We start from the raw sequence: 254188 nt of genomic DNA, 5'->3' as shown, positions 1-254188 counted from the left end.
GCATCAGAAGAGCTGTTGGCTGGTAATGTTGATATTGCAGATAAAATAGGCGTTGATGCTAAACATATAAGGAAGAAAGAATGACCAAGAAAGCTGGAGTTCGAAGAAGTAGCTGATACTTCTGATACTGATTTGAGTAGTTCTTAAATTGAGATAGAAGAGCTAGGGATCGGTACTGTTGGTGTTCCAGACAATTCAAAAATAGTTGCTGGTTCTAAACGTAAAAAATCACAAGTAGCACAAAGAAAACGAAGATTCGTTTGTTCGTTGAAACAAGTTGAAAAGCTGAAACATTTTGTGGTAACATCACGACATGACGCCAAAAGAGCATGGCGTAAGTTCTGCTGTAAAAATTTGACGGGGACATAATAAAATATGATTGTTCACAGCCAGAGGGAATCCCACAAATAGAAGGTAAAGATGGAAGGAATTCAGACACCAATTAACCCCCTTTTAGTCTGCATTGCAGAACAGGCATGCCATCTCTATGTGCCAAATGCACCTTGTGCCATGGTTTGCTGCTGAGGATATACTTTTTAAGTAAGCTGACTCCTTAAAACTAGCTTTAAAGGCGCCTGTACCGGACTTAAATATTATTTGTCAGGTGAAGCTTAAAAGAACAAAAATAAAGGGAGTGATTAATGACCTTATGGCTCAGCATGAGTGTCAGACTTTATCGGACCTTCTTACTACAGCACATTAGTCGCTCATAGTCGACGAGAAAACAGACAAGAGTTCAGCACAAACGCTTGTCATGATTACATAGTACAAACATTCTGAAACTCTTTTAGCGAAGGAGAGGTTATTAGGTCTGGTAAAAGTGACTGATGCGTCAAGTTAGGGACAGAAAAATCTCATAAAAACACCTCAAAGACATTGAATTTCCAGTCTAAAATCTGATGGGGATTGCCTATGACAATGCATCTGTAAATACCGGGGTTCATGCTGAACTAGGTGCACTGCTTCAGGAATCATTACCACATCTTTTTACCCTTGGATACACAAGCCAATCACTTGCGCTGTGTGCTAGCTATGCATCCAAGTTTCTTCCGGACGGATTGGAGCTCTTCATGAAAGATCTTGTAAACTATGTTGCAGGAGGCCTCCTGACCAGATACACGAATTCCTCCAGTCTACGCATTACAAATTGTTACAGATCACCAATACCCGATGGCTTTCTCTAGAGGCAGCTACCAGACGACTTTTGGAATTATGGTCATCCCTGATTATATTTTTTCACAAACAGTCAAAGGAACCCTCTTCAGAAAAAGGTTTGTTATGATTTTTCTTGTCCATGGTGTTTTTAAGAGATATTCCGCTCACCCAACCTTAGCTCGGGACTATCATGTCTCTCCAACTTGCCCCGGGTATGTTGTCTCAGGCACATACAGGGTTACCGATCCAGGGCCTCCACCTTCCCGATCAACATGACCCACAGTGTCCGCGGAAGTTTCGAATAGCCTGTCTAGCGCAGGGTAAACTAGGATGCTTATGATTTGGCTTACAACACAGTTACGCACGCTCCTCCTCCATCCCAACCTATTCAAAGCCTCCCTTTTTACACCTTCCCACGAAGTTCCTATTTCCTTTAAATCCTTCTATATGACGTCCTCCTACCCCAGACGAAGACGACCTGCTTTCCGTTTAGCCCTAGACGGTTGGTCGAAAAGAATAATCTTCGGCAATCTGTCATTCTTCATCTGCATTACGTGCCCTAGTCATCTCAACCTTTCTTTCATTATATCCCAAGAGAGTGGTATTGAGCTACGTTTTTCGTACAGCTTATTGTTTGAAATACGGTCAGTCATCCGGGTACCCAGAAAAATCCTTAAGCAATTTCTCTGAAATAAATCTAGCAAATCTTGATCCGCTTTTCGAACCGCCCATGCTTTAGAGCCATATTTGACTACTGTCATCACTGTAGCTTCTAATATTCTAATCTTGGTTTACAGACTATCTTCCTATTCTTCCGAACTTTTTTTAATTGTGAAAAAAACACCCTGAGCCTTGACTATTCTACTTTTAACATCTTCACTGCTCCCACCATCTTTACTAGTAATACTACCAAGATAAGTGAAGCTGCCCACTTGATCAATCTTTTCATCACCCAACGTCACCTTTTCTTATTCCGTTATTCCTAGCCTTAGTGACTTAGCCATCTTAACATTAATTTTCAAACCTGTTCTATAATACTGAACTCGTAAAACCTCCAAAATTAATTTATTTTTCTCAAACTATCCTCTAGGATACTTAATCATCTTCATTATCAAAGTCCAGGAGATTTTGTCCTTCCCATTTGATTCCGTGGTCTCTCATTTTCTTTCATGTGACCTCTTAATACAAGATCCATCAAGATGATCCGTATAAAGGGAAATAGAAGGCATCCCTGCTTAACTGCTGATTTAATACAAAACTAGCGGCTAACCTCATTTCCTACCTTGACTGCAACCTCCTTATTCTCATGCATAGCTTTAATCACTTGAATGTATTTTTTTAGTATACCATGCAAGAACAAAACCTTTGCTGAAGCTCTTCTATCAACAGAATCAAACGGTTGCTCATAATCTATAAAACTAAGAACCAAAGGTCTTTGACAACTCAGGTACTTTTCAATTATTAACCTAAGAGTGAAAATTTGGTCGACGCATTCTCTAACTTTTCTAAAATCGCACTGTTCTTCTCCTAAAACTTTGTCTACGATATCTTCCAGTCTAAAAAGTCAAATATTACTGAGTAATTTGTTACTTACAGGGATCAGACTAATGCCTCGATAATTACCGCATTCACTTTATCACTTTTCTTATAAAATGGTTTAATTAGGGGTTTTTTTGGATCAATTGTTGCTCCACTCTTTTCAAAAACTATATTCATAGTCTTTAGTAATTTATTTCCAACCTCAGAGCTACCATATTTTAGACACCCATTTAATATCCTATCAGAACCTGAAGCCCCATTATTTTTAACCCTTTTAGTACTGTCGTTAATTCTTCCTCGCAAAACAAATCTTCCCTCACATCCTATCTTCCGATCACAAACTTTTTCATTTTACTCTATTTCTTTAACTGAAACTCTATCTCGGTTTAGGCAGCCCGAAAGTTCCTCCTGCCACTGCTTTCGCAAACTTTTTATAGTTTCTTTTCTAACCACAATTCTGGGTTCTTACGTCATTTCCGCGTCAATTTAACTGCACCACTTGGTTAACCAAATATCCTGAAAACCCCCAAATTTCACTTAAATTAAAAGTTGTTTTGTTTTTCAATTCAGGCATTAATTAAAATTTGCTTATTTTGAGTTTATACAATTAATTAAATAGTATCCTCCTTATTACAGGTTAAAAAGATAAGGCATCTAAGATTCTAGCCTATATGAAAGAACCAACAACGAAGGCACATTTGTACGTTCTAGCTGTCATGCTCGCTAAGGTTAATAGCTTGAACGTACAGTTCCAGTCTAAGGACACAATGATCCACGCTTTGATAACAAGCTTTAGATCGGCACTGAAAAGGATCATGAGATGCTTCGTGAAACAAGAACTTTTGAACCGAAGTGATGCTTTTGAGGTGCCCCTTGAGCCCCGAAACTACAAAGATGTGAAAGATATCTTGTTTGGTCCCAGCACAGAAGCTTACCTGAATGAAGAAAGAGTGTCCGAGAAAGCAGTCGAACAGTTTAAGCTGACGTGCTTGGTATTCTACGTTGAACTGATGAAGCAATTGAGAAAGCGGGTCAATCATAAAGATAAGACGTTACAAGCGCTCAAGTGCTTAGACCCGAAAGTTGCCGTGAGTGGAACTGTTGAAACGATTAGTCCTTTGACCAGCAGATTTAGTAAACTTCTGGGGAAAAGTCAGAGCGAGATAAAGTCCGCTAGAGACACTCTTGAAGACCAGTGGTTGGTCTTGCCAGATTACAAAGAAAAAATGATCCTGAAGTCCGTTGGTGAAAAGCTGATGTTCTCTCCATCTTATTTTTGGAAGCTCTTGTTAAATGTGAAAAATCCTGGTGGCGGTCCCAAATTTGTTGAACTATCAAACTTTATGTTGAACTTTAGCGCGTTACCTCACTCAAGTGCTGGTGCCGAGAAAAAATTATCGCACTTAACAAACATTAAAACTAAGTTGCGAAATCGACTGAAAGTGAAAACTGTGGATTCCCTCATGCATGTAAAGCAGCTGGTTACTCGTAGCGCTGCGTCGGTGGATCGGTGGCAGATTCCGCCTATATTATTGAACAACTTTTCGAAGTGGTACTGCAAGGATGACGACATGGGCAAGCAAATAGAGGATGAATCTGAACCCGATCCATTTGATTGACTAAATCCTAAGCGTCTTATCATTATGCTAAATCATTAGAGGGAAGCTGAATCTTATGTCTAACTAAATCTTTCATTTCTTGCGTAATCTAAGGTCGATCCGTATTACAACGTTTGAATGTCTTCTCAGGAAAGCATTATTGATATTTACTATGGAGCTTATCTTTTATGACTAAATGTATTAAGGGTTACATCAGCCCAAGATTCAGAAGAAATCCAATTGTCAAAATTAAAAATTCCTTTATCTAAAAGGGGACGATAATTTACAGTTTCAATAATATAGTTAATCTTAAATGAAGGAGAGGTGTCAAATGCACCATATAATGTTAGCTACCACCAGGGGAGGTGGTTCTTGGGGTTCATTATAAACATTACTTAAATTTCTGCAAATCAGATCCAGTAGAGTATCACCTTTTGTCGTTGGGAACTAAACAATTTGCTTTAACTCTGCCATTTTATCTATGTTTAAGCTTTCAGCATTTAGTGTTGAAAATGAAGGGAAATGAAAATCAGAATTCGGAACTTCTTTTTCTATTGTTTTAGTTATTTTAATCTGTGACTGTGACTGTGACGGGACATTGGCCAGGGCAATTATTGGAAATCCGTTCTGCTTTATTTTGGTTGGCGTTGTACGAGCTGGTGATCTCAGAATGGTAGTTAAAGGATATTTTTTCAGGTCGTGGATCTTTTTCTAATAAACACATTAATATCATTCTTTTGAATACATTAACATTTGGATGAAATAACTTCTTACACAGGGGAACACTAATTTATACTTTATACTGGAAAAGGAAGAACATAAATCCGGCCCTAGAGTTGCGAGCCTTTTTTGTCAACAGGCCTTTCCAAATAAATCAAGTCCATTTCTGCAGCCATTAATTGTGTCAGCTTAGACTAGTGGGTCAGAGAGAGAATTGTAATTGTCTTCAGCTTGAATAATCGAAATGTTTGCTCTGATGTTACTCTTCTATTTTCTTATTTCTTAGTGTTACTTTTTGTTTCTGATACTCGTTCTATTAAATCCGATCTTACTCTTTTATTTTCTTTCTCTTGTTTTTCTTTGATTCCCCTCCTCCTTTTTTTTGTATCCTATTAGTTCATTTTTTCCGCAAAGAAAGCATATCTTCATTTCCAACTACGTTTTCCGCATCTCAATCCTAAAATGAGATTTTGAATTCAAGAATTTTTCTTCGTGGAACATCTTCTCGTAGGCTCGTTTCGAGGAAATCAAGAAAGAAGTTTCCGCCTACATCAAGAAAATCGGTTACAACCCAGCATCTGTTGCCTTCGTCCCAATTTCTGATTGGCACGCAGACTACATGTTGGAGCCATCTGACAGACTTCGATGGTACAATGGGTGGGCCATTGAGCGCAAAGAAGGCAAGGCTGACGGCAAGACCCTTTTTGAAGCTCTTGATGCCATCCAGACACCCAACTGAAAACCCCTTCAGGTGAGTTTAAATAGATAATGGCCGTCGCTTGTCTCTTGGAACCGATCTGAGACTTTTCAACCACTTTTAGAGAATTCATTGTTTCCATTTTCAGAGTACTTCCATTTATCCACCGAATAGGAATAGGACCTAAAGTCTTAACCAATGTGGTATGCTAGAACTATTGAATTCAACTTTTTCTTCTATCTTATGGTTGACGTTTTTCATCAAGTCGGTCAACTTCAAGGACCTACCTACTGCTGGTGGCAAAGTCACCAAGGCCGCTGAGGAGGCTGGAAAGAAGAAGTGAATGGCCATTCCCTGCTGGCGTGTTTCGCGTAAATCCCCGTGGTGTCTAGCCGTATGCATATGGCTATTATTATACTGCTGTCATAGAAAGAAAGGAGTTTCGCAGAAAAGCTGTGTTGCGGCTTAATTTTATTTATAGCCGCTAGCGAACGTTTCTGTTTTACATTTTATACTTTCAGCTGTGATTTTTTGTCAAACGCTGGTCGCGAGTTTTTATCGAGTATAACTTAAGCAAATGTATTTCAATCGACCTTGTCTTCTCCCTGTTTTAGTTCTCGAAAATGTAATTTTTGCTCAGGGCTACTTCTAAATGTTCAGAAAACGGCAAGATAGAGCAGTTGTTAAACGATTTTAACCACTTGAACAACCAGTTGACTCAGTGGTTAAAGAGGTCGACGTCTTTTGTTTAACTTTAAAACCATGTAGGTAAAAATAGCCATTTCGTTGCTACAGCCTTTCAGACCTTGTCACACCCAAAGATCCTTAATAGCTAACGAAGATAAACGACTCAGATCTTTTTCGCATAACTTATGAAAATGCCGAAGTGAAAATGAATCTCTATGATTGGTTCTTTACTTTTCGACTAAGATAGGTAGCGGTATCGATAATGGATATAAAATATCGCTCCGTTGATATTCTCATGATAATTTTTTATGCCATCTTTTCAATTTGAACTAGTACTAAACTAATCTATTAGTAATGTTAATGTCAAAGCTTAAAATACCCTCAGAACTCATGCAGGTAACAGATCACGAGGTAGCAGAACAAAAAAGGATGAATTTCACAGGTTGTTGGCACGTTTTCACAGGCTTTGAAAATTCATAGTGGCAACCCTGTATACTGGATAATTTTCTAGAGGGACACTAAAAGTGTTCATTTTTGTCTGATTTGGACACTTTTGTCCCTAAAAATTTTGGCAACCCTGCTTACTATAGCTAAGATGAAATTTCAAATATAAAAACGTGAGGTAGGCCATATGAGCAAAAATTAGGAATTAAATACTTCGATACATTGAAAATGGTTGTTTCTGAAGGTTTGCTGGCCTAGGTCTATTAAAAACCTAAATATTGGCCTAAACTGAACATAAAATGCATTCCACAGTCAACAAACTATATTTTCTTAATTTTCATAAAGGCAGGTGTGCCAATCAGGGGGGGGGGGAGATTTGCCCCCCCCCCTGATTTTGAAATATACCTTCTTATTTCCACTTTGTTGCTATTTTAGCTATGTGCTGTATTAAAGCAGCAAGTCTGGCTAACTGGTTGTCTTTATTTGACACCCCTCTGCTTTGTTTTTCACAGCTATTACTCTTAAAAAATTGAGACATCCACCATATGGCTAATATGGGAGTAAATTTCATTTGTGATGCAAATGGATGTTATATTTAGATTGAGAATGCAATTCTAGGTATATATTTGCACATTAGGGGGGGGGGGTATTTATTCTGTGAATATATAGGTCCTAAGAAATTCATGAATTTCTTAGAAAAACTGGAAAAACAAGGAAAGAAGTGAAGATAAAGGCTTTTCCCCTGAAAAATGTGTTAGCTAGGATTATTCTGCATATTATGGAGTAAGAGTTGTTTTCTTAATATGTTTCCTTATGTTCAGCTGGACTCCTACACTTAAAATACTGGTTGGCCAGTTGGCTAATTTCATGATTTGTATATATATATATATATATATATATATATATATATATATATATATATATATATATATATCATATATATATACTGTCAAATTAGCCATCTGGTATTATCCCAAAAAATTGTACTTTTAAAACTCCTAGAAATGGTGTCAGATTGAAACACAAAGTATACTATTAGTACCACATTGTCTGAAAACCCTATAAAGTGATTTGACTTGAAAAGCCCATTGCCATGAAAAAACACAAGCCTTGAAAAACAAGAAAAGTGACTGCAAACCCCAATATTCTGCATTGAAAGCATCTTTTTTTCCATTTCTCCTTCTCTGCAGCTAGTTAGGCACTGAAACATCATAAATAGCTTTTTAATGGCTCATTATAGAGGAAATTACTACATACAGCCTAGTGGTTTTTGTAATTAACAACAAAATAATTTTTTAAAATAGCCTAGTTTTATGTCTAGGCCTGATTTTTGTTGTATCAGTGGCTGGAACCTAGTAAATTGTGGTTGCTGCAGTAGCTGCTAATTAAGAGAATTAAGATCTATTGTTACATGTTGCTCTGTTTTTTATTTATCTTCATTAAAATTAAAATATCCTTGCCCCCCCCCCCCGCCCACCCCCCTACATTTTTGTGAATCAGTGCACTGATTTCATTACAAAGGCAGAGGAGGCTTAGATATTGAAAGGTGTGTAGTAGCTTAATAATATATCTAATGCTTCAAAATTATATTCTAAAATTACAAATGTAATGGTCTATTTTCTGCATGCTAAACTTTGTAACTATTATAATAGCCAATCAAAAAGTGACTAGAGAAATGTTTGAAATTTTCAAATAAGATTTATTAATTCACAAGTATATGTTTATAGAACTAGGTTGTTATAAGTCATTTGGACTATATTACTTTTGAATAATTGGTTTATAAACAAACAGTAAGCTATATTTTCAACCAATTCTAAACCTATTTCTTGTGGTGGTCACTTTTTTGTGTGGTGATGTAAATGAGTTGGCTTTTAGGGTAAGGTACTTTTAAAGGGTCAAAATAAAACTGGCAATCAAAGATATTAGTAAATTTGAAAAGAACCTAATATTGCATCAAGTGATGTGCACCTTATTCCTAGCTAAGTAATGGAAACATTTCAGTATATACCAAAGATTTTAATAATTTTTTGATGAACTCACTAATGATATAACTCAGAAATTGACATACTTTTAGAATCAGAATGTCATTTTCTTTCCATGTACAATGTTCATTTCTATTGGGAATTAACTTTACCCCCACCCCTAATATCAGCATATACTTGAGTTGTATATATTCACTGAATTCTCTGTAAGCCATGCTTTTCCTCAAATTTATTTAACAGTTTGTTTAAAATGCTGGAAAATCCATTGTGTATATACAATTCAGGGCTGTTAAAGAATTTCATTTATAGAAACAATCTTATTACATAATTACAAAAAAATAGATATAGTATTAGATTCTCCTTTCAGAGCTATTTCTAAAATTGATGGTTCAGGTACACCATCTAGGAGGAAAGGTAGGTCCCATCTAAAATGGCCGAATCTGGTAGTATTACACAATTTTTTTGGATTCTATTGCATGTGTCATAGTGCCTGAGTGATGACCTAGGACGCTTAGGATTTCGTTTTATAAAGAAGTTGCCTGCAGGGGTGCCAATTAGGGGGGGGGGCATGCCCCGCCCCCTAGACTTTGAAAATTACCTTCTTATTTATATTTCATAGCTATTTTCTATTTTAGCTATGTGCTATATTAAACCAGCAACTGGTCCAATAAATACAACCAACAAACTGGTGCCCTAATTCTATCATTAGGAGACAATCTTGTTTTGAAATGTCAAATGTCTAAGAGCGCATCTCCATTCATGCATCTACACTATTTTATACCTGAGTAGGGTTCATTCAAAACTATGCTTCATGTGGTCAGTATTTCTTTATTGTTCTTGTGAAGAATTCATTGTAAACTATGAGTGTTGTATATTGCCTTTTTTAGTAGCTGGAAAAGGAAATGTGTTCTAGGGTTTCAAGGGGGTTGGTCAGCAGATTCTTGACAATGTTGAATAGTTTATGGGATGACTAGTCCCAGTGGAGTGTATGGGACTGTTGTGAACAGGAAATGTAAGTGATTGGTTTATGGGGTTTCTAAGCAGGGTAGTTTCACCATGGAGTATGGGAGTGATTTTCTAAGTGAGTTTCTATGTGTTTCTTCAGTTCTTCTCTTGCCATGTCTGAGCTAAGTCCTTGTCTACTATTCATTTAACTGCATCTATCTTAAACTACTGTGCATAAACTTAGCACAATAAAACACATAGTTTATAGTGAAAGAAACTCTTCTGCTTCCTCCATGAGAACCCATAACTCTGAATGATTTGGCTATGCTTACCAAAATGCTTTTCAAAGTAAACCCTATATCAGCAGAAAGCAAGGTTTACATTGTAATCAAATTATGAGTAAAAAGCAACAACAAACTTTGGATTATTTTTTGGTGAAAATGTGGAAGATAAATGAAGAAACTTTAGTGCAAGAAACTGGCAATAGTGTCAGCACCCAAAGTGTCGGGCTAGTTGAGATAAATTCCCCCACCTGTGACAGAATTTTGGAAACAAGCAGAACAATACATGGATCAGGTCAACATGGAAGTTTGGTCTGCATTGCTGAACCCTTTGCAGGTTCCAGTAGCAGTCAAGAAACTCTCTCAGATATCTCTAGGACACGGCATGACAAACCAGCTCTACCTATTCTTGAAAGATATCTGGCTTCTGCTTCTAACAGAAGGAAATTCAGTGCACATTACTATAAGACTTATGAATGGATTGAATGCTCAAAAACTTCAATTCCATGTTTTGTTTTGCTTGCTGCCATTTTTCTATGGGGACTCTAAGGGCTGGAGAAACTGCTGGGAAAAGGGCTTTCATTGCGTCAGGATTTTGCAAGTGGAAAGACAGTTCTGCTCTATTAAAGCAACATGATGGTTCTGAAAGACCTATGCATTGTATGTCAGCATGGACGGAATTTAAGATAATGAGTACTGATACTTTGAAATCTATAGAAAATGCCTTAATTCAATCCAGATCTCAAGAGGTTCAGGAAAATAGAGATCATGTGAAGTACATTTTTCATGCTATTTGCTTTCTTGGCCACCAGGGTCTTGCTTTGAGGGGTCATGACAAATCAGAAACATCTGCAAACTGGGGTAATTTGGTTGAATTGATGGAGGAAATGTCTAAAGGCAAAAAAAAGCTGAAGGCCAAGTTACAGCACTGATATGGTCACTATTGCAGTCATCAGTACCAAAATGATGCAGTTACACTGATAGGAAATGCTTTGCACCAAGATAATATTTCAGAAGTAAAATCAGCTAATTACTTTGCTATTCTTGTCAATGAGACAAAAGACATCTCTAGAAAAGAACAAAAAGTGATCCTACTCAGGTACATATCAAATGGAAAAGTAGTGGAGTGACCAATCAGCTGCTATCACATGCACAAATTAGATGCCAAGAGCTTATCCCCCTTGATTTGTGAAACTATAGAAAAGCTTGGTGTAGATTCGATGCTGCATATTGCCCAATGTTATGATGGCACATCCATTATGAGTGGGGAATTTAACAGAGTTCAAGCAGAGTTTAGGGAGAAGGTGCCTCATGCAGTTTATGTACACTGTCATGCCCACAGATTGAACTTGGTTTTGACTGACTGCCTAAAAAATATCAGCAAACTTTCTGAATTTTTCTCTGTGGTGCAAAGACTTTACAAATTTATATCATGCAGTAATACTTGTCATGAGCTATTTGTGGAATCCCAGCATATTAGTGGGCAAAAAGTCTTGGAGCTTGAGAGGACTGTCCAGACTTGCTGGTTTTATGCAGTCTGCTCTATTTCAAAGGTGAAGGTCAGATTTGATTGTATTGTTGCTGTGCTTGCTGCAGTCTCTGATAGTTCCAATGGCGAGGCAGCATGTGAAGCTAAAGGACTACTGGACAAAATCAACTCTGCCTCTTCTGTTTCAACTTTGCACATAATGGAAAAAGTATTAGTCATTGTAAATTGTTTATCAGAGCAACTTCAATCCAGAAGTTTGTTGATTTATAAGGCACTTGCACTGATTTCTGGGACATATGAGACACTCCAAAAGTTGAGAAATGATAATGAATGGAACAACTTAAGGAAAAACATATCTGAATTCTTGGCTTTAAATGATAACCAAGAATCAAAATCACCACCATCTAAAACCAGTGCTCAAAGCAAGAGAAGTCAAGCTATTTCCATTTGTCTCAAAGACTCTTTCAAACTCAACAACCGGTAAATGCAACACCAGTTAGCCTGTTAGAGATAAGATAAGATATTTATTTCAAAAAAGATCACTATCACAGGCCCACAAAGGGCCAAATTCGGACTTTGGAGTCGACAATAAATGGTTGCACTAAAACTGGCAAAAATGCAAAGAACAACAACAAAATAGAAAAATCATAATGAGCAATCATTTAAAAGTCAATAATTAAAACTGTAAAAAGTCAATAAAAAAATTAAAAAGATAAAAACTGGTCAAACTAAACTTAAACAAATACAAATCAGAAAAAGAATTAGATTGGGCATAAAAAAAGGGGGGGGGGGATAAGCAAAAATACACAAAAAAAAAGAGCGAGACATAAATACATTTAAATTAAAAGGGATACTAAGAAAGTGACAATAATTCAACTACAGTAAGTCAATAAAAGAGTTAAAAACAATAAAAACTGGTCAAGAAAGGGGAGGGAGGACAAAAAAAAATAAAATAAACCCCCATAAAAAGAAAAAAAATAAAATATAAAAAATTACAGGGGGAACTAAAAAAAGAAAGAGGGGGGGGGGGGGCAAGCAAATGAGTGCAAGAACCTGGGCAGTACCATTAGCTAATAAACAAAAAAGAGGGGAAAAAAGAAACTATTGAGACATTTTATTCATTTTTTCTGTAATGAAGGGGACAAAAGTTCTTTTGTATCTGGAAGTAATGCAGCAAATGGGGGACAAAGCAGGGATGGTCTCAGAAACAGCTCGAGGTGGCCGTAATCTGGACAGGGAGTGACGTTTGGGGAAAATACTTGCCTTCCAAGGGTTTGTTATGACATTTATTGTAAAACGGAGGCACAACAAAACCCTCCTTTGCTCCAGGGTTTTCAGACTAGCTTTGTTTAGGAGCAGAGAGTATGGTACCTTGCTTTCTTTGAAAATTATTTGCAAGGCTCTGTTTTGAATTGATTTAATTTTTTCCGATTCTTTGCGAGAGATACCAGGGTGCCAAACTGGACAAGCATATTCTAGATGTGGGCAGACAAAAGACGTGTAAATTCTTAATGAGTGGGAAGGGGGGACGCTGAATTTACGAGATTAAGGAGGGCGATAGACACATTAGCTCTATGGATGATGTCTTTAACATGGATATCCCACTTTAAATTTAAAGAAATTGTGACGCCAAGTAATTTAAAGGAGGACACGGAAATTTCAGGCGGGATAGGATTAAGAAAATAGGGCATGGATTTGAGGAAACAAATGGGTATTATCATGGACTTAGAGGGGTTTACTGTCATGTCTAAGTCCATGGCCTCATTTCCAATTTCATTGAGGATACTCATAGGATTGCTTATTACATTTCTGAAGTTTTAACAACCATTAGGTCATCAACAAATTTCCATTGGTCAGGCAATTCCTTTGTGAGGCTGTTGATTATTACTGAAAAAAGGAGGGGACCTTGGAGAGTATCTTGGGGTATGCCATTGTGGACAGGGAGAGGATTTGAATAATGATTTTGGTATTTGACAACTTGTGATCTATTTGTTAAGAAAGAGGCAACTAATTTCACCAGTAGGGGATCAATATTGAACTCGTTGACAAGTTTCTCAATTAAAATATTGTGGTTAACAAGGTCGAATGCTTTCTGAAGGTTGATGGAAATTAAATTTAGCCAGGAATTAGGCTTTTCAAGGATTTTCCTGATGTGATCAACAAGAGAAACGAGGTAATGGGAAGTAGAGGTGGATTTTAGGTTCCCTAATTGCTTCAAGTCAGCAAGAGGTAGGATTTTTTCCTTTAGTCAATCTGCAAGTAATCCTTCATAAAGTTTCGAGAAAATAGGAGTAAGAGTAATAGGATGGACACCTTCAAAACCAAGCTTTCCGTTTTCCTTTTTCAAAGGGGTTATGAAATCCTTTTTCCAAATTGTAGGAATTTGCCCAGACTTGGTAATCTCGTTAAACAGGAAAGACAAGGGCTTAGAAATGAAATCACCGAAGACACTAATAAGAAGAAAGGGGAAATCCAAAGGACAAACACTTGTCTTTCTTAGTTTTTCAATTTTTCTTTCTATCTCAGATGGGGAAACAGTGGGAAAATAAGGGGAAAGGGCTCCTGATGGTAATTGGTTGGACAGTGATTGAAGGCTCTGGACAATGGAAGCAAGGAATTATTGAGATTATTGGCAGTAATACCAGGGGAATCGGGTAGATTGAAGTTAAGCTGTTCAAGTCTCCTGCCACACAGCTTTTTAACCTCAGAATACCAGTTTTTTTGTTTATTAGTGAACAATACTTCGACCTTATTTTTGTAGTACAATTGTGCCAATTTGCGAATTTCTCTTTTAATTGATTTTCTTAGTTTCTTGGCTTCATCTGGTTTATTATTTTTGAAAAGCTTCAATTTGGTTCTAATTAGCGTTTTTATAGTTTGGTTAATAAAGGGTTTATCACTGGAGCACTTTTTTAATTTTTTTTCAGGGAAACAAATTTGATATTTGTCAATTAGCTTTTTGTGGAACATAGCTATGGTCTCATCAAGATTTTAAAAACTATAAACATCAGACCAATCTTCAGTATTCAGCCACATATCAAGAGATTCTTGGTGTCAATGACCATGCCATAGAATCCCAGCCTTCTCTTGCAAAGCTGCATCTGTCAAAAAGTGATATTTCAAAAATGGATCTTCTTTGAGCTATCAAAATCTTATCCGACCTCCCAGTTGCCTATTCTGCAGTGCTAAAACTGATGAAGCTAGTTGCTACTTTGCCTGTGATCACTGCCAGTAATGAACGATTCTTCTCGGCATTAGGGCGTGTGAAAGACTCTGTGATCGACGATGGGAAACGACAGAGTCAGTGATCTCATGATAATGGCTGTTGGAAAAGAGGAGGTAAAGAAACTGGATTTGGATAGATTAGTCGAAGATTTTGCCAAGCAGTGACCTTGCAGCTACCCCTGTTTTAGGTATGTTTGCTCAATGTTGTTCTTTTTTTGCATCTTAATTAAAAAAAAAATCAAAAAAAATCCTTGCCCTCCCCCCCCTACATTTTCGTGAATTGGCGCCATTTGTTGCCTGGGAGCAAAAGTCTCTTGCTGAAGCTGCAATTGATAAAGTAAGAATGAAAACTGTTAGGAAGTGAATATTAGAACTGACTCAAGAAAAACTTCTTTCAGGGTACTTGTGTCATGCATCTAAGATCCACAACAGCCTTACCAAGAATCAATGTGTAGAATTACCAATGATTTTCCAGTTGCAAGCAGAAAGGAAATGCATTCATTGTGGGTTGATGAAGGCGAACACAAAAAAGGTGGTAAGGACTGGTATTATGGATTAATGAAGAGATACCCTGAACTCAACTTGAGAAAGCTAGAAGCTTGTAGTTTGACAAAAGTCATTGGCTACAACAGGGAAAATGTAAACATCTTCTATTATAATCTTGAAAGAGTCCTAACAAAGTGTAAGCTTGAACCAGAAGTTATATATAATGTTGACTAGACAGGTGTAAGAACAGCATAATTGCAGAGATGGGCATAAAACAAATGAGTAAAGTTACATCACGAGAGCATGGAATATTTGTTACTCTGGCATGCTGTGTGAGCACTTGGAATGGCTTTGCCACCATTCTTCATTTTCTCAATAACTAACTTCAAGGAGCATATGTTGACAAATGTGCTTCCATCATCTGCTGGAGCTACTGACCCAAGCAGCTGGACAACTGCTGGAATATTCAGGTTTCATACCACAATCTGTTAAGTATGCTAAATACAGCAAGGAGAAAAAACTTTCTGTATATTTTAGACAATCATGAGAGTCCCATCTTCCTTGAGACTCTCAACCTGGCAAGTGATTAAGGAATTGTATTATTGACTTTTCTACCACATTGCAGCCTTAACTTTGATCACAGGATATTTCTATCTATAATTTGCTGAAGGGCTATTTTTTTTATCTGTCAAAAAGTGATATTCCAAAAATGGATCTTCTTCGAGTAATCAAAATCTTATCCGACCTCCCAGTTGCCTATTCTGCAGTGCTAAAACTGATGAAGCTAGTTGCTACTTTGCCTGTGATCACTGCCAGTAATGAACGATTCTTCTCGGCATTAGGGCGTGTGAAAGACTATCTGTGATCGACGATGGGAAACGACAGAGTCAGTGATCTCATGATAATGGCTGTTGGAAAAGAGGAGGTAAAGAAACTGGATTTGGATAGATTAGTCGAAGATTTTGCCAAGCAGCGACCTTGCAGCTACCCCTGTTTTAGGTATGTTTGCTCAATGTTGTTCTATTTTGCATCTTAATTTTAAAAAAAATAAAAAAAAATCCTTACCCTCCCCCCCCTACATTTTCGTGAATTGGCGCCATTTGTTGCCTGGGAGCAAAAGTCTCTTGCTGAAGCTGCAATTGATAAAGTAAGAATGAAAACTGTTAGGAAGTGAATATTAGAACTGACTCAAGAAAAACTTCTTTCAGGGTACTTGTGTCATGCATCTAAGATCCACCACAGCCTTACCAAGAATCAATGTGTAGAATTACCAATGATTTTCCAGTTGCAAGCAGAAAGGAAATGCATTCATCGTGGGTTGATGAAGGCAAACACAAAAAAGGTGGTAAGGACTGGTATTATGGATTAATGAAGAGATACCCTGAACTCAACTTGAGAAAGCTAGAAGCTTGTAGTTTGACAAAAGTCATTGGCTACAACAGGGAAAATGAAAACATCTTCTATTATAATCTTGAAAGAGTCCTAACAAAGTGTAAGCTTGAACCAGAAGTTATATATAATGTTGACTAGACAGGTGTAAGAACAGCATAATTGCAGAGATGGGCATAAAACAAATGAGTAAAGTTACATCAGGAGAGCATGGAATATTTGTTACTCTGGCATGCTGTGTGAGCACATGGAATGGCTTTGCCACCATTCTTCATTTTCTCAATAGGTAACTTCAAGGAGCATATGTTGACAAATGTGCTTCCATCATCTGCTGGAGCTACTGACCCAAGCAGCTGGACAACTGCTAGAATATTCAGGTTTCATACCACAATCTGTTAAGTATGCTAAATACAGTAAGGAGAAAAAACTTTCTGCATATTTTAGATAATCATGAGAGTCCCATCTCCCTTGAGACTCTCAACCTGGCAAGTGATTAAGGAATTGTATTATTGACTTTTCTACCATATTGTAGCCTTAACTTTGATCACAGGATATTTCTATATATAATTTGCTTAAGGGCTATTTTTTTGATGTTATGAACCCATAGATGATGCATCACCCTGGAAAACCTGCAACAATATATGATATTGCAGGACTTGTTGGTAAAGCATTTTCAAAAGCTTTTACCTCAAGTAATATTGTGAGGGATTTTGGAAGAATAGGCATATTCCCATTAAGTGCAATACCTGAAGATCTGTTTTTTTCATCATATTCTACTGATGGAATCTGGATTCAGTGAACAGCAGCACAACTAAGGAGGAGTTTGAAAACTTTTCAGGGATCAATTCTACATATTTAGACGTCATTTTGCCAGAGCAGCTTTACCTATTTCAAAAGACTTGTGCTCAACTGTCAAGTAAGAATACCAGAGGTCACTAAAAGAAGAAAATTAGGGTATTGACTGAAGCACCATTGAAAACTCAATTTGAAGCAGAGCTGGAGATAAGGAGGAATCACAGGTAAACAAAGGAAGGCTCAAAATCTATTAGGCACAAGAATCCAACCCCACCAAAAGATTCCCAAATACAGCTACTATATCAAAAGCCCTCTGATGAGGGTTCTTCCTCATCTGATGGAGAAATGAGCTACAACTAGATGATGACATTGAACTTTAAGGAGATATTATCAAAGAATCTTCAATGAGAATCAAAGAGAATTGTTATCATCAATTCTCACCTCAAAGACGAAATCCAGAGGTTTTTCAGGCAGGAGAAAGGTAGAGAGCAGAGAAAACTCAATTTGGTTGCATATGGCATACCACTGCAGCCAGGAGTAAATAATGACAAGACATTCATCGAAAGTTATCTTGCAGAGCAGTATGGGATTACGGGTGCAAACATAAGCAGCGTCAGATTATTAGGACAACCATTGCCAACCAAAAGATCCAGAACCAGCAGCCAAAAACCAACCCAATACCGACATCCTCCAATTCTCTTCTCTGTCCCAAACCTAAACTTGAAAAGACGCATTCTACAAAAATCTTACAAGCTTCGCCAGGATATCCAGTTCAGGGCAGATGCATCCCAGGAAGATCGGGAGAAAAGGAAAGCCTTATCTGCTGAACTCAGACATCGGATTAAGCTAGGTGAGCAAAATTTGGCTATCCACTGTGGAAAAATTGTTCCAAAAAACTCAATTGGTCCAGGTGGGAGCCACCCTTACCAGCCCATGAACTATTAGATACCCCAGCTACCAGCCCTGTACATAGTGTAAATAATGACCCAGAAGTATTTGTGTCACCAGTTAGTGCCTATGAACTTTTTAAGTCATCATCCTACATGTCCTTTGCAATTGCAAGTCTCAACCAATCAGATGATAGCAGATCCTCCAGCTCTTCCATATCTATTCTGGACAAGCCGGTCCTCAACGTGAATCACTGCCGTAAGCATGTACTCAACCAAAAAAAGCAGCAAGTAAGTCAAGATTTCTCCGCTCTAATAACAAACGTTGACCAACTTCCAAGCAAAATCAATGAGCTGAAATCTTTGATTTATGCAAACGATTATGATATTTTACTCCTTACCGAGGTGTGTCCCAAGAATTCAACAAACCAGCTCCTAAATTCACATGTTAGCCTGCAAGGCTACCATACTAGTATCAAACCTGTCATATAATTATTGCCGCTGTGCAACACTTGCACTGGTTAAATTCTCTTACACCATCACCCCAAATGACTACTTCACTGGATGCCCCTATGCGGAAACCATTTCCTTTGATATTTCAGTTCCAGGGACTAAAGACAACCATTCTGTCAGAGTTAGCTGTATATATGGAAGTCCGTCGGCATCGTCACCAGAGGAAACAGGTGGGAAATTAGCAGAGCTCATTTGCAAGATTGCAGACACCCACCAAGCCGATCTTCTAATTGTAGGTGACTTCAACCTGCCTAACATCACCTGGAAAGACCAGTTTCCCTATGTCTCATCTGGTCCTATGAGCCCAATCATTGACATTATTCATGACATTATCATGTCATTGTCGACCAAATTGTCGACCAGCCGACGCGTTTTAGGGAGGGACAGCAACCAAACCTTCTCGACCTGGTATTTCTCAGCAGACCAGAAGCTCTCCTCTCTACCTTTTACATGCCCCCAATCGGAAAGAGTGATCATGTCACCATAGACATTAGAACAACATTTCTCTAAGTAACGAATCGCTACATCAAGAAGACCTTTATTAACTATGAGAAGATTAGAATGGATCTCAACAACATCAGATGGGATGACTTCTTATCTGGTTCTCTAGAACAGCAATGGCAGTGCTTCAAAGAATTACTGATAAGCAAAGCAAATCAGTACACCTCAAGCAAGCTCATCCCCAAACCAAGAACACTTCCGATAATGACAAAAGAGATTAAGAGGGAAATCAACTGTCAAAGCAGACAATGGAAGATATATAAAAAAACACCACTCCCCTGAAAATAGACAGAGATATTCCAAAAGCCAGAACAAGCTTAAAAACTTTATGCGGGCCTTCTACAAGAGCTTTGAATCCAAACTTTGTGATGAAGCCAAGACAAACCCAAAGAAGTTTTGGCGGTATGTCTCTAGACAAGACCACAATAGACAGTGTATCTAAAAACTGATAACAGAGCGAGGTGAAGAAACTACAGACACTAACAAGCTTGCTGACTTACTGAACCTGCAATATGTCTCAGTTTTCACCACTGAACCAAATGGCCCTTTACCTTCCCCACCAAAATACGATGTAAAAGCCCCAATGGAGAGCACCACGATATCGTCTACACATGTACTTAAACGTTTACTGAAATTAGATGCTAACAAGTCGCCAGGGCCCGATAATATACATCCCAGACTATTAAAAGAAACTGCAGAAGTGATAGAAGAGCCCCTCACGAGAATCTTCCAGACGTTACTTATCTCTAGAGAGCTACCAGCAGACTGGAAAGTAGCCAACATAACGCCGGTATTCAAAAAAGGTGATTGCACTAAATCTGAGAATTATCGACCTATTAGCCTAACTTCAGCTGTTGTTAAGATACTTGAACGCATAGTCAATGATTCAATTCTCGAAAATTTAACCACAAACAAGATCTTGTCGCCAAAGCAGCAAGGATTCCAGTCAGGAAAATCAATCGAAATGAACCTATTGGAATCATATGAATAAATTACACATCTGATTGACCAAGGACATCCAGTCGACCTACTGCTGCTGGACTTCGCCAAGGCTTTCGACAAGGTACCGCACATTCGATTGCGCTCCAAATTATCTGCCTCCGGCATCAATTCAGCTGTGATAGACTGGCTAATGAATTTCCTCACCAACCGCAAGCAGAAAGTCCGCTTATTCCAGTTGGGTGGCCAGCCAATCTACTCCAGTGAGGCCCTGGTAATGAGCGGGGTACCACAGGGAACTGCACTAGGCCCAACCCTTTTCTTGATGTACATCAACAACATTTTCTTTCATGTAGATAATAATATGCATTTGTTCGCTGATGATGCCAAGCTGTTTGGCACTGCAAATCCACTGACCATTCAACGGGACGTAGACAGTCTACAGGATTGGACTCAAGACTGGCTCCTTCAATTCAATACAATCAAATGCTTTATTTTGCACCTTGGACCTAACAAACCAATGTCTACCTACTCAATTTACAATCACTTCACAAAAACAAGGGAGCATCTAGAGAATAGAGAAGAGAAAGGGACCTTGGTGGCATCATCGACGACAAGTTGAAGTTCCACAGCCACGTTCAGCATGTTGTTTCCCGTGCAAATTCCAGCCTTGGCCTATTAAAACGGACCATTAGTAGCCGAGAGGCAACAATACTCATAAAACTGTATAAAGCTCTCGTCAGACCCCATTTTGATTTTGGCATGTGCTTTGCAGGTCCATCTCATCGGCAAGATGTAAAGCTCATCGAAAATGTTAAGAGGCGAGCAACAAAGTGCATGAAAAGCCTAAAATCAACTTCATCTGAGAACCACCTCAAGCACCTTAAGCTATCGACCCTCGTCTACAGGTACAGGCGTAGCGATATGATGCTTACTTACAAACTTCGAAAAGAAAACTCTACCATCGTTAGCAGCAGTCATAGCACAAGCCATCATTACACAAGAGGACACTCCAAGAAGCTGCCAAAGTTAAGCTCCCGATCGAGAACCCGTCAAATGTACTTCTCAAGAAGAGTCATAAACCTTTGGAATCAATTGAAAGACTCAACTGTCAGCGCTCCCTCCATCCAGTCATTCAAATGCCACCTTGACTAGGAGTGGGAGAAGAGGCAGTGGAGGTTCAATTAGGAGTCGTCGACTCAAGAGCACTAAATGTCCGGAGGACCTTAAAGCTCTCAAATGGATTAAGGTGATTAAGGTAAGGTGATTATATATTGGCAAAGTGGTCCTCGCTAGAGGGAAAGTCAGCCGAGTATTTTATTGCCAGAGTAGTTCCTGTTCTAAACAAGTGAATGCAAAGTCAGTGATGGCGAGGAAGATGTAGAAATTGAGCTCTTAAAAGAATATTCTAGCAGATTTGTAAACAGTGGCAAGTTGGCATTGTTCATAAAAAAAAGATGTTGAACTTGTTCTACCTTGCCCAACCATTTGTGGTGGAACCAGTCACCAAGCTGGGTAGCTTTCATTTGCTTTTGATCTAAGTACCTACAACTGAGGATAGTCCAAGTTTTTTTACTTTGGTGTAATCTAAGTTTTTGAATGAGAATAATAAGAAAATTGCAAAGATAGATAAGTTGTATAGAACTCAGTTTGGTTCATACTAGCCTCTACTGTTGGGTAGTATCACTCTCAAACTGTGTCCAAAATTAAGGCTACTACTCTTTTGAAAAACAGTAAACCCCAAAACTCTGGAAACAACTCAGTAAGATTCTACAGGGAGCTCAGTTTATGCCACCAGAAGTTTGGTAACACAAATAAATTTTATGAAAATAAAAATCAAACAAGTAAAATTGTGTCATACTGTCCAACTCTCCTATAGATCTTTCTGTTTAATTTAATAGATCTTCAGAGTTACTCCTAGTTTTACTACGTCCCCTACCTATAATACCTGATTTAGCCCTAGGGTATAGGGGGGAAGTGTGTGTGCTGAGACACATGTACTTCTGACAGGAAGTATGGGATAAAACAAAATTGTCTAGATGCATTGTGTTGGCAATCTGTTGCTGAAACTGTGGACAAAAAAATGGTGTCTCTTAGATGAAATTTTCTTTGGAGTTTTGAGGTGTGAAGCTTTTCTGTATATTTTGAAAACAAAATCAAGGCAAGATTTTGAAGTTCTTTAAGGTAACCTCAGTTGGAATTGATTAACTTCACATCTTTACGTTGGTATATTCTTCAATTTTATTGTTCACCATCTGCTTGTAGAGAGGCAATCTTTTCTAGAACAGTGCATAGAGGGTACTCTGGGACATTTGGTTCAAGGTACTCTGGAATGCATCATCTGTATTGTGTCCCAGAGTCCTCAAATACTTATGAGCTGGGCCCAGCTTGTATGAGCATTGACCTGACTTGCTTGCTACATAAGTAGGCCTACCACATTATTTAAACCACAGTAAAACCAAACTGCATCCACAATGTGTCATTCTTCTCTGAGCTAAATCAAAAATATTAATTACACACTGCTTGTGAAAATGGCATAGTGCATCCATGTGGTCAAAGGACTTGTCTGTAATATCTTGTAAATGGTTTAGGTTGTTAATTTGAAAATTTCAGTGAATATTAAGGGAGATGTTGTACTAAATCAAAAAACACTAGGTGTATCCAAGTTATCAACAAGCACATCTGGGCATATTTATATTGGTCTCAGGAACAGACTTAGGTATTAAGTTGAAACTTCCATGGAATGCTAAGGGGGATGCCGAAGAAAACCAAAAGAAATTATATGCATCTGAGTTGTCAAAACCACATATCTTTAGTATTTCAAGAACAGTTAGGAAATGGTATCAAATTGAAACAGTCAGAGAATATTGAGGGGGATGTTGAACTTAAAGACATTATGTGTACTCCAGTTGTCTATGGGCATAGCTACAAAATCTCAGGAACAGCTAAAATTATTATATAACTTTAAAATTATAACTTTCAGGATATGTTGATTGGGATGTTGAACTAACTTAAAAGACACTGTATGCATCCTGGTTGTCAAAATGGCTTGTCTGTAACATCTCAGAAATAGTTGTGGGTGTTAAGTTGAAACTTTCAGAGAATGTTAAGGAGGATGTTGAGCACAATCATAATACTTTTCTCCTTGCTGAAAGGTATTATAATTATGTATGAAAGATGAAAGAATATCTGCATCCTGATTGTCAAAAAGGTATATCTGCAATATCTCAGGATTAACTAATGGTATTTATTTGAAACTTTTAAGGGGTGTTGAACTAAATCAAAAGTTACTATGTACATCCAACATGTTAGAATGGTGCGCACAATATTTGAGGAGTAGTTAAGGGTGTTAAGTTGAAACTTTCAGAGAATGTTTAAGGGAATGTCGAACTCAATTAAAAGACCCTCTGTGCAGACTGGCGGTCAAGAAGGTATATCTACAATATCTCAAAAAGAGCTAATGGGATTTAGTTGAAACTTTCACGGAATGTTGAGGGTGATGTCAAAATAAATAAGAAGACACTAATTACAGCTAATAAATAAGAGTGGAATATTGTAATTCTTAAGCCGAAGTCATGAAAAACTGCAGAAATGTTCATTATATAAACCAATAACAAACCTTGACTATCAAAAACGAACAAAATTAATTAACAGTAACAGGAACAATGGGTTTATTTAAAAAAAAAAAAATATATAAATCATCGATTCCCTGAAGCAATGCTTGTGCGGGAGAAAACCCTCCTAATAAATAAAAAAAAACAAAGAAACCAAAAAAAAGAGAGAAAAAAAAAACAAGAAATAGAAAAAAAACAAAAAAAAACAACATAATTAGAGCTCAACTTACCGGACCCGAAAACCAACGAACCTCCAAACAACACCCAACAAAATTATAATAATTATAATCATATTCAGCTGCAACTAAACCCTCCTCAAAAACAAAACTTAAGGGGCGTGGAATAATCCATTCAAAATATACACATCAAAACAATGGTTCTTTAACGACTTACGAAAAATCCTGCAAACTCCCAACATTCCTCAAATCCTTTGGCAAACTCTCCCAAACTAACGGAACAACATGGCGAATTGAAAAGCTAGACCTAGACGTGACCATAGCTGGTCTTCGCAACAACTGAGAAGATCGTGAATAGTAGACGCAAGACTAAACATTCCTGAAAAACATGATGGTAACTCCGATGCTAAATATTTAAACATAAACAGAGCATTATAGAATACACATATTCCTGCCAACGGTAGAATTTTATACTTGCGGGAAAGATGCCTCACCGATACAGATAGGTCAATTTGATTACCATAAAGAACTCTAATTGCCATATTCTGTGTTACGCAGAGCGGATGGAGGTGAGTTACGAATGTTTTCGACCAAACCATACAACAGTAAATGAGATATGGGTGAACCATAGAAAAATACAACATTCTCAGAATATCACACGGAAAAAGATACCTAAGTTTACGCATAATACCAATATTACTAGACAATTTGCTGTTAACAGATGCAATATGGTCTTTAAAACTAAGGCTTTCATCAATTATAACACCGAGGTATCTAGTACTAGTAGATCTTACAATAGTATGGTGACCTACTTCTATACTATTAATCCATTGATAATTTCCAGTAATTCTACCATAAATCAAAAATTCTACTTACTGTGATTCAGTTTCAATTTATTTACTCGCATCCACTTTTCAATTGAAGAAATACTTTGTTCCAATATAGTCATCAACTCATTTTCAGTTCTAGCAGCTAAAGTGAAATGGGCATCATCAGCAAAACATGGTAGAATTCCTTTAGTACCGTAAGTATCAAGGTCTGAAGAACAAGACACATTACTTGAAGCTCTACAAAGGTCATTAATATAAACCAAAAACAACAAAGGGCCCAAAACGGAACCCTGGGGTACTCCAATCGAAATATATTCAATTTTAGATGTAACTCCACCCATCGCGACATACTGAGTCCTTCCACTAAGAAAACTAACTATCATATTTAAAAAATCACCACGTATACCACTGCTATATAGCTTTTGAACTAGTATATCATGATCAACAGAGTCAAATGCTTTAGTAATATCCAAAAATATCGAAGCTATCTTCAGACCCTTGTCTAAAGCATCATTAATAAAAGTTGTTAAAAACAAAACTCCATGCTCTGTAGAATGATGACTCCTAAACCCAAACTGACTAGAACTAAAAAATTGTCTTTTTTTGAAAAAACTTACCATCCTACTATGAATCAACTTTTCAAACACTCTAGAAATAAATGGCAGTAAAGAAATCGGTCTATAATCACTAAAACATTTCTTATCCCCTCCTTTAAATATCGGGATAACATTCGCACACTTTAGACAATCGGGAAATATTCCAGCTTTTAAACAATTATTTATCAGTCCTAAAAAATGACTAGATATAACAGGTAATATCGCCTTCAAAACCTTCAACGAAATAAAATCGCCTCCTGATGCACCAATTTTTTATATTATTTTTAACATCAAATAATTCATTAATAGTTACAGATTTAAGGTACGCAGAAACATCACAATCTTCAGGTAGGAACTGACGAAAATCTCCATCTTGATCAAATACTGGCACCGATGATGACACACGCTGCCCAATAGTAGCGAAGTGATTACACATCTCATCTGCAACATTATTATTCATTCCTATATTATCTGGACGGATCAAGACGCTACCAGGGCAAGTCACCGACTTAATCAATGTCCAAGTCTTACTCGGGTTACCCTCAACTTTTTTTAATTTAACCTTATAATATTCTACCATAGCCAGTCGGAGTGCAGCATTTAACCTACTATTATAAACTCTATATATTACTTTATCATGAGGATCATTGCTCCTTGTTGACAACTTATATAAAAAACGTCTTCTATTAATTGACTGTAACAAACTCTTTGTAATCCAAGGTTTATTTGGAGACACCCTTCTCTTCTGTATTCCTGACACTTAACAACATTCCAAAAACGTATCCTTAATCTTACCATACCAAAGGTCAAACTTCAAATTTAAATCTAATTCTTCTTGTAAAAATTTAAAGTCTAACTGTTCTATCCTAAGCTTAAATCTTGAAATAGTATTTGAATCAACAAATAATTTCTTAGGCTTAGTGCGAGCATCACAATCAATATTAATATTCTTAAATATACCCGGAACTAATATAGCCAAACTAAAGTGATCCGAAACATCTTTTAACACAACACTCGACGAATCATGGGGAACATTCAAAAATACATTATCAATTAGAGATGAAGATGACTCCGTCACTCTAGTACAAATATTTACAGCAGGATGCATCCCATAACCTAACATTATATTCAAAAAATTCCGGGCTTTTAAATTAGATGCTAACAATTTCAAATCAATGTTAAAATCTCCACACACAAAACACGGCATGTTCTTACGAGTTAGAAGGTCCATTTGTTGCTCTAATAATTCTAAAAAACAATCTACACTAGCTGAAGGGGGGCGGTAACAAACAGCAATAAAAAATGGGCCACCATTCTTATCAACCTCCGTAACAAAACACTCAAAAATCATCTCTTTATTAACAGACAAATCATCCCTAACCTTCACATTCAAATCAGTTCTAATATACAGGACAATTTTCTATTAAAATAGAAACTTTCCGTAAAAGAAGTTTTCTAAATAAAAGTAAAGTTATCAATCAATTGGCTATCTCAGCATTTTTAATCAATAGTAAATTGGTCATTCATGGGGCAAAAACTTAGTTTGGTGCCACAAACGGGCAGAAAACGTCACTCTCCCGTGGCATAGTATTTTAGTCACAAAAATTTTTAATCTCCATTTGAATGAGCATTCTTCTGATCTTTTAGGGCCATCGGTTCGGTACGATCATCCATGGGAAGAAAAATAAATAAACACGCGTCTGTCATCTTTCCTCTTTGAAAAAAGAAATGCAAAATTCCACATTTCTCTAGATATGAGCTAAAAATCTCGTCTGTATGGTTCTCTAATATGCTGAATGGTGTGATTTTCATTGAGATTACTTGCTTTTTAGGGATATTTTCCCTATTTTCTGAAAATCAGGTAAATTTTCTCAGGTTCTTAACGTTTGATGTGTAACATTAAACTTGATTAACTTTATACAGGGGCGTCCCAAGGGGGGTGTGCCCCCTCCCCAAATTTTCTGGCATTTGGTAATATTTTCGCCAAAGGTGAAAATTTTGGTAGAAATTTTTCAAATTCCTGACCTCTGCAGAAAATTTGGCAGAAATTAGGTAGCGATTCGGTAAAATCTACGAATTTCCCCTCAAAAGAGGACCGGAATACCCCGGTCCTCTAGATAATTTCAGAGACCACACTGCCTTTCCATGACGATAAATAAAAGTTCAAATAGGGAAAAAATCCTTTTAATAGACAGTGATGATGATAACAGTGATAAAAATTCACAAAAATACCAGATATTTAGGTCAAATATAAAGTGGCCGTCATCCGTAGTAAAACTAAGCTAAAACAATTTAAAACAAAAGTTTATGTACTAAATCAAATAACACTACATATTGTTTAAATCTCTAATTCTTTTCAAAGCAAAGGCGGAAGCTATTCTCTTTGACCTTCTTGGATTCGGTTCAATAGCGTTCAATGATATAACATTTGGACAGAGATCAACTACATTGGGTGAATTGAACTTTGCTCTGTCAGTTTTAATTAATTATCATTGATAGAGATCAGCCCAAATTAACCTGTATCCTGATTCAAAGCAATACTCGCGTACAATATTTTCTTTATTTCAAGAGTTTCACAAAAATTTGGCTTTAAATCCCGATCCCTAGAAATCAATGAGACATTCTTGAACAAAGTAAAATGGTCTGAAAAATTGAAGATATGTTCTGAAAGGGCTGAAGTAAAATCTTCAGACTTAGAATCTTGCTTTAAAGACAAAGAAAAAGAATCTTTGTGTTGTAATAATCTCATTTCCAAACTCTGGTTAGTACGTCCCACTTATGAGCTTCCGCAAGTACATGGGATCTGATAAACCTCACTTTGTTGTCCCAATGAAGTTAGATCCTTCCCAGAATTTAGAAAACTATATCTACTAGGACACTTGGCAAGACTAATCTAGCTGTTCTAAAGATCCCTTTGTCCTTGCCAACGCCTCCTAGCGGATAACAATAAAGAACACTTTCATTTAGAAACAGGCCGTCAAAAATATTTAACAGCCAAGACGCAAAATCATTATCTATTATTTTCCCTGGCACGGAACTCTTTTCCACCCTGTCGTCTAATATTTTCCCTGGCACGGAACTCTTTTCCGCCCTGTCGTCTATTATTTTCCCTTGCACGGAACTCTTTTCCGCCCTGTCGTCTATTATTTTCCCTGGCACAGAACTCTTTTCCACCCGGTCGTCTATTATTTTCCCTGGCCCGGAACTCTTTTCCGGCCTTTCATCTCTTAATGTCCATGGCATAAAACCTGCAGGGTTTTCGAGGTTTGGTACTCCACCACCTACCTCTCTCTTCGCCCTTCGGAGCTCAGACATTCCTTTCCCAGGATCCTCTGAACCTGTTAACAGCTCAAACCTTCCTTTCCCAGGATCCTCTGAACCCGTTAACAACACCAGGTCCCTCGGTTGACCGCAGTCCGCCCATTCATCAGCCTCATCTCTCGACACAACGCCTCACTACATCAATGCCTAATAAATTATCATTCATCTGGTCCTTTGGTCAACCATAGTTCGCCTCTTCACCAGCCTCATCTTTCTCGACACAACGCCTCACTACGTCATTGCCTTATAATAAATTTCTCATCATTCTTGATAATACACCCCTCTAGCTCAGTGCCTTATTACAATGTCTCAATTTCTCGTCATATTTTTTTATCCTAAAATGTCTGCCTAAATTCCTAATCTGACCCCTACATCCTGTACTAAAAAAATCTACCTCTCCCCCTGGTCACGTTTTACGTCAGACTAGTTCTGACGGAGTCCTTCGTTCTGTTCTGTCCAACGAATTTCAGCATCTACGGTTGCTGAAAAAAATCCTGCTTTTTTTCACCAATTGCGTTTTCAATAGCTTCAAAACGCTGTGCTTTCTTATGCGCTTCATAAACAGAATCATAACCATTATGGTATTCTAATAAATATATTTTAATATTTTGTCTCGAGCCTTCAATAAAACAATCCAGGCCTATACTATCAAAAAAACCTACTAAACCGCCACAGGCCGATCGACACGATTTTGTGGCAATCGTAAAACAAATTAATTAAGTCAAAGCTGTAAAAACAAGGCAAAATCGTTATTCAACACTCCTAACAGATTTCCTACTCGCGTGCGAACTTAAAATGCATGACTTACTTTCGTAAATTGTCCTTCGACGTTCTTCACTTTGTTTTCAAAAACTGGAATCTGGAGCGCGAACCTGGAACTGAAGCTGGAACCTGGAACTGGAATCCTTGAAGATGCAAACAACAACAATTCTCACCTTTCGACGTCAAACGATGAAATTTTTTTTAGCACATATCAATAACACAATTGTGCACGAGCCGAAACCGCTTTCAGCGGATAGTCTACGCCACAATTACAGTTGACAAAGATGAATTTTACCAAAATTGAAAGGTTATGCAACTTACGACGACAATGTAGGTGATGGGCCTCAAAAGAAAATGTTAACTTGATATGTAGCAAACATAGGTTGAAATGGTAAGAACTGTAATCCTCTCCGGCAAAAACCGCTGACCCATTTTGTGAGGTTTGACGAGGACAGGAGAAGAATTCGAACTGGTTCAAGTAATCTAAGCTGGTAACTTATATTCAGCACAACATGCAGATACACATCAGGACATTTGACAGAACTGCCCTATTTTAGTCTGTCAACTTATATGAATTATAGCAAATGCTCAGAACTAATATAGTCGTCAAGGAAATGGGCTTCATTTAGGAAATGGACTTTTTGACAGATCCTTAGAATTTAGCTTATAGGTTTAACCCGGAAAGACCTACTTCAACTAAAGTTTACAATTGGTGTCCATAATGTTTACTTTTGAAAATCTCGCGCAAAGGGCATAGTTTTGCACTAGTATCGGTTGCCCACTGAGCTGCTGAAATCAGTGCCGAAAAATGCTTTGTGTGTCTGGCCCTTAAGAGTATACTTGTATTGGCCCTCTTTGTAACTTGGGCCCCTGGATTTTTTTTCTTTGTTAGTCATTTAAACTCAATGTCTTTATTTTAGATTACAGTATGTTGTTTCCCTTTTAGTTTGTTCTCATTCAAATGGACTCAAGCAGTGATGAAGAGGAGGTTATGGCAATTGAGCTCCCACCATCTGAATTTAAAGGAACTCTATGCAAATGGACAAACTATATCCATGGTTGGCAAAACAGATATATTGTCCTTGATAGGGGAATATTATCATATTTTAAATCAGAATTAGACACCGAGTTTGGCTGCAGAGGATCAGTGAGCATACAAAAAGCACAAATACAGGTATGACTAGGACTGGATCCACCAACAAATTTCGGTGGGAGGGGTGATTTAATTTTTCTGACCGTTGCTTAAGCGGTTTTTTAAATACAAATATAGAAGTGATGGAAAAATTTTGAAAGAAGGATGTAAGTGAATAAACCTTAATGATAGGTTTGTTACAATTGTTTATTTTGGCAATTCACCAAGGGCCAGATCAAAAACCGGTCATAGAGGGATGTTTAAGGTCTTATTTGAAAGCTAATTGTTATGTCTACCGTACTTTTGTAAGCAACGAAAGATAATATATTCAAAATAACTAAATTTTTTACAAAAACTCCATCTTCTTAAACAAGATGATAAATCAAACGACAACAGATGATAAAAACGTATCTTTTGAAAAGTTGCTTTTCTGGGGTATGATGTTATATTTGAGTGACTTCGCTGCTTGATTCCCTTTGGTTTGTTTCTCTTCTAAGTTCCATCTAATAAAAGCTGAAGACTTTTCCCTGTGTGTGATATACACATTAGATATTGTGGTTGCGGCGTCAGAGGCAACCTAGTAAAGTACTTACAAAGGGCACTCAATTCGGAAATTTCGTTTCAAATAGGCCTCACCCGAAATTCTATGACTACTGGTTGGGTATAATTACTCCTGTTAAAGAAGAACTGGGATATGTGACTGCTTTCCATGCGAAAAAGTTGCTTTTCTCGAGTGTGATGTCATATTTGAGTGAATTTGCTGCTTTCCATATGAAAAAGTAATTTTCTTTACTTCTCATGATAGGAGACTAATTTTCCTGTATGGGGTTTTTGGTTATAGTGACTCCAATAGTTGAGTTTTCTTTCTGACTCGACGCCATTTTTGAGTGGTTCCAGGCTATTTTTTGAAACACCCATAAACTTGTCTTCGCAATAAACATATAGTCTTAAAGACTTGTAGAAGACTATCATCTTAAAGATTAAACATTATTAATCGTACTTGTATGTTTGGAAGCAAAATTGGACTATAGCCCCCCCCCCCCCAAAAAAAAGAGAACAAATCCTACTTCTTTAACTTCTCTGCAGACCAGGACTCTGAGGTATAGAATCATCAGAATAAAGGATTTAATAAGTTTAAAAATAACAAAAAATAGGTATTTATGTTGAATAATTTTAAATTTACACGCTACTTTCTTTTAAAACTCATTAATATCATTAATACAGAAAACGAAGGCAGTGATAGAGTGCAACCCTGTTTAATACGTTACTTAAAACTGGCCTAGAATACTACCTTCACTACTACTGAAATACCTCACACGTTTCCATTATAGCTTCAGTCAAGAATTCAATGACATTATTATCATTAACATTTATTATTTTCCAACGGCAATGATTGCAAGTCTTCGTTTATTTGAAATACAATTGTCTCCACGAAAACCATCAATTCAGACTCTCTTCTTTGACGAGCTGCAATAACTTCTTCATGATTAGGTGAATATTGAGAATCAGTGTCCATTGCGCATTTATTTGGATAAAGGCTGAAAATGAAAACAGACATATTGCAATGGTGAGCTGTAACCAATTCCAGTACTGCGACATTTCTATAGCTTTAATGCCAAATCTCGACAGCATTCAGACAGGGTCGCGTATATTGGCCCACCGATCATGCAATAAACACCTTGGTGAATGTTGTCTTATAAGCCAATTTCTCTGGCAATCTTCAGAGCTTATTCACGGTATTTCTTATTGTACACACCTTACATTGAGGGACACCGAGTTCTGAATATATCTTCATGTGGGCCGACCACTGGAGGTCTTCCAGCTAACCCTGGCATGCTTACATAGTCTTTTATTATTTGTAGCAATTTCCTTTAATATGAGCCATTAACAGCTCTCTATGATATTCCAGTGTCCGCTATATGTGGAGAAAGAAGATGAAATTGATGGTGAACCCCATTCGAAAAAGTGATTCGCCTTGTTGTTCAAGCCAAGGGATTTTTCTTGATGTTCGAGCCAAGTTCCCGATACAGGGTATTCGGCCAAGGCGATTCAGTGGTGCACTTCTTTTTTCGACCATATGCTGTTTTTAGGAGTTTTAGGCTATGTTTTTTCTTACTAGGTGGTTCGTCCATTACTATAAGCAATGTGACACAGATCTTATACTCGGGTCGTGTAGCAGTACCAATAATGTTGTCGTCAGTGAAAGCAACTACAATTTCCTCGTCCAATAGACGGTCTACAGTAGATGGTCTGCAGTAGACGGTCTACATTTTTTTTGGCATGGATTGGTTTGGGGTGATATATGTCACAATAAACTGATGGCTTTTGGTCTTTCACTGCAAAAGTAAGATCATTAGCATACGTAAATCAAAAACAGAACCGGCCCCGGAACTGAACCTTGCGGGACACCGAGCTCAACTTCAAATGGTAAGTGGAAAAGAGGATATACGAAAATCACTCTTCCAGACAAATTGGAGAAACGGATGGGAGCATTCCTTCTTATACCAAAGCATGGTAATTCAGAAATAAGAATGTGGGGAGTCATAGATTCAAAGCCTATTGACATACAAAAATATAGTACTAAGAATCAGACCTGAATCAAGAGACAAATGTAGAAAATACAACAGAGTTGTAAAGAATGGAACGCTTGGCTCGGAACCCAGGCGGAAAATCATGAAAGAAGTCTTTCTTGAAAAAAAGACTAGTAGAGGGGAAACCATAGCCTTTTGAAAAATTTTATGACGAGTCGAGCTTCCTTAAGTGACCATGGGACAAGTCCATTTTTAAAAGACAGATTTATAAGCCTCGTATGACGCAAAAGAATCGAAGGAAAACGAATTCAACTACCTTAGTGAGTATAAAATAAGAAGTTCTTCGAGTTCTTCTCGAAGAAGCGAAACAGAGACTGCAGCTGCTACTCGACGCCATAGATGGAAAGGCCGAGAAATTAGGACTCACAGTGAATAGCAATATAACAAATAGCATGGTACTGGAATGCAAAGATAAAGTAATTGAACAGGTAAATGAATTTAAGTACCTCAGGAGTTGGATTGAGTATAATGGTGAAATAGCGAACAAAATCAAGAAGAGGATTCGATCATCAATATAGGCTTTTGATAATTTAAAATCCATTTGGCGCAGTAGGAAATACTCTTGCGTTTTAACCTACGCCTCATGAATAGCTATGTGATGTCAGTTCTCCTCTATTCAAGCGAATGCTGGAAGCTAAACTTTCAACTGGAGAAACGTGCCTTAGCCTTTGAAAACATGTGCCTCAGAAGACTCCTGAACATATCATACCAGGAAAAAGCCACCAACGTAGAAGTTCAACGGCGAACCGGTCAGTCATTAGCTTATGGCCTTTTGAAACGTATAAGATGGACGTACCTTGGACACGTCCTTCGCATTGCAGAGGATCGGCTTATATGTGCAGTTTAAGAGTGGCGCCCTGAAGTGAGGTGCAAAGGAGGTTAACCAGGACACAATTCACGACGCCAGTATGACCGGGATCTGAGTAGAGGGGAGGTGTCTCTTGAACCGCAGCGAGAGGACGTCAGGGCTGCAGCTCAGCTTCGTGATGTCTGGCAAGGCTTCTTAGACCCTCTATGTGCCATTTCTGACTCTGGAGGATCTAAGGTCTAAATTAAGATATTGAACCGTTTAATGCATCAACTATTCCAGCTTACCTCAGAAACTGGTTCCATGGCCATTGGCTTCAGACAAAATGGATAAAGGAGCGATATGAAACGGGGTTTAGAGGGAGAGGAACTGACTGAAGAAGCAGTTGATCTCTCAGCAATAGCAAAATAAGAAGTAATTGCTTCTTGAACTTTCAGTTTACTCTGGCCAATGGAGTCATCAACCGCCAAATTTGGAGAGACAAAAGAAGGTGGAGACGACGGCGTGATAGGGGAATTGATCACCTACCAAGTTTTTCAATTGTAACCAACTTTCTCTGTTACATTGCCAAGTAGTTCAGACTCCTCTACTTTTTTCAGGAACTTGGATTTTGTTATTTCATCAGCTTTTATGATTTGGGTGACCTTTTTTAATCCACCACAACATATCATACACTTAAGTCAAACTATATTTTTACCAATCACCACGAAATGTAATGTTTAGGGTCCTGAACCTTATATTCTATAACTGAATTAATCAGAATTCTTTGTTTTAGATTGTAAGCTTCACCTATCAAATACTATCAGCTATCCTGTCAAGATGAGCTTTTTGACCAGGCAATATTCCACTTTGGATTTCTTCATTTTAGAGTGCATTTGAAGGTAAAAAATGCACTTTCTACGCCATAGGTTCTAACACGCATCATAGCATCTAGGGTTTACTGATGCATATGTCTTGGGCTAATTACACGTGTTGATGGCAAAACAGTAGGTTTCACATAATCCTTTGGTTTAAGGTTTGATCTTATAACATATCTTGCATTTGAATATATGGTTTAGTTCTTGACTACTTCTGGTTCATCCCTAGCATTAGCATTTCCCTTTGAAGTTTTGCGAATATATCCATTATAAATTGGTTTGTCTGATCAATATAAATAAACGCATGGTCTGTTGAGGCCTCACAAACCACAAGGTAAAGCGAATGAAATACTAGGGTTTAAACCTTCCCATTTACCCTTTTTAGTGCTTGAATCCATCCATGGTGCATTTTGTTGTTAAAGATCTACTTTTGGAATATCCCAATCCAAATGATGATTATTTTGACTATTCCAAAAAAATGAGCAGGTACTGAGATATTTTTTTGGTAAAATTCTCAGACTTCAAATGTATTTTCAGCTAGTTTGATAATAATGTACTTTTGGGTTCTAAATATATCTAATTATACTGTCGTACCGTGTTCATTGGTTGTGGGGACATTACAATAATATTTGTGCTGAGGGGGCGAATCCAGGGGATGGGTTTTGGTTCGTGCCCCTCTCCCCAGGAAGTCCAAGGTTGCACTAATTACAGGAATGGAAGGCGAAAAATAACGATGGGGAAGTCCATTATTCATGGGTGCCCTCCCCCCAAAAATTAAAAAAGGCACTTTATTGTTGGAGAAGCTTATGTTTTCTACTGGCGACTCAAGTTCAAATTGGAACCTCGTATTGACAAACTGTTAAGTGGAGCATGTTTTTTATTCCGAACCACGTCTTTATCTTCGAAGGTAATACAGTTTTGACGTCACCTATGGCATTCTTGTTCTTCAGAACTTTCTCCAAAGTAAATCAGTAGAAATTCAGTAAACAGTAGGCTATAATCGAAATACGTATTTGTGTACAAATGTAGTATTATACAAGTTCAAATTAAGATATTATTATTCTTGTATACATTATTGATAATAATAATTGACAAAAATTTGGCTTCTCCTTAGAGACTTCTGCTACCTTTAATTTAGATTTATTTTTGAGATCTAGTTATGAGTCTTTTAGATGAGTCGTTCTGTGTTGTAACCACTATGGGGAACATCCCTACCCAAAATGTGTTTATTTGATTAAGTATTGTAAAATGAATTAAACAATAAATAATAACGCTTATGTATAAAGTTGTAATAAAATGTGCATTTTTAAGAAGAAATTTATTCCCATGTTAACAAATTGTGGTCAAGCTAAACTTAAAAAAACACGTGGGGAAGGAGGAGTTTAAACCTCAACTTCCCCCCCCCCCCCAAATATATCATAATTCAAAGCTTGATTGATTCGGGGCTTAAGAGTGTTGTTCAAATTAGCTCCGTAACTACTCATGTGATAGTGATGCGCTCGTTGGTTTTTGTTTTGCTTTGCTTTTATGAGAATAGCACGATATGAGAATTATAGAAAAAATATTTTTATAGAAAAAATCTTTATAGAACTCTTCTGATGATATTTCTCAAAATTACAGCCCCACAAGTTTGACGAGTGTCGTTTCGATGTCATAATCAATCCTGATTGTGTTTGGTATCTAAGAGCTGGAAATGCTGAACAAAAACAACAATGGCTTGAGGTGCTTGATATGCAGAAGGCAAGATAATTTATCTGTTTTTTCTAGACATTCTTGTTAAGTCCTAGTAGTGTACTAATTAAGGTTAAATAACGATTGCCAAAATTAATCGTTTCTATAAAAATAATTAATCGTTTTTATAAAAACAATCACGGAGACAATGGTTAACTCAATAGTGTTGACATGCATTAGTAAAGAAGAATAGGTCTCTCATATGTTTTTTTTTCCAATGTCATTTGATAGAATAGATGGTTGTAGAAACTCGGGAGCTGGTTCATTTGATTGCAATTTAAAAGCTATAGTGCTCCTTTTAAAGACCAGAAGCAGTCAGAGGGCAGTGTGACAACCCACTCAATGCACTTAGTGTCTCCGAGCACACCAGAACCCTAAATGGATCAAATTAAAACTTTAAGATAGGAGGTTTTATCAAAGCGAATTAGAGGTCGAAAAATGTGCCTCCAGAGGCGACATATGAAGTGCAGCCCTAGGAATAAGGGCCCAAAATCTTGGAAATAACCCATGTAAAACAGAGGCTTCATACATTCACTTTAATAGAAAGGTGGATCGCTAAAAATTAGTTGAATTCAGAATCATACTAGGATTTCAAATATGTATGAATGAAGGGCTAAAACTGTCCCCTACAGATCCATTACCCGAAATTTTTCACGGGGAATCGAATCGAGGGGTTTCAGAGTTTGCTGGTTACAAATCTGGGGCTAGTTGTGCAACATAGACATTCAAATTCAAAACAGGTTAAGCACATATGTCACAAATTGTTGACATGTTATATCCTGTTCAAGTCAGAATAAGGTAAGGGTTTTCAGTCTGAATGTAAATCCGTAGGTAAAGTCGTTGAGCCAGTAATCCCTTCAACCCCCCACCCTGCCAACTTTGAATGTACGTTTTATCTCTTTTGAGCCACTGATTACAAATTGAAATATCCTTAAAGCTTTATTTCTAAATTAAAAACCGACATTTTTTCTGGGGTTTTGACAGTCTAAAATTTAAAGCTGATTGCATGTAGGTTTCTTGTGCCGGTTTAGAAGAGAGGAAAACAAACAACAGTATTATTTCGCTAATTTTTACATGGATTTTATAGAATATTCTCTTTGAATAGTTTTCGCTTGAAACACTCTCTGATTTCGTTTCGTTGATGATATTCTGTCTGTTTGAGAACATAGACAGGACTCTAAAATATTTTTTGGCTCTGTCTCACAACTTTTATTTTTAAACAATAAAAATCTTTAGCGTAAAGAGCGAGGTGCTGAGGAGGGGGCAAACCCCCTTTCATATACGTAATAATTTCTGTTGGTTTAAGCTGCATAACTTCTGAATATTTATATAAGCAATACAAAGCATTAAACAACACATTTTAAGTTAGCATTAGTTCAAGTTTTCCTCTAGGCCTAAAAATATATACCAAGTAAATAGATCAATTGAGAGACAATGTTAAAAAGAAGAAACTTTTCATTTTGTTTAGAGTTGGAATGAAGAGAACCTGAAATCTTGAAATTAAATAATGCAAAAGGAAAAAATAATTCCATTGCAATTCAATTGATTCAAGTTAAAGATAATGTTACTTCTCAAGGTTCATGTATTTGTTTGAAGATATTGTTTTTATCTGCGTAAGATTTATTAGTATTGACTTTTTGTTTTATCAGAGTTGTGATAAGAAGCAAGCATTATTTACAACGTTTAAGTTTTTCAATGAAGCGCAAATGGCACTATAGCCTTTAGATGGGTTTGTGAGGGGATAAACGAAAAAAGTAGTGGCTTGTCCTTTGAAAATCGTAACCCTAAAGTGGTTGTCAGAAATATTATTATTTGAAGGAATAAACTTTTTCCATCCTAAAAACTTCAAGTTTTTATTCTTTTGATGGTTTGATAAAACATTGTGTACATTTTCAGTAAATTGCAAGTGGCACAAAGTGGCACTCCTGTCTTTAATAGGGTTTAAGGGGTGAGGTGAGAGTTCAACTCGTATTTTTGTAGTTTCTGTTGTTTCAAATTTAGGTTTTATGATCATTTTTAACTTTGGTTTATTTTAGATTTCATTTTTTCATGCAAAGCAATTTCTCTTTCTTTTAAATGTGGCCTATTGTACGTTTACTTGTGCTCCTTTCTATATCACCCTTGACTTTTCTTAATTTTTTTTTTATTTCTAATTTAATCACTGAACTATTAAAGCAGTCAAGTTCGTTCTTCTCTGAACTAGAAAATATGGGAAACACATACTCAGTGATGGATCCAGGGGGGCGAGGGGGGTGCGCCCCCCCCCCCTAGTGTAGTCTATAGTAGTGTAATTACTTAATTAACTCAAGTTTGCGTTAATTAAACTTGCTCCTAACGCAAGTTCATCGGATCAACTTATTTTGCGCCCCGTCCTAAATCTTTTTTATCGGATAAAGCTATTTTGCCCCCCCCCCCTAAAAAAGTCCTGGATCCGCCCCTGCACATACTATCCAAAATATTAAAATGACATATTAGGGGTAAGTTCAAGCACATAGGATTTTCACAAAATCCTTCAGGGATATTGTTGCTATGACAAAATACTTGAAGGTTTTCCTTAAACGGGGAAAGGATATTACGCTTGAAGTTTTTTTTAAGTTGTAAGCAAAATTTTAACAAGAAAAAAGCAAAAACCATAAAAAAATTTCTAAGTCAAACACTTCATCAAGAAAAAAAAAAGGTTCGGCATTTTATATGCATTCATATTAACAGCTTGAAATAAAATTGAGGACTCTGGCCAACACTAAGCAGTCAGCCTAAGTCCATCAAGGGTGTCAATTCGGGGATGGATCCAGTAGTTTTTCACCCTCCCATTCAAAATTTTTGAAAATACTTTTTTGTTATTTTCATTGAAAAATACTTCTTTTTATTTCCGTAAAAAAAAATAAAAACCAATGAATTTGCTCCCTCTAGATTTTAAAAAATATATTGCTCCCTCCCTCTCCCCCCTACCATCTACAGTTTCGTGAATTAACACCCTGATGTTGGTTTGATACGAAGTCATCCTTCTCCGAATGACATTGAAGATCAACTGCACAGAAATGTTCAAGTACAAGGTTGACAGATGGTCTCAAATAGCCTTCATATCCTTAATGCAATCTTCGCAGTTTATTGAGCTTTTCTTAGCATCAAAATTGACTAGAACAAGGATATATCTGGAATTGGTTTCTGGCCTTCGTCTTGGCTTCCGCAGCTCTCACATTCTTCATTTCACCAATTTTTGCCCGTTTTTTTAAAGAAAGGAAGAGGATTTGGTCTGACACTTATGGAGTTGCTGATCTATCTGCACCCTCTAGGATGTGAGAAACTTTAGTTGATTGAGATTCATGTCTTCTTCCTTAGCCAGCTCTTGGCAGTTTGCTATATCTAGTTCTTCTTTGAATTGATCCCACTTCACTTTTCACGATTTAAACTAAGAGTTCGGTTGACTCTTAATATATTTTTGGTTGCCTATTTGTGCGAAAAAATTTGCTATGGTCTGTTGAAACACGGAGACTTCAACATATGAATTGGATCCAAGTTTTTCCAATTCGTAAGTCAATTATGAAAAAATTATCACATTGGTTACTATGAGTTGGGAGTCTATACGGGGTAAAAAACAGTGAGCCTGAGTCTATATTTGGATTTTTTTTTTTCCCAATTGTTTATCTCTAGGCACACTTTCAGCATTGGCCCTATGCATAATTCGTATATTTATGATTTATAAAAGCTTATTTGTACCTGAACCGCTTTTGTAGAGACCTTTAAGGATTTTGCTATGAGATTCTGTAAAAATCCTATTCATCTGAACTTGGCTTACGTCAAACTTATAAAAAATACAAAATATAAGCTTTTAGTGGAAGAAATAAAAATGGATATTATTTTAGCTGTTCTGTACTAAGTTAACTGTTCGTAGCACCATTGCCTTTCAGTTTGAATCAAAATGAAAAGAGCTGAAAAATAGGTAAAAGTTCTTTTTTCAATTTAGACACTGTTTTTCCTTACTTCTTTTTGTTTCATATTGCAAGTCCTAACCTCGTGGTGACGTTCATATCCATTATCTTTTTTCAAACTTCACAGTTGATTTTTTTTTTTTTACAGAAAATGAGACACTTCTTGCTAAGCTTTTTTCCAGAAAATGAGACACTTCTTGTTAAGCTAATTTTGGGAAATTACACTAATTTTCAAGATTATTGCACAAGAAACGCCAAAGCTAAATGGCGTCGGTGATTCTTTATCGGGCACTCGTGGCAGTTTTTACTCTTATAAGTTATTAATGCTCTTTGACTTATCGCCTAAAAATAAACAGAGGATAGTGTGTCTTTTTTGTAAGGAGTAAGCCCTCATTTTTTTATGGTATTTAGTTTAGATGGCTGTATTGACTGTAAAACTAACAGCGAACCTAGATAAGGATACCGGTCTGGTCATGACACTACTTTCTTCTTCTCATTTAGCAGCTAAGATTGGAAACAGTAAAGTTGCAAACAATATGCCTTATGGAAAGCTAATCATTTTTGAAGGGGAGGGGGGTGTAGGAATGGTAACTCCCCTCCCCTTCATAAAGCATGTGCTGTGATCACATATTGGATCTAAATATTTTTATAATGAAGACTGACGTTAGTTTTATCGATTTTTTTTTTTTTAATAACGGGTTCTATTACAAGATATTTGCTTGAATCCAATTTGATATGCCGAATTTTTTGAAACCGAGAGAGAAGCTTATGCATATAAATAAAGAGACATCACATGGTAGTGTTTTGAATGTGCTATGCAAGTTTAACCTCCTTTACTGGTTGATGACAAGAGTATACTGCAATTTGTGTAATTTTTATTACAAAAAATCTAACAAACAGCTAGAACAATTAATTAATCTGTTGATTTAGTGATAAACCATACAATAAAATAGTAAATAATGGGTAAGAATTGGAGAAACACAAAACTGAAACTTGCATAGATAATCAATGAAAAACTGAATAAGACATGGGCAATGGGATAAACTTTCATATGCCATATCTGCAAGTTTTCTCTTTCATGTCTCTAACTTTGAAACTATATCAGAAACGCCAAATTACTCATAAGAAACCGATTTTCATCTCTGGTAGAAGATAAAGGACAGATTCACAAACAAATAAACGATCAAATAGCTAAGTCCATTTATTAGACATTTCAACGTTTATTTGTTAGTCGTAGAAAGGTACTGTGGTCTTGGAGAAAAAAAAAACCTGATTGAAGATATTACGTTGAAAATTCACAAAATTTGAAATAATCTATCCAGATTTTATCTAAGTTACCATTCTTAAGGGTTTGAAAAAAGACCTTAAGCATTAAGGACTTACTGGCCCCAGAAGATCAAAGTTTGGCCTGTGGAAGTTGGTTATACTCTCCTCGGTTGCAACAATCTTTGCATAACCAATCTGGTTTTTGTTTCTCGTCAAATCAGATCATTCCACTGTCGGTAACAGGGAAGACAATTAGTAAAAGAGACACCAAGGCAATGGATACAGTCGTCAAGAGGTATAACGAAGTTATTACGTTGAAAGGGAATAATAGTATTGTAAGTATAGGGGAGAAACTCGCACTGATCAACATTAAGCAAAGTGCAGTATCACGAAAAGCGATTAAACAGCAGAAACCATTTGATAGAGATAATTTTTGAAAGGCTCTGGTTCGTAAGAACAAATTAGGCACCAACAAGTTAGAAAGACACTTTTGAAATGGTCATTGAAGGTGCAATACTAATTATTTTGACTGGAACATTGGCCATTGTGATGCCATCAAAATCAGCAGAGTTGAGTTTTAAAACCTTGCAGTGTTTTAAGAATATTTGATCATTCGATTGGTATCACACGTAACTGACTTACACGAGGAAATAGCATGTTTTCTATCAAACAAGAATGAGCTTTAGACAAAACCTTTAAATGGTGGTCTATCCAAGATAAATGCAGTATTATATCACTAGAACTTGTATCCAATAATATTGAATTCATACTATATATATTTCGATTTAATCTGTGTATATCTATGTTAATATATATATATATATATATATATATATATATATATATATATATATATATATATATATATATATATATATATATATATATATATATATATATATATATATATATATATATATATATATATATATATATATATATATATGTACATATATATTTCGCCTGTATCGAAACAAAGCGTCTTCAGCACAACAGAAACACAAGAAGAACAAGATAAAAAAAAAAAAAAAAAACTAAAACTAAAAAAAAATAAAACCACCACCAAAAAAATACAATTGGCGCAACTATATGTATGTGTGTATAATATTTAATACAAATTAAATATTGGTTTCTATGGCTTTTCTCCACCCACTTTTACTTTTTGAAAATTTTTTCACTTGAAAAACGAACCGCCTGTAGTTCATGCTTACGCACAGTTTTCGTCTCAGTACCACGAGACGGCCAAACACAGGCAGCCCATATTGTTAGTTCAGAAATAGGTCTTTTTCTTAATCTCCTTGAGCAACGGATAATCACAATCCCATACGGTTTTTACGTACTACGCTGGACACAGTTGATAAGAATAGCACCGTCCTCAGATTTTTTTTTTTTGTGTGTATGACATAGTATTACGGTATTAATGAATAAGTTTTCAATGTTGTTGTCAGAGATTCACTAATGATAAAAATAACTGATAATTCCCATAACCTGCACACGAATTATGAATATTAGAGTAAATGTTCTTACCCAAAGATAGAAGGGAACACGTATATTTAATAGTAGCGAACGAAGTGTGGCCTAATATGAAGCAAAAGTAAATGAAGAAAGGACAGAATAAGTACAACTAGTAATTGGTTTTTTATAGTTAATTTTAGCATATTATCGGGTAATTTTAGATGTTGCTGGCTTTTTTTTTTTAATTAGTGACAAGCATGTTTACCCTCTGCTGGTTTGTCTTTTTCTTTAAGGTGAGTAGCAATAGGCATGCGGTTAACTGAGGATATTTTGCATCTGTTCTCCTTTAGTTTTTTATGAAACAATGCAGTCTCCTGGCCAGGGTTGATCAGTCTCCTGGCCAGGGTTGCCACCCCTAGGTATTTATCACTATTTTTAGTGATTTCTTATATTGACTAAACTAAAAAATCACTAAATCAGCACATATATTTCTAGATTATTGAAGAAAATCACTAAATCAATCAAAAAATCATAAAAATGTAGTTATTTCTTTTTTTCACCGGGTGGCAACCCTGCTCCTGGCAAGGCTGAGAATGCTACTTCATCAGTAGCATTATGCATAATGAGTCAAAGTCTTGCTTGTTTGTTTATCTTTTTCCTATTTAAGGTTACTTACGGGGAAGCTAGTAATGGCTCTGGACTGAAACGCCATGGTAGTTCTGTATCAATTGTTTCAACATCTGTGAATTCTGTGTCGCATTCACAATCTACCAAAAGTGAGTAGTTGTATCTTCATTCTTCTCACACCTTATCTTTTCTCTGCTTTATTACTTTTTGTTTTTTGTTGTTTTTTTTTTTCACCAAGAGTTTTTTAACAAGAAAATACTGTTTTAAAAATTACGACTGAATCTAAAACAATGAAGTTAATGACTATTATTTACAGTCAAATGCTTCAACTACAACTTTATTTTAAACTGTTCTGTTTTCATCTTTGCAAACTCTCAGGAAAATCTAATTTCCTAGAGTACGATGAAAAATTTATTTCCCTGGAAAAAAAAGTGTGTCAACAAACTTTGCTAACAAATATTAGAAAGTTCATTTGCACGAGCCTGAACATTCCTTAATCCTCGACTACTTGGTTGTGAAGCACATGGCTATTATATGCTACTGGAAATGCATTTATATACAACTTTATTTTAAGCCGATTGAATTTCTTCCTTTCCAGTTGTTTTAATTCATTATGGTTGCAGCGGTAGCTGCAATCTAGTAAAGAATGAACCACAGCCCGTAGTAACCAAAAGTTAAAAAACGCGTTTTGAAAAAAACTGCCTAGTGAAAAAAAAAATTGCCATCTGACGCAGACTCAGAAATGGTAATTATTATTATGGTTCTTCTTAAAAGTAAAAGTTTATTCGAAAAGAAATTTATGGTGATTTCGAAAAAAACCTGCAACCCCTCGAAAATGGCGTCAGATAAAAATGAAAAGTGTACCATTGGAATCAGCAAGGTCGAAAACTTTTTACAGGGAATTTACAGTCCCCCTCCTTGAAAAACAAGGAAAATCAATTTTTTGTATCGGCAGCACTAATCTGCCTCCTGTTTTTTTTTTTTTTTTTTTTTTTTTTTTCTTTTTTTTCTTTTAACAGGCCTTGGGGCTACCAGAACACCATAGAAAGATGCTTAATGGCTCATTCAAAAGCTATTTCTCATATTTACGTGCTTTTTATAAGTTCCGCCGTCTACAAGTGCCATATGACAATAAAATGGCACTTTTTGTGCCCTGTCTTCATTATGGCTTTTTCAGGCGAAGTCGGCCGAGTAAAAACAGATTTTTGCTCATCAAAAAACAAACATTCCTGAAAAAACTGTATTATTTTGTGAAGTATGGATAAGGAACTTTTATGTTATAGACTGAAAGTTTTTGTAGCTGTCAAGGTTGTTTGGAGTATTTTCTAGAGGTGTCTTATCTCCCCTAGATCGGTGATAATTAGAAATTATAAGTTTTCAACTGAACGTAAAGAGTGACATTAAAACTTAAAACGAACATACATTATTCTGTATAAATAAAAAGATCATGGCAGCATTTTTTCTACATTAAATTTCAATCAAAAACGAGGAAAGATTAATTTTAAAAAACAAAGTTTTCCGAGGGAAGTAAAGAGCGAAGTTGAAACTTAAAACGGACAAAAATTAACACTTCACAGCCTATCTAATATATTCCCTGTGCTTCCCTCTGCTTTTAGGATTATAAAAAACTAGCGCTTTACTGAAAACACAAAATAATATAGGAGTTTTGGTACAGTTAAAGCAAACCAATTAAGGACACTTTTAACAGAATAAAAATATTATCAATCCGTTTTAGAATTGTTGCTTTATTTTTTTTACGTGTAATTTGGTATCATTTCTGCATAGTGGCACAGTTCAACGGCAGGCTCTCGCTTTAGTTTCGAAAAGGATATATCAGGATTAGTTTGTACACAAGTTCGATTTAAAGTCATCTTGATATCATTTGGACTATATACTAGCTTTAGAATTTGTATCATAGCTTGAAATTCACTGTTGTATAGAAAGAAATAATTGGATTTCTAGAGTTCATAATATGTCTTATTTGATCTTCTTTTCAAGTAATGCTAAAGCATATTTCTTACAATTTAAGACTTTATATTACTCGCTATTGGTATTATAGCTGGCGAGACCAAAATGCTACCTGATAAATCAATCCAATATTTCTGTATGCTGTTCAATTACTTCGCGACTATTAAAAAAATATTTAATTTTACGCTTATGTTTTTAAGGTAATTTTATTTGTATACTGAAAGTTACTGATGTCACAACTGGTATAAGACTAGGAAAAGATTTATAGATTCGTTTTTTTGTTGTCAGGCTACATACTCACTTTTGACTCTCAGATCAACATCCTTGTTTTTTATACGTGGCTTAGGTGTTTTCAGTAAAGGACTAGTTTTTATAATCCGTGCCACATATGTGAAAGTGGTCGGTTGGTTTGTTTGTGCTAAATCTATTGATATATATTAGACGGGTTTGAAGTAGTAAATTTTACCTGTTTCAAGTTTCAACTTCGCCCTTTACTTCCCTCGGGAAAAACTTGTTTTTGAAATTAATAAAATAAATGGAGCCATATTTATTAGGCCTGTTAACTAAGCCTACTCAGCCTTCTTGAAGAAGTAGGTTTTTGAAAATACGAAATGGTAAGAAAAATGTGTATTTTCAAACTCTGGTGACAACTATAAGAAAGTTCCCTCACATGAAAATGACCGTTTCTTATCCTTGATGACTTGGATGTTAAGTACAGGATACCACTGCATCATTGTAATTGAAAAAAAAAAGATAAGACAAGGATCCTTGAGAGCTATAGGGTATTGACAGGTATTTCTGGATTTTCAATCACTGGGTATTCTTTACATAGACAGGTAGCAAACCTATCACCCAACATTACGACAGCGCGAATCAAACTCTGGGCCCGCATTGGAAAGCAGAGCACCAGCCTACGCTGCATTATTGGGAATGCGTTTAAAAAGAAACTTTATTTTAAGCTGATTTGTTTTCTCCCTTTCAAATTCTTTCTATTTTGAAATAAATGGAGACGCTTTCTCTAGGCCGGGGAGAGAAAAGACTTGAAATTGTAAAACAAACAAAAATATACTCCAAATAATGTAATTGCGAAAGTAACAGCTATATGATGATTTTATTATGTGACTGCACCAAACAGGTATTTCACGCTGCAATAGTATATAACTACATTTATGCACAAACGCTAAAATACTTACTCGAACTGAAAAAAAAATTATAAGGAATAAAATAAAAACAACTAATTCACTAACCATCCTCAGAAAACTTTCACAATAACCTCAAACTTCAAATCTATTTGTGCTATACAGGAATAAAAAAACAAGTTTTTATTGTTTTAAAAAATAAAGTTGTCAGATAGAGTCAAACTTTAGCGTCAAGAGCGAGGCGTTGAGGAGGGGACATTCCCTTCCATATAGGGAATAATTTCTGTTCGTTTTAAGTTTTAATGTCGCTCCTTACTTTCAGTTAAAAAAACTTGTTTTTTTTATTTAATTTCTTATCTTTTTTTATTTAATGAATATTTTATTTGTATAAAAATTTTACTTTTCTTTTGCTAAATGGATGTCTTTAAAAATTAACTTACGTAACTAACTTCTATATTCGTATATTTTTCTTCTGGCAAAAAATACAAAGTTGCAGATTTTTGCAGATATGAGCTTGAAACCTATGTAATAGGGTTTTCTGATACGCTGAATCTGACGGTGTGATTTTCATTAAAATTCTTTCACTTGTAGGGGATGTTTCCCCCTCTTTAAAAAATCGAGTAAATTTTCTCAGGCTCGTAGCCTTTGATGAGTAATACTAAACTTAATAAAATTTATATATTTAGGATCAGCATTATAAACACATTCTTTTGATACATTTATTGACATCAAAATTTCATTTTTAAAAGTTTCGATTACTATTGAGCCGTATCGCTTGTTTTTTTATTGTTTTTTTTATTACGTATATGTTATTACTTATATCAAGGGGTTCTCCCCTTAGTCAATACCACGCTCTTTACGTTAAAATTTAAAAAAAAATTTGATTCAAAAACCCCTGAATCACAAAGGCCTTTTAATTAGAATAGATAGATCTTTTTAAAGAACAAAAAAAAAAACTTTATCGTAAAGAGCGAGTTACGGACTTGGGGGAGAACCCCATCACATACGTTATAGTTTCTGTTCGTTTTAAGTTCTAATATTCCTTCTTACATTTCAGTTGAAAAAACTTGTTTTTTTTTATTTAATTTCTGATCGTTTCTTAAATAATGCTTGGAAATCCGGTGCCCCTTCATAGAAATGTCCCTTACCCCAAAGAAACATCCTCCACGGAAATATTCTCCAGAGTAACCCCCTCCTCTAGCCCACCCCACCAGAAAAAATCCTTACTGAAAATGGTTGTATAATTCCCAATAACCAATAAATAATTCTCGCAAGTCCGGCGCCCCCTTCATGGCAATTTCCCTTCCCCCATGAAAACTTCCTTCATTAACAGATCCTCCAACATCACCACCGACCCACCCTTCCCTCCCACTCCCAGAAAAAAAACCTCCTGAAAACTTCTGTATACTTCCCAATAACCAATACTATATGTTAACATTGGGTAAAGTTCATAACTTTTAGCCCTCCCTCGGGGAACTTCGGGAGATTAAGTCATCCTAAAAGACATAGTTCTCATATTTTCGACCATGCTAAAAAAAATGGCTATCTCAAAATTTTGATCGAGTGACTGTGGGAAAAAAATTAGCGTGGGAGTAGCCCTAGTTGCCCTCTATTTTTTTGGTCACTTAAAAATGGCACTAGAACTTTTAATTTCCGTTCCAATGAGCCCTCCCACGATATTCTAGGACCACTGGGTCGATGCGATCATCCCTGAAAAAAAAAATAAACAAACAAACAAACAAATAAACACGCATCCGTGATCTTTCTTCTGGCAAAAAATGTAAAATTACACATTTTCGTAGATAGGCGCTTGAAACCTCTACAGTAGGGTTCTCTGATACGCTGAATATGATGGTGTGATTTTCATTAAGGTTCTATAACTTTTAGGGGGTCTTTCCCCCTTTTTTTGAAAATCAGCCAAATTTTCTCAGGCGCCTAACTTTTGATAGGTAGCACTAAACTTGATGAAAGTTATATATTTGAAATCAGCATTGAAATCTGATTCTTTTGATATATCTATTGGTATCAATAACACCGTTTTCTAGAGTTTCGGTTACCATTGAGCCGGGTCGCTCCTTACTTACAGTTCGTTACCACGAACTGTTTGATTCCTAACATTTTTATCACCAATTATCAAACTTAAATCAAATGGGAAGCTAACATATATGTTCTCTCAATTCAAAATTCATATTATTATTGTTTATTTTTTAACCCACACTATACAGAGGTACAATACGTGGAGTATCACGGGGAAAAACACAAAAAATGCGACACAATAAAATATATAAATCAAAAATTACCAAATTACAGTGTAACACATAATAATTTAAAATAAACTAGAGCAAAAAAAAAAAAAAAAAAAAATAACGTGAAAGGAGGACGCAAACAGGAAAAAAAAAACAAAAAAAAAACTGACAACTTTCAAAAAAAAATAAGCAGGCATTAAAATTATAATTATTGGATTTTTACTCACTCTTTACAAATCTAAATTGTATAATGACCAAACAGAGAAAAACAACTAAACAAATAAAAGAAAAATAACTTAGGACTGAAAAAACCTGATAAGGTGATGGTGCGGAGAAAAACGGATACAAGCAGTATTTGAAAGTTTTCTGTGTAGTGCTTCCAGTTTTTCAGTAATATTAGGAACAAGAAATTTATTAATAATTACCCGGTTTTTGGTCCAAGGTGGAAGAAACAACAAAAATTTACAAAATCTAAAATAATTAATCCGGATTATTTTTAACTCAGTTTTCTTCAGAAGGATGAAAATTCCAGAAGCAAAAAGAATTGAATGGTCACAAAAAGTTGAGTAGAGCGTGGCCAACGCGAGTTTATTATATTTACCTCTATTGGCAACAATCTTAGCATATCCTAATTTAATTTTCGTATTAGTATCTGAGACTGTGCGCTGGCACAAGCTTGGAAGACTATTAGTAATAGAAATACCGTGCCATCAAAGAGAATCTACGAGAGGGATAGTAAAGCCACTACAGTGAAGGGAAGTACTAGAAATATTATTAAAAGAAAGAAATTTACATTTATCTACATTAAGAGACAGGCCTATGTCTGAAAAAGAAGAAACAACACGAGCAACCATGTTAGATAAACCAGTTTTAGTACGGCTTATAAGAAGCAGATCATCAGCGTAAGCCAGGTAGGAAACATCAGAAAAACCGGAGAGATAGGTAGCCGAAATCTTTGCCAGAACACCTGAAATACACAAATTAAAAAGGGTCGGAGATAAAACTCCACCTTGCCTTAAACCTCTTTTCAATTTAATATTAGATGCAGGCAGAGATTTCAGCCGAAGAAAAGAATTAGAGTACCAGTACCAAAGAAGCAAAATAACCGATAGATTGACACCGTAACCACGAAGAGCAGAAAAAAGCTGACTATGACATACAGTATCCAAAGCTTTTGATAGATCTAAAGTACAAAAAAATATACTCCTTCCCTTAGAAGAATTTTCAAGGAGCAAAGATGATAATACACGATGTGCGTGTTGACAACCTACTCCGGGCTTAAATCCAAACTGGTTATCTCTCTCAAGCATATTATTAGTTACAAAAGGTATTAAAACATGCTCAAGAACTTTACTAAAAGTGCAAGAGACAGTAATAGGTCGGTAAGAAGAGCAAATAAAAGGAGAATTCCCCTTATTTAAAATGGAAGAGACAGTACCACACAAAAAACTCTCCGGTACACTAGAAGTACAAATACACATCTGGAGAAGTAGGTGTATATGGTTAATAAGGGGGGAGCAATCTAATAAAAGGTGAAATCTAGATATACCATCATTATCTGATTTAAGTTTCTTAATTGCTTCAATTACGGATGAAAGAGAAATAGGAACACAGAGACGCTGAGATAGAGGGGTACTAAAAATAGCAGAAAGAGAATGAGAATACAAAGAATCCACACGGTAATTAACATTAGAAAAAATAGACGAGTAATGGTCATGCCAAGCAGATGCAGGAAGACAATCACTATTTGGTACATCACTTCTAATCGACTCAGAATTAATAACTTTTCGCCATTCTCTCTTTGACACTGGAAATTCCACACCACGATAACGCATAGACTTAAGATATTTTTTATATTCCCTGCGGGTCTTACGCTTAAGGTCAGAAACAATACCACAAAGCGGTCTATCACATTCATTCCAAACTTTTAACCAAAACTTAGCTGTAATTTTCAAAGTTTTTAAATTAGGATCTAAAGACCAGATAGGTTTTTGTGTACCACGTCTAACACGTTGCAGCGGCACTGCAACTGCCTCGGCATCTTTTAAACATTTAATTATTTGATTATAATAGCAATCCAGGTTCTTTTTGCAATTCATTTGTATAGAGCTCTGAAGCAGATGATAGAGAACTCGTATAGCAGACAGCAGCCTTGTTAGTGTAAACGCATAAAGAGGAACATCAGCTTTCTTCCAATTACTTTTTTCAAACCATTTTGAAGACTGGGTACTTTGCAGAAACTTGCAGGGTTTAAATTCAGCGTAAGAGTAAGTGAAATAGGGAGATGATCTAAGTCTTTTTCTTCAGCATGTACAAACACTATTGATGTAGCAATACTAGGTGAGCAAATAATGTGATCAATATTGCTCTTACTGCCTGAATGGTGAATGTAAGAAAACGGATGAGTTTTGGGTATAATATGATAAGATGGAAGGCAATCCTACAACAAATCACATCTCACTGATGAGTTATTTATATCCGTATTGAGGTCACCAATGATCATATAATCTAGAGAAATAGAAAGAATTTTTTCCACTAGAAACTTCAACGTGTTACAGGCTTTAGCAAAACTAGCCGTCGATCTAGAGGAACGGTCATCATAAGGCATATAAGAATTAATGAAAACTATAGTGCCCATACGATCAGCCAAAAAAAACTAATCCGAGTAAAAAATCACCGGCGAAACCAAATTAGGATTGTGCTTAAAAACACAAGCTAGTCCTCCGGATGGCCGGCCGCTTGTGGCTCTGGCAGTAGTAAAAAACACATCATGATGAAGGCTACGACGCAAAACGTTAATACTAGAGTCTGTAAGAAGATGCTCCTGTAAACAAACCAAATCAAAATCATAGTAGAACTCATCAATAACGAAATCCTTATCCTTTGTACCATTAATATTAAACGATATTATTGAAAACTCCAAAGTCATTGCAAAAAGTGGGAGCGCGACATTATTTCCTTAGATATAGGGCAGGACAAGCTATAAGAAATATGATTTTTACCACAGTTAGCACACTTCGGAGCAACACTACAAGGACTATCCTTAGTAGAAATATGTGGCCCAGCACATCTGGCACATTTCGGGACATTGCTGGTGCAAGCACTTTGAAAGTGTTTGTATGATTGGAATTTGAAGCAGCATTTAGGTATTTCATTAAATACGTGAATGCGAAAAAATTCATATCCCACTTTAATTCCTTCTTTTAAATAAGTAGACTGAGTGAAGGAGTCTTCAAATTCCAGCTCGACTGACATAGTCTGGCTCAGTCGATTTGCACTTATTATACCTTGCAGTCTTTTAATAACTGAAAGGTCAACATCAACTGGGAAACCTCTGAGAATCCCAAAAAAGCGCTTGGATCGTACTTTAACTGTTGCTCCGGTTATAAAGTTCTGAACCGATGTACAAAAATCTTCAGTTGCAGATTTATCGATATTGACATACTATCTGTCTTTAACAGGTTTCACACTACAAACTAATTCATGCCCAGCTATTTGATCGAGAACAGATTTGCATTCAATCGGATCAGACAGATCTGAAGGCACTTTAGAGACAATAACTGTCGTATGAGTGTCAATTGCTGTGATAGGTTTAGGTAGTTTAGGAAAATTCAACTGATAATTGTCAAGTTTCCCTGAAATCTCAACAACCACTTGTTGTAGCTCATTAAACTTAGAGAGTAAAGAAGTATAAGCATTTGCAGGGAGACATGGCACCTCTGTAGGTCGCTTTATCACAAACGTAGGTGCAAAAGTGTCACTACTGTCAAGAGATCTTAACAGAGAAATAATGTCACTAAAATGATTAGAAAGTGCATTGTTCCCCTTACGTACTGGGCAATCCAATTCAGGTGCACTTATTTGCCAGAGTAAACTTTTAGCTTCTTTGATTATATTCACGTCAAAAAACTCCATACCATGTCTTTTAATAATATCCTCCTCTATTCCGCTTAGCAAATTGCTTTGAATAAAATTCAGAACAGGAGAATATACAAGTTCAGGCATTTCGTCGGAGCTTTTCATGGCTATCATATTAAACCTCTGACGAACATAAAAAGGACAATCATAGAGAACATGCTCGCAGTTTTCTATACATCCACATTTACACGTTTGGCAATCAGTTATGCCTATTCTATGTAAAAAATAATTCAGTTTCGAATGGCCTGTTATAAACCGAGTTGAAATGTAACTTGGTTCAAGTTTTTGCGCACAAATTAAATCTTCTTTACATCTGAAAAAAACTAACAGGCTAACTACTCACATAATTTTCAAATATTACATATTATTTATTATATAGAGCATTTTTTTTTTTAAACACTACGGTTCAGTTGGAAAGGTGACAAATAATTTTCCATCAGAAACCCAACTCCTAGCATCTCAACAACTATTTCATCGGTAAAAACGCTATGATCAACAGAATATCTATCTAAAGGAAAACTAGGCTACACAATATCTGGCCAAAAAGAGGGACGTCCGTTTTTAACAAACCTTATCACTGCTAATTCTATTGCTCTTAGACCGATTGGAAGAACGCCAGAAAGTGCCGTAATAACATGATTTTGAGCAGTTCTAAACGACTTTGAAATACTAAGGGTTGAACATCTTTGTGCTGACTGTAACATATTCTGTATTTTTTTTTTCTTAAGGCCCAAATCCATACTGGAGCCGCATACAAAATAGTACTTTCAATTACTGACTTATACAATTTTTTAAGAGCGAAAGGCGTTAAACCCCAGGTCATCCTTGCCGCGCTTAAGAGACGACTCGAATATTTCTTAGCTTCATTAATTCTGCATGTTACATGTTCTTTCCAAAAGAAGTTTCCTATCTAAAATTACTCCCAAATATCGAACTTTATCCTTAACTTCAATAGCGTCGCCTCCAAATACTAAATTAATATGAGGGGGTTTATGTCTATTTGAAAATAAAACAGCCTCTGTTTTTGATGTGTCAAATGTTAATTTATTATTTACTGCCCATTTATCAAAACTCTCGAAAATCTTATTTGCTATTTTTTCCATTGTACTTACATTCTTTGCTGTAATGATTGCACATATGTCATCAGCATATGCTTGAATAAAACAATTTTCATTTGTATTAATTTCAAGAATATCATTATATTAACAAGCCATAGAAAAGGAGATAGAATTCCACCTTGTGGACATGACTTTTGTAGTTTATGCAAGTTTCCATTTTCATATGCAACTGTTCGATCTGATAGATAACTATGTATTTTATTAAGCCAGAAGGGCATTCTTTTTCCTTTAACTTTTTAATAATTCCTGGATGCCAAGCATTATCGAACATCCCTTTTATATAAAAAAAATATGCACAATGTAAATAACTTCTTCTTTTAATTTTTTTCAACCCTAGTCACCAAATTATCAGCCGCATCTACCGTACTTTTATTTTTCGGAAAACCAAACTGATAATCAGAAATCCAACTTTTATTTTTAATTAAATTATTCAGTCTACTCATTATTGATTTCTCAAAATTTTTTCCTAAATTAGAAAGTAGACTTATAGGGCGATACGATCGAGCATTGCCGTCATTTTTCTTACCTTTTTTATTTATTACTATCACATTAGCCTTTTTCCATTCTTTAGGGAAATACGAAACTTTCAAACACGCGTTTAATATTTTCAAAACAGTTGGTGCAATTAAATTCATATTCTTTTTCAAAATTAAATTTAAGATTCTATCCGTGCCTGGGGCTTTCATTGGTTTTAATTTTTTTTTTTTTTTATAATTTCTAAAAGGTCGCGAAACTGAAAATCCTCGCTATTTTCTACATCTTCTTCTAATATTTGCTTTACTTCTTGTCGAATTGTATGATGATAGCTATTATCATCTAATATTTCATCTTTCGTGAACCACTTATTCAAAAGTACATACACCCCAGCTTCAGTTATTGAATTCGTAAAAGTACCATCACTCTTTTTAGTATGGTAACAGCTATATGTAATAATAAAAATAATGAAAAATTAGACATTTGTATCAAATCACTGATAAGTAAGTAACAATGGGTTTATTTAAAAAAAAAAATATATACATCATCGATTCCCTGAAGCAATGCTTGTGCGGGAGAAAACCCAACTAATAAATCAAAAAACCAAGAAACCAAAAAAAAAAAAAATGGTAACTCCGATGCTAAATATTTAAACATAAACAGAGCATTATAGAATACAAATATTCCTGCCAACGGTAGAATTTTATACTCGCGGTAAAGATGCCTCACCGATACAGATAGGTCAATTTGATTACCATAAAGAACTCTAATTGCCATATTCTGTGTTTCGCAGAGCGGATGGAGGTGAGTTACGAATGTTTTCGACCAAACCATACAACAGTAAATGAGATATGGGTGAACCATAGAAAAATACAACATTCTCAGAATTTCACACGGAAAAAGATACCTAAGTTTACGCATAATACCAATTTTACGAGACAATTTGCTGTTAACAGATGCAATATGGTCTTTAAAACTAAGGCTTTCATCAATTATAACACCAAGGTATCTAGTACTAGTAGATCTTACAATAGTATGGTGCCCTACTTCTATATTATTAATCCATGGATAATGTCCAGTAATTCTACCATAAATCAAAAAATTCGACTTATTATGATTCAGTTTCAATTTATTTACTCGCATCCACTTTTCAATCGAAGAAACACCTTGTTTCAATATAGTCATCAGTAGAGGTGACCCTAGTACTCGTGACAGTACACCAAATATGGGCATAGAATACTGACGATACACCATATATGGGCATGGAATCCCTAGGGAGAATGATTGCGTAATCGGTCAATGACCTCTTTTTCCAAGGTCGATTTATTTGATGTCTCTATGTGTATTAACTCCGGAACGAAGGTTGCACATGCGCATTGAATTCTAACGGGAACAATGTTATTGATCTAGGACTCGAGGGGGAAGTGAATTCCCGAGAACTTGATTGCGTAATCGATCGTGAATGTTATGATCCAGAAATAGTATTTGTTGTTGTTGCTCGAGCCATATGTTATGAGTTTCCCGGAAACAGTTAGATCACGTGTTTCCTTCTCAGCCAATCAGCGAGTCGGTTACATCCCCCTTTTCAACCAATCAGGGGCCTGCTTACATATAATTTTCCCCATTACATAACAATTCGCCCTTGAGATTTCGTATATAACGGACATGCAATGTGATTAAATTATCAGAAAGTATTTTGACACAATGGAAACAACAATGGATAATAGTGATGAATTAGAAGCATTGGGAAATAAAATTTACCATTTAATTTCCTTTTTTGTAAATTTTAAAATAAAATTTTTTTACTTGTAAATCCGCTATTTTTTTAATATAAAAAGTAAATTTTTTCATTTTCGCCAAACCCCCCCCCCCCCCAAACCATACAAACATCATTATAATCAATGGAAAACATAAAATATATTCTTTTTACCCTAACCCCCTCCCACCATTGTTTTACAATCCCAAATTATCGCAAAAAGAAATACCATTTCGTTAAATTCCTTCCTTCTATATCTTCGCTAAAAGCGACCATTGACTTCTATGAATTTTTAATGAAAATGCCGCTCTGGTTTTGACATAATGCTCTACGCGAGGTTAAAATTAGCTGACACCCCTTTTCCTATGTGTTTACGAACGCGGCAGCCAAAGTCAAAAGGAACTGTTTCGCCGTAAAAATTAAATACATAAGATATTTTATTTAACCATAAAAACCTAACCCCCCCCCCCTCCCTGTTTTAAAACAAAATTCACGCAAAACGAAATACCATTTCTTTAAATTCCTACATTCTATATCCTATCTAAAAGCGACCATTGACTTCTATCAATTTTTAATTAAAATGCAGCTCTGGTTTTGACATAATGCTCTACGCGAGGTTAAAATTAGCTGACACCCCTTTTCCTATGTGTTTACGAGCGCGGCAGCCAAAGTCAAAAGGAACTGTTTCTCCGTCAAAATTAAATACATAAAATATTTTCTTTTACCCTCAAAACCTAACCCCCCCCCTCCCTGTTTAACAACAAAACCCTCGAAAAAAGAAATACCAGTTCTGTAAATTCCTTCCTTCTATATCCACGCGACCATTGACTTCTGTCAATTTTTAATGAAAATCCCGCTCTGGTTTTGACATAATGCTCTACGCGAGGTTATAATTAGCTGTCACCCTTTTTCCGGTGTGTTCACGCTATCGGTCTAGCCAAAGGGTTTTGTTTTGATTGTCAAATTAAAACAGTTTTAAGCAAAAACAGATTGCTGTATATTATATGGATGAGGGTACTAACTTTCTTTCTGTAAAAAAAAAAAAGGGGGCAACTGATTTTGATACTAATTTTTCATCTTCTTTTTAAGGCCAATTATGAATAATGCATGCCCCCACCTTCCAAAAAAGCTAGAGATGTTGAGGCAGCTCCGCTGCAGCCTGACAAAACACTGATGAGAGAGTGGGCGGATAACTACAATGCTAACGCTCAGCACGATCATGAAATAGCTGGTACAGCCGCGCAAGAAAAAATCGCTGCCGCCCCGCCCGCCCTCCCACACGCATAAACTGGTCCTTCAGGCACCCCAACCCCCACGGATTAAGCAAAATTAAGCAATTTTTCCTACCTTTCTATTTCTTCCAATTTTTAGTCCTTTTCAATCCCAATATAAACATATCTCTGTGAGATATTAACCCATATTACATATCTAAATGTAATTTTTTTGCAAAGAAACCGCTCTTTTTCTAATCTTTCCAATTTTCCATTGTAGACATCTTCGCTTTCTCATAATAATATTTTTGGCTAATTTTCTAGTTTACTGTCAGATAACCTTTTTATCACAAAATGCTATTTTTCCTAGAATATTATAGTTTTAAGTGGCCTAGAAGTAAACCTTTTATTTCATCACAGTAAAATTATGTCAGAGATATTAAAGGACATTGTTCCCCCTTTTAAATCAGGTCACTGTTATCGCATACATTCAGCAGTCTGCTGAATCGGCTCGTAGTGAAGCCGAAAAGGGGTACTATATCCCGGACATAATTTCCTCATAGAAAACTGCCTTTGCGTTATAAACTGTCGTGTTATTTAAAAACAATTTTATATGAGGAGGCTATCAAGTAAAGACCACGGTTTTTTAAAAATCTTATTAGTTTCTACGCATTTCTTCAATCTTTTCGCTTTTCGCTTTTTTTCAACACTGTAAAATTAAAATTTCATAGATTTTAAAAGATATTTTCTCCCCACTTAATTTGTGCTGGACATAGATTATAGCATTACAATCTCTTACACATAGGCGTAATTCTAATTTGCGTAACGATTGTCTAGATCAACTTGCCAAGATTTTGCATGGAGAGACATTCCTGAATAAGAATTAACGGTTCGCGAATTTAATTGTACTGTTTCCCAGAGAATATGCTTGGAAACAGAACAGATATGAGATTAAAAATAATCTAGACTCATTTGGAGTCCTAGACAACCTGTACGGGAAGTAGGCGAAACGACTTATGCCGCCTAACAATACGGTTTTTGGGACATTATGTAAATGACCGGGGGCCACGGAGCCCGGAATGCGCCGATGGGTCCGGGATGGGCTGTGGGGCAAGGTTGGGGACGCTCCGGGGGATGCGCCACGGGTCAGGGAAGTGCCAAAGGGATGCGCCACGAGTCGGAGAAGCGTTGGGGGACGCGCCGCGCGGCCTGGCGCGGGGGGGGGGGGGTTTAATAGTGGAAATTGGGAAGGGGTGGAGTTGTTTGAACGCAATGAAATTGTCAATTCTATGTAAAGCAGTGTTTTATATTGTAAAAATATTATATTAATTTTGAAATTGGAACTTTCAGAATATAGATATTTGTGGGGGACAGTGAATTAACCAAATGCTACTATGTGCATACTGCTACTACTACTACTACTACTACTAAGTACGTTTTAAAAAATACGTAAATAATAATCCAAATTTTAACAGTAGGGAATGATTTGAACACTTTGAAAATAAGCTATTTTTTCATTTACAGGTTGTCCTGGTTCCATACTCGCCATCTCCCCCCTGCTCGTCAGTAGGAGGAGAGGAAACCCACGTGGAATCCCCAAAAACTTTAAACTGTGATGATAGCAGTGCAGTATCTTTTAATATTGACGAGTTTTTGGATTATTTTCTTTTTAATGTATAGAATCCAACTGTTGAGCAGTGGTACTTACATGTGATGCTTCAGAACAAACGACAGCTTTTCTTGTATTCTCCCCGGTAATAAACAGGGAACCCTCCAACCTCCGATCCCAACGCGACTCCACTTCGAACAACTGAAGTGGAGCATTCGCCAGATATTGTTGAACAACTTGGGGGTGGGGTAAATCACCAAGAGGGGGAGGGGGGTACAACTCTCCCCGATTTTCCATTGACGAATACAATTTTAAATGCACTAGTTGTTTTCACTGCGCCGTGTGGGGATCCCTTTAATACACTAATGGGGGAGAAATTCGTTTTTGACCCTGTAGAAATTGTGCATGTATATGTAGATAAAATTCGTGCACTACTGGAGAACCAAATTCAATTGTGGGGAGGTAGGGATTCAATTAAGGTCTCCATTGTTTTAAAGGATTTTTATTTAAATGAGGGAAAAAGTGAAGTTTATTATCATTTTATACATTCCGAGATGCGTTTGGTTTATTCGAATTTGGAAAATTTTGGGGGTGCTTTCATCGATTGGGTAGATCAAATTATAACGCATCTTGAGAACTTTAATGAAAACGGGAGTGGCTCTCTAGTTCTTTTTGTTGAAAATTTAAGTGTTAATATTTGTAAATTTAAGAAAGATTTTATTTTAAGAGGTGGGAGTGGACCAAGGGCAGTAGAATTAAAATATAATCCAGATCTAGAAGGTTGTCAAGGTGTTCAGCGGATCTGTTTTGAAACAGATCAAAAGTGTTTCCGATATGCTTTCCTCATCTCAGCATACAAGCATCTAGCTCGGGACGTTCGTAAGACCGATGTAGACATTTGGTTTGTGCGTGCGAAGGAAGGTTCCGATTTACCCATTGTATATTTTTCGTGCTTAGAAGGAAAATATACAGTGACGCTTCGAGCCATTGACATTTTTGAAAGGGCAAATGCTCACTTAAATATCGGCGCTACTGTGGTACAACGAAACAGAATTTGAAGATGGGGTTCATTTAAAAAAGAAGGGGGTGGTTTTCCCCGTAAGGAGCCCGTCAGTTGATTTCGTTAAACACTGGGTTTGGTTGCTATACACGCCACCTAGTCAACCGAACACAATCGGTCATTTTAACCCTATCACTGACATTAATAGAGTTCTGAGAGAGGGTAAGCATAGGGTGGAATGTTTGTACTGTCCAATATGCCTCTCTAGATTTAGGACTCAATTAAAGCTAAAAAATCACGTGAGGCTTTATAGCCGCCACGGCTATCAGACAGTGGAAACGGTTTCAGGGGATAGGGCCATTCTACGATTCAAAAATTTCCAGAACACCCTTCTCCAGTGCGACAAAATATCTTTAGACTGTGAAGCTAAGCTGGTGGAGGTGAACGATCCCCAATTTCCAAACCGAGTCAAAGAACATCAGGCTATTGCAGTGTCCTACGCCCACGCGCAAAGAGATAGTTCTAACACCATGCGGTTGTTAGAAATAGTAGAAACATTGGATGAGAGGCCCGAGTGCATGGTCAAGACACTGACTAAACTGATTGGCACGGCTAATGGTGCTATTTCTCGTTTGAGAAATACGCATTATCCAAGGGTGTTGTCTGCAGAGGATCGTCTCGCGATTAAAAATCAAAAAATATGTTGGGTTTGTAAGGGGGAGTTTGTAGAGGAGGAGGATAAGGGGGCTAAAGGGAAACGTGGGGGGAGGGGGAAAGTCAGAGATCATAATCACTTGTGGCAGGAAATATCCTCGGGGGGTAGTAATTTTAGAGGGGTTGCGCATCAATCGTGTAATTTAAATGTTAGCCAGCAGTTTTTTATTACTGTTTTTATTCACAACTCTAATTATGACTTAAAATTTATTTTACCGGCACTGGCACGTATTCATAGGGAGGGAGGGGGAGTAGATTGTCCATGGGTAAATAGTTCATTTACCTATAACATAATTCCCAAATCGGCTGAGAAGTTGTTGCTTCTCGAACTGAAATGGCAGGCAGTGGATAATGGGCATACGTGTTGGAATAAAATCAGGTTTTTAGAGTCCTTTAGTTTTTTCCCCAAGGCATTGAGTCAATTGATTCAAGTGCAAAAAAGTGACAATTTTGATAGCTTTCCCTTGCTTAAACAACACTTTCCAGACGGTGAAATATATGACCTGTTGACCTGCAAAGGTATAAACGCATACGATTTTTAGTGTTCTGGCGAACGCTTAAGCGAGGTGAAACTACCTCCAATTGAAGCTTTTTACAATTCACTGACCAACAGTGAATGCACACCTGAGGACTATGAGTTTGCCAAGAAGGTGTGGTCTAAGAGGGATTGTAAAAATGGGTGGGATTATTGTAGACTCTACTTGGCCAGTGACGTTCTAACTCTGTTGGATATAGTCTGTAAGAATACAGACCAGATCTATTCGCAGTTCGGGTTAGATATAGGTTATTATTTTTCCACACCCCATTTAGTAATGGATTTAATTTTAAAAATTAGCAGGGAGGAAATAGGCCTAATCACGGATGTAGACCAACACTTTTTTGTAGAGCGTTCATTGAGGGGTGGGTATGTTTTTCATTGGGACCGTATCTTGTCAACTAATCCTAGAAGACAAAGCACCGTTGCAAAGTCAAATGCAGTGTTCTTGGACATGAACTCATTGTACCCCTCGGCAATGTAAAGCTATTCTATGCCATGTGGAAACTACCAATCGCTTGAAAATCCATTTGTTTTCCCTGACAGTAACATCGTTAAAAAAAACTGTGTCTAAGGATGGTTCTGTGAAGGGGACGGTCACATTCCACGGGTGATTCGGGACTCAGTCAAAGAGCGTGTTTTTCCCTGCATCAATCGACCAGTGAGCAGGGACTCGGTGAGCACCTACAATCGATCATTGTTGGAGGATCTGGGGATGCATTGGACTCCCTCCCAACAGAAACTGATTGCTGCTTTGGACCCTAAGGAGAATATCGTTGTTCACCATGTGCTTTTGCACTGGATGGTGAGCAATGGTTTCAAGATCACCAAAATACACAGGGTCCTGCAGTTCAATCAGCGACCCTACTTGAAAACGTTTATCGACACCTTTGTCGATAAACGCTCTAAGGCAAATTCAAAGGTGTAGAAGGACATGTATAAGCTCATTCTAAATTCAGCGTTTGACAAAATGTGTGAAAGCGTTCGAAATAGATCTCGCTGCGACTTCGTGACTGACCCTCAAGAGTGTGCACGAATTATTGCCGACCCCAATTTTACATCAGTCACGTGCATAGAGGCCGGCATGGTTCTTCTACACAGTTGAAAGCGAAATGTAGTACTGAACAAGAATATAGCAGGCAGCAGTTCAGTACTAGAAATTTCAAAAAAGCTCATGTTGTCTTTTTTTTACAATGTGTGCAAGGTGCACTTGTCACGGGAGGGGGAGGTTCAAGTTTACTCTGGTGATACAGATTCTCTTCTGTTAAAGGTAAATGGGGCTGAATTGGATTTATTGGGTGATTTAGAAAAGGGGGTGCATATCAGCTCGCGGGTGGATTTCACCAACTGGAATCCATGCCTCTACTCTGAGCTGGTGAAACGTCAAGCCCCAAACCAACTATCAAAATTAAAATCAGAGACGGGGAGTGATTTGATATCCAGGGGTGTGTCCCCGGGTCCCAAAGTCTATTGTGTTGAAACTCATAGTGGGGATGAAAAGAAGGCGTGTAAAGGGGTGCCTACACATTTTGTAAAGAGCAATTTCAACATGAGCGTGTACAGAGACTGTGTAGAAAGTAGCCAGGTGCCAAGAGCACAAGTGCTTGCAATTCGCTCTCTACAGTATAGAAATTATACTGTGAGAGTGGAAAAGAATGCAATATCGTGTATATCCGACAAAGTCTATGTGCTCAAGAATGGTGTGAGTGTCCTACCCCACGGCCACTACCGTATTTAACATCGGGTTGAATGCGTAGACTATCGCAATCAACTTGGTCTGGATAAATTAACCTAACCTGAACTAACCACCACCACCACCCAACATGTTCATAAATTAACCTAGCCAGCTAATCTAACCCAAGCACTAACCACCCCACTAACCCATCCACTAACCTGCAGTGACCACAACTATTGTAGTGTTTCACCGCCGCTCCCGGGGGAGTGGGGTCCCTCCCGCGGCCGCCCGGGGGGGGTCCCTTCCCGAGGCCGCCCAGGGGGGAGGGGTCCCGCCAGCGGCCGACCGGCCTTCGGCCCCGCGGCCCCCGGGGGGGGGGGGTCCCACCTTTAAATTCACCGTAATGTGTTCAACTGTGCTAGCGTTTCCGTGAGTGTATTTTGTTGTTGTATAGAAAAGTGTTGTATAGAAAAGTGTTTTTTTTTTTTTTTTTTTTTTTGTACAGAAAAGTGTTTAAGTTGACAATAAGTGCTTTAAAAGATGGACAGAAAAGTGCTTAAAGACAATAAGTGTTTAAAGACAGAAAGTGCTGCTGATGGACAAAAAGTGTTTTATATTGTACAAAAGTGTTATCATAGCAGATCATGTTGAAAAAATAGAGTTTTCATGTTGACCGGAGAAATTTTGTCAACTGTTCTTGGTGAAAAAGATTTATTATTTTTATCGTTGTAAATGTTGACTGCAAATATTTGTTTTCATGCAGTGCCGAAATAAATGCTGCCATGAAATATTGTTTTTTTGTTGTTCTTGAATAGATAGATCTATGGGGGAAATTACTACTTATTCATTGAGCACATTTGATTTACAGTTAGTTGTAGTCCGACTGTTGTCCCCAACAGCAGCATGTATCAATTTAAAACACCCTTCAGATCGTTTCTGTGTGGTCCCTCAATGTCGGGGAAAACAACACTTTTAGCTAGAATAATTCAAAATTGCGATAAAATGTTTTTGGAAAAACCGAAAAAAATCTACTATTGCTATAGTATTTGGCAAGAGTCCTAAGATAAAATAAAAGATATTGACACAACCAAACCAATAAAATTCATACGGGGACTTGATGTTTTCAATAGTATTGAATCGAACTCGTGGTTGATTATTGATGATTTGGCTGAATTCATTGAACAGTTCCCACAGGAAATGCTGCAACAGTTCACTGTTCGCTCCCATCATGAACATATTTCCGTTACTCGGATTCTACACAATCTGTTTCATCAGAGCAAATGTATGCGAACCCTTGCTTTGAATTGCACCGTCTATATTATCTATCGAGTCGTTCGTGATTCTAGCTCGCTAATAACTCTCAAAAAACAGATATACCCCGGCGCTCCAAAATTTCTGTTTTCAGCGTACACTCAGGCGACTAGCAAGCCCTACGGTTACATTTTGCCGGATCTTAATAAGAGCACACCCGAGGATCTACGTGTAGTCACCGACATTTTCAACAATGAAATTACAGTATATCTTCCGGTGAACAGTAGAAAAGACTATCAGTCACCATTATGACACTGAAGAAACTACACGAACAACGGCATCTGTTTTTCGTTTTAAGCACTTCAAAACCGTTGCTTAGGAAGGCTATACTCAAACATGGGGTTGACAATGATTTCATTAATCTAATATCAAAACTTTTGTTTAAATTTAACTGCGAGTAATGTTCAACTGCCATAAGGTGTTATACAACAGACAAATAAACATCGTTCAACTTTACGTACCTTGGATTTTAAAAAAATGGGGGAAAAAATTAAAAGAAAACGGCTCCTTCAAGCAGGCGGTAGCTTTTTCACACTTTTACTACCGATAATTGCAGGACTTGTAAACAGTTTTCTCTAGTGAGAATGGCAAAACCCTATAAATTGACACCATTTGAACTTGTCCTCTCGCCCGTCGAACATTTTGAAGACAATCTAAGCAAATTCATGAACGATGAGAATATTGCCGATGACAAAAAACTGCTTTTACTTCAAGATGCATTGCGACGTTTGGACAAATATAAACCATATCGTAAGAGACCTGCCACCGATACCTCTAAACATGAAACATCTCAAGACTCTGCAGCAGCATTAAAGGAGAAGGACTTGATATCGATTGTATTGAAAATTGGAAACCTATTACCACTCACCTATCGAGAAAAGAGTAAAAGAGTATTTTCTTATATCTTGCTGGAAACTGACAATCAAGCTCAAGTCAATAGCCCAGGGAAACGAATTATAATTCAAGGAAAAAGTTATAATCTAGTTGATTTAATTTGTGATATGGTGACGAATCGTAAAGGACTCTTATCCTTTGACGATAATCTATATACCTTACTGTCTATATCAAACTTCCCCAAAAGTCTTATTGGCAATAAGAAAATTCTAAAGAAACTAAGAGAATATGGTCCTCCTCCTCCTCCAATACCATTTAAAAAAAAAGAAGATTCAATATTTGAAGATACTATCAGCACCAGTGATTTTACAACACCAGTGTCTGCTAGTCAAAAGCAAAAACGAATTGATTCACCCACCAGTGGACAAAAGGGGAGTTGACATTTCACTGCGTGTTTACGTTCAAAATCGATGAAGTTTCGAAAGGTTTCTGACAATATTGGTGAAGTAGGGCGTTTAAGTTACCCCGAAACGCTTTCCAAATCTGTCTCCGGCACTACCACATTGAAAAATGCAAAAGAGTATCTAGAAAATGAACCGAGTTACACACTGCATCGGAATCACAGGCTTCGCAGTAAACAATATCGACAAACTAAAGCCTTTTTCCCTCTGCATGTAATCCAAATGGATCTTTTAACTCTAGACACACTTAAACAACGTCACAATGCACCATAAAAATATATTCTGATGGCAACCAGTATCTTTAGTCGCTATGCCTATGCCATTCCACTGCGGTCAAAGAGAGGTGTTGAAGTTGCTAGGGCCATTGAAAGTATTCTAGAACAGGATTCATATAGAAAAATTCAATCGGATCGTGGCAGTGAATTTGTTAATCCCCAAGTGCAAAAGGTTCTTTTGAAATATAACAAAACACTTGATCATAGTCACAGCCAGATAAAGACTGCATTGGCTGGACGATTAATAAGAACGATTCGTCTATTAATTTCAAGATATTGCACATTGAAAAATACATCGGATTTTATTCATGATTTAGATAAAATCATGCAGATTTATATCCATTGACCCCTTCGATCACCGTCAAGTTCCAGTAGTTGTGGGGATCACTACGGTTAAAATAAATTCGACACATTTCTAAAGCAATAATCCACGGGCTAAAAAGAGAAACAAAATGTGAAAAAAGTCAATGTTGGGAATAGAATTCGAATTAATAGAACCACCAATATTTTCGAAAAAGGGAATTATTTATGGAGCACTGAATTTTTTAAAGTATCCAAAATCCTAGACACCGAGCCCACGACATATCGACTGCGAGACACCAAAGATGATGAGATTCTCGGCGGTTTTTATGAATATGAACTGCAGAAAGTTAGAAACACTAGTGAAATGTATCAAATTGAAAAGATATTAAAGAGTCGTACACGCCATGGCAAAAGATAGTTGCTCGTTCGCTGGCTAGGATACAACTCAGATTTTGATTCTTGGGTCAGTGCTGAAGATAATGACAATGCCCAATGATTTCTATGTGACTTTCAAGTCCAATGTTTCTGATCCTCTCTAAAACGATTTGAATAGAACAAGTGATTTTTGGACGAAACTCACCCCCAAAATCAAATTCGACAACGGAAAGTATGAATTGGCTCTTGTCAACTGTTTTCTAAAAAATATTTACGACTCCCTGAGAAAGGATCGTAAATATGAAGTAAAAATTAGACCATATGATGGGCCGCCGCCACCAACAGGTGATCAAGAACAAATTCAAAAAATCAATTGGATGGATTATCCATATATTGAATTACCCTACGAGGAACTCACCTGTATGAATGATTTATGTCGTTCTATTAATAATAGAATTTCCGCTCGTAAAAAGGGGGCTTTTCATTTCAACTATTCAAAGGAGGAGGGTAAGATCTACATTAGTTAACCTATTGCCAGAGAAAAGGTTATTCTCAATGATAATATAAAGGATGTTCTTGGCTTTAAGCTCAATATAATCAACGGTAAAAGTGCCGGAAACACTAATTTCATTTTTGCTGACTATCCGCCTGCCTTCTCCACGGACACCTGTATATTTCTCTACGCTTCATTTGTGGAAACATCACGGGTTGGAAATTCAAATAATCCCCTCCTACGAGTTCTTGAACGAAAAAGCAATCAAGAACATATTCACCACTACAATATAAAGCATCTTCAGTATATTCCCATAAACACTTCCTATTTGGAACTCTGTCAGTTAACACTAAGAACCGAAGTGGGTGATCCCATAGCAATTTCGGAAGGTTTTGCTGTGATTACATGCCATTTTCGACCCATCGTTCAAAAGCACGATGTCTAATAAAAAAGTGGTATTCACTTGTCCTGATATTGACTGCTATGTTAATACTCTTGGCCCGAGACAACAGGGCAATGGAATGGACTACTACAAAGGTCGCTCGTCAATGTTTGGCTACGGTCTTGGCAGTTGGTTTGCTAAGCTGTTTCGCTCTGCACTACCACTGGCTAAAAAATATATTGTACCGACTGCGACAGATTTTGTATCCTCTACGTTATACGATTGGTGTTCTGGCAAGAATTTTAAAAAAAAGTGCTACGGAAAATCTTAGGTCCAGTGTGCCAACCCTTGGCGAAAAATTAAAACAGAATGGCAAAGGTTTAAAAAGGTCAAGAAACAATGCATCCCTCATTAGTCTCCACTCAGGTCGGAAACGAAAGACATCATCCCTCTTGTCAAAGAAAAGAAGGAAAAAGCTGACACGTGCTTTAAACAGAAGTCCCAGAAAGAAAATTGTTAGATCGAAACTAGATTTCTTCTCCTAAAATGTCCTACCTACCGCATAAGGATTCTCAACCTTCAATCCCCGCCTCATTGAATCTATTCAATGCTGAAAATGTTGATGTGAGTGTCAAGCATGGATACTACGAAGAATTTTATCCACAACAACCCATCTCCGATAATATCCACTTTCAAATTTATTCTAATGAAGACTACTTTATGGACATGTCTTCAACAGTTATAGATTTGCAAATGAAAGTCCGGAAATCCGATAATACAATGCCAATTCGGGGCGATGGAATGTCCTATGAAAATTGTATACTACATAATTTATTTCGTCAAATTGGTGTCTACATCAATGGCACACTGGTGAGCACAAGCAACAATCTCTCAAATTATACGAGCTATATGCAATTCATGCTGATGATACCCAAGTCATACAAGGAATTGAGAGGCGCCTCCAATAGATATGACTATATTGCTAATACTGATAATACAAATGCACTTAAAAACGCTACAACAAGCGAATTACATCTAGTTGGAAAAATATATCATGAAATATTTAATATACCCCAATGGCTGCCGCCCAATGTTAAAGTGGATATAAAATTAACGCTTGCGCCCTCCAATTTCATATTGAGAAAAAAACTTGCTGCCAATCCTGATGTAAGTCTCTCCCTCACCTCGGCAATACTTCATGTACGCAAACAACAGGTCATGAGTTCTGTTGCTTTGGCCGTGGAAAAACTGAGAGCTAATGGCAACAATATTAAACAACTTGTTCCTCATACAATCACCAATCAACGTCATATTGCAATGGGCTCACGCACCTTCACCGATTCATCCTTTATCAATGGTGAAATCCCGTCAATACTTGCGTTGGCATTTGTAAAAAACGCCAGTGCAATAGGATCGTGGACTGAATGTCCATATAAATTCGAGATGTTTCAACTTTCATCTCTTGTGTGCAAAGTAAACGGCATCCCACTCTACAATCTATATTTTGTTAAATCCTATAGAACACTGTGCGAGCTGACCATGCAAACCATATACCATGACTCTCAACTATTTTAAAATGGTATAACAGAAGATATGTTTGCTAAAACACATGGTATCATTGTACTGGATTTGTCAGGAACACAGGATATGAGTATAGTACGTACGGGAGCGTGCGTTTAGAGTGTACATTTGCCGACCCATTGGCTGAGAGTATTGCACTAATCTCACTAAATCAATATGAAACCTATTGGGAAATCACTCCCGAAGGCAGTGTTCTACTAGACTTGGCGCCATGAACACCAGTCAAATAATCAATGTATTTAATATGGACCCCTACATGTCTCAGTACAAATGCTATTGTCTACCCTCGGACTTTCTTGGAAAAATTCAAAGTGTCAACAATACCTTGATTATTGTTAATAGCAGTCTGTCGACTGTGCTGACGGGTCATTGGCTGTGCATCTTTCAAACAATGAAGACGATTGAATTTTTTGATCTTCTAGGTCTACCTTATACATTCTACACGCCTCACATTAGCAACTATATTGAGAGCAGTGGGAAAAATATTATTCAAAATCGAAAGAGGGTTTAGGATCTAACGACTAAAAGCTACGGCTTCCACGCACTACTATATTTTGTTTTCCATTGTCGCGGATATACTTACAAGCAGTTTCTCCACATTTATGGTGACAATCCACGTCTGAATGACTTTCTAGTGGAAAATATCCTCTCAGACCTATATAGTATTGATTTCAGTGCCCTAAGAGTAAAGTGCTTTAAAAATTTTTGTGAATCTGTTTATTAATAAAATTCATATATATACAACAATGTCTGTAAATCTTCACTTTGGATTTCTTCATCTTCGATGTATAGGCAACTATAGTGAACCCCTAATGCTGGTAAATCATTTGGATTCATTGTATATTGAGCTTGATTTAATGCAAATTCAGGGTCACATTTTCTACAGTACAATGTAACTTCACTCTTGTCGTATCTCTTTGTATAGTCAATGATACTATTTGCATTCATATTGTGAGATTCACGAGTTTCAATCTGTCTATTTGAAGCAATATCACATACAATGTTTTCAAATGGTGAATCACATTCGGTAACTGCCAAATAAAAATCACTTAGTTTATAGTCATAGTAGGTGGTGTCATCACAACGATGACGTAGAAACCAGATTGTCTTGTTACCCAAACAGTTGAATCGTAGACCAGACTCCTCTTCCCAGAATAATTTAAATCCACAACGATACCAATCTCGTAGCAATAAACTAAAATCACGTTTGGGATTCTTTCCAATCATAGCGGGATAAGTATTCTCCCACTGATCACATTTATCATAGTGACAATTGGAGCACAGGTGCCCTCTAAGATGAGAGTCACACACCTCCTCAAGACATGAATTACATCCTTTAATTTGTACTGCATAGCCTCTATGTAATTTACAAGGATTACATAATTTACACTTTTCACTATAGTCATCAATGATTGTACAATTCTCACATTGATTCCAACTGCCAATAGTGTACATGCACAAAGGACATATATAGAACATTTTTTGGTTTCCGATGTGAACTCACTCACAGCTAAAACGAAACTGATCATCCTCGCTCCATAAATTCAATGAGAGGGAAATGGGAGAGAGAGGAGTAACTCTGTGACGTTACCTCTTTCGAATGATGGGGGGGAGCCATCTACGTTGAATCCAGTGTCAATATTTTCAAAAGCATATCCACAATATGATTTTGCTTTGTTCCAATTAATGTATCAATAAATTGACTATTAGCATTTGAGTCACAATTCAAGAGTTTCACACAATAGATCAAAGGGGGGGGCTCAATCCTCATTATATTGTCAAGTGGCTTCTGACAAGAGCATATTCTGCGTTTAAGAGATAACTCGAGAAAATTATCATCTAAAATCAAATGTTTTTCCATAAACACTAGATTTGATCTAATTCTCTCTTTCTCAAATTTATTCATTTTTCATTCCTTTCACTATGACTGCTGACTCTAGACTGACACTGATTCGTTAGCCATAACCAGAAAAGAAAGAGAACATTTCCGATTTCGAAAGAATTTTATTGAATAATTACAACAACATCAATAATACAGAGCATATACAATTAACGATACTGTTTATTGTCTTCGATATGTTTCACCATTGCACTTAAAGCACGTTGAAGTCTATTCACATGTGCTATAACAACTTTTGCGGCAAAACCTAATTAATCCTCCATTTTAAATTTGCTAAAGGATATCACATATCTTGCATATACTGCATCCCATTCCAGACAAAGACGTGATCCTTTCGTGATTTCCACCGCAATGTTTGGTGCTCTTGTACTATTATCATCAACTCCACTATCAACTTCTAATAGGGTAAACATTCCACTCATTATTACAAATATATATCCAAATGAGTAAAGTCAAATTGTTCTTCTTCTCACTCCTTTAATTCTATTCACAGACTAATAAAAATATAACAAAATCCTTTCTTTATATTCACCCCGCCGCTAATATGTAACCGACTCGCTGATTGGCTGAGAAGGAAACACGTGATCTAACTGTTTCCGGGAAACTCATAACATTTGGCTCGAGCAACAACAACAAATACTATTTCTGGATCATAACATTCACGATCGATTACACAATCAAGTTCTCGGAAATTCACTTCCCCCTCGAGTCCTAGATCAATAACATTGTTCCCGTTAGAATTCAATGCGCATGTGCAACCTTCGTTCCGGAGCTATTACAAATTGAGACAACAAATAAATCGACCTTGGAAAAAAGAGGTCATTGACCGATTACGCAATCATTCTCCCTAGGGATTCCATGCCCATATATGGTGTACTGTCAGTATTCTATGCCCATATTTGGTGTACTGTCACGAGTACTAGGGTCACCTCTACTGTCATCAACTCATTTTCAGTTCTAGCAGCTACGGTGAAATGGGCATCATGAGCAAAACATGGTAGAATTCCTTTAGTACCGTAAGTATCAAGGTCTAAAGAACAAGACACATTACTTGAAGCTCTACAAAGGTCATTAATATAAACCAAAAACAACAAAGGGCCCAAAACGGAACCCTGGGGTACTCCAATCGAAATATATTAAATTTTAGATGTAACTCCATCCATCACGACACACTGAGTCCTTCCACTAAGAAAACTAACTATCACATTTAAAAAATCACCACGTATACCACTACTATATAGCTTTTGAACTAGTATATCATGATCAACAGAGTCAAATGCTTTAGTAATATCCAAAAATATCGAAGCTATCTTCAGACCCTTGTCTAAAGTATCATTAATAAAAGTTGTTAAAAACAAAACTCCATGCTCTGTAGAATGATGACTCCTAAACCCAAACTGACTAGAACTAAAAAATTGTCTGTTTTCGAAAAAACTTACCATCCTACTATGAATCAACTTTTCAAACACTCTAGAAATAAATGGCAGTAAAGAAATCGGTCTATAATCACTAAAATAATTCTTATCCCCTCCTTTAAATATCGGGATAACATTCGCGCGCTTTAGACAATCAGGAAATATTCCAGCTTTTAAACAATTATTTATCAGTCCTAAAAAATTACTAGATATAACAGGTAAAATCGACTTCAAAACCTTCAACGAAATAAAATCGCCTCCTGATGCACCATTTTTCATATTATTTATAATATCAAATAATGCATCAATAGTTACAGATTTAAGATACGCAGACACATCACAATCTTCAGGTAGGAACTGACGAAAATCTCCATCTTGATCAAATACTGGCACCGATGATGACACACGCTGTCCAATAGTAGCGAAGTGATTACACATCTCATCTGCAACATTATTATTCATTCCCATATTATCTGGACGGATCAAGACGCTACCAGGGCAAGTCACCGACTTAATCAATTTCCAAGTCTTACTCGGGTTACCCTCAACTTTTTTAAATTTAACCTTATAATATTCTACCTTAGCCAGTCGGAGTGCAGCATTTAACCTACTATTATAAACTCTATATATTACATTATCATGAGGATCATTGCTCCTTGTTGACAACTTATATAAAAAACGTCTTTTATTAACTGACTGTAACAAACTCTTTGTAATCCAAGGTTTATTCGGAGACACCCTTCTCTTCTGTATTCCCGACACTTCACAACATTCCAAAAACGTATCCTTAATCTTACCATACCAAAGCTCAAACTTCAAATTTAAATCTAATTCTTCTTGCAAAAATTTAAAGTCTAACTGTTCTATCCTAAGCTTAAATCTTGAAATAGTATTTGAATCAACTATTAATTTCTTAGGCTTAGGGCGAGCATCACAATTAATATTAATATTCTTAAATATACCCGGAACTAATATAGCCAAACCAAAGTGATCCGAAACATCATTTAACACAACACTCGACGAATCATGGGGAACATTCAAAAATACATTATCAATTAGAGATGAAGATAAATCCGTCACTCTAGTACAAATATTTACAGCAGGATGCATCCCATAACCTAACATTAAATTCAAAAAATTCTGGGCTTTTAAATTAGATGCTAAAAATTTAAAATCAATGTTAAAATCTCCACACACAAAACACGGCATGTTCTTACGAGTTAGAAGGTCCATTTGTTGCTCTAATAATTCTAAAAAACAATCTACACTAGCTGAAGGGGGCGGTAACAAACAGCAATAAAAAATGGGTCACCATTCTTATCAACCTCCGTAACAAAACACTCAAAAACCATCTCTTTATTAACAGACAAATCATCCCTAACCTTCACATTCAAATCAGTTCTAATATACAGGGCAAGTCCTCCATGCTGATGGTGAGTACGGTTCTTAACATACATATTATAATTTAAAATATCCAATAGTCCAGAATTATTATTCATTAATCATGTTTCAGTAAGTGCAAGAATATGAAAATCAGATAGCATACACAGCTCCGACAAATAATCCAATGTACTATTTAACCCCTGACAATTCAGATGAAAAATGCCAAGTTTATCCGGTGCCAGTCTAGTATGTAAATCAACTGGGCACTTATAATTAACCTTCGGAAAAACATCATCTACCCCCATATCAAAATCCCTGTGAAGTACCCCTAATCCTAAATCCGAAACACTCAATGGATTATTCTCAAGTCAATCCAAACGATCATTACGAACAATTACCATTTTTTATAAATATATATATATATATAAAAAAAAGAAAAAGAAGGTAGTTGCAACCAAACCTAACAAACCGAATAACTTACTATAACTCGGAGGGTCGGCGGTCCCGTTTCCAACGTAATCGAAGCTCCAGAAAAAACACAATATAACCTAAAAATAATAAGAAACATATTAACAAAATAGTATAAATAAACAAACGAATACAAAAAAAAAAAAAAAAAAAAAAAAGTGAAAAAATTGACACTAACACTAGCCAAAACTACCACAAATCACTATCAATAAATAAATGAAACTCGCAAATTGTGTTCTGGTCTCGAGACGGCATGGGGGTTATCAGCCTTACTCATGTTAATTTTTGCTCGTTTTGAGTTTGATTCGGCTATTTATTGTAATTTCTGTTTTGAGTTTTATTTATTTATTGATAGTGATTTGTGGTAGGGTTAAGCTTGGAAGATTGTTTGACTTTATTTTTGCTCAGGCTTGATTTAATGGAGCTCTTTACTTTTCTTTAAAAAAATCGTCTTGTGGAAGCAGTTTTTAAATTAATTTCTGTTCGTTTTTTATTGACATAGTCTTGCCAGTATAGTATTGACATTAATACCAAATATATACGACCCATTAAGTTTATTTTTGCCCATCAGAAGATACGAGCCTGAGGATATTTGCCTTATTTTCGGAAAAGAGGGGAAACACTCCTAAAAATCAAGGAATCTTAACGAAAATCTCACCTCAAGATTTAGTGTCTCAGAGAACTTTGCTGTAGTCAAGCTTCTATCTAAAAAGATGTGGAATTTTGTATTTTGTGGATCATAGATGCGTGTTCATTTTTTTCCCTGGGGTGATAGTATCGAGCGAATGGTCCTAGAAGATCGGCAGAGGGATCATTCAAGCGGAAATCAAAGGTTCTACTGCCATTTTTAAGTGACCAACTGCATAATTGTGGGGGTTGACATGCCTAATATACATAAAGACATAGTTTCTGGACGGCTCTACTATTCTGAACAAAATGGCTGTCTCAAAGTTTTGACTGGATGCGTTTGGAAATTGAATGGACTTGAGAGAAGAGTGCTTACCCTCTAATCTCTTGTTCCTCTTAAAATGGGCACCAGAAATTTTATCTTTGAATTGAATTAGCTCCTTTTAAAGTTTAAATGTTGTTTCTAGCTACTATAGAGAGGTGCTGTCTATGATATTGCTTATATGCCCTTTTGAAAACCTGCATGCCTACAGTTTTTTTACTTTAATCGAAACTCCTAAACGTTCCTAAGTGTTTCATCTTAATACCTTTAGCGTCATTAGTTACATTAACTATAGTGGTGGTATTGAAAATATACATATAGTGCCTTCTGGCTAGTTCAAAATCCCCCACAACCTACCCTTAAATGTCTAAATTAATAATATAAGTTGACAATGTGGGGAGGTTGACATCCCCAAATACATATTTACCGGACCTTTCAATAATGCTGAACAAAATAGTTCTCTTAAAATTTTGATTGGATGTTTTTTGGGGAATCAAAGGATTCTGAGGAGAGGCTGGTTAGCCTTCTTTCACTTTTGAATTTTAAAAAGGGCGCTAGATATTCCGACTTTCAATGAAATGAGCCCCATATGATCCGAAGTTTATACGACCATCCGTTCCATAAAGACCTTATATGTCCCGGTCATAACTTACAACCGTTGCTCCTGGGTTCTGAAGGATGTGTGTTCACCCTGGAGCCATTTTTGTATGGTCTTTGGACTAATGTAAACAAAATGGCTATCTCACAATTTTCATTGGATGTGTTTGGAAAAAACAAGTTGTTTGGAAAGGGGGAGGAGCTAGTTGCCCTACATCAATTTTGAATTTTAAAAGAGGACTAGAACTATATATTTCCAATCAAATGACCTTCCTCTAAAGTTCAAACAACCACACCTTCGATAAAAAGCCTTATAAGCCCCCGGGGCATAACTTACAACCCTGGCCCCCAGACTCTGGAGGGTTGTGTCAACCCTAAAGTCCTTGCTATATGATCTTTGGACTGCTTTTGAACAAATGGCTATATGAAAATTTCAGTAATATAGCACATCAAAAAATATAAATTTCTTAATATAATAGTTTAATAGCTATAATACATAATTATCAGTTATTAATCTTATTTTAGAACTAATTTAGCTTGGCTTGTGTTTTTTAAAAACAAAAATACCTGTTTTCCGTTCACTTTCCCGTTGAAGACTCAAAAGCTATTATAATCCTTTCATCCGACCTTAAACGACAAAATACGTTTAAAATGTTTTACCTTTAATAAATAAAAAAAAATATTAAAACTTTAAGGGATACATATAAGTGTATGTTACTAAACTGACAATCCACAGCCATTTTTTTCAGTAAAGTACAAACAAAATAAATTTTCAAATGGGGATAAATCCATTTATTTAGACAGTGAAAAATAAACAGGTACAAAAGTCCAGATATGTCGATCACATCAAATTTTACTGTCTAAATAAATGGATTTATCTCCATTTGAGAATTTATTTGTTCGTCATAGAACGGTAGTGGAGTCTAAGAAAAGAATATTTAATTTTAGATGTTACGTCGAAAATACAGTAAAATGCAAATTACGTTCGGATCTTGATAAGGTATGGGGGGTTGTCAAAAACATAATTTCCAGACCTTTCAACTACGCTGAGCAAAATGGCTATCTCATAATTTTCATCAGATGGGTTTTGGGAATTGATGATCGTGGGGAGGGGGCTTGTTGCCCTCCAATAACTTTTGACTAATAGAAAGAGCACTAGCCCTTTCAATTTCCAATCGAATGAGCCTTTTTCGAAGTTTCCACGACAAGAAATGGACATCTCAAAATTTCTATCAGATACATTTCGGGAAAGACGAGGCGTGGGGGAATATTCACCCTTTGATCACTCTCAATCTTAAAAAGGACACTAGAACTTTTGATTACCAATCCAATGAGCCCCGTCCGAAGTTTATACGATCTCCCTTACTATAGGCTATAAACCTTGTATGCCCCCAGGGCATAACTTACAACCCTTGCCCTGCGGGCTGTTTGGGGGTTGTCGTCCTCAAAGACATAATTTCTGGACCTTTTAATTATGTTAAAATGGCTATCTCGAAATTTTTATTGGATGTCTTTGGGGAAATGGTGGGCGTAGGAGGGGGCTTGTTGCCCTCCAATTACTTTTGACTATTAAAAAAGGCACCAGCTGTTTCAATTACAATCGAATGAGCTCTTTTCGAAGTTTTTACGACAACAAATGGCCATCTCAAAATTTCTATCACATACATTTCGGGAAAATACGAGGGGGGGGGGGGTATCCACCCTCTGATCATTTTGAATCTTAAAAAGGGCACTAGAACTTCTGATTACCAATCCAATGACCCCCCTCTGTAGTTCATACGATCACCCTTTTTATATATACCTTATATGCCCCCAGGGCATAATTTACAACCCTTGCCCTAAGGGCTGTGGGGAAGGGGGGTGGTTGTCACCTCAACGACACAATTTCCGGACCTTTCAATAACGTTGAACAAAATGGCTATCTCAAAACTTTGATAGGATGTGTTTGGGGAAATGGTGAGCGTGGGAGGGATTAGTTGCCCTCCAATCACCTTTGACTATTAAAAAGGGCACCAGCCCTTTCAATTTCCTGGACGTGTTCTTTTCGAAGTTTCTTCGACAACAAATGGCCATCTCAATTTATATCAGATGCATTTTCGGGAAATACGAGGCATGGGGGGGGGTATCCACCCTTCCATCACTTTGAGTCTTAAATAGAGCACTAGAACTTCTGATTACCAATCCAATGAGTGCTTTCCTAAGTTTATACGATCACTCTTTCTATATATAGCTTATATGGCCCCAGGGCATAACTTTCAACCCTCGAACTGAGGGCTCTGGAGGGGGGGGGGCTGTCATCCTGAAAGACATAATTTCCGGACCTTTCATTTATGTTGAACAAAATGGCTATCTCAAAATTTTGGCTGTATGTGTTCGGGAGAATGATGGGCGTGGGAGGTTAACTATGGAAATGTGAAATGGGCGTGGGAAATGTGTTAACTATGTATATTCTGCATATTATGAAGTAAGAGTTGTCTTGAAAATACCATGCAATCCTCAAATATGTAATTTCTTGACCTTTCAACTACGTTGAACAAATTGGCTATCTCAAAAATTTGATTGGATGTGTTTTGGAAAACGGTGGGCATGGGAGGGCGGCCAGTTGTCCTCCAATCCCTTTCGACTATTAAAAAGGGCACTAGCCCTTTCAATATGAATCGAACGAGCCTATTTTGAAGTTTCTACGGTAACAAATGGCCATCTCAAAATTTCTATCAGTTGCATTTTGAGAAAATACGAAGTGAGGGGAGGAGGGGGGTATCCACCCTCCATCACCCTGAATATTAAAAAGGGCCCTAAAAATTCTGATTAGCAATCCAATAAGCCCCCTCCGAAGTTTATACGATCACTTCTTCTATATAAGCCTTATATGCCCCAGGGCATAAATTACAACCCTTGCCCTTGAGGGTTGTAGGGGGGGGGGGTTTCATCCTCAAATATATAATTTCTGGACCTTTCAACTACGTTGAACAAAATGGCTATCTCAAAAATTTGATTGGATGTGTTTGGGAAATGGTGGGTGTGGAATGGGGGTTAGCTACCCTCCAATCACTTTCGACTATTAAAAAGGGCACTAGCCCTTTCTATTTCCTATCGAATGATCCCTTTTTGAAGTTTTTACGACCACTCCTTCGATACGAAGTGCCCTGGTCTAAAATTAGAAAAAAAAGTAATAGGCTACATTGTGCCTACATCGCTCTTAACATAAGCAGCGCTATTGAGCTGCCTAGTGCCCTTTTGAAATGCTAGTGCCTTTTGAAATGCTTGAAATGCTAGTGCCCTTTTTAATATTTGAAAGTGATTGGAGGGCAACTGCCCCCCCCCCCCCCTCTGACGTCCACCATTTCTCCAAAAAATGCAATCAAAATTTTGAGATATCCATTTTGTTCAACGCAGTTGAAAGCTTTGGAAATTAGGTCTTTGAGGATGATAACCCCCTCAGAGCCCTCTGGGCAAGGGTTGTAAGTTATGCCCTGGGGACATATATGGTTTTTATAGAAACTTTTGTCGTAGAAACTTCAAAAAGAGCTCATTTGATTGGAAATTGAAAGGGCTAGTGCCCTTTTTAATGGTCGAAATTGATTGAGGGCAACTAACCCTCCTCTTACACCCATCATTTCCCAAAACACATCCAATCAAAATTTTGAGATAGCCATTCTTCTTAACATAGTTGAGAGTTAAAGAAATTAGGTCTCTAATCTAAAGTAACCTAACTTTAACTTTTACCATCATAGCTTGCATAAGACTGCAAAAGCTGACTCACAAAGCTAAATGAATCCATGCAAAGAAAAAAGGAATTTCGGACATTCACCGGTGAATGCTGACATTAACCAGATTTCGGACATTTGCGGTAACGTATCTATTAATGTAAAAATTCCGTTTTTTAGAGATTCGGTTACTATTGAGCCGCATCGCTCCTTACTGAAGTTCGTTACCACGAACTCTTTGATGAGACTTTGTCGATGCGAAATGTTGGTTTATGCACAATAAATAAAGTGTTATTGCACGGGACTGACTGGCAGGCGGTAGTGAGGTCAGGGTTGTGGCGCGCGGACGCTAGGGCTTGTCACGATGCGCTTTCTTAAAATTCTACATTTTGCACATTTTACGCGTTGCAATTTAAATTCTAGGACATTTTGTAGATCAACCGGGACGACCAGGACAGAAGTTTCAAACCGGTTACATGTCCCGTTATACCGGGACAGATTACAACACTAACCTAATGCCCTCTATCCGCGCTGAACCTCTGCATTTCGCTGGTTTGTAGATTAGATTACAAAAGACTTTCTCAATTACAACATTTATTTGAGATATTGCAAAAAATGAACAGAATATATAGAATCTTTAACCTCTTATTTGAAGTGCTAAAAGTCTCAGTCAGAATAATTAGGGCCCTCTATTGAAGACTTCTAAATGGCTGATTTTTCTTCTTTTTTTTCTTTACTTCGCTTCATTTTTGGCTGTTGCACGTGGGTAAAAACGATCTTATCTTATCTTAGCCATCTAATTTATAAAAGGCTCTTTTATGAGTTTTACGAGAAATAGTAATTTATTCACAATAATAATTAACAGAGGAGAACCCAGTTTACGGAAAAAACTGATCTGGCTTAAATACCCCCCCCCTCCAAAAAAAATATAAATATATTTCTCATTATCTCTCTTATATGTATTTTCATTCTTACTCCCCTACCCGATTCCCCAAACATATGTACGTGATTGTTTCCAGATGTGTATGGTTGCCTATCACAGAAGATGCATGCTAATAAGTTATGCGTATAAACTTGATTTCATATTAGCAATCACAGCCGAAAGGCTTTATGGATTGACTTTGATGTACAAAGGTCTAATTCGAGCCAAAGTTGCAATAGTACACTGGACTATAATGGGAAAAAAGGATTGTTAGCTTTGGACGAGAAATTTCAGGGTGGTTCTCAAGCGCATCAGAGTCTATTGTGTTTTATTTGATTCAAATGGTTCCGTGTGATATGTTAGGTAAATACAAAATAGCTTAAGACTCAGAACTACTTTATTTTGAGGTATTTGCCTAGAGAACTAACTGGAGAGAAGGAAGCATGTTATGAAAACAATTATTACTTCATAACCTGCAGAATAATCATAATTAACACATTTTGAATGCAGCATCTCTATACTTTGCCCCCAACCCCCCTCTAATTTGCAAATATATAGTCCAGATTATATATTTCCTATCTTTTCAAAACAATTCTTAGTTCATAATATGCAGAATAATCATAGTTAACAAATTTTGCATGCAGCCCCACTATACTTTGCTCACCCCCCCCCCCCCCCCTGATGTGCAAATATAGGCCTATAGCCCAAATTATATATTTCCTGTCTATTCTTCGAATGCGTCTCAGTTGTTTTAACCCGTGTACCTATAAATTGAATCAATTGTGACGAAACAAAAACTGGAAAAACAAGTGACGTCTGGCAGAATGTATCGAAAATACATAATTTCGGCTATATATTTGCATTTTAGGGGGGGGGGTAAAGCATAGCATATATTAAATACTTAACCTAACCTAGGCACCTTTTCCCCCTAAACCCCAATGTTTTAATATTGTACAAACCACTGTTTGCAATCTCGGCATAGGATTTCTCCGTTGAAAGAACCAGTTTGACTAATTTCTTTAGCATCTTCCCTATACAGTATATCGCGTGGGATGCAGCCAATAGAACAGTACCATATTCTGCATATTATGAAGTAAGAATTGTTTTCTTAATATGTTTCCTTCTCTCCAGTTAGTTCTCTAGCAAATAACCTCTCTAGCCTAGCTATTTGTAAGGTACTTTATAAACTACACAATTTTACTGGGTCTAGGGCTAGTTTCGACGGGTCTCGTAATCATTTTGTTTGTAAAATTACAAAGGACGATATTTCCGTTATCTTGCAAATTAGTTGAGTTAGGTAAAGAAAGCTTTCAGGAAAGAATCCAAAGCCTAAATCGTGCTTCAGGAAGGTCTTTTCGAGTGTCTTCACCCAACCCTTTCCCGCTATCAAGCAGTGGTGCCAATAGGAGGAGGGGGGTTGTCTTCTACGTTTGTTGGCCCCCTCCCTAGATTTTGAAAACTTTTGGTTATTTTTATTGAAAAATACTTTTTGGCATTTTCATTGAAAAAATCGAAAAAAATTACCCCCCCTAGATTTTGAAAACGTATCGTGCCCAACCCCCAGCATTTTCGTGAGTTGGCGCCACTTCTGTAAAGGACACTGACCTTGGACAACCTTTTCTACAAAAGAAAGACTTTTAGGAATAGGTCTAAAACACGTAGGAGGCCCAAGGAATGTGTTTTGAACCTCATAGCCTTGGTAGATTTTTTTTTTTTAACAAAGTTTTTCTTATGTAAGTAAAGAGGGGAGTTTAAGATTAAAACGAACAAAAATTCTTGTTTTGCAGCTTACGCAAGATATATTTATAAAATTAGCTCAATGAATGTAATCATGGTATTTTCCAGTAGCCTACTTGTAGAATTTTGGAAACTAGCGCTTTGCTGAAAGCTGAGCTAGCTTGAGTTTTTTCACGTATTATAATTGCGAACTAAAATTTATCGATATCACAGCTAACGAAAGACTATTTAAAGATTTATAAATGAGTCCTTTTTTTTACTATACTCACGGAATTTTATGATCTTCAGAGAACATGCTGTGTTTTTAGGTTAGTTTTTTGTTCGTAGTAAAACGGTAGTTTTTAGAATTCTACAGATATTGGAAAATATAACGAGTCAGTTTATTTAGCTAGTCTTGTAGATATATCTTGCGTAATATGCGAAGCAGTAATTTTTCTTCGTTTAAGTTTCAACTTTGCTCTTTACTTGTATTAGAAAAACTTTATTTTTTTAGTTAATTTTTGCTCGTATTTTTTTTTTTTTGAAAATACACAATGAACCTTACAGAAAAATGATCGTTTAATTTAGACAATGAAGCTAAACAAGTCAACATGATTTTTTAACAAAAAAAAATCACATGAAATATGGCTTTTACTTCCCATCTCCCTTAAGCCTTTCCATAAAATATGTACACTTCTCTGCTAAACGATCTTTTGTCATGGTTTACCCCCTTGAGGTAACCTAGTAAAGAACGAATCTAGCTCATAGTAACTGAAAATTTAAAACCGTGTTTTGAAAAAGCTGTCAAGTGAGAGAGAATTGTCATTTGGACCAAGCGGTAGCTATTATTTCGACTAATGAATTAAAAAGGTCATCATCTGCTTGCAATTCTTTTAAACCCTTCACGATCACTGCAGTATTCATTTCACTATCAGCTAACAATTTATTATTAAACATGAAACTCACTGGGACATTTAACGTCATACATTAGAGTTGTTTTACAAGATAGGGAGCTCAAAACCTCCGTTTTTCGGTTTTAGACCATGAAATGTATATTCAAGTATATAGACCTTCTTGGTGCAAAACTGAGGTTTTGTAGTACAAAATGGCAGAAATGCCACTTTGCTTTGGTTTATCAAGTGGCAATCAGAACCTCCTGTTTCGGGCTTTGGACCATGAAAAATCAGTGGTCTGTCTTAAAATTTGTATTCCCTGTCATTTTGGCCAAAAATTGGACGAGATTTTCTGTTTGGACGAAAATTGACGTTTTATAGCACAAAGTGAGTATAGTCCTTCTTTTGAATTCTGAGGGGCCCCCGTACCAAACAGGTTTTTCTGATAGGTATTCCGGTTATTACACCTTTGCCAAGAGGAACGAGTATAACTTGATTGGTGATTAGGATTTGAATAAAAGGAATAGTTTTTTTTTCTTGTTTAGCATTTGCAAAAGAGGGATGATTAGTGAGTGGAAAATTTTTTAATACATTTAAAATCGGAGATGTTTGATAAACCTTTGCAAAAAAAGGGTAAGGGGATTTGTGAATTGGAGGAGATGCCATGATTATGTACTGTATAATACACAAGTGATGTTTTGGAGCGTATTGTCAATTTAACGAGAAAATGGCTGAAAAGTGTTTTGAGGGAGATGGGTTGCATGGAGGGTTGAGTTGCATGAGAGTTCAGTTACAGGGGGTACAGTTACCCGGGGGTTTCGGTTATACAGGGGTCCAGTTACAAGGGGGTCCAGTTGCACGGGGGTTGAGTTAAATGGGGATTGAGTTCCACGAGAGTACGAGAAAAAGACTGAAAAGTGTTTTGAGGGAGATGGGTTGCATGGAGGGTTGAGTTGCATGAGAGTTCAGTTAAAGAGGGATACAGTTACACGGAGGTTTAGTTAAATGGGGTCGAGTTGCATGGGGGTTCAGTAGCACGAGGGTTCAGTTGCATGGGGGGGGTTCAGAAGATTTGCGATTTGGAGGAGATGAGAGGATAGTGTACTGTATAATACACAAGTGATGTTTTGGAGCGTATTGTCAATTTAACAAGAAATGACTGAAAAGTGTTTTGAGGGAGATGGGTTGCATGGAGGGTTGAGTTAAAGGGGGGTACAGTTACACGGAGGTTTAGTTAAATGGGGTCGAGTTGCATAGGGGTTCAGTAGCACGAGGGTTCAGTTGCATGGGGGGGGGGGGTTCAGAAGCTTGGGATTCACTTACATGGGAGGGGGATTGTTACCTGATTCTTTTATTCTAACTTAACTTGTAGGAATAGGACTTCATTCCATTGGCTAAATCAGTTTATTCATCTATAATGGTGAACGTATTGTCAATTTAACGAGAAATGACTGAAAAGTGTTTTGAGGGAGATGGGTTGCATGGAAGGTTGAGTTGCATGAGAGTTCAGTTAAAGGGGGATACAGTTACACGGAGGTTTAGTTAAATGGGGTCGAGTTGCATGGGGGTTCAGTAGCACGAGGGTTCAGTTGCATGGGGGGGGGTTCAGAAGATTTGCGATGTGGAGGAGATGAGATGATAGTGTACTGTATAATACACAAGTGATGTTTTGGAGCGTATTGTCAATTTAACGAGAAATGACTGAAAAGTGTTTTGAGGGAGATGGGTTGCATGGAGGGTTGAGTTAAAGGGGGGTACAGTTACACGGAGGTTTAGTTAAATGGGGCCGAGTTGCATGGGGGTTCAGTAGCACGAGGGTTCAGTTGCATGGGGGGGGGGGGGGGGTTTAGAAGCTTGGGATTCACTTACATGGGAGGGGGATTGTTACCTGATTATTTTATTATAACTTAACTTGTAGGAATAGGACTTCATTCCATTGGCTAAATCAGTTTATTCATCTATAATGGTGAACGTATTGTCAATTTAACGAGAAATGACTGAAAAGTGTTTTGAGGGAGATGGGTTGCATGGAGGGTTGAGTTGCATGAGAGTTCAGTTAGAGGGGGGGTACAGTTACACGGAGGTTTAGTTAAATGGGGTCGAGTTGCATGGGGGTTCAGTAGCACGAGGGTTCAGTTGCATGGGGGGGGGGGGTTCAGAAGCTTGGGATTCAGTTACATGGGAGGGGGCTTGTTACCTGATTCTTTTATTCTAACTTAACTTGTAGGAATAGGACTTCATTCCATTGGCTAAATCAGTTTATTCATCTATAATGGTGCACAAAAAGACTATTAATTCTCCGTATTCTTCTTCTTCTTCTGATCATGCGCCCATGCCCCCCATGCCTCCTTCTCACTCGGGATCAATCGAAGTCTTAATATCCGATAGAAGTTGCATATTCCACTCATTCTCCACACCTCGTAATATCCGTAGGTTTTTTTTTTTTTTTTTTTTTTTGTAGTTGTTTTCATTTTTGGTTTATTGTTCGAGTTGATAGGAATTCTGAAAACGGGATGGTCGTTGAAATTTCTTAATGAATAAAGATTTTTTTTTAACAAGAAATGACTGAAAAGTGTTTTGGGGGGAGATGGGTGGATTTTTATGTTAAATAAGTAGTTTTCGTATCTTTTAAAAGAGCTTTAAGGGGTTTGAGAGACTCAGTTGCCTGATTCCGTGTCCACAACTCCAAAGGGTTCCGATTAGCAATTTTGTTCAGCATGGTCGAAAAATACAATAAATGTTTCTTTGAGGATGACTTAATCCCCCACAGTCCCCGGGTGAAGGTCCGCAACTTATGAACTTGGCCCAATGTTGACATAAAGTATTGGTTATTGGAGTATACAGAAGTTTTAAGGGGGAATTTTGTCTGGTAGTTGGGGATGGGAGGGTCGGGGGTTACGTGGGAAGATCTTTCCATGGAGGAATTTTTCATTGGAGAAGGGACATCACTGTGAAGGTAGCGTCGGATTTCCGAGCAATATTTAAAAAAAGCGATCAGAAATTAAATAATAAAAAAAAAAAATTTTCAACTGAAAGTAAGGAGCAACATCAGAATTTTGTTGTTAGAGCCGTAAACATATTTTGTCATTTTAAGATACGTACAAAAAAAGAAAGTTGAATAATTTCGAAGTTTAAAAAAAAGTTCTTATGGAAAAAGCCTGGAAGTATTTTTTTTTACGGTTACATGTGCGGGGGGTGGAGAGTATAAAACGTTACTTTGAGATTTCATATTGAATTCTATGACCTTTCTAATATTCTCAATACTCAAAGGTTCAAATGCAAGAACTTATTGATTTTCTTTAATTTATACAAAAATATCTAATCTATCGTGATGAAAGCCACAAAGCAAAGTACATTTATTACACGTTCTACACTTATATGTTGATTCGTATCTTCGTGTATCTCGCCATATCAAAAACCAGTCCCGCTGTTTACACCAATAGCATCTATCGTCCCTGACTATATCGTCAGGGTTATGGGGATAGTACAATCCTCCTTCGGGCTTCATTACAGAGCTCTGAAAGTAAAAATATATTAAATTATTAAGAAGCCTATTTCCTTCATATTAATAATTTTAATTTTAAACTTAAAATACGTTAAATTCTTGATTTTCATTCTAACTTATTTTCTTTAAAAATTTGGAAAAAAAAAGCCAACTTCACAATAAAGAGTAACGAGTTAAGGATGAGACAGACTTTTGATCGTTTACATAATTAAATAAATAAAAACACTGAATCGGACGGTATGATTTTGATTAAAGTTCTATGACTTTTAGGGTGAGTTTCCTCCTTTATTCAAAAATAATGCAAATCTTCTCAGGCGCATAACTTTTGATTGGTAAAACTAAAATTTAATGAGTTGAAATCACTTATATATTTGAAATCAGCATAAAAATATGATTCTATTGATGTATCCATGGATATCAAAATTCCAGTTTTTAGAGTTTCGGTTACAACTGAACCGTGTCGCTCCTTACTTACAAGTCCTTACCACGAACTGTTTGAAAAAATATTAGTGTTGTTCCTTTATTTCAGTTAAACAAAAAAAAAAAAAACAAAGAGTTATGGTTACTTTCGGACGACTTGCACTTTACAGGCTTGGAACATTTGGTGGGTAGATATTACACCTGTGAAAGGCTAAGAAATCCAGCTCAGAAAAGTAAAAAAAATAGCAACCCACACACCCCAAATCATAGATTTCAGACAACACACACCAACGAAAGACTAAGAAATCTAGCTCTGAAAAGCACACTGAATCGGACAGTATGATTTTGATTAAAGTTCACTGACTTTTAGGGTGAGTTTCCTCCTTTATTCAAAAATAATGCTAATCTTCTCATGCGTATAACTTTTGATTGGTAAAACTAAATTTAATGAGTTGAAGGCTAAGAAATCCAGCTCATAAAAGTAAAAAAAATAGCAACCCACACACCCCAAATCATAGATTTCAGACAACACACACCAACGAAAGACTAAGAAATCTAGCTCTGAAAAGTACACTGAATCGAACGGTATGATTTTGATTAAAGTTCACTGACTTTTAGGGTGAGTTTCCTCCTTTATTCAAAAATAATGCAAATCTTCTCAGGCACATAGCTTTTGATTGATAAAACTAAATTTAATGACTTGAAATCACTTATATATTTGAAATCAGCATAAAAATATGATTCTATTGATGTATCCATGGATATCAAAATTCCAGTTTTTAGAGTTTCGGTTACTATTGTATTTTATTTTTAAATCTTTGGTACCTTACCTTTATTGGTCAAATAAAAAACTTACCTTCTTATTTGTGGATCCTGAATATGGATATAAGCATCATCAAAGTCACTCAGGACAGCCTGTAGTGGACATGCCGCCAATTTTGCATGTAACCATTTATAGTTGAATAGGACGTGGTTGAACAAATCGTCAAACCTTTTTGATCTAATGAAGTGGAACGGAAGCTCACCAAACTGAAAAGATTAATTTAATAATTAACGATTATTAAGTAGATCATGGCTTAATCTAAATAAAATTGCTTTTGACTACTGATTGCCAGAAATTTTTGTGTTAAATAAGTAGTTTTTTTGTATCTTTTAAAAGAGCTTTACGGGGATTGAGATGTTTTGAGGGAGCGGGGTTGCTTGGAGGGTTGTGGTGCATGTGCGCGCCGTGCCCGGGGGTACCGTGCCACGGGCGGGGCGGGTCGCCAGGGGGTCCGGTACCCGGGGGTTCAGGGACCCGGGGGTTGAGTTAAATGGGGATTGAGTTCCACGAGAGTACGAGAAAATGACTGAAAAGTGTTTTGAGGGAGATGTGTTGCATGGAGGGTTGAGTTGCATGAGAGTTCAGTTAAAGGGGGATACAGTTACACGGAGGTTTAGTTAAATGGGGTCGAGTTGCATGGGGGTTCAGTAGCACGAGGGTTCAGTTGCATGGGGGGGGGGGGTTCAGAAGATTTGCGATTTGGAGGAGATGAGAGGATAGTGTACTGTATAATACACAAGTGATGTTTTGGAGCGTATTGTCAATTTAACGAGAAATGACTGAAAAGTGTTTTGAGGGAGATGGGTTGCATGGAGGGTTGAGTTAAAGGGGGGTACAGTTACACGGAGGTTTAGTTAAATGGGGCCGAGTTGCATGGGGGTTCAGTAGCACGAGGGTTCAGTTGCATGGGGGGGGGGGGTTCAGAAGCTTGGGATTCAGTTACATGGGAGGGGGACTGTTACCTGATTCTTTTATTCTAACTTAACTTGTAGGAATAGGACTTCATTCCATTGGCTAAATCAGTTTATTCATCTATAATGGTGAACATATTGTCAATTTAACGAGAAATGACTGAAAAGGGTTTTGAGGGAGATGGGTTGCATGGAGGGTTGAGTTGCATGAGAGTTCAGTTAAAGGGGGGGTACAGTTACACGGAGGTTTAGTTAAATGGGGTCGAGTTGCATGGGGGTTCAGTAGCACGAGGGTTCAGTTGCATGGGGGGGGGGGTTCAGAAGCTTGGGATTCACTTACATGGGAGGGGGATTGTTACCTGATTCTTTTATTCTAACTTAACTTGTAGGAATAGGACTTCATTCCATTGGCTAAATCAGTTTATTCATCTATAATGGTGAACAAAAAGACTATTAATTCTCCGTATTCTTCTTCTTCTTCTGATCATGCGCCCATGCCCCCCATGCCTCCTTCTCACTCAGGATCAATCGACGTCTTAATATCCGATAGAAGTTGCATATTCCACTCATTCTCCACACCTCGTAATATCCGTAGGGTTTTTTTTTTTTTTGTAGTTGTTTTCATTTTTGCTTTATTGTTCGAGTTGATAGGAATTCTGAAACGGGATGGTCGTTGAAATTTATTAATGAATAAAGATTTTTTTTTAAAAAGAAATGAATTAAAAGTGTTTTGGGGGGAGATGGGTTGATTTTTATGTTAAATAAGTAGTTTTTGTATCTTTTAAAAGAGCTTTAAGGGGTTTGAGAGACTCAGTTGCCTGATTCCGTGTCCACAACTCCAAAGGGTTCCGATTAGCAATTTTGTTCAGCATGGTCGAAAAATACAATAAATGTTTCTTTGAGGATGACTTAATCCCCCACAGTCCCCGGGTGAAGGTCTGCAAGTTATGAACTTGGCCCAATGTTTACATAAAGTATTGGTTATTGGAGTATACAGAATTTTTAAGGGGGAATTTTGTCTGGTAGTTGGGGGTGGGAGGGTCGGGGGTTACGTGGGAGTATCTTTCCATGGAGGAATTTTTCATTGGATAAGGGACATCACTGTGAAGGTAGCGTCGGATTTCCGAGCAATATTTAAAAAAAGCGATCAGAAATTAAATATTAAAAAAAAACAAATTTCAACTGAAAGTAAGGAGCAACATCAGAATTAAAAAAAACTAAAATACTGTCGTGAAATCATTTTCAACACTCAGAGAAGTTCTTTTTTTTGTGTGTAAGTTTTTGTGTGTGTTTGTGTTAGTTGTGTGTGTGTGGGTGTGTAAGTTTTTTTTGTGTGTGCAATTTTTTTTTGTGTGTGTAAATTTTTTTTTGAGTGTGTGTAAGTTTTTTTTATGTGTGTGTAAGTTTTTTTTGTGTGTGTGTAAGTTTTTTTTGTGTGTGTGTAAGTTTTTGTGTGTGTGTAAGTTTTTATGTGTGTGTAAGTTTTTGTGTGTGTGTAAATTTTTCTGTGTGTGTGTGTAAGTTTTTGTGGTTGTGTAATTTTTTGTGTTTGTGTAAGTTTTTTTTGTGTGTGTGTGTGTAAGTTTTTGTGTGTGTGTGTAAGTTTTTATGTGTGTGTGTAAGTTTCTGTGTGTGTGTGTGTGTAAGTTTTTTGCGTGTGTGTGTAAGTTTTTGTGTGTGTGTGTAAGATTTTTTGTGTGTGAAAAAACTAAAATAATGTCGTGAAATCATTTTCAACACTCAGAACAGGGGGGGTGTTGGGATTTAATCATAGAGAAACAACGAATTTACTTTTTTTTAAAGTGTGACTCCGAGACGTTTCGTTCTTTTCACTGACTTAAAATTGCATACAAACGGGCCAATAAGGTGTTACAATCCTTTTGTTTTCTCAAAATTTTGTAAGTTTCTGTGTGTGGGTAAGTTTTTTGTGTATGTATAAGTGTGTGTGTGTAAGTTTGTGTGTGTGTGTAAGTTTTTCTGTGTGTGTGTAAGTTTTTTGTATATGTGTAAGTTTTTGTGTGTGTGTAAGTTTTTGTGTGTGTAAGTTCATGATAAAAAAAAGATAGTATCATTTTTAAGGTTAATTTAGATGAGGTTTTGTGCGCCCACATAACATCATATAAAATAACATTAAAAATGATAATACCTTTTTTTTATCAGTTAATTACACACACACAAAAACTTAAACACACACAAAAACTTAAGAATCTAAAAAAAACTTACACACACACACAGAAAAAAGTGCACACACACACACAAACTAAAACACTCACAAAAACTAATACAAAAACAAAAAACTTACGCACACACAGAAACTTACACAATTTTGAGCAAACAAAAGGATTGTAACACCTGATTGGCCCGTTTGTATGCAATTTTAAGTCAGTTAAAATAACTAACCGTCTTTGAGTCACACTTTTTTAAAAATTAAATTTATTTTTTCTATATTATTTAATCCCAACACCCCCCCCCCCTGTTCTGAGTGTTGAAAATGATTTCAAGACATTATTTTAGTTTTTTCACACACACAAAATCTTACACACACACACAAAAACTTACACACACACGCAAGAACTTATACACACACAGACAGAAACTTACACACACACATAAAAACTTACACACACACACAAAAACTTACACACACACACACACACAAACTTAAAAACAAAAGAAAACATACAAAAACTAAAAAACTTACACACACACACAGAAAAATTTACAAACACACAAAAAATTAAATACACAAAAAAAATTACACACACACAAAAACTTACACACACACAAAAAAAACTTACAAACACACAAAAAAAAACTTACACACACATAAAAAAAACTTACACACACAAAAAAAAAAATAACAAACACACAAAAAACTAACAAACAAAAAAAAACTCACACACACACATACACACACAAATTACACATACACACGAAAAAACTTACACACAAAAAAAAGAACTTCTCTGAGTGTTGAAAATGATTTCACGACATTATTTTAGTTGTTTTTAATTCTGATGTTGCTCCTTACTTTCAGCTGAATTTTTTTTTTTTATTATTTAATTTCTGATCGCTTTTTTTAAATATTGCTCGGAAATCCGACGCTACCTTCACAGTGATGTCCCTTCTCCAATGAAAAATTCCTCCATGGAAAGATCCTCCCACGTAACCCCCGACCCTCCCACCCCCAACTACCAGACAAAATTCCCCCTTAAAACTTCTGTATACTCCAATAACCAATACTTTATGTAAACATTGGGCCAAGTTCATAACTTGCAGACCTTCACCCGGGGACTGTGGGGGATTAAGTCATCCTCAAAGAAACATTTATTGTATTTTTCGACCATGCTGAACAAAATTGCTAATCGGAACCCTTTGGAGTTGTGGACACGGAATCAGGCAACTGAGTCTCTCAAACCCCTTAAAGCTCTTTTAAAAGATACAAAAACTACTTATTTAACATAAAAATCAACCCATCTCCCCCAAAACACTTTTCAGTCATTTCTTGTTAAAAAAAAATCTTTAGTAATTAAGAAATTTCAACGACCATCCCGTTTTCAGAATTCCTATCAACTCGAACAATAAAGCAAAAATGAAAACAACTACAAAAAAAAAAAAAAACCTACGGATATTACGAGGTGTGGAGAATGAGTGGAATATGCAACTTCTATCGGATATTAAGACGTCGATTGATCCCGAGTGAGAAGGAGGCATGGGGGGCATGGGTGCATGATCAGAAGAAGAAGAAGAAGAATACGGAGAATTAATAGTCTTTTTGTTCACCATTATAGATGAATAAACTGATTTAGCCAATGGAATGAAGTCCTATTCCTACAAGTTAAGTTAGAATAAAAGAATCAGGTAACAATCCCCCTCCCATGTAACTGAATCCCAAGCTTCTGAACCCCCCCCATGCAACTGAACCCTCGTGCTACTGAACCCCCATGCAACTCGGCCCCATTTAACTAAACCTCCGTGTAACTGTACCCCCCCTTTAACTGAACTCTCATGCAACTCAACCCTCCATGCAACCCATCTCCCTCAAAACACTTTTCAGTCATTTCTCGTTAAATTGATAATACGTTCACCATTATAGATGAATAAACTGATTTAGCCAATGGAATGAAGTCCTATTCCTACAAGTTAAGTTAGAATAAAAGAATCAGGTAACAATCCCCCTCCCATGTAACTGAATCCCAAGCTTCTGAACCCCCCCCCCATGCAACTGAACCCTCGTGCTACTGAACCCCCATGCAACTCGGCCCCATTTAACTAAACCTCCGTGTAACTGTACCCCCCTTTAACTCAACCCTCCATGCAACCCATCTCCCTCAAAACACTTTTCAGTCATTTCTCGTTAAATTGACAATACGCTCCAAAACATCACTTGTGTATTATACAGTACACTATCCTCTCATATCCTCCAAATCGCAAATCTTCTGAACCCCCCCCCCCCATGCAACTGAACCCTCGTGCTACTGAACCCCCATGCAACTTGACCCCATTTAACTAAACCTCCGTTTAACTGTACCCCCCTTTAACTGAACTCTCATGCAACTCACCCCTCCATGCAACACATCTCCCTCAAAACACTTTTCAGTCATTTTCTCGTAAAATAGAGGAAATCCAACACCATATAACTCAACCCCCGTGCAACTGAACCCCTGTAGAACCGAAACCCCCGTGTACCTGTCCCCCCGTTAACTGAACGCTCATGCAACTCAACCCTCCATGCAACCCAACTCCCTCAAAACAACTCAATCCCCGTAAAGCTCTTTTAAAAGATACAAAAAAACTACTTATTTAACACAAAAATTTCTGGCAATCAGTAGTCAAAAGCAATTTTATTTAGATTAAGCCATGATCTACTTAATAATTGTTAATTATTACATTAATCTTTTCAGTTTGGTGAGCTTCCGTTCCACTTCATTAGATCAAAAAGGTTTGACGATTTGTTCCACCACATCCTATTCAACTATAAATGGTTACATGCAAAATTGGCGGCATGCCCACTACAGGCTGTCCTGAGTGACTTTGATGATGCTTATATCCATATTCAGGATCCACAAATAAGAAGGTAAGTTTTATATTTGACCAATAAAGGTAAGGTACCAAATATTTAAAAATAAAATACAATAGTAACCGAAACTCTAAAAACTGGAATTTTGATATCCATGGATACATCAATAGAATCATATTTTTATGCTGATTTCAAATATATAAGTGATTTCAAGTCATTAAATTTAGTTTTACCAATCAAAAGTTATGCGCCTGAGAAGATTTGCATTATTTTTGAATAAAGGAGGAAACTCACCCTAAAAGTCAGTGAACTTTAATCAAAATCATACCGTTCGATTCAGTGTACTTTTCAGAGCTAGATTTCTTAGTCTTTCGTTGGTGTGTGTTGTATGAAATCTATGAGTTGGGGGGTGTGGGTTGCTATTTTTTTAACTTTTCTGAGCTGGATTTCTTAGACTTCAACTCATTAAATTTAGTTTTACCAATCAAAAGTTATGCGCCTGAGAAGATTAGCATTATTTTTGAATAAAGGGGGAAACTCACCCTAAAAGTCAGGGAACTTTAATCAAAATCATACCGTCCGATTCAGTGTACTTTTCAGAGCTAGATTTCTTAGTCTTTCGTTGGTGTGTGTTGTCTGAAATCTATGATTTGGGGTGTGTGGGTTGCTATTTTTTTTCACTTTTCTGAGCTGGATTTCTTAGCCTTTCACAGGTGTAATATCTACCCACCAAATGTTCCAAGCCTGTAAAGTGCAAGTCGTCCGAAAGTAACCATAACTTTTTTTTTTTTTTTTTTTAACTGAAAGAAAGGAACAACACTAATATTTTTTAAAAAATTTAGTGGTAAGGAACTGTAAGTAAGGAGCGACACGGTTCAGTTGTAACCGAAACTCTAAAAACTGGAATTTTGATATCCATGGATACATCAATAGAATCATATTTATATGCCGATTTCAAATATATAAGTGATTTCAACTCATTAAATTTAGTTTTACCAATCAAAAGTTATGCGCCTCAGAAGATTTGCATTATTTTTGAATAAAGGAGGAAACTCACCCTAAAAGTCATAGAACTTTAATCAAAATCATACCGTCCGATTCAGTGTTTTTATTTATTTAATTATGTAAACGATCAAAAGTCTGTCTCATCCTTAACTCGTTACTCTTTATTGTGAAGTTGTCTTTTTTTCCAAATTTTTAAAGAAAATAAGTTAGAATGAAAATCAAGAATTTAACGTATTTTAAGTTTAAAATAAAAAGTATTAATATGAAGGAAATAGGCTTCTTAATAATTTAATATACTTTTACTTTCAGAGCTCTGTAATGAAGCCCGAAGGAGGATTGTACTATCACCATAACCCTGACGATATAGTCAGGGACGATAGATGCTATTGGTGTAAACAGCGGGACTGGTTTTCGATATGGCGAGATACACGAAGATACGAATCAACATATAAGCGTAGAACGTGTAATAAATGTACTTTGCTTTGTGGATTTCATCATGATAGATTAGATATTTTTGTATAAATTAAAGAAAATCAATAAGTTCTTGCATTTGAACCTTTGAGTATTGAGAATATTAGAAAGGTCATAGAATTCAATATGAAATCTCAAAGTAACGTTTTATACTCTCCACCCCCCGCACATGTAACCGTAAAAAAAAATACTTCCAGGCTTTTTCCATAAAAACTTTTTTTTTAAACTTCGAAATTATTCAACTTTATTTTTTTGTACGTATCTTAAAATGACAAAATATGCTTACGGCTCTAACATCAAAATTCTGATGTTGCTCCTTACTTTCAGTTGAAATTTGTTTTTTTTTTATTATTTAATTTCTGATCGCTTTTTTTAAATATTGCTCGGAAATCCGACGCTACCTTCACAGTGATGTCCCTTCTCCAATGAAAAATTCCTCCATGGAAAGATCTTCCCACGTAACCCCCGCCCCACCCACCCCCAACTACCAGACAAAATTCCCCCTTAAAACTTCTGTATACTCCAATAACCAATACTTTATGTAAACATTGGGCCAAGTTCATAACTTGCAGACCTTCACCCAGGGACTGTGGGGGATTAAGTCATCCTCAAAGAAACATTTATTGTATTTTTCGACCATGCTGAACAAAATTGCTAATCGGAACCCTTTGGAGTTGTGGACACGGAATCAGGCAACTGAGTCTCTCAAACCCCTTAAAGCTCTTTTAAAAGATACAAAAACTACTTATTTAAAATAAAAATCCACCCATCTCCCCCAAAAACAATTTTCAGTCATTTCTTTTTAAAAAAAAATCTTTATTAATTAATAAATTTAAACGACCATCCCTTTTTCAGAATTCCTATCAACTCTAACAATAAAGCAAAAATTAAAACAACTACAAAAAAAAAAAAAAACCCTACGGATATTACGAGGTGTGGAGAATGAGTGGAATATGCAACTTCTATCGGATATTAAGACTTCGATTGATCCCGAGTGAGAAGGAGGCATGGGGGGCATGGGCGCATGATCAGAAGAAGAAGAAGAATACGGAGAATTAATAGTCTTTTTGTTCACCATTATAGATGAATAAACTGATTTAGCCAATGGAATGAAGTCCTATTCCTACAAGTTAAGTTAGAATAAAAGAATCAGGTAACAATCTCCCTCCCATGTAACTGAATCCCAAGCTTCTGAACCCCCCCCCCATGCAACTGAACCCTCGTGCTACTGAACCCCCATGCAACTCGACCCCATTTAACTAAACCTCCGTGTAACTGTACCCCCCCTTTAACTGAACTCTCATGCAACTCAACTCTCCATGCAACCCATCTCCTTCAAAACACTTTTCAGTCATTTCTCGTTAAATTGACAATACGTTCACCATTATAGATGAATAAACTGATTTAGCCAATGGAATGAAGTCCTATTCCTACAAGTTAAGTTAGAATAAAAGAATCAGGTAACCATCCCCCTCCCCTGTACCTGAATCCCAAGCTTCTGAACCCCCCCCCCATGCAACTGAACCCTCGTGCTACTGAACCCCCATGCAACTCGGCCCCATTTAATTAAACCTCCGTGTAACTGTACCCCCCTTTAACTCAACCCTCCATGCAACCCATCTCCCTCAAAACACTTTTCAGTCATTTCTCGTTAAATTGACAATACGCTCCAAAACATCACTTGTGTATTATACAGTACACTATCATCTCATCTCCTCCAAATCGCAAATCTTCTGAACCCCCCCCCCCCCCATGCAACTGAACCCTCGTGCTACTGAACCCCCATGCAACTCAACCCCATTTAACTACACCTCCGTTTAACTGTATCCCCCTTTAACTGAACTCTCATGCAACTCAACTCTCCATGCAACCCATCTCCCTCAAAACACTTTTCAGTCATTTCTCGTTAAATTGACAATACGTTCACCATTATAGATGAATAAACTGATTTAGCCAATGGAATGAAGTCCTATTCCTACAAGTTAAGTTAGAATAAAAGAATCAGGTAACAATCCCCTCCCATGTAACTGAATCCCAAGCTTCTGAACCCCCCCCCCCATGCAACTGAACCCTCGTGCTACTGAACCCCCATGCAACTCGGCCCCATTTAACTAAACCTCCGTGTAACTGTACCCCCCTTTAACTCAACCCTCCATGCAACCCATCTCCCTCAAAACACTGTTCAGTCATTTCTCGTTAAATTGACAATACGCTCCAAAACATCACTTGTGTATTATACAGTACACTATCCTCTCATCTCCTCCAAATCGCAAATCTTCTGAACCCCCCCCCCATGCAACTGAACCCTCGTGCTACTGAACCCCCATGCAACTCGACCCCATTTAACTAAACCTCCGTGTAACTGTATCCCCCTTTAACTGAACTCTCATGCAACTCAACCCTCCATGCAACCCATCTCCCTCAAAACACTTTTCAGTCTTTTTCTCGTACTCTCTTGTAACTCAATCCCCATTTAACTCAACCCCCGTGCAACTGAACCCCCGTGTAACTGAACCCCTGTATAACCGAAACCCCCGTGTAACTGTACCCCCTTTAACTGAACTCTCATGCAACTCAACCATCCATGCAACCCATCTCCCTCAAAACACTTTTCAGTCATTTTCTCGTTAAATTGACAATACGCTCCAAAACGTCACTTGTGTATTATACAGTACATAATCATGGCATCTCCTCCAATTCACAAATCCCCTTACCCTTTTTTTGCAAAGGTTAATCAAACATCTCCGATTGTAAATGCATTAAAAAAATTTCCACTCACTAATTACCCCTTTTTTGCAAATGCTAAACAAGAAAAAAAAAACTGTTTCCTTTTATTCAAATCCTAATCACCAATCAAGTTATACTCGTTCCTCTCGGCAAAGGTGTAATGACCTGAATACCTATCAGAAAAATCTGTTTGGTACGGGGGCCCCTCAGAATTCAAAAGAAGGACTATACTAAAGTGACAGAAAGCGCCGTTTTGCTATTGTACGATCTCTTTTTTTTACATAAAGGCCACCATATGCTGAGGATTTATAAAAACATTAGTAAATAGCACAGCTGTATTCATGGCATTATCATCTGACGATTTATCATGGTCACGGTGATAGCTGCAATTTTCTGAAATGCGAATTACAGTCCATAGGTACTAAAAGTTTAAAAAGCGCTTTGGCAAAAAAAAAAATGTATAGTGGAAAAATTAATGTCATTTTCAGTTGATCCCAGGAATGGTAACTATTATTTCGATTAGCCTTAGTGAAAAAATGTTATTCCGAAAACAAATTTATTCGAATTTCGAAAAAAGCCTGAAACTCTTCCAAAATGGCGTCGAATCGAAATGAAAATGGAACGAAGGGACGAAAATCTTCAACAGAAAAAATTAACTCCTTCACCTTGAACAACAAGGAAAGTTACCCTTTGGCATCGACAGCAGTGATGTTCTTTTATGGAAAGCACTGCCTCTTTTTTGTTTCCTTTTTTTCTGGGTGATCTTATTAAACCAGTCGTCGTAGAATGTTAGGACAGGTTTTATTCCATAGGAAATTGACATACTATTGCTTTTTAAGTAACTAAGGAGATCATGCCATTCATGCCCCAGCAAAGTGGTGTTTTCTGCCATTCTGTGTCGCCAAACCTCAATTCCCAGAGAATGGAGATTCCTAGATACCGAACCGATTTTTCAAATAAAAACACAATCCTTGAAATAAAAATTGCTTTCAGTAAAGCGCAAGTTACGTTCTGTCTTTTGGAAGGCCTAGAGGCCTACCAGCTCTTGCTTTAGAAGGCCTACTTGATCCTCTTTATGGTGATATCTGTCTGTTTTAGGTTTGGTTTGATTATTCATTATAATTTTTGTTCGTTTTCGGTCTCATTTATTCATTGATGGTAATTTCTGTTAGTTGTAAGTTTGAATTATTATATGACTTTATTTCTGCACATCTTTGACTTAATTTAGCTCTTCATTTTTCCTTGAAAAACTTCTCTGACAGATCAAGTTTTTATTTAGTTTCTGCTCGTTTCTAATTACATCTTTTTTAATAAAAGGAGTATTGTAAAGCCTTTTCGGCTTTAATGCTTAACAATGAAGTTTTTGCTTGATGATAATATTTTTATTCAAATTAATTTCTCAATATTTATATTCGTAGTTAAAGTATATTTAGTAGGGATGGAGGGTATATTGATCTGTCAGTAGAAGTGACCCTATAACTCCGAACAGGGCTCCTTATATGGGCATAGAATACTGACAGGGCTCCATATATGGACATGGAATCCCTATGGAGAATGATTGCGTAATCGGTCAATGACCTCTTTTTCCAAGGTCGATTAAATTTGATGTTTCTATGTGTAATAACTCCGGAACGAAGGTTGCACATGCGCATTGAATTCTAACGGGAACAATGTTATTGATCTAGGACTCGAGGGGGAAGTGAAGTCCCGAGAACTTGATTGCCTAATCGATCGTGAATGTTATGATTCAGAAATAGTATTTGGTATTGTTGCTCGAGGCGAATGTTATGAGCCAGAAATAGTATTTGTTGTTGTGGATAAAATTGTTCAATGTTATGAGTTTCCCGGAAATAGTTAGATCACGTGTTTCCTTCTCAGCCAATCAGCGAGTCGGTTACATCCCCCTTCTCAACCAATCAGAGGGCTTGTTACATATTAGCGGTGGAGGGAATATGAGGAAAGGATTTTTGCTATAGTTTTATTAGTCTGTGAATAGAATTCACTAAGTTTTTAGTTAGCAGTGTAATAACATGAGTGAACAAGTTGAGTTAGAAATATCCTTTTATTGCAACAGTTCTATTTGTAAAGGACACTTTCATGATTTTGAGTATTCACATGAACCTACTGATTGTTTAGATAGCTTAGAGGGAGAGACAGATGAGAAGAATCTGGAGGAAACGAGAAGAAAAATTATATGTGACAGGGAGAGAAATTTATATCGATTGCAAGTAAGCTCAGATAAAAGAAGGATTGATATGATAGAAAAGGAGGATCAATAGAAGAAACTGGTAAAAGAGGGCTTTCTCTATAGTGTAAAAGACAGCAGTGAAAACCCAAAGAAAAATGTGTATAGTTCAAGATATAACTCGGATTATTATGATGATTATGCTCCAAGAGAAGAGAAAAAGTGGCCCTTTAAGAGACAACATAAGAGGTCATTCTACGAAAAGGATTTTAAACAATGGAAACCATGGTGGAAGTGTTCTCATATACCATTTTACGATAAATCCCATTTTTGATATGCTTGAAAAGTTTTATACCATAATCATACAATAAATTTGTTTCTGCTATTTTTATTTTCTCATACTAGATATGTATAGAATAAGGATACCAGCAGAGACTTCTGTACATGAATAGTTCAGTTTCATTAAATCACTCCAAAGAGTAGGCTTACTATCAGTCCACAGCCAAGTTTTTTATCAGTGTTATAAGAAAATCATTCTTCTATATATTTTTATTCAACTGTCAAATCAATATATAATACTTTTTAAATATATGACTTCATCATCCTCCACTAACTCGTCCTCAATGGTAATATCTTCAATTTGAGGTGACGGTATTGTATGTAGTTGAATGCTATCATCATCATCATTGTATGTTTCGATATTACTCAAAGTGGGCATATTAACATATAGACAATCATCATCTTCGACACACAGTCTCCCTGAGGGCCCCCTCCTCACCAAATCATCTGATGTTTACGATAGTCCACATGATGTATAATGAACTTCTACCACGTCGTCGTCATTATCTGAACTAACAATCTCAGATTTACACAAAAGAAGCTCCTCATTTTCTGTGAACTGCCACTCGGTCCATACATCCTAAAAAAGGTCGAGAACACTATGGTCAAAAGCTCTGTGGAAAGGCATAGTCTTCATGAATATACTGAGGGGTGTTCTATAAATGTAATAAACAGGGTTACTTATTTTTTTTCATTTTATCTATAATTTTGTATGTCTAAAATTCATCAATTAGCCAGATGTGGGTTTTTTTTTTTTTTTTTTTTAAATAAGGAGCGAGATTTAATTTAATTTATATAAGCCTGTATTAGATTTAATTTATGTGATAAAAACAGGAAAAAAACCTTTCCAAGAACTATGTTTTTCAATGAAAAGTAAAGAGCTACGACCTTAAATCAAAGAGAGCAGAAATAAAGTTGAATAATTGCTTAAACGTAAATTTTCTGTAAACATACTTCTAATTAATCACTTCTAATAAGGTAAGTATAGAACCGCTCATCCTCTATGGTGGGAGAGCATGCACAGCTGTGTCCTTCTCGGTCGACTAGGTGCTGTAGTGAGTTGTTTTTATTATGAGTACATTATTTTTGAAGATTTAAATGAATTAGATTAGTTAAACAAAACTTATAAATAAAAATTCTATTAACAGTTAATTTTGTACCGACTACATAAATATTTAAGACCAAGTGTACCAGGATGCACCATTTTGGTCTGAGAAATTCAAAGACTCAGAAACTCAATACATAGTTTTCGATAATTTCAAGTCGATTACTATCTAAGAATTTTATTTCTACAACACTTAGACCTTCCTTAGGTTGAAGTGCTGTTTTACACTACAAAATGGTAGAAAATCCCGCATTACTTGAGTACATTATACGTTTTGCCTCTTACAATTTGCCCCATTAGCTTGATATGTTATCTCGTAAGAAAAAAAACTATCAAATAAACACGTAGACTAAACTTGATGAAACTTATATATTTGAAATCAGCATTTAAAGCTGATTCTTTGATGTATCTATTGGTATCAAAATTCCGTTTTCTAGAGTTTCGGATACCATTGAGCCGGCTCGCTCATTACTTACACTTCGTTACCACGAAATGTTTTATTAATTAAAAAACTTTCCACAGAATAAGTTTTTCAAAGAAAAGTAAAGAGCTACTACATTAAATCAAAGATGAGCAGAAATAAAGTTAAATGATTGTTCAAACGTAAACTTATGTCCAATGCCATACTAGTTAAAGTGACAAAAACTCTTTCCCACAAGAGGACACTTTTCAACTAAAAGTAAAGAGCTACTAAATCAAAGATATGATGAAATAATAACGAATAATTGTTCAAACGTAAACTTATGTTTAGCGATAAACTTATTAGAGTGATAAAAAACGTTTTCCCACAAGAGGACACTTTTCGAGTAAAAGTAAAGAGCTACTTTCGTACCAAGTCCTGACCCCCCTAATTAAAGGATATGAATTAGAACCATGGGAACGTAATTTCATCGTATTTTGCATTTCCCACAAGAGGAACACTTTTCAAGTAAAAGTAAAGAGCTACCAGACTTAACCAAAGATATGATGAAATAATAACGAATAATTTTCCAAACTTAAATGTTTTTCATATATCTGAGACAAACTTTTACAGTGTTAAAAAATTTTGAAAAAGAAAAGACTAAAAAACATTGGAAGAACTAGATAGGTAGGAAAAAATGCATACATTTGAATAGTTCGTCGGGGATTGAGTGCCTGAAGGACCAAATAGTGCATGTTGGAGGGTGAAGTGACTGGTGGCCTTACATTCTTGTACAAATTGGGCTGCGACTTGTACAGGCAGCGTCGGTCTTGAATAGTCGATATGAAGGTTGGATTGGCCAGTGTATTTGGGAGGCTTCGGCCAGTGACCATACTGCACAACTGTTGCCTTCGCAGGGGGCGCATTATTGACCATCGCTTTCTTAGTGGGTGGTGGCGACAGACATTCTTCATAATTGGCCTTAAAAAGAAGAGAAAAAAGTTAGTATTGAAATAATTTGCCCCTTTTCAAAGAAGGAAAAATGAAGAATTCATACACATTTTCAACTATCTAGTTGTAATTTTATTAAATATTAGCCAGACTTTTGAGAAAAAACACAAAAGTTAAAAAAAATACAAAATGTTCCTCTCTTACATCTGAAAAACGGCTAGAATTGAATACTTAATACAAATTATCAACTTGCTAAGGGTAAGTGTTTTAAATATGAGCCATTCTGTTGCGAAAACACACAAAAGTTAGAAAAAATACAAAATATACAAAAATTACCTCTACAATACGGGTAAAAATGAAGAATTCATACACATTTTCAACTAGCTAAGGGTAAGTGTTTTAAATATGAGCCATTCTGTTGCGAAAACACACAAAAGTTAGAAAAAATACAAAATATTCCTTGATTACCTCTGCAATACTGGTAAAAATTAATAATTCATACACATTTTCAACTAGCTAAGTGTAGGTGTTTTAAATATGAGCCATTCTGTTCCGAAAACACACAAAAGTTAGAAAAAATACAAAATCTTCCTTGATTACCTCTGCAAAACGGCTAAAAATTAAGTATTCATCCACATTTTCAACTAGCTAAGGGTAAGTGTTTTAAATATGAGCCATTCTGCTGCGAAAATACACAAAAGTTAGAAAAAATACAAAATATTCCTTTATTACCTCTGCAAAACGGCTAAAAATGAAGAATTCATACACATTTTCATCTAGCTAAGGGTAAGTGTTTTAAATATGAGCCATTCTGTTGCGAAAACACACAAAAGTTAGAAAAAATACAAAATATTCCTTTATTACCTCTGCAAAACGGCTAAAAATGAAGAATTCATACACATATTCAACTAGCTAAGGGTAAGTGTTTTAATTATGAGCCATTCTGTTGCGAAAACACACAAAAGTTGGAAAAAATACAAAATATACCTTCATAACCTCTGCAAAACGGCTAAAAATAAAGAATTCATACACATTTTCAACTAGCTAAGGGTAAGTGTTTTATATATGAGCCATTCTGTTGCGAAAACACACAAAAGTTAGAAAAAATACAAAATATTCCCTTATTACCTCTGCAATACGGCTAAAAATGAAGAATTCATACACATTTTCAACTAGCTAAGGGTAAGTGTTTTTAATATCAGCCATCCTATTGCGAAAACACACAAAAGTTATAAAAAATGCAAAATATTCCCAAATTAAATCTAAAAAAATGATAAAAATGTCGAAATAATCAAAATAAACAAAAATAGAGGTTAAAGTGTTTTATATATTTGCCAAACTGTTGCGAAAACACACAAAAGTTAGAAAAAATACAAAATGTTCCTTTATTACCTCTGCAAGACGGCTAAAAATGAAGAATTCATACACATTTTCAACTAGCTAAGGGTAAATGTTTTAAATATGAGCCATTCTATTGCGTAAACACACAAAAGTTAAAAAAAATACAAAATATTCCTTTATTACCTCTGCAATATGGCAACAACAGAATAATTCATACAACATTTAAAATAGCTAAAGGTTAAATTTATTAAATAATAGCTATTATATTTCATAAAAACACAACAGTTAGAAAAAATGCAAAATGTTCCATTTTTACCTCTGCATTACGGCAAAAAATGAAGAATTCATACACATTTTCAACTAGCTATGGGTAAGTGTTTTAAATATGAGCCATTCTGTTGCGAAAACACACAAAAGTTAGAAAAAATACAAAATAGTCCTATATTACCTCTTAAAAACGGCTAAAAATGAAGAATTCATGCACATTTTCTACTAGCTAAGGGTAAGTCTTTTAAATATTAGCAATTCTGTTGCGAAAGCACACACAAGTTAAAAAAAAATACAAAATATTCCTTTATTACCTCAGAAATACTGATAAAAATGAAGAATTCATACACATATTCAACTAGCTAAGGGTAAGTGTTTTAAATATTAGCCATTATATTGCGAAAACACACAAAAGTTATAAAAAATACAAAATCTTCCTGTATTACCTCTTCAATACGGGTAAAAATGTAGAATTCATCTACATTTTCAACTAGCTAAGGGTAAGTGTTTTAAATATGAGCCATTCTGTTGCGAAAGCCCACAAACGTTTGAAAAAATACAAAATATTCCTTTATTACCTCTGCAAAACGGCTAAAAATGAAGAATTCATACAAATTTTCAACTAGCTAAGGGTAAGTGTTTTAAATATGAGCCATTCTGTTGCGAAAACACACAAAAGTTAGAAAAAATACAAAATATACATATATTATCTCTGCAATACGGAAAAAAATGAAGAATTCATACACATTTTGAACTAGCTAAGGGTAAGTGTTTTAAATATGAGCCATTCTGTTGCAAAAACACACACAAGTTAAAAAAAAATACAAAATATTCCTTTATTACATTTGCAAAACGGTTAAAAATGAAGAATTCATATACATTTTCAACTAGGTAAGGGTATGTGTTTTAAATATGAGCCATTCTGTTGCGAAAACACACAAAAGTTAGAAAAAATACAAAATATTCCTTTATTACCTCTGCAAAACGGCTAAAAATGAAGAATTCATACACATTTTCAACTAGCTACGGGTAAGTGTTTTAAATATGAGCCATTCTATTGCGAAAACACATAAAAGTTAGAAAAAATACAACCTGACCCCCCTAATTGAAGGATATGAATTAGAACCATGGGAAAGTAATTTCATCGTATTTGCATTTCCCACAAGAGGACAGTTTTCGAGTAAAAGTAAAGAGCTACCAGACTAAACCAAAGATATGATGAAATAATAACGAATAATTGTTCAAACTTAAATTTTCTGTATTACGGGAATAGTTTATTTTCGAACCATTATATCTACCAAAGCTTCAATACCTGAGTTAAACTAAGAGGTTTCAATTTCAGGAAAAAATTCATCATATTTTGCTTATTTTCGTTGGAAAACACACTGAAAAGACATATTATTGAACTCACATCAAACATTGCCGGGCTTGCATTTGAAGAACCTTCCATTATTTTCTATCTTGTCTTCTATTTCAGCATATACTGACTTTTAAAGATTTTCAAAGCTCTTAAATATACTAACCTAGCGGTTATTTATTTACGAAATTGTGCAAACTGTTGATTTAGAACAATAATTACCTTTCTATATATCAATTAACACTCACTAGATTTGCCACTTTTCACTCGCGGAGAATGGTTTCAAAACAATACTTCTTACATCGCATAGACTAATTGTGTCAAACGAGGCATCTTCAATGCAGATTAATTAATTGTTACGTTCGATTTTGTTTTGGACATAGGATAGGAGAGCATCAATGGGAAGTGAGAATTTCTGTAAAACTATCAAAGATTGATTAGGTGTATGGTTAAGCTAGGTTAGATTATGTTAGGTTAGGTTAATTTAGGTTAGACTAGCTTAGCCTACGTACGAGAAAGAAAAATTCTTAGGTGTGGAGCTCCCCCACCGCCTCAACCATCGCTCTTGAAATCCCTTGAATTAGGTTAGAGACAGACAAAAAGTTAGGTGTATGGTTAGGTTAGGTTAGATTATGTTAGGTTAATTTAGGTTAGACTAGCGTAGCCTACGTAGCCCCCCCTCCCCCACCGCCTCAACCATCGCTCTTGAAATACCTTGAATTAGGTTAGAGACAGACAAAAAGTTAGGTGTATGGTTAGGTTAGGTTAGATTATGTTAGGTTAGGTTAATTAACGGCAGCCTCTTTTGTTAAGGTTTTTTATTTTGGGGGGGGGCTCCCGCCCCCCTCAACAAAAAGTTAGGTGTATGGTTAGGTTAGGTTAGGTTAGGTTAGATTATGTTAGGTTAATTTAGGTTAGACTAGCTTAGCCTACGTACGGCCCCCCCCCCCACCCCTGGGGGCCACGGGGACTGAAAGCCTACCACGGGTGGGACCCCCACCACCAAGGTTAGGTTACATAACATTTCTAGGTTAACTTACATCAGGTTAAGTGGCGCGCCACTTAACCTGATGTAAGTTAACCTAGAAATGTTAGGTAACTTAACCTAATCTAACCTAACCTGACCTTGGTGGTGTGGGTCCGACCCGGGGCAGGCTTTCGGTCCCGGGGCCCGGGGGTTGGGGGGGGGGGGGGGGTCACCTTGAAATGTTTGGGAAACAAACATTTGTGGGGGGGGTCCCACCGGGGGTCGGCACTCAGTCCCCTGGGCCCCCGGGGGGGGGGGGGGGAGGCCGGCCGTTTGCAAAGATAGGGTAACCTCAAATAAACTAACCTACAAAAAACGAAACTACCCTACCCATACACCAAACTTTTTGTTGAGGGGGGCGGGAGCCCCCCTTCCCCCAAAATAAAAAACCTTAACAAAAGAGGCTGCCGTTAATTAACCTAACCTAACATAATCTAACCTAACCTAACCATACACCTAACTTTTTGTCTGTCTCTAACCTAATTCAAGGGATTTCAAGAGCGATGGTTGAGGCGGTGGGGGAGGGGGGGCTACGTAGGCTAAGCTAGTCTAACCTAAATTAACCTAACATAATCTAACCTAACCTAACCATACACCTAACTTTTTGTCTGTCTCTAACCTAATTCAAAGAATTTCAAGAGCGATGGTTGAGGCGGTGGGGGGGCTCCACACCTAAGAACTTTTCTTTCTCGTACGTAGGCTAAGCTAGTCTAACCTAAATTAACCTAACCTAACATAATCTAACCTAGCCTAACCATACACCTAATCAATCTTTGATAGTTTTACAGAAATTCTCACTTCCCATTGATGCTCTCCTATGTTCAAAACAAAATCGAACGTAACAATTAATTAATCTGCATTGAAGATGTCCCGTTTGACACAATTAGTCTATGCGATGTAAGAAGTATTGTTTTGAAACCATTCTCCGCGAGTGAAAAGTGGCAATTCTAGTGAGTGTTAATTGATATATAGAAAGGTAATTATTGTTCTAAATCAACAGCTTGCACAATTTCGTAAATAAATAACCGTTAGGTTAGTATATTTAAGAGCGTTGAAAAGCTTTAAAAGTCAGTATATGCTGAAATAGAGGACAAGATAGAAAATAATGGAAGGTTCTTCAAATGCAAGCCCGGCAATGTTTGATGTGAGTTCAATAATATGTCTTTTCAGTGTGTTTTCCAACAAAAATAAGCAAAATATGATGAATTTTTTCCTGAAATTGAAACCTCTTAGTTTAACTCTGGTATTGAACCTTTGGTAGATATAATGGTTCGAAAATAAACTATTCCCGTAATACAGAAAATTTAAGTTTGAACAATTATTCGTTATTATTTCATCATATCTTTGGTTTAGTCTGGTAGCTCTTTACTTTTACTCGAAAACTGTCCTCTTGTGGGAAATGCAAAATACGATGAAATTACTTTCCCATGGTTCTAATTCATATCCTTCAATTATGGGGGTCAGGTTGTATTTTTTATAACTTTTGTGTGTTTTCGCAACAGAATGGCTCATATTTAAAACACTTACCCTTAGCTAGTTGAAAATGTTTATGAATTCTTCATTTTTATCAGTTTTGCAGAGGTAATAAAGGAATATTTTGAATTTTTTCTAACTTTTGTGTGTTTTCGCAAAAGAATGGCTCATATTTAAAACACTTACCCTGAGCTAGTTGAAAACGTGTATGAATTCTTCATTTTTGGCCGTTTTGCAGAGGTAATAAAGGAATATTTTGTATTTGTTTTAACTTTTGTGTGTTTTCGCAACAGAATGGCTCATATTTAAAACACTTACCCTTAGCTAGTTGAAAATGTGTAGGAATTCTTCATTTTTAGCCGTTTTGCAGTTGTTATTTAGGTAGTTTTTGTATTTTTTCTAACTTTTGTGTGTTTTCGCAACAGAATGGCTCATATTTAAAACACTTACCCTTAGCTAGTTGAAAATGTGTATGAATTCTTCATTTTTAGCCGTATTGCCAATGTAATAAAGGAATATTTTGCATTTTTTCTAACTTTTGTGTGTTTTCGAAAAAGTATTATTAATATTAAAGAAACTTAACCTTAGCTAGTGTAAATGGTTTATTAATTATTACTATTTACCAGTTTTTAAGATGTAATTAAGGAATATTTGTATTTTTTCTAACTTTTGTGTGTTTTCGTAACAGAATGGCTCATATTTAAAACACTTACCCTTAGCTAGTTGAATATGTGTATGAATTCTTCATTTTTATCCATATTGCAGAGGTAATATAGGAATATTTTGTATTTTTTCTAACTTTTGTGGGTTGTAGCACCAGAATGGCTCATATTGAACTCATTTTCCCTTAGCTAGTTGAAAAGTTGTATGAATTCTTCATTTTTACCCGTATTGCAGAGGTAATAAAGGAATATTTTGTATTTTTTCTAACTTTTGTGTGTTTTCGCAACAGAATGGCTAATATTTAAAACAGTTACCAATAGCTAGTTGAAAATTTGTATGAATTCTTCAATTTTAGCCGTATTGCTGATTGAATCTAGGTTCCTATTTTAATTGGTGTAACTTTTGTGTGTGGTCGCAACTGAAGGTCTCAGATTTAAATAATTTACCCGTAGCTAGTTGAAAATGTGTATAAATTCTTCATTTTAGCCAATTTTCAGAGGTAATATAGGAACATTTTGTATTTTTTCTAACTTTTGTGTGTTTTCGCAACAGAATGGCTCATATTTAAAACACTTACCCTTAGCTAGTTGAAAATGTGTATGAATTCTTCATTTTTAGCCGTTTTGCAGAGGTAATAAAGGAATATTTTGTATTTTTTCTAACTTTTGTGTGTTTTCGCAACAGAATGGCTCATATTTAAAACACTTACCCTTAGCTAGTTGAAAATGTGTATGAATTCTTCATTTTTAGCCGTTTTGCAGAGGTAATAAAGGAATATTTTGTATTTTTTCTAACTTTTGTGTGTTTTCGCAACAGAATGGCTCATATTTAAAACACTTACCCTTATCTAGTTGAAAATGTGTATGAATTCTTCATTTTTACCCGTATTGCAGAGGTAATAAAGAAACATTTTGCATTTTTTCTAACTTTATTTTTTTTTCTCAACTTATTGGCTCATATTTAAAACACTTAACATTAGCCATTTGAAAATGTGTATGAATTCTTCATTTTTACCCGTATTGCAGAGGTAATAAAGGAATATTTTGCATTTGGTAGCGCTTTGTGTGTTTTCTCAAGATAATTTCTCAGAATTAAAAACACTTTGCCTTGGATAGATGAAAATGTGTATTACACATTAATTTTTATACCTTTTGCAGATGTCCTAAAGGACTATTTTGCATTTTTTCTAAACTTTGTGTGTTTTCCGATATAGAATGGCCCATATTTAAAACCCTTAGCTAGTTGAAAATGTGTATGAATTCTTCATTTTTCCTTCTGTGAAAAGGGGCAAATTATTTCAATACTAACTTTTTTCTCTTCTTTTTAAGGCCAATTATGAAGAATGTCTGTCGCCGCCACCCACTAAGAAAGCGATGGTCAATAATGCACCCCCTGCGAAGGCAACAGTTGTGCAGTATGGTCACTGGCCGAAGCCCCCCAAATACACTGGCCAATCCAACCTTCATATCGACTATTCAAGACCGACGCTGCCTGTACAAGCCGCAGTCCAATTTGTACAAGAATGTAACGCCACCGGTCCCTCCACCCTCCAACATGCACTACCTGGTCCTTCAGGCACCCAACCCCAGACGAATTATGCAAATGTAAGCATTTTTTCCTGCCAATCTATTTCTTCCATTGTTTTTTAGTCTTTTCTTTTTCACTATTTTTCAACACTGTAAAAGTTTGTCTCAGAGATATTAAAAAAATTTAAGTTTGGACAATTATTCGTTATTACTTCATCATATCTTTGGTTTCGTCTGGTAGCTCTTTACTTTTACTCGAAAAGTGTCCTCTTGTGGGAAATACAAAATACGATGAAATTACGTTCCCATGGTTCTAATTCATATCCTTTAATTAGGGGGGTCAGGACTTGGTACGAAAATTGCTCTTTACTTTTACTCGAAAAGTGTCCTCTTGTGGGAAAACGTTTTTTATCACTCTAATAAGTTTAGCGCTAAAAATAATTTTACGTTTGAACAATTATTCGTTATTATTTCATCATATCTTCGATTTAGTAGATCTTTACTTTTAGTTGAAAAGTGTCCTCTTATGGGAAAGAGTTTTTGTCACTTTAACTAGTATGGCATTGGACATAAGTTTACGTTTGAACAATTATTTAACTTTATGCCTGCTCATCTTTGATTTAATGTAGTAGCTCTTTACTTTTCTTTGAAAAACTTATTTTGTGGAAAGTTTTTTAATTAATAAAACATTTCGTGGTAACGAAATGTAAGTAAGGAGCGAGCCAGCTCAATGATATCCGAAACTCTAGAAAACGGAATTTTGATACGAATAGATACATCAAAGAATCAGCTTTAAATGCTGATTTCAAATATATAAGTTTCATCAAGTTTAGTCTGCGTGTTTATTTGATAGTTTTTTTCTCACGAGATAACATATCAAGCTAATGGGTCAAATTGTAAGAGGCAAAACGTATAATGTACTCAATTAAAGCGGTATTTTCTACCTTTTTGTGTTTTAAAACATCACTTCAACCTAAGGAAGTTATAATTGTTGTATAAATAAAATTCTTAGATAGTAATCGACTTGAAATTATCGAAAACTATGTATTGAGTTTCTGAGTTTTTGAATTTCTCAGACCACAATGGTGCATCATGGTACACTTGGTCTTAAATATTTATGTAGTTGGTACAAAATTAACTGTTAATAGAATTTTTATTTATAAGCTTTGTTTAACTAATCTGATTCATTTAAATCTTCAAAAATAATGTACTCCTATTAAAAACAACTCACTACAGCACCTAGTCGACCGAGAAGGACACAGCTGTGCATGCTCCCCCACCATAGAGGATGAGCGGTCTATACTTACCTTTTTAGAAGTGATTAATTAGAAGTATGTTTACAGAAAATTTACGTTTAAGCAATTATTCAACTTTATTTCTGCTCTCTTTGATTTAATGTCGTAGCTCTTTACTTTTCATTGAAAAACGTAGTTCTTGGAAAGGTTTTTTTCCTGGTTTTATCACAAACATTAAATCTCATACAGGCTTCTATCAATGACATTAAATCTCGCTCAGTATGTAAAAAATAATAAAAAAAAACCCACATCTGGCTAATTGATGAATTTTAGACATACGAAATTATAGATAAAATGAAAAATAATAAGTAAACCTGTTTATTACATTTATAGAAAACCCCTCAGTATATTCATAAAGACTATACCTTTCCACATAGCTTTTGACCATAGTGTTCTCGACCTTTTTTAGGATGCATGGACCGAGTGGCAGTTCACAGAAAATGAGGAGCTTCTTTTGTGTAAATCTGAGATTGTTAGTCCAGATAATGACGACGACGTGGTAGAAGTTCATTATACATCATCTGGACTATCGTATACATCAGATGATTTGGTGAGGAGGGGGCCCTCAGGGAGTGTCGAAGATGATGATCGTATATATGTTAATATGCCCACTCTGAGTAATATCGAAACATACAATGATGATGATGATAGCATTCAACTACATACAATACCGTCACCTCAAATTGAAGAAATTACCATTGAGGACGAGTTAGTGGAGGATGATGAGGTCATATATTTAAAAAGTATTATATATTGATTTGACAGTTGAATAAAAATATATAGAAGAATGATTTTTTTTATAACATTGATAAAAAACTTGGCTGTGGACTGATAGTAGGCCTACTCTTTGGAGTGATTTAATGAAACTGAACTATTCATGTACAGAAGTCTCTGCTGGTATCCTTATTCTATACATATCTAGTATGAGAAAATAAAAATAGCATAAACAAATTTATTGTATGATTATGGTATAAAACTTTTCAAGCATATTAAAAATGGGATTTATCGTAAAATGCTATATGAGAACACTTCCACCATGGTTTCGGTTGTTTAAAATCCTTTTCGTAGAATGACCTCTTATGGTGTCTCTTAAAGGGCCACTTTTTCTCTTCTCTTGGAGCATAATCATCATAATAATCCGAGTTATATCTTGCACTATACACATTTTTCCTTGGGTTTTCACTGCTGTCTTTTACACTATAGAGAAAGCCTTCTTTTACCAGTCTCTTCTTTTGATCCTCCTTTTCTATCATATCAATCCTTCTTTTATCTGAGCTTACTTGCAATCGATATAAATTTCTCTCCATGTCGCATATAATTTTTCTTCTCGTTTCCTCCAGATTCTTCTCATCTGTCTCTGCCTCTAAGCTAGCTAAGCATTCAGTAGGTTCATGTGAATACTCAAAATCATGAACATGTCCTTTACAAATAGAACAGTTGCAATAAAAGGATATTTCTAACTCAACTTGTTCACTCATGTTATTACACTGCTAACTAAAAACTTAGTGAATTCTATTCACAGACTAATAAAACTATAGCAAAAATCCTTTCTTTATATTCCCTCCGCCGCTACTATGTAACAAGCCCTCTGATTGGCTGAGATGGAGGATGTATCCGACTCGCTGATTGGCTGAGAAGGAAACACGTGATCTAACTGTTTCCGGGAAACTCATAACATTGAACAATTTTATCCACAACAACAAATACTATTTCTGGATCATAACATTCACGATCGATTACGCAATCAAGTTCTCGGGAATTCACTTCCCTCTCGAGTCCTAGATCAATAACATTGTTCCCGTTAGAATTCAATGCGCATGTGCAACCTTCGTTCCGGAGTTATTACACATAGAAACATCAAATAAATCGACCTTGGAAAAAGAGGTCATTAACCGATTACGCAATCATTCTCCCTAGGGATTCCATGTCCATATATGGAGCCCTGTCAGTATTCTATGCCCATATAAGGAGCCCTGTTCGGAGTTATAGGGTCACTTCTACTTCTGTCCGAACTCACTCAAAATACAAGTGATTAGTAAAAAAGAGTGTTTTGGCTAATTTTGATACACACTCCCTCTCCCAACCGAATGTTTAATTTTGTCGGACGAAAGGATGATCTCCGTGAGTTCGTCCCTGGAAACGTATAAATCTTCCAATTATTTTGAAAAATGCGGTTATCTCAAAATTTTGATCATTTCTTTGTGGCTTTGGGGATTGGTTAGGAATTAGGGGCACAGTAGGAAGGCTAGATGCCAATGAATCACTTGGGGCTCTTGAAAAGGACACTAGAACTTCTAATATCGCATACGTCGTGTCTTCTGATTTAGTTCTATGTTTCCTGAAATTTTAAACTGAATACCCTTATCTGCTCCTGAGATATTGCAAATGCGCCCTTTGACAACCTGAATGCGCATAGTGTATTTTGATTTTTTCAATGTGTCCTGAAAGTTTCAGTCTAGTACCCTTAGCCGACCCTGGGATGTTGTGGATACGCCTTTTTGACAACCTGGATGCACACAGTGTCTTTGATTTAGTTCAACATGCCCCTCAACATTTCCTGAAAGTTTCAAACTGATAACCTTAGCCGTTCCTGAAATATTGTAGATAGGCCCTTTTCACAACCGGGATCCACATAGTGTCTTTTGATTTAGTTTAATATCCCCCTCTATATTTTTAAAAGTAAGTACCGTAGCTGCATTAGCTCAGGAACAGCTAAGGGTAACAAGCTGAATATTTCAAGAAATGTTAAGAGGGTGTTGAACTAGATCAAAAGGGTGGATCTATTCTTTGCTAGATTGCAGCGATCGCTTCAACTATGTTACATCTTTTTGACAACCTTGGTCGACATAATGTCTTTTGTTCTAGTTCAATACCCCCCTTAACTCCCAAATTTCAATCAAATGAACCCTTTCCGGGGTTTTTTGACAACTCTTTCCATACGAAGTGGCCTGGTCAAAAGAAAAAAAATACATTGCCGTATTATTATACCGTATCGCTCTTTAGCACTACTACGCTGCCTATGATGGCAGATAAGTATATTCAAGTGATTAGCGTAATGTACAAGAATGATGATAATTTTTTAAGGTAAGAAATGAGGATAGGTGTTGCTTCGGTGTTGAATCAGGAGTTGTGTCCTATCCCCGTTTATATGGAAAATTTTGATGGACCTTGTCCTAAAAAAAAAAAAAAAAAAAAAAAAAAAACACACACACACACACATGGTAGAGCATCAAATGGGAAAGTAGAACTTTGATAAACTTAGATTTTACAGATGACTTGAGGGTCCCAGATAAACAGGCTCTTAAAATGAAAGAATTCATGGAGATCTCGAGGGTGCTAGAGTAACTTTGAATATTGACGTTTAATTACCAAGGAGTGTGAAAATTAAATTTTATTGTTTGAATTGGTCAACTGGAAACTTACACAGCCATACATACAAGTAGTTAAAAAAAGGAAAAATCATGAATTCAGTTGTTATTGAAAAAGACCTCAGTATACAGTTGTGCAACTTTTGATAGTAACGATCACCAGATTTAAAGAAAAGAACCTATGGCAAGAATTAGCGAAAACATAAGCTAAATCATATGGCACGAAACAGCTTGAGAAGGTATAGCTTTCCTATGAAGGCGTAGCTGTCTTTGGAATAAACAGATTGCTAACGTTTAAATTTTTAGGGACACAGGTGAAGCCAAATTTACGAATCACTTTTGTTTATTCGTTTTCTCGGATCAACGTGGCAGCAGTGCAAAAAGGTGGTACGGCTGTAAAATTTTGTAATTTTGAACAAGCCAAATGAAAAATGAAAGAAAATCGCTGTTTTCAGGTATAAATAGACCTAAAAAGGGTACAAAGTACAAAAATAGTTTTATTTTGATGTCTTTTGTATTGTAATTACACAATTCGCTTACACTAGGAATAAATAAGCGTGAAGAGGTAATTTTAGGTAACGAGAAAATCAATCAAGTGGAGAGCTTTGCTTACCTGGGTAGTATTACTAGTAAAGAAGGTGAATGCAATGAAAGTGCAAAAGGTACAATTCCCAAGGTGTAGCTTTTTTTTAGCTCGGAAAAGCTTGAAAAAATAGGAAGAAGAGTCTACGAACTAGGATTAGAATATCGGAATCCATGGTAATGACAGTAGTCAAGCTCTGAAACATTGGTGCTTCCAAATGCTAGGGAAGAGTTGTTAAACGTTTTCCAGAGGAATTGTTTAAGCATAGTCCTAGGTGCTTTAGGATGATTTGATTGACCGTATATTAAGATGCTAAAATGCTAAGGTTAAGATGCTAAGGCCACCTTTAATGAATAAAGGATGACGAGTTGCCAAAGGTTTTGCTTTTGGGCCCTCCTTCCAGGGTCAAACGAAAATAAGGTCATTCCTGAACGAGTGCGGAAGAAGTCATAAGAAATGTTTGAAAGTAATTTGAATTTCATGAGAAGGGAAAAGAGTGAAGCTTTGAACGGATTGGGACGGAGAAGGAGCGTGCACAACTATTGTGGCCCCAAGTGGCCTGGTACTACTGGCAGTTGTTAGTGATAGTAGTAATAGTAGTATATTTGCATCTTTTATATGTAGATTACAGATAGGATAGGGACTCTCTGAATGTTATAAATACGTTCAATTCAAAATACTAAGTGCTAAAATTAAATTTATTTATTCCAGTCGTAAAAGAGAAGATAGATGAAATGGAAACCTTTCGCGACCTACTTGTAAAACAGGTGGATTCACTTCAAAAAATTTTTGATACCTGTAAGGATGCCTTCAGCACAGAAAAAGATGGTGATGGTAATGTTCCCTGATTATAATTTTTTAAGCCATTTGTTGGGCATCCTCTATCTATCAATTTTTTTATTTTACCCTCCTTCCCCCAAATATGTATCTGTGCTCATTGTTCGAGAAGTTTTTTTTAAGAAACTTCTTGTTTTTTTTCTGTTTCTTTGCTCTTTATGTAAAGTAAAGTTTCAGCAGAATCCGTTCTGAGAATAGTGTGCTAACTCGGTGTAGACCAAATTCATTAACCCGTCCTAGATCCTTGAATTTCACCAAACTGTACTTACAACAATGTAACCCTTAGTAACTGTAAGTCTAAAAATACGTTTTGGGAAAAAACTTTCTAGTGAATAAATATCGTCGTTTAAAGCTGATTTGGGAATGGTAATTGCTATTTCTGTTAATCTTAATCGTAAAAATTTATTGCGAAAATAAAATTATGGGAACTTCGAAAAAATACTGAAACCCCTAGAAAATAGCGGCGCATTGAAATGAAAAGTGCATTATTGCAACCAAAATAGTTGAAAGCACTATATGGGGGAATAACTGTCCTCACCGTGAACAGTAAGGAAAATTTCTTTGTTGCATCGGTAGCACTAATATCTCTTCTTTTTTTTCTCAGTGGCCTTGTGGCAGTGGCAGTGGCCTTGTCGAGCCAGTGATCGTACAACGCTTATAGAGGACTCTTTTGAACGGAAATCGCAATATCTAGTACCTTTTTCAAATAAACAAAAGAGATTGAGCTGCAATATACTGGTATTTTCTGCCATTTTTCGCCAAAAAATATAATTTTTCGCCAAAAGAGAGTCAAAATGCCAGGGAATGCGACTTCTCAGATACCCAATCGATGCGGTTTAGGGTAAGATCTCAACTGGAGGTTTTGTTCCCCTTCCATCTTGAACACCGAGGAAAATGAGGTGAACGTCAATGCCACAGTGATTTCCGTGTTTATTCGTAAGTCATATGCTGTCTATCAGGGCTAGCAGGCTCGTGCCAAATTGTACAGAGATGCTTAATAGGCTATTTCAAAGCCCTTGATCATATATACGTGCTTTTTGAGAACTTATCCTGTTGACACCATCGTAAAGTAGGATAAGCCACTAGAAAAGGCAATTTTTAGCGCCATTTCTAAAGTTGAGAGGCTAGGAAGTATAAATGGGGTGCCGTTATAATCTTTATGGTCAAAAACCATTTACTGGAATTTTACAATTCCTTCTCTTGTTTACTCCCCCTCTCAGTCCCCGTAGTAAGTGGAAACTAAAAAACCTATTTGAGTAAAACTACATCTTGAAAAAAAAAACATTTGAATTTGATGGTGGAATAACAACTGTCAATTATGTTTTTCTTGATGGTAGATCTAATTCCGAAAACAATTTGTGCGGAATTTTTACAAAGAGCTCGAAATGCTGATGCATGTTGATAAGTTATTTTGTTTATTTCTCTTGTACACTAGCAGGACACTGGAACATAATAGGGAGATGTTTAAGAGGTCTTTTGAAAACTAATGCCCACATCTATATCCTTATTACAGGGCTTCTACGTGGTCAGTATTTCAACTAAATGTCACTATTTTTAAAACTGGCCACTATTTGTCGCTATTTTCGAGAAATGGTCACTAAAGTCACTTTTTTATGAAAATTGCGAAGTTTTTTTTTCCAAGAACTTGTGCTTCCTGGTGAATGCAAAACCGTTTAGAGTGGAATGATTTGAGAAAAAAAAGTCTCCTTTTTTTCGCACTGCGTGGCTTTCACTTTTAGAGACTGTTGCCAAGTAAATAGCCGGTCTCTACTCAGGTGGTTTTTTTTTTGTGGACAGATGTAATATTGGCAGCTGACAAGGTAAGTTCCAATTTTGATTTTCAACCGAAACGGTAAGGCCACAGCGCTTCTCATCATCTCTACTTGGTATAATTTCAACAACGAAAGACTTTGTTATTACTGTAGCATAAATGGATGAGGACTGTCTTCTTGCATCCCTTGGAATTGCTATTCTGTTGTTTTTTTTTTTTTTTTTTTTTTTTTTTTTTTTTTTTTTTTTTTTTATAAAGCTGTTTTACTTAAGCGAGAGCAGCTAAAGGGATTGACGACCCTTGCTATTGGAGCCCCGAGATAAGGCTATTACCTGATGTCATTTTATAAGGAGTTAGATAGAGATCAGTTTGTGTAGTATAATTGAAGTAATTCAAAGGTTGATCCCATTTGCCTTCCCCTTAAAAGTTTTTCATGCTTAACCTATTCTGTTCCTTATTCACGAGTTTCGATCTGGTGACACATCTGATCCCTCATCAAGTATAAAACTCTCTAAATAATCTTATATCTGTAACCTTGATGCATATAAAGATGGCAATTTTCATGGAAATAAGGTTTTTCTGGATCAATCCTGTGGTAAAGTAAAGATAGTTTTTGTTTTTGATTTACACATAAAATTGAGCTTATATTTTAATTTTCTTTTCTTTTTTTAGTGACTTCATGCGGAAGTGATACCTGCACAATGGGATGTGCAAATATTTGAAGGAATGGCTGTCAAAAGACGATCCCACTAGCCGACCCTATAAAGATTTGTGTACCTCAAGTGCTCAGGGATACTAGTGCATTTTCCTGCTTCTTGCTTATCTGTATACTGAGCTGCTCAAAAGCCATACAAGCTCTGGAGCAGCATGCTAGAACAGAAGGTCATCAGTGAAACGTGTGCAATAAATTAAATCCTTTGCAACTACGGATGGGAGTACCATCTCACGCTAACGTGAGAAGGGCATCTTTGCCTTCTAACTCTCACTTACCCTTTGTTTGTTTGAAGGACAACACATTGAAAGCTGAACTTACCTCGGCACTGAAAATTGTCTCATCGAATCTTCCTGCTGTATCTTTTGATGGTTTCGCAACTACCTTCCAAAAAATGTTTGGGGATGGGATGCCCAAGGACTTTGCTCTTGGAACTGGTAAGCTTGTATACATCATAGCTGACGCTTTGTCGTCTCTCTTTAAGAGGACGGTCTAAATGGTGCCTACTACGTTATCGAGTTTGATGAGGTGACAAACGAAGCTAGTAAGAAAAAGCTTCAGGTTCGAGTCATATTCTTGTCTGAGAAAGTGGACAGGGTTGTCAGTCGTCACTTAGCTATCTGTTTCATTGGTCATGCAAAAGCAGAAGATTTAAAAAGTGAGCTTGTGCAGGCAATCGATGAAGCCAATTTAAGCCTCAAAAACCTTGATAGGGAGTGACCGCGTTTGGCGCTTGATGAACTGTGAAAAAGTTCAAATAACGAGATCACAGCAAAGGATTATTAGATATTGGGACATGCAGGATCCATGTTATCCATAATGCTTTCCAAAAGGGACTAGAAGCTTTTGTGTTCGATGTTTCACAGTTGATGATCACAGTGTACTATTAATTTCGGGGCTTTATAAAGCACGTGCCCACCAGATGGCTTACACTTGGCCCAGCTTTGTGAAGGGTTCTCTTGGAATGGGAACCATTGATTGAGAACTTTCTGAATTTATTCCCTAAAAAACGGAAGAATTATGAATTAGAACTCGTATCTGTTTGTTATGAACTCGTGCAGTTTGTTGGGACAGTGCTGACTACTTCACAGAGTTCACTGAAAAATTTCAGTGCGATAAACCACTGATCCGTGTCTTGTCTGCGGAGCTAAGGAAGGTCATACTAGGGCTGTCTGGACGGATTTTGAACGAAAAAGGTGTTGAAGAAATGGCTAAGAGGCTAGATGCTAAACTATTCGAGGATTCGTCAATTATCAATGGCCTAGTGGACATCGTGTTGTCTTATGGTTACCTGAAAGATGTTGAAGAACGTCATGAGAAATTTTTCTTGATGAGAGTGCGTTAACACTTCAGAACTTCAGCTTTCTGCTTGCTAAAAGGCATCTCCTTGAACAACGACTCTACCAGACTCCTGAAGAGCTTCAGATGCTTTCATCCTACAGAGAGAAAAACAGCGAGAAGTTCGAAAGATATTGGCTTTATAGCTTCGAAATTGCAAGTTGGTGTCTCAAGATTAGATGTTTTGGATGACGAGTGGAAGCTCATTCACCTTGAGAAGGATCCAAACTTGGTTGCTACGACTAGAGTTGACGAATCTTAGGTGAATTTGATGTGTCGTGAAGATTCGTTTAGGAAATGTAAGTACCAAAATCTAGCATGTGTTGTCTAAGTAGTACTTTGATTATCTCATGGAAAGAAGCGAAAACAAACACAACGAGAAAGACGTGCGTCATAACAAAAGGTTGCCGACAGTTTGTTAAAAGAGGGAGTTGATATAATAAAAAATGGATCGACCTAAATAATCTGGAAGAAATCAGTGTCCCCCAGCCTATCCATAAGATATACATTGAGCTTGTCAAAAAACGTGAGAAAGCTCAAGAGGGGGCTATAAGAAAGAAGTGAGAATCTGATAAAGAAGAAGTTAAACTGCTGTAACAGCTAGAAAAAAAGAAAGGAAAAATTGTCGAATCTGCAGGTAGACCTACAAACTCAACGAGAAAGATGTGCGTCATAACAAAAGGTTACCGACAGTTTGTTAAGAGAGGGAGTTGATATAATAAAAAAGAAATCGACCGAAACAATCTGGAAGAAATCAGTGTCCCCCAGCCTATCCTGGAAAGTTATCGGGCAATAAGAGATGAATTAAACTGTCATATCAACGACGTTTCAGCTACAGAAAAAAAATTGATAACATTCACAAAGAAAAGCAAACTCATCACATCGCTGCTGAAAAAGAAGTCTAAGGAGAACTGATCTCATGCTCGGTGACGCCGTTTAGTTTTACATGTATCTGAAGTTTTTTGTTTTTATCGTTCCTATCAAAGGTTCCTTTTTTGCTGTAATTCATTGTTCCTTCATATCTGAAGTAAATAGAAATAAACGATGAAGATGTACTTCTGACCTTGTAAACTGATGTTATTTTGGTCACTATTTTCGTGCCATAAGTAACTTTTTCAACTTTTTTAGAGTGGAAAAGTGCGTAGTAGCCGTAACTTTTATTTTTCTTTATAAGACAGTTTCAACCATAAGTTCTCCAAAAATGTTGACGTACAAGAAGCAGGAATAATGAAAGTATACTTTGTTATGAAAAGTTCAAAACTATTTTCTGCGCTGCGGCACAAATATTGTAACTATACACCTAAAATAAATTTAATGTATTTTTTTTCTAAAATTCTTGTTTACTTTTTAGAGATTCATTTCATTAGTTGTGCGTTTCTTGGATAAGTATGAGTCGTGTTCTAGTGCCTAAGAAATGTTCGTCTTGTATTTTAAAATTCTGCTCTTCTCAAGTCTAACCCTTTAGAATCGTTCAAAAATATTGCACCAGACCTTCCAATTTGCTAGAAAGAAGCGGGAAGGGTCACTTCCTAAACCTGATGCCTACAAGCAATCCAAATCCTTTTTTATGGAACTTGCCGTGCCAATGATTGAAGAACATGTACCTTGAAATGATTCAGGGAAAAGTATCAAGTGCCAAAACAGAGTTTTTGTACTTTCGCTTTCGGCTCCCAATGCAATACCCCAGAAACTTCAAAGAAGCTAATGCTTTTCTCTTTATTATGCGGTTTTTGCTTTTTCATTTTTTGCTTTTTGTAGTAAGCTTTTACACTTAAAATGGGTAAAAGCTTGTCTTTATTTTGTGTTTTTCAATAATATGTAAATGTACGTTTTCTTGAACCTATTAGCATCCATTTTCGGTAATATTGCGATAAAGAAATGTTTTGGTTGATTTTACTGATAATCCACCCAACCAAAAAGGTTTTCATTTCAAAGGAAATGGTATTTTCGGTTCAATTTTGGTGGAAAAATCAAATGGAAATTAGCTCCAAGAAAAGTTACCTGCTAAATTTTATCTCTCGAAGCGCAGCAGCAGTCTCAATTCTGGTTTCAAGTTAAATTTCTCATCTGCACTGATCTGTCCTAATATATTGATTGCCAAATCTTGAATAATTACAAGACGTTTGATTTTTGCTGTCATGTTCTGTGTTACCTCCTAACTTAAAAACGTAACTGCTCAAAGGGAGTTTACTGCAGGGAATACGCTATGATCTGGGGTAATTGAAGACACAAAGATTTGTGTTGCTTAGGCAACGCGAAGTGCTGTAGCAACCTTTGATTGGCTTCGCCGACAAAAGTGTTTATGGTACCACATTCTCGCGGAAACACAAAATCTGCAGCATAAGAAAAAAAACGGAAAAAACGGAATGTTGATCCCGCAACACAGTTATTCTACATCTTGCACCCCTGAAGTAACTACTGCTACTGCTACTAACAACTCATCGCAGCACCAAGCCGCCTGAGGCCAACACAGCTACACACGCTCCTCCATCCCAATCTATTCAAAGCTTACCTCTTTACACCCTCCCAAGATATTCTCGTTTCCTTTAAATCTTTTTTTACGACATCCTCCCACCCCAACCGAGGACGACCTGCTTTTCGTTCAGCCATAGACGGTTGGCCGAAAAGGACAATCTTTGGCATTATGTCATCCTTCATCCGCAGAACGTGCCCTGGCCATCTCAAACTTTCTCTGATGATAGCCCTAGAGAGTGGGATTGAACCACACTTTTTGTACAACCTACTGTTTGAAATACGGTCAGCAAGCCGGGTAACCAGAGCAATCCGTAGGCAGTTTCTCTGGAAAACGTCATCAAATCTTCATGCGATTTTCGGAGTACCCATGCTTCAGAGCCATATTTGACCACTGTCATCACTGTAGCTTCCAATGTTCTAATCTTGGTTTTCAGACTTATCTTTCTATTCTCCCAAACTGCGAAAAAACACCCAGAGCCTGGCCTTGGCTATTCTACTTTTAACATCTTCGCTACTCCCACCGTCTTTACTAATAATACTACCAAGGTAAGTGAAGCTGTCCACCTGATCAGTCTCTTCGGTACCCAACATCACCTTTTCATTTTCACTTATTCCTAGCCATAGTGACTTAGTCTTCTTAACATTTATTTTCAAACCTATTCTAGAACCCTGAACTCGTAAAACCTCAAAAAATTCATTCATTTTGCTCACACTTTCATCTAGGATGCTTAAATTATCAGCATAATCTAAGTCCATGAGAGTTTTTCCTCCCCATTTGATTCTGTGGTCTCCCATTGCCTTTCCTATCCTTCTTAAGACAAAATATATCAAAATGATCCATATTAAGGGGGATAGAACACAACCCTACTTAACTTCAGATTTAATACGAAACCAGCTTCTAACCTCATTTCGTACCTTAACCGCAGCAGTGTTAATCTCGTACATAGGACTAATCACTTAAATCTATTTGTCTGGTATACCATACAAGGATAAAATCTTTGCTAAAGTTCTTCTATCAACAGAATCGAACGCTTGCTCATAATCTATAAAACTGAGGACCAAAGGTGTTTTATAACTCAGGCACTGAAGTAACTATAACATTTTATTTCATCTATTGCAACAGATCTTAAGATCAGAACGGACTTTTATTGCTACTCAGTCATATGTTAAAATTATCTGTTTTATTTACCAATGGTAGAAAGTGTTGCAAATTCAAACGGGAAGTGACGGCATATAAACTGAAGAAGGATGGGATATAGGCTAAACTCGATGGGATATAAAAGGAGTATCTAAGGATATTACAAAACTCATCCAAGCACTTAATGCGTGCGGTGCATTTCCCTCCCATTGAGGGTGTCGGGGTGGCTTTGATCCCTCCCGAAAATGTGTTGTCCACGATCACGTACTCCGTCCACGAGTAAAAAAAAAATTCTGTACTATTTTCTAGGTGGGATTAGGGTTTTCAAATCTAAAGGAAACAGTGTTTCTAGTAGTGCTGAACGACCAACGGCTCTTAAAAGCAAGTGACAATGGTCGAAATAAAATATGATTTTAAGAAATAGAAGATATTCTTCAAGTTCATCTTATTTACTAATTTCCTTTATTTCTTCGTGTGATCGAGAAAGGGGTGGGGATATACTCTTCTGTTTTGCCCTTCCTTTTTTTGCATTAGCGTGAGTTCTTAAGAAGCAGATTTCAACCTGGCAAAGTAATTGACTGAAACTATCGTTGTAATGCTAATGTTATTTCAGAATTTAATAAATGAAAATACAGAGAGAAAGGCAGGTATAATATTTAAACAAAGCGGTGAAACAAAAAAATTATTCAATATTAAAACAAATAATAATATTTGTTATTTAAAGGATACCCGTTTGTCTCCCTATGTTTTTATTTATTAAATTCTATATGATTGGCAAAAATTACATAAAATTACAAGTTGCAAATAACTTTTATACAATGACACTAACGAAAACAATGGATTCATAAACATTATCTTCACAACAGTGATTACTAAACAGAAATACTAGATTTCAAACAGTTCGTGGTAACGAACTGTAATTAAGGAGCGATTCGGCTCAATAGTCCCAAAAAACTACCCAAAATTCATTAAGTTTAGTTTTATCTATCAAAGGCTACGAGCCTGAGAAAATTTGACAGATTTTCGAAAAAAGGGGGAAACATCCCCTAAAAGTTAAGGAATATTCGAGAAAATCACACCGTCAGATTCAGCGTATCAGAGAACCGTAGTGTAGAGGTTTCGGGTTCCCGTCTTCAAATGTGGAATTTTGCATTTTTTGTCAAAAGAAAGATCACGGATGCATGTTTATTTGTTTTTTTTTTTTTTTTTTGTGGGAATCGTATAGAACCAATGGTCCTAGAATATCTGGAAAGAGCTCAGTCAAACGGAAATTTAAAGTTCTAGTGCCCTTTTTAAGCGACCAAAATGATTGGAGGGCATCCAGCCCCCCTTCCACGCCTCTATCTTACCTAAAGTCGTTTGATTAAAATTTTAAGATAGTAATATTGTTCAGCATAGTTGAAAAGTTCAAATCTATGCCTTTGGAGATAACATGACCCCCCACAGTCCCTCGAGAAAGGTCTTTAAGTTATGAAACTTTCCCATTATTTACGTAGGCTATAGTCTTTGTTATTGGGAAGTATGCACAAATTTTTTGGTTTGGGGGGGGGGGATATTCTGCTGGGGGATTTTACGCGGGAAAAATTTTGCATTGGGAAAAAGTGTCCGGGATTGAACTTTTCAGGGAAATTTTACATTGGGGGTATCTGTCAGAATTCCTATACGAAATTCTTTATATTTGTCTTACTTTCTCTTTCCCACCTCACGTTTACATGTGGAGATGTTACTGGTAACTGTCTGGGATTAATTTTCAGGGGGATTGAATTGTCTAAAGTATCTTCCCGTGGAGGGGGAGATGGATTTGCCGGCATTATTTAAAAAACGATCAGAAATTAAATAAAAAACAAGTTTTTTTTCAACTGAAAGTAAGGAGCAACATTAAAACGAACAGAAATCATTACCTAAATAAAGGGGGGTTAACCCCTTTTTAATACTTCGCTCTTTACGCTGAAGTTTGTTTTTTGTCCCAATCCTTTAAATACGACTCCTGAAACAGAACAGTCGTTTAATTAGAAGAAGCTTTTTTCGATAAAAAACATTAGAATACTAAATATATATATATATATATATATATATATATATATATATATATATATATATATATATATATATATATATATATATATATATATATTATATGTATAGAGAGAGAGAGAGAGAGAGAGAAAGTTTGTTCGCCCTTCATTCCCTTTTGGCTCGTAAAATGGCACTGCAACTCATGATTTCCGTTTGAATGAGCCTCTCCCTAAATTCTAAGATCGCTAGCTTGACACGATTACTTGGCGATGGAAATGTCTTTTGAGAAAGCTAAAGTACACTTGGACAGAATATCGGTGAAAAAAAAGGAAAATTTGAAATTTTACAGCCTCGTAGTTAAAGACCTGAAAATTTTGCTAGGGAATCCAGATTGTTAACGTGGAATTCTTGTCGACGTAACTTTTTTCGGGGTGGTTGTCCTTGCTTCAAAAGCTATGCAAATCTGCTTGTGCTATTTACTTTTTATAGTAAATCTTAACAAATTTCACGCAAACTGGAATAATTTAAAAAATTAGTTTCTTTTAATGTATGTGTTGGTGCTGACGTCCTTTTTTTTAGTTTCGGTTGCTATTTACATGAGCCTCTCTTTTTGGACAAAAGAAATATATAGCGCCTGTACAAAAACATTCCATTAGAAAAAAATTCTGTCCGAAATGTTTTGTCCTAAAAATAAGGATCAATACAAAATAAAAATAATTAATTGGCCGACTGACTCTAGTATGCATAGCATATGCATATATTATGTCTTACTATGTCTAGTATATAGTATATGCATATGTTATGCATAGTATATGCATATGTTTTAATCTTTGACATTTTATCCAACGGAACTTTCTTGCATTAAAATAAAATACCACCAGTGAATTCTCTTTTTGAATTTTCCCCTCTGTTTGTCTTTTGTGATGTTGGTGAAGCTCACCATTGAATTGTGCATTTACAGCTGTTGAAATTTCGGGCTCAGAATCTCCTAAATCCGATCACAAAATGAAAGAACAACTTGCCGTTGTCGCTGCACAAGCTTTTAATTTCCGTGGTGAGGCCTTAACTTTTAAAACAACATCCGCTGGTGTTCTGATTGCATTGCAACACTGCCTTGATATCATTTCACAGCGAGAGGATCTGTGGAGAAAGAAACTAGAAAAAGAAGTGGAGAAAAGGAAGAAAATTGAAGAACTTTACAAAGGGTCAATTGAAGAACTAACAAAGCAGAGACCCAAGTTAACTATAATGTCTGGCCCAGATTATGAAGTAAGTAATATTTCCTCTTCCTTTATAACTTTTAAGTCCTTTAACAAACTGATACTAACTATATCCAAAATTTAAGACAGAGTTTTGTATAGGCTCCAACTCAGGGTATCCCAAGTTTATGAACTCACTAGCAGGGTTCCAAGCTGGATCTTATGGAATAACAAATGTTACTGAAGAACTCGGTTTGTCTACACCTCAACTGGTATTCTAACTGTTGTTTGACTCAAACCAAAAGGAGCGTATCCTGAAAAGTTCTGAACGAAAAAGTGTAATGCTCCTTAATAATAGGTTTAACTCCTAAAGATTTCAACGCTCTTTGAAAAGGGCTTAGTACCCCCGAGAGTCCTCTAAAAAGTCTTCAGGTGAAGCTTTCTGGTATATGCAAACTCGGATTCAGCCACTTAACCCTATTTTGCAAAAGAGGGAAAATCAGAGAGAATGGGGAACTTCAGAACTCTCAAGGCGACCTTCTAGTGACAACCTAGAGGATCCAGGAAGAAAGGTTGTCCCTAGAACACCCTACGCTGCACATACCAGTCAGATTCCTGCTTTTTCAGCGCATTCCTGCAATCCAAGCTGGAAAATGTACTGACTTTAGCGAGATACCGCAGAGACTGAAGACTCTGTCTCGATCCGCTAGGTTCCTCTGAAGGCAAACGAGAGTCTATAATATGAAGTGGATAATATGAATGTTTGATTGTTAGACACTTATTTTTTAGTATCATAAATACTTTCAAGAGAAAAAGATTTATACTAAGTAACGACCACCGTGAGAGATTGTAAAAAAGAAGATTGGACCAATTAAAAATTTTTATACCTAGTAGACAATCTTATTTTTCAGTCCCTCTCTAACTTTTTTACTATTTTCGTTCTTTTTGAGTGAACGCCTGACGATCGTTCGATCATTGATATTGCATACATTCCATGAATTATATATTTGAGTTCACTTATATAGCAACTTAAATGACGGGATTTTTAATATTGCACTGGCGAGCTTTTAGAATACCAAACAAAGTTCAAGCAGTTCGTGAAAACGAACTGTATGTAAAGAACAGCCTGTGCCAGGAGTAACTGTTTATATTTTATGAGAAGTGGGACGACCAGTCATGGTTCGGGTAAAATATGTATCATTACTTCTACTGAAAGTGCCCAGATTGTTGGAAATTAACTTTTATCTCTCTTGTCAAAAATAAAAGGTAACAAGCAACATTTTGAAGGAGTTCGACCCATTACAACTACTCTCGTTTTCTCCTAGTTATGTGAAAGCTTTTCAGCTGAGTGGTTGAAAGTAACAATAGTCCCAATTTTTTTTTCCTTTTCTTTCCAATAGAACACAAGTGGTTAAATGCATAAATGTTTATTTTGATACTCTTTCTTTTTACAATTATATGCCCCAGGGAATCCTGATAGCCCAGTTTTGTTCGTTTTGTTCCTTTGATATCCTGGAAGAGATATCAGGAACAGATTAATTTTTTAAGGTCAACGATTTTAACAGATAATTTTCTTAGACTCCCTCTTTTTTACTCGCTCTATCTTCTCCCAAATATTGATTAGCACAACATAGTAGTATGCAATTATTGGATGATACCATCTCATGTGAATTAAAACGAGATTACCGTATTAATATACTTTTTGAGAATATTTCTCTCATTTGTACATCCAATCTTTGAGTAGGTTTGTCCTGCTTGACATCCTGGTATCTCCTAGGAATTTTTGGAAGAGTAGAGGTAGTCTTAAAAAGATGCCGAAGGAACATTTTTAGGTAAATGTTTTATATCTCCCTTCTTCGCAGAGCCAATCTGGTCACCCTTGAAGAAAGGAGAACAAAAATTCCTTACGTTTTGCCAATAGTGCCTTCCATAGCCCCCGGGCAAACTCCTTTTCTCTAGTTATCCCCCCTCTTACACCCTGCCTCTCTCGTTCAGCTTCAACAAAGCAAAACTTTTTACCCCAGTTAAATTCTTTACTGTAAGATATAGAAGAACTTTCCTCCCGTGTATAATTGATATATTAAATAAGTGAATATCCTCCTACTCTTTCCTCCCCCGCCGACTTTTTACTATCTTTTGTAAACTTTATTTGCTAGTTTTGAATAAAATATGTTTTTGCATGGTAATTTTTTTTATAAATTCCTTACAGACTTTTGTCCCCTGGATTATAACAAATAAAATAAACCATCCCAATAGTTACTCTCTCCCTTGTTATTCATAATATATTCCTCGTTTACCCCCTCTTTATAATTTTTCTTACTGGTTTAATTTCGTAAATAGCGACCAAGACCACGGTGCATTTCCATCATAAATACAAACAACCAGTAGAAACAACAGGGAATTTTTTCTTATGACAGTGGAAGATTCCACTGTCTTAAGAAAATATTCCCTGTTGTATCTACTTGTTGTTCGTATTTATGGTTTAATTTCTTTATAAATTTCACTAAATTTCATTATTTTTAATCTTTTTGACATGTTAACTTATATTCATAACATGTGACTCCTGTGGTAGTCACAAATGAATCTTATGCTATCAAAATCTCAAGCACAAATGCTAAATGACATAGTTCTATGCATTATAAATGCATACCAAAATAAATTAATTATTCATGTTGGATAGAGTAATATTTGTAATATTACTAAGCATTATTTGTAAATTGTTCTTAATTTAAAACCTTAAAAAGCAATTGCCCTTACGTGCACCTTCAATCCTCATTATTTTACTGATCATACAATTATAAGAATGTGAGAAAGCTGCTTGAATTTGGCTACTGAAAAAAAAAACAACAACAAAACTTTATCCGACAAGTTGACGCCATTTTGTTAACAGAGTGTAACACATCCAAGACAGGGTGATGAATTATTTATGATTTATTTTGAGTAAAATAAAGTAGAGCAAACCCTTCCCCTTCAAAATATGTTCACTCTTTCTCCAGCTTTAGTTGCGGACGAGAGTTTGGCAGCAGGCAAGGAATGACAGCAGAAGGAGGAGGAGGCAGCAGATAGAGGATATGTTAGAGAGTGAAAATTGTTCAACTCTAACCCATAAAAGCTAAAGATCCTATTTCGATTACCGCCCATTTTGGTAATATAGAGGTTGCTTCTGCTGAAAAGCTTGTATATCTCGACTTACCGATTGCGTTTGCTGTTATGTCTACGCTAAAATTACTGATCTCACACTTCTATTAGAAAGTTCGCAAAAGGCACCGGTATGCTAGTTTGTTGTAAACATCTGTACATCGTGTTGTCCTTGCAAGGCTTTATTGCGCTTTTGTAATGCCAAATTTTTTGGTGGTCTCTCCGTTCTAGATTGTTCTGATAGAAAAGGACAAACGTACAGTCTGTTCAACGTTCTTCAAATATGGAAAATACCTTTGGAATCTACCTCTGTGGATGAAGGACATGTGTGTCTCAGAAAAATATAAAATAGCGGACCCCTTTGTAATGGTTAGCGATAGTTGTTCTCCGATCACTTTTGACTCTGGAGAAGGGCACTAGAAATTCTTATTTACAATCGAATGAGCCCCCTCCGAAATTTATACGACCATTCCTTCCATTAAAACCTTATATGCCCCCAGGGCACATTTTACAACACTCGCCCCCAGATTCCAGGGGGCTGTTTTATCCCTGGAGTTTTGTTATATTATCTTTTATCTGTTTTAAACAAGATGGCTATATAAAAAATTCTATTGGATGCATTTGGGGTAAACAAGGTTGGGAGGAGGGGGGGCTAGTCGCCATTGGATCACTTTTGACTCTTAAATGGGGAATTAGAACTTTCAATTTATAATCATTTGAGTCCCCTACAAAGTTTTTGCGGCCATCTCTTCCATAAAAACCTTAAATGCCCCCACGGCATAAGTTGTGACCCTTCCCTGGGATCTGGGGGGGGGGGGTATGGTGACAAAGAAGTTTTTGTTATCTTATCATTGAACTATTTCAAACACACTGGCTTTCTCAAAGTTTTCATTGGATGCATTTGGGGGAAAGAGTTTGTGTGTGTGGGGGGGGGGGGGAGGATTGATGCCTTCCGTTCACTTTTGACTCATAAAAATGTAATTAGAACTTTCAATTTACAATGAAATGAACCACCTTCGAAGTGTATGTAAGCACCCCCTTACATAAAAACCTTATACGCCCCGGGACATAACTCAAAACACTTGCCACAGGGACCTAGGGGGTTGTGTTTACCCCGGAGTTTTGTTATCTGATGTTTGAACTATTTTTAAAAAAAATGGCTATCTCATTTGTATCGGATGGGTTTGGGGAAAAGGGCGTGGGGTGAGGGAGTGGGCTAGTTGCCCTCGGATATCTTTTGACTCTTTAAAGGCGAACTAGAAGTTTCAATTTCCAATCAAATGAACCCTGTTTGAAGTTTATACAAGCATCCCTTCCATAAGAACCATATATGTCCCCAGGGCATAACTTACAACGCCTGCCCCCGTGCCCTGGGGGGTTGAATTGATGCCGGAGTTTTTGTTATCTGACCTTTGAACTATTTTTAATAAATGAATATCTCAAAATTTTTATCGGATGGGGTTGGAGAGAAAAGGGCATGGGGGGAGGCTATTTGTCCTCCGATCACTTTTGACTCTTAAAAACTGAACTAGAACTTTCAATTTCCAGTCAAATGAACCCTTTCTGAAGTTTATACGAGCATCCCTTCCATAAGAACCATATATGCCCCCAGGGCATAACTTACAACGCCTGTCCCCGGGCCCTGGGGGGTTGTGTCGACACCGGAGTTTTTGTTATCTGACCTTTGAACTATTTTTAACAGAATGGCTATTTCAACTATTTAATAGAATGGCTATCTCAAAATTTTTATCTGGTTCATTTGGGTAAAAAGGGCGTGGGGGGATAGTTGCCCCTCCTATCACTTTTGACTCTTAAAAAGGGTACTAGAACTTTGTATTTCCAATAGAATGAGCCCCCTCTGATGTTTATAAGATGACCCCTTCCATATGAAGTGCCTCTGAAAAAAAAAATAATAATAATAAAACATTGGAGCCATATCCTGTAACTGGAGATTAGTGACTTATTATCTAGTGATTGATTATCTAGCAAATAGTCACGTATGCATGAAATTGGGAGGGGGATTCAAAAGTACAGGTAGATAATGAAAAGACATAGTGAATTACATGGTTAGTCGTAATAATCTTTAAGATTATAGGGGGTTTAAAGATTATTAGGATTTACCACATAATATAAATATTGCTGTGAATGTCTGAAATCTGGTTAATGTCGACATTCACCAGTGAACGTCCAAAATTCCTTTTTCTCTTCTTGGATTCAATTAGCTTTGTGAATCAGCTTTTTCAGTCTTATGCTAGCTTTGATAGTAAAATTTAAAGTTAGGTTAGGTTAAATTTGGTTATAAATCTCAGAAATGGGTTAAACCCTAACCCAACCTAGCCTGCCCCAAACCTTGCATAAAACTGAAAAAAGTTGACTGACAACGGTGACTAAATCCAAGGAGAAAAAAATGTATATCGGACATTCACCAGTGAATGTTGACATTCACCAATCTCGGACATTCACTGTAATATATAAATTTATATATACCTTTGTTCAAAGTTAAATATTTTTAGTTTTATTTTCAGGTTACAGTGGATTTATTGGAAGTATATCTAAATTGTGAATTTTTCAAGCATGTGCATATGTTAATTTAAAAAATAGCATTTTTTTTAATATAGGAGGGGCCGCACAGTCAAATTGGCGAAGAGGAATTTTTCGACGCAGTAGAGGCAGGGCTTGATAAACTGGATCAAGAACAACTTTACCTTGAGAAATTGAGACAAAATTCCGTATCAGAACGACAGACTAAGGCAGAAACTCACAGACTGTCTAGTGAGGTAAGTATCTAGAAATTCAGAGGATGAACGCTTTCCACGCTGACGTGGCTATTAATATTAATTAACCAGTTCCATGGTGCCAAATATAAAAAAAAAAGCTCATGAGTTTATCTCTTCACCGAATTTGTTAATAATTTCTTATTTAAGATTTGACTTACTGGAAGTAACTTACTACAGTAACCCGCACCCATACTAGCCTGTTATACGAAGAGAAAAGGGTGTTTAGAAAAATTCTCTGTAAAACATCGCGAGAAATAAAACTACAGCACTTAGTTGAACCTCGGCTTAAATGGAATCAAAAATGGTTTTGGTGGGGTAACTTCTCAGGGTGACTGTTCCAGAAAAATAGCCTGCTCTAAACAAACCTTTTTAACTGCTCTCTCTCATGTGTGCTTCCTACTTGTTTGAAAGATTTTTAATGTGGACTGCATGCCACTTTTCATTCTCTCATTGTACACTTGCTTCTCTTTTTTACAATGTGCACATGCTTCTCATATTCTCCTTTTACTCCTGTTTCTCATTATATCATTCTATTTACCTTCCTTACTTTCGTCATTTCAGATTGAAAAAATTACAATGGAGCAGCTGCAATACGCTCAATCAGGTGTAGAAGATGGTGTCTGGACCTTATTTGCTGAAGATGGCGAAATGCGTATGTATAAAAGAGAGGAAGAAATAGATGGTCTGGCGGTTGATCCTTTAAAGGCTGTTCACACGGTTAGAGGAGTAACAGCTCGAGAGATGTGTGAACATTTTTACAATCCAGATGTGAGGTTTGAGTGGGAAAGTAAGTGCGGATTCCCTGCGAGGGGAGTGCTACCATTTCGACTGACCGTCACAAGCACTAAACGTCATAACATCTAAGATGAAAATCCGTCAGAAGCACTAACCGTCAGGACATTGACAAAAAAATTTATAAGTCTATATAATAGTAATAAGTATATAATACTTTAGAAACAAATTTCGGCTATATATTTGCACATCAGGGGGTGGGAGTAAAGCATAGCATATATTAAATACGGAACCTAACCTAAGGTACCTTTTCCCCCCTAAACCCCAAAAAACTAAAGTTTTAAAGTTTTAGATGATATGACGATTAGTGGTTCTGACAGATTTTTTTGTCGATGTTATAATGGATTTAGTCGATGTCCTGACGTTAGTGCTCCTGGCGGTTAGATGTTATGACGCCTTCCCCTTGCGAGGTTTATTTTATTCGTTTCAACTTATTTTCTAATTATCAGCCTTTGTTTCTTTCCTATTCTTTCTTCTTTTTTTTCTCCCTGTAAAAATTTATTTTAAAGCAACTTACAAAAAATAACAAACAAAAGGAATATTTAAAACTGCTTTTTGTAAAGTTATCGAAATTAAAAAATATATATTATAAAGTTATTGAAATTAATTCGGAATTGATAAAATTATTGAAATTAGGTGATGAATATTAATTGATTAATATTAATATTGCTAAATTGATTAATATTAATCGAAATTAATAATAATGAAATTAATATTGAATCAATGAAATTAATAAAATTATGGAAAGTAATCATACAGTTATTGAAATTAATAAAAAAAAATCTAATGTAAAACCTGCATGAAAAATATTGGAAATTTGTCTTTTAGACCCCCTGACACTGACATTATAAGTTTCTGATTAATCTGAATAAATCTTTATTTCCAGCTCAAAAACCATATAATATCATGCCATAATTTTATAAATTTTGTACCATAATTTTATTTACTTTACCCCCACATAAAAATTGTCTTAAATTCAGCCACGTAGTAATTATAGCTTTTCTGTCATTTAAAGATGCAAAAAAGCTGCTCTGTGAAAAGCTGAAGAATCTTTCCACTCTTCAGTCAAATATAAAGGTCAGATACATCTACGTGTTTTGGATACGACGATATAACCATTTCTAGTATTATTATAGTCAGATTGGTGAAAAGTTTGTGATTCATAGGATTTATGTACTGAAGTTAAGAGAGAGAGAGAGAAATTTATTAACAAACGAAACAAAATAACAAGAAAAAAATACATAGCAAATACTACAAATTTCAGTCAACAACTCTGTCCCTAGAGACCTCGGTGCGATCTGTTTTAGGATCAATTCTTAGTATAATTGTTTTTAATTTTTAAATATGCATAACTTCTCAAACCTTCATTAATAGTAACTAACTACTTAAATACACATACAAAAATACTAATTTACGTTTCGACCATCTACATTAAATAAGTGGAGAGCAGTCCCTTTACCCAGGGCCGTTCAAAGAGGGGGGGGGGGATCGGGGCAAGCTGCCCCAGGGGCTGTAGCTGGGGGTGACACCGTGGCTGGAGCTTTTTTATTTGTATTTGAGTCGGGAGGGGGCATTGCAATTAATTTTGTCCCGGGCGCCACCAACCCTAGGAATGACCCTGTCTTTACCCATACATACTAAAATAGAATTCTTTAACTTGAAACACTAACTCAGATAATATCTTCGGGCATATCTAACCAACATTTCAGTCCTACATACCTAAAAGAAAGGTAGATCGTATCGAAAGAGCAAAAGATGTTTAGACATTCTGAGTGTGTCTAGTTGATTAATTATGGACCTGGCTACCTAGCGGAAGCATAATATTAAAGATAGGTCCCACATTACTATTCATAATCCGATACATTAGCTTTACTTTACTGTCAAGCACTGGCACCATTCTCCCTTTTTCATACATTTCTCTGCAAGGGCGGATCCAGGATTTTTTTTCGGGGGGGGGGGGGGGTTACTAATTTTCGACTTATTTTCGACTCGGTCAAAAATTTCGGGGGGGGGGGGGTCAAACCGGGTACCCCCCCCCCTGGGTACGGCCTTGTTTCTCTGACTGAAACACAGTTCACTTGTACACCTTTAACTATACTAAACACTTTTCAAGCAAAGATCAAGCTTTTTGTAACCTCCCTCTTTTCACTTCGCTCTAATGAGCGAAGTGAAAACTCTAATGAGTTGGCAGCTGGACAATAACTGGACAAAATATTATCTGACAGGGGAAACATTGAAAACTGATTGTTTTGGGACCAACTCTACCATCTATGAAACCCTTTTTTACGGAAAGCAAAAAATCTCAAATTTAAATTAGTATTTAGGTTGAAACTGCTAAAAATGTCTTAATTTGTTCGCTGTCGGTTGAAAAGGGGTTCCAGGTGTGGACCAAAATATACGGTTTATAAGTTGTTGTTTTTTTCACTACTTATACTAAATATTTTCATTGTTTGTCTTTGTCTATTAATTGTAACACGTATAAAATTTATAGATTCACTAAATACTCATAACTAAAATATCATCTTTGTTCTGATGCATCTTTCAGGCTTAGGAGGGCACAAACTAGGCACAATGTTTTTCTTTTCATTTTTTCAATATTCTAGCCACTTTGGAAAAGATGACGGTTCTTGAAAGGGTGTCTGACGATGCGTGTGTTGTTCTGCAAGTCCACAAAAAGGTGTGGCCTGCCACTCAAAGAGATGCTCTATTTTGGTCCCATTTACGAAAAGTTCCAAAGGACATGTGTAGAGATGCCCATGATGCCTGGATTGTTTGTAATAATTCTACTGAACATCCAAACTTTCCGGTGAGACATTACATTTTAACCAATATTTTGTAGTTATAAAATAGAGGAACGTAATACCAACATATCTACCCGGACAAAATTTATCTGGGGATGTTGCAGATGGGGGGGGGCGTATGGTTTGAAAACTCGCTGTTTGTTTTCGTTTGTAATAATTTTACTGAACACCCAAACTTTTCGGTGAGACATTACATTTTAACCAGTATTTTGTAGTTATAAAATAGAGGAACGTAATTCCAACAAATCTACCCAGACAAAATTTACCTGTGGATTTTGCAGAGAGGGACGGGGGCTTATGGTTTGAATACTAGTTGTTTGTTTGTTTTTTTTCAGAAAAGCAGCCGTATTCTCTCCTATGTTAAAAGATATTAGCATAGAATTAATTAACGCATAATTCATATTAATAATAAGTAACCTTTCCGATATCCTGGTGAAATGTGATTCCAGGTGACGTTGGGGTATTAACTATAGGTTGATCAAGGTTCCAGTGGATCCATATAGATCAAAAAAGAAGAAGGATTTAGAAAGAATTTATGCTTCATTACGCCATCTTTGGCGTAACTACAATTACGCCATCTATGCCGTAACTGCAACCACGCAATCTTTGGCGTAACTGCAATTACGCCAAAGAGCTTGTCGGACGGCACGCATAGTGAAGAAAAGCCGTAGCGTATGCTCTATTGTCAGGACCAGGGAAAAAGCAATTTGTACTGTCTCCCCACATATAATTCGAAGTATCTTAAACCCATCCTCTCTACTTAGGAAAAAAATAATGAAATTTCAGCTTGATTTCCCAGCGATGAGACAAAGACAAAACCGTGTGAATTTGCAAAACTAGGAATAAAACTCGTCACAATTTTAAGTAAACTGAATGATAGTAATGGGAAATAATCTCTTGGCTTCAGGCTTCAGGAACCTGTATATAATATCACGGAATGGTTTTCAGAAAGAGTAATTCACTTGCTATTACCGACATAAACCATTATATAGGAAGATTAAAACAGAAACTATATCGACGTGGGACGTCAGGAATCAGGAAGAAACATGCGGTAAAATGCTACTTCGAATGCGAAAGACGCTCTGAGGGCACAAAGACAACATTGAATGTCTAAAAATTAATAATTTTTAATTAAAATCAGTACAATACTTACTGTAACAGAGTTGACTAGAGGTTATTTTTAGAGTTTACAAGAGGAATGCGAAACGTTTTAAAACTTCGCACCGGGCCGAGATCAAAAAATTTTGGGAAACGCTCCAGGCCTCAATTCAAAACCACAAAAAAGGTCTGCTTAAACACACCTAAGTGTTCCAGGTTAGTGTATTTTTCTTTGTCTCATTGATAGTTGAAATATTTTGAGGAACTGAAATAGACGAGAAACTATCATAAATGGGAACTACTGTAATTTGGGAGGAAGGGGAAGAGATTTTGTTCCGAAAGTAACTTGTTTTTGTTATCTCTTGGGTCAGCCTGATTGTCTAAATTAAATGGAATCTGTTTAAATATCATGTCTACTTTCAGAGCAATAATGGAAAATTTATTCGAGTTGGACTAACGATTTGTTTAATGTGTCAAACATATCTTGATTCACCCGAGGAAAATGGGTCACCACCTAAAAGGGATAATATTACATGCAAAATCACTTATTGCGCCGTTGGTAAGTTAATTTTTTCTCTCTCTTTCTCTCTCTCACTCTTTCTTCGTTCTTTCTTTCCCTCTCTCTCTCTCTCTCTCTCTCTCTCTCTCTCTCTCTCTCTCTCTCTCTCTTTATCTCATAATCAGAAGTTTTTCCGGTTATGATTTATGCTTTAGAACAGTAGTTTCCAAACTAAATATACACGTCCCCGTGGGCACGTTAGAAAGTTTACTCTAAAGAGTATGTACTCTTAGGTAGCTTTGTGTTGTTAGACTCTTCCTCCCTGTTCTCGCTTTCCTATCTCCCTCTCTTTCTCTCATCCTTCCCTTTTCTATGTCTATCTGTCTTCCTTCCTTTTTTTCTTCTTCCAATATGAAAACTGAAACTTCCCCAACAACAAAGAATGTCTCTTTAGTTTTTTTTAATTATTTTTTTACAGTTGAAGGTAGCTCCCATGCTTAGAAAAAAAAATGTAATCATATTCGCGTGCAAATTTAAGTTGCATAACCTCACTTTACTTTCTTTTTGTCATTCTTGATTGGTTGTGAGTCATAGATTAGATTATATATATATATATATATATATATATATATATATATATATATATATATATATATATATATATATATATATATATATATATATATATATATATATATATATATATATATATATATATATATATATATATTGAAATTGTGTATAAACAAGCTTGCTTTCAAATATGCAGCAATTCATTCTTTCAATTGATTTTCTTTTAGTTAACCCTGGCGGTTGGGCCCCGACATCTGTGTTGCGAGCTGTCTACAAAAGAGAGTATCCGAAGTTTCTTAAAAAGTTTACCCAGTATGTTTTCGAAAAGTGCAGAGATACGCCTGTATGTTTCTAGTCTTCTTCAGTGCTTTTAACCTTATGATTATTTTTGTATTGGGTCGTTTCGTCCTTTTTTAATTATTTTTATCGGTATTTTTGTATTTGCAATCTAAATAAAATAATGCGTTGCTGAAAATATATTGACACATAGAAACATTGCCGTAATTAAAAGCCCTAGTCTGAGTAGTGACCTACTTTTGAATATCTGCACCTGTTATTGCAAAAGCTCTGCAAATTCACCAGAAAGTCCGGGTCAAACAGGTTTTCCAGGATTCCTACTGCAAGAATTCCTAACGTGATATGCAAGATTTATTAGGTAGCTTAAATGAATACCAAATACTGTAGAAATAATATTGAAATCTGCAATCAGGTAAATAGTCACCACATACTGAAAAGGTTCACGGTATTAATTCGGGTTTGTTTAATAAAAAAAGGAAATAAATAAATTTAAAACACACTGTTGTGTGACAAAACGCACGTTGAGAATGATGGAATCAGTTCTGTGATCAATCAGTTTGTATAATCAGACCTAAACAGCCAGTTTTCCTCCTGTTCCAACTGTTCTAAACACCTGAAAAGGAACCTTTGGAAAATTTTGCTGGTGGCGTCAAAGAAAAAGTAAAATAAGCTTGCAAAAACACATGTTGTCATTAAGCCATTGTAAACTAAAACGCATAGGCTTGACTTTTGTTCCTTTCAAAATTATTCTTATTCTCTTGTGACAATTTTGGACTCATGATAAACATGAAACACTGAAAAATCAAAATGCCAGGGTAGTATCGAATTTTGTGTAGCAAGTTCAAGCTAAAAAGAATGGTAATAAGAGTGAAAAATCACCAAAAATCTAAAATCGCAGTATTTTTTCATCAATTTAGGCTTGGAGAGTTAGCTTGATATTTTTGGACTCATGATAGATACTTTTAAAAGCAGGATATTTAAATAACCAACGGCTTTGTTTGCGTCACTAAAGTGCGCTTCATAAAAGCAATGTTCTTTTTATTTGTTCCAATATTTATTTAAACATAGGAGAAATCCTACTGCGGTTTCCTCATCGTGGTAGTCAGGTGGAAACGGCCGGAATTGCCTATCCCAATTCTTGCTAGGCCAAACCGCAGAGGATGCCATCAGGGAGTGGAGACCTTCATGGTTAAATATATTTCCACGAAACGTTTGAGCCACTCGCAAACGACCGAGACTCTTGGCTTACTACAATGACGAAGCTACCGGACGCCAGGGGGAGATGAGATGGACGCCAGGGGGAGTTGAGATGCCTGAGTCCTGCTACGACCAACCAATATTTACTTATCAAATAATCGATGATCAAATTCCTATATTTTTTTTAAGATCTGGTGGATAACAAAATCTTGGAAAACTGTTTTAGGCGAATGAAACTTTCAGAAATTAATGTATTTCGTCTACTTAGCACCACGCAGTTTCAGCGCCGAGCAGTTTCAATGTTCACTGTGGCACAGCAAAGGATGGCGGGTAGTGTTTTAAAACGAAAGCCACAACTGGCTAAGTGTAACTACTAAGACTTAAATTCAGACAACTACAGTCTGTTATTTAAATTTAATAAAATGTGTTGTTACAGATAGAGACTGTTGTTGAAAATTAAGCATTCAAATATGGCACATCGAATTTTAGGAATCGGTGTCATTTATTAAAAATTTGAATGGGCTTGAAATGCTAAAATTCGTAGATTAACCTTGCCAAGTTCAATTTGATAACTCCATTGTGCTCTAAAAATTATTTGACTTACGGAAAAGAGCCTATAGTTTATTAATTAGATTGTTCCAGGGTGTAGAGACTAATTCAAATCTTTAATTAATTTTATAAGATTGAGCTTCTGCTAAATCTCTGAATTTGTGACTGGCGACCTTTGGCTACGATTAAATAAGATGATAAGTCTTGCATGAAAAATAAAGATTGAATTTGACTGTGTCTGTTTAAAATTTCAAAACTAACATGAACGGAAATTATAGTGAATAACGAAGCCAAAGCCAAAGTTGAAAGGAATAGAAATTAATACAAATAAATATGCTGTCGCCTCTCAACCCTGCCACAAGGATAGAGCAACATTTGAACTCTACTGAAAAGCAAATAACTTGCGCAAACTGAACATTTATTTCATCCCAATTTACTTCTAGCCTATATTTTTTGAAAGAAATAGATTTATAAGAAAGAAATCCTTGATCAAAATCTATTGCATATTATATTAATAAAGTTAAATTGGCTGTTACAAATATACTGATATTGAAAAAAGAAAACTTTTCAAAATATATTTCAATGTGTTTTCGTTGACTATGGCATAGTTAAACGGTTCTGTCTGTATTTCTTGATTACATTTACTGTAAACAAGGGCATGTAGGCATGGATTTGGCGAAACTACAAATTTGGAAAACCGCACAAGTTCTACTAAAAGGTGTGGATTTTAAATTTAATCCTTTAATATATATACTGATTAAAATGATACTTTTGTACCAAATGATTAACACCGCACTATTCCTCCATTAGATCATTAGCACCACCCTTCTTTTTGAATTTCCTCTGCAAACATGGGCATACGTAGCTTCTTGTCTAGGGGGGGGGGCAGCTTATTCTGTGATGAAGGTTGGGGGGAGCTGAAGTTATATTGGCAGTTCACAAAATTTTATATTGCCATTAAGTTCTATCATGCCTATGAAGTTTTTATTAATAAGTAATCGCCGAAAATAATAAATCATCAATAAACTTCAGCATTAATCTTCTTGGATTGGAGCTAAATCTTTCGAAAATATTATGGATAATTGCTTCTTCTTTGACTTTTACTCTGTCATTCCAGCTGTTTATTTCCAGCTTTTTCAGCCATCTACCTTTTATCAACTGCTTTTTTAGTCATCTACCTTTTTTCAATTGCTTTTTCAGCTATCTGCTTTTTAAGCCATATCTAGCGTAAATTTGAGGTTCTAGGGGAGGGCAGCCGCCCCCCCCCCTCCGTACGCCCATGTCTGCAAATAGTGCGGTGTTTATTATAATGATAATAATAATTTATTTATGCTCTCTATACATACATGGATGTACACAGAGGAGTATAGGAAATAAATAAAAAGAAAACTGAAAAATACAAAATTACACTTCTAAGGAAAAGGACGACAATAAGTAGCTCATAATACTCAATAACTCATGAATATATAATAAATAGCTTATGATGGTTCATTAGTGCATAACACTAAAAACACTCATAAAACGTAACGCATGAACACTCGTAATACATAACGCATAAAAAGCTGTTTTATTAAAGCAATGGCGACAAATCTATTTTTCTATTAAACGAGACAATTAAAGGGAAAATTTATTCTATTTTCTCTACATCGTCTAAGAAATCGGTCGTATTGTTGATCTATTTTAACAGTAATATCAAATATTCTGAATTTTTGAATAATATAGGCCTACCAATTTTTGATCCACAGTGAAATTACAAGAAAATATTCACAAAACCGGAAAAATTACACGCGAATATACTTTTTTTCACTTTTAATTAAAAACTCCAAAAATGGAACGATAAGAAATACACGAGGCGCAAACATAGAAATGTAAATTATAGCAAGTGTTTATTTATCAAAACGACCTTTCACCCTGACTAGCAGGCCTCAAGTTTTCCCAGTAAAGACGATAAAACCAACTCCCGCGTAGCTTTAATTGTCAGGCCAAAAGGCAAGCCAAGGTATTTAATGGAATCATTATTAAAAATATTAAGTGATCCCACCTTAATTGAATGATGCTGGAAATCACTGTTATCGTTTGCCACTAGGAATTCTGTTTTAGTAGGTTCAATCTCTAATCCTATCTCCCTTAGATGTGAGTGTAATATATTAATTGCATTCTATATTGATATTAAATTGTCCGAAAATACCAAAATATTATCAGCATAAGACAAGTGGCTAATGTCGTTACCGTCAATCACATATGGGGGTAGATACAGTGCGGCTGTTCTAAATTCGTTATTAAACATAACGGGGCTAAGAATTGACCCTTGTTTTACTCCATGACGTAAAGAAATACGGTCTGAAAGGCGTCATCCCAAAAAAATTCACACAGAGGAAATAACATAACATCCCATCGAACAGTGGCTTATAAATGGATTCACTCCACTACCCAATAATGTTAAAAAAAAGCGTAGCTATGCAATATACTATCAAATGCTTTTGAAATATCAACTCCGCAAACAAATAGTTGTTTTTTAAATTTGTGATGGTGTTCCAATATTTCTAGAAATATTGCGTGTGCATTTTGAACCCCTACACCATTTCAAAAACCTAACTGATGGTCCCACATCACGTTTTGTTGATAAATATGAGAGTAAAATATTTCCAAATAATCTACTAATAACAGACCAAAGTGTTATAGTTCTATATGATGAACAATGTGAAGGATCCTTGCCTTTCTTAGGTATTCTTGCGTAAACTACGTTACCTTCTCCCATCACAGTAGGGACATATTGCTGGATTACTATTACTTGATATAATAACGTAAGATGTTCTAGTAGTTTTGTAGTACCATACAAAAGGTGCTCTGATAACAAACCATCTGGACCTGGAGCCTTCCCACATTTTAGTGATCTAATTTTAATCAAAACCGAAGAAGGAGAAAAACAAACTAGGTTTTTGTATGGGTTCAACTGAGAAAAATGCTTATATAACGATTCACGATAACTCAATTCAGTTGATGGTGGGTTGGACGAAAATACTGAAGTAAAGTGTCCATACTATTGTTCCACCGCGATTTGGTCTGATAAATCAGCTGATTATTGCGTTAATCTATGAACCTCGTTATAAAGTAACGTTGGATTATTCCTAATTTTGGTTGATATATCTTTTACTTGTTGTTTCTTCCATGTTGCCACTAACTTGATATATTTCTTTTTTGTTGATTTAACAATCTGGAAAAGGGGGCCACTTCTCGGTTGGTCACATTGATCCCAAATATGATGCCATAGCCGATGTTTCTCTTTTGCTTCACCCAACCCAGGTATAACAGACCATCCCTTTTTTTGTGTATTTTTTAGGACTCTAATAACAGGAACCGCAACGGAAGCCGCAACTTTCATAGCATGAACTATTTCAGCATAATACATATCTAATTCTAATGAATGAAATTTTTTAGACTGCGATAAGAGGTGAAAAGGAATTCTAATTCTTACTGATAATATCATGTAATACGCATTGATATAAGTTTACGTCTATCCTATCCCAAAGCTGTTTCTGAAACCATTTCGAACTACAACGCATATGACAAAAAACATTTAAAACAACAGGCACTTCCGAGTAAGAATGAACACTAATCAAAATTTCATCCGATACTTTGATAAGAGACTTTTTTAACGATTCTTAAGATTTGAAATTATAAAGTCCAAATTTGCCACGTTACCTCAATTATGAACATAAGTATAATTTCTGCTATTCGTCGCCACAGTTAGATCTTTCGGAAGTAATGATAAGAAGATCTGGGACCACGGTAAACTAGGAATGGTAAGGTCAGTGTTAAAATTACCACAAAGAAAAATAGCTTTACCAGACGCTCGTATTTTATGAGAAATTTTTGAGACACTTACACATGCTTTAGCAAAACGTTCGTTAGATTGTTCGTTTTTGTAATTAGTAGGCATATAAACTGCAAGAATAACGGTATGGCCTAGATCAACTGCAATAAAAGTATCATTTGTTTCAAGTAAAACACACTTTCAGTAAATCAGTCTTCATTTAGTCTTCAGAGTGGAAACACCTTTTTGGATTCACTCACTTTGGACAGAATTAATTAAGAGCTTTGAACGCGAATTAATTCAGTGACCCTAGCAAACTCATCTTTAATCAGCGATAATATATCAAAACCCATTCCGGTTTAAAAAATGGCAAAGAGAGTATGCCAGGAATGCAGATTAAGAGTTACTATTAACTCTATTCAGTGCAGTAGCTGTGAGTTTTACTCCATGAACGTTGTTCCGGTACAGAACTTTCTAAGTGGTCAAAACCTTGGCTTTGCATAGATTGTACTACAAAAGAAGATACTAATGACAAGGTAGTACCCTTTGATGACTCTTTGCGTTGTCCTACCCAGACTCCGTCTACCCTTAAGACACCTCCACGTCTCCCATCGGGGAAGTGACATAGACAACATTTTGAAGGAATTGTGGTCATCACCATTATTGTTCCACAAGTCAATCTCTGGCCAAACCAGTTTTATGCCCCAGGGCAGTCCCCCCTCAACCACTTCCGATGTGTCCTGCCAAAACAATTTTGTTTCAAAAACAACTAATTTCAGTTGCCAAACCACTGACCAGGCTTCAGTATTCAAGACCTGTGCTTCCTGCCAGTCCAACTTGTTGAACAACGTCCCTACTGCACCCAAAACAAGAAAACTCCTCCCTCTCCTGCAGTGGTTATTATCATTGATGAGTGAACTTGAAAATGTTATTACAAAAATGTCCACCCGAACCAATTTAAAAAGTATTAGAGTTCGTAGCCCTTAGTCTTTTCCAATCCAGAAAAAGGAGAAATCCTCAATTTCTGTTAAAACCAATATTAAAACAAGACTTATTGATGCTAATGTAGCTCCTGATAACATCATCAAAAATCAAAATTTAACAGAAGACAAGGTCAACGACAAAATTATAGATACGAATCCAGTGATTTCCGGTTCAACTAAGATAAAAAGACAAGTTTGTGTGTTTAAAGGATTAAACTGTCTTGGTTTTAATCACCTCTCAGGCAGAAGTGTTCAAGGTCAAGTTCATTCTGAAATTGAACTTAATTATGCATGTAAAACCAGGTCTGAGTTCAATACTAGTGATGAACTATGCAGGAAACAAGTTAGTGCTAATAAATGTATATGCAAATATGCCTGGAGAGGGATTTGCAAGAAGGACGAGTCGTGTAAATATCATAATTTTATCCAGAATTATTATTGGAAGTATGAAGGTAGCGCTACAGGGAGGCGACTATTTCCGTCCAGGGTGTGTGACAGTTTCAAAAGTGGGCTTTTCTTCGGTGAATACAGTCAAATTCACGTCAAATATGGGTACAAATCTTTTAAGAAGCTAGTATATAGTGCCGAAAAAATTTGAACTCGAGGTCAGTGTCCTCTCCAATTCCTTCTCTCATCAGTTTGGACCTGGTACAAAGCGATTTACATCAAACCTTCCCAGAATTACATCAAAGGTCAGTGAGATACTGCAAGCAGTTCAGCTCAACGAAAACAAATCCCCCCCCCCCCTCCAACAGTGCCAAGAAAACTCTGTCAAAAAACGAGAGTCACCGAGCCTTTCATGTAACACACCAGTGTCCATTGAAGCACCACCGCCAGCTCTTTCCGGGGAATTTAAGACCACCACCGTATTCTATCACCACAAAGAAGACCCTACTTCCATCCATTCGGGTTATGGAAGCATCGAATTACGTGACTCTAGTGTAAACCAGTGTTTTAGTTCTAACTTATGTCCCCCCAAATCCCTACTTAATAATATCCCCATAATTTGTCCGCTGTCCTCCTTTTCTCTCAAGCCCGGTCCAGCCCCGCCTTATAATAATGCTTCTCAAACGAATCCCAGCCTTCATCCCGAAAAAGATGCCTCTCGTCTCCCAGATCCACATTCCTCCCACCCCCACTGTCTCCCACAATTAACAAACAAAAAATTGCCCTCTTTAGTAACCGTTTAACTTTCCCAAAGTAGCTTGTTACGAACGCCGAAAGCCTGAATTCGAACAAATTGATCGAACTTAAGGCCCTCTGTCACGTACACAAAATTGATGTAATTGCCGTAATTGAGGTCCAAGCACAGAACCCTGATTTATTGAAAATTAATAACCATTCCCAATTCATAAAACTTTGTCGTCACGATCGCCCCTGAGGTAAAAAGGGAGATAAATTACTATCATATGTAAATTATTACGTATCTTTTTCTTAAATTAGTTCGTGCCCCCAACCTTTCCGGTAATGATGAAATCATTTGGTTAAGAGTAAGATCCAAAGTCTTACCAAGCCCCTTTTATTTGATCGTGTTTTGCTGCTTCTATTATTCCCCAAATCAAAACGCTGCACAAAGACAACGATTCTACCAACAACTGCATAGTAGTGCCGACTTTGTCCTATGCAAAATCCCGAACGCCGGTATTTTCTTAGTAGGTGATGCTAATGATCTAAAGTTAAATCCCCTTTGCAGTTCCCTAAACTTAAAACAAATAGTAGAAATACCAACAACAAAAGGAAATTCAACTCTAGATTTGATTTGCACCAATTTGCACGCTTTATATGCCCCTCCTGTCCCCTTGCCCCCGTTAGGAAGAAGTTAGCAGTTTTGTTTATTAATGAAGCCTCTCAACATATTTAATCATACTTTTTCTGTTGCTGAGTTTTCTTATCGCCCAATTTCCAATGATGGCCTTTACACATTTGGATCTTGGATTACCAAGAAAAAATGACATTAATTTAAAGTCTCCGAATTCCAAAATCTGATTAAAACAAAATACATAAATTCCTTCCCTGTGAAAAAAAGTAAAAACATGTTCTAATGACAAACCATACATTACTAGCCAATTGAAAAACCTAATTAGAATTAAATTGATTCTACTAAAGAGTGGTAAAACATCCGAAGTGAACTCACTGCGTAAACATATAAAAAAAGAAATATGTAAATCTGCTTCTTCATATTACAAATGCAAAGTCCAGGACTTATTTTCTACAAAGCCAAAACAATGGTATAATAGAATAAAGAAAATTTGTGGGAAAACACAAAATAATATAGATTTCCATTTCCAAGAAGACCCTTCGGTTACAGCCAATGATCTAAACAGGTTTCTTTCTTCCATATTTCAGAACCTCCCTCCCCTTTCTTTTGACACTCTATATGATTTGTGCTCTCTCAATTTTCCCGTTATTTCGCCCTCGGACGTGGAGGCAAACATTAAGAACATTAAAAAGTGCAGTACATGTCCATTAGACATTCAGATTGTACTAATTAAAGCCTTTGTCGACAATCTCTCAGAGCCTTTGTCCTTACTTTTTAATGAAATTACCTCTACTGGTAAATTTCCAAATTGTTGGAAATTAGGTTTTATTACTCCCGTAAAAAAAAGGTAATAATCAAGATTTTGATAGTGTCCGTCCCATTACTCTTACTCCGGTTTTTTCGAAGTTATATGAAAGCTTTTTAGCTGAGTGGTTGAAAGTAAAAATAATCCCAAATGTTGACCAAAGACAATTCGGAAACTTACGCTCTACATCTACCACCCATTATCTTGTTCACTCTATGGATATAATATGTAACACAATCAAAAAGTCCTATACCTAGCTCAATATTATTGCTGTTGACTTGCAAAAAGCATTTGATTGAATCAACCACAATATACTATTAGAAAGCTATCTAATGACTTTCAAGTTGACCCTTATTTAATTAGAATAATTGCGTCTTTCCTCTCTAACAGAACGCAAGTCGTGAAATACCTGAATGTGTATTCTGATCCCATCCCAATTTATAATCGTGTGGCCCAAGGAACCCTCTTAGGTCCAATTTTATTTCTTACAATGATAAATAACCTTGGTGTTTATTTCCCGGATAGATGGAAATTCTTTGATGATCTAAATGTCTTCGAGACAAGTTCCAAAAATTCCAAAAGCAACCCAATATACATCTTGGAATCGATATCAGCCAAAGCTCTCACTGTTGATATGAAAGTCAACCCTTTAAAGTCAACTGTTCTTACTATTAATTTCCTTAAAACTCCTCCTTCTTTCTCCTGTCCTATCCCCCCTGAAATGTCCGTTACCACTATGAAATTACTGGGCGTTACCATCTCAAGCGACTTAAAATGGGATTGTCATATTAATGACATCTTAAAACGTGCAAATGCCTCATTTTCCCTCCTTAAAAATTTAAATGCCCAAAATCACATTGTTTAACAAATTTTATGTCATTGGTAAGCCCAACCCTCGAGTATGCCTGTGATGTCTGGTATCGTGCCATTTCTGCTAAAATGTTGGACGGAATAGTGGCAGTCCAATAAAATTGCTTAAAAATCATTTTCAATGAGGGTAAAGTACCTTATATTTCCCTTCTTTGGAGAGCCAATCATGTCACCCTTAGAGAGAGGAGAGCAAATATTACCTTCCGCATTGACAACAATATTCTTCATAACTCTCGAGCAACACCCCTTTTCCCTGGTCAATATTCACCACTTTAAACCTGCCTCCAGAGTCCTTTGTCAACAAAAATCCCCCTTCTCGCCCCAATAAGAGTTTACACTGAAAGATATAGAAGAACTTTTATCCCTTAAATAGTTTACATTTTAACCCGCTGAATCTCCGCTGGGCGGCCGCCCCCCCCCCCTCGCTCACTCTTTACCTCATAGTTGCCCATTTTGCAAATTTGGAGGTTTTATATTTATGTTTGTTAGTCACCAACTAACTTATGTTTTTGTTTTAATTTTATTTTATCCCCTTGTTAATTTTATGAGTTTTTTTTGGGGGGGGGGGCATTTTTGCTGACTTGACATTGGCCTTCTAATTTTATGAGTTTACTTTTTTTTTTGTTTTTAATGTTTTACGTATTTGACATTGACCCTTTTATAATTTTCTGTTGTTGTTTGATTGTTTGTTTTTGTTGTTCTTCTTTTGCTGTATTTGACGCTAAAGTGCGAATTCGGCCCTTTTGGGCTTGTGATAGCCATTTTCAGCAATAAATCTTATATTACTTAAGGTTCTTATTTACTCCAATCACAATGCTGCCAGAGGGACGACCCTCTGTGATTTTCGCAGGACGGATGAAGAACTCGTGTTCACATGAAACTTCCAATTGATTACTATTAATGTCACATAACTGGTGCTCTACTATACACACTATTTCGAATGACTTGAATATTTCGGCTAAAACTATTAACTTATCTCTTGCTCCATTTATGTTCTGAAAATACAGGTTTACACTGTCAGGTTCGGTGCAACGGTCCATACCCGTGGGGGGGGGGGTATCAGGCTCAAGCTTGAGTGCTCGAAGCAGCGACAGGCATACGGCTCGTCCACACGGCACAGGAGAAGCTGTTGCTTCTGTGATTTCCGCCACAATTTGTGCATTTCACAGTAGAAGCTGAGCATGCATTTTCTCGGCTGTTAACATGGGACCCGGCACAATTACCACATTTAAGTTCGTTCATACATTCACGAGCAAAAGGATCAAAGCCTTGGCATTTATAGCACTGCTTGGGTCGATTCAGTGGAGTTGACACCCGGAAAAGCAAATAATCAATTTTGATGCCATGCTTTAGAGCGATATCGAGATCTAGTTGAGACTTAAAGGACAACTGCAAGACTGAACTACCTCCAAAGCGCTTTGCTTGCACAACAGAGTTAACTAGACTTGCAATAGTTGATTCATTAAAGCCCTTGTCAATCTGTATAATTCCTAGATGTTCCTTCTTTACGACCTTAGCACTGATGCGTGAACCGGGTAGAAGTGCACTTACCACCGAGGAGGCAGAATCATTATCTTTCATAAACACCAGTAGCCTATCTCTTTGTTGCTCAATATAGTCGACTTTGTCTAAGCAACCTATATTTGAAATAAAATCGCGCTGCTTAGCGGGGTTGGAAGACTGCATACTAGCAGGTAAATTACTAAAAATAACCGGAACTGTAGCAATTTCTGGCTTAGGAAGAAACGACCACAAACTGTTTTTTCATCCATATCTGTGCTAACAGACTCTTGTTTTTCAACGAGGAAATTTAACATTCGAACACAGTCATTTAATCTTGATGCCACAATAGTATTTGGTTCGCTTGGGAAAACCGGAACATCTGACGGGTCCATAATCGCAAATCGCATAACAGGATCATCTTTCGAGATTTGGTCCGATAACAATTCGTAAAAGTCGGCCATAAAAGCCGTACTCGGATCTGAGCCTCGGCGCCTCTCAAGCATGCCCACTTTAAAAATATCACGACAAAAGTAGAATAGATCTATGCAGTTTGCTTGCGCCCCCGTACAAACAGGTTTTTCTAGTAGTTACAGATCATCACACTCTTTGCCAAGAGGAATGACGCAGTTTCAAAGTTCACTGCCTTTTTGGTGATAAGCCCAAAAAACCAGCTCTTTTAAGAGATTTGTTTTCTGGTAAGTATAATCTGGTTTGGTAGGTACAATCTGGTTAGGTGGGTATAATCACATTGACTATTCAAAGGTAGCGTGCAATTTAAACTGTATCAATTATTTTATTCCAGTTTTTCTAAAAACCAGTCTTGTCTATAACTTAATTTACGTTGGTTAAACTTCCGATGGTTAAGAAAGCGTAACAGGTAATTAAAGTATTAGGAATGGGATGCTATAATTAGAATGATTTTAAGTTGAAAAATTGTGACGTAAAAATAACTCAGTTATTTGCTTGCGTGTATAGGAATTCCCATGTTATTTGCTTGCATGTATATGAATTCCCATGTTATTTGCTTGCATGTATAGGAATTCCCAAGTTATTTGCTTGCAAGTATAGGAATTCCCATGTTATTTGCTTGCATGTATAGGAATTCCTATGTTATTTGCTTGCGTGTATAGGAATTCCCATGTTATTTGCTTGCATGTATAGGAATTCCCATGTTATTTGCTTGCATGTATAGGAATTCCCAAGTTATTTGCTTGCGAATTTTTTTTTTGCGAAAAGATATTTGCGAAAAGATATTTTCGTAGACGCTTACAAGGGACATTGCTAGAAAGTATTCAATAGCTTAATTGAAAAGTAACGATAGAATGAAATTGTGACTTGACCTAGCTTTACCTCGCCGATGTGTTATGTATAATACGTAATTAACGTTTGAAAAATATTGTCAATTTAAAAAGAATGGGCTGAAATGTTGGATGCGGGGGGTGGGTTGCATCGCGGGGTGAGGTGCACGTGGGTTCAGTTACAGGGTATACAGTTGCACGGTGGGATGTCTGGTAACCCCGGGGCCCGTTACCCGCGGGGGCCCGGGCCACGGGGGGTCTCCCTTTTTTTTTTTTTTCGTAAAAAGGTCTACATGTTTTAAAAAAACATTTTTCTTCTTTTGCGTTTATACGTTTGGTAATATATATTAAAAGTAATTAAATTTATCACGGAGGGTAAGTTTTAAAGGGATTTAAGTTATAAAGGGGTTCATTTACATGGGGGTTCTTTGTGTTAAATAAGTAGTTTTTGTATCTTTTAAAAGAACTTTACGGGGATTGAGAGACTCAGTTGCCTAATTCCATGTGATTTTTCTTTACTTGATGATCATTAAAAACGAAATTTTTGTGTTAAATAAGTAGTTTTTGTATCTTTTAAAAGATCTTTACGGGGATTGAGAGACTCAGTTGCATAATTCCGTGTGATTTTTTTTTACTTGATTTACATTAAAATCGATATTTTTTTGTTAAATAATTAGTTCTTGTATCTTTTAAAAGATCTTTACGGGGATTGAGAGACTCAGGGGCCTAATTCCTGGTTATTTTTATTTAATTGATGATCATTAAAAACGAAATTTTTATGTTAAATAAGTAGTTTTTGTATCTTTTAAAATAGATTTACGGGGATTGAGAGACTCAGTTGCCTAAGACCGTGTGATTTTTCATTACTTGATGGTCATTAAAAACGAAATTTTCGTTTTACAGAAGTAGATGTTGTGTCTTTGAAAAGAACTGGATGGTGATGGAGAGTCTCATGTTACCAAGTCCGTGGTATGTTTCTGTACTTGATGATCATTAAAAACGAAATTTGTATGTGAAAAAATAAGTTTTTATATCTTTTAATAGAGATTTGCTGGGTTTGAGAGAATATGTTGCATAATTACGTGTGAATTTTCTTTAATTTATAGTCATTAAAAACGAAATTTTCGTGTTAAATAAGTAGTTTTTGTATCTTTTAAAAGAACTTTACGGGGATTGAGAGACTCAGTTGCCTAATTCCGTGTGATTTTTCTTTACTTGGTGGTCATTAAAAACGAAATTTTTGTGTTAAATAAGTAGTTTTTGTATCTTTTAAAATATCTTTACGGGGATTGAGAGACTCAGTTGACTAATTCCGTGTGATTTTTCTTTATTTGATTGTCATTAAAAACGAAATTTTAGTGTTAAATAAGTAGTTATTGTAACTTTTAAAGGATCTTTACGGGGATTGAGAGACTCAGTCGCCTAATTCCGTTTTGTGGTTATTGCCGTGATAGACATTAAAAACGAAATTTTTGTGTTAAATAAGTAGTTTTGTATCTTTTAAAAGTGCTTTAAGGGGTTTGAGAGACTCCGTTTCCTGATTCAGTGTGATTTTTATTTAATTGGTAGTCATTAAAAACGAAAAGTTTGTGTTAAATTATTTGTTTTTTTATCTTTTAAAATAGCTTTACGGGGATTGAGAGACTCAGTTGCCAAATTCCGTGTGATTTTTCTTTACTTGGTGGTCGTTAAAAAAGAAATTTGTGTGTTAAATAAGTAGTTTTTGTATCTTTTAAAAGAGCTTTAAGGGGATTGAGAGACTCAGTAGCCTAATTCCGTGTGGTTTTTCCTTACGTGGTATTCATTAAAAACGAAATTTTTGTGTTAAATAAGTAGTGTGTCTATCTTTTAATAGATCTTTATGGGGATTGAGAGACTCAGTTGCATGTTTCCGTGAGATTTCTCTTTTCTTGGTGGTCGGTAAAATCAAAATTTTTGTGTTAAATAAGTAGTTTTTGCATCTTTTAAAAGAGCTTTACGTGGTTTGAGAGACTCAGTTGCCTAATTCCGTGTTGTTTTTCTTTACTTGGTAGTAATTAAAAACAAAATTTTAGTGTTAAATAAGTAGTTTTTCTATCTTTTAAAAGAGCTTTAAGGGGTTTGAGAGACTCAGTTGCCTGTTTCCGTGTTGTTTTTCTTTAACTTGTGGTCATTAAAATCTAAATTTTTGTTTTAAATAATTATTTTTTTTATATTTTAAAATATCTTTAATGGGTTTGAGATACTCTGTAATGCAGTAGTTTTTCAGTAAATAAACTCAATATCCTAAAAGTGTTTAATTCAAACTTCTTTAAAACTTCGAAATTTTTCAACTTTATTTATTTTTTTCTTTCTGTACATAACTTAAAATGTCAAAATATTCTTACAGTTCTAACAATTGAGCTCTGTGATTGGTCAGAGACACGATGTGACTTTCCCACTGGAATTCTATGACAGGTTATTGACAGCGCTCTGTGATTTATCAGAGACACGATGTGACTTTCACACTTGTATTCTATGACTGGTTATTGACACAACCTAATCTATTGCATTTATTAAATCAGTATTTTTTACGCATTGGAACGATAAACACATAAGTCATATCTTTTAAAAAAAAGTGAAGATGGAACTTTTTAATAAAGGGTGTTTACATAAAAAGTTTATTGTAGCATTGAATGCCGACAAAGAGAAATATTTAAACTTTGAAACAAGTACAGGTGGTAGCACTATTGGAAATGTATGCATGCATTGTCATGACAGTAAGGAATTAAATTTCTTTGGAATACCGAAAAATTCAACTCTTATGTTGGTGGTTATGCGAGATTGAGATCTCCAGAGATGATTGCACTCAAAGAGAATGCCAACATAAAAATAATCATTGATGATAGAGGACAACTCCTTGCTACTGTTGCAGGTAACACATTACCTACTGATACATCCAATCGTCACCTTTCAGGTATTAGCATTCAACGGAAGATCAATAAAAGAAAGGCCTACTCTCCTACTAATATCTTAAACCATATCTTGTCTACGTGCCGAAACTGTTACCTGTGTAAAAATAATGTGATAATAGACAGTGAAATTGCCAGAAAAATAAAAAGGGCATTGTCAGAAAATATCACGATGGTATATAAAGATGAATCGATGAAAAACAAAGCACCAGCAAACGTTACTGACATTGGTCAAACAGTCATTGAACCAAATAATACCAAATACGAAAAGCATATTGATCCTTTTGATGAGACACCAGTAAAAATTGTGTATGACTCAAAATGGAATAATGATTATTCTACTGATTACGAACTAAGAGAATACAATAGCTATAATATCAAGAGATAACATTGTGAACTATTTTATGGAACAGATTCAAAATGTCCAAAGTTAATTGTTGATATTAATAATGTATCATAATATATTTATTGTATTAATATTCTACATAGCATTATTTCATTAAAAATATATTTTGCATTACATTGTTATGTGTTCATTATTTTTAGAGTAAGCTAGCATATCAAACGTTAAGAATGTCTAATAAAACGTCGGATATGTAAGAAAAGGAATTTGCATACATCTATTGTCAGACACATGGGGAAAAATTTTTTCTTGAATTCACCTCCTGGATAAATAAAAAAAAGACATTTCATTCAAGAAATTATGACGAAACTCTAAGTAAGCTACAAACTCTGTCTTGAAGTTACCTCAAGGATACACAATGCAGAAATTTCATTTAAGAAATTATCAAAAAATTGTAAGTAAGTAGCAAATTCTTTCAAAAATATGTTAATACGTTTAATAAATAAATATCTTTAAGCTTAACCAGTCTTTATTCTTTAGAATAGTTTTATTCATTTCATTAAATTATGAAGAAATTGTAAGTAAGTAACAATAGCTTTATTGAATTCGCTTCCTTGACACAATACAGATATTTAATTAAAGAAATAATAATAAAATCGCAAGTAAGTAATAAAGTCTTTATTATTTTCCCCTATTGGATACACAATACTGAAATTTCATTCAAGAAATTATGAAGGAATTCTAAATAGGTAACACGCTCGTTCTACCTCATGGATACACAATTCAGAAATTTCATTTAAGAAATTATCAAAAATTTCAAGTAAGTAGCAAATTCTTTCTTGAATTCGCCTCCTGTGTCAATAAAAAAGACAGTTCACTAAAGAAATTATGAAAAAATTGTAAGTAAGTAGCAAATTCTTTCTTGAATTCACCTGCTGAATAAACAAAAAGACATTTCGTTCGAGAAATTATGACAAAATTAAAAGTAAGTAACAAACTATTTATTGTTTTCCTGACGTAGATACACGTTGTAGAAATTTAATTCAAGAAATTATGAAAAAATTCTCAGTAAGTAGCAATTTCTTTCTTGAAGTCAACTATTGGATACACAATACGGAAATTTCATTTAATAAATTATTAAAAAAAACAATTTATTTATTGAAGTCAACTCTTGGATACACAATACAGAAATTTCATTAAAGAAATTATGAAAATATGTGTAAGTAAGTAACAAACTCTTTTTGTTTTCACCTCTTGGATATACAATACATATACTTAATTCAAGAAATTATTAAAAAATATCAAGTAAGTAACTTTTTTTTTCTCTGGATAAAAAAAAATTTTCAATTAGCTACACGATGTATAAATTTAACAACCTAAATTAGGAAAAAAATTCTAAGTAAGTAACAATTTCTGTCTTGAAGTAAACTCATGGATACACAATTCTGAAATTTCATTCAAGAATGTCATTACTTAGATACCCGATGTAGAAATTTTATTAAAGAAATTATGAAAAAATTCTAAGTAAGTAACAATTTCTTTCTTGAAGTCGTCTCTCGGATGCACACTTCGTAAATTTCAGTCAAGATATTATGAAAATATTTGTAAGTAAGCACCTAACTCTTTATTGATTTTACGTATTGTATATACAGTACAGATACTACATTAAATAAATTATTAAAAAATCTAAAGTAAGTAACTTTTTTTTTCTCTTTCTAACAATAGAATGTATCATAGATCCTTGATTTATAAATTTAATTAAAGAAATTATTGAAAAATTCTCAGTAAGTAACAATTTCTTTATTGAAGTCAACTCTTGGATACGAAATACTGAAATTTTATTCAAGAAATTAATAAAAAATTGTAACTAAGTAGCAAATTCTTTCTTGAATTTACCTGCTTGACAAACAAAAAAAGAAATTTCTTTCAATAAATTATGACAAAATTATAAGTAATTAACAAACTATTTATTTTTTTCAAGATTTATATAAAATACCTATAAATTTAATTAAAGAAATAATTAAAAAATTATAATTATATTTTGAAAATAATTTATTTATTTATCATTTGATAAAACAAAAAAAAAAAGAGAAAAAAAATAAATTTCGTTAAATAAAAATTTCAAAAATTAAACTTAATTAAAAACATTTTTTTTTTTAAAGTTTTATAAAAAAGATTTATAAATTAAATTAATTAAATAATTAAAAAAATTATAAGTAATTAACCATTTCTTTCTTGAAGTTAACTCTTGGATACACAATACGGAAATTTCATTCAAGAAATTATGAAAATATTTGTATGTAAGTAACAAACTCTTTATTAATTTCACCTCTTGTATATACAGTGCAGATACTTCATTCAAGAAATTATGAAAAAATCGCAAGTAAGTAGCTTTTTTTCTTTATCACAAACAATTTTCACTTAGCTACACGATGTGTGAAATTTAATTCAAGAAATTATGAAAAAAAATTTTCAGTAAGTAACAATTTCTTTCTTGAAGTCAACTCTTGGATACACACTATACGGAAATTTCATTCAAGAAATTATAAAAAATATTTGTAAGTAAGTAACAAGCTCTTTATTGATTTAACCTCTTTAATATACAGTACAGATACTTCATTCAAGAAACGTGATTAAACACGTTTTGAAACTACATGCTATTTGTATGCCGTTCCTTGGCACCTTTCCAAACGAACAGGGATTCCCCACGGGTTCCTACACATTGCAAAAAAGTGAGCAGTACGAAAACTCCACGTTTTCAACCAGACTGGTTTTTTAGGGACCAATAAGGAGAGATATGCAAATTCGACATAGCTTTATTTCATTTTTTTTAGGTTCATTTCGACGACGTTACGTGCGCGCACGTAACTTCGTCTAAATGAACCTTAAAAAAATGAAATAAAGCTATGTCGAATTTGCATATCTCTCCTTATTGGTCCCTAAAAAACCAGTCTGGTTGAAAACGTGGAGTTTTCGTACTGCTCACTTTTTGCAATGTGTAGGAACCAGTGGGAATCCCTGTTCGTTTGGAAAGGTGCCAAGAAAGGCATACAAATAGCATGTAGTTTCAAAACGTGTTTAATCACGTTTCTTGAATGAAGTATCTGTACTGTATATTCAAGAGGTGAAATCAATAAAGACTTGTTACTTACTTACAAATATTTTTTATAATTTCTTGAATGAAATTTCCGTATTGTGTGTATCCAAGAGTTGACTTCAAGAAAGAAATTGTTACTTACTGAAAATTTTTCATAATTTCTTGAATTAAATTTCCCACATCGTGTAGCTAAGTGAAAATTGTTTGTGATAAAGAAAAAAACTACTTACTTGCGATTTTTCATAATTTCTTGAATGAAGTATCTGTACTGTATATCCAAGAGGTGAAATTAATAAAGAGTTTGTTACTTACTTACAAATATTTTCATAATTTCTTGAATGAAATTTCCGTATTGTGTATCCAAAAGTTGACTTCAAGAAAGAAATGGTTACTTACTGAGAATTTTTTCATAATTTCATGAATTTAATTTCTACATCTTATATCTAACTCGTGAAAACAATAAATTTTGTTAATTACTAATCATTTTGTCATAATTTCTTTAACGAAATTTCTTTTTTTTGTTTTTTTTGTTTATACAACAGGTGAATTCAAGAAGGAATTTTCTACTTAGACTGAGAATTTTTTCATAATTTCTTGAATTAAATTTCTAGGTCGTATATCTAACTCATGAAAACAATAAATAGTTTGTTACTTACTTATAATTTTGTCATAATTTATTTAAAGAAATTTCTTTTTTTGTTTGTCCAGCAGGTAAATTCAAGAAAGAATTTGCTACTTAGTTACAATTTTTTCATAATTTATTTAATCAAATTTCAGTATTGCGTATACAAGAGTTTACTTCAAGAAAGAAATTGTTACTTACTGACAATTTTTCAATAATTTCATGAATTAAATTTCTACATCATTTAGCTAAGTGAAAATTGTTTGTGATAAATAGAAAAAAAAGTTTCTTACTTGAGATTTTTTTCACAATTTCTTGAATTTAGTATCTGTACTGTATATCCAAGATGTGAAATCAATAAAGAGTTTGTTACTTACTTACAAATATTGTCATAATTTCTTGAATGAAATTTCCGCAGTGTGTATCCCAGAGATGACTTCAAGAAAGAAATTGTTACTTACTGAGAATTTTTCATAATTTCTTGAATCAAATTTCTACATCGTGTATCTAAGTCATGAAATTCTTGAGTGAAATTTCCGTATTGTGTATCCATGAGTTGACTTCAAGAAAGAAATTGTTACTTACTGAGAATTTTTTCCCAATTTCTTGAATTAAATTTCTACATCGTGTAGCTAAGTGAAAATTGTTTTTGATAAAGAGAAAAAAAAGGTACTTACTTGCGTTTGTTTCTTAATTTCTTGAATGAAGTATCTTTACTGTATATTGCAAATGAGAAAACAAACAGAGATTGTTACTTACTTAAAACTATTTCCATAATTTCTTGAATTAAATTTCTGTATTGTGTATCAATGAGTTGACTTCTAGAAAGACATTTTTTTTTTCATAATTTATTATATTAAATTTACGTATTGTTTATAAAGGAGTTTACTTCAAGAAAGAAATTGCTACTGAATGAGATTTTTTTCATAATTTCTTGAATTAAATTTCTACAACGTGTATCTAAGTCATGAAAACAATAAAGAGTTTGTTACTTACTTGGAATTTTGTCATAATTTCTCGAACGAAATGTCTTTTTGTTTGTTCAGCAGGTGAATTCAAGAAAATTTGCTACTTACTTACAATTTTTTCATAATTTCTTTAATGAACTGTCTTTTTATTTACCCAGGAGGCGAATTCAAGAAAGAATTTGCTACTTACTTAAAATTTTTGATAATTTCTTAAATGAAATTTCTGCATTGTGTATCCATGAGGTAACACGAGTGTGTTACCTATTTAGAATTCCTTCATAATTTCTTGAATGAAATTTCAGTATTGTGTATCCAATAGGGGAAAATAATAAAGACTTTATTACTTACTTGCGATTTTATTATTATTTCTTGAATTAAATATCTGTCTTGTGTCCAGGAAGCGAATTCAAGAAAGCTATTGTTACTTACTTACAATTTCTTCATAATTTAATGAAATGAATAAAACTATTCTAAAGAATAAAGACAGGTTAAGCTTAAAGATATTTATTGCTTAAACGTATTAACATATTTTTGAAAGAATTTGCTACTTACTTACAATTTTTGATAATTTCTTAAATGAAATTTCTGCATTGTGTATCCATGAGGTAACTTCAAGACAGAGTTTGTAGCTTACTTAGAATTTTGTCATAATTTCTTGAATGAAATTTATTTTTTATTTATCCAGGAGGTGAATTCAAGAAAAAATTTGTCCCCATGTGTCTGACAATAGATGTATGCAAATTCCTTTTCTTACATCTCCGACGTTTTATTAGACATTCTAAACGTTTGATATGCTAGCTTACTCTAAAAATAATGAACACATAACAATGTAATGCAAAATATATTTTTAATGAAATAATGCTCTGTAGAATATTAATACAATAAATATATTATGATACATTATTAATATCAACAATTAACTTTGGACATTTTGAATCTGTTCCATAAAATAGTTCACCATGTTATCTCTTGATATTATAGCTATTGTCTTCTCTTAGTTCGTAATCAGTAGAATAATCATTATTCCATTTTGAGTCATACACAATTTTTAATTGTGTCTCATCAAAAGGCTCAATATGCTTTTCGTCTTTGGTCTTATTTGGTTCAATGACTGTTTGACCAATGGCAATAACGTTTGCTGGTGCTTTGTTTTTCATCGATTCATCTTTATATTCCATCGTGATATTTTTTGACAATGCCCTTTTTATTTTTCTGGCAATTTCACTGTCTAGTATCACATTATTTTTACACAGGTAACAGTTTCGGCACGTAGACAAGATATGGTTTACGATATTAGTAGACGAGTAGGCCTTTCTTTTATTGATCTTCCGTTGAATGCTAATACCTGAAAGGTGACGGTTGGATGTATCAGTAGGTAATGTGTTACCTGCAACAGTAGCAAGGAGTTGTCCTCCATCATCAACGATTATTTTTATATTGGCATTCTCTTTGAGTGCAATCATCTCTGGAGATCTCAATCTCGCATAACCACCAACATAAGAGTTGAATTTTTTCGTTATTCCAAAGAAATTTAATTCCTTACTGTCATGACAATTCATGCATACATTTCAAATAGTGCTACAAACTTTACTTGTTTCAAAGTTTAAATATTTCTCTTTTTCGGCATTCAATGATACAATAACCTTGTTATGTAAACACACTTTATTAAAATGTTCCATCTTCACTTTTTTTTTTAAAGATATGACTTATGTGTTTATCGTTCCACTGCGTAAAAAATACTGATTTAATACATGCAATAGATTAGGTTGTGTCAATAACCAGTCATAGATTACCAGTGGGAAAGTCACATCGTGTCTCTGACCAATCAAAGAGATCTGTCAATAACCTGTCATAGAATTCCAGTGGGAAAGTCACATCGTGTCTCTGACCAATCATAGAGCGCAATTGTTAGAACTGTAAGCATATTTTGACATTTTAAGTTATGTACAGAAATAAAGAAATAAATAAAGTTGAGAAATTTTTAAGTTTTAAAAAAGTTTGAATTAAACACTTTTAGGATATTGAGTGTCTTTACTGAAAAACTAGTGCATTACAGAGTCTCTCAAACCCCTTAAAGCTATTTTAAAAGATACAAAAACTACTTATTTAACACAAATATTTCTTTTTTATTTACCACAAATTAAATAAAAACCACACGGAAACATGCAACTGAGTCTCTCAAACCCCTTAAAGCTATTTTAAAAGATAAAAAAACTAATTATTTAACACTAAAATTTATTTTTTAATGAATAAAAAGTAATTAACAACAAAAAGGAATTAGGCACCTGAGTCTCTCAAACCCCTAAAAGCTCTTTTTAAAGATGCAAAAACTACTTATTTAACACATAAATTTCGTTTTTAACGACCACCAAGTAAACAAAAACCTCACGGAAACATGCAACTGAGTCTCTCAATCCACTTTCAGATCTTTTAAAAGATACAAAAACTACTTATTTAACAGCAAAATTTCTTTTTTAATGACTACCAAGTAATGAAAAACCACACGGAATTAGGCAACTGAGTCTCTCAAACCCCTTAAAGCTCTTTTAAAATATTCAAAAACTACTTATTTAACACAAAAATTTAATTTTTAACGACAATCAAGTAAACAAAAATCACACGGAATATGGCAACTGTGTCTCTCAAACCCCGTAAAGCTCTTTTAAAAGATAAAAAAACTACTTATTTATCACATATATTTAGTTTTTAATTACTAAAAAGTAACGAAAAAACACACGGAATCAGGCAACTGAGTCTCTCAAACCCCATAACGCTCTTTTAAAAGATAAAAAACTACTTATTTAACACAAAAATTTCGTTTTTAATGACCATCACGTAAAGAAAAATCACACGGAATTAGGCAACTGAGTCTCTCAATCCCCGTAAAGATCCTTTAAAAGATACAATAACTACTTATTTAACACAAAAATTTAGTTTTTAATGACAAACAAGTAAAGAAAAAACACGGAATTAGGCAACTGAGTCTCTCAATCCCCGTAAAGATCATTTAAAAGAAACAAAAACTACTTATATAACACAAAAATTTCGTTTTTAATGACCACCAAGTAAAGAAAAATCACACTGAATTAGGCAACTGAGTCTCTCAATCCCCGTAAAGATCTTTTAAAAGATACAAAAACTACTTATTTAACACAAAAATTTCGTTTTTAATGACCATCAAGTAAAGAAAAATCACACGGAATTAGGCAACTGAGTCTCTCAATCCCCGTTAAGCTCTTTTAATAGATAAAATTAGTTATTTTCTAACATAAAAATTTCGTTTTTATTGATCAACAAGTAAAGAAAAACCACACGGAATTAGGCAACTGAGTCTCTCAATCCCCATAAAGCTCTTTTAAAAGATACAAAAACTAATTATTTAACACAAAAATTTCGATTTTAAGGACCAACAAGTAAAGAAAAATCACACGGAATTAGTCAACTGAGTCTCTCAATCCCCGTAAAGCTCTTTTAAAATATACAAACACTACTTAATTAACATAAAAATTTATTTTTTAATGATCATCAAGTAAATAAAAATCACACGGAATTAGGTTACTGAGTCTCTCACTCCCCGTAAAGCTCTTTTAAAAGATACAAGAACTAATTATTTAAAAAAAAAATTTAGTTTTTAATGAACATCAAGTAAATAAAAATCACACGGAATTAGGCAACTGAGTCTCTCAATCCCCGTAAAGCTCTTTTAAAAGATAAAAAAACTACTTATTTAAAAAAAAAATTTCGTTTTTAATGATAATCAATTAAATAAAAATCACATGGAATTAGGCAACTGAGTCTCTCAATCCCCGTAAAGTTCTTTTAAAAGATACAAAAACTACTTATTTAACACAAAGAACCCCCATGTAACTGAACCCCTTTATAACTTAACTCCCTTTAAAACTTAACCGCCTTGATAAGTTTAATTACGTGTAATATCTAGTCACCAAATGCTCCAACCATCATAATAAAAAGGTATTTTTAAAACAGGGAGCCCGATTTACGAAAAAAAAAAAAAAAAGGGATACCCCCCGTGCAACTGAACCCCCCTTGTAACTGAACCCGTGTATAACCGAAATCCCTCCGTGCAACTGTATCCTCTTTAACTGAACCCTCGTGCAACTCACCCCTCTATGCATCCCACCCCCCGCATAACACTTTTCAGCCATTTATTTTTAAATTTACAATATTTTTAAAAAGTTAATTACGTATTATAAATACCACATCGGCGAGGTAAAGCTAGGTCAAGTCACAATGTCATTCTATCGTTAATTTTCAATTAAGCTTTTGAATACTTTCTCGCAATGTCCATTGTAAGCGTCTACGCAAATATCTTTTCTAAAATATCTTTTATCAAAAAAAAATTCGCAAGCAAATAACATGGGAATTCCTATACATGCAATCAAATAACATGGGAATTCCTATACAAGCAAGCAAATAACTTGGGAATTCCTATACAAGCACGCAAATAACATAGGAATTCCTATACATGCAAGCACATAACATGGGAATTCCTATACATGCAAGAAAATAACAGGGGAATTCCTATACATGCAAGCATATAACATGGGAATTCCTATACATGCAAGCAAATAACATGGGAATTCCTATACACGCAAGCAAATAACTGAGTTATTTTTACGTCACAATTTTTCAACTTAAAATCATTCTAATTATAGCATCCCATTCCTAATACTTTAAGTAGCTGTTACGCTTTCTTAACCATCGGAAGTTTAACCAACGTAAATTAAGTTATAGACAATACTGGTTTTTAGAAAAACTGGAATAAAATAATTGATACAGTTTAAATTGAACGTTACCTTTGAATAGGCAATGTGATTATACCCACCTAACCAGATTGTACCTACCAAACCAGATTATACTTAACAGAAAACAAATCTCTTAAAAGAGCTGGTTTTTTGGGCTTATCACCAAAAAGGCAGTGAACTTTGAAACTGCGTCATTCCTCTTGGCAAAGAGTGTGATGATCTGTAACTACTAGAAAAACCTGTTTGTACGGGGGCGCAAGCAAACTGCATAGATCTATTCTACTGACAAATTTTAATAGTCTCTTTAAATGCATCTTTTCCGAAAATTTTCGCTGCTAGTTTAACAGCAGCGTCCTTATCTGCCTTGTTAATAATTTGTCTCTGTAGAAAATTCAAAACTGGACAAATATACACTAAGTCCATTTTACAGGGCACGAAAACTTTCTTCCCCATAATCTAAATGATATTTGAAATTCATAGTCCGCATTCGATTAAGCCGTCGATAAGTTATAATATTTTGTTATCAGAAAATTTTCAATATTTCGTAATTTTCTTACTTTCAACAGTTTCCCAAATTGAGCAATCCAATTAAATACAAAGTATAATTCAGCTTACGTCCTCACAGTTCATTATCTGGATGAGTATGATCAAATTCTCTAGCCAGGGTCGTATCCAAGATTTTTGTTGAGGGGGGGGGGGGGTACAAAAGGATTTTTCTTCGGGGGGAGGGTACAAAAAAACTTAAAAAAACACATCAAAAACCTGTTTATATTCATTTTTTTACGTTTTACGAGTCAGACAAACATTTCGGGGGGGGGGGGGGACTCAGACGCCCTAACACCCCCCCCTCCCCCTCTGGATGCGGTTTTGTTCCCAACTGCATTTTAGAAAAGGCATTATTCAATTCCGTCTCTGCCTCCAGAGGCACCCAGGGCATCAAGAAGAAGCTGCTAATCGTTCCTCTGATTTGCTGACGTGATGATGTCCTCCCATTAAGAGCGGATTTATTAGTAAAGCACATAATGAACATAAAACATATTTTACTACCTCTCCTAAAATGTAACGCTTGTTTGCGGGGGGGGGGATGAAACAGCTCACTGAGATAACATGCCGCCAATACCACCATAATAATACTAAACATTCACTAATAATGAATACTCATTACCACAATAATCAATAATAATTCCGTTGAGGCTGTAAGGGGCTGTGGAAACATAGCCTCCAAAAAAAACTGCACAATGTTTGATGATAAACAATTTTGTAGTTTTTTTTTTTTTTTCATTATCCAAATTTTTAGCGAATATCTTTTTGGATATACAAAGTTTATAGGGAAAAAAGTTCTTTGACCACAAATCCTGGAATTTCTGTTTTAAAAGAGCGTAATTAATGAATCTTTTCTTTCTTTTGTGAGTGACTGAATTAAAAACAACAGAAACGAGTAAAAAAACGTCACTGAGAGGAGAGGTGGTTGTTTTTTTAATTATCAAAAAAAAAACAGAAACTAAATGACGAAATTAAAAGGAAAGGAAGAGGTAAAAGAAATAATGACTGATCTGCTGTGTCTACCAGCACAGGTTTCTTAGTCTTTTCGTATTGACAATCAGAATTTAAAATCGAAGATCTAATTGGTCCTAAATAAGACGAGCACCGCTTCTACAGTCATTTCAGCATCAGAGTTTGGGAGAACTTTTAGGATTCAGTTTTACACTTTAAAGGATCATTGAAAGTATTTTGAGGCTACTATAGGAACAAGCTGTACAATGCTGCATTTTGTATATATATATATTTCTTCAACTTTAGGCAGATCAAAAATGAGCAAGTTATCAACCTCTTATGGAAAAAAGGAATATATGGGCTGCGTCATTTTATATGTGACCATATTCAACGAAGAAATATATTTACTTCGTTTAGTAATATATTTACTAAACATTTTTAATGTTTAGTTGATTGAATATTCATGTATATGGCCTTTGGCTTTTAAGTAAATTATCTATCTATCTATCTATAATAACCTCAAAGTAAAAAGTCTGCCCCTACAAGTTTAATAAACTTCGGGTTTTGTTGTTAATGTGTTTTATACTTTTTTAATAAAACCCTTTTTCTCTCTAAAGTAGCAATGCACGTGATTTCAAATCATAAAACAGTTTCAGGCGATAATATTAAAGACTCTATAAGCAAACTTAAAGTATTATTCTGAATTCTTAATGAGCTTATACTCTCTAATAATTTTTATTAGTAATATCTTATATTATGCTTTATAATAATTATATAATACTCTCTAAATATAGTTATATAATATAATTATACTCTCTAGGGGCGGATCCAGGATTTTTTTAGGGGGGGGGGGCAAAATAGGCTGATGGGATAAAATTGGATTCAGAGCAATTTAAATTATACGCAAAATTGGGTTAATTAAGTAAATTACACTACTTTAGACTACGCTAGGGGGGCGCGCGCCCCCCACCTCCCCCTGGATCCGCCACTGATACTTTCTAATAATTATAATAAAAATAATTATCACCTATAATTCCAGTGTAAGTAAACACATTAATGAACCACTGTGACCCCACAAAAACTGTTTTAGTGGGAGTTTATAATGGATTTTTTAACTAACTGTCAGAAAACAACTCTCAACGCTTGTAATTTTCAGCTACAATGGAACCCAGTAACCTGGTCCTGTAATCCGGCGCCCCCTGTAATCCGACATGCCTCTTGCTATTATTTTTTTTTTGGAAAATCTTAGCTAATGTAGATAATGCAGGATTGAACAGTTTTCAACTTGTACGTGCTACTGCTATTGTGATCGATGCGTAAGTATGGATTTTGGTTTTGATTACTTAGCTTGAATTTGACTACATGTGACGGCGGTGTAGCCTATTCTGTGCGGCCTACTTCAGAAGTAGGTATTAAAAGATAATTCATTAGAAAAAACGCTAAAATAAACTTAATGTGAAAGATTTGGGTTTTGCTCTTTTTCAATCGTGGAATTTTTAACCACCTTCAACCATTACATCTTTTTGGAAAAGTTCCACTATAACAAATCCAGCAGATGACGAGGATGTAATTGCAAATGCTCCACAAGTGAACAACTACCTCCCGTTTCAGCAATATTAAACCAATAAAATTAATGAATATTTTCATGTTTAATAAATTGATTGATTCATAATATGGTTCTAGTTCTTAGTTCTATGATTCATAGTTCTTGATTATTTTAATACAGACGTGCATTTGTTTGTACACAATTATTTCCTAATGTAAAGTATTATTTTTTATAAGTTCTATAGCATTAATGATGTTAATTCTATAATAAATCGTAACCTACCTTATTGTGCATGTCAAGTTTACTAAATTTGACATACATATTGAAGTATGATTTGTACTTCAGAGCATAACATACAGTATAGAATCTTATCATTGAGCCTGCAATTTGTCGGATAACGGGGCACTTTTTTTTCAAATAACCCTGACTGTAGAGTGTCTTAGGCAGTATTCTATAATGCAACAAATTCTGTAGATCGACACTGCCTTGCAATGCCGGGCTTCCACTGTATATAAATACCCGAAATTCCTACAGTTAGCCTTTGAGGTGAATTGTCAGAAGAAAAAAAAAATGCGCTTAATAAACGTCGACTTTTAAACATTGTATCTAAAATTTGTTATTTCTATTATTAATTAGTAATCAAATTTATGCAGCTACCGATGATAGCAGGGGAATAGTACAAATTAAAATTAATCCGCGTGGTGCTACTTAATCTGAAATACGCGCTTCATTCCTTTTTAGCTCTTAACTCTCAAGCGTCTCATAAGCTAAAAATCAAGTTTAAAGCTTGAAAGCTAACTGACTAATCCTTCTATTTGGATTTACAGAGTTAGTGGCTTTATTATGATAATTATTTTTGCATGGCTCACATCTATATAGGTTTTCACTATTGTGGGTTTTCATATGCAAAGTCAAACTTGACTTACGAAAAAACCTCTGGTATAGTTCGAATTCATGTTTTTTTACCATTGTGGGTTCCCACGTGCCTATTCAAATATATCTTTTGAGAAAATTTCTTTTGGCATAGATCACATTCATAAGGTTTTTCTCCATTATGGGTTCTCATATGCTAAGTCAAACTTGGCTTCTGAGAAAACTTCTTTTGGCATAGATCACATTCATAGGGTTTTTCTCCATTATGGGTTCTCATGTGCACAGTCATAGTTGGCTTTTGAGAAAACTTCTTTTGGCATAGTTCACATTCATAGGGTTTTTCTCCATTGTGAGTTCTCATATGCAAAGTCAAATTTGACTTGTGAGAAAACTTCTTTTGGCAAAGATCACATTCATAAGTTTTTCTCCATTATGAGTTTTCATATGCAAAGTCAAATTTGGCTTGTGAGAAAACTTCTTTTGGCAAAGTTCACATTCATGAGGTTTTTCTCCATTATGGTTTCTCATGTGCCAAGTCATATATGGCTTCTGAGAAAACTTCTTTTGGCATAGTTCACATTCATCGAGTTTTTTTCCATTGTGAGTTCTCATATGCACAGTCAAATTTGGCTTGTGAGAAAACTTCTTTTGGCAAAGTTCACATTCATAAGGTTTTTCTCCATTGTGGGTTCTCATATGCAAAGTCAAATATGGCTTCTGAGAAAACTTCTTTTGGCATAGTTCGCATTCATGAGGTTTTTCTTCGTTATGGGTTCTAATATGCACAGTCAAATTTGACTTACGAGAAATTTTTTTCTGGCATAGTTCACATTCATAAGGTTTTTCTCCGTTGTGGGTTCTCATATGCAAAGTCAGATTTGACTTATGAGAAAATTTTTTTTGGCATAGTTCACATTCATAGGGTTTTTCTTCACTGTGGACTCTTATATGAAGAGTTAAAGTTGACTTATGAGAAAACTTCTTTTGGCATATATTACATTCATAGGGTTTTTCTCCATTGTGGGTTCTCCTATGCACTTTCAAATTTGACTTATGAGAAAACTTTTTTTTGCATAGCTCACATTCATGAGGTTTTTCTCTATTGTGTGTTCTCATATGTAAAGTAAAATCATAATTGTAAGAAAATTTCTTTTTGCATAGATCACAATAATATTGGTTTCCAATATTGCGGGTTCTCAGATGTTCAGTCAAACTTATCTTTTGAGACAACGTCTTTTGGCATAGTTCGCGTTCATGAAGTCTTTCACCATTGTGGGTTCCTTTATACCAATTCAAATTTGACTTGTCACTATAATTAATTTTGTATTCTTTACATTTATATAGTTGTTCAGCAGTGTGAGGTCCCATATGCACAGTCAAATTTTGATTTTGAGAAAACTCCTTCAAATGGGATTCATGAGATTCATGAGAATTTCTGTCGGAAGTTTCAGTTGTGTCAAGATTTTTAAAAAAATCATTTAATAAATTCATACATTCCATGCTAAGCTGGAAAAACTGTGGCTGATTATCTGTGTTTGGGATATCATAAACCGCAGAATTTGAAGCTGAAGCTAGTTGCTTTTGTGGCTGATCTGAATCTACCACTTTTTCTGCAGCTTTTGTGGGTAATCTTTTTGATGAGAATGCCAGGTCTTTGTCTGCAAGGGTGTGTTGCTCATTATGGCAAAATGAAGAGAACTTTTCTGATTCAACAATATGTTCTCGTGGCCATTCTGGGACGGCTGCATGAGATGGTGATACATCAAGGCAATCCTTGCCCATGACTAGATTTTCAAAATTTTGTAATCCACAACTTTGGAATTCACTTGGATACATGGCCATTGCAACACCTATAATAAACTAACAGAGTAGCTCATAAATAAGGTTTTATATGTACCTGCGATGACGTCATTTATGACATCATACCTAAAATGACCGACGACACAGTTATTCATGTGCTGTTATTTTTATAATGATGTCAGTCATAAGCAATGTTCCATGCATGCCTAATATGACGTCATTATATACCTTATTTATTATTCGTGGCACCACACCAGCAAAACTTTCTACTAATAATAAAAGCAAACAGTTGCAATGTTGAAGATTAGTAGATATTAAAGTGACACAAGTACACATTGTAATACAGGAAAAAGTTGATTGGATATAAATTTAGGCCCCAAATTGACACGTGGTGAGTTTAGAAAAAAAAAATAATAATAATAAGTTCGTATAAACTGGGAGTAAAATTTAACAACCACAAAAATTATTCCATATATTTGTGGGTTTGCCCCCAAGTCAATCTTTAGCGCAAAAGCTTGATTATTGAGGAGGAGGCATCCCCCAATGTGCGGAACAATTATTTTTTGTTTCAAGTTTTAATGTGGCTTCTTACTCTTAGTTAAAAACCTTTATATATATATATGTATATATATATATAAATATATATATTTATGTATATATATATATATATATATATATATATATATATATATATATATATATATATATATATATATATATATATATATATATATATATATATATATATATGACAGCAAACCTTATTGATCGGCAAACCGATGTGATGGTAAGACAGCGAACCTTATTGATCAGCAAACCGAAGACTGGCAGGATCAATACAAGATTCTAGGGTATATCGGAGGGCTGGTATTGATGTTAAAAGTAAAGACCACTATTTAGTAGTGTCTACGGTTAATTTAAAGCTGAAGTTTTGGAGGGGTAACTACCTCCTATGATATTGTGACGTTGATAGACTCCAGGATAAGAATTTGACAGAAAATTCCCAGGAACAGTTGAATACTAAACTTCAGAGTTTAAAATTTGACAATGTTGAGGATGGTTGGAATAATTTAGAAAAACAATTTGCGAAGTTCCTGATGGTATCTTACGGAAGAAAAATTAAGACTGCAGCTAGGAATATTAGTGAAAAAGCTTTTTGTTTAACAGAGAGGAGAAGGGGTTTGTACAAGAATTATCTGAGTGATAGATCATATGAAAACAAAATGAATGTAAAGAAAGTGGAGAAGGCATTAAAATATGAACTAATGAGGTGTGAAGTGGAGGCCATGGATAAAATTGCCGCAGATCTGGAAGATGCAGCTATACGGCATAATAGTAAAATGTTGTACCAGCATGTTAATAAATTGAGAGGGAGTAGTCAATCCAGACTTGTTGTAGTTAAAAATAGGAACTGGGCCACAATTTTTGATAAGGAAAGAGTTAAAGAGACATGGGCAGAATATTTTGAGAATGTGCTAAACCGAGAAACAGTTGCAGGAAAAGATATAGTGGAAAATGAAAAAGTTTGTGATACCTTGGATGTGAAGAAGATTTTTTTATTGTGAGGAAGAATTAGCGACAGTGAGGAAAAATAATAATCCGATAGTGTGGTAAATGCGTTTCTTATATACGGTGGCTATGAAGCTAGAAATAAGTTACTGAAGATTATGAATATGATTTCTGAAAAAGGGGAAGTACCTAACAATTTTAGGAAAACCTTAATTGAACCACTGTATAAGAAAGGTAATAAGAGTGAGTGTCGTAATTATCGAGGCATTAATCTTGTCTCTGTAGGTAGCAAATTACTAAGTAATATGATACTTTTTAGACTGAGAGATGCTGTTGACAAAGTTTTAAGAGAAGAACAGTGCGGTTTTAGAAGAGGTAGAAGATGTGTCGACCAAATTTTCACTCTTATGTTAATAATTGAGAAGTGCCTTAGGTGTCAAACACATTTGGTCCTCAGTTTTATAGATAATGAGCAAGCGTTCGATTCTGTTGATTCTGAGAAGAGCTTTGGCAAAGGAACATTAAAGTGATTAGTGCTATGTACGAGAATAACACTGCTGCAGTTAAGGTAGGAAATGAGGTTAGCAGCTGTTGTTGTGTTAAATCAGGAGTTAAGCAGGGTTGTGTTCTATCCCCCTTTACATGGATCATTTTGATGGACTGTCTTAAGGAGCCCAGGAAAAGCAATGCAAGACCACAGAATCAAATGGGGAGGAAACAAACTCATGGACTTAGATTATGCTGATGATTTAAGCATTTTAGATGAAAGTGTGAGCAAAATGAATGAATTTTTAGAGGTTTTACGAGTTCAGGGTGCAAAGATAGGTTTAACAATTAATGTTGAGAAAAATAAGTCATTAAGGCTAGGAATAAGTGAAGATGAAAAGGTAACGTTGGATAACGAAAAGATTGATCAGGTGGGCAGCTTCACTTACTTTGGTAGTATCAAACAGTTCGTGGCAAAGAACTGCAAGTAAGGAGCGACCCGGCTCAATAGTAACCGAAAGTCTAAAAAACGGAATTTTGATACCAATAGATACATAAAAGGAATCAGATTTTAATGCTGATTTTTAATATGTAAGTTTCGTCAAGTTTAGTCTCACCCATCAAAATGTACGAACCTGAAAAAATTTACCTTATTTTCGAAAAAAGGAGGAAACATCCCCTAAAAGTGATAGAATCTTAATGAAAATCGCACCATCTGACTCAGCGTATCAGAGAACTTTACTGTAGAGGTTTCAAGCTCTTATCTGCAAAAATGTGGAATTTTGTATTTTTTGCCAGAAGAAAGATCACGGATGCTAGTTTATTTGTTTGGGTATTTCTTTTTCCCAGGGGTGATCGTATTGACCCAGTGGTCACGTGGCACAAGAGGGCTCATTAAAACGGAAACTAATAGTTCTAGTGCCTTTTTTAATTAAAAAACAAAATTTAATTAAGTTAAAACTTTTTTATTTAAATTTCACTAAAAACTGGATTTGTATTGCCAATCTTGATAAATGCCAGCAATCCTAACCACTAGTATGCTTACCATTATACCATCGGGGACTTATGAAACATAAGTTACATATAAGACATGATAATAAATTCATCGATCTGGGTTGCAGCGGTAGCTAGCAACCTAGTAAGAGACGATCACCTCTAAGTAAAAAATGAAACAGGTCATAACTCCTAAGACTAGAATCAGATCAAAAAACAAAGTATACTACTATAACCGACTTGTCCGAAAGCCCCATATAGGAAACTTACAGTCCCTTGGCTTGAACAACAAGGGAGACATAATGGCTTGAAAATCAAGAAAAATGGCTGCAACCAGGATATTCTGCATATACGGCATCTTTTTTTCTTCTTCTTCTATTCCTCAGATAGCGGGGCACTGGAACAGCGTAGAGAGCAGTTTAATGGCTCATTTTAAAGGAAACTGATGGATTTAAAAATCTTTTGTAGTTAAAAAAGTTATCTCTAATATAAAATCATTATTTACGAAAAACTACATTTTTATGTTCAAGATCGATGAATGACGTCATAATTGTAGGTATTTAATCATCATAATAGAAAGTTGTTTAATTAACAAAACAAATTAATATAAAATAAATTTTTACGAAAAACTGTATTTTAGTATTATATTCAAAGAAGTGCATTAGAAGAACAAAACATTGCATACATTGGACTTAGTTTTCTGCCTGATCCTTTGAGGTTCGTCTCTTACTACTCCAAAGAAGAAAAAGCCGTAGGCTTTTTCCTGTTTGTAATCCGGTATAGTATTACATAATTACATTAAGGAACGAGCTGTAGTCTATAGTAACTGAGGAATATAGATGATGATGCAGCACATACTTATTATTAGAAATGATAGTATAGCACAAATTTATCATCATAAGTACTTTTCCTGTTTGTAATCAAGTTTCTTTATAAGTGAATTACATATCCGGGTTGCAGCGGTAGCTAGTTTATATAATTGTATTAAAGAAAGAATTATAGCCTATAGTAACTGAACTATAAAGTGAACCACTAGAATTAATAAAGGGTATTATGTAAGTTTTATCGGTATCATGGCTTCAGAGATGGCTGAAACCTGGTAAAGAACAAACCATGGCACATATTTGGCTTAGCTTCCTGATTCTCCAAAGTTCGTCTCTCCCTATTCAAAATAAGAAAAAGCCATAGGTGTGTTCCTGTTTTAATAATTAAGAACAAATTCTAGTCCATAGTAAAATTAATCATCATATGCTTTATTTTAGGCTTGAGCTCATGGCCCTACGATTATGATGAAACCTACGCTCTACCGACTGAGCCACCGAGGCTTTTACACTACAAAAGATTATTCTTTTTGAGACAATATTGTAGCATCCTAGAGTCAAATTATAGCGTTTAGAGCTGAGGTGGTTACAAAATTTATGCAACTGAGAAGATCCTTGCTGTATATTCTTTCTTGCAGACGACTTTACAATTTTTTTTTCTTTTCAAAACAATGAATTAAAAACAAACTATCCAAAAAAGAAGTTTCTCAAAGTAAAAATAAAGTCCATATTAAAAATACAATCAAAAAAAAATCTATAATAATTCAAACTCAAAACTACCAGGAATTAACATCAAAGAAAAAATGAAACCCAGGACGAACGGAAATCGAAAAAACAATCATAGCAAGCAAACATACAACAGGTACAAACATAAATAAATCAATAAATCTTAAAACGAATGAAACTTAAATTGAATATGCAAATCAAAGTTAAAATAAACAGAAATCACAACAAACAAGAATTTGGCAAGTGTCCCCCTTCCTAACGGTAAAAGTATAAATACTATTGTATCGTTGGCGTTTTAATGAAAAAAATCTATTTAAAACATTTTTTTTGTACTAATTACAAAATTGAAAATAAAATAGAAATTGAAGTGAAACAAAATCTCGAACTGATGAGCTTTCAGCAATCAATATCATTATATATCTTATATTCAGTTTAATTGTATTAATTCTTTCCAATACTGTTAAAGATACATATAGTTTTAAATAAAGTGACAATGACGCAATAGGCTTTACATTTTTTCAGTCATGAAAGGGGACAGTAGACAAACTCTCGTTTGTAGTAATTTTTGCTCGTTTTAAGCTTGATTTGCATATTGAATTCAAGTTTTACTCGTTTTAAGATTTATTTATTCATGTATATTAGTACCTGTTGTATGTTTGTTTGCTACAATTGTTTATTTATATTCTGTTCGGTTTTGGTTTAATTAGTTCTTTAATGGTAATTTCTGGTCCTCTTGAGTTTGTATTACTACAGGTTTTTATTTTTGCTGAAACTAGGATTTCTGATCCGTTGATTTTTGAATAAACACGACTTGGTAGAAGTGATGAAAAACTTGAGAGCCATGGGTAATTAAGAGTTGAGCCGAGACAGATAGTCTCTGTCTTTCAGACAAAGCTGGCATAACTTTTTCAGAATTATATAAAAATTATTAATTTCACTATTTGATAGCATATAAGGCAATTATAGTTTTCGGTAAAGCACTAATGCCGCAGTACGCTTTTACAGTTAGGGAAGGGGGCAGTTATCATACGCAATAGCGCTGCTTAAGTAAAGAATGATGTTGGCCAAATGTGTTATTTTTGGTTTCTTTCTTTCTTTTAGACCAGGGCACTTCGTATCGAAGGAATTGTCGTAGAAACTTCGAAAAGGGCTCATTCGATAGGAAATTGGAAGGGCTTGTGCCCTTTTTAATAGCCGAAAGCGATTGGAAGGCAACTAACACCCCTTCCACGCCCACCATTTCCACAAACACATCCAATCAAAATTTTGATGTTGCCATTTTGTTCAACGTAGTTGAAAGATATGGAAAACATGTCTTTGAGGATGGCATTCCACCCACAGCCCTCAGGGCAAGGGTCACAAGTTATGCCCTGGGGGCATATAATGTTTTTATTGAAAGTGTTGTTGTAGAAACTTCAAAAACGGCTTATTTGATTGGAAATTGAAAGTGCCCTTTTTAATAGTCGAAAGTGATTGGAGAGCCACTAACCCCCCTCTCAAGCCCACCATTTCCCCAAACACATCCAATCAAAATTTTGAGATAGCCGTAGTTGAATGTTCTAGGAATTATGTTTTTGAGGATGACAAACCCCCACACACCTCAGGGCAAAGGTTGTAAGTTATGCCCTGGGGGCATATTAGGTTTTAATAGATAGCGTTGTCGTAGAAACTTCAAAAAGGGCTCATTCAATTGGAAATTGAAAGGGCTAGTGCCCTTTTTAATAGTCGAAAGTAATTTGAGAGCAACTAACCCCTCTCACGCCCACCATTCCCCAAACACATCCAATCAAAATTTTAGGTAGCCATTTTGTTAAACGTATTTTAAAGTTCTGGAAACTAGGTCTTTGAGGATGACACCCCCCGCAACACTCAGGGAAAAGGTTCTAAATTGTGCCTTGGGGGCATGTAAGCTTTTGTAGAAAGAGTTGTCGTAGAAACTACAAAAAGCGCTCATTCAATTGGAAATTGAAGGGGCTAGTGCCCTTTTTAATAGTCGAAAGTGATTGGAGGGCAATTAACCCCCTCTCACGCCCACCATTTCCCCAAACACATCCAATCAAAATTTTTAGATAGCCGTAGTTGAATGTTCTAGAAATTATGTCTTTGAGGACGAAAAACCCCCAAACCCCTCAGGGCAAATGTTGTAAATTATGCCTTGGGGGAATATAAAGTTTTTATAGATAGCGTTGTCGTAGAAACTTCAAAAAGTCTCATTCAATTGGAAATTGGAAGGACTAGTGCTCTTTTTATAGTCGAAAGTGATTTGAGGGCAACTAACCCCTCTCACGCCCACCATTCCCCAAACACATCCAATCAAAATTTTAGGTAGCCATGTTGTTAAACGTATTTTAAAGTTCTGGAAACTAGGTCTTTGAGGATGACACCCCCCCTCCCCCCCCGGGAGGGGGGGGGGGGCTGTCACAACCCTCAGAGAAAAGGTTCTAAGTTATGCCTTGGGGGCATACCCTCAGAAAAAAGGTTCTAAGTTCTGCCTTGGGGGCATATAAGGCTTTATAGAAAGCGTTGTCGTAGAAACTTCAAAAAGGGCTCATTCGATTCATTCGATTGGAACTTCAAGGGGCTAGTGCCCTTTTTAATAGTCGAAAGTGATTGGAGGGCAACTAACCCCCCTCTCACACCCACCATTTCTCCAACTACATCCAACCAAAATTTTGAGATTTGAACAAAATGTTCAACGTAGTTGAAAGTTCTAGAAATTATGTCTTTGAAGACAACAAACCCCCCACACCCCTCAGGGCAAGGGTTGTAAGTCATGCTCTGGGGGCATAAAAGGTTTTAATAGAAAGCTTTGTCGTCGAAACTTAAAAAAGGGCTAATTCAATTGGAACTTGAAATGCCTAGTGCCCTTGTAAAAGTCGTAAGTGATTGGAGAACAACTACCCCCCCCCCCTCCCACGCCCACGCCACGCCACCAAAAACATCCAATCAAAATCTTGAGATAGCCATTTTGTTCAACTTAGTTGAAAGTTCTGGAAATTAGGTCCTTGAGGATGACAACCCCCTCCCCACAGCCCCCTGGGTAAGGGTTGTAAATTATGCCCTGGGGGTACATAAGATTTTTATAGAAAAAGTTGTCGTAGAAACTTCAAAAGGGCTCATTCATTGAAAACTGAAAGGGTCAGTTCCCTTTTTCATAGTAGAAAGTGATTGGAGGGCAACTGACTCCCCTCTCACGCTCACCATTTCCCTATCGAAATTTTGAGATACCTATTTTTTCAACGTAGTTGAAAGGTCTGGAAATTAAGTCGTTGAGGATCACAACCCCCCCCCCCCCCACAACCCTCATGGTAAGGCTTGTAAGTTATTCCCTGGGGGTATATAAGGTTTTTTATAGAAAGTGTCGTTGTAGAAACTTTAAAAAGGGCTCATTCGATTGGAAACTGAAAGGGCTAGTGCCCTTTTTAATAGTCGAAAGTGATTGAAGGGCAACTAACCCCCTTCTCATCCCCATCATTTTCCAAAACACATCCAATCAAAATTTTGAGATATCCATTTTGTTCAGCGTAGTTTAAAGTCCTGGGCAAAGGTTGCAAGTTATGGCCTGGGAGCATATAAGATTTCTATAGAAAGCGTTGTCGAATAAACTTTGAAAAGAGCTCATTTAATTGGGAATTGAGAGGGCTATTGCCCTTTTTAACAGTCGAAAGTAATCGGAGGGAGAATCCCCCCACCCATGCCCATCATTTCCGATCCACATTTTGATATGGCCATTTTGTTCAACGTAGTTAAAAGGTCTGAAAATTCGGGCTTTGGCGATTGACAACCCTCCACCATAGCCCTCGGTCGTAAAAGCTTCACAAAGTGCTCATTCGATTGGAAATGAAGAGGACTAGTGTCTTTTTTATTAGTCGAAAGTGATCAGAGGGTAAATGCCCCCCACGCCCATCATTTCCCCATATCACTTCCAATCAAAATTTTAGAGATAGCCATTCTGTTCAGCGTATTCGAAAGGCCTAGAAATTATGTCTTTGAGGATTACAAATCCCCCAGCCCTCAGGGCAAGGGTTGCAAGTTATGCCAAGGGGGGGGGGGTATAAAAGGGATTTATAGAAAGATGGTCATATAGACTTCGGAGGGGGCTCATTGGATTGGTAAACAGACGCTCTAGTCCTCTTTTTAAGAGTCAGTGATCAGAGTGCAGCTACCCCCCCCCCTCCCCCCCCCCCACACACACATCGTATTGTCCCAAAATGCATCTAATAGAAATTTTGAGATAGCCATTCTATTCAAAATAGTCTAAATATCATATAACAAGGCTTTTTGGGTTAAAACAAACCCCAGAGATTAGAGTCAAAGGTTGTAAGTTATGCCCATGGGTTATTTAAGGTTTTTATGGAAAGGATGGTCGGTTAACTTTATAAGAGGCTCAGTCTTTTTCCCTGAAAAAGACTATGTCAATATAAAACGAACAGAAATTAATTGAAAAAACTTTTTCCACAAAATAAGTTTTTCAAAAAAAAGACAAGAACTCCATTAAACCAAAAATGACTGCTTCGATCTAGTGGTTTGACACTAACATATAGAAACCTATCTAGAGTGGACTTCATTTCGAATTTTCTTTTCCTGTATTTCGAAACTAAAGTGTAAAAACTGATGACGGGAAGATATAGAAGGAATTTACCGAAATTTACTGAAAGATAGTCACAAAAACGCAGCTCAAATTCAAAGAGTTTTAATTGTAAGTCATGTACTTGGGTGTAGCGCTGAACTTAGCATAAGCTTTGATAACCTTGTTGACTGCTTCCAGGAAATCTTTTTCAGTTGCAACCTTTCGACGCGCTCTTATAGCAAACATTCCAGCCTCTGTACAAACGGATCGAATTTCCGCACCTATAAAAAGGAAACATTACAAATCCAATCTTAAACTACTACAGGTACATAGTTAGGACAGGAGAGAAAGTAATTGAAATAGTGAGAATATTGGCCCCCAAGAGGCCAAGGGCCAATATGTACTGATGACACAAAAATACTTATTGTTAAAGGTATTTGCGCACTTTTAAGTGCTATCTTCTCCCCTTTTCCTCCTTGACAACACTCTTATTCTCCTCAGAAATTTGGCCGTGAGCACCTATGTGAATTAGTTAAAACTGGAAACGGAATAATTCACAAAATGTTCACTTGAAGGCAAATTCTATATTATAGAATTTAATAGACTATTTAAAGAAATTTCCTTGAATACTATACATCGAATAGTCATTTAGAGGCGACATTTAGTTAGCTCATCAGTAAACTACTTTTACTGAGTCTATTTCTCAGAAGTTTGTATACCGAGCTCAGCAAAATTTTGGACTTTTTTTTATTAACAAGTTTCGTTATCTTAATATTTTTTTTCTTTTATTATTATTTCTGTATTCGTCAATAGGTGGTTAATAATTATGGTCAATGGCAGTTAATGACCGTCAATAGCCTACGTCAATAGCACACTTACAGACGCACAGATAAAATAAATCGAATCTGTTTCCTTTGAAGACTCCCTATTAGAAAAAAGTTTCAGCCATAAGAAAATAATTTTAGGAGTTGTGATTTCCCCACACAGAAAATAGCGGTGTTAACCCTATGATGAATATGTGCAAGAAAGAGAGGTCTATAGTTTAACCATTTACAACAGACTTCTTTCCAAAATGCGGACAACAAATAAAGAAAACTTGTATTTCATTCAAGTTTGATAGAGTTCACTTCTCCGTCTCGTTAAGTATCTCAATACATTGTGTGTTGCTGTATTCTAACTTGTATTGTTGAAAGTTAAGAAACAAAATTACTCTTTAAAATCTTATTCTTTCTTTTTTTGATTTATACGGATCTACTGAGACTCCGATCAAAATGTCGTGAATATATCGGAATCATCCCGAATGATATCAGAAACTTTAATTATTCAAATATACCCTCGGTTTACAGGTTCTGTGTGAAAGTGTTGCCTTGATATTTTGTAGCTTTAGGAAGATACAGTGAACTTTCTAAAAAAAGTAACAACTAGTTTTCGAAGCTTCTTTTTGGCAATAAATTAAACAGAGTAACTCGTCGTTTGTGCCGACCTTTTCTTATAATCGAATCAGATACTTTTTTGGTAAAATTACTTTAAATTGCTGTAAAACCGGTAAGATTTCGGTAAACCATAGAACAATCGGGGGAATCACCTTTGAGTCTTCAATTTCATTTTACGACAAGCAAAACTTGGGGAGGAGTGGGGATCCTCTTTTCCCCAAACGGAACTCCTCAGATTAGGAGACGAGATGACTATATTAAAACCCAAAATTAGAATAACCATAACAAACTATTATTATCCAGACAAGACCATTCAACACAGTATGCATAAAACACAACTCAAAATAGGTACAAATCTTGTCTCCAACTCTCTTTCAAAAAAAAAAAAAAAAAAAAAAAAAAAAAAAAAAAATCTGTTTTCCATCCTACCTTTCACCTCTTAATTAACATATTTACAAAATAAAGTTGCTGGCCCTCTGCAAGGATGTCAAGTGAATACCATCATCAACTCCTTATTACGAGGCGAGTTTTTTAAGGAAGGTCCGTAGGAACATAAGTACGCAACGAAAGTTTATTTCAAAAAAGTAAGTTTATTTTCAAAAAGTAGATACTTTACTCTATTTAACAGCAGAGTTGCCAAGTTTGTTGTAACACTTATCATACCTCTCAACTAATTTTAAAGTAGCCTCTACATAAAACTTGCCTCCTATTCCGCTAACCAGGTATTAACTTCCGCTTTTACGTCATCATTATCATTGTAACGTTTGCCAGTGAGATATTGCTTGAGGTGGAGAAACGGATGGTAATCACACGGCACAATATCAGCACTAAGCATGGGCACTGTTCGGTTTTTCTGGACAGAAAAAAAAAAATAAACAGGGCTTGAATAAAACAGAACAGAAACAGAACAGGTCAACAAAAAAACAGAAGACCTGTTTCTGCTTCTGTTCTGTTTTTTGGTAAAAAACAGAAAAAAGCTGCTTTCGTTCAAAGAACAGCGGTTTAAACAGCTGTTTTTCGAACACTTAAAGGTGAAAGAAAAAAAAAATGTAAATGTAAAGTTTTGACTTATTATCAAAAAGCTAATTATAGCATCAGTTGTTCGAACCTTAAAGCTTATCATTTAAAAATTGTGCTTTCCCCTTGTTTGGACATTGTCCGGGCATATACTGCTTTTGCATGAAATACTCAGAGATCAAAAATGGATGTTCGCTCGATACTAGTATTAGTATGCTAAGATACTTTAGAGTGGTTTCTGACAGGTCCGGAAATATCTCTTCCTTTTGAATCAAGAAAATGAAGGGGTCTCCAATATGAAAACATTAACCTTTTAGTCTCTCATTAACTTATTGTCAGGATTGCCACTTGCCACGGGTAGTTCTTTTCTCTGGCAGCAACACTTTTGAGAAAACACAGTACTATTACAGCATTTTTTTCCGCAAAAAAGTGCAGTGTATCTATAAAAGGGCGAAAAACTGTCTGTGCATACAAATATCACCATTTTTTTTTTCTTTATGGTTATTTTCTTCCATTTTCCCGTCCATTTTTTCCAAAAATGTGCTTTTACGTTTATACAGCATCTTCTCGAACTTCCCAGAAATGCCCGGACATTTCGAAGATAAAACAATTTTCGGCATGAAATTATGCAGTCAGCTCAAAGTCATTAGTGTTTAAGCATAGCCCATAGTTGATTTGGGAGGGGGCGGTTTCTCCCTCCACACTACGCTTTCCACTCCTCCCATCCTGGTGTTTGGACTTTGGAAGCCATCTTAAACAAAAGTACAGTATGAAAGAAGAAAGAAGGTTAATTATTTCTTAGCCAATGTGTATGAAAATTTTTCCAAAGGAAAATTAATGGTTTAAGGGCACTTGGCATATTTTTACGGCACTTCGCGCTAGAAAATATTGTTCTAGACCCTCCACCAAATTCAGTCTTAAGTAAATAAGTAAATTGAAATTTCTCCAATTCCGAATTTCAAAGAAATTTAGACTCTGCTACGTAATACTTTCTTTAGTTATTATCTTCTCTTAAATAGGTTTTCGAAGGGATGCAAATATAAAGACAATTGCACTTTTTGGTAACTTATTTCGAAAATATCCGTGGCTTTGTGGCAGAAAATTCTTTCTCCAACGCATACACTTGGTCTATCACGTAAATTATTACTACTTCGAACTTTTATTTTAAGAATAGAAGCTGGCATGCTTTTGAGTATGTAGGTACGTTTTCACGGTCCATTCCAAAAAGAAAAGGGGTAGTGAAACCCTCGACTATTACTAACTATAATTACACAATCCAAGGATACTAATTTCGTTTCTTAGCCGACCCCTTCCCCCTTCAGAATCTCTGCATTTGCCAATATTTCAATGGTTTAATATAAGAAAAAATTCACTTTTTGCTCCCCTTCCCAGGATTTACATAAATTCGTACTACTGTATTTATGCAAATTAATAAAAAGAAAAAGCTTATCGGAAAGCTCTACGTCACTCTGAAAGATAGACTAGCAGTTTCTCCTCAAAAGATTTTAAGGCATTTACGGCAGAGTTGCTAACGCTGCAGGAGCGTCTTACGATTTTGAAACCAGTTATCTGCAACCAGCTCTCCTCACTGGATTCTACCATAGCCTCAAGGACTTCAGCAGTACAAAAGCGAGTTGGAGTGGGCTCTCTTTCAGTTTCTGCACCATTACTTAATTATTATTATTCATTTATTGCCCGTCAAAAAAAGGTACAGTAGACGGAGTAATCACTAAAGAAAACAAAAAAGAAAAAAAAAGAAGAAAAAGAAGGACACAAACACAAAGTGAAAATTCAACCACATGACAAAAGAAAACTTTTCATTATATTAATACAAACAGTGACTATGTGCATTACATTAATATAAAAAAATTATTGTGAACAAATTATTGACCATGGATGATTAAACTTACTTTGAAAACGGGATAGAGATTTATTAATGCTAATATTAGGGTCAGATAGCTTATACAAATGAATAATTTTATGGTTTCTTGTCCAAGGGGGCAAATGTAGAAGATATTTAGCAAATATATTCTATAGTACTGGGGTCAAATATTGAGGGACCAGAGAACGATCCACAAGTGACAATCTTGCAAATATTGAAGGATCCAGATAAGCTGCCTTTTGGAAAAGATTAATTGCAAAATGAAGGCTTGTCACAAAGTACTATTTTTTTACTCAGAGACTATGAATTCTTTGAGGGGTGCAGCAATGGGACTATCTCCGGCTCTAGTATTACAAAAGAGCTCAAGCTATTATATGGCTGTGTGTACTCGACTACCAGTTATATGTGCAAGAAGAACTTACCATTACAGTGGTATTGTGCATGAGAGAAAGTATGGTAATAGCAGCTTCTAGTACAGTCTAGCCATTAGACACAAGCAAGGGACTCCTAATAAAATTGTTACATTCGTCAAATGTAAAAACTATTTTCGGGCTACCTAAGTTTTTGTAGACTCAATCATTTTCTATGTGCTATTCCATCGCACTTTCATGTCAAGAGGGATATGAGAACGAAGGCTACTCTCTTTGCAACATCTTTTAAAGTTACCATGATGGACAATGGAAACTTTTAGTTTTCTAAATAATTTTCGCAGTTTTTTCAATGTTTGAGCAAGTGTAAAGTGACTTCGAATAGCCTGTGCTAGAAAATCATTTTCTGACAGACCCCCAGCTCTCCACTGTTCTTCTCCATTACTTTCCCCACCCTTTTCCGTAGACACTGCATCAGTTTCATCAGAGTCTTCAGCAAAAGTATCTTTACTTGCGGAGTTTTCAGAACAAGGAAGAGAAAGGCCGTCAGAATAATTTTCACCAGTTGGATCGATAACTTCGACTTTATCAAAGGATTTCAAGCAATCTTCTTTAGGGATGTCATTGGCTAAGTTTTTAGTGGACAAAAGACAAAGAGCGCGTGTAACAGATTAATGAAGACAATGTTCAAAACATGAATTTGAGGGAAGTGCTCATAGCCTAGAGTCACAATGCGGAACATCTTATCTGTCAGTGAACACTTCCTGATTGCAACTTGGATTTCAGTTCAATTCTGTTTATTAAAAAATGATATAACACATAACATTAATCCAAGTGCCTGCCAAAAGAAAGACATAAAAGCACTTGATACTGGGCGACCACATATATAACAAACACTTAACAAACGAACAAAACAAAAAAAAATTTGAATAAATAATAATAATAAATAAATAACCAAATTATGACCAACCTCTAATCATAAAAAAAAAACATCCATGAACCAAGACCCAAAAGAATTTTTTCTTATTTTTCTCTTAAATAAATCAAGGTGCTCCTACGCTCGAATGCTCTCTGGAAGAAAATTCCAAACCTTAGGACCTATATACCTGACAGAAAACCTGCTCTAGTTCCACTTCAGTATTCAGCGACTATACTATCAGCATTGCGGGTACTATAGCTATGAAGTGATTTATTTTCTCTGTAAAAACCATGAAATACCTCAGGACTGATACAATTCCAGCACTGATACGAGAATATTCCTGCTTGGTAGTCACGAAGTTGCCCGACATAAGCACTTTAAGTTTATTATAACATGCCTCAATGTCATTGACTTTTTCCAAGTATCCACCAATAAGTTGTATAGCTTTGTTTTGAAGAATTTGTACTCGTTTAAAATTTGAATAAAAGTTACTTGACCACCATACACATCCATATGAAATGTATGGGTGGACTAAAGCATTATAAAAAAGTAATAAAATTTGTGGTGATAAAAAGTTCTTAAAATGTCGAATTGCTCCAACTCCTTGTGCGACTTTCGTTACAACAAGATCACTATGACGTTTCCATGAAAGATTGTAATCCAGGTAGAAACGAAGGTATCGCGTTTCGTCCACTTATTTCAATGGCTCTTTCGCAAATAAAATTTTTTCATGTATGTCCTGGGCCTAACCTACTTTTGAATATAAGATAAAATCAGTTTTCGCAATGTTAACAAAGAGCAAGCTTAAACTGGTAAAAACATGGAAGCTTTTTAAAACGTGATTAACCTTCAAAATACCTATGTAAACACCGACTAGAAAATGTTAATGCAGTGTCATCAGCAAACAAGGTGAGACAAGAACCTGGCCTCCAAAACTTCATCGTATTAACATATACCAAATACAGTAGAGGACCACGCACCAAGCCTTGTGGGACTCCGCAAGCCACAGAAAATGGGGCAGAAGCGACATCATCAATCATAACATTAATAAACCTACCACTCAAATAATTTTCAAACCATTTTAAGCTTGATCCTTTTATGTCTATACATTCCAATCTTCGCAATAAAATACTAAAATATACTGCATCAAAAGCTTTCTTAAAATCAAAGAATACTGTTAGAGGAATTTCGCCCCTTTCTAGACAATTATTTACGAAATCAATGAGGTGAATAGCAGCATGAATAGTAGAGCGGCCTCTCCAAAAACCAAACTGCGTCTCACTTCATAGGCCATGCATCGTATAAAGGCGTTGGTGGACCACTTTCTCAAGTATCTTGGAGAACAACGGCAATATTGATATTGGTCTCCAGTTACCCTATCTGATGTCAGGGATATGTTAATAATGTGAAGCAAGGAAGGAAGTAGATAAATCATTATAGCTTTAAATGTCCTTAGATTTACACCATCAATCCCAGCAGAATTTGATTTAATATTCGTAACAATTTCTATAACCTTTTTATTTCTATAACGTCACTTGTACATATTTCAAACCGAAACTCCAATCCTTCCCATAGATCATCCACAAATTCATCTGAAAGAAAATTTTTCAAATCCTTTCTAGCACCCTCATGAACTGAAGATCCTATTTTTGAACAAAAATGACCGAAATGACTGGCGACAACAACTTTGTCACTTACAGACGTGTCATTAATGGCAATGCAAGAAGAATGGCTGTAATTTTTTCTTCCCATGAATTCATTAATAACCTGCCACGTTGCCTTAGTATCATTCTTGTGCTCACTGAACTTTTCACTTACATACCTCTTTTTAGCATGGCGTCACAGAAATATTGCTGGAACGATGTTAGTAGTTGTATGAGAATGATTAAGCCTCTTAAAATATGAAACACTGTGGTGCAACCTGGGCTCATTTTTCATATTCCTAGGGTAATAGGGAGTGATACCTATAAAGCCAGATCCTTTTGCAGACCAGCAGTCACAAGTCAACGTAGCCTTGGGGGAAGACCTTAAAGCAGCCTTCTGCTTAACTTCTTTTTCTGGCAGCAACATTTATGTGATGATAGATGGTTTCCCAGGATGGTGCTTTCAAGCCCCCTGTTGTTTTTTAAATAACTGTTTCATATCTGGCTTATCGAACACAGAAAGTTGCAATTTGTCCAGAGGGCTTTACAGCAGAGCTTGAGTAGAGCAGCTTGCTTTGATTGATTTGAAATAAAGAATGGTCATTTGCCTCCTGGACAGTATCTGGGCAACTTTGTTGCTCAATTTACTGGTTCATACCTGGCTTATCGAACACAGAAAATTGCAATTTGTCCGAAGGGTTTTGCAGCAGAGCTTCGGTAGAACAGCTTGTTTTGATTGATTTGAAATAAAGAATGGTCATTTGTCTCCTGGACAGTATCTGTGCAACTTTGCTGCTCAATTTACTGAATAATGTACAGTAAGAAATAAGTTGTTTTAGTGGAACTAAACAACACCTTTACCGTCCTCCTATTTACACACATGCCTACTCTTATCTGACTCCTAGGCCCTAATTCTGCCTAGCTAAAACAATGTAGTAGCACTATTTGATATAATAGACATACTGATTTCCATCATTTTACTTGCATTCCAATTCTATAAATTGTATGAGGCGTAACCACGCTTCTTCACAATTTCCAATTATGATTTAAAACACTATTTTTAAGTTCGAAATTCTCGAATATTTCATTCTCGTATCACTAAAATAAAATCGGAAACAGAAGAAAAACAGGTAGAAAGAAAAACAGAAACAGGACAAAATAGCTATTATAAAAACAGAAACAGAACAGGTAAATAAAAAACAGGTCATTTGTTTCTGTTCTGTTTTTTTGAAGTAACAGAATAGAAACAGGTACTTTGAAAACAGAACAGAAACAGAAAACAAAAACAGTGCCAATGCTTAATCAGCGCTGTATGGTGGATGGTCTAAAACTTCCCAGCCGAAACTGTCCAATTAATTGCGGGTCTGAAAAGCAGTGTGAAGTCTTGCATTGTCATGAAGAAGGACAATTCCCTTTGTCAGCATGACAAGTTTTTTTGTTTTTTTTTTGCCCTGCGGAGCCTTTTCAGGGTTAGGCAGTAGACTTCTGTATTGATAGTAGTTCCTCGTTACATGAAGTCAACCACAAAAACACCATGCCTATTCCAAAACACCATGATTTTGTGCTGGGAGAGTCTGTTCAGCCGTAAAGACGTAAAAACGGCAGTGAACTCTTGGTTATTGGAGCCGGCAGCATTTTTTATGAATAGTTGAGAGGTGTGATCAATGTTTGAAAAAATTTAGTAGCTATGCCAAAAAACAGAGCAAATTATGTACTTTTTGAGAATAAATTTACTTTTTTGAAATAATATTTTTTTGCGTACTATGTTAAAACTTATCTTACTTAAAAACACGACTCGTACATCAGAGACAAAATTAATCCGCATTCGAGGCCAGACTTTTTCTTTCACAAGCGCTTTTTTTTTGTTACTTAGTGGTAGACTTGTTCAAATCCGAAAGCAACCCCGTCTTCAACAGAGCTTATTGCAATTAATTTTCGGAAATTAATTACAACAAACTTAGTTTGACGATTTTGTACTGTTATGTATACATTCCTTGTCAGGGTGCGTGGACTTACGAATGATTGATTTAGTTTCAATTTTGGTTTGATTTATGCTCACGCTGGCATGGCCTCTGCTTTTTTCTTCTTTTTTGCCTTTCTCTGCCTATTTTCTTTATTTACCTTGCTTTGGCTGAAGATTTTCGGGCTAGTTTTGCGTTTTTCTCCAGTTACATATTTATTAAGCCCACACGTCAAGCTCTGCTCTCGTTGGCTAGAGTTGATGTTTTAGTGCAACTATTTGTATTTACATGTTAAACATTGAAAAATGGATGAGGGTTAACAGACTTCAGCTAAATCATGCAAAATCCCATTTTGTAATGCATGGAAGAAGTAGCAATTACTACCCTTGGATTGACAAAATACAGTTCGGTGAAAATATTCTGCCTCGGGAAGTTTCGACGAAGTATCTAGGGGTGATTGTTGATGAGTGCCTTAACTTCAAAGAGCACATTTCATGTGTTAGTGGCATGGTTGCAAGAAATGTTGGGATGATGAGGAAACTGAAGCACTTTTTCTGAAAGATATTATGAGATTGCTTTACTTTTCTTTTGTTCACCCATACCTTCTATATGGTTGTCTTGTGTGGTCAAGTACGTTTTTAATTCACCTTCGTCCCCTTAGAAGTTTACAAATAATGCCCTACGTGTTTTAACTGGAGATAATCATAATATGTCTGTTAGACATAGATAAAATCAAGTAAATATATCACCGATGGCTGGATTATTCCGTTTTTATAATGCTCTTTTTATGTTTAAATATACACACGCGTAATTACCTAAGCGTTTTAGAGAATTGTTTGCAAGTGGTGTCATTTTCCAAAATTACCCGACTAGAGCGTCACCGCTAGTATGTCGACCTCAGGTTATTATAAAGCGATCTGTTTTTTCCATAAGACATGTTGACCCTCAGGTGTGGGAACCATTACCTCAGGCAATTTCAACAACTGATGAGCTACATGAATTTCACAGTAAATTAAAAGGACAGTGTTTGTCTACATATGAGTTTTAATCCTTGCTGGGCGAATTTTCTCTCAAGTGATTGTGACACTTTTTTTTGGGAGGGCGACGAGGAGATAGAATAGAATAATGATTTTTAGTTTTGTGTCTTCGGTATCCAATTAGGTCGCGAAAATTTTTTCAAATTAATTTATTTCGTTTATTTTTATTTATTTATTTTATTATTATTATTATTTTTTTGTCTTTTTTTTGGGGGGGGGGGGAGGGCTAAGAATGGCTGGTAGTAATTGTGTATGTAGGGTTTTGTAAAGGGTGATGTCTGCCCATAGAAGTTTAATAAACTTCGGGTTTTGTAGTTAATGTGTTTTTTTTTTTTTAATAAAACCCTTTTTCTCTCTAAAAACAAAGATTTAATTACTTACATACTTTAAAATGTCTTCATTAACCAAAAAGTACCTAATTTTTAACGTCCTGAAGGGAAACAATGACTAATCCCTCCCCCCCCCCAACTGTAAATAAATAGAAATGGAATAAGGTACCTGTGCTATTTGGACATAATCGCGCGAGTAATTCAAAACGGATGTCTCTCTCTACACTCATAGATCTAGCATGAATTTTGAAGATATGTGATCTTCCTTCCAGATCAGGCAGGCCAAATTCAACTTTTCTATCCAAACGTCCAGGTCTCATCAAAGCTGGGTCCAAAGTGTCAGGTCTGTTAGTAGCCATCAAAACCTAAATAAATAAAAAAAATTACCGTCCACAATCAAAATACATTATATGCACTTTTCATGATTAGTAAGATGCACATAGTCACGGAAGGAGGGGGAGGGGATTCTTCAGGCATGTACCCCCGAAATATCTATTTTTTCGTGACCATTCGCTAATTTTTCAATTCGTCTGATTTGGCTGTTTTGACGAACTTTGTCTCCTTAAAAACTTTTGATACCCTTCTCTTCCTCCTAAAAAAGAATCCTGATTTCCCCCAATTTCCTCGATTTTCCAAATATTTATCTTGTTTAATTATTTTTTTTTAAGTCAGAATTATCCCTAAAATTGAATTCATGTCATCATGTGGGGGGGAAGGGGATTTTGCCTATTGTTTTCTGCGTAAGTTGAACTTCATTGTAAATAAAATATCTTAGATAATATGAATATTAGATGATGAACATCCTAAAACCTGCTTTGAAGAGTGGTAACTTTTTAAAAAGGGCATAACTGTATTTTTTTAACACAGCATTTTTGGTAAATAGGTTTCATATAATAAGCCATAAGGCATTAAGCCAGTGCGGTATAGGGACTTTTACTGAAAGAACCCCAAGCATTCTGATAAAGATTTGCAATTTCTGTAGCTAACTGTGTTTATATGTGTTCGTTATTATCACATATAGTGAGAATCCAGACTCCTCCCCCTCCCTAAAGAAAGACGTTGTAAATGCTCTTTAGGAACAGTGCATAAGAAGAAAAGTTACCAACGTTTTTACATTTGCATCTTTGCACACTTTTTAATAACAGGGAGAATAGAAATCCCCTTGGAGAAACTTTTCTCTTTTCAGAAGTAATTGACCTGAAGGAAGTTTGCTGAGTATGAACTCACACCAATACTATTCATAGGAACCACCCTAGCCAAATTGATGGCACGCTGGACTTGCAATCCTATGGCTTTGTCAATTTTTTTACTTGGGGTGGGGGTCAGGGAGATCGGCCATTGTAAGTCTGGGAAGCTTCCGTTCACACCAACTCCAACGAAACATCTGAATTTGAGGAGTTCTGACCAGGTGGGAAACGCCAGGCAGGACCTCCTGGTGCAAGTAGTAAGCAAGTAAATACTAATACCATACTAATGATTTAAAAATCCATAGAAACATCACAAATAAACCACTATTTTAAAAACTCTAGGGAAAATTATAGATAGAAAAAAAAAAAGAACAAAAAAGAGTTTGTATCTGAAAATTTAACTGTCAAGTTTTGTTTCAACTAATTCCTAATGGGTTAAATAACCTTAATGTTGCCTCTAGGATCAAACCCATCCAATTGGTTAATAAGTTCTAACATCGTCCTCTGCACTTCATTATCTCCACCTGCGCCATCATCAGCACTTCTGGCTCCACCAATGGCATCAATCTCATCAAAGAAAATCAAACATGCCTTCTTGGTTCTTGCCATCTCAAAAAGCTCTCTCACCATTCTTGCACCCTGAAAAAGAAGAAGATGCACCCTGAATATAACGAAAAATTCCGACTCGCAGTTGATCCATCAAGTTTTGTTTCAAATTGTTCACCTAGATTTTTAAGCAACATCACAAAAGAAACCCAAAAAGAAGATTATTGATTAAAACGCACGAATCATAGGAAAGGATTTCTCTATACTGAAAGGAGAGAAAGTGGAGAGAAAAAAAAGGAACAAACCGTACGGTGCAAAAACATCATAGGATTTTGGTCTTTGCTTAAGTGTTTAAATATGAATAATTGTCTTATTTTGCTTCATAAGTAAGTAAGTAAGTTTATTTGTAACCCGCAATATAAAATAAATGAGGGGTAAAAAAAAACATATTATCCACAAGGAATTAATAAGGAAAACATAACATAAATAACTTAACAATATCCATGGAATCACTAATCTGGAAAAAAATAAGTGAGGGGGTCACTGGCATATATCTTCCTTGGAGTATTGGTTCTCAGATCCTTAGCGATGTTGTCAAGCAGCACTAGAGGGTCGATAAGTCCAAAATGAGAAATAATCTTGTGATTTCTGTACCACCTTGGCAAATATAGCAGGAATTTAAATATTTAAAATAGCCTCTCCTTAGCTGAAGACAGTCTTTTTGCGCATTAGAGGCTGCAAACCGGAAAGAACAAGAATTGCAGGAGAACAAAAACTATGGTAAAGTTTACATAAGCCTCGGCGGCTGTACCTCCCTTTATTAGGCGAGATTTTACCATATGAGAATCGAATGCACTGCAGAGCACTAGCAAGCTGAGACGAGCATGTAGTCAAAAGTTTATCAGAAAAGGCAATCCCAAGCCATTTCAACTTTGAGACACAATTCAGTAGCATTGTACCCCCATGTAAAGAAGGAGCAGGGTTAGAAGTATTAAAACACAGGAACTCGCATTTTGAAGCATTTACAGAAAGCCCAATCATACTCAAAGCATTAATCAGAACATTTAGGTTATTTGTGAGGCCTGACCTAGTATGACTAACCAGCAGAACATCATCAGCATAGGCAATGTGACTAACAGCAATATTCTCGAAAAACACAATAGGAGACAGCATTCGCAAACAGTCCGCAAGCACAGTTTTAAATATAAATGGAGACAGGACACCACCTTGCCTGACTCCCTTCTTTACTGAGACAGGCTCGGATATATCAGACATCCATTTTAACCAGACCAGCGAATTGGAATACCAATATTGAAGAACTTTTACTACGGAAGAATTAACTCCTGCTTTAACTAAGCAGTGAAGCGCTTGCGAATGTACAACGTTGTCAAAAGGGCCTGAGATATCAACCGAGCAAAAATAGAGAGGCCTTTTTTGCAGAGACTAGCAACTGACCAAGTATATGATGGGCTCGAGAACAACCAAAACCGGCTCTGAACCCAACTTCATAATCAGAAAAATCACACTTAGGCAAAACTTCAGGCAATACCACATACTCTAACAGCTTGCTCATGAAGCAGGACACTGTAATTGGTCGATAACTGGAACACTGATCTGCGTCCTTTCCCTTTTTCAAAACTGATGTTACGATTCCCGAAAAAAAGCTATCTGGAACGAACGACTGGGCTAAACACATCTGGAATAGGAGCTGAATGTGTGTTAACAATAATGGATGGACACTTAATGGTGAAGTGATTGTAACACAGACCATTCACATCAGGAGCACTTGATTTCTTAACATTCTTAAAAACTCGATAGATATCACCACTAGATATTGACAATATATGGACTTGATGTAGAACTCGAGGAAGAGTATTATGCAATAAGGAAGAAAGCATTGACTGGATAGAATGATTAAATGTAGAAACAACATGAGTAAAATGAACAACAAAATCACTTATTTTAATTATTGAAAGGATAGCAGGCACACACTTTCTGATAATAATTACATAGGAACAAGACTTCCAATCTCAGGGACCTCAAAACAATTCAGGTGGGCTTGACGCAAAAAAGAACTAAACTGAAGTTTCAAATTTTGTTTAATTTTAAATACTTCATCAGACTTGTGGCGATCACAAGCAATCCAAAGGCGAAGCCAAAACTTCGGTGCATTGTTTAGCCTTTTTCACTTCTGGGAACACATTCCAAAACGGTTTTCTGTTGCCAAATCTAACACGTTCAACAGGAACTGAAACTGAAGCAGCTGACTTCAAACAATGCACGATCTGGTAATAGCAACAATTTAAATCAATCTTAGCTGTCGGTGACCATACAGAGGTTTGTAAAAGACGAAAAGGCACTTTCAGGCTTGATAATAACGAGCAAAGAACATACAAATAAACTTTAGGATTAACTCGTTTCCAAATTAGATCATCAAGACATTTTCTATGGTAAGAAAAACAGATTTAAGCCAGTAAAGGAGGTGACTTAGTTTCATAAGTTACATGCAAGTGATTATCCTCAATGTTATCATCCTAGACAATGACAGGAGGAATCACGAGTGATGCACTTGAAACTATAATATGATCAAGGTTTGATTTAGAACCATCACGGTTATGAATGTAGGTAAACTGTTTATCTTTATTGACTAACTGATAGCCACTAGGCAAAGCATCAAAAAACAGGTGACTTCTTTCAGATTGGGACAGAAGATTGGCATTAATATCACCAGCCACAATCCAGTTTAATCCCTGATTGGTCACTCTTAGCAGAAGTGTCCTGAGTCGCTTACAAGAACCCACGAAGACAGATAGGGAAGAAATGTTCTTGCGATTGCATGGCATACAGACATTGAAGAGAACCATATTACCGCATTTTATTGCCAGTAAATTATGATCAGAAGAAATAAGCTCAGGTTTCTATCGAGGTGAACTAAAGTTGCAAGGCCCCCAGAGGGTCGACTGCGCATTTTTTTAACTTCACGTACTAATGTGTGGTGGGTGGGTGACCGTTTAAGAGTCTCTGTATTGGCTTTAGTTAGAAAATATCAGTTTAGTTATAAATATCAGTTGTTACTTCTTTATATCAGTTCTCTGCTTCTAAAATACCTTACATGATAAGAGTTGTTTAACGTATATTCGTTTTAAACCTAACATTTGATGAATATCCTTCCAAAGCTATAAAGTTAAGTCAATAAAGTTTCAAACCACAAGGAATATAAAAAAGTCGTCTTGTCATATTGGCTTCTCAGGCGACTACAATACAGTGATGTTCATGTACATGTTACTGTGAATATCAAAAATTGGAGAATGTCGACATTCACCAGTGAATGTCCGAAATTCCTTTTCTTCTCGTGAAATTTAGTCAGCTTTGTCAGTTTTATGTTTGATGGTGGTTTGATGGAGGTTTGATGGTGACAGGTTAGGTTAGAATAGGTTAGATTAGGTTTCTAATCCATTTCTGAGAATTAAAACCCAACCTAACTTCTTTACCATTAAACATTGTATAAGACTGACAAAGTTGATTGAAACCAAGCAGAGAAAAAGGAATTTCAGACATTCACCGGGGAATGTCGACACTAGCCAGATTTCGGACATTCACAGAAACATATATATAAACACATGAAAAAACAATAAAGATCTTATAGTCATGATCTTATAAGTCATGAGCTTATAGATCATGTCTACTGAAACATAATAAAACATGACTCAAACAAATGTCGGTACAAACGGTTCACACGTAACCTTATCCTGACTGAAAAGAAAATTAAAATGTACGCGGCAAACTAGATATTAGAATATAAATAAAATTCCATATAAATAAAACAAGAAATGAAACCACTAAACACAGAGCAAAATGTGGAAACATTGACTTTATCTTGGGGGCGGGGGAAAGGGTCAATATACAAGAAAAGAGTATTTTAGGCAATTATTTTCCCATTTCTCTTAAGAGGGTCTCGTTGATCCTCAGGGAGAAGAGGGGGGACTCATGCGCAATACTGTATTTATGTATATTACCGGGCCCGAAATGAAAAAAAGTATCAAATTTATAATCTTAGGAGGGATTTTTTTTTCCCACGAAGCAAATTAGGTTGTAACAATCATTTTCTTACTACGAAGAATATTAAGACATAGAGATACTATCCCCCCCCCCCCCGTCAAAATCTCAAGACATTTGTACCTCAGTCCATTTGAAGCTGATGTGCGGGTCTTTGTCGATGAACTAACACTATCGTCGTCCGGAACAAAAATGCAAAGAAAACAAATTGGAGGGTATAACAACATGACGAAACGTCTTGTGAATTAAATACCGTAAGCTTTTTAACCTAGGCTATATTTATGTTCTTGTATTACTTTTTATTGCGTAAAAAGGGGAGAAAGCTTGAAAAATAAATTCAGGCTTAGGGTAGACATACATTTTTCATGTTTTCTGAGAAATTTTGAGCAGAAAACTCAGAAGTTTCTCAGATTCAGGTTCTCTGCCTAAAACTGGGCAACTAATTTAACACTAAGCCTTATCTCAGCGATGGTCTCATTCGCAATCAATAGCCAAGAAAAAAATTGGTGAAGGTTATATTGAACAACAGATTTTTCAACAAATTTTACAATTGCGAAAAGCCAAAGCCTTCAAAAAGCTAAAAATCTTTTAGAAATTTTGGGCATATCAAGTCCCAGATGAGACACTGGATCATAGAGAGGGAAAATATGTTTGTATTTTATGAAGGTAGTGTATGACTGTCGATTTTAGAAACAAAACCATCGCCTCAAGACACTTCCTCAACTACTGCGGATGAACTGGGAAAGACAGATTTTTAGAGTAAATATTAAACGGAAAATGTTGTTACCTCGCCAACATATTTTTGAACAAGCTCAGATCCAATAACGCGAACAAAGCAAGCATCAGTCCTATTGGCAACAGCTCTTGCACATAAAGTTTTGCCAGTGCCGGGTGGACCAAACAGGAGAACTCCTTTGGGTGGTTCTATTCCAAGGTTCACAAATCTCTCAGGCTGAAAGCAAATAAGAATATTATGTGTAAGTTCATAAAAACGAAACTATTCTATAATGAATTAATAATAAATTAGGAAATAACCTCTAAGTGAATCTTAATCTTTACAGGGCTGATGTGTTTTGATATCACCGGGTCTAAAACTTTCAGAGAGATATTTTCTTCACAGAAGATTTTAGAGACCAGCAATGAATGGGTTCATAAACTGTTTCAATACCTCTAACTCTTGTTTTTTTTTATCCTTTTTTCATTACTTTCGTTCTTTTTTTCCTGCCCTATTTGCAATTTTGATCGTTTGTCCTTTTTTCTTACTTTATGTAACTGGTAAGTGTCCGTAACTCCCAGTCAATCAGTAATCTAATAACAATCACATGATGTTATATAATGGTGCCTAGAATGGAAGTATTTTTCCTTTACACATGATTGTGACAATCATGATTGGGACCAAAACATAATTTAATACCTCTAACTCTAGGTACAAACACAGAGCAAAATTGCTACAGAAGGCAATGTTCACACACTGTTTTAGTGAGAAACTTTAGTTGCCATGACATTCATATAGAACCATCTCTTCCAATCGGAAAGCTGCAATAACATAAATTGCCTAGTAGCCTGATAGAGGTTCGAGTTCCAGTTCTATAAATTACTTAACAAAGCAATTAAAATTGCACGATTTGGAAATTAAATTGCCATGCAAATATCTATCATGTGTGAACATCTCTGTGAGCCTTGATTAGCTCTAATGCAATCAATACGGATAAATACCAATGATACAAAATAAGACTTAGTTCCAATATACTAAACTTTTCTTTTTTTCAATACAACTTAGGAAACACCATGCTATAATCTATTCAAGTAAAATGTGCAACCTAAAAAATTTACATGAATCTTTTTTCTGCTCTATATGCCGATGAATAGTCTATTTAGTAGCCCCTCCCCCCTCTCCTACAGCTATGTACCGCCTACGATTTCACGTTTTTTCTTTTCCATTTATATATTTTTATTATCATATATTAATCTATAAACGTATTACATTACCTATGTTCATGCCCTCTAAGTAGTGAAAAAAAGAATCATAATCACTGGTATAAAGTCATAGCTTCCGACATACCATTAAACAAATCCTTAATTAATTCACAAATTTGATCATTTTTCTAAACACTTATTAGTTCAAAAAAGTCGCCGACAGAAAAAAAAGGCTACCTTAATGATATTAAGGATACAGAGTATCCTTAATATCTTAATGATACTCTGCACTTTTAGTCATAAAATGAGCAATTAGTATTCTATTATTATTACCTTCCCATCTATCATCAAAAAGTATTTTGTTCATTCCAATGAAAAAATTGATGCTATTAAACTTTTTGCTCGGAGCAGACATTTACCTTATTCTTGGTTGTTTTTTTTTATACTATTTTATGAAGTTAATCACTTAGACATCGTTGGTAATTCGAACTTTGGCATATCGAATTACTCCTTTCAAAATTGTAGTAATCACCGGGGAAGTCAAATTATCAGATCCCATCCCATCTTTTACTGTGATAACTTTTACTATTATAATAGAGCGGCAAAAGGCACTCGATTTAAAAAAAAAAAAGAGAGAGAAGACTCAAAAGGATATTGTCTTTCCAATTGATGACAAGATTTGTTCTTCCTGAAGTTAAGCCTAGATAAGTAGAATTTAAGATTAACTTACGTGGAGAAGTGGTAGCTCAACAACTTCACGTAGTTTTTCGATTTGCTCTTTGCAGCCACCAACATCACCATAGGTCACATCAGGTTTTTCTTCAACCTGCATCATTGTGACTGTTGGGTCAATTCTGGGTGGCAGTGGAATATGGATTTGATACTTGTTTCTGTCAACACTGGAATTGATGTACGTATTATAGGCCTACATATACATTGTATACACACTATTTTTCAGCTTTTTTAAAACTGACATCTTCAGTTCCAGCAACGTGCCAAAACAATAATGTTTTACTGAATTTCTGGGAATTATTATAATATGAGAATAGATAAAAATAGGCCAACATTTCCTATAATTGCCAAACTAACAATATTAACATCGAAATTCTAAATACTAATTCTAATTAAAAACAAGCTTCTGCTTGGATTCTAACATCAACAAGCTTCTGCTTGGATGGCAAGAAATAATATTCATTCCATTTTTCAAAACTAGCGACATTTAAAGCTCCTTGTATTTAATTATTGTATATATTACATGAAAATATAAAGATATACATAACAGGATTGCTAAACTAGCAATTCACCGTAAAAAGACCTGAAAACAAAGTTAGTAAAGAAAAACTAAACACTTGAACAAAGACAGCAAAAGAACAATTTATATTGACACCAGCAGAAACGGAACTTTGAAGTGAAATAAAACCCACAGCGGCTAAACTTAAAGCTGTTGAGGCTGACCTCAAAGTGGCTAGAATATCATTTCAGGAGGTCTGGCTTGGAGTCCTTTACCCTTGTGAATTTATCTGCAGTAGTCACTGTGAATGATTGTAGCCTATTTCCAGTTTATGACCCTTTGTCATTTCTTTGGCTTAAACTGTTTTCTTCATTCGAGCATGTTAGCTTGTCCATTCTGAGCATAATTCTTATACTTTAGCAACCATCCCTCCCATTCATACTCTGCATTTGAAACTACTGCCCATCTATGTGTAATGTTCAAAATTTTGATTGCAATTTGAAAAAAGCACATAACCACCGAAAAAAACGGATAAGGCAATGGGGAAAGGACAATCGCGTACAAGCCATACCTATGTTTTCTGTACCGTCTCTCCAATTTTGAAATCATAGCGGAAACGCCTAAATTACACACAAGAGACCAGTTTCTTGTCCAAAGAAAAAAAAAATTACAAAATTACATTTTACCCAGTGGCGGATCCAGGGGGGCGCCCCCTAACATAGCCTAAAGTAGTGTAATTTACTTAATTAACGCAATATTGCGTCAATTAAACTTGCTCCTAGCGCAAATTTAATGGATCAACCTATTTTGCCCCCCCCCCCCTAAAAAATCCTGGATTCGCCCCTGATTTTACCTGGATTCGATTTATTTACAATTCTCAAGAATATGGAATAGATCTGAAGAACTGACCAATATATAAAATAAAAGAAAATCAAATTTGTTTCAAGATAGTTGCCTCAAAACTAAACTGCTTAGTATACATCCCCTTTTATAATTATTAAAATCCAATCTTTCTTACCCAACTCGCATTCCCTCTTCGATATCAGTTGGAGCAACGGAATCTGCCAGGTCAACGACAAACTTTGCAAATTGCTTCACATTGATTATGTACTTAGGATCATCAGTATCAGCATTTATAATCTTGGTACATCTTGCAACCTAGCATCAAAAGGAAAAACCATGATTTAGAACCAGCAAACTTCATGTATCAAGGAAATATTTGAGGAAAGGGTTGAAAGCAGACTTTCTATGATTTACAATTAACAAAGCACAAATTTGGATGGGTTTCTTTTCTTTCTTTATTTAAGGGTTGGTATGGTTTGATCTAGTGAGCCTCAAGATAAATGTTTCAGGTATGACCTGGGATATCAATCCCTGTACTCTGTCTCTTTTTATGTTTAGTAAATTTTCTTAACAGGGCATAGCATTTTAGAATAATTTTTTATCCTTTGCCTTCATGTCTTTTCGGCTGACCATCACAATGGCAAAGGGCAAATTATTAACAATGTCTCCAAAAGGATTAGCTATCATCAAGAGCTGTTGTAAGGCTTGGATTTGAATAGGCGAACATGTTTTATATGAATGAGGTAGAAGGCAGAGCGGACTTGTCTGTGTAATTGCCTTCTGCCTTAATGAACTATAACGAATTGAACATGCGGCAATATGTACTCTGAGACCAGAATTTTCAACAAGGACCTTTTTTTAATAGTTTGAAACCGAATGGTTAGGTCAGAATTTTAGCTCATTAGTATCTAGGCCCTTTTGAGTCAAAATCGTTGTTTTGTGTCACATAATGGCAGCAAATGGCATTTAGAAGTGGGACAAACAGGCCAATCGAATTCAAAATCAGATCAGAGAATCTCCTCAATAGGACCTATCCAAAGAGGGCCTTCCTAGCTTTCTCAATTATACAGATGCCACTCAAAATAATAGTAATTCATATCCACTTACACAAAAAATTTTAAATGTATAAATTCTTACAGCTCTAGCATTAAGGATTTTTAGTATGTATAGTATATAAAAACTAAGATTTGTATCTAGTTATATTCCTGAAATACATTTTTCTTGAAGCCTTGTACACAACTCATCAGTCGTTAGAAATGGACTTATCTGTCGGCACATACGCTTAAATTTGTTGCAGGGAGGGTGGGACAAGTTCCCCAAAAATCCCCCAAATTCCCCAAAAATAGTGGATTAAGTGGAAAATAGGGAACTCGGAAAACTCAAGACAGTCATGGCTCAAAAGAGCATAGGCGTATGTACCTGTATACAACCGTATGAATATAAGAGAGATAAAAACCCAATTAATTAAATCATTCAGAATCTAAACTGTAAGGTAATTAATGCTAAAGTATGTTAAGAGCAGTTTCCAATTATACTTTTATGGCATTTTTTTAGGAACACAAACTGTTTTTCATCGTTTTGTTTTTAATGTGTTTAGTCCTATGAGTTTTAATTGTTTTTATATTCTTTGCGGTTTTAACATTTTTGACATGTTTCCCTTATTGTATTTATTGTTGCTACCTTGCTTTGAGAAATCCCTGTCCCAGGCAGTTGTATTCTAATTTTTCTTTTGATGGTTTTATTCATGTCGTTCAAGTTTTTCTTTTATTCTCCTTTTTTTGAGTTAAAACCGCGTTTCAGTAACCTGGTTAGCTTGCACTTGCCTTGTTTGGCAATTACACAATTTTTCTACCAACGTATCAATCTTTGTTTCTCTCTCTCTCTCTCTCTCTCTCTCTCTCTCTCTCTCTCTCTCTCTCTCTCTCTCTCTCTCTCTCTCTCTCTCTCTCTCTCTCTCACTCTCTGACAAAGAGTTAATTTTTCACACATTTTATTGGTTTTCCAGCTTTTTTAAAATTCTATGAAAGAAATTTTGTTTCCAAAAATAATCTACATTTTAAAAATAATTTGCGACCATACACAACTAAACAAACTTTGATATAAATGCCATTTTCAAACCAGGTATTATACAGCCCAGAAACTAACTACTTCAGCCATTAGATATAAATCAATCATCAATCATCTATTCATACTAAAACACTATTGCAAACGTGAAACGGTTATTCAGCCCAAGAAGCTTGGCTTGTTGTAGGCTAGTTTCTCCTGGGGATATGGCTTATTTTTATCTATGGCAGAAATAGATTCAGTTGAAGAGTAGATCACCATAAAAAGTATTTAGCATTATTTCTAAATATTTAAATTATTTAAATATTTACTGTCATAAATATTTACCTGAAGAGGCTGTTCACTTTGCAAAGCCTGTTTATCAGCTGCTAAGTCCCATACAGCTGGCTGAGCAAGACCCGTATCAGATTCCTTAATACCTGACAAATCATTGACCCTTTTGGATATTTTAATCAAATCTTCTTCCAAAGCTAGAATCTGACGAGTATATGGACCTTGTCCATAAGTTTTAAGCAAAGCAATATCTCCTTCATCTAAAACTATACGACATAGTTTATTAGTACATGATAAGTAGTTAGAATACATAACAGAGTGTGTTAATAAGAAGAAGCAGAGAGAGAAAAAGGAGGGAGACAAAGAGAGTGAAGAAGAGAGAACCACAGAAAAATAATCCATGTGTATTCGTATCATGCCCCAAAAAAATATAGAAGACAAAATCTGAAGTAATACCATTTGAACACATTGAATTATTTTTACTAGTCAAATATCTCCTCTGAGAATTATATAGAAGAGCAAGATATGCAAGCAAAAAGCGACTAAACCATAAAAGCGAGTGGAAATTCCCAAAAATTAAAAAATGAATGCCGTTTCAGCCCCAGGGGTATAAAATGATGTAATGGACTGCTTGCTTGAAAGTTATTAGTGACCAACCCCTCCCCCTCTAAAATTTGGTATTTTTACTTGTTACGTCTTAATTTCTCTTTACTTAAATTAAAAAAAAAATCGAACAGCAACATATTAAAAATAAAGTCGATTTGTCAAGTTTACTTTTTGTACTATTGCAAAGATAAAAACACAAATAAAGAAATAAAAACCCTAGCTGTGAAATTTACCTTAATAATAATTGCTCAATCCCATAACTTTCATGACCTTAGATCACATGATCCTTTGTTAAGGACCTTCCCTCATACTAAAAATTCCACAAAGTTCATGAACTTGGATCTAATTATCCTTTGTTTAGAGTATTTCCCATAGCCAACTAACAACGTCACCTGACAACGTGTTATTTAAAAATATTTCACATGTACAAGTTGCATTATTAAATTTCAAACTTAATAGGCTTAAACAAAACTACATAGTTGACAAAAACAAAATTGCCACAATAGCTGAGTTGTCCAAACTGGCTTCTAAGCCGGTCCCTAAGCAAAAAATGATCAACATGTCTTATTTTCGACATAATACCTTAAATTAGGTATTAAATTTTCCACTGTCTTTCTATGATGAGCAAATAAACGTTCAAATGTGGATAAGCCCATTTATTAGACGGTGAAAACAGACGCAAAAGTCTGAATATTTCAACCACACATACATTGATCATCATCAGCACATATACTAAAGCATTTAAATTAAAACTAACATATTTATACAGAACGGAATAATTATTTCCAGTTCATTCCCTAAATTTTTCTGAGAGAGTACAAAAACAGGGTTAATGAACCGGAATTAATTATTTAGTTCTGTATAAATATGTTAGTTTTAGTTTTAATGCTTTAGTACATCTGCTGATGATAATTGTTGTATATGTGGTCAAAATTTCCAGACTTTTGTATGTGTTTTCACTGTCTAATAAATGGATATATCCCCATTTGAAAGTTTATTTATCAGCCGTTCTGAAGCTGCTGCTTGCACTACAGAAATAAAAAAACTTCAAACACGAGCTTATCCGATTACTTGGAAAATTACAATGAGAATAGACCTTTCATTTGCTTACTATGTTCTTTTAACCAAAATTACCAGACATATGTATATTAATTGACTTTACATAGTATACAAAAAAAAAAACAATGCTTTGGCAAGAGTAAGAGTAGAAGGAGCACCAATAAACTAATTTCAGACTCCTAAGCTTCATATAAGAAAGGTCTAGAGTGTTTCTTTAGTGGCTTCTAAAAATGCGTGTTTGAGCAACGAGATGCGCTTTGGAATACTACTAAAGAGCTGGTAATTATACTGGAGCCGGAATGTTCAACAAACTATACTTTAAGTGTTGAAGAGGTGGCAACCCCCCATTAAAGTCAGGATAATCCAATTTATAACAGATACTGCAAGTACAATCAACATTACTAATAAGTGGAAAGTAAAGTTCAACTTTAGTGCAAAGAGTGAAGGGCTTAAAATACAACAGTATCCCCACTCCCTGTAAATACAGGATAAATTTAAACTCAGGAGGGCAGATATATAGGATTGTATATGCTCTTAAGCTTTAACATTTTTCTTTTCAAACTTGTTTTTTATTTTATTAATTTCTTCTTTTACAGAACCACGGCTTTTTAGTTTGAAGCATTTGGTAATTGTGAGTATTTTATTTACCAATAGCCTCTAAAATATTTGAACTGAAAATATTAATATCGAAAACAAATGCAAATGACACGCCTTTTCATTTTTGATAAGTTCTATCAAAAACAAATTATATTTTTATCCTATTACTCCAACGTTGGAGCATTTGTTTTTGAAGCATTTGGGAAAAACAAAGTTAACCCAAACAGCAGAGGTTGATGAGAACGATGGTTTTCGTCTTATAAACGATCCAGTTTTTTTTAAGTTTTAATGTTGCTATTTACTTTCGTTTAAAACAAGTTGTTTTCTTTTTCGTTTGCTATTGATATCATATTCAGGGTCATTATAAATATAAAAAGACTGTAGTTGTATCTAATTTTTTGGCCCCTTGTAGCTGAATAAGTGGAGAAACATTGGCCCAGGGGCGGTTTTAGAGGGAGAGGGGGCTCTTGCCTCAGACGCAGATATTTAGGGGCATATAATTTCAAATAAATAATCTAAAGGTTACATTCATTTTGTAATTGTTGACATTTTATTTTTATTAAAATAAAGCAGATGGCACAGTTGGCAGAAAGTATAAGCGAATTGAATCCAAAATTTTCATTTCTCCCACATCACCATTCCTTGCAAATTATAGAAAATAAGTAGACCAAATTTAAGCAACTTCCAATTGAACTTTAAGAAAAAAGGAAGTAGACAGAATTAAAAACAATCAATTGGGACAAGATAATTAGTAATTTTGTAGAGGCTAAAGTAAGAAAAGTCAGATTCAAATAAATAAAAAAAAATTTCAATAAATAATTTGTTGAAATTTAGCCTGAAAATTTTTGGAGGAGAGGGGGGGGGGGTGCACTAATCAAGATTTTTCCCGGTTGCAAGTGAAGCCAGAACTGCCACTGCATTGAAGAATTGCTTCTTGCTTAGCTTCAGAGGGATGCTTAGCAAACACTCCAAAAATGTTTACCTGTTTCATCTACTTTCATCATCAGCATAATGTCTAAGCACAATTTTTTGTTTTTCTTTTTTCCTTCCATTACTAACCCTGGAGCATAAATTTGAAACTAAGCTAAATACTAGCTTTTATGTACAAACCTTTAATTTCGTCTCCCTTTTCTTCTTCTCCTTTACTTTTGCGCATATCATCTCCTAAATAATCTGGCATCCTAAAATAAAAACTGTGTAAGTAACAAGCATCAATTGATCAGTGGTAGAATGCTAAACTGCTTCACTTAAAGCCTAGGTTTAACACCAAGTCAAAATATGTGAACTGGTATACACACACGTATTACACATACAACACATATTACAACATGTAATGACCATGTATAGATTATATGAAAATAGAGAAGATGAAAATTCAATTAGTCAAATCAATTTGAACAGTAAGTAGTCAAGTCAATGTTCTAGATGGGCATGATCCCTGTATTTCATATATGGTGTTTTTGTATGAAATACCAAACCACTAGTAATGACTAACTTGGTCTATTTGATAGGATTTTCAACTCTATTATTTGGGCTACATGAGGGACAATTTAGTTTTGTCTAGGTTTTATTATGCAGCTGATTTCAATTTATTCCAAGGAATTTTTTTACCAGATAAGAAAAACAGGCATGTGTCAGTCATCAGGAAGAATAACAAGGGTGAAAATCCTTGTTTCATTCCAAGCTGTGATTCAAGATAACTGTTAAGAGTCTAACCTCTAGTTTTTTTGTAGAGAGAATCAACCTTTTGCTAGATTGATGAATGTGATTTTACATTTGGGAAAGCTGTATATAAATCTTGCCTGGAACCAAATAATTTTCTCAAATTCATTTATGCCTTATTACAATATGTAAGTGAATAGTATGTGCTAGTCCAGGTTACCTTTTTTTTATTCTGTAAGCATAAGCACTATTTAGTTAGAATTTATTCTTGACTAAAACAGTTTGTTTCATTAAAATAATCCTGATTCTGAAAAATTCAATAGAATTATTATTGTAAAGTGTATGTGGCAAGCATTTGGTGATATACACAAAAACAAATTTTTTTTTTTTTTTTTGTTTTTTTTTTACAATCAAGTATAGAGAAAACTATTTATAGGTGTTGTTTGAGGCAAAGTAAAAAAAAAAAAATTGTGAAGTTATATGTAAAATTGCAGCCTATGTGGAAAGCTCTTGGTGATAGACATATAAACAAAATATTATGTTGTTTTTTTAACACCAAATACAGAAAGAACCACTAATAAGAGTCATGTTCTGACACAAAGCTGCATCACCATAACTTGTCCATCCTGCAATTTTATAATAACAACAGAGATTGTGTAAGGTTTTATGTTTTGGTGCAAAGTAATAAAGCATTAGTTTCTCCATACTACACTTTTAAACTACCAACATTGATTGGATGTAAGAGAATAAAGTGATTTTAAGAACACAACATATATTAAGACTATGTTTGAGGAAAATGTCATCATTTTTTTTTAAAGGAAAAATTCTTTTTGGGACATTTTAGGTTTTGAGGGGGTTGACAACTGCAGCAAATAATAAAGAAAATACCTTCTACAGAGGTTAATTTGATTCGAGTATATGTCATGATTACAAGAATGTAGTCCCCCACTCCATTCCCCAGACAGGTAAAATAGGGTCCAGACAACAGAAAGCCACCAGTAGAATTCTAACTTTTACTTTCAAGTTTCTCACTGGTATAATAAAGTTTTTATGAGAATTTAACTGTTGAGGTGGTGATTAGTTATCCAACTACTGAGTGTCTTACCCTGTATATTAGAGTGACCGCAAAAAATCGATGTTGGAATTTTGTTTGTCTAAACCCCACAAAATGATTCTCCTTTCCAAATATTGAGATGGCCGAAATTTGAGCTCGATTAAGCGACTTTAACCTGTGCTGCTCGTCACTCATAGTTTGAAAAAATCCAAATTTTTGGCCAAAAAGCTGACAAATGGAGCACTAACTCCAGAATGGCAATGTGGATCTATGGATCTATATATGGCAATGTTTTGGTTTTTAGAACTCCAAGAGCCATTCATCATGCTAGGTGGATGGCAAAGGCTATTTACTGCTTTAAAATGTTCATTTTTTGCCATCAATTTAAGGTGTCTGAAGAAGAAGAAAGTTCTGTCCATTCCATATCTGTTTTTCTAGTTAAAATTGGTGAAAAGCTTTGTTCAATGCTCCAAAAGCTCATGTTGCACCAAAGCAAGATCTTGCCTAGTCTGCTAGACTATAAAGAATATGACTAAGACATTGTAGAAATAGCCCTGACAAAGTTTTTGAACCATTTGTGGTATTTAAATGCAGAGGTGATGGGATTATCTTTTGTTAATCCCTCCATTACTGACGACGAAAAGTTGTTAATGGCTAATAAACTGCTTGGTAGCACCAATGAACCATCAGAGCGTACTAGGGTTGTAAACCCAAAAGTCAGGAAAGAAAATTTAAAACATGTAGTTGATACAGGTAGGATTGGTAAATTTACTAACCAAAGAAACGTTTACATTCTTTGATCAATTTGATAAAAACAGATTTCCTAAGACAACATCCAAACACCTACCCTCAAAATAATGGCTTCCAAGAATAATTGAAGATTGTCAGAAAATTAAAAGTAGTTAATGATACAGCTGAGCATGGTGTTTAATTAATATACATTCCAAATTTTTTTTTCACCCTCTATGAGATCCAGTCACACTACTGTATATACTTGGAATAGGCAACTGTCAAATTGTGGTTGCAGCAGCAGATGCAACTCAGTAAAGAGCATGGGATTCTGATAAATGGATAATTCTTCTGGCCTTGGTCTGTTTTGGTGGCGTTTTTGGGCTGAAAAATCTCTTCCTAGCTAATTTATCTGCTATGGGTTGCGTCCTGGTAGTAGCATAATATTTGTAGGCATGACTATTTAATGAGTCAGAGGTAATAGGCTTTAGATTGTCTGTGCAGGATTTTGACTACTGTTGATAGAAGAGCAACACCAAGTGATGAAAACCATGTTGTGACCAAGATGGGCCCAGGATTGCACAAAGCCTCTATTCATACTGGAGGTCCGAGGGACTTCTTGCTGTCTGGTTCTAAATTGGCTTAAGCACTTTGGTGTAGACTTGAGAAGATGTGTTGGTCCCAATCCCGCACTGGTATCCAGGACCATTGCTTTTCCTGAAGCCAAAATAATTTCAATGATTTAAAGAATATGAAAATGGAACTTAGAATGTTACAACATTAAAAAATAACTATTGTATTGACATTTTGACTGACAAATTTAGATAATTCAAGCTGGACTTATTAGGATTTTCAGAAACTCGTATCCCATGGGTAGGAAGCATGAAATTATGTGATATAGAATTTATTTACTCAGGCAGGAAGGATGGGGTACATTGACAGGGAGTAGGACTCATGATGAATAAGGAAGCTACAAAGTCTTGTTTAGACTGGGAGGGTATTAATAATAGAATACTAATTGCTCATTTTATGACTAAAAATGTCAGGGTATCAGTTATAGTAGTATATGCCCCTGTAGAACTGACTGACAGAGATACTAGTGACTCAGATGAACTTTACTTACAGTTACAAGAGCAAATAAACAGGGTCCCAGGTAGGAGATCACAACACGCAGGTTGGTAGAAATAGGGATAGATGGTATTCTAGTCTAGGTAAGTTTGATGTAGAAAAAGAAAACAGTATTGGCTAAAGACTGCTGAAATTTTGTAGGTATAACAATCCAGCTATAGCCAATATGGTGTTTGGTCATAAAATGGCCCACAAGTTAACATGGTATTTATGTGATGATAAGACAGCAAACATTATTGATAATGTTATCATAAACCAAAGACTGGCAAAATCAAGACAAGATACTAGGGTATATAGGAGTGCTGTTATTGATGTTTAAAATAAAGATGACTATATAGTAAAGTCTAGGGTTAATTTAGTGCTGAAATTTTGGAAGAGTAACTACCTCCCAGGAAGTTGTGATGCTGGTAGACTCTAGGATGAGAATTTGAGAGAAACTTTCCAGGAACAGTTGAATACTAAATTGAAGAGTTTAAAATTTGACAATGTGGAAGATGGATGGAATAATTTTAGGAAAACAATTTGTGAAGTTGTTGATGGCGTCTCAGGGAAGAAAGTTAGGAGCACAGCTAGGAATATTAGTGAAAAAAGCTTTATGTTTAATAGACAGGAGAAGGGACTTGTACAAGAATTATCTGAATGATAGATTATACAAGAACAAAAGGAAGTGGAGAAAGCATTAAATTATGAACTAAGGAGGTGTGAAGTGAAGGCCATGGATAAAATTTCCAAGGATCTGGAAGATGTAGCTAGATGACATAATAGTAAAATATTGTACAGGCATGTTAATAAATTGAGAGGGAGTAGTCAATCCAGACTTGTCCCAGTTAAAGATAGGAATAGGGCCACAATTAGTGATAAGGAAAGAGTTAAAGAGAGATGGGCAGAATATTTTGAGGATGTGCTAAACCAAGATAGAGTTGCAGGAAAAGATATAGAGGAAAATGAAGAAGTTTGTGAAACCTTGGATGTGAAGGAAGATTTGTTTTGTGAGGAAGAAATAGGAACAGTACTAAAAGGATTAAAAAATAATAAGGCTACAGGTGCTGATAGTGTGGTAAATAAGCTTCTTAAATATGGTAGCTCCAAGGTTAGAAATAAGTTACTGAAGGTTATGAATATGATTCTTGAAAAAGGGGAAGGACCTAGCAATTGTAGGAGAACCTTAATTAAAACACTGTATAAGAAAGGTGGTAAGAGTGAGTGTGTTAATTATTGAGGGATTAGTCTAGTCTCTGTAGGTAGCAAATTACTTAGTAATATGATACTTTATAGACTGAGATATGCTGCAGACAATGTCAAAAAAGAAGAATAGTGAGTTTTAGAAAAGGGTTAGAGGATGTGTCGACCAAACTTTCGCTCTTAGGTTAATAATTGAGAAGTGCCTAAGTTATCAAACACTTCTGGTCCATAGTTTTATAGATTATGAGCAAGTGTTCAATTCTGTTGACCGAAGAGCTTTAGCAAAGGTCTTATCCTTGTATGTTATACCAGACAAATACATTGAAGTGATTAGTGCTATGTATAAGACTAATACTGCTGCAGTTAAGGTAGGGAATAAGGTTAGTAGTTGGTTTCATATTAAATCAGGAGTTAAGCAGGGTTTTGTTCTATCCTCCCTTTATATGGATCATTTTGATGGACTTTGTCTTAAGAAGCACAGGAAAGGCAATGGGACACACATAATAAAATGAGGAGGAAGAACTCTCCTGAGCCTAGATCAAGCTGGCGATTTAAGCATCATAGATGAAAGTATGAGTAAAATTACCTTAAATTGCAGCTAGGAGCAATCTAAGGATTTCTCCTTGTAGAGCTCCAGAATGATGATTAGTTTTATGCAAGAATCACTGGTGACCAGGTGCTGCTCCATCTTCAATAGCATCCCAATTGAATTTACACTCTTTGGAAAACCACTCAGCATCTACCCTTTGTTTAAAAACATCAATGGATTCAGCAGTAACAGTTTCATTAGATAATTTGTTCCAATTGTTGACAACACATGTTGAGAAGAATTGAGTACAGACTCTAGATGTTGTAGACTGATTGACAAGTTTCAGTTGATGACCTCTAGTTCTTGAACTGGTACTAACAGTAGGGAATAATGCAGGGAGAATATTAGCCCTAAATAACTTAAAGACTAAAATGGCATCCCCTCTATTTCTCCTGTATACAAGTGTAGGGAGATTCAACTTTGATAGTCTTACAGGATAGGAAAGCTCTTGAATGCCAGATATCACTTCAGTGGCACGTCTCTGGGCATCTTCAAGAACTTTTATAACCTTTTTAAAATATGGAGAGGCATGTGACATTCCAGCTTCAAGCTAAGGACACACAAGTCCCTTATAAAGAAGACTGATGACTTTACAGGAACAAGTGGAGATAGTACACTTAATCAAACCCAAGGTTGAAATAGCCCCAGCAGCAGATCTCTTAGCAAGTGTGCTGAATTTTAATTCGTTGTCAATCGTGACACGAAGATCTTGCTCATTATTAACAGAGGAGAGTGGGTGGCCTAAGAAAAAATAAGAGCGGCATGGATTCTGTTTGCCAAAGTGAATGATATGGCACTTCGCAACATTGAATTCAAGAAGCCAGGCCTCATCTGCATAAAGAGTTGAAATACTACTGATAAAGGAAGGAGCATCATTGATAAAAATATTAAATAATGTAGGACCCAAGACACTTCCCTGAGGAACTCCACTCAGAACACACATTGAGGAAGAAAGAATACAATCTCCAGAGTCATCAAACAACTGAACACATTGGTTTTGCAAGTAAAGAAAATCAAGGATCCAAAGCAGGGATTTCTCTTCAAGCTTAACTGCATGCAATTTAATTGCAAGTTGATTGTGACACACTTTGTCAAAAGCTTTAGAAGTCAAGCAAAATCATGTCAGCAGGAATCCTAATATCAAGCAACTTGGTGATGTGATCATATGATTCAAGGAAATTGGTGTCAACAGATCTTCCAGAACAAAAGCCATGTTGTGAACTGTGTAAAACATTATTTGCTTCAAGGTGTTTAACAACTGCAGAATTAATTATTCTTTCAAGAACCTTAACAACTGCTGATGTCATGCAGATGGGTTGATAATTTTCAATAAGGTCCTTTCTGCCTTTTTTAAAAATAGGAATAATATGTGCAGTTTTCCAATCCTGAGGTAGTCTAGAAAGACTTAATGATAATTTGAACAGCAGGGAAAGAGGTTGATACAAGACTGTACAACATTTGTGCAGAATACATGGGTGAATGCCGTCTGGGCCAGCAGATTTATTCAGTTTGAGGGATGCCAGCTCCTTTAGAACCAAAGTATTTGTAATCAGAATTGGTTCCATATTATGTGATACATCATATAAGGGAGGTGAAGGATATACAATACTGGGGTTGATAAAAAAAAACAGAAGAGAAATATTGATTGAAAATTTCAACTTTCAGTTCAGGATCAGCAACTGATTTACTATCATGCAGGACATCTGGGATTGTGTGTCTGCTGCTACATTTTTGAGTGGCATAATGCCAGAAAGATTCAGGGTTAACCTTAACGTCTTTTGCTATTTTTTCCTCAAACCAACATATCAATACCTTTATCTGGTTTGTTGTTTGATTACGAAGAGATTTGGAAACTGGAGAATTTTCTGTGGTCGTATTCCTTCTATCATGGTTCCATGCTCTGTGTTTTCTATTGATTAGCTTACTCATTTTAGTAGTCAAAAAAGGTAAACTCTTTGCCTGCTTTACCTGAAATTCTGGTACATGACTTTTCAACATTTAGAATTTCCATTTTTACATTTGACCAACTCTACTTGATATCATCAGTAATAAACTTTTTCCAGTTGACTTTGGCACGCTTTTCAGAGACTATTTTGTAGTTAACAAACTTTTGTTGCTTAGAGGAAGGCTGAATGGTAGGTAGACATAACTCTGAAATAATTACAACATGGTCACTGTTACCAACAGGTGTGGTTATAACATTCTTAATAAGAAGGTCAAGGTTACTCAGGATAACCAGATCAAGAATGTGGGAGACTTGACCTGCCCTGAAATGAGTTGGTTGTGAAATTGTGCAACATGGGGAATTATTAGAGAGGGCAGACAAAAAAGGAGAATCTCTTTTACAAAAACCAGAACCATCAATCCATTGAATTTCAGGAAGATTAAAGTCCCCCATAAGGACAAGATCATAGCTGGCAAAATTGGTCATCATATGAGACAACATGGCCGCCAAATTTGATTCTAAGTCTATAACACATGGAGCACTGGGGCTTCTATAAACAACACCCACTACAATTGAAGTTCTTTGATTGTGTAATTTAATCCACACAGATTCAATTTCATCAGTATTCAGAGAATTGAATAAGACTAACATTTAGTCCATCTCTTATATAAAGGCATACTCCTTGGTGGCAGAGTGGGGAATTCAGATTAGAAAATAGTTGGTAATCATCAATTTTGATTTCATCAGGAGTTAAAACTGACAAGGTATTTTTTGGTGAAACTTCTGTAATTGCAGCAACATCCACTCCTTCAGATTTCATACAAAAAGAGAGTTCAGAAAGCTTATTAGGGAGGCTATCAATATTGGAGCTAAGGAATCCCCTGAGAGGTAGGAATCAGCAAGGATGCAGGAACTAAAGAATTGGTAAGGTTATTGGATGCAGCACTATGAAACAACAAGGAAGAAACATCAGTTAAACAAGTTGTTGTTGAAGAAACAAGAGAAGTGTCAGCATCAGAAAGGAAACTATTATTATTGTATTCACTACTAGAATTAGGTGATGCAAGTCCATAAACATTTAAACACCTATTCGGTGTAGAAGGAGGAACATACATTAGAGGGACATTGGAGCAGTCAGGGGTGTCGCTCCAACTAGCAAGTTTTTTTAATGATGGCACCCTTATGAAATATCAAGTCTGCTTCTCCCTTAGCTTTTCTGCATTTCAGCTCCTCAACTAGAGCTTTGTGCTTTATGCAATCTTCCTTAGGACTATCTCCATGAAAACAAACTGATCCTTTTGTTTCAAAGGATTTACATATAATTTGCTTTCTAAATTCAGTTGATGGTACAGAGAAGAGAAGAGGAGGGGGCAGCCACCAGATAGTTGATGGCTATTAGAAAGTCTTTTTACTTGGGCTGGGGGGGGGGGAACCAATGTCAACTCCATAATTGCATGAGAGATAATTGTACAGGAAATCTGCATCATCAGACTGGGGGGGGGATACCATAAGCAACAATATCAAGACGTCTTTCAAAACACTGGTGCTCTGAACATGCTATGCAACAAACATCAGATTCAGATAATTGGGCTGACAGAAGTTGAGACAACTTAGAGGACACTGTAGATACCACTAGGTCCTAGACTGTTGAGGTAGAGCAAATTTTCAATGAATTTTCAATATGTGATACCCTGTTTGCAATGTTGCTAACTTAGGCAGAAATGTCACTTTTTATGTCTGTTCTCAGTTGGGAAAGTGTTTGTGTCAACTGACTAGTGGTGGCAAACTCCTGCTTATGATCTTCCCTGAAAGATTTCAAAGAATTGTCCATAACTAATGCTAACTTATTTATCATAGCTTGCTCACTAGAGGGGGAGGGGAGGGTTAATTTTGCAGGCTGGGCATGACCAGGAACATGTAAGGGATTGCATCATCTGAGTTAGTAGTTCATACTTTGCAGGGGACAGGTCCAGACATTCACCACATATCCACTTCTCACAAATATCACACGCAATAGCAGAGGACCCTTCATCCAGTTCAGTAGAACAGGCAGTACATTTGTCATGACCTTTAATTGGGCTAATATGTTTTCTTTTAGCTTTGTTGGACATTATGTATCAACTTAATCAGGGAATGAACCAAACAGGTTCAGGCTATATGCTAGGCCTATCAAAGCTAGGCTACCATTAATTAATTTGATAGTTTTGTCAAATTTTTTTTTTTTTTTATTGATTAATAAAAATAAAAAAAACCACCTGGAAGAAGATCTCTTCTAAAATCAAATATTACTAACAACAAAAAAAACTAAAAATAGTTCTCTCATTTACTCAAATTGGTTTATTTACCCAATTTGGTAGGCTATTAAGCATAGACTAATTGTTGATTTTTTTTGTTGCTAATTGTTTGTGTAAACAATGATGATTAAGATGGCACTATGAATCATCTGTTGAAGAAAAAGGGCTGTCCACAGCACTACCTATCCAATTAGAATAACTTCAGGCAGTCTAGTTTAATAGATGGCAGGACACTATGGCAAATGAAGTACTCTATATCTGGGCAATGGATAAATATTTTGTTTTCCAGTCAATTTATTATGATAGATAAGACTTTTCTGAATACTTTGGTACAATTTTATAGGTGAATAGAACACCTAGTCATGCCAAAAAGTAGTGATTGTGTATTATTAAAAATTTAGCCTCTGGGCCAATACTTCATCACTATCATCACTCCAAAATTAATGAACTTTTAGTGGTTTTGTGAGTTCAGAGTGCTAGAATAGGCTTAAAAATTAATGTAAGAATACTAAGTCACTAAGGCTATGAACAAGTGAAGATGAAAAGGTGGCATTGGGTAACAAAAAGATTGATCAGGTGGACAGCTACACTTAACTTGGTAGTATTATTAGTAAATACTTTGAGAGCAGTGAAGATGTTAAAAGTAGGAGAGCCAAGGCTCAGTATATTTTTCACAGCTACAAAAAGTTTGGAAGAATAAGAAGATAAGTCTGCAAACCAAGATTAGAATTTTAGAAGCTACAATGATGACAGTGGTCAAATATGGCTCTGGAGCATGGGTGCTATGAAAAACAGATGAAGATTTGCTAGATGTTTTCCAAAGAAATTGCCTATGGATTGTTCTGGGTACCCAGCTGACTGACCATATTTCAAACAGTAGGCTATGTAAAAAGTGCAGTTCAATCCTGCTTTCTACTGCTATAATGAGAGAAAGGTTAAAATGACTAGGGCATGTTCTGCAGATGAAGGATGGCAGATTGCCAAAGATTGTCCTTTTTGGCCAATTGTCTAGTGCTAAATGTAAAGCAGGTCATCTGCAGTTGGGGTGGGAGGATGTTATAAAGAAAGATCTGAAGGAAATGGAAAATTCCTGGGAGGGTGTAAAGAAGGAGGCTTTAAGTATATTGGAACAGAGGAGGAGCATGTGTATCTATCCTAGCCTCAGGCAACTTGGTGTTGTGGTGAGTTGTAAGTAGTAGTAGTAGTAATCTTAATCATACAAATTTTTAAGTATTTGAAAATAGAGCCTGAAACACCTCAAAATGGCACTGGATCAAAACAGAAAACATTACCATTGGAATGACCATGGTTGAAAAACCTATTCATGAGAAAACACCTCAAAATGGCACTGGATCAAAACAGAAAACATTACCATTGGAATGACCATGGTTGAAAAACCTATTCATGAGAATTACAATCTCCACCTTGAACAACAATGGTGGGAGAAGGCCCATTTGAATAGAAACAACAATATCTAATGCCCTTTTAAGTAACCAAAGAAATTGTGCTGCACTAAAGTGGTGTTTTCTGCCATTTTGTGTCAAAAAACATTTTACTCAAAGTGAGTCAAAATGGCAAGAAAGGTAAATCCTAATAAAACCAATCATGATAACTTTTTTGAGCAACAAAGGAGATTGGGTCACAGCAAAGTAGAGTTTTTACTATTTTGTGCCACAAAACATTCATGTTTGCCCAGAGGTAAATGATGCTAGGAACGCAAATAAGATTTCAAATATATTTGTCATGGTCCAAAATGTTCAGTTGGAGGGTTTGAGTCCTTATCTTGAAAAACAAGGAAACTGTGCTCTTTTTTACTTTAACCTGTTACCATTGATGTGAAATGATAGACAGTGAAATAATAATAAATAATAAAGGGTGAAAGCCTTGAACTTGATTAGGCAGTTTGAACCAGATAACTTCTATCAGCATTCCACAATCTGTTCCAGCTGTTATCAGAACAACAACCTAGCAATATGAGATCTTCCAGCTGTTATCAGAACAACAACCTAGCAATATGATATGCTGATTACAAATATAATAATCATTTCTATTGGAAATGGGTCAATATATACCAAATCATATTATTGAGTTAGGACTAAAGTGAATACACCATTCAATGCCTTTTTTTATGCTGTTTACAAATATAATAAGCATTTCTTTTGTTAATTAATTTCCGCCCCCCCCCCTATAGAGGCTATACCACCCCTACCCCGTCCATTGCAGAAAGAGGGGGGGGGGGCTGAAATCAATTTACAAAATAAATTCTTGTTAAATTCTTAATAAGCATAAAAAAAGGCATAAAAGTGTTTATTCAATTTTTTCCTAACTCAATAATATGATTTAGTATATATTGACCTGGAAATGAATTTCAGCCCCCCCCCCTATATATGCCAATTCAGGCTTAGGTTAGGTTGTAGAAATATATACCCTGAATTGGCATATATATGGGGGGGGGGCTGAAATTCATTTCCAATAAAAATGATTACTATATTTGTAATCAGCATAAAAAAGGCATAGAGTGATCTATTCACTTTAGGCGTAAGTCAATAGGCCGAATCTGGTTTGGTATAAATTTACCATGAAAGTTTTGTTTTCTTAACCTAACCCATTGGTCAATATCTACAAAATCATATTATTGAGTTAGGAATAAAGTGAATACACCATTTGGTGCCTTTTTGGGAAGGTGCCCAATGGATATTCTTAAAAAAATTTCATTCTATAGAATGTAAAAATAATATCCAACTACACTTAGTATCAAGATAAAATATCAAGCTAGACAGATAATAACATTTTTGAGACTCTTACACCTTTACCTACCTAGCTGAATATTTGACTGTCTATGCAATATACAGAATATCTACCTAGTTGGATATAATTTAGCTCAGCATTTCTGATACATATCTAACTAGGCAGATAAGAAGATTCTCTAAGCAGTTTTGGGTTAATATCCAACTATCCAGATAAATTGATTCTCTAATGCATAGAGAATATCTACCTACCTAGTTGGATAATAATGTTGCTTAGTGTTTCTAATATATATCCAACTAGGCAGATAAGAAGATCGTGTAAGCAGTTTGGGGTTAATATACAACTAGCCAGATAAATTGTTTCTCTTTGGCACAGCATGAACATCTAACTAGGCTAGGTGGATAATACCAAGTCTTAACATTCCTGATAGGCTAGGCTATATATCCAACTAGGAGGATAGTAAATTCTATTAGGCTATGCAGTTTTGGGATAATATCCAACTAGCCAGATAAATTGTTAGGCTACTCTTAGCCAGAGACAATATCTACCTAGTTGGATAATAATGTTCCTTAGCTTTTCTGATAAATATCCAACTAGGCAGATAAAAAGATTCTCTAAGCAGTTTGGGGTTAATATCCAACTAGCCAGATAATTTATTTCTCTCAGGCACAGCATGAACATCTAACTAGGTGGATAATAACAAGTCTGAACACTCCTGATATATATCCAACTAGGAGGATAGCCTAAGTAAATTCCATTAATCTATGCAGTTTTGGGATAATATCCAACTAGCCAGATAAATTGTTTCTCTTAGGCACAGCAAGAATATCTAACTAGGTGGATGATGCTGAGTCTTGGATCTTCTGATATATCCACCAAATTAGATGTTCATGCTATGTCTAAGAGAAAAAATTGTCTGACTAGTTGGATATTATCACTAGTTTGTATGAAGAATTTACTTATCTGTCTAGTTAGATAAATATCAGAAGCATTAAGTTAAAGTATTATCCACCTAGTTAGAGATATTAAGTTGGCTCTTATGCTTTATTGTATTTGGCTAGCAAGATAAAGCTATTTTTCTTTAAAATTTTAATTATTTTCCTAGTTGGATAATTTCTTATTTTCTTGGAAGGATTTTTCAGATAGCTAACTAGTTGGATAATTTTGGCAATAACTAAGTGTGGTTGGATATTATTTTTACATTCTATAGAATAGAAATTTTTAGATATTATCCATTGGGTATACTCCCCCTTTCTTTTTGGGAAGGTGCCCAATGGATATTCTTAAAAAAATTTCATTCTATAGAATGTAAAAATAATATCCAACTACAATTAGTATCAAGATAAAATATCAAGCTAGACAGATAATAACATTTTTGAGACTCTTACACCTTTACCTACCTAGCTGAATATTTGACTGTCTATGCAATATACAGAATATCTACCTAGTTGGATATAATTTAGCTCAGCATTTCTGATATATATCCAACTAGGCAGATAAGAAGATTCTCTAAGCTGTTTGGGGTTTATATTCAACTAGCCAGATAAATTGATTCTCTTAGGCAGAGAGAATATCTAGGCCTACCTAGTTGGATAATAGGCTAATGTTGCTTAGTGTTTCTGATATATATCCAACTAGGCAGATAAGAAGATTCTCTAAGCAGTTTTGGGTTAATATCCAACTAGCCAGATAAATTGTTTCTCTTTGGCACAGCATGAACATCTAACTAGGTGGATAATACCAAGTCTTAACATTCCTGATAGGCTAGGCTATATATCCAACTAGGAGGATAGTAAATTCTATTAGGTTATGCAGTTTTGTGATAATATCCAACTAGCCAGATAAATTGTTACTCTTAGCCAGAGACAATAGCTATCTAACTAGTTGGATAATAATGTTCATTAGCGTTTCTGATAAACATCCAACTAGGCAGATAAAAAGATTCTCTAAGCAGTTTGGGTTTAATATCCAACTAGCCAGATAATTCATTTCTCTTAGGCACAGCATGAACATCTAACTAGGTGGATAATACCAAGTCTTAACACTCCTGATATATATCCAACTAGGAGGATAGCCTAAGTAAATTCCATTAAGCTATGCAGTTTTGGGATAATATCCAACTAGCCAGATAAGTTGTTTCTCTTAGGCACAGCAAGAATATCTAACTAGGTGGATAATGCTGAGTCTTGGATCTTCTGATATATCCACCAAATTAGATGTTCATGCTATGTCTAAGAGAAAAAATTGTCTGACTAGTTGGATATTAGGTTATCACTAGTTTGTATGAAGAATTTACTTATCTGTCTAGTTACATATATATCACAAGCATTAAGTTAAAGTATTATCCACCTAGTTAGAAATATTAAGTTGGCTCTTGTGCTTTATTGTATTTGGCTAAAAAGGTAAAACTATTTTTCTTTAAAATTTTAATTATTTTCCTGGTTGGATAATTTCTTATTTGCTTGGAAGGATTTTTCAGATAGCTAACTAGTTGGATAATTTTGGCAATAACTAAGTGTGGTTGGATATTATTTTTACATTCTATAGAATAGAAATTTTTAGATATTATCCATTGGGTATACTCCCGAATTGTGTATTCACTTTTGTCCTAACTCAATAATATGATTTTGTAGATATTGACCAACCCCTTTCAAACATAGCAAAAAGAAGCTAAACTAGAATTTCACCCAATTTTTAAGCATTAGGCTATGAAGTAGTCTAAGAATTGTTTTTATAAAGATGTTTCCCTTGGGAAAGCAACCACTAAATACCTAGCCTACCAAGATATTTCCTGAGATTATTTGTAACTTTATTACCAAGTAGCCTTGCTTAACCTTACCCCTTGATGGTAGGCTAGCCTATAGCCTAACCTTACTCATTGATGCTAGCCTAGCAGGTATAAATTTGGTCTACCATAGGCTATGTAGGAGCGTACTGTCCTTAAACAATTATTTAGGCTATCCCATTTGTTTGATTATATATTAAGAACTAGTGCCCAAAAAGCAACAGGGTACTAAATGTCAGTATAGGCTGCAGAGACAAAATCTATCACTTCAATCCAGGATAGTAGGAGTGGAGGCAACAGTCTCAAGTAGCATGATACTCAGGCAATGGGAAAATTCTTCCTTTAATATCCACGCAGCAAAAAACAAGATTAACACAGTTCATCCTTACTTTTTGGCTATAATATTTATTTCTGAATAATACGCTTAGTCACTTTCTTCTTCTTCTTCAATTATAGGCTTCGGATCAAAGTATAAATACATACTGACCAAGTACTGAAAGCGCGTCTCCATTTGGCAGATTCTGCAAATCTGCACTGCCAATCTGCAAATCTTATTTCAATGGAGACTTCTTTTCCGTCTCCGTATTGGCAGTTGGCAGATTCTGCAACCTTCAACGTTGCTTTTTCTGCAAGATGGCAGAATCAGGGATAATGGAGATCAGACTTGGCGGATACAAAATAACTGCCGGACAAATAAAAGACTCTTGTAAATATTCTCAGAAAAGAATTTTTAAAAGAAATTGTTGATGATTTATGAAAATGGGTAAAACAGCTAAAGATACAGAAGCTATAAAGGGTTCTAGAAAATGGACATCAGAAGAGGTGATTGTATTAATAGAAATATGGAAGGATTTTTATGACCAACTTTGTTCAATGGCAAATAAAATTCTTATATGTGAGGAAATGGCAAATCTGATGGTTGATAATCCCCTACAGATATAAAAATAAGAATTAGATACTTAACAGATCAGTACAATAGAGTGCGACCAAGATCTTCTGATACAGGGAAAGGTGGAGATGAAAAGCCAGCATGGATATTTTACAGTCAGGTGCATGAAATCTTAGGTAAGATTCTTTCTTAAAGTTGTTATGGCTAATGATACCTTTTTAAGATTTTAGTGAAACTTGTATTTATAGGCATTGCTGCTTTGAAAAGTGTTTGCTCAGTCTCTTCTAAACCAAGTGCTGTAATACTGAAAAAAATTAGACAACCATCTCATCACCTTCCAACACTATTTGTAAATATAATAGGCATCCTTGCCCCCCCCCTCCACCTTAGTGGGGCCAGGGATAAACCTAGGCTCTTTATAAAACTTTACAGGTTCTGTTGACTTGTACTAGGGTAAAAGGACACTTCACTAGGGTCTATGACAGGCCCAAATCTCATACTTATATCTACAAAACTGCATATGTGCTTTGGCTGTATCTTACTGATTCTATTAGCAGCCAAAACATGGAAAATGAAGAAAAAACGGGTTTAAGAAAAACAGAAATGTCAAAAACAATTAGGCTATGTTTCAGGTTGTAAACTATTGTGGGTAGTCTTTTGCTATTTTTTTTATTAGTTAAAGTGTTTTATTTGAATTATGCTTAGCCTTCTAGTTATAATATCCAAAGACCTAAATTTCAAATTGCAGTTCACTATGAGGTCCCTAGAAACTGATTAAAATAAAAATGTAGAATCTTGCAGCCTAAAAAGCTGTTGGACACACTATCTAGTATTTAAAGTATTTATTATGAATCTTTATAGTTATGGATTATCTGATTTTTGTATGATTTCTTTTGACTATGTTCTATTTTCAAATTTATCTCTAAGACTAGGCACCCCTGCCTCTACTTTCTAGAAGAAACTTTGTATTGACCCTCTTAAACTTTTTTTGTAAATGGAAACTCTTGGCATTAAATTAACTGAATGACAGGGCAGAAAAAATTGCTGACCAATTTAAATTTTCTGGAATACCATATAAAAAAAACCTTAGATATAAAAAAATTCTGAGTCAAATATAAACAAATGAAAATCTTGTTCCTAATATGGCTCTGTAAATACAACAGTGACAGCTAATACCTTTTTGTTTGTGCTTTATATTTTTCAAATTTCTAGGAGTACGCCCAGCTTTCAATGAAGAAATTGCTGAGACACATGAAACATCAATTGAAGCAGATGTAGATGAAATGTTGGAAAACCATAATCAAGGTTAGTAATTAACTTGCACAGTATATATTTTTGGAGTGTTTTTCTTAATTTTTTCCCAGTAATTAGTTTTGCTGGGATCAATAAAAAAGAACTCCCATGGGATCTTTCAAATTCATAAATCTTTTCTAAGAAATGACTTTGGACAATTAGCTTGAATTGTGGTTGAATAAAACTATAGCTTCTGGAAGGAAAGGGGGTTCTTCCCCCTTTCCTATAACCTTCTGCTTATAATAGTTTGTACTTTTAAAACATGTCTGTAGGGGGGGGGGGGGTGTTCCTTAATGTTAAAATTGAAGAACAGCATATTTCTAATGCATTTTTTTAAAATTAGGCTCAAAGCCTATTATTTAGCACCTAGTCAATCGAAACGACCCAGAGTAAGGCATTAAAAAGGGGAGAGGGGTTGAAAATGCTGAAATTACAAAACTTGCACAGGAAATACAAGGAATACCAACATTTTCCTTTTTCTGTAGAATCTTTCTATCCTGTATTTACAAAAGACACTAAACTTTAAAATCAGTGGCCTGCACAATCATCCTGTATAATATATAGAAAAGGCACAAAACTTTAAAATCAGTGGCCTGTATTATTACCACGTATAAAATATTATGCCAAAAAATATAGTTCCATTAAGGAGTAATCACTACATTTTTTTTTTCCTTTCTTTTTTTGTGACTTTCAAAGACATAGCAGAAAGTAAAGAACAGGTTCCTTATTGACGGAGCAGCGAAAAGTAATTCAGAAGCTTAGGGAAAGTGTCATTGTCAATCATGTATTTACAAAAGGCACTAAACTTTAAAATCAGTGGCCAGTATTATTACCCTATATAAAATGTTATGCAAAAAAACAAAAATTTAGTCCCATAAAGGAGTAATCACTACATATTTTTTTTTCTTTCTTTTTTAGGTGACTTTCAAAAACATAGCAGAAAGCAAAGAAGAGGTTCCTTATTGACAGAACAGCAAAACCTAATCCAGGAGCTTAGGGAAAGTGAGATTGCAGAGAAGGAAGAGAGGAAACAACTCTTTTCTTCATTCTTTGAAACTCAAAAATTACTATTGGATGCTGTTAAAAAAAAATAATGAAATTCTAGAGGAAATTTCAAAAGAAAGACAATCCAAAAGAAGTGTGAATAGCATGCATAGCTGCCATCATCCCAAAATGAGCAATGTGAAGGTTCTTCAAACTAATTCTTGCAATTTGATGGATGATATTCATATCATTTCCTCTGCTCCCACAGATGCAAAGAGGGCAAATAGTGTTAACACAGTAAAACCAAAATTTATGATTATTAAAAAAGAGTAAAAATAACTGCTGCTTGTTTTTTTAATTGGTAAGCATATAACTGAATAGTTTTAGATTTTATAAAAATTAAGGTGAATAAAATGTAATTTGTGATGGAAAATTTTGCATGTTCTCCTTGACTTAGGATCTCTTGCTTAAATGCAAGTTGAAATTTATAAATTTATTTTTGTATTACTTAAAGCCAAGAGTTTCATTTTAATTGGCATCTTAGGAGACACTTTTCTACCCAAAAAATGATGTTAAATCTCAGGCGGTAGAAAACTATTAATTTGACAGTTCCAAGGCAATAAATACTTTATCCCCATAGGTAAAACAACTTTTTAATTACCAAAATAACAGTTGCACTAAACAAAAATTAGTGACAGACTCTTGACAACTGAGCTCACAAATTTATAGCCTTCTCTTGTTGAATTTCATGGGGTAGAAAACTATCAATTTGACGGTTCTAAGGCAATAAATACTTTATCCCCATAGGTAAAACAACTTTTTAATTACCAAAATAACAGTTGCACTAAACAAAAATTAGTGACAGACTCTTGACAACTGAACTCACAAATTTATAGCCTTCTCTGGTTGAATTTCATGGGGTAGAAAACTAGTAATTTGACAGTTCTAAGGCAATAAATACTTTGTCCCCATAGGTAAAACAACTTTTTAATTACCAAAATAACAGTTGCACTAAACAAAATTAGTGACAGACTCTTAACAACTGAACTCACAAATTTATTGCCTTCTCTGAGCCCAAAAATGACTCACTAAGGCTTGTCGGACATCAGATCCACTTGTAGAGACCCCCTGGTGACTTTCATGCAGGAATATTCTTGGCTGAGCTCCAATGACCTGGACACGGTTTACCCTGCGATTCTGTAAATGCCTTTCAAGGCCAGACAAATAATTTTTCCACTCCTGCAACACTTCGAAGTTCCTCACTGAGCAAAAATTATTAAGTCCTAAAGCTACTACACACACTTTATTTTCTGTCCCAAACTTAAAGTTTAAGCTATAAGCAAGCCTTGGAAATCTGGTTTTGACATGGCCAAATAGATTTTCAATGACCCTTCTTACTCTGGAAAACCTAAAAAAAAGAATCTATTTCTTAAAAGAAACGAAAAAATAGCCCTTAAGTCTCAATAGTTTTCTAAAAAGCAAAATAAACAGTCGAAAACTTATTAATGGTTTATTAATTTTAAACATTTAATTTTTTTTATGTTATAAAATAATATTAAAATTAAAAAAACAAAAAAAAAACAACTGATATAAAGTGAGTAAAAATATTAGATAATAGACACCAATTTAGAATTAATTTAAAAAAAAAATAAACTGAAAAATATTAAAAAGACATGTTATTACAATTTAGAGCTTTGGATAAAATGTTTTACTCTATTTTTGTAGTACATGATTCTTTATAATGACTGGGTATTAAAGGGAGATACTAGCTTTTGCAAAATCATCTAAAATATCTTAGTGCATGACAAATCTAGGCACTGAAATAAAATTAACTTTCTTAAACATATTACACACAAGAGAGCTGGGTGGTTTGACACAAGCATCAGAGCATAAGACCTACAAGAGGGAGTTTCATAGCCTACAAGAGAAAGTGACACAGTCCAATGGTCCTAAGGTAAGGTCTGCACATATCACTGGGGTCCTTTATCTCAGATCAATTCATTGACTGCAAGAATCATGATTTTACTTTCTTTTAGAGAAGGATATAAACTGCTCAAGAAAATACAAAATTGTCTTGTATTCAATAACTTTCAACCAATTTGCATTTTCTTTATAACATTAAAAACAGGGTAAACCAAAATTTTATTCAGATTATGGATAGAATAGAATTGCAGCCATGAAATAGTAGCAAAGTGATTGGTTTTATTCACATGTTAAAACTGTGAGGGCAGAAAGATAGCATACCAAAACATATGCAGTGACTACAAAACTTAAATACCATGCACAAAAATAATAATTTGTCTTTAATCAACAATGTTCAACCAATTTACATTTGATTTTTCATTTGTAAAACAGTTTACATAAAATTTTCAAGATTTAATTCAGTATATGGATAGAAAAAAGTCTCAATTATGAAAAAATATTAAAATTTTTTGTTTTTATTGACAAACTAAAGGAGAGCAGAAAGATAGCATACCAAAACTTGCACAGGAAACATTAACCTTAGATCTTTCATTTTTGAAGCCATATCCATAACAGGATTTCATTATAATTAAATTTTTCAGTTTGTATTGTCATTGTCCTAGGGCTTTTAAAACAATAAACATTATTGTTATCATTATTGATTTTTCTTTTAATTTTTATAGAACCAATTAGCTTCTGAGCTTGGAATTCTAACTGTTATTCATTTAGGTTTAATAAAATAGTTAAGTGTTTAAGCTGTGTAGCTATACTAAGCTGATAAATATTTGATTGATTCTGAACATACTATTCTGAGAAATTTACTTAAAAAAAAAACAAGCAAAATTACTTGCTTTAGAGAAAACAAGGACCTTAAATCCTCTACCTCTTTTCCCTACTCTGTTCACAGTGACAAGAAAAAGGAAGCCATTTGCTAGTTATGCTTAACAACAAGTTTAACAGCTTTATTTTTTGTTGTAGTATGTATTGCTCATTAAATAAGCAGTCAAATATAGCAATTTTATTCCAATACCTATAGTTTTTAATTACACTGGTAAATTAATGAAATTTTTTTTTCTAATTTAACCTATGAAGTTTCTAACAACCAAAAATACTTTAAAGAAAGCAGACATGAATTGGTCTGCTAATGAAAGCTCAAGAAGTAGACTATAATCTTTGGATGAAAGCTTTGGAGCCTAGAGAAAATGCAAAAAGCTTACCTTTTATTAAAAAGAATTTCTTCTGGCTCAGTTGATTGCTTTCTAAAAGGCTTCATCATCCAAGCCTCTAGTCTAAAAGCCCCATCCCCAAGAAGATGAAATGGAATCTTGACACCATTCAAATACCTTGAATAGCTTGGAAAGAGATTGCCATTCATAGCTTTTGGTAAATACTGGTGGACATAAATGCACCATCATCACTACATCTACCTGGTATGCCTGCTTTAGCATACAAACATTGGTACTTGGCATCTGATATCACAAGCATATTCACACTATACCAGCCCTTAAAATTATAATAGTCACTTTGATATCTTTTGGGAGGGTGGAAAGGGACATGGCAACCGTCTATAGCCCCAATAGTCATAGGAAATCCCCAAAGTTTGTCAAATTCCTTTTCTTTTACCATTAATTGTTCCAAGCTGGTAGGCCATTTGATTAATTCTGGCACAATAACTCTCAGTGCAGCATCTATAAAATCATGAAAGCACTTCCCAAAAGTACTCCTTCCCAAGCCAAATAGTGAGCCTACTGTTTTATAATCACTGTTTGTTGCTAAAATAAATATGGAAACAGCAACTTTCTTGTCCACTCTAATTGCTGGCCTGAATTTTGCGTCATTTGTTTGCATAGCATTTTCTACTTAATTCACAATCAAATAAAAGCTGTCCCAGTTTATTCTAAAATAATTGTAGAACTCAGCATAGGTATATCCTTGACGAACATTATCACACCAATCGTGAGTTTGGGGCATAACCCAAATTCTTTTAGAATAAAGCTCCCTCCTTAGCCTTTGCAGCTCCATGAGCTGTGAATTTACATTGTCTCTCCTCCTTCTAGACCTTGATAAATTAGTGAAGATCGAGTTTGTTATCATAGATAAACTCTGCAACAAGATCATTAATTATAAATTTGATTGAACCAGACACATCTGAAGCATTTCCCTTATGTTTTTTTTACACTCACGAATCTTTTGTTTAAATATTTGGCCGAATGACCGCAAATGGAGATGACAATGATTGCGGATTCGGCATTCTGGCAGATTTGCAGAATCTGCCAAATGGAGACGCGCTTTGACAAAACTCTACAGAAGTGACCCCGCGTACCTCAGCGCCTCTAGAGGGTAAATGTTGTACTACTTAATCGCTCCGAGCCAATAAATTAAATTTAATACAGCTTTTACGGAACAAGTATAATCACCTATGGAACTTGTAATTTACTCGTCAGGTTCGCATAGGTATGGAATCGTCTCCAGAGACGCGGACAAAGGGTCACTTTTTTTGTGTGGAGAGGATAGGTTTTGTCAGTACTTGTTGTATGTATTTATACTTTGCTTCGGATGAATCCATTTAACCTTTTTCGTATTGTCTGATTATGTCAGAGGTGTCCTGGGAAATCAAGTATAGAAATTAGACTATTATTATTTAATAATAGAATTTATACATCGTTTATGAAACCACCTATATTTAGGCAGTTAAAGACAGCTTTGAACAATTTGGCATCATCAGTTGAAGAGTGTCTCCTTTGTGTTAGTTGGTCAATATTAGGGGTTAGCTTAAGGCGCTTGAATATAGCAGATAAAGTTAGCCATTTTTTTTATGGTTGAGAGTTGCCATAGGGCAACCAAAAAGAACATGGTTGATGGTCTCATCATAGGTTTGGCATAGGTGGCAAAGAGGGCTAATTACTGTTGGAATGTTTGGGTTTTGATAGTGATAAGTTTGGCTGTTAAGGCCAGTAGCGTTTGATCGTATTCTGTGGTACATCTTTGAGTCTTTTCAGGATGTAAATGGAGAAAGGTTTGGTGGGCGTTGGTTTGTTAGATAAATTTTTAGGCGCCAATGGTTTACATCTCTTACTGGGATAGAACTTCCAGAAATTATTTCAAACTGAAGGGCAGATTTAGCTATTTTATCTGCTATGTGGTTCCCTTTAATACCCATATGACTTGAGATGTACTGGAATTTTGTGGATATACCTTGTTTAAGTAGTTGGTTCAATAGTACAAGAGTGGTGGAGGTATCATTGTCTGGGTAGTCTGAATGTTCTGGTGATATTGAGGCAAGGGATAATTTTGAGTCTGAATAAATTATAAGAGGGGTGTTTCTTGGAGGGTTTGGCATCTTTATAATGGTTTCCAATGCAATGTTGATGGCAGCTCTTTCAGCTGTCATGATACTCACATCATTTTGGAGCCATTCTGCAGCTGCTATACCTAAAGATGGGAAGTGGACTCCACAAGCAGTCCTGGATTCTGTTTTTGAGCCATCCACAAAAATTGGGAGGTGGTGGATATATCTCTGAGACTCAAATTCATGGAATATTGATTTTACATAGGCAAGGGAAAGATCTGCTGTAATAGCTGGCGCAAACAAAAGGTTCACTTCTGGGTAGTGGTTAGTCCAGGAAGGTATCCGGGGCTATATTTGAAATAAAGAAGATGAAGGTATAGGGAAGGTCATTTGGGTGGTTGCAAATTCCCGTGCAAGGCCCCTAAAAGCACCAGGGTTTCTTAGCCAGTCATTTAATCTATGGGAACTGCTACCTTCAATTTTTGTAAAGTAGCAGGCAAGTAGGTTGTCTCTGCACATGGCAATAGAGGTGAGACCACTTTTGCTGAGGAGGAAGTTGGTTTTGGTGTGATTCCTGAGGCCAAGTATAGCACAGATCCTAGTATTCTGGAGAGTCTCCAGACTGCATAATAGGGTTTTTGAGCATGATCCATAGACAATTAGCCCATAATCAATCTGAGATCTGATATACGTCTTATAGAAATTTATTAGAGATTTTCATGGCAACCACAAGGCGTATTGAGTAACCTTTGTAAGATGCAGATTTTTCTGAGGCATTTTATTCTCACATTTTCAATGTGGAGCCTGAAAGTTAGTTTTTGATCTAGAGTGAGGCCAAGATATTCGATGTGTTGTTGCTCTTGGATGGCAACGCCATTTAGGGTTAGCAGGGCAGATTGGGGATTTCTCTTATTATGAAACTGTACTATAGCTGATTTTGATGGGGCGGTGGGTAGGCATGAATTGTTGGAGAAACATTCAAAGGCATAAAGCAACTTTTGTAACTTGGATTGGGCCATTTCAAAATTATTTGAGGTAGACCATAGGACTATATCATCAGCAAACTGAATATTTGTTTTGGGTAGGTTCAGATCCTTTAAATATAGCGAAAACAGGAGACAGCTGAGTACAGCACCTTGGGAAAGGCCTTTGGAGACGGACTTTTTAGAAGAGATGTAGGAATTTACTTGGAGAACAAAAGAGCGTTCGGATAGGTAACTTTTAAAGAAATTCACTACAGGTATTGGAAAACCCCTTTTTGATAATTTTTGCAAAAGGAGTGAATGTTGGATATTATCATATGCGTTTTGGAAATCCAAGAAGGCTGCAACTAGGATTTGGTTGTCTTTCAGACACTCAGATATGGCATTGGTTAAGCAAACAAATGCGTCAATGGAAGAATGATATTTCCTAAATGCTGTTTGGGTATGTGGGATGAGGTGGGTAGACTAAGCAAACCAATACAATCGGGAGGCAATTATCTTCTCATATAATTTCCCCAGAACTGGGGTAATCATAATGGGTCTGAAGGAGTTGGGGTCCTCTTTGAGTTTATTTTGTTTTAATATAGGGATGATGAGTGATGTTTTCCAAGCAGATGGGAAGAAGGAATTGCTCCAGGCGTTGTTAAAAAGAGATAAGAGTACTTTTTTAAACTCTATTGGAAGGTGTTGGAGCAAAGATGGATGAATCTGGTCATGACTACAAGATGTTTTGGGTTTGATTGAATTGATTGCTTTTTTCAGCTCAATCATTGTAAAATTTTGGAGTAGATACTGGGACCCAGGCAAGTCAAAATGGGGTATTAGGTTGATCTGAGGTGAATTATGAGGGGTTTTTTTGAATGTCTTCTAAAAAAAATCTGCTAAGAATTTAGCTTTTTCTTTGTTGGTTTCCAGCTGCTTACCATTTAGAGTTAGCTGGTAATGAAAGGGGTTCTGTGTGGGACACTTGCGTTTTGCAGGACACTGCTAAGAGAAAGTTTTTGCATGCCTCTTCTTTTGCAAGTTTGATTGTTCTCTTAAGTTTTGCCTCTGCTTGTAGATTTGCTATATATTTTCCAGTGGATGGATTTCTCTTGAATGATCTGATGGCATTCCTTTAATTGTGCCAAGCCTCTTGGCAAGAGGATGTCCACCATGGCTTTGGGGGTTTGTTATTCTTCAAAGTTTTTGGGGATTGGGACTGGGGTATGGTAAGTTTTGCAGTATCAAGAAGTAGTGATGTGAGATTTTTGGAGAGTTGGTTTGGGTCAGTGGACAGTGAAGAGTAGTCATGGTTTGAGAGAATGTGGGAGAAGTTTGGCCAGTCTGCTTTTTGCCATACATAGTGTGAAATGAAATTATCAATGATGGCTGGGTCACCAATTTTTGTGCATATGGCAAAATGGTCACTTAGGAGGTTGTCTATTCTGTTGACAGTAGTTTTATTTATTAAATTTGATGAGACTAATTGAAAATCAATTGTTGAATAACTCCCACTTCTTTCACTGAAGTAGATATTTAGGTGTTTAGGAGTCACTAGTACTATATTGGTAAAATTGGTGAAAAATTCATCTATGTATTTTCCAACATTATTTCGAGGTGAATAACCCCGGATAGGACTATGGGCATTGAAGTCCCCAACAACCACTAGATTTTATTTTGAGAAGTTACTAGAAATAAAATTGAAAAAATCTTGTCCATTGTTATTACCATTTAGATTATATAAATTAATAATAGTGACCTCCATGTTTGCCAGCCAGAACTTTACACCAATTGCATCAATGTCATGACTGAAATGAGGGAGGCTTATACCACGGAGTTTGAGGTGTGATTGTACAAGGATGGCAATTCCACCACCAATGCTATTGGAAGATCCATCTTTTCTTAGGACATCATAACCAGGAATTTTTAGATTAGCTGATGAGTTTAAATGGGTTTCTTGGAGGCATAGTATGTCTATGTTGTGTGAAGAAGTATACTTAAGAAGGTCAGTAATTTTTTAATCTTTTAATGATCTCACATTCCATTGGAAAATTATGGTGGATAGCATGGGCGCCCATAAGCTGAATTCCAGGGGGGGGGCAAACTTCGTCTAATTGCTACTTTTAATGCTATATAATAGAAATCTCAGAACAAAAATATAAAAATAAGGCAGTATCATTCAGCCAGGGGGGCAAGAGCCCCCCCCTGCCCCCCCCCATATGGGCGCCCATGGTGGATAGAGATAACTGAGGGTTAGCCATTGATAGATAGAATTAGTTTATTGAGTATAGTGCTGAAATTTGTGTTGGCTGTGTCCTTAAGATTTCTTGGGAAGTAGGTATTAGCCATCTCTTCTAGAATTGAGGATTTTTGTTCTTCTGTGAGCGATGTTCTGGAGAATGAGTTAAAGTTGGATATGTAGAGGCATATGTTTGTAAGTAGATGTGGATTTTCTTCTGATGTTTCCTTTGGTGATTTTGATGAGGTTGGTTTTGTAGGTTTACTTATAGAAGATTCTGGGTCTTGGTCTCTGGCTAAAAGGGGGGGGGGGGAAGTCTAAGGTCTTGATTACAGCATAAGCTACAGCTTCATGCTGTAGAGTTTTTTGATTAGGTTGTGTGCTTAATTCAGAGAATTCAGGTGTATCTGCATTGTGCACCATGAGTTTAATTTTTGCAAACTGAAAAGGGATGTTTTCTTTTTCAGACCACCTGAGAGCCATTGCTCTTGACTTGTATTTTGGGCATTCAGATCTGTTGTCAGAAGAATGGGGATTTTTGCAATTAATGCATGTTAATTTCTTGTTTGCACAGTTTGGAGGATGGATATTTTGGCATAGATTACACCTTTTCAGGTTTGTTTTGCAGTGTTGTTTAGTGTGACCCATTATTAGACATATTTCACACTGTATTGGCTTAGCCTTATACTCTTTGTAGGGCTTTATCTGGCCAAATAGGGATATAGGTTCACTGAAGTTCTCTAGGGTGGAGTCCAGGATTAAAAGGTAGGATTTAGATGTGTATATGCCATCATTGTTGGGTTTTCCAAGTCTGGTGACTTTTGATACTGATAATTTTTGGCCTTTGCAATTCATAAGGCCATCCTTTAAGTCAGTTTCAGGAATACCGTTAGGGATATTGTATATGACAATTTTTTTTTGGGCAGGGGGAGGGCGAATCCATTGCTTTGAATGGACCTTAATGCCTCCAAGGGAGTTGAGTGACAAAAGAGTTGTTTTTGCATTTTCAAAGCCTGCTTGAATAGATATTAAGATTGAACCATCTCTGTTGATGTTGAGGTTGAAATTAATTTTTAAAATTTTGAAGCGCTCAATTCAAATTGTTTGGATGTTTTTTATTTGGAACATGGTTTCAAGAGAGATAGGCAGAATGTGGATGAAGTGTTATTCTTCCAAAAAAGATGGGGGTGTAGTAGAAACTGTCTTTAATTGGGAGAAACTGGTATACCGCTTTCTCTTGGATCTTTTAGGAGTGACAGTTTTAAAGCCACTTATGAAATCTCCTTGCTCTTTTCTTCTCTTTCTTCCTTATCTTGTATTAAAAGTAGAGCCGCTTTTTCAGGCTCAGCGGGTTCGAATACGGGTTGTTCTCGTCTAGTTTCAAGTTTCTAGTTTTTCATCTAGTTTTGTCTAGTTTCAGTGGGTTTGAAGCTTTAACCCCGTGTTTGATACACTAGATGCACAATGCTTAATGCACTAGATGAGAACAACCATTGTTCGAACCCGCGGATCCGTGAAAAACCCGTCTTTAAACACGGGTTGTTTGCGTCTAGTGCATCAAGCGTCGTGCACCAGTGCATCAAAGACGGGGTTGAAGCTTCGAACCCGCTGAAACTAGAAGAAAAACTAGAAACTTGAAACTAGACGAGAACAAGCCGTGTTCGAACCCGCTGAGCCTGAAAACGCGGCTTAGGCTACAATCAGTACTGCGTTTTCAGACACAAGGTTCCAAGACCCAGTTGAACCCAGTCTGGGTTCTACACGAGTCTTTTATCAACAGTTTTCAGCCGTCGTGTTTAAATCTGGAACCGGCTTTAATGTCAAGTTCAAACACGGGGTTCACAGTAATTGGCGCTAGAATTTGAAAATGAACTACAAACCGAGTTTACAGTTAATGAATTTTGTTCATTAGGATCTGTTGTTCAGTTTTTTTGTGTTCTTTGTCATTGTACCGAAAACTATCCATGAATCCAATCTTTCACAATCTGACCAATTTATGCATATATATATAGCGAACTGTAAGTAAGGAGCGACCCGGCTCAATAGTAACCAACACTCTAAAAAACGGAATTTTGATACCAATAGATACATCGAAAGAATCACATTATTATGCTGATTTCAAATATATAAGTTTCATAAAGTTTAGTCTTGCCTATCAAAAGTTACGCGTCAGAGAAAATTTGCCTTATTTTCGAAAAAAGGGAAAAACAACCCCTAAAAGTTATAGAACTATAATGAAAATCACACCGTCAGATTCAGCGTATCAGAGAACCCACTATAGAAGTTTCAAGCTCCTATGTGGAAAAATTTAGAATTTTTTATTTTTTGCCAGAAGAGAGATCACGGATGCATGTTTATTTGTTCATTTTTTTTTTTTTTTCCCCAGGGGTGATCGTATCGATCCAGTAGTCCTAGAATATCGTGAGAGAGCTCATTTGGACGGAAATTAAAAGTTCTAGTGTCCTTCTTTGGTGACCAAAAAAATTGGAGGGCAAATTGGTCCCCTCTCACGCTCATTTTTTTCGCGAAGTCAATCAAAATTTTGAGATAGCCATTTTGTTCAGCATAGTCGAAAATCTAATTAATAAGTATTTGAGATGATTTAATCCCCAACAGTTCTCGGGGGAAGGGCTGCAAGTTATAAGCTTTCCCCATTATTTACATATAGTACTGGTTATTGGGAAGTATACCGGCGTTTTAAGGAGGAATTTTTCTCTGGTGGTGGGGGGGGGGGGAGGGTTGTAGAATTATCTTCCTATTATTCCAGACTTTTTTTAACTGTGAAAAAACACCCTGAGCCTTGGCTATTCTATATTAAACATCTTTACTGCTCCCACCATCTTTACTATTAATACTACCAAGGTAAGTGAAGCTGTCCACCTGATCAATCTTTTCGTTACCCAACGTCACCTTTTCATCATCTCCTATTCCTATCCTTAGTGACTTATTCTTCTTAACATTAATCTTCAAACCAATTCTAGCACCCTGAAATCGCAAAACCTCTAAAACTTTATTCATTTTGCTCACACTTTCATCTAGGACGCTTAAATCATCAGCATAATCCAAATCCAGGAGACTTTTTCCTCCCCATTTGATTTCGTGGTCTCCCATTGCCTTTCCTGTGCTCCTTAAGACAAAGTCCATCAAAATAATTCATATAAAGGGGGATAGAACACAACCCTGCTTAACTCCTGACTTAATACCAAACCAGCTGCTAACCTCATTACCTACCTTAACCGCAGCAGTGTTATTCTCGTACATAGCACTAATCACTTTAATGCATTTGTCTGGTATACCATACAAGGATAAAACCTTTACTAAAGCTCTTCTATCAACAGAATCGAACGCTTGCTCATAATCTATAAAATTGAGGACCGAAGGTATTTGAAAACTCAGGCACTTCTCAATTATTAACCTAAGAGTGAAAATTTGGTCGACACATCCTCTACCTTTTCTAAAACCGCACTGCTCTTCTCTTAAAACTTGGTCAACAGCATCTCTCAGTCTAAAAAGTATCATATTACTAATTAATTTGCTACCTACAGAGACCAGAATAATGCCTCGATAATTACCACACTCACTCTTGTCACCTTTTTTATAAAATGGCTTAATTAAAGTTTTCCTTAAATCGTTAGGTACTTTTCCTTTTTCAAAAATCATATTCATAATAACTTATTTCTAACCTCAGAGCCACCATATTTAAGAAACTCATTAACCACCCTATCAGCACCTGGAGCCTTATTATTTTTCAATCTCTTTAGTACTGTTGCCATTTCCCGCACACAAAACAAATCGTCCTTCACATCCATTGTATCACAGGATTTTATATTTTCCTCTGTATTTTTCCCTGTAGCTCTATCTCGGTTAAGAGACTCCTCAAAATATTTGAACCATATCGCTATTGTTTTTCTCTTATCAATCATTGCCACCCCCTTCCTATCTTTAACTGGGACAAGTATATGGAAGGGGATGTCCCCTCCTCAACGCCTTGCTCTTTACGCTAAAGTTTGACTCTGTCTCACAACTTAATTTTTTAAAACAATAAAGAACTGTAGCGTAAAGAGCGAGGCGTTGAGGAGGGGACAGCCCCTTTCATATAATTTCTGTTCGTTTTAAGTTTTAATGTCACTACTTACTTTCAGTTAAAAAAAAATTGTTTTTTTTATTTATCTCTTTAAAAGACGGTTGAAATGCAATAATAGAAGCAGCTAATAAAAACTGAATTATCTTTATGGAAAACAGAAAAAATCAACGAAAATCTGAAGCATAACTAACGAAAAAATATCTTTGTGGTTCTTCATCTAATTTTTTTTCTTCTTAAACCTCAAGTTACTGGAGTCTACATGAGTTTAAAAGTTCATATTAAACAATTTTTGAATTCTTGCCTTCAATCTTACCATAAGATGTTTTCAGCAGAGCCGCTATCAACCCTGTTCTTTGATGGTAGAACCCGCATTTTAAAAAACGCTTGTTGCACTACATGCCTCCAACCCGTGTTGAGACCCACGAGGTCCGAAAACGCGGCTTAGGCTGCTTACTGAATAGGCCCAATTAGTCTGCTCTATTGAAAGTCGTTTGGACAGCAAATTTGATTTTCCGCGAGTAATTTGGAAATTGGAAAAAATGGTCAAAGATTAGTGGTATATATTTTTCTCTAGACTATAGATTATAGTTGAATTGAAGAAAAAAATCATTAAAGCTAAAAAGGTTGCCTCTCCATGACACCTTTCAAGACAGGTTCCACCAAGAGAATTTTTAATTCATCCTTGAGGGATAAATACACCAAAAATTTGTTATCTGGAAAAGAGCAAACTATAGTTTATTGAGCTCTTACGTACAGGAAGCATTAAATTAGTTGGATTTAATAAGCGCTTTTAGACGCAATTCCATAATTGTAATTGCTTATTAAATGCCAAATATTAAAAAAAATAATTGCAATAAGCTTGGTGAAGAAGGGGTTAGTTTTATTTGAAGCAGCCATTCGTATGATATAATTCAGAATTTGTGATTCCGTTGATCAAGACTGTTGGAGGCTACAACACACACGCTTATAAGAACAAACTGCATCCGCAGACACCATCGAGAGGTTTTAAATCAGAGTCAGCAAAGACTGGCAAACCAACCAGCTAATTCACCAATCAGTGGTTTTGCTTTCCATATAAACAATACTGGTTCTTGAGTTCTATTTTGCAGAAGAAAGATTTTGTAAAGGTAACAATCCGTAGCCATGTAATGGTTCAGTGGATTGGTGCTCTACTTGGCAGTACAGGACCCAAGGACCAACACCCACTGCGGCAAGATTGGGCGCCAGACTTACAACTTGTCCTTGCAAATAATATCCAAAAACTGTAATGCAAATTCGACGTCGTATGTGCCAGAAATGGCCCTGGAGGATCAAATCACTATCGCGCTAAGCACCTTGATTCCAACACGACCATGCACATTCTTTGTCTGGCCTAATACATCCGAAGCTTCAATCTTTACCCCCTCCCAAGAAGTTTCATTATCTTTAAATCGTTCCTTACGACCTCTTCCCACCCCATTTGGAGCCGACCTTAGATGGATGGCCGAAAAGAATCTTAGACAGTCTGTCATCCTTCATTTTCAAAGCGTATCCTAGCTATCTCAATCTTTCTATCATTATAGCCCTAGAAAGTGAGATGGAACCATATTTTTGTCCAGCTTGTTGTTTGATGTAGCCTACGGTCAATCGAACGGGTACCCAAAGCTATCCCTAAACCATTCCTCTGAAAACACCTAACAAATCCTCATCAGTCTTCCGAAGTGCCCACGTTTCAGAACCATTTGGGGAAGACCAAATTTTCGTTTGACCTTTGATAGATGGCCAAAAAGAAGAATCTTTGGCAGTCTGCTATTCTTCATCCACAAAATGTATCCTAGCCATCTCATTTTTTCTCTCATTATAGCCCTAGAACTTCGGATGGAATCATATTTTGTATAGCTTGTTTTTTTTATATACGGTCAATCAAACGGGTAACCAAAGCTATCCATAGACGTTTCCTCTGGGGAAATATCTAACAAATCCTCCTCAGTCTTCCGAAGTGCCCACGTTTCAGAACCCTACTTAACCACGCTGTAGCTTCCAATTTTTGGTTCGCAAACTTATTTTCCTGTTCTTTCAAAAAATTTTAACTGTGAAAAAACACCCTGAGTCTTCGCAATTCTGCTTTTTATGTCTTCAGCGCATCCACCATCTTTACTAGATAATACTACTCAGTTAAGTTAAGCTATCCACTTAATAAATTGTGTCGTTACCCAACATCACCCCAACACCTTTGATTATTCCTAGTCAAAGCGACTTAGTTTTCTTAAAGTACCAAGGACACCTAAAATGAAAACTAATTCATTAAATTGGTCAAGTGCAAACTTACACAGCCATATACGTCTTAAATTAAGGTTCAATTACTTTACTTAATTTACTCAAGTTTGCGTTAATTAAACTTACTCCTGACGCAAGTTTATCGGATCAACCTATTTTGCGCCCCCCTAAATTTTTTATTGGATCCACCTTTTCTGCCCCCCCCCAAAAAAAAACAAAATCCTTGATCCACACCTGTCCTGATTTAATAACAAGTAAAATAACTTTCATAAATAATTTCAATCTGAATATTTAAATTAAAATTATGCATAAAATTACCTCCGATTAAAATAATAAAACCAATTTGCCCCCCCCCCCCGTATGTTTTAATAATAAACCTGAATTTGCCTTTTTAGGGGGGGGGGCTGAAATTCATTCACGATGTTAAATTTGTTTTTGTTTTCAATAATCATAAAAAAAGGCGCTAAATGGTGAATTCAGTTTATTTCCAACTTAATAATAAGATTTGGTATATATTTACCCATTTTTGTTGGGAATGTATTTTTGCCCCCCCCCTATATATACCAATTCAGGGTATATATTTGCATATTAGGGGGGTGGGGGGGGGAAGTTGAAACTTACCTTTCATTTACACAGAAATAAAATCACCCCCACCCCCCTAATTTGCAAATATATACCCTGAATTGGTATATATAGGGGTGGGGGCTAAAATTCATTTCCAATAAAAATGATTATTATATTCTTAAAGAGCATAAAAAAGAGCATTAAAAAGCATAATTTACTTAATTAACTCAAGTTTGCGTTAATTAAACTTACTCCTGATGCAAATTTATCAGATCAACCTATGTTGCCCCCCTTAATTTTTTTTTTATAGAATCCCCCTCTTTTGCCCCCCCCCCCCCCCCAAAAAAAAATCCTTGATCTGCACCTGCCCACATTGAATAACAAGGATAATCACTTTTCTCAATAATTCCAATCTGAATTATTATCTTCTCTGAAAATCTAATTTAAATAACAAATTTCTTATATTAATAAACCTTTTACAATTTAATGTTTTCTTTGCCACCATGAATCATGAATTTTCCAAAACATGAATTAGCAGGTTCTGCCTATAGGCCTAGCAACAAGGGGACAAAAACCCGTCTCATGAAGGTTGACAAAAGCCAATAACAGGAAATCAATAAACAGACCAAAGCAATATTGCATAATAAGTATATACATGAGCAATTCCTATATGTCCGTCTGTAGGAAGATTTGACGCTTCTTAGTAAATTTAAAAATATGAGGCGCTGTACGAGCGAAACTATTTGAATTAATAACCTACTTGTTCACAAAAGGAAGAGGATTTTAACTGTAAAAAAATTAAGTTTCTATGTGATATAATACAGTAATTAGAGTAGTTTAAATGTCAAAAAGTTTTTAAAATGATTAATGCATTGCAGGTGACCGGAATTAGAGACTTTTGTCCGGGAATAGGATGATGATTCATTCCTATCAAAGATTCTGTCCGAGAATAGGCAGGTGGCCGACTACTGGGTGTCTTACCTATATTCATAATCAGCATAAAAAAAAGGCATCAAATGGTGTATTCACTTTATTCCTAACTCAATAATATGATTTGGTAGATATTGACCAAATATACTAGTTCACAACTAGTAAAGCATGCTATCAGTACAGAATTTGCATTAATGATATTAGGAAAAACTGGAACTTCCTAGACCAAAAAAAAGTTGAGTAGACCTAGTCATCTGTATAAATTATTAAGCACTCACAGCATGTACTGGACGAACCCACCATCTTTTTCTGGCTCTTCTGCTGCAGACACTAGTAGAAACAGTTGCACCTAATAGAGCAACCTAATCTTCAAGGTCATAATTCAAAGACATTTTGTAATATTTCAAATTTCTTGCTGTAAAACTTTAAAAATCTATCAAAACGACGTCTGAACGGAATTCCTTTCAACCTATGACGATTTCTTTTGAACCTCAAAGGAAAATCCTACGCGTCTCATCAAACCTTTATTGTGATTAAATAAAAAAAACAAGTTTTTTAAACTGAAAGTAAGGAGCGACATTAAAACTTAAAACGAACAGAATTTAGTCCGTATATGAAAGGGACTGTCCCCGCCTCAGCGCCTCGCACTTTACGCTACTGATTTTTATTTTTTTAAAAAACAAAGTTGTGAGACAGAGTTAAACTTTAGCGTAAAGAGCGAGGCGTTGAGGAGGGGAAAGCCCCTTTCATATACGGAATAATTTCTGTTCGTTTTAAGTTTTAATGTCACTCCTTACTTTCAGTTTGAAAAACTTGTTTTTTTATTTAATTTCTGATCGTTTTTTAGTTAACGCAGCTTTTATTTTGGCTCACCGTCATTGAATAAGAAAACAAAATTTGCATAAAAATTTTACTTTTCTTTTGCTAAATGGCTGTCTCTAAATTTGGTACTGATGTAATTTACAAATTAACTTACGTAACGAACTTCTATATTCGTATATTTTTCTTCTGGCAAAAAATACAAAGTTACAGATTTTTGCAGATATGAGCTTGAAACCTCTGTTATAGGGTTTTCTGATACGGTGAATCGGATGGTGTGATTGTCATTAAAAAAATTTTCACTTGGGAAGGATGTGTCCCCCCTCTTTATAAAATAAGGTAAGCTTTTTGAGGTTCTTGGCCTATGAGTAATACTGAAATAAATAAAATTCATGTATTTAGAATCAGCATAACGAGACAATGCTTTTAACGTAGTTATTGACATCGAAGTTCCGTTTTTAAAAGTTTGGCTTACTATTGAGCCATATCGCTTGTTTTTTTTTATTGTTTTTTTTATTACGTATATTTTATTAAGTATATGATGGGGTTCTCCCCTTAGTCAATACCACGCTCTTTACGTTAAAAGTTAAAAAAAAAATTAATTCACAAACCACTGAATTACAAAGGCCGTTTAATTAGAATAGATAGCTCTTTTGAAAGCACGTAAGAAAAAACTGTAGCGTAAAGAGCAAAGTATTGACTTGGGGGAGACGCCCCTCATATACGTAATAATTTCTGTTCATTTTAAGTTCTAATGTTGCTTCTTACTTTCAGTTGAAAGTACTTGTTTTTTTTTTATTTAATTTCTGATCGTTTTTTAAATAATGCTTGGAAATCAGGCGCCCCCGTCATAGAAATTTCCCTTACCCCCAAGACACATCCTCCCCGGACAGATTCTCCCGCGTACCCCCCGCCGCCCGCCCCCTCCCCCCCCCAGAAAAAAATTCTTCTTGAAAATATCTGTATACTTCCCAATAACCAATACAATATGTAAGCAATGGGCAGAGTTCATAACTTGCAGCCCTTCCCCTGGGAACTGTGGGGGATTAAGTCATCGTAAAAGACATATTTATTAAATTTTCGACTATGCTAAACAAAATCGCTATCTCAAAATTTTATTTGGGTGACTTTGAGAAAAAATGAGCGTGGGAGGGGGCCTAGTTGCCCTCCATTTTTTTGGTCACTTAAAAAGGGAACTAGAACTTATAATTTCCGTTCCAATGAGCCCTCTTACGATATTCTAGGACTACTGGGTCAATACCATTACCCCTGGGGGAAAAAAATAAATAAACACGCACCCGTGATCTTTCTTCTCGCAAAAAATGCAAAATTCCACATTTTTGCAGATAGGAGTTTGAAACCTCTGCAATAGGGTTATCTGATACGCTGAATATGATGGTGTGAATTTCATTAAGGTTCTATAACTTTTAGGGGGTCTTTCCCCCTTTTTTCGATAATCAGCCAAAGTTTCTCAGGCGCGTAACTTTTGATAAGTAAGATTAAACTTGATGAAACTTATATTTTTGAAATCAGAATTAAAATCTGATTCTTTTGATGTATCTATTGGTATCAAAATTCCGTTTTTTAGAGTTTCGGTTACCATTGAGCTGGGTCGCTCCTTACTTACAGTTCGTTACCACGAACTGTTTGAGAAACCGATAATTCATTTTTTAAGGAGAAAGATCGCCTGTTTACATAAGCCGCGTTTTCAGGCTCAGCGGGTTCGAACACGGGTTGTTCTTGTCTAGTTTCAAGTTTCTAGTTTTTCGTCTAGTTTTGTCTAGTTTTAGCGGGTTCGACGTTTCAACCCCGTTTTTGATACACTAGAAGCACTGATGCAAAATGATTAATGCCCTAGACTAGAACAACCCTTGTTCGAACCTGCTGATCCTTGAACAACCCGTCTTTAAACACGGGTTGTTCGTGTCTAGCGTATCACGCGTTGTGTAGCAGTGCATCTAGTGCATCAAACACGGAGTTGAAGATTCGAACCCGCTGAAACTAGACAAAACTAGACGAAAAACTAGAAACTTGAAACTAGACGAGGACAACCCGTGTTCGAACCCGCTGAGCCTGAAAACGCGGCTATAATGTATTCCAATACAAAAGTTCGTGGCCAATTTCAAAAATAAAGAACGTGTGCTGTTAAAAAAGCAGAAGAACAGCAGAAAATGAGCAAAAAATAAATAAATCAGCATATAGCCTCAAAAAGTGTTGTTTTCTTGTATGTTATGTTAAAACAGAAATTGGAACCTAGTTCAGCAAAGCTCTTTTCTTTGAAAAATACTTTTAAGGAATGCTTCTTGAAATGAGCTTGGCTAGACTAGGCCTAGTCTTGATGTTACTAGGATTTTTGGCATTCCAGGATCTTTTAACCATGAAGCAGTGTAAAGGTATATATTAATGATTCTAAAAGAAAGTATCAATATATAGGCTACCCTATTGGTAGTTTTGCAGACCTAATGACTTCCACTGATAGCCTACCGGTCAATATATACCAAATCGTATTATTGAGTTAGGACTAAATTTAATACACCATTTCATGCCTTTTTTTATGCTTATTACGAATGTAATACTCTTTTCCACTATAAATTAGCTTCCGCCCCCCCCCCCTATATAGGCCCATTCAGGGTTAGGTTAGGGTGGGTTAGGTTAGGTATAGCCTATATAGGGGGGGGGCTGAAATTCAATTCTAATAGAAATGCTTATTAGACTATATTCGTAATCAGCATAAAAAAAAGGTATCAAATGGTGTATTCACTTCATTTGAAACTCAATAGGCTAATATGATTTGGTATGTATTGACCAGCCTACCTTATGTAGGCTGAGGTAAGACACCTTGTAGGCTGTGTGATTTGCTTGAATATTTTGACATAAATCTACCTTGTAGTTACTATATAATAGTAGCATATACCTTTTATGCTTTTTTTATATTAGAAATACAAATTACTTGGGTGAGCACTGTTTGACTAGGCCTGTTAAAGTCATTGGTTCTTTATGCTCTAAGCAACAAATATTGTCATTTACTCTTACATACAAAGCACTATAAAATCAAAACAATAGGCAATATTGTGTTTCCTTTAAACATGGAGAATGATATAAAGTCTTCTGTATGACTTTTTAAACATCAAATTATTATAGAGAAACAAGAATAAAGTTATACAAAATGCTTTTTGGTTTTCTTATTTAATATATGATCCACTAAAATGTCATACAAAAGAAATTACATTACCCCACTGATACATAGAAAAAACAACAAAGTCATACAGATGGCTTTTCATAGTTCCAATTGCAGTTCAGGCAACTTGGTGGTCACATATCAATCCTAAAAAACTTAGTCAACCTACTTGAGAATTTATGTGGCCAGGAAAATTAGGCTTAGGATGCTTCTTCATCAGCAAGTTCCATAGACATTGTATGTTGTGAGTCAGCCCCAAGATCTTAGTTATCTCTATTGGAATTCAAGTAGACTTTCTAAGCAAGCTTGACTGCCTAGAGTCTAAGGCAATCTGACCAAGTTTTAGGATTAACTTGACCACTAAGTCACATGGACTTGCAGTCCTCAGTCATAAAACCCGATCTGTTAGCCAAGACAGTTACACTAAAACAAAGTTGATTGAAAATTGGTTGACTGAAAAGTTGCCTGGCCTTGTGTGCAAACAAGTGGCATAGGGTCTACCTTCCTAAAGTCTTAGACAGGCAACCCAGTTTATAAGCTCAGACAGTTACACAAACACAAAAATCATTCAAAATTGGTTGACCCAACAAGTAGCCTGGATTTGCAGGTGAACAAGTGACATAAGGTCTGCCTGCCTATAGTCTCAGGCAAGGGCAGCTGAGTTTTAGGACTAACATATGAGCATCAAATTGCTTAGACTCACGGGCAAACCAGCAGCAATAATAATAATTGATTGTATTTTCAGAACATATATCCTATAGGCCTTCAAAAAATTATGGGTATTTATTAGTGAAAAGCATGTCATACTGTTATACTAAAGGGGTTTTTCCGCCGTCCAACAGAAAATTGTTAGCTAACATTTTTCCCAACAATCATTTTTCCGCCGTCCAACTAAAAATTGTTAGCTAACATTGTTAGAAGATTTCTCTAACAAATCGAATGCATGTTGAAGGAAATTGTTGGGGAATTTAAAGCGAAATATTCAAAAACAATAAAGATGGATACTTTTTATGCTTATAATATTGACAAAGAATCGAGGACAGCAACTGTTTCTCACAGTTAGTATATTCTTTAGTTAGTTTCCTTAAAAGCCAGGGTTTCCTATTTGACCTTATTGTTAATGAGAAGTCATAAGAGAGTTTTAGTTGTTTTGTTTTAAATTCAATAATTTTTCTTGATATAGGCTAGCCTTAAAGTTATTGTTGCAACAAGTGTGAGCCACAGCTCTTTAGTGGGACCATGGACTTTTTATCCCTTGCTATTCTAGGCTATACAAATTATTTGGTTGTAAATATGGTAACAGTGTAGAGTTACAGCTCTCCTAAAAGAAACATGCCTTAGGGTCATTGTTACAACAATTGATAGCCACAACTATTTAGTGGGAACTTGGCCTTTATATCTGTTGCTATTCTATGCTAAACAAATTGACAGGAAATATGGTAACAGTATAGTTACAGAACTTTTAAAGAAAAAAAGTCATTATTTCAACAATTGTGAGCCACAACTCTTTCATGGGACCATAAACTATTTATCCCTTGGTATTCTAGGCTATACAAATAACTTGGCTGGAAGTATAATAACAGTGTAGATTTACAGCTCTTCCATAGGAATCATGCCTTGGGGTCATTATAACAACAAGTGGGATCCACAACTCTTTAGTGAGACCAAAGGACTATGTATCCCTTGCTATTCTAAGTTATACAGATAACTTGGCAGGACATATGGTATCAGTGTAGCATTAGAGTTGTCTTAAAAGAAACATGTCTTATGGTCATTATTGCAACAAGTGTAAGCCACAACTCTTTGACAGGAACATGGACTTAGCTATATATCTGTTGCTATTCTAGGCTGAACAAATAATTTATCAGGAAATATGGTATCACTGTAGTTGTAAAGCTTCTAAAGGGAAAGTGCTTGATAAATTGAACTAGTAGCCTATATTTTATCTAGGGCCTACTATATACATTATGGGTGGGCTATGATTCTAGTTTTTATATTTAGCAAATCATTTTTTATATATAAAAGGAAATAAAAAAGACTATTTTAATCTCGTTTTTTATGTAGAATACATGTATGCATTAATAGTAGATAACTTAAGATTTTTAACTAGTCTTCAGAAGGAGTTGAATGGCGTGTTATAGAAATCAACTGGAAAAGAATTGTATTGTTGTCTTTTTGATTGTAATCTAATATTTTTTACATTTGCATGTAGTTGTAAACTTGATCTTTTTTCAATTTTTAATTTCAAGTTATATAATTTGTGTGTTTTTTTGTTGCAGTCAAATACTGAAAAGGGGGCATATCTATTTGGTCTCTATACTTGAGAGCTAAATTGACCTGTGTGTAGAACAGTCAAACTAATTGTTAATTACCCTTAACAAATAGTACCAACTGGTACTTAAAGAAACACCGTAAATCATATGCATCTGCCAAAAAAATGTTGTTGAATTTGAGGGTTATTGTAAATTAATATTTTGTTCTATCAAAAAGTCACTTTATAATAGTCTACCTACTCACTCATGCTTTCATGCAGGCTAAATATCTGTTGCTTAAAAAGGATCGTATATTCACAGAAAAGTTTACAGTTGAATAAATTTTAAAATTATAGATTGGATTTGGTTTTTGTATGGTTTATTTTTTCTTTACTTTTTTATCAATTTCAGTTTAACCTGTAAAATTAATTAAAAAAAAATTAATTTAGTACATGTTACTATTGTCTTGATCCAAGGTCAGAGCTACACTTTTTTGCTCAAGTGTTTTTTTTTTTTTTTTTTACTGCATGCCTGTTATAAAATAGCTTATGTTTCATACATTGTAATTTCAAGTTCTTGCTATGACTATCCCTCTGAAAATTTTTTCCATAGTATTCTGTGAAATCTTGGCTATGATGATTGTCATCATGATTATTGTAGCCACTGGTTCAGCATAGGCACCATACTAAGCTTCCTCATTTAGTTTAATGAGGATTTATTCTATTTCAGATGGTGACACGTCTGGGGACAAATTTTTTGTGAGCCAGTCAAACTACTCAGCCTATGGTATCAGTGAAGAGCAGTTTCTCAGTATTTTTGATCATGGTTCTGAAGAAAGTCCAGGAGGTACCAGCACCCTTAGACTGTGGTGCAACTCAAAGGACCCTGATCAGCAAGCAAGAGACAATCAAGCAAAACTTGCCTTATTTGAAATATTGGCAACTGATGCCATTAAGGCAAAATTACAAAATAAATTAATAAAAAAAAAATGTTGTTGGCAGAAGTGGCAAACAATCTGAGACTGAAGGGATTTGAAGTTATGGAAGGGGAGGTGGGGATAAACAAAGTATGGGCACAAGCTCGGCCCCTGGAGCACACCTATAAACAGTATATTGATTCCTGCAAAAACACAGGATCAGAATATAAAAAGCCTCCAAGGTTTTTTGAAGAGATGGATAAATTATGGGGGGACAAACACAATATCAATCCCCCCAAAATATATGATTCTATTTTGAGTCCTAATGTTCAACCTGGAACTTCTAGTACTGGGAGTGATAATCAACCTTAAACATTGCAAAATTTGAACACCAGTGTGAGTGAAAATGATGTTACAGGAAATGAAGCTCAACCTGGAACACTGCAAAATTTGAACACCAGTATCATAAGTGAAAGCAATGTTACAGTAAATGAAGCATCTAGCAGTTCAAAAAAAAGAAAACAAAATCACTAAATTGATGAATTTTTAAAAGAGATGAAACTATTCAGGCAGTCTTTTGAAAATGCACAGATTAAAAAAGAGCAGGGAAGACAGAGGAGACATGAGGAAAAAATGAAAAAAAATATATGAACTCATTAAAACAAAAAGAGGAAAAAAAAGAAAGAGAGAGAGTAGTGAAGATGAATAAAGTTTCTATTTTGCCTTCTAAATCGTTTAACTATTTATTTTTCTTTTGGTTTTTTGTTTTTTTATAGTTTTGATATTTGCTTGTGTTTATATCTGAAACTTGTTTTATAGTATTTCTTAGTATATATATTTTATGACAATGCACCTTAATTTTGTTCAGTTTCAAGTATTCCTAAAACAATAAGATTTCACTTCTTTTAGGTTTGAATTTTTGGGAATGCAGGCTTGGGCATGCAGCACGTTTGACCAATTCTTCCTCAAATATCATGATTTGTACAATATTTTTCATATTTGGCTTAAGTAAAATCTTGTGCACTTGCAATTTACCATTTGAACTAAAGAGTCCATCATATAGTCAGCAATGCCAGCCTTTGCCTTCCAATTTCAATTAAGATTGTTGAGATTTTTGTTACTTTTGAGGTTTTACAACTTTTATTGATCAAATAATTGTTTATCACAGTATAATAACATTATAAATGCATAGAACTATCCTATCATATCAATATAACTTAGTTGATTTGCTTGACCATCATTTATATATAAAACATCGGATGAGTTTGTAGGAGGATGTTCTTCCTCTATATCCTGTAAATTTGCGCTTGTTTATTTTCAATTACATTGTCACTCTGCCATACACAAAAGTTGTGCAAGCAACATGTAGTTATGACTATACTAATTGCTCGAGGTACCTTACTGTGTATAAATCTCAATCTTTGCCATCTATTGAGTAGATCACCAAATGTATTTTCAATTACTACCCTAGTTTTTGAGAGCTTCTTATTAAATCTTTTTCTTTTTTCATCAATAAGTTCAGTTTCTTTTAATGCTGTTATTAACCATGTAAGTGCAGGGAAGGCATTATCACCAATAATGTGATAATCAGCACTAGTAAATAGAGTTGAATTTGCCTGGGATGCTTGGTGGTAGAGACCCAAATTTCTCAGTACTCTACTATCATGTACACTACCAGGAAACCCAACACGAATGAATGAAAATTCTCTATTCGGAAGACATACGGCAAGAAGCACAATAGAATGAAACATTTTTCTATTTAGATATGTAGCTTGGTGCTGCTATTCTTATATGGCAGCCGTCAATGGCACCAAGAACTCCCGGGAAACCACTGCGATCAGCAAATTTTCTAGTTACTGTATTTAGACTTAATTTACTTGGCCATTTAATGAACTGGTCTGATTTTCTCTCTATATGAGAACAAACCCTCCCAACAACAGCCCAGACACATTTTATTGAGCGATTGAATTTATCTCCTATCTGTCTGAGGGTACAAGCTTGGTTAGCCATATACCACAGAGTAATATATAGCATTTCATGTTTTTGAATAGGCACATTACCACCACAATAGTCTGATTCAGGCAGATTAATAAAGTCTAGTAGCTTTTCGAATGTATCTGGGTTCATTCTAAAGTGCTTTTTAAAGTCTGTATCTGAATACTTGACGATCACGTCTTTAATGTAATTTTCTTGTCTCACATGAATTTCACGGTTTAAGCTAGAAAAAGCAGCCACTGTCACCCGTGAGTACTCTTCCATGACTACATCTGAGTCATCACTTTCAGAGGAAGAAAGAAGCTCTTCTAGAATACATCTCATCTCTGAGTCAGCTGTACCTGCCATTTTGTCTGTAAGGAGCGTTTTGTAAGTTTTAATAACTTTTCAGTAAGTTTTGTAAGTTTTAATTGTAAGTAAGAGAAATTACTTAAATAGCACTGTGTTTTCACCGGAAAAAGTTCTTTTCACGTGAAATAACGCCCCCCCTCCTTCCAGGAAAATTCATCCCAAACTAAATTCCATTCTAGAGAAAAATTCCACTCAGAAAATTTCTTGTGGAGGATCTTGGGTGAAAAATTGTTCTTAGCACACTTTCATTTGAAAAAAACTAATTTGTGATTGTTTTAAAATCCTATCGGTAATCCCCTCTCAGTGGAAAAGTTTTCTATAACCCCCCCCCCCGCCATACCCTAGTAGAACGTTGCTCCTGCAGAAAGTTCCCTCTGGAAAATATATACCATGGAAATTCCCCAAAAGCATAATGTTTTCCCCAAAAGCGTAGTTACTTGACTTTTCAACAATGCCAAACAAAATGAATATCTCAAAATTTTAAAAATTGTAATCGATTGACACTCGAGGGAAAAAGGGGGGTAATTTGCCCTCCAATCCTTTTGATCACTTAAAAAAGGCATTAGAACTTTTACTTTCCGTTCAAATAAGTCCTTTCCTGATATTCTATGACTATTTTTTTGATACGATCACCCCGGGGAAAAGAAAAAAAAACACGAATTCTTGATTCTTTTTCTGGCAAAAATACAAAATCCCACAGTTTTGTAGATGGGAATTTTGAAACTTCCACAAGAGGGTTCTCGGATACGCTGAATTTGATGGTGTAATTCTCTTTAGATTAGTTGACTTCTAAGGGGTGTTTTCTCTCTTTTTGACAATTAAATAAAAAAAAACAAGTTTTTTTAACTGAAAGTAAGGAATGATGTTAAAACTTAAAACGAACAGAAATTATTCCGTATATGAAAGGGGCTGTCCCCTCCTCAACGCCTCGCTCTTTACGCTAAAGTTTAAGATTGTTTAAAAAAAATAGTGTTGTGATAAAGTCAAACTTTAGCGTAAAGAGCGTGGCGGCCAGGGAAGGGGTACGCGCTTTGAACTGCCCATTTTTCACATATAGTATTGGTTATTGGGAAGTATACGGATACCTTTCGGCGGAGAGTGAGGGGGGGTGTGGGAGGAGATCTTTACAGAGATATTTTCTGTCGGGGAAGGTATTTTCCATGGAAGGGGAACTGGAATTCCCGGTATTATTAAAAAATCGATCAGAAATTAAATAAATAAAAGCAAATTTTTCTACTGAAAGTAAGGAACAACATTAAAACTTGCAGGAACAAAAATTATTACGCTTAATAGATTGCCCCTCTTCAATACCTCGTACTTTACGCTAAAGTTGTTTTTACAACTTAAAAAAATCTTCGTATTCTAATTAAACGAATCTTGTGTTTCAGGAGTCATTCCTGAATGATTGAAACAAAACGTCAAACTTTCGTAAAGGGCATGATATTGAGGTGGGGACAACTTCCTTCGTATGGGTAATAATTTCTGTTACAATCTTACCTATTATTGACAAAAAGATATTGAAACTCACACAAAAAGTTGAAGGCTTCGACTGTTAGTTAAAACGCTCCGTTAAAAATAAGTTAATGCTGAGAAAGCCAAAACAAAACTAAACAAATTTTACTAAATAAGAAAATAAATAATTTGTTATTCCTTTCATGCTAATCTTTGTACTTTTAGTTGAGTTTAATTTATGATCAAGGATGTAAGCGTTCTAGCCTTATGTGTCATAAAGATGCAAATAATGTTGTTAAAACAGATATGGACAATTTAAAAGTCATAGCTGTTTAATATAGTCAAGGATCGAAAGGATTCAGTCATGCAAATCGATTCTAAATTTTATGAATTTGGTTAATTTCCTCCCTACTTGTGATAGTTTTTGTGACTGCGCTATGTAAAATTAAACAAATAAAAAAAAAGTTTTTTTTCAACTGAAAGTAAGGAGAAACATTAAAACTTAAACGAACAGAAATTATTGCGTATATGAGGTGGTTTGCCCCCCTTATCAATACCTCGCTCTTTACGCTGAAGTTAGATTTTTTTCCAATTCTTTAAGAATGACCCCTAAATCACAAAGGCCGTTTATTTAGAATAAATGGCTCTTTTGAAAACAGTTAATGTCGCTTCTTAATTTCAGTTATTTTTTTTTTTTTACTTAATTTCTTATCGTTTTTTAAACAATGCTGGAAAACCGTGAACCCCCTTCATGGAAAATTCCCTTCCTTCATGAAAAATTTCCTCCATGGAAAGATCCTCTAATGTAGCATCCTCCCCCGACCCCCCACTAGATAAAATGCCCCTGGAAAGGTCTGTATACTTCGCAATAACAGATACTATGTGTAAACAATGGGCAAAGTTTATAACTTGTAACCCTACCCCCAGGGACTGTGGGGGATTAAATCATCCTCAAAGACATAGTTGCTAGATTTTTCGACTATGCTGAACAAAAAGGGTATCTCAAAATTTTGATTGGGTGACTTTGAGGAAAAAATCAGCTTGGGAGGGGGCCTAGTTTCGCTCCTCTTTTTGGTCACTTAAAAAGAGTACTAGATCTTTTAATTTAATTTCGAATGAGCCCTCTCGCAATATTCTAGGACTACTGGGTCGATACGCTAACTCCTGGAAAAAAAACAAATAAACATGCACCTGTGATCTTTCTTCTGGCAGAAATAAAGCAAAATTCCACATTTTTGCACATATGAGCTTGAACCTTCCACAATATGGTTCTCTGATATGCTGAATCTGATCATGCGATTTTCATTAAAATTATATGACTTCTAGGGGGTGTTTCCTCCTTTCTTCGAAAATACAGCAAATTTTCTCAGGCTCGCAACTTTTGATGGGTAAAACTAAACTTGATAAATTTTACATATTTGATATCAAAATAAAAATCCAATTCTTTTAATGTATTTATTGGTATCAAAATTCCGTTTTTTAGAGTTTCGGTTAATGTTGAGCCAGGTCTTTCCTTACTTACAATTCGTTACCACGCACTGTTTGGCTATTTCTATTCAATCTCTTTGCTTATCAATTTAATTATTGAGACTTACAGGCAGTGGTGTCAATAGAGGGAGGGGAACACCCATCTATAATTTTCACCTCCTCCTTCTAGACATTTTTAAGACTTACTGGCAACGGAATCAACGACTCATCTAAGATTTTCTTCCCTCCCCCCTCTAGATTTTGAGACAATTTTTTGGGTAATCTAATTATATAAAAAAAAATCCATTCTTCCACTAAAAAAATAGAAATAACGAAAATGCCACCTGCCTAATTTTTTTTACACGTTAGTTGCCCCCCCCCTCCATTTCATTGGTAATGGATACTTCTCTCCTTAATTGAAAATTCCTTTGATTTGCACCTTCAGTGAAAATAAATTTTTGGTCATTTGATGAACTGGTCTGATTTTCTCTCTATATGAGAAAAAACTCTCCCAACATTATAGTCCCCCCAATTTATTGGCAATGGATACTTTTCTCCTAAATTGGAATTTTCTTTGATTTGCACCTTCAGTGAAGATAATTTTTTTTTTAATTAAATTCATTCCTCAGTTTTACTGGGTCAAAAAGATGTAAATTAAGTTGTAAAAAGAAATGTGGACAACTTAAAAGTCATAGCAATTTGATATGATAAAAAAACTGACAGTTTCGTTTATGCAATCAAATTACCATTTTTAAACAGGTCGTTACACTTCCTTCATACATGGGATAATTTATGTAAAAGCTTTAAACAGTTACTTTATGAAAGCTTATGTACTGGTGTTTTAGTTTTCGCCTAAACTCAATATAGTTTGCCAATTAATAAATGCTTTGTGCATTTGTTTCGTTTGCTGGCATTAATAGTCAAATTTTATTTTATATAAGCTACGAACACTTTGCAACTTTCTATTATTTGAATTTCAAAGCTTTGGCGTCAGTTGGGTATTATCAAGTTGATATAAACTCACTGCAACACTATCTTGATCAGAATTTTTGTTTGAATTTACCGCCTAATATCATGTTTCCGCGAATTGTTAGCTAACAATTTCGGTTAGCTAACAATTCTGTTTCCGCCGTCCAAACAAATTTTTGTTAGCTAACATTGTTAGCTAACAATTGGACGGCGGAAAAACCCCTTAAAGCAATGCAGGAAAAAAAAGATACTGTTCTAATATCTGGGGAACATGCAAGAAGTGAAGTTTGGTTAATGCTAGTGAAATGAAACAAAATAGGATAAAAATATAATAGTTTAGACACAAATTTTGGCTGTATATTTGCACATTAGGAGGGTGGGGGTAAAGCACAGCATATAATAAATACATA

General features: G+C 35.6%; 5 protein-coding genes and 1 pseudogene across 6 annotated transcripts; 2 read left to right on the top strand and 4 right to left on the bottom strand.

Moving 5' to 3' along the window:
• Positions 1 to 14931: 14931 nt before the first annotated feature.
• Positions 14932 to 139677, top strand: cert (ceramide transfer protein). 2 transcript variants are annotated; one of them, XM_089102155.1, is made up of 11 exons: positions 14932 to 14950; positions 30518 to 30745; positions 36580 to 36699; positions 44008 to 44116; positions 116769 to 116891; positions 127306 to 127613; positions 133300 to 133458; positions 134020 to 134245; positions 136854 to 137056; positions 138573 to 138708; positions 139449 to 139677. In XM_089102155.1, the coding sequence occupies exons 2-11, from the start codon at positions 30533 to 30535 to the stop codon at positions 139574 to 139576; spliced, it is 1725 nt and encodes a 574-aa protein (XP_088958281.1). In that variant the 5' UTR covers positions 14932 to 14950; positions 30518 to 30532; the 3' UTR covers positions 139577 to 139677. The 2 variants fall into 2 exon arrangements, with proteins under 2 accessions (XP_088958281.1, XP_088958280.1); XM_089102154.1 differs by lacking the exon at positions 14932 to 14950 and adding an exon at positions 16227 to 16247.
• Positions 21035 to 21427, top strand: LOC148942799 (uncharacterized). Its single transcript, XM_089102357.1, has one exon. It carries the CDS (start codon positions 21035 to 21037, stop codon positions 21425 to 21427), a length of 393 nt encoding a protein of 130 aa, XP_088958483.1.
• Positions 139678 to 168842: 29165 nt separating the features above from the next.
• LOC148942797 (uncharacterized) lies at positions 168843 to 170777 on the bottom strand (annotated as a pseudogene).
• A 9121-nt stretch (positions 170778 to 179898) lies between these two features.
• On the bottom strand, positions 179899 to 221389 carry Rpt1 (26S proteasome regulatory subunit Rpt1). Its single transcript, XM_089102607.1, has 9 exons — positions 221314 to 221389; positions 205919 to 205989; positions 202601 to 202812; positions 200385 to 200524; positions 198866 to 199034; positions 197006 to 197170; positions 192061 to 192255; positions 190599 to 190794; positions 179899 to 180121 (listed from the first exon to the last, which is right to left on the bottom strand). The coding sequence occupies exons 2-9, from the start codon at positions 205986 to 205988 to the stop codon at positions 179964 to 179966; spliced, it is 1305 nt and encodes a 434-aa protein (XP_088958733.1). The 5' UTR covers position 205989; positions 221314 to 221389; the 3' UTR covers positions 179899 to 179963.
• Positions 221390 to 224674: 3285 nt separating this feature from the next.
• On the bottom strand, positions 224675 to 227760 carry LOC148942795 (uncharacterized). The gene is made up of 2 exons (XM_089102261.1): positions 227270 to 227760; positions 224675 to 225498 (listed from the first exon to the last, which is right to left on the bottom strand). The coding sequence occupies exons 1-2, from the start codon at positions 227425 to 227427 to the stop codon at positions 225147 to 225149; spliced, it is 510 nt and encodes a 169-aa protein (XP_088958387.1). The 5' UTR covers positions 227428 to 227760; the 3' UTR covers positions 224675 to 225146.
• Positions 227761 to 249182: 21422 nt separating this feature from the next.
• On the bottom strand, positions 249183 to 251457 carry LOC148942794 (uncharacterized). The gene is made up of 2 exons (XM_089102554.1): positions 251419 to 251457; positions 249183 to 249892 (listed from the first exon to the last, which is right to left on the bottom strand). The coding sequence occupies exon 2, from the start codon at positions 249885 to 249887 to the stop codon at positions 249300 to 249302; it is 588 nt and encodes a 195-aa protein (XP_088958680.1). The 5' UTR covers positions 249888 to 249892; positions 251419 to 251457; the 3' UTR covers positions 249183 to 249299.
• Positions 251458 to 254188: the final 2731 nt, after the last annotated feature.

Source organism: Artemia sp. Qi Xiang Cuo, chromosome 16, assembly GCF_049724085.1.
Source record: "Artemia sp. Qi Xiang Cuo chromosome 16, ASM4972408v1, whole genome shotgun sequence".
NCBI classification, from domain to species: domain Eukaryota; kingdom Metazoa; phylum Arthropoda; class Branchiopoda; order Anostraca; family Artemiidae; genus Artemia; species Artemia sp. Qi Xiang Cuo.
This window is presented reverse-complemented; position numbering and strand designations above follow the sequence as displayed.

Coding starts and splice junctions, on each gene's coding strand:
- Rpt1 (XM_089102607.1), bottom strand. CDS start 205,988: ATGCCAGATTATTTAGGAGATGATATGCGCAAAAGTAAAGGAGAAGAA. Junction 200,525..202,600: donor AAAGTGAACAGCCTCTTCAG/GTAAATATTTAT, acceptor TTTTGATGCTAG/GTTGCAAGATGTACCAAGAT. Junction 197,171..198,865: donor TTGAGCTACCACTTCTCCAC/GTAAGTTAATCT, acceptor ATTTGCTTTCAG/CCTGAGAGATTTGTGAACCT.
- LOC148942794 (XM_089102554.1), bottom strand. CDS start 249,887: ATGGCAGGTACAGCTGACTCAGAGATGAGATGTATTCTAGAAGAGCTT.
- LOC148942795 (XM_089102261.1), bottom strand. CDS start 227,427: ATGAATGGCAATCTCTTTCCAAGCTATTCAAGGTATTTGAATGGTGTC. Junction 225,499..227,269: donor GAAATTCTTTTTAATAAAAG/GTAAGCTTTTTG, acceptor TCTTTTTTTTAG/GTTTTCCAGAGTAAGAAGGG.
- cert (XM_089102155.1), top strand. CDS start 30,533: ATGGACTCAAGCAGTGATGAAGAGGAGGTTATGGCAATTGAGCTCCCA. Junction 133,459..134,019: donor CTCACAGACTGTCTAGTGAG/GTAAGTATCTAG, acceptor TCGTCATTTCAG/ATTGAAAAAATTACAATGGA. Junction 138,709..139,448: donor AATCACTTATTGCGCCGTTG/GTAAGTTAATTT, acceptor ATTTTCTTTTAG/TTAACCCTGGCGGTTGGGCC.
- LOC148942799 (XM_089102357.1), top strand. CDS start 21,035: ATGTGCTTTGCAGGTCCATCTCATCGGCAAGATGTAAAGCTCATCGAA.